The following is a 284,001-nucleotide window of genomic DNA, read 5'->3' as shown; positions in this document are numbered from 1 at the left end:
ATTATGGGTTGGAATAAATTTAATTAATAATAATAATAATAATAATAATAATAATAATAATAATAAAGGTGACAAGAGGGATAAGCAGGACATTGTTATGATGGCTTTACCAAGGGGGTAAATTATCTCTAAACTATCCATATTAACTGTTGTATTTTAAAAAGTCAGACTTTCCCCCCTCCAGTCCACTAAAGAAGTAGATAGAACAGCCCAAAGAAGTATGTAATCATTGCCTGTTCGGCCTCTGTGATCCGGGAGGAGCATGTAAGGAATTCTGGGATATAAGCCATGGATGTGGCCAGAAATGAAGCCAAAAGTCACTTATAATTTTTTTTTAAAGGCCATGCAGATGTTTATTGAATTTTGGTGACTAAAATATGGTGTGAATGGAAATTCTCAAGCTATGTGGTCTTCCCCCCTTTTTTTTCTTTTTTCTTTTGCAAAGTGGATGCGATGATTAAAATCCTCATTTGTGGCGCAAAGTAAAATCAGATACACATCACACGTTTCTGAGCTTTTAAGAAGGTGGTTTTAATTTTTTGATAAAATACTTGTGAAATAGAAACTAACACTTCCCCTACCCACCCCTAAGGAAAGTAAAAATACATTGAGAGACTGGCTCCACCCACAGTTTCCACTGACTTTTTTCAAGAATATGGTATTGATGTAAGCAAATGTGAGAGAATGAGTGTTTCGAAGTCCATGCCTGAGATCTTTCGGAAGCACTGAAGCACCTCCTCACAGGTCTTCAGTCCTCAAGAGACTAACCCAGCAAAAAGGTGTGAACATGTCGCTGGTATTTTAAGCATGATCAACTACTACTGAGTTGTGCTCAGGGCTTATTTGCTTTTGAAACCTTGCCCCCATTTTGAATTCCATTGTAGTTATCATTTACTACTCATCATGTTCACTGTAGGAGGGGGGGAGGTGATCCTGGTAGATATCTGGACCCTCAGCGATCTCCTCCCCCCCCCCCAAAAAAAAGTTCAACAACTTTGGTCCGATGATGGATAGATCACTGCCAGTTTTTTTATACTGTAAGTAGATCACAGTCTATTGGGAGTTGGATGTCCCTGGTCTACAGGATCGACAGTGATGGGCAGGACCATGATGTGGGCACTGATACCTTGGAGAGATGCTGCCAGGCAATGGTCGGCCTTCACTGACCTGATGCCTTCCAGATGTTTCGGAACACCAACTCTCAACTGCTCCCATTAGGACATTTGGAAGACACCGTTTGGGAAAGACTGGTGTCTACAAGACTGAGCTCAGTGAACCGAGGGTGCACCTGATCCAGTTCAAAACAATGTGCTCTGATCATCGGAATGCATTACCCTTCAGTGCATTCACACCCATTCTTTTGAACCAGGTACACATGAAGTTAACAACAATCTGCTGGTTTAATTCTGAAATGCTGTGCTTTGAAACAGTTCTAAAGCCAGTTTCGCTCTCGTTTCAAAAGTGTTTGAGTGGTGAATCCCAGGAGTATAAAGTTGGAACTGTTTCCTGGGGATGGTGGTTCTACATTTCTGGTGTCAGGGGTGGTTGTGTCATGGAGGAGCACCCCACACGACCCACCCACCCACTGCCTGCCTACTGCAATCCTACCTTTGTTTGCTCAGAAGAAAGCCCCATGGAATTCGATGGGGCTTACTCACTGGTAGGTAGGACTGAAACAATAGGGAGTGGGAAGACATGCTAATCTCTGCTCACCAGTCTCTGCAAACAAGAATGTGGGGAGGGGGGTGTCGATCTGTCTCCTTTCACCCACTTTGAGAAGAAGCAAAGCTGGGATCTCCAAGCAGGTACAGTGGAACTCATGAGCAACCCTCCCACAATGGCAGCAATGCTTCTGGAAACCAGCTGCTAGCAAACTGCAGGAGGGGAAATTGCTCTTGTGCTCAAATGCTGCTTGTGGGTTGCCCACAGTCATCTGTTTGGCCACCGTGAGAACAGGATGCTGGACCAAGTGAGCATCTGGCCAGTGGCTCACCTCTGATGGTGGAGGGAGAGCATAGCCATTGTGGCTAGTAGACATCAATAGCTTCCTCTTCCACATATTTGTGCAATCCTCTTTTAAAACCAGGCAGTGTGTGTGCGCCAGTCAGAAGAGGGGCGACGAAAGAGTTTAAGCTGCAGCTCTGTAATGTGTTCACATAGACTTGTCCTCTCTTAAAAAGTAAAGGTAAAGGGACCCCTGACCATTAGGTCCAGTCATGGCCGACTCTGAGGTTGCGGTGCTCATCTTGCTTTATTGGCCGAGGGAGCCGGTGTACAGCTTCCGGGTCATGTGGCCAGCATGACTAAGCCGCTTCTGGCGAACCAGAGCAGCGCACGGAAGCACCGTTTACCTTCCCGCCGGAGTGGTACCTATTTATTTACTTGCACTTTGACGGGCTTTCGAACTGCTAAGTTGGCAGGAGCAGGGACCGAGCAATGGGAGCTCACCCCATTGCAGGGATTCGAACCGCCAACCTGATCAGCAAGTCCTAGGCTCTGTAGTTTAACCCATAGCGCCACCCGTGTCCTCTCTTGCTTGGGAGTAAATCCCAAGGTGCTCTTGGATGCAGCCACAGGAAGATGATCACTAGGGGATTTGTTGAGGTGAAACATGGACAGACAGTGGGCCAAGTGGAAACGCATCAAACCGTGATGCTGTGTACCAGGATTTGCAAAATCAAATGGAAATGCTGACAGGAAAAACAGCCTTGCTTATATTTTAACCCTCTAATGTGTACATACCACTTGAGTGGAAAATCCCTCCGTGGCTCAGTTGGCTCAATGGAACTTACCTGGGGAATGTTTTCAATTTGAGAATAAACAGTGTGGCACTCTTTGGATTCTGCAAAGAGAAATCATGTATGTTAACTGAATGGGCCTCCACCCCATTCAGATATGCTTTAATTATGACTCTTCTTATAGCCCTTCCAAGGAGCTCACAAATTCTAATTACTACAGTAATTGTCTAGTCTCTAGGCAGATAGGTCTCTCTTTCTGGCCACCTTTGTTGTTTGGTCTTGCAAATGAAAGAGGATAGATCTGCCCAAGAGAAAGTCATTTTCTTTTATTTTCTCTGTGTTTCTGGAGGACTCTCATCAGTGAATTTGGAGTTGTCAGCTGAGGCACTGGCTATTGATTAATGTGTTGATAATCCATTAGAAAATGTATCTTAAGATTTAGTTTTTAAAATGCTGTTAAATGCTAGGAAAGAGGAGCACAGGAGAAACATCAAGAAGCAGATTAGTTTTTGCAAAAAAGAAAAATTGCAAAAATGTTAAATGTAAGCAGAAAGAGCCAATCAATAAGCTTTGCAGTTTAATCATATATATTTTTATTTCACAAACACACACAATCACAAAACAGGGAAGGAACATAAATGCAAAATCCTCCATAGGAGATTGTTTATGTTGCAGATGTAAACCAGTTTAAAATCCTCCATCACTGTTATGGGAATCCTGGGAACGGTAGCTTCATTGAATGGTCAGGCACCTTTCATAAAAAGGCCTCAGCAAATCTAACTACAGGTCCCAGGGTCCTTTGAATGAATCCAAAGTCATTTAAACCAACTTTAAATTTGTGGTAGAGAGAGAAAAGGTATTTTGTTCTAGAACCTACAAACACGTCTGCACCAATCTGTTGCTTATTGTCAAAAAAACAAGAGAAAAGAGCAATCATTTCCAGAATAGTAGTTTTAGGGGGTTTATACTGTACAAAATTCACAGCTTTCAGTCAAAAAGCCCGGCAGCAATGGACTTTCTCTGGGTTTTCCCTATATAAAATTCACGTTCTTCATAAAACTGCATTATTTACATCACTGCAAAGATTGTTCACTTTTACTATAGATTTGAGTGTCTAGTCTTTTCTTCTTACTGAAGTTTCTGTACATTCCAAATTAATGTTCACTTTTGTTAATCAAGCGTTTTGTATTGCCATTTGTTTTAATTTCTGCCTTTGCTCTGTATTCACACTTTCTACTTTTCTCTCTCCCCCCCCCCCCGTTTCCTTGAGAGCATCTGCCTCCATTGGCCGCATTAACCCATACTTGGATTCTGTTCCTGGAAGGCAGACACTGTATTTTCATCTCTACATGTGTTTTACCAAGAGGAGGGCAAAATTGTTCCAGGTCCTATTTTAAAGCAGTGGAGGAACTCTCGCAGGCACCTACTGGACAACACCTGTAGCATCACAAATAGCAAGTCATGTGGGTTGCATCCAATGTTAGCCATACTCAGTGTAAACCTATTCAAATTAAGGGACCTAAGTTACTCATGTCCATTAATTTTTATGGGCCTACTCTAAGTAGAACTTCGTTGGATATCACCCACCTTGCTTGCACGACGTTTGGTTTAAACTTTACGTTTAGTATTAGTCCTTTCTAAGCAGAGCACTTCTTCATTCATCATCATCATTATTAAAATTTCTACTGCACAGGATGGCAAACCACAAAGTAGCAAAACAATACAATTGACAATAAAATAAAAACCTATTTAAATCACTTAAAAAATACTAAGAAGATGTAAAAAAAAACATTTTAAAACATATAAGCACTCGTGACATATCACCTTTCCATGTAAAAAAATACCCAAACATTTCTCTAGAAATTAAGTACGTAAGTAATTTTTTTCTCTTTCTTTCCTCTCCTTCACATCCCAGAGCCCTGAAGCAGACATACTCAGGAGTCACTGTGTAAGAGGAAAGCAAGTATGGATTCTCCCCATTGTACATTCTCAACATATGAACTGAATTGTAGAGTTGGAAGGGGCCATTTGGGCCACCCCTAACGGTCCAACCTCCTGCATTGCAGGAATCCTTTGCTCAGTGTGGGGTTCAAACTCACAACCCTGAGATTAAGAGTCTCATGCTCTACCAACTGAGCCATCCCAAGAATGACCAAAAACAACTAAGAAGAACATTGGACAACGGGGACTGAACCCGCAACCTTGGCGTTATCAGCACCATGCTCTAGCCAACTGAGCTATCCAGTTGATGGCAAAAGACAAGAGGGAGTCAGTTGCCAAGCGTGAAATTCTGTCAGTTTCCAGTTTTCCCTTGTCAGTTCTAATGAGAGGCAAAGAGCCTTCAGCTAATGTATAAGAGGCCAGGAAGCTTGCGTTTGTGTTTGAAATTTATCTAAATATGATAAGATAAATTAAATAGAAACACTTGCAAAATAACAGCTAGGCTAAGGATTTAAATATGTGAAGTTATATACAGTAACAACATGTTTAAAGTTAAGATGAAAAGAGATAAAGATGTTAAGAGGTAAGTAAATTTTATGAGATATTATCTTGGAAAACCGTTACAATGATATATAATGAAACTGTTACAATGATATATAATGAAATTCAGTCAAGGGAATTTGAGGAAGTTAGTTAACAATGATACTAAGATTGGACCAAGTTCAGTCATGATTTATGTTTGTTTGTTTGTTTGTTTGTTTGTTTGTTTGTTTGTTTAAAAATTTGGAAAATTAATTAAAAGGGGGGGGGGAGAAAGCTTGCGTTTGTGTGTGTACTGAGTGGTGATCCTGGCCCAAGGATGGTATAAGACCCTCTCGGATGGGGCCTAACTGGGCAAATTAGGGAACAGAGCTGTCATCTGATTAAAGGACTCTTTAGTTGATTAATCATGTTAGTTGCTTATTGTCAAGAAAAACAAAGAGCAATCACTTCCAGAATAGTAGTTAGTTGATTAATCAAATGATGTTTCATTAAATCTGCACATAAATAGAACACTCCTGAAAGCGGGGAAAGCCCTTGCCATTAGAGGATGCACACACACGTCTCAAAAGTGTCGCCACCTTAGCAGAGGCCTTCCCATGCGTGCAGGGAGAGAGGGAAGGCAAGAGGGGATGCCAATTCTATGGTGTTGTTGTACAGCGTTGGTTCAAAATTATCAGATATCCAATTAATTTAGGGCACTTTTGAAGCTGACCCGTAGACTTTTTAAACTGGTTAATCTAACCGATTAATTGGCAAAATGCTGCAGCCTGAATAAGGAGGGCTGGTGGTCAGCGGACAGTGAAGTCACACACCAGCCAGGACCCACAGCAGAGCTAAGTGTCACACTCCACTTCGAGGAAGAAGTCGGTGATTCCCTCAGAAACCCAGTGAAAGCATAGGCACTGGGGCAGGGAGGGAAGGAGCAGAGCACCAGCTGTTGCATTTTATCATGGTTGTTGCCATTAACAATAAAAAAATATTTCCATCTTCTCCTCACAACAACCCTGTGAGGTAGGTTAGTCAAAAGATACCGAATGGCGCAATGTGAGCAGAGGGGTGATTTGAACCTGGGTTTCCCTAGCCCTAGTTCAACACTGTGACTGGCAGGTTTAACAGGAGCCCAAGTGAGTCACACTCAGCTCCTGCCAGTGGGATGGCAAAAGGAGAAGGGGGTGCGTGATGTGAGGGAGCAAGAGAGCACCGAGTCAGACAGGGAAGGTGGCAGCGGGGTGGTGGGGACATCCTGTTTCAAACAGTGTGCAGAAACTCGTAGCCAGCTCTGGGGAAAGGCTGGAGGGGTGCGTGTGTGTGCAGAGGGCCCCTCGCCTCACTCAGGGATCTGTAGCACCACCTGCCAAGTAATTAGGAGACATATTTCAACCTGGGATTGAAAGTCTACTTCGCTGATCATCACATCTATTAATTGTTCGCTGCTCAAAGCCAAAAAGTGTGCTTCGAACTGTCCCACTGGATAGAAAGGAGAGCAAGTTTAAATGGACTGGCTGAAGTGTGCAGAGACCAGTTGCCAAAGCCTGCTGCACCACTCCTCCACAATTATTCTAGGAACCTAAGAAGCTGGCTGCTGGATCAGGCCAAAGGCCCGTCTAATCCAACATCCTGTTCTCACAGTGGCCAACCAGGTGCACATTATGGGAAGCCCGTGAGCAAGCCATGGATGCGACAGCCCTCTGCCTACTTCCGACCCTCAGCAAGGGGGATTCAGAGACAGGCTGCCTCCAGGAAGTTGCTTAATCCCCTCTTAGTAGCCACTAGCCCAGTGAAGGACATGAATCAATTAGGCATTTTGCGGCAAAGTACTATCCTTTGTCTGCCCTTTGTCTGCCTGTCCTGAATCTTCTGCAAATCTATTTCACATGGGATGACTACAGATTCTAGGATCATGAGAAGAGCAATTGCCCACTTTTCCTATAGGGGTGGGACGGGCACTGCCAGAGCAGGAAGGGGCAGCTGTTTTACCTGACCGACGTGCAGAATCCAGCTGTTTCCTGTGGGAACCTTTGGAAAGGAGAAAAAAAACCAAAGTGAAAAAGGGGAAGTGAGCAAAACAAAAGCAGGCACAGATGTCTTAATGCTGATCTCCCCTCCCTTCAGCAATTTGCTGCAGGGCTGTTTTTCATGCAGGAGCCTGTGGAATAGCCACTGGTGCCAAGTAGCACTGAGCTTTGTACAACTATCCCTTTGTTGGTAAGTGATGCCAATTGACCAGGGTGAAAGAAAATCCTGCTTGGTCTGCTATCGTATGTTGGACACAGATACCAGCCAGTAAAGCTGTTCACTATCTGCAGAGCAAGGAGATGCAAAGGGGAGAGGAGCAAGGTCTGGTAAAAAGAGCTGGCAACCCTAGCAGGGACAGCACTTTCACACTTAGGCAGGAAAGGAGAGGAAGACCTTCCCTGTTCCCCCTGGGGCTGTGCCACCCACAAATCCAAGCACTGATTGTGCCAATCGCAGGGACTTCGCTGATTCCCCTAGTCAGACTGCATATGGCTCAATGGGGTCAGCAGGTGGATTGAGATGTATAGAACCAGTTCAAATGTGTGCTGGAAATGTAAAATGTAAAAGGAAGGAAGGTACTTTTTAATCATACGTGGTGGTCATGAGGGGTGGGTGGTAAAAGCTTTCTAGGAAATGATATATAATAACTGGGGGGGGGGGAATGTTTAAGATAACCTTTGTTAAAAAAACCTAGAGGCTTTTCTGTTAGGAAACATAGGTGTGGAACTACCAAAAGAAAAGATTGTTTATGTATGCAACAACAGCAGCAAGGATGCTCTCAGCCCAGAGATGGAAAGAAGAAAAAGTACTGAGTGGTAGACCAAGCAGGTGGAATATGCCGAAATGGCAAGATTGATGGGAAAAATCAGAAACCAGGAAGACCAAATATTTGTGAAGGCCTGGAATAACTTTTTAACATATTGAGAGACCACTGCAAACAGTTGAAATCATTGGCAGGAATTACAATGACACTTGTAAAGTAACAAGAATTTTGGATGCTATGGATATTTAATAGATGCAGGAATAAAATTTAGAAATGGAACCCAGGGAGGGAGGAGGGAGGGCTGAAGATTCGAAATAACCTTTTCTTTTTGTTTCTTTTTTCTTTTTGAATTGTTAATTTCTATGTAAAACTAATAAAAAATATTACATATATATAAAAAGAGATCAGCCCAATAGATGGCTGATGGATGTCAACTGCTCTGGGCCGTGATCAAGAGTGGCCTCTCTCAGGGCTACGTCTCTGAGTGGTTTAACAATCAATCCTTCTTCCCAGAGAACTGTATCTCTGTGAGGGCTAGATGACCAGCTCTACAATTCTATGATTCTCTTAGTTTAGGTTCATTCACTTTTTCATCAGGGAATTTTAAAGCGGTTCAGATAGTTGTGTGAAACCCCTTACCTCTTTTCTTCTTCCAACACACAAAAAGTCCAGTGCAGGTGATGGTGATTACAACTACCACTGCAAGGATAGGCAGTATGACTATAGAGGTGTTGCCAATAGGTTTGTCTTCTTAAGCAAACAAACAAACAAACAAACAAACAAACAAACAAACAAACAACAATATAATTTAGTAATTCCAGTAGTAATGATAGAATTGCGAAAACATTGCTGAAGCTAATTCACAAGGGCTTTGCTAAGCCTACTTAAATTGCTTAACTTTTTTTCTGAATAAACCTATTCTTATGTCAGCAACTCATTCACTGTAATATCTGATCTTTAGCGTATGCTTAAAAAAATAAAATAAAATAACACCCCCACCACCTCTGATTTAGGCTGACAAAGGAACGTGGCTGATGAAATTAGATGGAGGACAAGCAGTGCTTTTTTTTTCTTTAAAAAATGTTTAGGGTACTCTCATTTTCCTACTCATACTGAAATACTGCCCCTCAATGAGGCCAAACTTAGATTCACAAAATGTTTAGGAGTATGCGCACCCCTGCATCCCCCCAGAAAAAAACACTGAATAAAAGTAAATAACTGCCATACAAAGAAGGAAAACTTCTTCTAAAAAATCTGCTGTGACAACTCAAACCTTTGACAGCACCTTTGGATTATAGACCAACACCCCCAGTCTACAAAGGGCCCACCCTTGGGCATAAGGTGCCATTTTGCAAAGGTGCCAACATTTTTTTTATTGGAAGTCTTAAAATTTTTTTTTTAAAGTATTCTTGTACTGTAGAGTACACATAATGACATTTAATACATAAAATAACACAGCTGTGGAACAAGAAAATAACATCCATTGTGAAGGGAGAAATTGCCTTTGCTTTTAAATGCTTCATGACACACAAAAGCTTGGCAGATGAACCTGCCCAGGTACAGTTGAATCTGTTGATTATGGTTTCTCTCAATTTCTTCTTTTTCCAATCTTTTGTTTTGCCCCATAGCAATAATTTTTAAAAGTGCAGTGCATAAGCATTTGTGTAAATTTTAGGGCACATCAGTCCTACTATATGTATTTTTGTACACAATTTGGCCCAGTATACACATTTGTGTCTTGTTATGGAATAATACCCTGGGTCCCTTACAAACCTGTGATCATGTGTATGGGAGGCTAGAATCTATAGGTGGAACCTTGCTGAAACCTGTCAGGCCAGTTCATTTGCATCTTTAAAAAGTAAGCTCCGTTGCCATAGAGACAAATGGGTGGGCTTTTCCCCACTGTACCTGAATGCCAGATCATCCTATGATGGAGAACGATAGGGTAAGGGGGCTGTGTTTGGGAGAGTTGTGTGTGTGAGTTGGCTGATGATGGTATCGAAAGACATGTTTTGCTCTGTGTTGGACTTTGGGGGTCCCCTGAAGCCCTAATGCATAGCTGTCAACATTTCCCTTTTTTCAAATAGGATTCCTCGCAAGAAAAGGGAAAAGTTGACAGCTATGCCCTAATGAGGAAGCAAGATCTGTTGTGGGGTTAATGCTGTAAGCCACTCTTGCCTATGCTCAGGTTGTATAGATGTGTAAATAGAACCATATGTATCCTAAAGATACCACTTCTCACATTTGTAGCAGGCTTTCTGGTGGTATGGAATGCCCACTGACATTGCCTCCTAACCTTGCAAGCACACAGAGGAAGATGGTCCATGGATCATCTTTCTCTAGGCATGCAGGGTAAGGAATAGGCACAAAGAGCATACAGTGGTACCTCGGGTTAAGTACTTAATTCGTTCCAGAGGTCCATACTTAACCTGAAACTGTTCTTAACCTGAAGCACCACTTTAGCTAATAGGACCTCCTGCTGCCACTGTGCCGCCGGAGCACGATTTCTGTTCTCATCCTGAAGCAAAGTTCTTAACCTGAAGCACTATTTCTGGGTTAGCGGAGTCTGTAACCTGAAGCGTATGTAACCCGAGGTACCACTGTACTGCAAATGGTTTGGGGGCATGCAACAGATTCTGCTAGGGGAACACTGCTAGGGGAACACTGATGTTAAATGTGCTATCCTATTGTTATAGGTTGGAAAGAGTCAGTCTGAACGAGATCCACAAGTCCCTTCCAAACCTGTGATCCCATGATTGTCAGATTAAAATCTATAAGACAAAACCGGTGAACAGGTCTGGCTACTTCCTTTGTTAATGGAATAGCTTTGTCTGGTGAATTAAGTACTGCCATTTACATGTTCAAAGAGGGTGCCATAGAGATGATTGGGTCAGAATCCGTGTCATCCTAAGGATGGAGAACAGCAGGCCAAGGGAGGCTGTGTATGCAAGAGTGAGAGAGAATGGTTGGCTGATGCTGGAAGCTGGAGACACAGGCATGTCTGTTCTGTGCGGGACCCAAAGTTCTGCCTTGAGGCTTTGCTGGAATCCTAATGGGAAAGCAAGATTTTTTGGGGGTGTTGATGCTGTGAGTCCTTACATCCTATGCTGAAGTTGCATATATGTGTAAATAAAATCATATATCCCAAAGACACCATGGTTTCCACTGACCTTCATTCCAAGGAAACCAAAGCCTGGGTAAGCACAGGAACCCCTGCTTGAAGACTGGGGTGTGTGCAACAGCATTTAATGTAGCATAATAGAGTCTCAGGGGAAACTGGAGATTGAAGGGGGGCAATTTGGTGGTGGCAGGTAAGAGTTAATGCTCCCTCCTTTTTAACTAGGTTAGGAGAAGGCTCTTGTCTTGCTCGGCCAATGGACACCCTCTTCCTGGTAGTAGTGGTGGTATAGAGAACCCACGTGGTATAAGTCACAGAGATGAAGAAGAATTACAATTTGGGAGGGTGGGGGGATGCAACAAGGGACAGAGGGTGGGCACAGAGCTAACCAATCTCCATGGAGGCCACCATCTTGCTGGGTTCACAGTGAGAATCAGAGGGGCTCAGAGTGAGCAACAAGCAACAGGTGGAACCAATGAGAAGTCAATGGCAAAGAATGTTGACTAATTGGACTGAGGGGGGGAAATGGCAACTGGGTGGGAGGGGGAATGGAATGGAGAATATGTGGAAAGGGAAGGGAAAGAACGAGACACACAGATACTAGAAAGGACAGAATGAATCATCTCATTGTCTGGATAGGCTATTTCTTGGTTCATGCTACTAAGTTATTTCTAACTGCATCCCCAGGGATGGAAGTGAGCACTCCCCATAGAAACAAATGGAGAAATCCTAGAATCTGTTATGCACCCCTGCAGTGTAGTTCATACTTAACAGTACAGGTGAGAGGGTTAGAGGTTTGCAACAACCTTAATATATCACGTAATATATTTTAAATCTCCTTGGGACTTTTAAACAACTAGCATTAAATAATTAAAAAAACCCTAGCCTCTTGCTGTGTAATCTTTCATTCTGTAAATGGAGCTACACTGGTATGTGGGTGATTCCCCACACCTGTTTTGGATGGGACTGCACGCACCCTGAAGGACCAGGCATTTCAGGGTTTTTTTTGGGGGGGGGGCTCCCAGATATCACTTTGCCAGTAAAGTCATAAGTAGCCTCATTGGCACAGGGTCCCTATTTCCAGCTACAGAGGTTACTGGACTGGGATAGGCTGGTCACAGTAGCCCATTCACTGTTAACCTAACGGGGAGATTACTATAATGCAGTCAATACATTTATACAGACATAATGGTAGTATAGGGATGTGGGTGGCGCTGTGGGTTAAACCACAGAGCCTACGACTTGCCGATCAGAAGGTCGGCGGTTCGAATCCCCGCGACGGAGTGAGCTTCCGTTGATCAGTCCCTGCTCCTGCCAACCTAGCAGTTCAGAAGCACGTCAAAGTGCAAATAGATAAATAGGTACCGCTCCAGCGGGAAGGTAAACGGCGTTTCCATGTGCTGCTCTGGTTTGCCAGAAGCAGCTTAGTCATGCTGACCACATGACCCAGAAGCTGTACGCTGGCTCCCTTGGCCAATAAAGCGAGATGAGCGCCGCAACCCCAGAGTCAGTCATGAGAGAAAGGAGATCAGCTAACACAACTTCAGATTAAACCCAGAGTCTCCAAAACAATTCACAGCTATAAATCTAACATCCTTGTTCTAATCTGGTTTGGCTCCACTTTTACTACAAAACCGTTGTCTCACTCAAACGAAATCGAACCATTTCTACTGGGGCATCCCTGCTTCCATTTTTCAACAAGCATTTCAAAAATCTCTCTCAGGTTGTTGTATAATGGGGCAAATTTATGTTTGGGCAATGCCAGAATTAGCTTCATGGTATAGCGCAGGGCCTGAGCTCTAAGCTTTATCAGAGATGTCCACACATCTCCTGTGCCTGCTGTTTCCTGAGCATATTAACGCAGACCAGTTGGCTGCATTTGAAAGATACTATTCTCGGATACAGTTTTCTGTTTCTTGTAAAGCATTTAACTGTATCCCCCCCCCCAAATAAAGTACAACGGACATGCACACACAAGCACTCCAACACAATGGCTATGCATAAAGGCACAGAAAATAAACCGAAGCTAACTATATTGTTCATTACAGTTTATCCCATCAAATTACAGTATGCCACCTAGCATGACATAAAAGATTCCATGTAAATGTCATCTTGAGGAAGGCATTTATCCATGACCACAAGTTACATTGGCAAGAGATTCTAACTCCTGGCCCCTGTCCTGTATCTAACAACATGTGGCTGGATTGACTCACTTGGAGATATTTGCACCCTGTTTCCTGCTCTGGGGACTGACCCCCTTGAGACAGAGGGCAGCACAAGACTTTCCAAAGATTTAAGTGAAGGGGCACGAACAACAAAGAACAGGGAGTGGAGCTCACCAGTCTGCCGGGGGGGCAACATCCCAGGTGTCGTCTCTTGGTGCTCTGCACGAGCCGATGGGACAGGGAGCGAGTGCGAGAGAGCAGATTGGAAAGAGAGATCAGGCAAATTGGCAAAGATTTGGAAAAAGAGTTCTGTGCACCTTGCACCGGAAAACTGCCTTTGGAAAGAACGTTACTGTTCCATTGAAGTGTCTGTGTTGCTTAATTAGGATATGCTGATCAGCAAATTTGAGCTCTTGGGATTTCTGCTAGGGCCTTAGAGAATGCCTGACCTCCCCCACTGCAATAAAAGCGATAAAATGTTGGGTGTTTTTTTTGTTTCTGACTACTAGTCAGCCTAAGGCCTAGACTTAACCAGGTCTCAGGGTCCTCAGAGGATGAACCAGGCAGGACCTCCTGGAATCAGTGTGAACAGCAGGGAGTTGTCAAACTGTAGAGGCAGCCCTCAGGCCTTGAAAACATTGGTGCCAAAAAAATGCAGTCTTAAGAGCGTCGACTTGCAAATATGGGGTCTACACATGAGTAAGCCTCTACACAGATTCACACACTCCTTCCTTGTCCTTCATCTAGGCAAGCAAGGCCACATTCACATCATACATATAAAGCATGCAATAGCCATGGCTTCCCCTGAAGCATTCTGGGAGCTGCATTTCGTTGAGGGCACGGAGAGCTGTGGGGAAGGCCCTTATTCCTCTCACAGAGCTACACTTTTGTGTGGTAGTTTAAGTGCCAATCCCTCTTCACGGGGAACTGTGGGAATTGTAGCTCTGGGAGAGGAATTGGGGCCTCCTAACAACCCTCAGCTCCCTTTACAAACAACAGCTCCCTGAATGCTTGGGGGGGAGGGGAGGCAGGAAGCCATGACTGTTTAAGGTGGCATGGTGTGAATGTGGCCCAAGAAGCACCATTGAAGGGCATGTTTCAGTCCCTCGAGGATGATGCAAAGCAGGGCTAGCGAAGGATGTGGCCTGAGGAAGAAGGGGTGTGTGGCTGGTTTTGTGTGGGGAGGTTCCTAAGGGCTTGGTAGAGAGGCTTGTGTCTGCACTTAGCCCCCAGGCCTGAAAGGACCCATTTTAGGTGAACATCCTGTGTCGTATTGGCAGCATTATTTCCATCTGCAGGTGGAGGGTCGCAGCGTTCGCAGCTCTTCTGTTACTTAAGAAAATAAGCCCCCTAATCGTATTCACTAGCCTGTCAAGTAGAGCAGTCACAGCCAAGCTTCTGTTTGTGGGAAGGGGCCTTTTTAAAGGTGTATGCAAGAATCATGTTTAAACCCCCCACCCTCCATTGCAGGTAGCACAGATATAATATCCGCTCACAGGGAGTAGACAGCTAGTGAGTTCCTCACTCGCTCACTCGCTCGCTCTTGCATGCATGACACATGCACACACAAATTTGTGTGAGCGTGACTGTAAAACACCCACACTTCCTTCCGTTTTCAGCGTAATCTCCTTGCTTGGTTTAGCTGAGCTACTTGAGTCTTAGATGAGCCTGTTTCTGCTTTATCGAACCCTGGCTAGGCCCCAAGGCAACCCAACAGGTGGAAGTCATGGGGGCGCTGATCTGCCCCCTTTTTGCCCTGATGCAGCTGAATCTCACTCACTCGCAAGCTACACCGAACACTTATTTTCCTGTAGTGCTCTTGAGTGTTCCGTTCTCTATATTCTGGTATTTTACAGACATTTCATGGGTGGGTGTGAGGTGGTTTCTCTAACTATTTGGCTGTCAATTTGCTAGGTTTTCTTGTAGTGAGGACACATTACTCCCTAATCCGTGTTTAGTGAGAGAGGCTTTATCCTCCATATTTACCTTTGGCAGGGGGAGGGAAGCTTTGTGGGAAATTTGGTATCCCCCATGAGCAGTGGACTCCCATTTGTTAGAGGCTTTGAAACAGTGGCTGGATCAGTACCTATTACAGCTCTGTCACAGTGCACCAGTGTCCTGCATCAACAGGAATTGAACCAAATGGTACTGTATTCTGTGATTCTACAAATGAAATAACTCCAAATGATTCCCCATATGGAGATTCTGACCATTTATTCCTTTCATATTTTTTTGAAGCAAGTTTCTAGTCCTTAATGTTATATGTGTGGGCAAAGGCCTGGCGAAATCTAAGGAGACTAGTTAAGATTTATTGTGATCAGTGTGGGAACCATTGCCCCATCCATGATTAGAAAAAGCTAAATGAATTATGCAAATGCTAGTACTGCAATACAATATTTTTGTCATTGTCATGTTGCATACCAGTTGCAGAATTATTGTTGCTGTGGGGTTTCTGTTTATAAGCTAAAGCAGCCAAATCCCTTCGAGGTTGAAATGTTTCACAATGGAGGTTTTGCTACCTTCCCTGTGTCCTCAGTCCTCCCAGCTGGGTCACCTTCAAACAGGTTTGTAAAACTAGGCATAACTCTACATAGAAAAAAAATGGAGAGCTGTATTTCTAGGCCTCTTTTAAATAGATAAAAAGTTTACCACTGCAAATTTCTTGTTGGTACATCTCAACATTTCTAATTCCGCAAAACCAGTTGGGAACTTTGCTACATTTTCTGAGTCTTTGCCCCCATCAGACTTGCCCTTGCCCTGCTGCTTTCTCCTGAGGAAACTTGATCTTTATTGATGAATTATAGCAACCACCAATCAGATTTTCTCCAGATTAACATTTGCTCCAATTTATTGCTAAAGAGTAGGTTTTCCAGGGGATAGCAGCTGGGTAAGGGCAAAACTGGACCCGTGCCTAGACTGTATGGGAGAAGTGGAAAACAGCTCTGATCCCTACATTCTGGGCAAAGAACAAGCACGAGTCTGGATCAGCATGTCATCAACAAATAGGATTGCAAGACTAGCTTAGATAGAGGCATAATTCTGCCAAGAGAGAAATGGAGAGAAAATCTTACCACTGCAAATTTTCTGGAAAGACACTGTCTTGGATGCTTTGCTAACAGGGTTCTCTACTATGCAAGTGAAGTTCAAATCATTGCCTTCTAAATTGTGCCAGGTGACAAGAGATCTCCCGGTGGATTCACTCATGCTGGCTGGGGCCCAGCTGAACGTGGCATCATCTTCCCAGCTGCCTGCAGAGCAGTTCAGCTGCAGAGTTCCATTCCCACCTCGATAATCTTTTGGGTCACAGACAATCTCCAGGTCAGCCTCCAATAAACGCTCTGAACAGGAAGGGAGAGGGACATGGCATACAAAAGGGCAATAATTAGCAGAAATGGCAAATAAGGCAGTTGCAAATAAATGGAAAGGGAGGAGGAAACTGCCATTCTAGCTCTTGTGCGGTGCACCATCACCTCAAAAACCTGTTAAGCCACAGCTAATGAGGCATAATTTTGAGTTAATATGAGATCTTAGTAATGGGGAAGGACCCTGGTGGGTTTTTTTGTGGGGGGTCTGGATTAGAGTTCCATTTAAATTCTCCTTTCAGGCCTCATCAGTGCAGAAGGGCCCTGGTGTGGATGCAGGCCCAGAATTATTTTCACAGGGTCGGGGACTGAAGGAGAGATGCTCTATTATCATTTGTGACTCTACATGAAAGCCAGTTCAAGGCATAAGATGCTTTGATCAGAGCCCCATCCTGGGTGCCTGAAATGTTTAGAATACTTACTATATACCATCAGGGTAAAGGTTTCCCTTATTGGATCTTTGTCATCAGCTATCCAGATCTGTGCTGTGTATGGGCCAGAATCCTCTTGACTTAGATTATTGATTTGTAACGTCTTGCAGTCCTCAGAGACACTCAGCCGCCCTCTATATGCTAAAAGTTGGTCAATGAGTTCACATCTCTCTTCTGGATCCTTTTGTGGAATCGCTACCACAAAATTTTCAAGATCCTGCTTTCCTTTAGTTCTAAGCCAGGTAATCTTTTTGAATTGCTCTGAAGTGTTCAGCAGGAAAGTTGCAGATTGTCCAAGAATTCCTTTCATTTTCTCAGCATTTTTTTCACCAGAGGAAGCTGCATGGTCAAGAAAATGAAGGAAGAAATGGTCAAGAAACATAGGAATTTGCCTTATGTCAAGTCTGACCATTGGTCCATCTAGCCTGGTATTGTCCACACTGACAGGCAGCAGCTCTGCAGGATTCCAGCTAGACTTTCTCAGCCTTCCTGGAACTTGCCAGGGATTGAATTTGGGACCTTTTGCATGCAAAGCATATGCTTTACCACTGAGCCACGGCCCTTCCCCAATTGTACCACACCATCCCAGTGACCCATTTCAGTATCTGAAAGCAGATTCCCTGAAAAATCTGCTGGGTACTGATCTGTCTGGTCTTTTTTTATTTTTTATTCCGCTCTCCCCAGCAGGGTTAATGTACATTTGGCAGAAAGGACCTTTGCAAACAATGTAATTATTGTTATAGGATTGGGAGCTTGGCTTGGATGATATTGTTGCACACCACCCCAATGTCTGAACAGTGCTCCCCACTCCCAGATAATCTGAGACAGGGTAGGCAGTCTGGCCCTCCACACTCAAGCCTGTGGTCATATGATGGAACTGAACTCCAGCAATTCCCCAGCCCTGTCCCAAGATGTGTGTTCATTGTCTGTGTGGCAGACTGTCCTTGTAGACCCTGAAAGGCTCTGTGCCGCCCAGTGATGCCCTCCCAAGGGGGGGTGGAGACGGACAGACTGAAATTAATGCAGCCCCACAGCACCCTGAGGCTGAGTTTGCCAAAGGCTTTGTGGCAGCACTGGCAGCCTCTGGGCTCCCCTTTGCCTTTAAGGCTGCAATCCATTCCTGCTGAAATTGATCACGCCTGTCTTTGAAATAAACATGGAGAGGACTTTAATATTTGCTTGCCTACATTTTCAGGGTGAAAAACTGGCTGTTGTGAAGGTTAAGATGTTCCCTAATCACCCCACCTTTTCATATTCTTTTCTCCAGTTTGTAACCCAACCTGCATACCTTCCCTCTCTTTTTTTTGGTTAGGGCTTTATTTCCCATTCAACCAGGGACCATACAGTGAAGATGTCACATAGTCTTAAAAGTCCACCAGATGTAATGTTGGTTTTTCTGAGTTGGACCCTGAGGGGAAGAATGAATTTGTGCTCCCTCTCCATCCCATGGACTGCTTTTTGGCACTTCAGTTGCAAAGCTGGGGGATGTTTGGGACCACTCTTGGGTTGCCCTTCTGGTCATGTGATAAATAAATTAGGTAAAGGTAAAGAGACCCCTGACCATTAGGTCCAGTCGTGGAAGACTCTGGGGTTGCGGCGCTCATCTCGCTTTATTGTCCGAGGGAGCCGGCGTACAGCTTCCGCGTCATATGGCCAGCATGAATAAGCCGCTTCTGGCGAACCACAGCAGCGCACGGAAACACCGTTTATCTTCCTGCCGGAGCAGTACCTATTTATCTACTTGCACTTCGTGCTTTCGAACTGCTAGGTTGGCAGGAGCTGGGACCGAGCAACGGGAGCTCACCCCGTCACGGGGATTCGAACTGCCAACAATTCCATAATGAATATCCCAGGCAGGCAACAAAAGAAGCAGGCAGGGGGAAGGGTGTGTGTGTGTGTGTGTGTGTGTGTGTGTGAAAGAGAGAGAGAGAGAGTTCTAAAATCTCATCTTTTGCAAGTTAAAGAGAACTGTTGCTAAATGAGTATGTGATTACACAAAAGTGCTTCTCAACTGGAAACTGATCACTTCCTCCTTGCCCTGTGACAAGAGGAAGCAGCATTCCTGCATTACGAAAGGGATGGTGCATAAACAATCTAGTTATTTAGACTCCCCTGCACCAATTATAGCAGCCCCAGGGCAGTTTCCAGAATATCGTAACAGAAAAAAACAGTTACAAAAGCATGCATCGGTAAAAAACCAAACCCAGCCTAAGATAGGGGTGGGAATCTTTGTGGCCCCAAGGGTCAGGTCAGGATCATTCTCATGGACCAAGTTTGACAGGTGGGCAGGGCTGCTCAGCTGCCAATCACATTTTGCAATTATGACACCACATGAGTGGCAGGTGGGTGGGGCGTCCATCTGTCAAAATCCCTTGTGCTGTTCTGCACGTCTCCCTGTGCTCCACCTTTTAACCCTCTGAAGACATACGCAAGGCCAGTGAGGGAGCTAGTCATTGCAAAACGAAGTACTACACACACGTTCCACTTTACAAACACAATGCATTCCCTGGAAATTGCTCATTAGCTGAGCGTGTGTCTAATGAGTCAATGACTTCCATCCGCCTAGCCAGTCAACAATTTCCACTGACAAAAATTTCTGATGTGTTCTCAACCACAGAAGCTGTGGGCACTAATTCCTTGTTTTTGGATAAGTGAATTTTTGCACAGTGGGTGTTTTTTAAAGAAGCAGTTATCTAGGGTTTCGGGAAAGAGTCTTCCACAACCCTCCCTGGAGATGCTGGAGACCTTGAGCCTTTGCTTGCACTCTACCATTGATAATGTTGTTCAGCTACAAGAAGTTGGCCCTCAGTCGGTGCAGTGCAATCGCTTTGAGGGTTTCCTCCTCACAATTAAGCAGCATATAAACAGTGGCGTAGCGTGGGGGGTGCAGGGGGGGCCGGCCGCACCGGGCGCAACATCTGGGGGTTAGGGTTAGGGGGCGCAAATCCACGGGTTAGGGGGTGCAAATTACTTGCCTTGCCCCGGGTGCTGACAACCCACGCTACGCCACTGCATATAAATTTTATGGAGTGGGGGGAGCTACGGTAGTCTTTAAGGGACAGAGTATCACCATATACTGCAGTTTCTCAAGCTGTATCTTCTTCAAATGTCTTCCTTTTTTTAGCTTTGGAAATTACCATTGCCCCCAACATATAGAACTGTAGCAACCATGTGACTAAGCCTAGCAATTTGGTTTTACTTTTAATGTGTGGTTTTTTGCAGCAGTTCCTATATTTTGGTAATCATTCTTTATGACAGGATATCCTTTTTTGGTAATCCTTAAAAATAATACAGGAGAATTATAAATTTTAAAAAAGGTATCCAGTGAACTTTTTAAAGCCATTGTATTATTATTTATATATTGCTTATAGTATCTGTTGGCCCTAAGAAATGCTGAGTTCCACTGATTTTTACCTAGTGTAAGAGACAACAAAGTGGACCTTGAAACAGAAACATTTAAACCTAATTGAAGGACAAGCTGTAGCTCAAAACCCTGGGCAACCACCAAGCTCACCCCCCTCTAAGACCAAGCCTAGACACTTGACTTCTACATCATGGGGGGAAATGTCTGTGTCTCTTCAACACACTTGATATCTGTTACCAGGCAATGAAATGCTGGATTGTGTGACTGGTGGAAAGTATTGTTAAAGACAAAAGAACTGAAATATACTCTGAGCTTAGTACATAACAAGAACCAAGCACTTGGCTTCTGCAAGGCAAGTCCTGTCTCACAAGCCTATTCCATGCGACAGCCCTTCAGATGTTTGAAGATTCCTATCATATTGCCCCTCAGTCGTCTCTTCTCCAGACAAAATATACCCAGCTCCCTCAACCATTCCTCATAAGGCTGGGTTTCCAGACACGTTCCCTTGACCTAGACATTAGACATCTGTTGATGCAGCCTAAAATTGTATTAGCTTATTTTGCTGCTGCAGCGCACTGTTGACTCATGTTCAGCTTGTGGTCTCTTAAGACCCCCAAATCCTTTGCACATGTACTGCTGTTAAGCTAGGTGTTCCCCACCTTATATTTGTGCATCTGGTTCTTCCTGCCTAAGTGAAGAACCTCACATTTGTCCCTATTGAAATTCACGTTGTTAGTTCTGGCTTGGTCTTCTGCTGCCTTCTACTGCAGTGCTAACAACTGGCGAATTTGGGGCATGTGGTAGGAGGGCTGCTAAGCCCATAACAAAGCCATGAAGAGAGAATGTGCCTTAAATTTCACTTCTGGTCCCTCTGCAGCAAGCAAGATTGGAAGGCTGGCACACATGATAACTGTTGAATGATCGTAGCATAGCTAGGAAGCTATGCTGTTGTGAATTGTCTTATACGCCTTTGTATGAAAGAGCTGTTGTGCCTAGCCCTGACATTTACACACCCAAGCCCCATCCATCAAGCATGGTCTTCTTTTGAATCTGTACGGTAAAAAAAGAAAAATACAGGACTTACCCACGAATACGGAAAGGAACCACAGATGCAAAAACATCTTGCTTATCATCATTTCACCGTTAGCTCTCGTTCTGGTTTTCGGCTGCAGCAACTTCGTTCCTACATGAGGAAGTAGGCGTGGCTGAGGTTTTTAAGATAAATTAATTGTTTTTAAGATAAATTATAATTTTCCCTCGTTCCTTATTAAAATTTTGTTCTTACTGATTTCTAATTCTTCCAGTTATTTTAGCCATTTAAGCATAATCCATCAACTTAATCTGCCATTCTTCTCTGGTAGGGACTTTATTTTCTTTCCATCTCTGGGCCAATAACATCCATGCAGCTGTATATAAACAGTATTTTCTGCTCCCTTTGGAATTTCAGCACCTAGAATTCCTAAAAGAAAGGCTTCGGGGTTTTTTTAAGAAAAAGTTATTTTAAACATTTTTTTTCAACTCATTGTATATCACTCACCAATATTCAAACTCCCTTTCAAAACTCCTACCCAATCACCACTCGCTTCCTACACTCCCTCCCCCTCCCAACCTAACTTTCACCCAGATTCACCTAATGTGCTTACCTACCACATTTAACACAATCCCATACTAGTTGACTGCAATTATTCTAATATTTACACGGTAACATATACATATGCATAGGAACATCACACACTCACTCCCCCCCCCAATTGCACAAATTTTGGGTCCTTAAAGCCCGGAGAATTCTGCTGAAAATTTCAATCATTGGACCCAGTGTCTCTACATGTAATGGAGGCAGAAGGGTACCAAGGGCTCTGCTGCCCTCTCATTCCCTGTGTTATGTACTGAAGTTCTCACCCTGGGCCAGCAGGGGGATACTGTAGATGGTTTTCACTCATGCAAATAAGGAATTGAAAGTGACGTTCGGTGATTGGATAGTTACAGAAAGATTGTTACTGTTGCCTTGTAAAAAGGTAAAGGGACCCCTGACCATTAGGTCCAGTCGTGACCGACTCTGGGGTTGCGTTGCTCATCTCGTTTTATTGGCCGAGGGAGCCGGCGTACAGCTTCCGGGTCATGTGGCCAGCATGACTAAGCCACTTCTGGCAAACCAGAGCAGCGCACGGAAACACGGTTTACCTTCCCGCCGGAGCAGTACCTATTTATCTACATGCACTTTGATGTGCTTTTGAACTGCTAGGTTGGCAGGAGCAGGGACCGAGCAACGGGAGCTCACTCCGTCGCGGGGATTCAAACCACTGCAAGTCCTAGGCTCTGTGGTTTAACCCACAGCGCCACCCGCGTCCCATCTGTTGCCTCGTAATGGAGCACTATATAAGCAGGCTGGCTGAACCCTTCAGTTCAGTTCTGTTCTGAGTCTGTGAATAAACAAGAGCTGTTTGAAGAATTGCTGTGTCGTCTGATATGTTCACCCACAACTTAACAGCCCGTATTATGGAGGAATCGGTAAATGGAGTTTAAACTGCATCTTATTTCATAAGGGCAATGAGATCTTTAGCAAGAGCCTAGAATATATCCCATGGGCGCCCTCTGCTGCAGAAGTCCAGGTGGAGTTCTAGCTGTTGTAAAATCAACAAGAAAGCCTGCTTCCATTTCCACAATGCAAGAAGGCTGAGGTTGTTGTTGTTTTGGAGGGGGGGAGGAAACTGCGTTCGTTGTGCAAACAATCATTTTAACGGTATGAATCCCGTCTGCCAACTGCTGACCACTTGGAACTGGCGAAAGAAATTTAGCATGTGGCGAGCAAGTTTATTCATCAGTGACCCACAGGGTGGAAATGGGTGTGGGTGGGTGTCACAAGCCTTAAAAGCATGCCCCTGTTTCCATGTTGGAGGCTGTGCACCCTGAGCAACGTTAGGGAAGAAAGCAGAAATGGGAAACTGCACCTGAGGGTTCTGTGATATCTGCCATAGATGAGGAAGGGTTGAAGCTTGGCGGGAGAGCACCTGCTGTTACAAAGTGTGTGTCTAAACCCACATGCGTGTTCAGCACTCAAATGTATTTGATGCATAACTCCAAGAGGACTAGAATCTTTTGCTGAAGTCCCTCCATGTGTCCATTATGAACACCTGTTTAGCCGTAACCTTATGCCCCAAGAAGTCCACACACCAGAGGAATAAAGAAAGGCTGATTTATTACTTGAAATGAAAGGGACAAGAGTATAGCGATGCTGCTTCCAGACAGCACAGTTGCAACATCAGCAGGCAGAAAATCACACAGCATACTGTAATAATAAAATTTAAGGTCTTTATATATAATAAATGTTCATAAATGTACCAACCAAACACATACATAGATCAGCACAGGAAGACCAACCTGAAACCATTTTGACTCCCAAACTGACCAAATGTTTTCTCTGCAAGGAGGGAGGCGGTCAGGGAACCTTCCCATTGTCTCAGGAATTGGGAACTCACCATCTCAAAGGGTGACAGACTACCAGGAAAGGCAATCAGATAAGGCATTATCAGATAACCTGGCAGACAGGAAAAACAACAACACCTTTTCTGTGATGTATGTATGAAGTATGGAGGAGTGGTCTTGAGCCTCAGGGCAGGGAATTTAAAATGTCTATATAAGGCCTTGCACTCCATTGTTTGAGGTCCTCTTCCTTTCCTGCGTGTGAGGGGAGCACCCTGTTGCAACAGATCAATTTGCTTCTCAATATGCTCCGGTTGGCCTCTGTTATTTTCTCCTACCAATAGGGAACCCAAGTAAGGACTCTATATGGGCTCTTGGATACCCCATAAGGGAAAAAGGGCATATTTTTATTGTTTACAACAATAAACAATGATCTTGAGAGTAAAAAGGATCCATAACTATCCCCAAAGCCTAGAGAGTGAGTGCAGCGATGTGCCACAGATCCACACTAAAATAAAGCAAAGAAAGGGGTGATCTTGAAGGCTAATGGAACCAAAGCCAGGCATCAGAAATCTGTGCCTCCTCTTCTTTTAAGACTCTAAACCATCAGAAATCTCTCAGCCTTTGGTCTGTGTCCAGTAAAGTATGGGGTTGATCCTTGAGAGCGTAGAGTGAAAAGGGGGTCCCGTTGGAGCTTGTGAGCCACCCAATATTAAAAACCGGTGGCTTAAGTATTATTTTGAGGCAGTGCTACTTTATGGAGAAGGGAAGGGTCTTTCTGGATGAGTGAATGTCATAACACCTTCATTCCTTTGTATTATTGTTTATTTCCTACAAGTTCCTGGCCATTTGCTATTCTGCTTACTTCCCTGAGTTTGAAGTTGAAAGGACACGGCCATACTGAGAAATGACTAACTGGTTGTCTGTATGTTTCCTGAATCGTGAGTTTACCTTTCGAGCAAGATTTTATTTTCTGGGCAGAACCTCATTCTTTCCTACAATAGGAGATAATTTATCTTTGCTGGTAACACAGGATTAAGGTGTTCATCCTTACATTAAGTATTAGGAGGTCAGGAAGTGTTATCAATGCCTCCTTGGACACATATAAGATAAAGACTTGTACCAGCATCAATATAGTCCATCGAGGGGTACATTTTATATCAAGTTATGGCAACTTCACTGATGCCATGATCCACAGCAATAACCCATCAAAAACAACTGAGATTAGTACGCACCATTACATCCAATTAATTTGGAACGCTTTTGAAGTTGGCCCACGGGCTTTTTAATTGATTGATCAAATTGATTACTTGGCTAAATGTTGTAGTCTGGAAAGAAACAAGGCACGAGAGAGTCATGCTCAGCTGTCAGGAGGAGAGATTCCCTCAAAGGCCATTGCTTTTCTTCTAGAAAAAAAGGTGCCCCAAATCTGTAGCCTTCAGTATCCCCCTCAGAGGCCCAATGAGAACACGTGTTCCTTGCAAGGGGGTGGGGGGAGCAATGGAGTGAGCAGAGAACCAACTCTTGCATTTTATTTTCTCCTCACAAGAACCCTGTTAGGTAGGTTAGCTGAGAGATCATGACTGATCCACTGTCACCTGGTGTACTGAGCCATATTTCAGATCCAGTCCTCCCATGCAAAACCATGGACTCAAGCTAATCAGCTGCAAATAAACGTGTGTGTTTAAGTGCAATATACAATGTGACACTAGATGGTGATGGTGAGCCTTATGGAAAATTTAATGTTGGGGGGGGGGTTTAAAAGCATTTTCAGAACATTTTTCATATGTGTGTAGATTCCACCCATGGCTGACAAAGTTAAAAGGAGCCCAAGCAAATTGAATTCCGATCGCCCCAGGAAAGCCGTGACTGAGTTATAAATTTGGGGTGTGTGTACATCCTTTGGCCATCCTTTGTGTACATCCTTTGGCACAAGCAGAAACCTTTTCATTTCGCCTTGGGATCTGTAGCATCACCTGGCGAGAAATTAAGAGGCACATTTCAATCTGGGATTCAAGGTCCACTCGATTAATCACATCTCTTAGTTGTTCAATGCTTGAAGATGAAAAATGCCTGGTGGCCAGCAGCCCAGCATGCGTTGTCGGCGCCTGGGGGGCCAGAGCGAACCCCCCTCGGGAGCCAAGTGGCACTGGCCTGCAGGGTCTGCCCACCTGGGTAGGGGAGAATCCTGCTGGCCGATGCAAACCTTGGTGGGGGGATCTCCCTGACACCTGTGGAGAGGAGCCAATGTGGACTGGGCTGAGCTGGGGTCCCCCCTTTGCATACCTCCCTCCATCCGTTCCTGCTCACCTTGGGCCTGGGTGCTGCTGCTGCCATACAGGGAGTGCAGCATGCCAAAGAAGGAGCTCGCCATGCGGCCATGTAGCGCAGGGGCCAGACTCTGCTTGGTCCAGACTGGAGAATGAACCCAGTCTTGGTTCTGGGGAACCTGCAGCCTTACAGATTATGGATGGGAGGAGACATTTTGTTCTTTTCTTATTTTAGGTAAACCTGCCTAATCCTCGCCTGTTTCAAGGGGTATTTTTGAAGTGGTTCATGCAGTTTGGTGAAATCTCCTACCTCTTTGCTTCTTCCACCACATGAGAACGCCAGCACAGATGCTGATGGCAACTTTTTCCACTGTGAGAATGGCAGCCAGCAGGGTTAAAGACATATTTTCGTAGCAAGCCTCATTTCCTTAAAAGATGCACATACAAAACAACAATATATGTTAGTTTCCAGGCCCTAATGCCACATAGAACCATAGAAATGTAGACTTGGCAGGGATCCCAAGGGTCATCCAGTCCCACCCCCTGCAATGCAGGAATCACAAGTAAAGAATCCATGACAGATGGCCATCCAATTTCTGCTTAAAAACCTCCAAGGAAGGAGAGTCCATCACCCTCTGAGGGAGTCCATTCCAATGTTGAACAGCTCTTACTGTCAGAAAGTTATTAACGTTTGGCTGCATTCTCCTTTCTTGCAATTGGAATCCATTGGTTCAAGTCCTACCCTCCAGTGCAGGAGAAAACAGGCTTGCCCTTCGGATATTTGAAGATGGCTATCATATCATCCCTCAGTCTTCTCTTCTCCAGCCTAAACATACCCAACTCTCTCAACTGTTCCTCATCAGGCTTGGTTTCCAGACTCTTTATCATCTTGGTCACCCTCCTCTGAAGACATTCTAGCTTGTCAGTATTCTTCTCAAATTGTGGTGCCTAGAACTGGACACAGGACTCCCAGTGGGGTCTGACCAATGGCTCATCCATACGTTCCAGGGGAAAACCTGCTCTTTACTGCTGAATTGGAACAAATGTCAACCAGGTTTCCCACAGATGGATGTTTGCTCTGATTCAGCTGTAAAATGTGGGTTTTCCCAGGGAAAGTGGTAGAGCAAATGGAAAACCACTCAGCCTCCTACCTAGGGACAAGGGGGAAACTGCTCAGACCTGTGCTTTCTAGACACAGGACAAGCAAAGTATAGATGAGCCGCCAAGGCAGAATACAATGGTATTATTACTTCCCTTGACCTGAACATTATACTTCTGTTGATGCAACCTAGAATTGCATTATTGTTGTTGTGGTTGTTGTTTCCTACTGCATCACACAGTTGACTCATCACACAGTTGACTCATGTTAAGTTTATGCTCTGCAAGACCCCTAGTCCTGTTCACATGTGCTGCTATCTTCCATCCTATGTTTGTGCATCTGATTATTAGAACCTTGCTTTTGTTGAAGTACATTTTGTTTGTTTTGGTCCAGTTCTCCATCATCTTGTGCTACAAACGCCCAGTGAAATGTAAAGAATCACACATGGGGAAAATATCACTATTGTTTGGGTCAGTGGGATATCCTTTGTCCTATCTTGATTAAGAAGAAACAAAGCAAATTATTCAAAGACTTTTTCCAGGTCCTGTCCTCCTAGTCAGGTTGCCTTCAAATAGGATTGTAAGACTAGCTTGGACCCATGACTCTGCCTAGAAATGAGTGGCGGAGCACTGTCTTCCTAAGTAGCTTTTAATGAGAGAAAAATCTTACCACTGCCAGTTTCTTGTAAGGATATTACAAATGTTTTCATTCCACAAAACCATCAGAGGTGCTTTTCTACCTTTTCCCAGGTCCTCTGTTCTCCTCACAGCCACTTAACTTCATCCACAAACAGGATTGCAAAATAGAGGCTCATCCACACTTTTGCTTCTCCTGCTTTCCTACAAGAAAACCCACTCTTTACAGCTGAATTGGAGGAAACGTCAACCAGGTTTTCTGCAGATGGACATTTGCTCTGATTCAGCAGCAAAGAGTGGTATTTTCTCGGGAAAGTGGCAAGACAAGTGGAAGACCTGCGTCTCGAAAGTAGGGGACAAGTGGAAGTATGAATGGGCCCAAGCTTAGATGCAGGCATTACTCTGCCAAGAGAAAAATGAAAAGCAAATCTTACCACTGCAAATTTTCAGGAAAGACACTGTCTTGGATGCATCGCTAACAGGGTTCTCTACTATGCAAGTGAAGTTCAAATCATTGCCTTCTAAATTGTGCCAGGTGACAAGAGATCTCCCAGTGGATTCACTCATGCTGGCTGGGGCCCAGCTGAACGTGGCATCATCTTCCCAGCTGCCTGCAGAGCAGTTCAGCTGCAGAGTTCCATTCCCACCATGATAATCTTTTGGGTCACAGACAATCTCCAGGTCAGCCTCCAATAAACGCTCTGAACAGGAAGGGAGAGAGACATGGTATACAAAAGGTCAATAATCAGCAGAAAGGCAAATGAGGCAGTTGCAAATAAATGGAAAGGGAAGAAAAAACAGCAGCAAAAGCATAAGAAAAGTTTTTTATTTAGAACGGAGATAAGAAACAAAATATGAGAGATTATTTCCTTCCCTACAGACTCCCTTGAAGATCAGTAGAGACTCTATATGTACTTCCATTTCCCTCAAACATTGTGTGTGTGTGTGTGTGTGTGTGTGTGTGTGTGTGTGGCCCAGAATGGGGCATTCTTTGAACTGGACCCTGAGCTATGGAATTCTCTCCCTGCCTGGCACCTTCATTATATAGTTTTTCTATCATATGCTCAACACACCCCTCTTTACCTTGGCCTCTGACACCTCATATATATTTCAGGCCCATCCTACATTTAAATTGTTTTACTTGATTTTAAAACCTTGTAATCTGTCCTGGGGCCTTATGGTAAATGGCAGGAAATAAATACAATATAATATGCCTGGCAGAGTGGGAATTCTATGCCAAAATACCCCACACAGTGGTTTTGATCCCTTGTTGTGGGAAGAGGTGAAAGTGGTGTGATGGTGAAGGAGTGAGGACCAGGGGTCCACCTGGGTCCACTTTGGAGAGCCAGGCTGGAGATAAGCTGAAAGCCATCTTAGAGAGCAAACTAAAAGCTAAAAAAGACATTTCTCTCTCTCCCCTGCTTGCCCCTGCTTGCAAAACAATATTTTTGCAACACAGCGAGTTTGCAGGAGGATGCGGTCAGGGGATTTTGGAGCTGTTCTGAGAAACTGTTCGTTTGCCCAGGATGTCTAGCCCACCACAAGGTTCTAAGCCGAGCAACCTGTTGGAACCACAAAAACAGGTGGGGGGGTTGAGCTTCAATGAATATGCATAAAGGGGAATGTTTGAGGGCTGGGTCAAGGGTTGAACCATTGTTTTGCCTGAGGGGATAAAAACTGTTTGCCCCTGGTGTTCGGGGGCATTCTCTCTCATTTCGTCCTGAATGCACCCCTTTTTGCTTTTTGTCTGACAAAGACCAAATTGAATAAAACTTTTGTTTTAAAGAAATATTGCTGCCTGGATTTTTCCATTCTGGTCTGTATTCTGAAGTCTCTAACATTTCTGGTGCATGCGTGACTCGGATAGGGACCTTAAGTCCTCAAAAGACCAGAAGGCAGCTCCCTTGTCCTTTTCTAGGCAGGACACAGGGGAAGAGCCAATAGGCCGCTTACTCCTGGCGCCACCGAGGCTTTTCTTCGGAGGAGGGCGAAGCCAATTTGACCCTTCTGCTGGATCCTGGAAGAGAAGGCAACGGATTGAAGGACCGAGGTTGACAGGACAGGCCAGAGTCCAGCCGGCTGGTGAGTACATGGAAAAGGGCCCTGGGGACAGAGGAAGACAGAGACCCCCTTGTAATTAAAAAGGGGAAGGGGCATCCTGATCACATGCCCAAGCGTGTTTGGTGGCAGTAAGGGAAGGATTGGCCCCTGATACCCACCCACGCTTAAGGATTTAAAGGAAGGCAGAAAGGAAAAAAGGGGGGGAACCGGGAGGCTAGTGTGTGTGGTACAGCGTCCAGTGAAAGAGGCACTTGGTGCGTGTGTGTGTGTAACCCCAGGGTATTCCCCTGGGGTAGAACCAATAAGTACTCCGGTTCCCAGCAGCGCGAGCTCGACTGGGCGAGGAAAATTGGGAACTGCATGTGTGTGTGTTTGGTGTTTGGGGACGCTGCACAAGGGCCATATTAAATATGGGAGGGAGTGGCTCAAAAGGTCTAATAACTCCCCTACAGTGCATGCTGAACAATTTCAAGAAAGGATTCAGCGGAGATTATGGCGTTGTGATGACGCCAGAACGCTTACGCACTCTGTGTGAACTGGACTGGACACAGCATTGAACTGGGAAGAAACATAGGGGCCCTAGCTGGGACAGGGCAACAAGGAGTATCTTTTGAGGCTGAGTAGTTACTTAGAGAAGAGTTTCAGACTCAGATTCAGATTTGGGAGTGATGAAGGGGATCGCTCCAGAGATCCCTTAGGTTATCCAAGTTAGTATACAGAACTAGAGTGCATACAAAGCTTTCAGATCTCTGGACCTCAATGAAGGCAAGAGTTCAGCCAGGCAGAGCTGGAGGGTTCTCTACTGAGCTGTAAGTTTGATAGTAAGGCAAGCCTCCTAGTTTCTCCAAAGCCCATCACTGAACTATGAAGCACATGAGCCTTGCAGACCTCCAACAGTTTTGATCCCTATAGTAACTACAGCTTGACCAGGGAGGGCAACCTAAATCCCAGAACTTAGCTAGGGAAGAGTTGGGTATCTATGTGACCAGCGGCAGTTTGGAACACATCAGGGAAACCACCAGTAGTGCCCTAGCTTCTCTGATGACCAGTGAGAGGTGGTCTATGGCTAGGAAATACGAAATGGTTTTAGACCTATAGCAGTTATAGTTGAGACAGGGAGGGCAATTTAATTGGTGTCCTTAACCAGGCACCAGCTGGATGGCTCGGTGCTCAGGTGTGTCTCAGAGAACACTGCAGCAGACCCCTGGTTTGAGACTCAGGCAGAGAAACCTCAAGAGAAGACCTGCATCTTTGTGGCCACCACAGTTGACAAGTTAGTTGCCACAGAAAAAGGATGAGGGAACAGATGAAAAAAAAAAACAAAACAAAAAAAAACAAGCCGGACACCTGAAACTGACCACAGGGTGTGACCAGCCAAGGTCAGGTGTCTGCTGGGAGAACTACTAGAAGTTTAAAAAAAAACACACAAAGAAACTGCATAAAACTAAAAGAGGAAGAAGAACTTTCTCCATTTAACTTGCATGAGTTTGTGAACATGGATGAAGTTCTAGAGGTTCACGTGATAATAGACAACCCCCCCACCCCCCTGGCTGAAGAAATATAAGACTGATCAATGCAAAATTAAGGAGCACAGGCAGGAAAACGCCTCAAGAAGCCCATTTACCAGGGATCCGAGGCAAAAGTCCTGGCCCCACCCCCATATGATCCAAGTGCCGTGGTGGCCCCTTGGGAGGACAGGGACAGCCCCATATCCCCAAAGCTCCACCGCCGCCCCGATATGCGGCCCAGGGAGCCGAAGCAGGAAAGGGGGGGCTGCCAGACACCCCAGAAGTAGACGAGGCAGAGCCCAGTGACCAGATCCTGGACAAAATATACCCCAACCTTAAAGAATTGAGGGAAAGGATGAACAAATACAGAAGTTTGACCACTATGTATCGAAAAGCTGCAGAAGCTTATTGCAATGTTCGAGGCAAAGCATTGGGGGAGCACATAAAGCGGTCCAGGTCCACCGCAGAGGCAGGAGAAGCAGAAGTCCTGACCCCCCTTCGTATAGTTTGGGACAAGCCACTCCCTGCGCCTCCCCTTCACCACCATCGATTTGATGAATTGGAAGACCCACACCCCTGCGTTTGTTGAGAAGCCCCAGGCAGTTGTGGACTTGCTGTCCTCTATATTTGCAGCGCATGAGGCTACCTGGGCAGATTGTCAGCAATTGCTGAGCACTCTCTTTACCTCAGATGAAAGGAGGAGAATTAATACACAGGCTTTAGAATTTCTTGGAACGCCTGATGGAGGCATACAGAATTTGGACCCCCTTTGACTCTGAACTCCCTGCACATGAGTTAATGGTAAATGCCTCCTTCATAGGACAATGTGCAAAGGACATTAGAACCAAAATCCAAAAACAGCCTGGGTTCCAGGGCATGTCCAGATCTCAGATCATGGCCATCGCCCAGAAGGTGTTTGAACAAAGAGGAGAGGCTGAGAAGAGGGAGAAAAAGCAGTGGAGGAAAGAAAAGGCAGCAGTGTTAGGCACAGCAATGGCTCACAGGCCAGGGACCCGAGGGGTCCGCCGTAGCCATTCAGAGACCCGCGGCCAAGGGGGAGGAAGATGCCTGTTCAGCAACACCAAGGCCATAAGAATTACCCCTGTGAAAGGCTGCATGGAGCCAATTAGGAAGCTTGGTCAAAACGCATGTATTACTGGCTGGCAGAAAAGCAGCTATGGGAAAATACACAGGCTGAAACAGGCTTTGCCCAGCCCATTAAGAAGTTTACAGGCGCAGTGGAGGCTTGTGAAGGAGACGTGGCTGATGCTCTAGAGAAGCCCTGGGTTGCGTGGCAGGGATTGAAGACGGCATGTCAGGCTGCAGTGGAAGCCAGACCAGAGGGGCCTAGAGGACGCCCAGAAAGCCCAGAGGGGTCTGAGGCTGCTTTGAGAAGTTGTTTCTACGGTTCAATGCATCTGTGTGATGGACTGTGTGTTGGAGAAAGGCTGAAAAGGCAGTTGCAAGCTGTTCCTCAGGCAATGGAGTACCCAAAAGTGGGGGTGCAGGCCAGGCAAGCCATTCCAAGAGTTCTGAGGAGGCCAAAGTCTCCAAGAGTTATTTGTCCTCTGAGGTGAAGTCCAACAGCGAAAGGCATTGCCATGCAATTGGCAACTGGATGCAAGGCTAACATCTATATTGATTCTAAATATGCCTTCTTAACCCTGCATGTGCATGGCGCCCTATGGAAAGAGTGGGGCTTGAGTGGAGCCCACGGGAAAGCTCTGAAATATGTTCCAGAAGTTGAGACGTTACTAGAAGCTGTATGGGCCCCCAAAGAGATTGCTGTAATGCACTGCAAAGGCCATGATAGAGGTTGGGACATGGTCACTAGAGGCAACCGGAAAGCAGATAATGCAGCTTGTGAGGCAGCTCTGAAACCTCCACCAGTGGTCACCACCGCCCTCAACCCAGCTACCCTGTTGCCGGTAGGAGAAGGTGAGGAGCAGACGCACGATTGCATTGAGGTTATGGACACAAGACTGGACCTGGAGAAGTGGCCAGAGGAAATCGATTGGCAGACAGAGTGGCCAAGGAAGCAGCCCGGGAACCGGCCCCCGCCTCAGTTATTGGAGCAGTGGTCCCAGAAGAGATCTTAAGCACTGCTGACAAACCAGATACTATGTGTCCACCCACATGAGGCCAGATGCCACAACCAAGCAGCTGGAGAAGTATGTCTATATAGCCAACCTTTATCAACTGGCAGCCCAGATTTCCAGGAAATGCCTGCTATGCCAAAAGAATAATCCCAGAACTCACTCCAGACGATGTGGAACCACGTTACACCCTTGATGAACAGCAGTGGACCAGCCAAGAAGGAGCAACGCTCCAGGAAGGACCAGACAGCCGTGTTTTTGTGCCCCAACATCTGGCCAGCACAATTGTAAAGAATTACCACGAGTCCACCCATTTGGGAGGCCCAGCTGCTAAAGCACACCTTGGGAGAATATTCTATCTCAACTAACTGCTGCTATAACTAACTGCTGCTATATCCCAAAACTGTGCCCTGTGCGCCAACCAAGAGACTGAGACTATCACCCTTTGAACTTCTATATGGCAGGCCAACCCCTTTCGTCCGAGACATCCCCGCCAGTTTGGGGCAGATGGGAGATCACATCACCCAAGAACAAGTGCAATCCCTGTGTTTGTTGTGTGTGTTTGCTTCCTTTCCAGGTATTCCCTCGAGCGTACACCTGCAGTCCCGCGGCAGTCTCGCTGAGCCGGTTCACCAGTTCCTCTGGGTGACAGCGTCTGGCGACCCCGTCATCCCCAACTGCAGTGAAAGTAGCCGAGGTGATCCCCTGGGTACATCACACGCATCTGAAGAAGGGTGTCTGGACTTGCAAGAGAAATCCTGCTGACCCTCTGAAGTTGATCATCACCTTGTGTCTGACGCTACCAGGGAAAAAGCGTTAGGCCACGGGCAACGAGATCCTGCGACTACTCATCACAAGGACAATCACAAAGACTTTCTCTTTTCTCTCTTATTTTCTTTATTGACTTGCTCTATGTCTTATTGCCCTGACCCTATCGAACCATACCAACCCTATTGGCCTGCTGACTTCTGCCGGTGGTAAGAGACGGCATACTCGTAGGCTCTTGGGAACGAGGGTTCAATAGGGCGGCCGCAATACAGCATCCCACTCTCCCACTGTGGCTCTTTATTCACTGCATTGCCCAGCGCACTTGGATGTGGCTCCTCCGGGGAGCTGCAGGATCGGTCGAAATCTATCGAGTTCTAGACCGCTCTTGTGGTTGTGGGAGAATAGCCTGCTGGTTGTAGGGTAGAGCACTGTACCAACCCCATTTGATAAACCAGGCCAAAATCTTACTCCAGGTGTTGCATGGGAGGGTGTCTGAATCAGGTGCACACTAAAATTACTGAACAGGTGCCTGTGGGTTCTGCAGCCCCACCTGTGGTTGTCGTGGTGGCTCAAGCCTCCCAAAATCCCAGAATACTACCTGAACTACTGGGCCTGGTAACTCCACACCTAATACCCTTGAATGTGGCAGGGTATTCTTGTGGCTGCATAAGAGTTGCCACCCAGTAGACAGACAGGGCACCTAGTTCCGGAAGAATTGGATGGGAGGGGTGCCCGCGGGCAGGGTCCCCAACGTAGAAACTTGCTCTCCAGCAAATTTAGAGGCACCACTAGGACTTTTGGTATTGGGACCAGAACCCCTTGATATAGTCACCCCGTGTGTCAGGCCGTTGCAGGGGTGGATATATTCTTGTGGGTGCATGGTGATATATGAAGAGGGGGAAGCCCCTTTTGGGTATAATCTCTTGAGGAGACAACACGAGGGCCCAGTCCACCCACAAGGGATTATAGGGAAATTGCTCCATATAGTGGGTGCCTCAGCAAAAGGTGGAGAGTCACCCCTGAGGCCCAGCGAATAATTGAATACGAATATCAGTGGGCCCTTCAGCAGTAAAAGAACATTAGGAATGAACCCTGAGTATTGGTGCGAGGAACTATGGAATTATTGGGGTTGGTGGGTAGGCGTGGTATGTACTGCCCTACCTCTTTGGATGCTCCTGTATTTTTGCTGGCATTGGCCAAAGCGGGAAAGAGTTCCCTGGTCTCCCCTGCCAACTTTTCCCGTCTAATGACTGAGTGGGGCGTCCATAACCCCTACACTAGGTGTTTACAAGTGGCTGAAGTGGTAGCCCATTCTGCCAATAAGTCACCCCAACAGATGCCACGAGTGGACTACCACTTCTCCCACTGCCACTTAACCGTTCTGCCATTCACAAACGAGCATTGGTCAATGCAGCTACATGTACGCATATGCTGGCTCTCTATGATGTGGTATCTATAGGTCCATCAAAATGAAAATGCAGAACCATAATCGGTCGGCATTTTCATGATGGAAAGGGGGGAATGAAGGAGTGAGGACCAGGGGTCCACCTGGGTCCACTTTGGAGAGCCAGGCTGGAGATAAGCTGAAAGCCATCTTAGAGAGCAAACTAAAAGCTAAAAAAGACATTTCTCTCTCTCCCCTGCTTGCCCCTGCTTGCAAAACAATATTTTTGCAACACAGCGAGTTTGCAGGAGGATGCGGTCAGGGGATTTTGGAGCTGTTCTGAGAAACTGTTCGTTTGCCCAGGATGTCTAGCCCACCACAAGGTTCTAAGCCGAGCAACCTGTTGGAACCACAAAAACAGGTGGGGGGGGTTGAGCTTCAATGAATATGCATAAAGGGGAATGTTTGAGGGCTGGGTCAAGGGTTGAACCATTGTTTTGCCTGAGGGGATAAAAACTGTTTGCCCCTGGTGTTCGGGGGCATTCTCTCTCATTTCGTCCTGAATGCACCCCTTTTTGCTTTTTGTCTGACAAAGACCAAATTGAATAAAACTTTTGTTTTAAAGAAATATTGCTGCCTGGATTTTTCCATTCTGGTCTGTATTCTGAAGTCTCTAACATTTCAGCCATTCTAGCTCTTGCGGGGTGCACCATCACCTCAAAAACCTGTTAGACTACAGCTGATAATGAGACATAATCATGAGTTAATATGAGACCTTACTAATGGGGATGGGTCCTGGTGGGCTTTTTTGTGGGAGGTCTGGATAGAGTGCCATAGTGTGTTGTATGAAGTACCATTTTAATTCTCCTTCCAGGCCTCATCAGTGCAGAAGGGCCCTGGTGTGGATGCAGGCCCAGAATTATTTTCACAGGGTCAGGGACTGAAGGAGAGATGCTCTATTATCATTTGTGACTTTGAAAGCCAGTTCAAGGCTTAAGATGCTTCAATCAGAGCCCCATCCTGGGTGCCTGAAATGTTTAGAATACTTACTATACACCCTCAGGGGAAAGGTTTCGCTTATTGGATTTTTGTCTTCAGCTATCGTGATCTGTGCTGTGTATATGCCAGAATCCTCTTGCGTTAGATTATTGATTTGTAACATCTTGCAGTCCTCAGAGACACTCAGCCGCCCTCTATATGCTGGAATCTGCACACTGAGTTCACATCTCTCTTCTGGATCCTTTCGTGGAATCGCTACCACAAAAAATTCAAGATCCTGCTTTCCTTTAGTTCTAACCCAGAAAATCTTTTTTAAATGTCCTGAAGTGTTCAGCAGGAAAGTTGCAGGTTCTCCCAGAATTCCTTTCATTTTCTCAGTATTTTCTTCACCATAGGAACCTGTATGGTCAAGAAAATGAAGGAAGAAACTGTCAAGAAACATAGGAATTTGCCTTATGTCAAGTCTGACCATTGGTCCATCTAGCCTGGTATTGTCCACACTGACAGGCAGCAGCTCTCCTGGATTCCAACTAGGCTTTCTTAGCCCTCCTGGAACTTGCCAGGGATTGAACTTGGGACCTTTTGCATGCAAAGCATATGCTTTACCACTGAGCCACAGCCCCTCCACAATTGTACCACATCATCCCAGTGACCCATTTCAGTATCTGAAAGCAGATTCCCCGAAAAATCTGCTGGGTACTGATCTGTCTGGTTTCTTGATATTTCTTTATTCTGCACTCCCCAGCAGGGTTAATGTACATTTGGCAGCAAGGGGCTTTCCAGACAATGTAATTATTGTTATAGGATTGGGAGTTTGACTTGGATGATATTGTTGCACACCACCCCGATGTCTGAGCAGTGCTCCCCGCTCCCAGATAACCTGAGACAGGGTGGGCAATCTGGGCCTCCACACTCAAGCCTGTGGTCATATGATGGGAACTGAACTCCAGCAATTCCCAAGCCCTGTCCCAAGATGTGTGCTCATTGTCTGTGTGGCAGACTATCCTTGTAGACCCTGAAAGGCTCTGTGCTGCCTGCCTTCCAGTGGCAGAGCCCAGTGATGCCCTCTGAAGTGGGGTGGGGACAGACTAAAATTAATGCAGCCCCACAGTACATAGGAAAGTTGCAGATCGTCCCAGAATTCCTTTCATATTCACAGCATTTTCTTCACCAGAGGAACCTGTATGGTCCAGGAAATGAAGGAAGAAACTGTCAAGAAACATTGAAAGCTGCCTTATGTCAATTCAGAGTATTGGTCCATCTAGCTTAATTTTGTCCACACTGACAGGCAGCGGCTCTCTGGGCTTTCAGCTAGGAAGGGCGGGAGCCTTTATTTTTTGTTCACATTCAACCAAGGGTCAAACCGTGAAGATGTTGCAGTGTCACCTATCCTCTAAGGGCAGGTACACACCATCCATTTAAAGCACATCCAACACACATCTAAAGCACATGGCTTTAGAGAGAGCCACATTGAGAGCCAGTGTGGTGTAGTGGTTAAGAGCGATAGTCACGTAATCTGGGGAACCGGGTTCGCGTCTCCGCTCCTCCACCTGCAGCTGCTGGGTGACCTTGGGCCAGTCACACTTCTTTGAAGTCTCTCAGCCCCACTCACCTCACAGAGTGTTTGTTGTGGGGGAGGAAGGGAAAGGAGAATGTTAGCCGCTTTGAGACTCCTTAAAGGGAGTGAAAGGCGGGATATCAAATCCAAACTCTTCTTCTTCTCTTCTTCTTCTCCCCAAAGAATTATTGAGGCTGTAGAATGTTAAAGGTGCTGGGAGTTATAGTTCTGTGAGAGGAAACTACAGTTCCCAGGATTATTTGGATAATCCATGTGCTTTAAATAGATGGTGTGGAGCTGCCCAAAGTCTTCCAAAACAATTCTAGTTTTCCAGGGCTGGGTTCTGAAGAGAATAACAAAATGGTGCCCCCGCCCTGTTCCATGGACTGGTGACTGGTGCTCCCGGAGCAAAGCTGGAGGGTGTTTGTGACCGCTCTTGGGTTGCCTTTGTGCCATCAGTAGTGGAGCCAGGGGAGAGCCAGCAGCTTCTCCTTCCCTCAAGTGCCCCCTCCAGTATGTGACCTCTCTGAAGCTGGACTTGGGCCAGACTAAAATTCCTGGCCCTACTTGAAGCAAAAGATGGCCGTTCACAGCAATGCAGCCAGAGCGTTTGGGGGCCTGTGCTAGGAGGGCAGTTAAGCCTATAACCAAGCCAGACCCTTTATGAAGGAAGTCTTGCTCTCCTCCACTATTCACGGCACAAAGAAGAATTAACAAGGACACATTTCCTCTCTCTCTCCCCCAAAAGAGCCAATCATACAGGTCGGCCAAAGCAGTTTCTGCGCCAAAACTGGGGCTGAACCCCAACTGAAATGGATCTCAAAAATAAATTTTCTCCAAGAGCGCCTGGATCTGGTCCACAACCACCTGCTCAAGAACCTTGGCCAAGAAGGGAGATTGTTGACAGGCCGGTAATTACTTAAGATTTTTCGAATCCAGAAAGGGTTTCTTGAGGAGTGTTTCCATACCCTCCTTCCATACCCTCCAACATTTCTCTGATGAAAATAGAGACGTCCCATTCCATAATGATAATTTTACTATTTATACCCTACACAGCTTATTGGCACTCTGGGCAGCTTCCAATATATATAAAAACACAATAAAACATTAAATATTAAAAAAGACACCTTCCCTATTCAGGATTGCCTTCAGACGGCTCTGGGGTTGGATAACTTCATAACCTCCAACATTTATCGAATGAAAATAGGGATATCCCAAGGAAAAGCGGAGCATTTTGGGGTCAAATCAGAAACCGAGATGGCTCTAAACCTGGGATGTCCCTGGAAAACATTCTCACAGGCAGTGACTAACCCCTCTTGCAAAAAGTCATTAACCACCTCCTTAGCCCAGCCAGCTGCCTCCTCCCTGCTTGTTTTTAACAGATGCACACACAATTAATTAATGATTGCTCTATACACACACAAATCAATTAATTAATCACCCCGCTTCCTCCCCGAGGAGGTGAGGCTGGCACAACAATACACAGGTCTGAAAAACATTTAAAAGCAATCAAATCTCTTTACACAGCAGAATCATTTCAAGGTTGCCGGGAACGGTGTGTCTCGGTGATGAGTGCCTAGAGGAGCAGGAAGGTCTTCTGGTTCTGCCTGGATATTCCATAATAGTGAAGGACTGGCACATTTCAGCAAGGAGGGCATAGCATCAAAGGGCAGCTGCTACCAAGAAGACCTGTTCACTGGAAAGCACCGAACAGGCAGCACTCAGTAGTAGCACCACCACCAACAACAGGGCCTCCCCTTGCCAGTTGCACAACCCAATATAACCATAGTTACACATGGCCCTGTGACGGTGGAATGTGTGTGTGGCAAGATCTGCAACTTCCTTCCCAGAATTGTAAAGTAGGAAGGGATACCAAGAGTCGTCTACTCCAACCTCCTGCACATATTCATTAATCTTAAGTCCTTCAGACTTTTAATGGAGATAGCCCTGGGTTTTGGATAATTCTGGTTTAAATGAGGACCATGTCTCTCTCTTTTTAGTATAATTTTTATTAAGTTTTCAGTTTTAAAATTTAAAATATTCATTAAACAACCTTAAAATGTCAGCGACTTCCCTTCTTCTCTTTCCATGGCTCAATTCGCATATCGTAAATCCCTGCATATTTTACATAAACTAAACCATTCACTATTCCATTAATACACCCATCAAAACATCATCATCACCATTATTATTATTTATTTATTTATTTATTTATTTATTTATTTATTTATTTATACCTTGCCCATTGGGCTGGGTTTCCCCAGCCACTCTGGGTGGCTCCCAACAGAATTAAAAGCACAGTAGAACATCAAACATTAAAAACTTCTCCATACAGGGCTGACTTCAGATGTCTTCTAAAAGGCAGATAGTTGTTTATTTCCTTGACATCTGATGGGAGGGTGTTCCACAGGGTGGGCACCACTACCGAGAAGGCCCTCTTTTTACACAGTTGAATTTATCTTAATGCTGCCAACTAATGAGGACCACGTCTTCCACATGATAGGTGACAAATGAGGATAGCCTGAAAACATTTTTGCTGTTGGGAATCACCTTAAACTTATTTGCATACCAGGAATGCCTCCTTCATGGTCTCACAGCTGACACCCCACCTACCCACCTTTGGGGTCATCACCAAACAGTGGAGGCTCACTCTTCATGCGTGGAGCCTAGGGGGCTGTACCCCAGAAACCTGCCACAATAAACTAGGGGTGGGGTCTTTAAGGTGCCACCACCAAACACTTTGTTATTTTGGAGCCAGGATTTGTGATAGAGGAAATGTTTTAAAGGAGTTGAGGAGGGACCTTCAAGTAACCAAGACCCTATCGAGCATGTTCTTCCGTTTCAGATGGGGGAGGGGGGAGTTTGCATCCAGAACTTACCAGCTGGTAGTGCAAGTAGCCCCAGAATGAAAAATGCCTTGCATAGTATCATTTCGGCTTAACTCTGCTGTTTCTTTACTGCCTGTTTCCTGCCATCAAGGCTCCGTGTAAGTCATATGAAACCAAAAGTGTGTGCGTGTTCTCTAAAAATCACCACCTCGACCAGAGACAAAAATAAGCTGCCTTATATGGAACCAGAACATTGCTCTGATAGTCTTCACCAGGGGAAACAAAACTCTGGACTATGGGCCCACACTAGGCCCCACCCCAATGTCCCCTTTTGGCCTATGAGGCTTGCCTATCTCCTGATGTCCAGTGAGGTCAGGTGTAAGACAGGTAAAAGCCATAGCATCAAATCCAATAGGAAGAAAGAATTAGAACCTTTGGCATGAATTGGGCACCTTTTGAAATTGGCAGCCTGGGCGGCGACAGAAGATGGCACCAAATTCAAAAAGTGCTGAATTCAAGCCAAGGTTGCAAAGGCAAAATTAGGAGCACACTTTGAGGGCCCTCCTTTCTCTTCCTTTGCAGCAGCAGCAGGGCTTTAAATCACCTGATGTCAGATGATTGACAGGTAGGTGGCCAACCCACCTATCAAAATGGCCTGCAGAGGGGTGGCCTTTAGTTCCCGACCTCTGAAACGACATGGGCTGGCAAGGGCTCTCCAGGGTTTCAGAAAAAGGACTCTCCCAGCCCATCTGGAGATGCTGGGGATTGATCCTAGGACCTTCTGATGTTTTATCTATGGGTCAAAAGGTCATGTTGGAGATGGCAGGATCATTATATTAGAGCAGCGGTTGCCAAACTGGACTCCGCAGAAGAAGAGTTTGGATTTGATATCCCGCTTTATCACTACCCAAAGGAGTCTCAAAGCGGCTAACATTCTCCTTTCCCTTTCCCTTCCTCCTCCAGAACAAACACTCTGTGAGGTGAGTGAGGCTGAGAGACTTCTGAGAAGTGTGACTGGCCCAAGGTCACCCAGCAGCTGCATGTTGAGGAGCGGAGACGCAAACCCGGTTCTACTGCTCTTAACCACTACACCACACCTGGTGCTCCACAAAGCATCTTCAAGTGTTCCATGAATAGATTGGAAAGAAAAAGAAGTGAATATGAGCCTGTGGCATAAGGGTGAGACTCAGTGGTGGAGCTGCATTTGTGGGACCCTGAAGCTCAAACTGCCATGTGAGGGCCTTCACAACTAGCCACCCTGAAGCTCAAACTGCCATGTGAGGGCCTTCACAACTAGCCACAACAGTGGCTAACCACTGTTATCTTCTTGAGTGGGGTTGTTCCATGACAGATCACCACACCTTTACAATGTCTGTGCTACTGACTCAAGCTTTGGGGTTGTTGAAATGTATACAACAACAAAAATAATCAAGCTGACTCAAATCGATGTGACTCAGATTACCGTATTTTTTGCACCATAACACTCACTTTTTTCCTCCTAGAAAGTAAGGGGAAATATCTGTGCGTGTTATGGAGGAAATGCCTACGGGTGGCATGCCTACGGATTTTCCTCCTCTAAAAACTATGTGCGTGTTATGGTCAGGTGCGTGTTATAGAGCGAAAAATACGGTAGGTCTCCTGGACCCAAATTTCTTAAGCAGTGTGCACTAAAGTTGCTTTTGGGGCCCCTGTGGGATTAGGGGCCCAGACGTTTAAGCTTCCTTGGTTTCATAGTAGATCTGTCCCGGCGATGATAGTGCTCCATGACAAATTTCTTTCCTGAAAAGTTCTCTGCGACTCAAAAAGTTTGGGAACTGCTGCATTAGTGGATATTGATTGCAAAAATGTTCACAGGTGTTGCCTGTGTATTTTTCTCCTAGCTTCCTGGATATTTATCCACCTCTGGTGAAATCCTAGCTGACCCACTCCAAACTAGTGTCCTGTGATGTGTGACTGATCCCTATCCGGCACCCATCAGTGCTAACCCCAAATATCTCCTGTCTGGTGCAAAAGGGCCTAGCGGGACCAGCCTGTGGTAACTCCCTCCTCTAGGTCAGGAGGGCAAGCAATATACTATTTGGCGTCTTCATGGTCCATCCCTGTGTAAGGGATGAGTCAACTGCAGCTCCCCTGCCCTGCTTCCAGGGTTTCAGAGGGGAGGGAACTGGCTCCTTGCACAGGCAGTGGCCTGTGATGTGTTCCAAGTATGGGTCCCGGGACCACCAGATGGTGTCTGATACCATCAACTCACTCATGAGTTTGGTGTAGGGTTTGCCCGCACTGCAGGCTATCAGGAGGGGCTTGTTGTTAAGGTCCCAGCCTCCTAAGGCTCTGCTGAGGAGGGCATGGATGAAGACTCTCTATGTCTGCTGGGGAGGGGAGTGTATTTGCCTATTTTACATTCCCTGGTTTCCTTCATGGCTGTTTTCCTGTTCTTGAACGGGATGGTGATGTCTATCATTATGACTTTCTTCTGGTCCTCAAGGTGGATGACAATGTCAGGTCTCAGTTGGCTTCCTTTGTTGGGTGCTACACTTGATACTGGCCAATAGGCAGAGAAGTGGACTGTGTGGAAAGCATATGGGACTCCATTACTCTCCGAGAGCGCATGAATGCTGGAAAGAGCTCACCAGCACATCAGAACCATTCTCAGTTCCACATTTCTCTTTCCCGTGCACATTTGCAGCAAATTTTCCACACCATCGGAGTCCTTTCAAGGACATATATTCAAGCATATATTCAAAGACACACAGCAGCACCCATAACATGAGCCTTTATCACCCTGACCTTAGGACATGCGTCAGGAAGCTGTTTTGCTTAATTTTGGACCAGCTTGATCATGGATCTTCTTTGTGCTCCTCTTAATGGGATGTGGGTGATTTCTTGAATGCTTGAACATACAGCACCTTTCTTGAACACACAGCACATTCAAAGCACATATTATTATTATTATTATTATTAAACATAATAGAGCTTACGGTGATGTCAGGGAACTGCTATCGGAGCTAGAGGCGGAGAGAAGGCTCCAGAGGGATGCTGGAGAGGGTCCCAGTAGGGAGAGAGGCAGCCCATCTGCTGAGGAAGGAAATCAGTGTAACACCAGTAGAGAAGGGGGGCAGATGGGGGAATCGGGGAGGAGGCTCCAAGACTCCTCGCCGGAGACCAGCGGAGAGAGTACGGGTACTCCACTGCCCACACCCTCCCTGCGCAGAAGGCTTCCGCGCAGGGAGAGTAGGAGGAGACTTGGCGTCAAAGAACTTCTATGCTGGAAGAAGTTCAAGAAATGCCCACTCACGGATTCTGCCAACGACTGAGACAGCCACGAAACTAGAGGCTGTCCGGTCAGAAAGGGTTCATCCAGGTAGCCTAGCCAGGAGTGGCGGCAACTTACGCATGAGCAACCCCTAAACCCATTACAGGTATATACTGCCCTATACCCGGAGGTCTCAGGGCGGTTCACAGAACAAATAAGAATATTAAACCACAAAATATATAATCAAAATGAAAGCAACAACCCAATTACACCCCCCCAAAAAACCCACATTTTAAAAGGGCATAGGATCAATCAAATCAACCAAAGGCCTGTTTAAAAAGGAATGTTTTTGCCTGGTGCCTAAAGGTGTATTTTCAGGGTCCCTTCCAGCTCTACAGTTCTATGAGTCTATAAGTCTATCCCAAAGCCAGGGTGGAAAAGTTTCGTGTTCTGTGTCTTTCGATATGTGGCCATCTCTAAATGTGGGAGGTTGGGTGCACTACAAAGCCTTTTAATAATCAAAAATGACAGGGGGATAATTGGAATATAATTCAGGCTTTGGCCAAGGCTTTGTGCTCCAAGCAGGAAATGTACTCCATTAACTCAGAAGAGCTAAAGGCAAACAACCTGTTCAGCCATATTCTGCTTTCCAAGTTCACTTTAAGCCCTCAGATGTTTGCTCCAATGTCTGAGTAAGGCTTTTGCCTTCCGTTCTTTGCAAAGGCTTTTGGCTCCAAACCACAAACAGAGTTGGTCCAGAGGACTCTAGAAGCTTCCAAGTTACAAAGAGATTCTGGAAGGTCTTCAATTCCACCTACAGTAGATAATATGATTTTGATCGTGCAAAGCATTTGATTCAAATATATCAGTCAGGGATATTCGGTCCCTCAGCCTCACTTTGTATATACACCAGGTGCTTCTTTAATTTTCTGCTGCCATCAGTTCACTCAGAACATTTTCCAAACCTCCTAGTACCTGTTATGGAAAGCTTAGGTGTGAGCTGGACACCAACGCTACAGACAACCTGAACTTGAACTGAGAGGGTTGGTTTGTTAAAGAAATACTACATGCAGAAGGGAATAACAATATTTATATTGGGGTCTTCAAGATGTTTGTTGGCAGCATCTGAAGACACAAGAGACAGCATTGCTGACCTCAGATTCTACATGGCTTGGACCGTAAGCCATGTTCCCTAAACCTCTACCCCACAGAGTACTCCCACAGCCCAGTCTCCATCCTTTCAGACCAATCACCTCCTTCCCTTTGCAAACTCGTTCTTTCCAGATTTTTTTGTTGAATGCTGTTATACTTTCCAGTCATATTGGCTGCATTGTCAAACAATTATTCTCTACGCTATCAGTATCAGCTCAGCTAGGGTTGCCATATTTCAAAAAGTAAAAACCAGGGCACCCAAAAATTGCTGAGCTTGAAACCACCATGATTCTCTCTTTAAGTTTTCCAACTTCTCAGTTAGGATCCAGGACAAACCTCACAAAGTGTGCAACCAGTGTGCATCACTAGGGAAAACATATCTGACAATGACAAGAAGTCGATCAACATGGGAAACATCAGGAGTCTAAACAACAGATAAACTAAAATAACCTGCCTGATTGATGTCACTCAGTATTTTTGTGTCTGCAATGCTAGGGTTTTCGCTGAGATAATTTGCTTTGTTTCCTCATTCTTTAAGATGGTAGTGAGCCTGAACTTCTTCTTTTGGTGTAACTATCTCAGGGCATGTTCCTTCAGTGCCTTGTGTTAATTCTTTGGCTGTAACTCCTGTCATTTCATTCTCACTTTTATTTAGAAATTTCAATTCTTCTGGTGGTATTTACTGACAACAACTCTCCTTGAAGCTTTTGGGAGGCCGCGTTCTGTATATAAACTGGTTGTTCTTCAGTCTGCTCAAGACTGCTCCATGTAGTCTACTTAATTTTCTTCCATTTGTAAATATGAATATTCTGTATCTGAGGGATTATGTAGGTCATTTCCTGCATGTTGCACAAAGCCATATGATGTGATTGGCTTTAAAAGTTTGAATATTTCCTTCTGGGTTGTTGCTGTTTTGGGACACTTTTTTTTACTAGCATCATTTTCGTAGCGCTTACGCATTATTACTTTCACAAAAAGTCAGAATTAAGTATTATTGTGATTCACAATGTTATTTTAAAAAACCCCCAGTGGTTCTCAAAACGCATGCTGTAATGATGCACAGTGACCTGAACACTTGAACTGCTCCATAGCTGACTTTCTCATCTGATTCTGAGTAGCTTTAAAGCCTCCACAAACTTTACTAAACAGTAAGTACACACTTGTACAGTCGTACCTTGGAAGTCAAACGGAATCTGTTCCGGAAGTCCGTTTGACTTCAAAAACATTCAGAAACTAAAGTGTGGCTTCTGATTGGCTGCAGGAAGCTCCTCCAGCCAATCAGAAGCCACGGAAGCCCCGTCGGACATTTGGGTTCCAAAGAACGTTCACAAACTGGAACACTCATTTTCAGCTTTGTGGCGTTCAGGAGCCAAAATGTCCACATACCAAGGTGTTTGGGATCCAAGATACGACTGTATAACTGTATAAACTCTTGCTTTAAAAGACAACAACAACAAAAACTGGCAGATTTTACTAGTAAAAGAGGCTGAGCCCCCCCCCCCTAGATTTTGAGGCCCTGGACTGCTGCCCACTCAGCCCATATGAAATCTAGCACTGCCCAAATCCCATTAAAAGGAACACAACAAACATCCAAGCTGAAGCTGATAGAAAATTAAGCACAACAGCTTCCTGAGGCAAGGCGTCACCTGGCATGCGGGATAGCATCTTGGAACATATTCCACTTAGCCAGATGATGGCTAGGAACAGTCTGGTGCAATCTAGAGCAGGTTGTATACTTAGCCAAATTAATGTCATCACATCAAACTATTTGCTTCCAGCTTCAAATGAATGTGTATAAAAGGACTCGCTGTGTTGGGGTTTTCCACCTGCACCTTCCGTTCTGACATCTCTTCTGCCACTCATCTTCTTCAGTTCGTGGTAAGTGCTCTTTTACTGAATCGCTTATTAGGGTGATTGTTTGACTCCAGAGCAGAAATTGATTTGGGATTTTGTTCAGTATGATTTTCTGTTTCTAGACAAATAAGAATCAGTTATGGGAAGAGTCCTGCAAATCTCTACATCCAATCAGTGGTGCTTCTGGGGTTGTTTAAGGCTCAAAATTTTTTCCACAACAAATGCATTTCTACCTTCCTTAAGATTTATACACCTATGTTGTTTTAATTTATTACCTCTCTTGCATGCTAAGATACCAGGGTAGGTTAGAACAATTTAAAATGTAACATTAAATTAGATATTATTATAATATTTTATTAGGGAATCTGAGCCATCATGAGTAATATTCCATGATATGTCTGAAAGTATGCTTAAAAATGTTTAATTTCTGTTTCTCCAAGATGGTTCTCCAAGATTCCTCCAAGATGCCCATGGTCATCACCACTGAAGTGATATTGCCAGATGTATTAGTCATATACTTTTCTACAGCTTTTGATGGAGTACTTTTCTAGCCCATGTCTGAGTGTCTTCGGCCGTGAGGATTCACTTCTGGTGATATGTTGGCTACTCCTGGGTGGTCTCACATTATGAGCCGAACAAGAACCATTGCGGCCAACACATCATCTTTGCTCTTCCATGCATTACTCTTCCCTTATAAATCTTCCTTCTTCCTCTGCTATCTATCTTTCCTCCATTCATGCCAAGCAACCCTCAGTTTCCTGAGTCAGAGTTGGGGGGCCCTTGAGGTTGGCACATCTTCCACTGAGAGTTCCCCTCTGGCACCTCCTTTTAGCCAGCTAGGCCAGGGCAAAGTGAAGGTGTAGGGAGAACCAAACACCCTCCCTCCATCCTTCCCTCCTTCCTTTCCTTCCTTCTGCTTGTCCAACGCACCACCTCCATTTGTTGAATTGTTGGATTCTCTGAACTGGCAAATCCACTCTCTGGTTGCATGGAATGTCTTTCTTTCTCTTCTCCTGCTAAACTGGTGATCCACTACCACATTAGTGTTATGTAATGAAAAACAAACAAAACAGATTATCCAACATAACCAGTTTTGAAAATGTTAATAAAATAAAGACAGAAAAAATAGTCCAAATGGAAAAAGAAAAATCATGACTTCCAGAGTGGGCTGAGCTCGCAGTTTCCTCCTCCTCCTTTTCTATCCGCTTGACTCTGACTTGTCAACATTTTTATTCAAAAAGTGTTGGTGACTTTTGCTGCTTCACTAGTCAATAAACAGGTGATATAAAACATTCTTTTGTTGTTGATTTTCCCTGCTGACTGTTTACACACCAATCTACTGGTGGAACACCCAGACTGTCAAAATGTGTAGTTTCTGCAGTGTCTGTGCGAGGAGTCCTTATGAAGTCAGCAGAAAGAGGCTTCTTTACCCTGCCTAGGAAGGGGGGAGACAATCAAATTGGTTTGCCTTTAAAAGTGAATCTATCCGATCCTCAATTTCCAAACCAATACGAGAACCAAAACAAAATGAAATTTTTCATTATGAAACCATATGGATGTTGCAATGCAGTTCTCCAATTAAGGTTTACAAAACGTGCACATGTCACAGGGGAAAGTGTGCATTCAAGTGATGCATCCAGACTCTTTATATCCAAAAGAAACTTTACTTTCATAAACAAATAACGGAGAAGAACATATGTACAACCTCATGCTTATTCACTTTGTTCCTTACAGAGAACACGGGTTTCTCCCTGTTAACATTTAGGGATCTTCCTCTGTCTGCTTCACCGCATACAGACCACACCAGGACACCCCATCCTAGGCAGCATTCAGATAAACCTCTCCCTGCATCTTCTGCATCGTCAGGACCTTCTGCATGCAAAGCAGATGCCTGGCCCCTGAGTCCTTCCCACTCCTCATAGCTCTGGGCAGGTGATCCAAGGGCTGAGCATTAATTTTTAAAACACAAACAGATACTGGTCATGCACAGCACAGCTCCTGCTGTGGGGCAGAAGCAAGTGATGATACGTCAATGTTCTCAGGGATATGGTACCCACAAAAGCATGGACCCATGAAGCAGCTATCCCCACCCCCAAATACAATCAATCTACAGCCCCACCCTGAACCTGGACAGTAGAAGACAAGCATCTCAGGTTTTTGAAAGAAAAAAAGAAAGAAAAGAAAGAGAGAGAGAAAGACAGACATATGTTAATATGCAGACTGTGCATAATAATACGCTGTGGTGTAAACCACTGAACCTTGGGCTTGCCAATCGGAAGGTCGGTGGTTCGAATCCCCATGACGGGGTGAGCTCCTGCCAACCTAGTAGTTTGAAAGCATGTCAAAGTGCAAGTAGATAAATAGGTACCGCTCTGGTGGGAAGGTAAATGGTGTTTCCGTGCGCTGCTCTGGTTTCGCCAGAAGCAGCTTAGTCATGCTGGCCACATGACCTGGAAAAACTGTCTGCAGACACCACTGATTTAAAGTTTCACTTTGGGGGTGGTGCTACAAACGTGGAAAAGGATCTTGCAGCATGTTTACGCAGACCTACTGGATTGTGAAGTGAAGGTGTGCCTATATCCGATTGAAGCTGCCCAAAGGTTAATATTCTGTATATTCAAGGCACATTAATTCCCTAAGCGCAAAGGACATGTACTGAAAATTAGAATTACACACACACACACACACACACACACACACACACACACACGAGACACCACTACCAAGAATTGCAGTTTATGGACAACTCTAGACTTGTCTGCTCAAAAGGAAGTCCCATTGTGTTGGGGACCTGGAAGGAAAGAAGCAAGAGCTCCCTCAGCTCAGGACCCAAACCCTGGAACGCACAGAAGGAGAAGTAGGGTGTGAGTGAAGCGATGGATGTAGCCGGCGCTTAAAAAGCGAATAAAATGGTTGCTGTCTTTCTATATGAGCTGGCTCCCTGCCTGTTATGTGTGGGGAAACCCGTGTGGGGTTCCTGTCTGTGTAAAGTCTTCAAGCCGTGCCTGCACAAGCCTGACAAATCTGCCCCATTGCCTTTCCCTCGTCAAAATTTTCGGTATCTTTTCCCCCCACCTCCAGGCCTGGCTGAGGGGAAAAACAGGACGGTGAAAGTACTTCCCATCCCAGCTCCACAACAAATGTCCCACAAAGCACCACACTATGCACACATTCCCATTAACATATTCTTTCTTTGTAAGTAAATACGAGACTCCCATAAATAAGGGCAGTCTCAGACACACACTTTCAATAAGGAAGGCTGCCTCACTCATCTACAAGCTGGGTAGTCCGGATGGCTGAACCAACGCATTCAAATAACCTGTCAGAGCCAAAGAGAACCAAATAAACGTTAGCTGAGGACGCTCCCTGGAGAGAAACACAAGGGTACTGCAGGCAAACTTTCAGCATCTATCTCCATCCACATTCATAACAAGGTCACTGACAAAAAGCCACTGTTTCTACGATATATCCATTTTTAATAAATCGTTTCCTTCCTTCTCCAGTTCAGGGTCCAGAAACATTCAACCACGCATTCTATACTATGGGAAACCTTCAGATATTTCTATAAAATCAACTGTTCGTCGGATTTCCACCAGACCACTTTTGTTTTACTTAGGGAAAGGATGGCTACCGAAGGGGGATGGACTTGGATTGCACGAAAAGGCAGCCATAATCCTCAGGGCATAAGACCACGTTCTCTCCCACCAGAAATAATTCCTGACACCTTGGCAAATGGGTGTCAGACAGCTAGCCATCCCACGAACTATGATGACAGACCATTTGGGAATGGGCTAGATCCTTGGCCAGGATAAGGAGATGATTCCTTGGCCAGGAAGCCAGGAACTTGTAAATTGTTCTTTTTTCCCTTCCTTAATAGGTGTAAGATGGAGATCACGGAAGGGGGTGGGAGGCTGATCTGATGCTCAGGTTTCAGCTCCAGACCCTCCCAAAGTGTGATGAAATTGTGATGTATGCATGATGTAGTTTTAGGGGTGTTGCAGGTAGTTTTGTAGGAACTGATAAAAGTTGGAACGCACTTTGGGTTGGGGCTTTTTCCTGCTCCTTTGTTGCGTTGTGGGGGAAGTCCTGTTGCAACAGTTTCTTTAAGAAAAATAAAGCCTGCTGGCTGCTGTTTTGCTCCAATATTCCTGGCTGGTGTCTTTGTTTGATAAAGCGAGTCCAAAGATATACTGGAACAACGGAAAGGTAGACAACTTGCTGTTTTGTCCCAAGAGGTATGTAAATTTAACATTGTGTGAGAGATACCCGTCTTTAATGCTGGGTCTTTCTTGCGAACACTCCATAGTACCCCACTTTTCAAACAGAAGCTTTGGTTTTGGGTGTACAGATAGAAAAGCTGCTAGGAAGAGTAAACACAACTAAGAAAACAAACACAGAAGCTAAGATGTAATAATCGGAAAATAACAAAGTGCAAGATGTAATTGGAAAAGAATTTTGGAATCAATGTTTGATAATTTTTTATTTTTTCTGATGATTACTTATGTTACATAGTTTCTAAAACCAACAAAACATTAAAAAAAAAATTTGCAGAGAAAGTTGGGGGGGGGAGTTTAAGTGCTTATATTCACAATGTTAAGTAAATAAACCAGAAAATAACACTTGCAACTGTAAGTTTCTTATTTTTCCTTCTTTTAATAATTTCATTTCGGGGGGGGGGGGGGAGTGACAATAAATTTTCCGTACCAGGTACCACCTGACCTTGCTACGCCACTGGCTGTATGAGACAACAAATTGGTAGGTTTCTGTTGTGTGTGTGCGCATAGTACCCTAAAGTCAGAAGACAAGTACTTTCATTTGCTTTCTAGCAAATGCCCTCTACTGGCTTGAGAGTAACTCCATGAAACCCAATGGGACTGATTTCTGAGTAGACATGCATAGGATTGGGAATTCTCATATGACCATGGTGAAAAACAGTCCCTATAAGGAAATGGGGAACACTTTTGATTCTGGCTCTGCCTATCGTCTGAACTTTGGCTCCACCCATCACCAGAATTCAGCCCCTGCTAGGCTACCCAGAAGGGAAATTGAAGAAAAGAGGTTGCCTATCTTTGGCGTAAAGATTTGAACAATTCATTGTTTATACTGTGCTTTGACCACCCACAAACCACAATGCTAAGTGCTGGCCTCAGTGTATTAGATTGTTATAGAAAGGGGGTCAGTCTAGATTATACCCACGCATCCCTTCCAGGCTTACATGAAGCTAGAATGTGTAAAAGAAAACCAGAACCCCCAAAGCAAACCATTTCCTTTGTTAAGGTAATGGCCTTAGATACATACCCATCATCAGCACCTTTAAAAAGTTATCTCTGTTGCCATAGAGACAAATGGTAGGGTCTTTTCCCACTTCACCTGGCTGGCTGCCATGTCATCAAAGGACAGAACAATAGGCCAAGCAGGGCTGTGTTTGGGTGAGTTTTGGCTGATCCTGGAAGCTGCACACACAGAGGCATGTCTGCTCTGTGCTGGACCCAAATCTGTGCTTTGGGGCTTCCCTGGGAACCCAGTGAGGAAACAAAATCAATGGGAATGCAGATGCTGTGAGCCTCTCCACCCTATGCTCAGGCTATATTTATGCCCTTATTTAAGATCTATGTAACCAAGTCAGCCAGTGGCAGCCTCCTCCATCTCTCATCCAACCATTACCACCACCAGAATATCTCAGTTCAGCATACAACTTCCCCCAAACTTGGGGCCTGCAGAAGTTTTGCACCTCAGCTCCCATCAGCCCCAGGGTACAGTGCTGTTGGGAGTTGTAGTCCAAAATTCTGCAGCTCACCAGGTTAGGGAAAGCTACAGAACTGCATAGGACAGCACCACGTAGCACCAAAAAAGCATATCATGTGCACAGCTCAGTGAAAGAAAAGAAGTGTGCTTATGTTTTTAAATTATTTAATATTTTCTTCATAGAACTCCAATTTTTAAAGCAAGCATATTACAGAGGCAGCCAGGAAGCAAAGGCACAGTAGTTACAAGCCGTATCTGCTCAGGGTATTTCAAGGCATGGATCCTGCTGTGGATCTTAAGAGATAAGGATTGCATAGCACCAAAGCGAGTAGATCCCTACCCCCAGACGCTGGTCTCTCTCTTTTCTGTCCCACACACTGGGCTGAATTTGAGCAGGGTCTCTATACTGGCCCATAGAATCTCCTGTAAGCTTCTTGGAAGCCGATGTGGTCGGCCAGCTCGTCGCAGTCGGGGTTCAGCTCACAAACCTCTCGCAGGGGCTCAAGGGGGTCTGGGGTTGGGGCAGCACGGGCGTTGTAGAACCTGCCAGGGAGCAGAAGCCATGGTTGGAGCATTTAGCAGCCATTTGGGGGCTATATCAAAATGTTCTCAGTATGCCAAAGGATATCCACGTATACAAAACTTTACCTTAGCAAGATACACATTTCTTAATGCAAAAATCCCCATTAAAAATCTTCAACGTTCATTGTAAAATTTCTCCTAATTTTGCCCAGTATACATTTTTGCAAAACATTTGCAAAAACCTAACGTAATGCTTATGCACACTTTTAGCCTAGTATATGCATTTTGTATACATTACACCACACTCTGGAACTCCCTGCCTATTTTGACTTCAGGCAGGTACCTCTTCAGTGCCTGCTACAAACATTTTTCTTCGGGCAAGCCTCTCCAGTTAAGTAGAACGTTGATATGTTTTTTAATTTGTTTTTTTAGCTTATCATAGATTTTACATTGTTTTGAATAGCTGGATTTAACTATTTTTTATTGGTAGTTTTATTGTTTTTATTTGTTTGATAAGCTGCTTTGAGGGTTTTCCCCCCTTAAAAGCAAGCAGCCTATAAATTCTAATTAATGAAATTAATTCATTAACTAATTGGCTGGAGGACTGCATTGCAAAATTTGAAGAAGTGCGCATTTCAAAAGACAGCTGTGTTTCAGAAAGTAGGTCCACTTTTAAGCACAAATGGAAATAAAATTCTTCCCCTCCACTAGATGCCAGGGTGGGGGCTGGAGATTTTGCATTAATTGCAAGGTTACACTTTTCCATCAGATGAGTGAATAGGAACAATTGTGTCAGAGAAAGCAAAGAGCTGCAAGGTGAGCAGACACTGTAGGGATAGGAGCTAAATCTACCCCTTGTTCCATTTCCCACGATTTAGTCCTCCCCTCCAATCTGCATAGCCCCACCTCTTCATATGCATACTCTTCCCCTGGGTTCTGTTTCTCCACCAACTGGAAGGCACATTTGATGCATCCAGCCAATCCTTGCAGTAGAGAGAGTAACAGCTGCTTTACAGAGCCCTGTGCTGACATTATCTGGGTAAATATTCTCTGTCCAATGTTTGGGACCTCATGGAGGCGTCTTCAGAGCCATTAGGGAGCCCACCCCCACCCCAGATTTCTAGCTCATGACAAGTTGCGCATTTATCTTTACCTGTTATAGTTCCTCTTGTGTCTCTTCACTACTTGAGCACTGACGCGCCTGGAGACAAAAGCTGCAAGAGGAAAAGTCGCATATTTTATCAACAGCACTGCCTCACCCCTCTACAGGAGGAGTTCTCCCTATTTGCCTCCTCCCTGCCATCAGTAGGGCTTGTGGCTCAGGAGTGAAACCAAGGATCCTGACAGTCTCAGTTTTCATTTTGAAAAGCAACATGATTCCAGCCCTCATTGTGGAACAGAAAGGGAAATGAGAGATTTCCATACTTTTAGAAACACAAGAAGCTGCTGTGGCCCATCTAGCTCAGTATTGTCTACACCAGAGCTTTCCAAACTTTTCAAGTTGGGGACACACTTTTTGGATATGCATCATTTTGCGACAGAGTAATTCAGTTTTACTAGCAAACTGGAGGTTAAACTAACCCCTTTCCAGCCCTGGAAAGAGTGCGGGGAGTGTTTGTGCGACACACTGCAGCCGATACACTAACATGTCGCGACACACAGTTTGGAAAGCTCTGGTCTACACTGATAAGCAATGGCTCTTTTGATAGCCTTCTCCCACCCAGCTCTAGTTGAAGATGTGGGCAATTGAATCTGAGACCTTCTGCATGCAAAACACATCACCACTCAGCTACAGCTCTCCCGCCTTCCCTCTATCCCCCCTCAAACCTAGGTCACATCTACAGATATAAGTCTCTTCGAAGCAATTATCTAAAAATAAAAATAATAAAAAAGCAAGAAAGGAATAAAAGTGGAGATAAACTGACCTTCAGAGCTGGGTGAGTCGTTGGCACTGTTGGAGGGGGCAGAGTCATCTGGAAAAGGAGAAGAAGGGCAACTGCAGTGAGCAAAAGGCTACTTGCCCCTTGGCCAAGTGAGGCATCAGGGAACAGTTGTAATGCCTGTCACCCAAGGGCATGGTTTGGGCTTGAGCACTTCCTAAGAACCTCAGCTTTCAATGTAACAATGTCATACCCTTGTGACTGAGATAAGCTTGGTAAGTACAGAGGCAATGCCTGCTGAAACTGCAGCCAAGGGAAGGGCCAGGAATGATAGTAAAGGTAAAGGGACCCCTGATCATTAGGTCCAGTTGTGACCGACTCTGGGGTTGCGGTGCTCATCTCGCTTTATTGGCCGAGGGAGCCGGCGTACAGCTTCCGGGTCATGTGGCCAGCATCACTAAGCCGCTTCTGGCAAACCAGAGCAGCGCACGGAAACACCATTTACCTTCCCGCCAGAGCGGTACCTATTTATCTATTTGCACTTTGACGTGCTTTTGAACTGCTAGGTTGGCAGGAGCAGGGACCGAGCAATGGGAGCTCACCCCATCGTGGGGATTTGAACCGCCAACCTTCTGATCGGCAAATCCTAGGATCTGTGGTTTAACCCACAGCGCCACCTGCGTCCCCTGGAATAATAGTAACCTTTATCTATTTCATTTATACCCTACCGTTCCTCCAAAGAGCTTGAGGTGGTGTACACACGTCTGCCCAACAACCCTGTGAGGTAGGTCAGGCTGAGAGGGAGTGGCTGACCCAAAGTCACCCAGGGGGCTTCATGGCTGAGTGGGGATTTGAACCCTGATCTCCCAGGTCCTAGTCCGACACTCTAAACGCTACACCACCACTGGCATGGAGGGGGGGGGGCAGAGAAACGGTGCGTCACCTTTGAAGGCAGAATTGAATCTGAAGTGATGTTGGCATCTCTGGGTCCTGAAGGTTATTCTTTTTGTTTAAAAAGCTGGCACACCCTGGAAATACCCACAATCTTAAAACTGTGATTTCTTGTCTAAATATTTAGCTTTGCTCACATGTAGGTGCGTTGAGAAGACTGGACTTCGATGGCACCTGCAACCCCATCTGCGGCCACATAGAGAATCATAACCCAGAGATGGTTTGGCCACTTACCTGCTTGGCAAAGGCAGAGCGTGGCCACTGCCAGGAAGCTCACCAGAATCAACTTGTTCATCTTGATTGATGCTGTTTGCTAGTGGGGAGATGTTCTCTAAAGGTCTGGAGATGCTTGCTTGCTTGCTTCCTCCAGTTGCTTCTTGCAGTGCCCTTCCTGGGTCTCTGCTCCTGATTTATACTGTTCTGGCAGCCCCCAGCCCACTTGGCAGGAGGGACAGCCCACAGGACCTCCTCCTTCCTCCTCGCTCCAACCTCAGAAGGGGCAGGAAGCCAGGTCTATTTTGGAGCCCATCTGCTGGGCAGGAAGGCTGCCAAGTCCAAGCAGTAATTGTGGTTTGGGGGGCAAGGACATCATCTGGAGAAGGCAAGCTCACTGGCCTGCAAGGAAGGGGCAGGGCAGGGTGGACGCCACAGTCAGACTGGTAAGCTGTGATGCTTTTGCAGCACTGGGAGTTGGGGTGTTTTGGGGACCCAAAGCTCAGGAAGGAAGGAAGGCAGCTACCTAGATTTCAAGCTGTTGGGTGGCTCAGGTTTCAAATCAAAGCAGACTGGGGACGCAATATATATTGGAAAGCATATTTGAAACACATTTAAAGCACATGACTCCCCTCCAAATAATCCTGGGAAGTGTAGTATCCTCCCTCATAGAGTTACCATTTCCAGCACCTATAATAAGCTACAGAACCCAGGATTCTTTGGGGGAAGTCAGCCTGGATAGCTCAGTTGGTTAGAACGCAGTGCTGATAGCACCTAGGTTGCAGGTTTGATTCCCGTAAGGGACAGCCACATATTCCTGAATTGCAGGGAGTTGGACTAGATGATCCTTGGGGTCTTGTCCAACTCTAAAATTCTATGCTTCTGTGTGTTTTACGCTGAATAAGCTTTAATGCAGTGTGTGGATCGAAGATTTGACCTCCTGGTGTGCTGCAGCAGCTCAGGTGCAAGCAGCAAAGCTCCTCTTCAGCTGTTGCTTTGGTCATCAATTCACATGCCTCGAATTATTATTCCCATAAAAGGTTTTTGGTTAAGAGACAGTGCAATGCATCAGGAAAGTCCCCAGTCTGAGTCTCGCCCCTGCTATGAACTCACTAAGAGTTTGTGAATGGCAGTGAAGCCAGCCTTCTGCTTAATCATAGAATCATAGAGTTGGAATAGACCACAAGGGCCATCGAGTCCAACCCCCTGCCAAGCAGGAAACACCATCAGAGCACTCCTGACATATGGTTGTCAAGCCTCTGCTTAAAGACCTCCAAAGAAGGAGACTCCACCACACTCCTTGGCAGCAAATTCCACTGTTGAACAGCTCTTACTGTCAGGAAGCTCTTCCTAATGTTTAGGTGGAATCTTCTTTCTTGTAGTTTGGATCCATTGCTCCATGTCCGCTTCTCTGGAGCAGCAGAAAACAACCTTTCTCCCTCCTCTATGTGACATCCTTTTATATATTTGAACATGACTATCATATCACCCCTTAACCTCCTCTTCTCCAGGCTAAACATGCCCAGCTCCCTTAGCCGTTCCTCATAAGGCATCGTTTCCAGGCCTTTGACCATTTTGGTTGCCCTCCTCTGGACACGTTCCAGTTTGTCAGTGTCCTTCTTGAACTGTGGTGCCCAGAACTGGACACAGTACTCCAGGTGAGGTCTGACCAGAGCAGAATACAGTGGCACTATTACTTCCCTTGATCTAGATGCTATACTCCTATTGATGCAGCCCAGAATTGCATTGGCTTTTTTAGCTGCCGCGTCACACTATTGGCTCATGTCAAGTTTGTGGTCAACCAAGACTCCTAGATCCTTTTCACATGTACTGCTCTCAAGCCATGTGTCACCCATCTTGTATTTGTGCCTCTCATTATTTTTCCCCAAGTGCAATACTTTACATTTCTCCCTGTTAAAATTCATCTTGTTTGTTTTTGCCCAGTTCTCTAATCTGTCAAGGTCGTTTTGAAATGTGATCCTGTCCTCTGGGGTGTTAGCCACCCCTCCCAGTTTGGTGTCATCTGCAAATTTGATCAGGATGCCCTTGAGTCCATCATCCAAGTCATTGATAAAGATGTTGAATAAGACCGGGCCCAAGACAGAACCCTGTGGCACCCCACTAGTCACTCTTCTCCAGGATGAAGAGGAACCATTGATGAGCACCCTTTGGGTTCGGTCAGTCAGCCAGTTACAAATCCACTGAGTGGTAGCATAGTCAAGACCGCATTTTACCAGCTTCTTTACAAGAATATCATGGGGCACCTTGTCAAATGCCTTGCTGAAATCAAGGTAGGCTACATCCACTGCGTTCCCTTCATCTACCAGGCTGTAGGTCTTACAAGATATGTACAAGATAGGTCCTACAAGATATGTACAAGAGGTATGGTTTCACTAAAATTGGGAGAAGTGGGGCTTGTGGGTTTGAGGCCCTCTTCCTCTCTGCAATCTGAGCACTGCACAGAAGGTGGATTTAGACATACCATTCTCACTGTCTCAATCTCTACTTCTTGATCTTTAAGGGCTGTCGCAAGGCAGATATAAGCAATTAGTTTGGGAGGTAAAATGGTGCCAAAGCATTTGGATGTTTCTATTCACGTAACTTCCTATAATCCGATTCTATTCTTCTTAATTGATATAGCACCATGGTACTTTACAAATAACAGGAAGGCCAGGTCCTTGCCCCAAGGGCTTACAATCTAAAGCAGACACAAGAAACAACCAACAGAGGAAGGGGAGAATGGAGGCACACAGGTAAGCAGGGGAGGCATATGTGGCTGTTTCAATTGCATGTACTTTGGATTGGCCAGAGGGTTAGGGACCAAGGTGTGGATGATCTAAAGGCTTCCTGGAAAAAATAAATTTGGAGAAGGGACTTTGAAAGGAAATAAGGGAGGTGGTCACACAAAGATGTTCCAGGAGGGAGTTCCAGGCATAAGAGGCAGTGAGAGGAAATGGGTGGAGTCATTTGAGGGAACAAGGGATTTTCAGTGACGGAGGGCGGTGGCAATAGATGAGTGAGGGTCACAGGATGGGACCTCTCTAGAAATAAACACAGAGATAGGGAGGCACAGAGGGTTCCAAAGGTTCCAGGAGCAGACACAAAAGCAGTGTAAGGAATTAAGGGGTTGGGAGGGAATGGCATCATCAAAGTAACAAGGTGGTGAATAATGTTGGCAGCAGAGCGCTGGGTGAATGTGAGGGAATGAAGGTGACACAACAGGAGGCTGCAGTCATTGCAAACATCCCAGCAAGGCAAAAAAAGCACTTAAGGAGAGTGTAGAGCAGGGGCAAGTGATGGACATGGTCTGGGGAGTCTAGGAGGCTGGAAAGAGATGCTTGGAGGACCACATTCAATGCCTGGGAAAGATGGTTGGAGGGTCTAGGAGCTGGCTTAGGAGGGCTACCTACATAAAGTCAGGGGGCAATAACAGCAGCTTGCAAGCAGAGCTCAGACCTAGGAAATAGGCGCACAGGCAGTCATCTTTGTTTTCCATGCTATTTTTGCGACATGGAAGTCCTTTCCATGTAAGGACTGTGCCTCACCCTTAAAGAAGTCTGCCCCTGAAGAAAGGAGATCTGGCTCTGGGCCAAGAGCAACTGGCAACAAGGGGCAGAGGAGGAAACAGCCTGTAAGCCTGTAATTTACCCACAAACTGCAGAGATTTGTGGGGTTTTCCTTTCCATGCGGATGTGTTCAGGGCCAAAGAGAAACTCAAAGATTTAATTTGCCCTTGGCTCCTTCTTTTCCCTCATCCGTTCACAGCAGGCCATATTGCTGAGCTCCAAAGCCCCAGGATGGCCTCCAGATCTGGGGAGAGGAAATGGGATGGGGTATTTCGCCCTCACTTGCCCTGGATGCAAATCGCTAGCAGATGCATGGGAAGAGAACCATGCCAAGAAAGCAGGCTCGCTCTCTCTCCAGTGCCACGTTGTACTGGATTAATATTGCTTTGGGGCTGTGAAAGGCCACCCCTATTCTGCTCCAAAACCAGGCACTGTCACAACACTGGGATGGGGTGAACAGCATGGAATTCTAACCCCCTAAAAATAAATAGCTTTTGCATTTATGCAATGTTTCAGAATGCTGAAAACTCAGCACATCGTACCATAGGAAGGGACATAGCTTAGCAGCAGAAGGTTCCAGGTTCAATTCCTGACATCTCCAGGAGAGAGCCCTGTGGGGAACTCTGGACAGAAGCTGCAATAATGAGCTAGATGCACAAATGGCATGCTTCCTACATTCCATCACAAGCATTTTAAGAGGCCCATAAGATCAGTATTATCCCTGAAATGCAGACAGGATTTCGTCTGTGCATTGAAGCCAAGAGGCAGCAGCTTGTCTTAAGCAGATTTGGCAATAGGCCCCCCATCTCCTCACCCAGAGAGGTAAGAACTGCATTCTGCTTACACCTCAATATTTTACAGCTAGACCTTATGCTTAGAACAGATGCCTGAAATTCTAAATATCAAGCTTCTAAACCAGGCACAGGAGCTTGTGACACCCCCCCCCCCAAGATGTTGGTGACTATAACTCCTATCATCCCTGACAATTCAGCATGTTGGTTGAGGACGATGGGACTTGTTGTCCAGCAGCATCATAAGAACTGCAAGTTCCCCATCTGTGTTCTAGTTGTTATGGCTAGAATGGACCCTTGAAATGTGCTTGCTAAAATCTCAGAAGTCAGGGATCACTGGGTATTGTTGCTGGGGGGCGGGGAGCGATCTGCTGCTGTCCCCCTTCCCCTGACTAGCAAATACAAGTTATAGGAAAAAAAATATTAAAGTTTGCATAACGTATACGTGTCACAAAATTCAGCTATCTTTGGTGCCAAATATGCCTGGCCTGGAGGCAAAATTCTAGCAGTAGTGAGGAGCCAAGAGCCCTGGCTATAGACAAGCCAGCATGAGATGGAATGCCAGCCAGCAGTGAACCGGTTGCCCTGCAGTTTGTTTGCAATGACAAGCCTCCAAGTTTGTGGCATTCTACAGGAAACTTTAAGTTTTCAGCACTCCTCACATCCTACGTGCTGGTTCCTGAGTTCCCAGTTGCTCCCCGGCTCCTGGAACTGCATCTGGAAAAGATGAGGCTGACTCGGGGCAGCCAAGACCTCTCCTAGACATCCCACGCTGGCCACAGGGAACGTGACGCAAGCCAAACAACAAGCACCGCTTGGCATCCCACTCTATATTTACAGTGTAATCAAGGAACCCGTGTTTATACAAGAAAAATATGGGTAACTGGGTCGACTTTACATCCAAACACAAACATTGTATCTAATTGGGAGCAGATGCTGACATGTACAATAGAGACACACCCTCCTTCTCTAGCCTCAGGAGACTGGTATTCCATCGCTCCGGGAAACCCTTTCTGTATGGATGCGTTATTGAGAAACCTGATCAGTTCTGCCACGGAAGTCCTGCCTGTTGCAGTGCATTGTGGGTCCTATTTAACACACACGTTCAAATAGACCTCGCTTTTAGCCCACTGGTAAGCAAAGCATACCCAAAGCATACCCAGCACATTCACATTGCAGGGGGCTGGCAACAAGAATTTCCCCAGAAGAAAATGGGTGGCGCATAAAGCAGATTTCTACGCACTCTGACTGCTGCTACAACTCAACCTAAGCAAAGCCCAGCTGGATCAAGCTAAAGGCCCATCTTGCCCACCACTATGAGCGACGGGGAAGACTCAGCTCAGTCACAGCAGAAATACGTTGCACAATTGACTGCAACTCCAGCTTGGGCAGATGGCAATATTTGTGTTAAAGAAATGCAAGGCAGAAATTGTAGCAATACTTTAATGCAGTTCTAATCTGCTTCAAAAGTTACACATACACAAAGAGTATTTCAGAGGAGAGGTTTGGTTGTACTTGCTTTATACATCAGTAGCTAACAAATATTTGCTCCCTTCAAACTAAGAAAGGGGAGGTGCTGCTGCTTAGATCAGCCCCCAAACACCCCAATGATTCTGCTGTGAACATGGGCTGTTTTGTGGCACCCTTACCATTGACTCACCAGTGGCTGAGCTTCATGGTGGACAAGACGTAGATGGAGTTTTTGAGAAGTGTTAAGTAGGAACAGAAGCAGGGAAGCAACTTACAGAAAGAAAAGAGAATGACTGAGATGCAATAAAATCTGGGAGAATATTGCAGTGGGAAGTGACCTCCGCCTCAGTTTCCTGATGAGGATTTCAAGGGCTCAAATGAACCTTGACCAAGGGAAAAGGAAGGTTCAAGCAGCTGCAAAAAGAAAAAAGCCCCCCCCCCCGGCTTGCACAGTCCAGGGTGTGGTCATATAGTCCAAGTCCCAAACACACAGCAAAGACTTTTTTAAATAGTCCAGTGGCAGGATTGTGAAAGCAACACTCTGCAAGAATTGGAAACCAGTGAGTCTCACACTGCAGTAGACTTGTGAGACTTGTGAGGCCTGTTGGTTCTACCTCAGAGCCTATACAAGTCTTGGGCTGGGATCCTAGCCTTCCAAAGCACCTTTTCAGTTGGGGCTCCATTCATAAGGAGCCAGCAAGGCTTTGCTTCCTCGCTAAAGCTCATCAAGGCTGCTCACGATCTGCTGACCTTCTTGAGCAACTGCCTGGAAGGGAAGAAGGAAAAATCATTAAATGCTAGCAAGAGCAGTCTTTCAACATACCTCTTTCCCATTTGTATTGCCTCTGTTAGATTGTAAGTCCGCAGGTAAGGGCTGCCTTCTTATTGATCTTATGTAAGCTTCTCAGGGATCCTTTTTGACTCCTTAGCAGGGTAAAAATGCTTCCTTCTAGGTTCTGGGAAGGGTCTGAGGGCAGTTTTGTTGTGGCTTTGATCCTCCCCAGCGGGGTGATCCTTTAAATGTTCAAAAACCTGAGCTGGTACAAAATGCTGTAACCAGATTCTGCTTTTACAAGCAAACCCACAACAAAATGTTGCAGTGTGTAAGTGTGCTGTCTTCCAGCCAGCCAGCCAGGTAAGCCTTTTTCCAGGACACTCCACTCCACCCATTTCCTCCTCCTCCCCACGATCATTCTGTGTTCCATGACACACTGAGCATGCTCTGTTCTCATTATGGTTTCTTTTTCCTTCTGAAAATTTGTAACTTTGTAAATTTGCTGCAAATCAGCCAGTTGCCTCCATCTTTATGTGTGGATGGTACTATTTTGGTTACAAAAGATCCGCATTTGGAGAATGAGTCCTGTATACGGGATTACTCATGAAGACTCCTCTTGCCACAGTGGCCCTACGTAGTGTAGGACTGTGATTCTTAAAGGATCATCTCATCTCCTGTGAACCTGCCACCCATCTCAGGCCTAACTTTGTGTCCCATTGTCTTTAGTGGTACAATTGGCAGGGACGTGTGATAACGCATTTTTGGTCAGAGAATTCAGGTTGTGGGACTCAATTCCTGGAGAAGTCTTGGTTGGCTCCTTCTTTTGCCCATTAAGCCAACTGAGAACAACAAATTCATTCAGCAAGGATTCCACCTGACTGAATGTTTCTCATCAGTGTTTGAAGACAAGTGTGGGGAGGAGGGTACATTTCTCTTCTCCTTCCATTTCTGTTGATGCACCCCAAGCAAATTATCCTGATGCACAGATGGGCATGCTACCTGCGAGGCTCCACTTACCTGCCACTCTTCCTTGCTCTTTCTGATCTCCTCCTGCAGGTCTGTAATTCTCTTCCGACCAGCCAGCACTGCTTCAGCCAACCGCGAGTTCGCCTCTTCCTTTTCTTTTATGGCCTTTTGTAGGAATCTGCGCTGCTTCAGAAGGTACGGCACAACAGCACTGTGGACGTCTTCCTCTGGGATTCCACTGGGACGCCTGAATTCAATGAAGGCATTACAAGAGGGGTGGGCAGTCTCAAGCCCAGAGGCCAAATGTGCCCCCTCCCTCCTGGGCCTCACTATCTGGTCCTAGAGATCCTCCTCAGGGCACACTCCTCACCAGCCCCACTTGCCATCCCTCTCAAGTGCTGTGAGTAGAACAAGCCTATCAGACGAATGTAAACTTAAGATTTGTTCCTCTGCACACTTTTGCCTCTGGCCCTGCCCAACGTGGGCATGTGGCCCCCGAATGCTTCACAGAAGGGGGAGTGGCCCTTGGTCTGCATTAGAGGAACAAGGAATGGGCTTAGAGGCAGGTGATATAGGAAAGCATTGAAGTCACCAGCTTTTAGAATGTGCCTGTTGGTATGTGCAACATCTGCACACTGCTGCAGAAGTACTGGCAAAACACTGGTGCTGCCACGGGTGTAGTCTGTGCCTTATCACAGAAAGGACCGCAGCCTAGCTTTTCATGCAGAAGGTCCCTAGCTGCTCAGTCCCCATCAATGAAGCAGCAATAAAATTGCTAGCACATTTGCAAAGTTAAGCAGGGTCTGGTATGGTTTTCAATTGGATGGGGGATTGTGTTTAGAGATTCCTGCACTGCATGGGGTTAGGGTAGATGACCTTTGGGTCACTTCCAACTCTACAATTGCATGACCTCTAGCTGTCATGTGTGAAACGTGTGTAGAGGCCATCTACCAGACCCCAAACAACCAAAGGTTGAAGGCGGAGGGTGTGCGTGTGTGTGAAGTTGCCCTCTCCCTCTGCTTCCCAGCTCTATGTAAATGGCTGCTGTGAAAAGAGGCTGCCTGACAGGACAGACCTCAGAGTCAATCCAGCCAGGCAGTTCTTATGCCAAGGGAGTCACTCCTTACCATGCAGGGGTACTCCTTTTCTTTGCTTCTTCCGCAAGTTCATCTAGTGATTTAAAGAGCACACTGAGATTCCCTTCTTCCTTCAGGTCCTGGATCTCCTCCTGCACAAAAAACCAAGACACACAATCTCTACATATAACCTGAGAATGTACTATTCGAGTTTAATTTTCACACCTGTAACATCTGATGCCTCTCTGAGCCGTACTGCCGAAGGTTCATGCGTTGGACACACACGCAGGACCCGAATCCAAACTATTTATTCTAGTTGTGGCTGTAGCTTTGAAAGAGATTTGATTCAATATTCTTAAAAAATTAGGGACAAATTGCAGCCTTTTAAGTACAGCCAACAAATAATCCCACCTCAAACATTAAAAGGCCTTTGACATATCTAAGGCCAAGACTGCAAGAGGTTTGCAATAATCAATAACGTTTAACAACTTTTCACAACGAGGTCTCCCTCCCTGTAGCAGATAATGTGGCATGAATATGAACTTCATTACCATTCTCTCACTGGACTTCGCACACACACAGACATCATGTTTTCACAGTAATATCAGTTGCTATTTACTATGTTGCAGTCTAGTCACATCACATATGCAGGACTGAACCATCAAGTTGGTGAATGAAGAGTTCAATCCTTCCAGGTTTACTATTTATTTAAAATAAGAAATCTCCACCCTTTTCTGAAAAACAAGAACTGCAGGCTGCACTGGAACCTATAAGGAAGGGTTTTGTGCTTTTCCTTGGCCCTTACCCGAAAGGAGGTTTGCAGGTGGGAGATAAACTGATTGTAAACACACTTGGTGAGTTCAGGTTGCACTTTGTAAAGACGACTGTAACACTTCGCAAACCTATGGTAGCTATAGGTAGAGAAAGAAAATGCCATTAACATTTTTAGACCCTGCACATTGTTTCTATTATTTATGCACTAGGATGCATAATCAAGTACTCATTTCTATATATTCTTGCTCTTTTTTGTCCTCTCCTTTTCTTTTCACAGCTTAAATAGGATTTTAGTCAAGAAAGATACCTAATTTTCTAACATGTAAACTTTTCGTTTTCGTGTTTATAGTTGTTGTTGCATGATTCAATATTACAGATTAATATGCTTTAAACATTTACGGTGTTTATATTCAAAACATTTCCATTTTTCTAAATCAAAAACACACACCATACTCATAATTTTTCATGTTATACGTATTCCTCACCAGAAAAGAGAACTGGACTGGGTGGCAACTCCACACTTTTAATGGAAAAAAGTTTGCAACAGCAGCATCACCTCTGGCCATGGAAGTTCCATTAAAGGAGGCCCTCCCCATAGCACTTATCAAGCCCTTAAAAAACTAATCTAAGCTCATGACAACATCGTTTGTGTTGCCATTTCACTCATTTAACACTAACCTTTCTGCTGCACCTCATCCTGTGAACAAAAACATTCCAGGGAGGTTTTTAAATGAATGCTGAAAACTTTTTTATTCCACCAGGCCTGTGGAGAGTACACCACCCACAATGGGTTACTGGTCTTTGTTTTTAACTGTTTGTGCTTTTATTTCATGCTTTATTTTATTTTTACCGTTGTAAACAGCTTTGATATATTCTTGTCATATGACAACAATTTTTTTTTTGTTGTTTTTTTACATAAGTCAAAGGGCACTGGGAGAGGCCTTCTGCTCCGCTTTGCTTTAGGGCATCCCAGCCTCTTTTCTGCTCAGAGCATCCTTCCGTCTTTCCACAGCCAGGCTCCCTCCAGGCTGACTACAAATCCCATCAGCCCCAGCCAACTTCAAGAGTTAGCCAATTCCGCGTAAACAACTCTCGTGGGACCTGCCCCACTAGATCTCGCGAGGCTTCCTCCTCCTCATAACACCAAGCCAACTATCGCGAGAATTGCCTCCTCCCGCTCTCGCCAAGCCGCCCTCCCTTACCTGCCCGTTTCCACAATCTTCCGCAAGGAAACGTCGACGATGTAGTCCAGGAGCTGCTCCCGGCTGGGGTTGCTCGGAGGCTCAGCAACAGCAGCGGCGGCGGAGGCCTCCTTCTCCCCGTCAGCGGTACCCACCCCCTCAGCCACCTCAGTCGCCATTTTGGGCCCGCCACAAATCCAAACCCCTCAATAGCCCCGCCTACTGATGCCCACGCTGCTTCCGATTGGTGGAACGAGGCCGTTTTATACGCTCGGCCCCACCCACGTGATTTGTGGTCACCGAAGAGGCGATAGGACCTAAGCTTTTATTTAATTGGACGCGGCTTCCCCGTTTGTCCAATGAAAAGCCTTAACGTAGAGCGAAGTACAATGCCGCCCTCTACTGGCCAGTTGTATATGGCATCACTGATCGGCGTGAGTAGGGATGCCTGGCAACTTGACTATGCTGTACAGTATTATTTCTTTTTGCAACCTTGCTAGCACGGTATTATTAATTCTTAAAAAGCACCTATAGTTTTTCTAAGGAATACAGGAGATTAAAGGCCAAGACATAGTCAAATAACCTTGAACGGCCCAAACGGGAAAAAGGAACGGCGAGAAAGGAACACGGAGATCATTCAGGTGCCTGTAACTAAAAGTTGTAAAATTGACCTTTCAGTGGCTGGCTGGAATGGCCAGCTAAAAGCAAGCCCTGCCTATGATGGCTTTAAAAGTGAAGTGGGGCAATTCATAGGAGGATAAGGCTCTGAATGGCTTGGGTCTACCTTCACTGTTCTAGGCAGTATGCCTTTTGAATATCAGCTGCTAGGAATTGCAGGTGGGGAGGGTGCTATTGCACTCAGGTTCTGTTTATGGGTTTCCCAGATTAAATCTGGTTGGGCACTGTGAGAACAGCACGCTGCACAAAACAGCAAAGTGACAAAAGAGAGTATGTGAGAGGGAAATCTTAATATGCAAAGGAATGATGGAGAGCAAGAGCCAGTGATCTTGGATTGGCACTGCGCCTCAGTAAATTCACTGACTCAGCTGCCCCAGGGCCCCCAAGTACCCCCATGGAACCTGCACACAGTGCAAAGGTTTAGGAAGTTTGCACACACAGGAAGCTGGAGAGGTTTGTCTGACCTTAACACCACCCCATATAAACGGCAGTTATGTTAAAAAATACCTCATTTTCATTTCCAGCTGCTCTATTAGGGAAAGATCATTAAAAAGCAGGGCAAACTGTCTTGTGGTGAATTCTGCTCATCCACAGGCCATCTTTTCAGTGCCCAAGAATCTTCCAAATCCCCAGGCTAGCCTAGCAGCAGTCGGAAAGCCATTGTTTTAAAGCAGAAACGGGGAGCGTATGTCTGTCAAGATGTTATTAGATGTCATCGCCAACCACCCTTGACCATAGGCCATGTTGGCCAAGGCTGATCAGTGTTGTCAGTTCAACAACATCTGGAGGGCCAAATATTTGCCCACTCCTGATTTTGGAGCATTTCATCCCTATTGAGCGTAAAAGGTCATTTGTTTCCACACCATAAGCAAAAGAAGATTCACCAGGAAAAGGGTCAAATAAATAATAAAAACTTTAATTACACTTCAAAGACTTATTACAGTGCAAAATTGAAACCTGTTTTAATGTACACAAATACATTCAAACTCCATATTGAAACAGCAGGCACAGATATCGGAGATCGTTTGGATTTTTTTCCCATTTAGAGAAGACATGGACAGGCAAATCCTCACTTCTTGTGGCTGCCGAAGATTTCCTGTTGGCCCTACGCACCCCATGCTCAGATCATGTTTGCATCTGTTTTAAAGGTAGTCACTACAGCTTCCTCAGTTCCGTTCAACGGAGCTCCCTACAGATTCTCTGTGTACTAAAGACTGGAAACAAAAATAATAATTCAGAGTATCATTGCACTTTAAAAAACAAAGTCAAGATAAAGAATGGAATGAGATTTCAGCCCAAAGTGGTTATTTGTATTTGAGATATGCATAGGACCTCACCAGGAAAAACACATGCCACAAAACCGCTCATCATTTAACCAGCACGAGGGATTGGCTACTCTATATACAATCCACTGATAAGGCTCCAAGCATTTTCATAAGGGTTGGTCGTATAGCAGATGAATTGACATAAGTAACATACCACTGCAAAACCATCACAGCAGCTTTTCGAAGGGGTGGGGCATTAATCCATCCAACTCCCCTGAGATTATAATAAATCTTCCTTTGCCACTTTATCTTAGAGGCAGGAGAGGCTAATGTTTTTTGAGACCCTCCAAGAGGCTGCAAAAAGTAGTGGGTGTGGCACCCCACACTATAGCACACACACTTGCATGCAAGCACGCAGGACATTGTGCCTACTTTATTTTATTCTTTTGCCACCAAAGGGGAAGAAAATTTTACCTGGTGGAGTACATCAGGCCCCTGGATCAAGGGTTAGCCACCCCTTCCGCAGAAAAAGCTAATCCACCACACCATCTAGGTGCTCTTAACACATCACCATGTAAACAACCTCCCATCAAAGACAATTGCAAAACGCAATGGAGGTTTATTGTGAAACTTAAAAATACAGAAAAGTGTACAAATTAAGAGAAAGAAATATGTTTTGACTGCTGCTCTTACCAAGGGAAGGGGAGTCAAAAATGCCTCCCACTTGGCAAAAATCAAATTCAGCACAATTCCTGGCATGTTGGGGGTATTCTGCACAGTCAACACTACTCCTAGGCAGCCAAAATGTGGGCCTGGTTCTGCTCCCTGTGCATTTGCCGACTATGAAATAACCGTGCAGTATGAGGACTCCAAGGTCGCCTAATTTTATTTGCTTTATTAACCCCCCCCCGGGGGGGGGGGGATCCTTCAGTCCTCCAACAGGTCACCACTGGAACTAACAGAAGCCCATGCTAAACTCAGAGGCCTAGTTCGAAGAGACTGAGTGGGAAACCTTATCTGGGCTGTACCATTTCAGATTCAGGAGGGGCTCACATGGACTGGTCCTAAATTAAAAAAGGGGAGGGAGTGACCACCCATTAAGAAGGAAGCACAACTAGCAAACTGGCTTTCTATGGACAGAGTTTTGTGAGGTTTCAACATGGGAAAAAAGTCATGTGAGCCTCCACCTGCACTACTACACCCCAGGCACATGTCTTACCGCCTCACTAAGAACTAAACCAAGTATATGGGTGCAAAACCTTATGGTGATAGGTCCAAGAGTTTGTCTAATTACAGCTGATTTTGGCCAAGTTTGGGATATTTCACCCCTCTTACTTTCCTGCCCTTAAGTGGAAGTGGGTTGTTTGTCTAGTTCTACCCCCTGCCCCATCCTTTGTCTGGGACAGCACACCTCCCTGCCTCCGCCTGGGGTGCATTTAGGTTCAGGGGAGCAGGAAAGGCATCAGAAGAGGGTTGGGGAGGGACAGACAGACTGGCCCACATATTCTGCTTCCAGGGCCCACAACATGCCAAAAAAAATTCCACAGTACAGTGTTTATAGGGTTTACTTAAATAACCCTATAGAAACTTACAGGGTTTACTTATTTGCAGAGTACGAGGTCCATCCATAGCCCCTTTCTTGGTTCCTGATTATGGCACTAGAGTAAACTCTGATCCAAGTATGTATATGTATGTATGTGTGTATATATATATATATATATATATATATATATATATATATATATATCATTGCTTACTTTAGAGAAAAGGTCCAAAGTGCAGAGAATATCACCTCTCCTGTATTGCTTCCAAAGATGCCCAACCCCGTAATCCATTTTAAAACAAGTGAATTTACTTCCAACATGGTATTACCACCTCTACTCCCCAAACGGCAGCCTTTCACAGACTTACATGGCTACAAAAGCACTGTGGACACAGGGGAGCAAGGTAAAAAAAAATAACATGCAGAATCAGCACCAGTCACAATAGAAAAAATAGTGACAGAAACAAGATGGGAGGACAAAATGGAAAGACGCCCATCACTGGAAAGGGGGTTGCCCTGCTTCTCCTACTAGCCCAACAGCTGAAAGCTCTTAGATCGGAAACAGGAACGCAAAGCAACTTCAACCAAGGTGGAGCCAGACCTGCAAAGGGCTGAAGTCTCAACAGGCTGCCCTGCCCAGACAAAAAGAGAAGCTTCCACTCTTGCCCTCTGCAAAAGCAGGTGTAGAGCTCCTTCCCAGTTACTACACTTTCATGAAACACTCATTCAGTGATTGGGACATACTTGTACAAAGATCAAAAAGGAAGTATTATACAACTCTTTTCAGCAAGATAATTATGTTCTGCCTTTCAGAAGAATTCTAAAAGGGGGGGGGAGCAGATTTCATTGTGCTTAAAAGGAAAGGGGAAACAATTTTAGGATAGGAATCTTCTTTCTTTTTTTAACACTCACATTTGCAAAGGCCACAGAATAAAGGGTGCTTCCTCCCCGGAGAGGACTTTAATCCCAGAAGATGCATGCATGTACCAAAAGTACAACTGTGCACCTCTACTGCTGCAGACTCTCAAAAGGAACTCCTTGCTTTTGGTATATCTCCCCGCTTTCAAATCTTAAATCTGTAGACGTTTTGGAGGGGTGTCTGAGGGGATTTTTTTTTTTTTTACTAATAACTTCTTTCCAGGAGGTGTGTACTGTTGCCGCTGCAAGTGGCAGTTTCTGCAGCTCACAGGTGGTGGTGGCAAATTGCACAAAGTCTTCCAAGGTAGGAATTTGGCAAAACGAAGAATAAAAACGCATTTTCAGAAGACCGTGTTGTTTTGCTTCATTCGTTTAGTTGTGGCGTGTTTCCTTTTAATTCAAAAAGGAAAAAAGAAGAGGCGCCGGGGTTCCTTCACATATGAGCAAGGAATTTTTACAGTAGGTGCTTTCTTTTACAGAATGCTGCAATCAATCCAAAGGGGTAGACAAATACTGGGGAAGGGGACTTTTTATATACTGTCCTTTGCATTTAATCCTTCACTAACAAATACTTGTTAGAAAGCTCTCCGGGCTCACTTTTTGGTGGCTTTTCAACCATGCCAATGGTCCAAGAGATTACAACCAAGTCCGACTCCCCCTTCCCCAGTTTCGCTACCAGTGCCTTGAGTCCACCAACTCTGGGCGGAGGCTCAGTTTCTTCAGAGTCTCGTAGCCCACCACGATGACAATGGTGGAAGGGGTGGCGGAGATGATGCGGGCCGAGAGGCCTTTCATCAGGCCCCAGGGCCCTTCCTCTGCTACCAGCTGCTTGAAAGTGAGAACAATGGAGCTCTTGCCTTCCACCTGAGCGGGAGAAAAGAACAGCCACAAAGTCAGAGGTTCACATGGAAACAATACAGGATAAAAAACTGGACAAACCAAGCAAGCTTGTTTCCTTCTGCTCCAGAAGCTAGGAATCGAACAAAAGGATTCAAGTTACAAAAAAGGAGATTCCAACTAAACATCAGTTAAGAGCTTTCTGATGTTACGAGCTCTTTGACAGTGGAATATGCTCCCAAGAGAGATAGTGGACTCTCCTTCCTTGGTGGTTTTTAAGCAGAGATTGAGTGGCCACCTGTCATGTACCATTTAGCTGAGATTCTTGCACTGCAGGGAGTAGGACTAGATAGCACTTGGGATCCCCTCAACCTCAACAATTCTATGCTTCTACGACCCACCCCACCCATCAAAACAACCATATTCAATGCTAAGAAAAGCCCAAGATACCATATTGGCTCGAATATAAGCCGCACCTGCAAATAAGCTGCACCTTTAAAATTCAGTATAAAATTGGAAAGAAATAGAAACAGCAGTGGTGGCCAGATGGGCAAGAAGAGACATTCTGAGGGAGGGATGCAGCTCGCCTCACACTACATTAGGCTGGCAGTGTGGGATGATGAGTGCCGGTGGGGGCTGCCATGGCAGCGCTGCCATGCGACCCCCCTCTGCTTGCCCCGCCGCTATTAATGGAGCCAGGGTTGCCCGCCCTATGTCCGGAGTGGCGAGCGGCAGGGCAGACAGAGGGGGATTGCATGGCAGTGGCGTGGCAGCCCCACTGCCCACTGCTCCCGGCACAGGGCGGGCAACCCGCCCCCAACAGCAGAGACAAACAGTGGGAAGCGCGAAGTGGCAGCACCTGCCACCCCCGCTCGCTAGGACTCCAGCAGGAGTTAAAAGAGTTAAGGGCAGGGTTCACTATGTCTGTTTTAGCCAATTTTGGTAAGGCTGCAAATACAAGCCGCACTTTAACTTTTCACAGTCAGAATTTGGGGGGGGGGGGAGAGTGTGGCTTATATTTGTGAGGCATCTGATCAAGGCCTGTATTTTAAAATGAGCATAAAGATATATTTGCAAATGTTTGTATGTTTCATGCCAGGCATAAAGCAGCTGGCTGGGTGCTTTGGCAGTTGTTTATCTTCCTGCACAAGGGCCCCCCTGATTTATAGCAGTAGCAGGAGACACATTTCTCAAAGTTGTAAAAGGGAATTACAGGCTGGGAGCAAAGGTCATACTGACCATACATATTACAGAATACAATCAAGCTGCAAAAACACAAATTAAGAGTTGGTAAATAGTAAGATTTATTGTTTAACAGAAAATAATACCATGTGCCTCCCATCAGACTCGAGCAATATTTTCCTAAGGTTAAAGGGCAAGAGCTAATGGGAACAGCAGCTGGCTGGGGAAAGGGGGTGTAAACTGAAGAGGCTTTTTTGAAGCTGTTTTACTGAGTTCTTTTTTTACTTTGCAAAGGCCTTTTCTTCTAAAAAGTTATCTATGTTAATGTATGAAATTTATTGGCTAAATGTAATTATGCAAAGGATTTAGAAAGTAAGAAATGTTAGATTCTTATGTTAGATTCTTATTTCATTGATGGTGTGTGAGAAGGTGAACCTAAGATCTCTGTTTAAGATAAAATTTAAAACCATGAGCCATCTGTTTTAGCCATTTGCCCCTGTTGCCAGGGGCAATAGGGCAAAAGGTGATCTGGTAATTAAGGTGCCTTGTCGAGGCAAATGTAAGATATATGGCTACTTGTCTGCCATTTATGGATAGAAGGAATTATAGCTCTTGTGTCTCCCATAAAAGGTAATAGGAAATGGGTGTATCTTTTATGATTGGTTCTAGCAAACAGCCAATAGGAATTTCAACCAGGCTGATTGGACAGAGGCAGCCAAAGGAGGAGCAAGGGGGCTGGGCTGAGAAAATATAAGTGCTGGCCATCAGGGCTGGAGTGGGCAGAGCTTTTGGTAACCATATACCACGGTGCCTATCATTTATTTGTCTGACAAATAAATTATTATTTTAATTTCTCTATTGCTGCGTTGAATATTTCATTCCAGCTAAGCGTTAACCACAAGCAGGGTGCTACATTTGGGCCAATACGGTAAGTTACAGAAACAATGGAATTGTGCCGAATTCATTCTCTTTTCAATGTTTTCGTTGTATTTCTATTTTATTTACATATTTTAAAGCAAGACTGCCTTTCACGCACAAGTAGCCAAGATAACACATGGCTACTTCAGAATCCTCAGCTACAAAGCTTTCAACAGCCTGGCCTGGGGCCCACAAAGTGTGGCTGGCCTAGATGTGCAGTTGCCAAGATACTGCCCTGTCACCTACAAGAGCCTGGGCCAACCTCCAACGTCATGTTTGCTTATTTGTTGTGTTATATACTGCCTTTCTGCGTGGGCACCCAAGAACGTTTACAATTCTAAAATACTAAAACAACTTACATGAAAGGTAAATATGGCCCTATGGCGTCAGTGGGAGGGCAGCCTGACTGGAGCAGACCCTGATGCTGCGTTTCAGAGACACTCAGGATTAATCAGAAATGCAGTGGTACATGAGAGATGACTCTCCACAGCTCTCCCCAGATCAGGTGCTTTTCTACCTCACACTACATGACTGATGCACTCTGAATGCCTTGGAAGTACAGTATGAATCAGTTGAGCTTGGCAGAAATAAATGCCCAACCTGGCTGACTTGGAGTTGTAGTCCAAAATATCTGGAGGGCGCCAGGTTGGGAAAGGCTGCCCTAAACATTCAAACATACCTTCTGGAGGTAGTCTTGAATCCACCTTTGCCACTAAAGACTCAAGCAGCCACAGAGTGTCTTTCATGAGTCAAGGCTGCTGCACCACCCGCAACCACCACCTCAATAGAAATAGGCTGCCAAGAGCGATCCATACTCTGGAAAACTCTAGGTTGAACTACCACACTGCATTATTTGAGGGTCTGCTGTGCTTGAAGATTCTGACTTGAAGCTAGAGTTAGCCCACAACGCAGACACTAGAGGCTGCTGACTGGGGCCAGCAAACAGAACCAAACTTCACCAGTGCCTCAGCATCCTTCCATTTCTGAGCAGGACTCAAAATGGTGAAATTTACCTGTAAAGTACGAGACCTGAATACATGGACAGGATCACAAAGCTGGAAAGTAATTTGAAGGTCATCTAGTTCAAGCACAGGAGAGGCCACCAAGGAACGCCTAGTCTACCATGAGCCCCTGCCAAGGTAATCATTTAAAACGATGCTTTATTTGGCCGTAGGATGTTCTTACCTGCACGCGAGCCCGGATGACATCCATGGGGTTGGTGAGAGTGGAAGCTGTTGCAGCGGCCATTGGCCCGGATATGGCTTGGAGGAGCAAGTGTGGACAGTCCTTGGGTGTCAGGCTGGAAAGCTGTTCTGGAAAGAGGAGTGAGAGCCAGGTTATGTATACGAACATACAGGTTGTGCCATTTGTGCTTCCACAGTCAGGGGCAATCTACCTCACTGTGCTGGTGGTGAAGGCAGAGCACAGGGGAGGACTGCTGCCTTCTGGTCCTAACTGGAAGCACCTGTTTGGTAGTTGCTGTTAGGGGAAAAAGGCTGGGCTGGATGGAAAACTCAGGGATGGTCCGAAGTGACATTTTTCTGTTTTAGATTACTGGTGCTTTGCCAAATGTTTTCCAACTGCAACAGGCAAAGCATTTAAATCAAAAGGAAAGACAGAACCCTTTAGTGGCTGGCTGTTTTATATGAACTTGTATCAAATGTTTTTTGATTTTTCCTAATCCACACACAGGATAGTGAGACAGTATCATTATTAAGGCCAGTTTTAAAAATGGTAATCCCAGAGTAACATGCAAACTTTCATGTTCTCCCCCCCCCTTTAGTCAACAAAGAGCAGCCATTGTTTATTTATCACAGGATGTCTTGCTGCCGTATGGGACTTGTGGGCCCCAGGCACAGTCTAACCTAATTAAATCTGCAAAATGCTTCTTCCTTTCCATCTCAAGACTGTCACAACTAGCAAACAGGAGCTACCATCATACCCAGCAATGTATTTTCTCTACCACCCACTTCTTTGTTGTTTCAGGGAAAGGGGGTTATACCCAGTACTTGGTTTGGAGAAGAGTTCCATAAAGCCTGAAAGGTTGCAGAATACATTGCAATTCTGGGGCTTATGCTAATCAAGGAGTCTTCTTACTAATACCACAGGGGTTTTTTTCCTGAAGGAACAACATGGCCACTTGGCTTTGTTTTAGCTGCAATAGCCTTTTGTAGCAAAACCAGCTAATAATCTTGAGCTTTCCTTGGCATTCACATTTCAGATGTGCACATGCATTCAACAGATAGGCTTTTCCAACAAAAGCTCAAAACCAATTATGGGGGGGAGGGGGCTAATATACAGCCTTTACACCAACCAGTTCCCAAGGTGGCTCAAATTATTTTTTAAAAAAACATTTAGAATGTTGCAGTGTTGACAACAATTGAGCCTATAGGGATAAGTAATACTAACTCACCCCACTGTGAATTTGGAAGTTCCAGATCCAGACACAGAATGCCAAATAAAAGATCTCTTTCCTTCACTGCTACCTTTGGAGATGGAGTGGGATATACTGCTGCCTAATCACTCCATGGTGCTGGAGGAGACTCTTGAGAGTCCCATGGACTGCAAGAAGATCAAACCTCTCCATTCTTAAGGAAATCAGCCCTGAGTCTGACCAAACTGCAGGAGGCAGTGGAGGACAGAAGTGCCTGGCGTGCTCTGGTCCATGGGGTCACGAAGAGTCGGACATGACTAAACGACAACAACGACAACCACCACCTATGCTAAAATCCTGGATTTCTCCATTATTTTCCATAGGCAGCTCTCACTTCTACCCCAGAGGAGGGGGGAAATAGATTGTGTCTGTGCATGTAAAGGAACTAGACATCAGACACGACTGGTTGTCTATAAATTAAATTATGGTTGAGAAACAGAAATGTTAAGTGTATCAACAGAAAAAGGAAAAAGAGAATGATGGAGGGCAGTGGGAGAGAGGTAGTTGGCTGACTCAACTCTGCAACAGCTTGTACCTTTGGGGAAGGGGAGGAATAGGGTTGGGGGGCATAACTCCCCTTCCCTGCAGTATGCAGGGAAAGTTAAGAGAAAAGGTTAAAAGGGCATATTTTCTCTTTCACCTCAGACAAGCCTATATAGCAATTAAATACTCAGGTTTGGGGCTGGCAGCCAGCCCTTCACCTAATCCCTCTGGAGTTATACAACACAGCAGAGGCTGTGACCCTTTCCCACTTCCTGAAACTCATCTGCAAGAGGCCTCAACAGCGCTACGAGGCTCTTGTTTGAAACTGGAAGGAGCCTTGTATGGGACAATGCCTCTTACTGCAACATCTTGTTGCAGGTCTTACTTGTAAAAGCAGTTTAAATTCATGCAACCCCCCCACACCCCCCACCAATAAAAGAGAGCTCAGCAACTAACATAGGGCTTGCGACCCAGGATGTGTCTTCTTAGCAACTTATTCTTGTAATTTTTAAGTTGCTTAAAACTGTTTTTAACATTGTGCAATATTGTGTTTTAATATTAATGTTGTGCTTTAATTGCTGTAACCTGCCCTGGAAACTTAAGGTGAAGAGCGGATAATAACACCGTAATAACAAATGAATGATGGTTTGAGTTGACAATATATGCTTTCAGTCGTAAAAGAGGAAATGAGATGCTTGCCAAACACATCTGGGGAGGTTCCTAAAAGGTTCCTAAAAGGTTCTGGTTTCAGTCATCACCACCAACGCCATCTCAGAAGGTAGGAGGCAGCTGGGAGCAGGGGCCAGATTGGCTTTCTTAACATTTGGACTGGGGTTTGTTTGGGAGCAGAGTCCTGCAGTTCCTCTGGTCCCAGCCTGCATAGCGCTTGCAAAGGCAGAGGGTGAGTTCCGATCACCTGCCAGAGAAACAAACAAAAGGGAGGTCCAAAGGCTGCTTTGGTTTCTCACCTGCATAGAAATGGTAGAAGGGCCACCAGACGGCGCTGTTGGGAATGTAAGTGAGTAGGGAGGCCACATAGCCCCTGTAGAACCCCCTCAGCCCGTCGGCCTTGAAGATCTGTGCGATGATGTCCCGCGTCTGTCCAAAGACCGGGAACCGTTTCCCCTCGTGGGTCTGCACTCTGAACCGGCCCATGGTCTCGCCTTTCCGTTGCATCATCAAATGCTGGGAGATCACATCGATGGGCACTGTGATGCTCTGGGCCACGAGGGAGGCTGAGCCACCGGCCAACAGAGACTTGACTGCGTTACTGCTGGTGTACTGAGAGAAGTACTTGCGAGTGAGCTCGTACGTCGTCACGTAGCACTGGCCTGAGATCAGGGTGAAGGTGTTGACCAAGAAGCCCCGGTAGAGCCCAGCCGCCCCTTCTGCCCGCAGGATCTTGACAAAAGCGTCAAAGGTCCCGTTGTAGAGGCTCTTTCCCTTCTGGACCTGCAGCCGCGTCCGGATAAGCGTGAAGGGGTACACACTGACCCGGATCATCATGGTCATGCAGACACCAAAGACATAGAATTTCTTCTTGTCCAGGTGCTCCCACTCAATGATCTGGATGTTGCGCTTGTCCTCCATGGCTGACGCCCCCTAGTAATGAGGCAGAAAGGACACACTGATTATTCCTAGACAAACTGCTCCTTTGGGATTAAGCCTCAGCTGCCCAAACCTGCCCACCGTATTTAATCAACCATCAGCCAGGCCTCACAGCAGCTTTCGTCAAACCAATGTCCTCCAAATGTTATTTTGGCTATTTTGGATCATAACTCCCATCATTCTCAGTCAGCACAACCTCTCAAACTCACATGGAGTTGTGCTGTGAGCCAATTCTAGAAGTCCATGGAAAGCAATTCTACAGAATATTAGCTCTCAAAAGGTTTTGATTAGGATTGCCACCCAATTAAAAGAAAGTCTCCATAAATTTGCAGATGATAGCAGTTGTGACAAAGGCACTCTCTTCCAGTTTCAGATTATGTATTCACAGGCCCAAGCAGGCAGATGGGCATTTCCTCCTATAAGAGAAGTAGGAATGCCTCTAAGATGGCATGCATCACCTTTAAATTGTGTGAAAGATACTGAAAACATCTGCCACCCAGTTGAGGGCACATTTTAAATAAAACAAACTGATTAATCAGCTGAGCACCATATAACCTAGTTGCCATCCTTTGCAGTTCCCAGGTGCTGCAATATTTTATAGTGTTCACTTTGATTTCTATGATTTTCAGTGGTGGTGCAGCAGCAGTAATGGTGAGAACCTCGGCTATTTGCCCAACCACCACCTTTCACCAGAAAAAAATAGGAATTAGGCAAAACAAGATTTCTGTGCAAACTGGCCTAATTCACATAATAGATACAACTTGCAGTATTTCTTTTCAGTACAGTCTCAAGCAGATTCCAAATGCTACAGCATTCTTAAAGGTTATTGCTTTAATTGTTTTGCTCTTGCTTTTTTTTTTTTTTTTTTGCTTCTCAAGTCACAAAAAACCTCACACATTTGCCTTTTGAGAAGACAGGGCTAAACTATATAAACTAGTAGTCAGTATTTTCTCAGAATGTTTCACTCCATTTCTTACTCCTTTAGAGCAGCAATGAAAGTCTCAGGAGCAACGGTGTCCATACTGCTTCTGAGTTCACAACACAACCTTAAACTGGCTCTTCTAGAAAATCTGCCCATTTGCTGGGAAGAAAGCCAAGGTCTCTTTCCTGACAGCTTTCCCAGAAGTGGATTGAAAGGAAACTGGGCGGGTCCATGTTCAGGTTTTACCTGTGTAGCTTGGACAAATTCATTTTATTCTCTGGACCAGCCTTTGCAAACCTGATGCCCTTCAGATGACTCAGTTTTGACAATTCTCCCAAACCAGTTTGGAGATGTGGGAATGTAACATAGGCTCCTGTCTCTGATTCCCTCTTTCTGGCAAGGACTCCAGTTCCCTTCCTCCATTTCCAAGTATTTTCTAGCCACAGTTTGCTACAATGTCCAGTGCCCTGACCTTTAAAACAAGGGTTTCCAACCAGGGATTGGAGGCAAGTGCTATCTCTACTTCACACAATACAACAAACTATTAACAGAAGAAACTTGGGAATGGAGGAATCTGTGAGCACAAGGGGAGAAGCATACAGACACATCTGAAGCACGTCCCAGATCTTCTAAGGCTCCAATAGTACCTCTGCTTAACTGGGAGTAAGTTCCACAAAGTTCAGTGGGATTTACCTCTGATTAGACATGTGCTGAAAGCCATGATTTGGGGAATTAGAATATGATGTCTGGATGATGGGAGGACTATGCCAATATATTTGATGTAAAGTTCATCACTTTTAAAAAATTGCTGATAATTTTGCAAGCAAAATATTCAAATTCTGAAAATGGAGTGTGCTGTATCAATCAGGCACAGCTACTTAATTTGCAGGGCTATTAGGGCTCCACTTCCAAAATGCCATGGTGTAATTGAGGAATTTTATTTTTTCTTTTTGGCATCAGAAATATCCCAACAAACACAAGGACTAGGAATCAGCATAAACTAAACATAAATACACTAAAAGTTAATGGCAGCTTTCAATACAAAATTGACCTCAACGTCCTTTTTCAACAAGCTATTAGGATAGGGAATTAGGCATGCCACATAGTAGTGACCCCTTTCTTATATTGATGATTGTTCCAAAAAGTGAGGCTGGGAGACCATTCCCCTGCTCTGTGGCAGTTACATGTCAGGTCTGCTGGACTTTATTTCGGCTCTATGGCTTGCCTGCTGCATGATGCCTGAACTGAGTCATTCTCAAGCAGCGCAAAATTCTGGATGAAGAGATGTTTATTTATTGGATTTATGTATCTCCCTTTTTCCCAACAGGACTCATCAAAGGAGAGGCAAAAAATGTAGCTACTAAATGGTACCTTTTACTGAACATGTAGTGCACGAGGATTTGTGGGCAAAGATGAGATCCTCTCCCCATGCATGTTGAGTTCCCAGCTATTGCCAAACTGTCAGAGTTCTCCCCTTCCTGACACCAACCTTCTGTAAAGTAAAGAGAACAGATTATATTTCACAATAAGCACTATGTGTTAACAGGGGATGGAGGTAAGGCAAAGAAGAGAGCTATGGCGAAGGGATAACATGGCCACCAGCACGGCAAGAGTCTCACCCCACTGTAGATGATATGCTCCCTACCATTTATGCCTTTGCAAAACCTAAAATATTGTAGGTTTTGCTCTACAATCCTGAAGACTAGAAACCTGATTTTAAATGACAGCTGAAATTCTCAGAAATCTGCAGAAGCAACCCCACTCTGATATTCAGTTCTACATTCCATCTCAGCTGCACAAACCAAAGTCCATCCACAGGGCAAAGTTGGACTTTCTGCGGATGGAGCTTCCTCAAGTCACATTTTTCTTTGACCATCGTGCTCCTCTCCTTCACATCTCTAACCAAGAAAATGTGTCCTATTCAGTCATTTAAAGCTGTGTGCATATGAATGCAAGAAGCTGGCTTATGCCAAGCCAGAGCAATGTCCATTTAGCCCATTACGTTCTATTCTGATAGGCAGCGGCTTGCCAAGGCTCAAGGTCCTCCCCAGCTCTGGCAGAAGCTCTTAAAGTTACCAAGATTTCCTTCATTGGCAGGGGTTGACCTTTGAACCCTTCCAGTTCGATGATTCTGGAATGAAAAAAGTGAAGAGGTGTCAAGTGGAATTAAACCCTCCACAGAAGGGCTGATGGAAGCCTGGCTTCCTATCTCTCCCTCTGCTGCGACCAAATGGGATGGAAAATGCTCCCTGAAAATAGGTAATTAATTAAGCCACCAGGGAATAGGTTCTAGTTCAACCAAGGCCTTTTCCCTACTCTGCTGATTTTCTATTTTCAGGCAGCTTTAAAATACACCCCCAACACACACACTCTCTTCCACCTGCTGCACATGAAGGCTAGCCTAAACATTCTTTGAAGCGCAAAATATGGCAAACTTGCAAATAAGTCTTCAGGTTATTAGCTTTTTTTTTTTTTTTTACTATCCTGCTCTTCCAAAATTGCAAATGTAAATTGTGGACCAGCAGCTAGCAAATACCGTAGACCAATAACTTGTGTCAATACATTTTAAGTGAGACCAGGCCTCTGTGGGCAGCACTTAGGAGGTGTAAGCAGAGCAAGAAAGAGGTTACGACATAAGATGCACACAAGACCATAAGGCAGCCTTTCTCAACCTGTGGGTTCCCAGATGTTGTTGAACTACAACTCTCATCACCCCTAGCTAGCAAGGCCAGAGCTCAGGGATGATGGGAGTTGTAGTCCAACATCATCTGGGGACCCACAGTTGAGAACCGCTGCCATAAGGGCTAATGACCCTGATAATAAAATTTATTGGCTTTTTCATCTGAAATGGTCAGAATCCTCCACAAACTCAGAAACCCTTTTCTCCCACATCTTCCTTCCCACCTTGTAAGATTCACTGATGTAGCCTTGTACTTTGTTTACAAATCAGCTGAGACGCAGCCTCCTTAGTGGTGGCTCCTACATGGTAGAAATCCATTTCTTAGCCAAACTCTAAGAAGGGAGTCTTTCTAATCCAGCAGTGGCCAGCTGGATGCTTTTAGGGATTCCATACCCCAGGGCTATTCTTGAAGATGGTTGGGAAGCTGCAACTCATGCAGAATGTAGCTGTCGTGTCGCTATGCACGGCAGCAAGATAGAGATCATATAGAGATCATACACCACTGGTACATAAAGCCCTGAAGAGCTCAAGACTCGAGTATTTAAAGGAACACTTTCCTCAGTACTTGCCACCAAGAAGATGCTCCAAGCTTATCAAGGGAGGACCTGCTCATGGTCCCCCTAACAGGTATGGCCTGCGGGGTGGTGACACAAAGTAAGACCTTTGTGGTGGCAGCAGTGCCTCAGTTGTGAATTCCCTTCCTGTGGAGATCAGTTGTCCCTCCTGTTATTCTCATCCATAGCTGGAGTGGCGCTCAATAGTCTTAAGTATCAGCGTCTGCTGAACTTTATGAACTTGGCTAACTCTCTAAAGCTATCTGAGGTCGTAACCATCACCATATCTTAAACATTTCTCACCATCCCCATTCTCTACAGCCTGCTGGCTTATATATAGCTGTCTGCATTTATTATTTTTAAGATAGTGTTGCATTTTATTTGTTGATATTTTCAGTTCCTTTTTGTTAGTTTCTGGTATTTAACTTTTTGAATGCTGCTTTGTATATAATTCTTCTATTAAAAGCGGGCTAAGAAATCCAGTAGTTTTTTTTTAAGGGATATGTTTCACTTCAGCAGTATAAACAAGCCCAAGTTTATAAAAAGCTGCATCTCTCTCTAAACGTGATTCTTTGGCCAATGAAGTTGGGGCTTTTGTGCTCTAGCGGAGAAAAAAAGAGACAAGGCTCTGGGACTTGCCCAGAACAGGAGCTGAGCAAGGGCCCACCCCACTTGACACAGTTCTCGAGGGACAGTAAGAAGTCAAACAACTGGGAAGGCAGCAGGCACTGCTAATTTTAATTCTGAACTCATCTCTGCAAAGGCTAAAGGAACTTAGGGTAGCCAAGTAGTTTAATATTTACGTAGTTTCTTTCCCCAAAACAAGAAACAAATATTGTGGTGTTAGTAGCTGGAGCCTTTCTACAATGCACCTACTTCAACATCTCCCTCCACCACCCCCAGTTCACAGTGGGGGGAACCAAGTCCTACCATGGAACAAGACTGCAAGAATGCAAGACTGCAGAGTCACATGATTACACAGAAAAACTGAGAAGAAGAGAGTTAGGTATTGTGAATTCTAGAGTAGGTTCTCAAACTGTTGGATCACATGCTAAATACAGTGGTACCTCGGGTTAAGTATTTAATTTGTTCTGGAGGTCCGTTCTTAACCTGAAACTGTTCTTAACCTGAAGCACCACTTTAGCTAATGGGGCCTCCTGCTGCCGCTGCGCCGCTGGAGCACAATTTCTGTTCTCATCCTGAAGCAAAGTTCTTAACCTGAAGCACTATTTCTGGGTTAGCGGAGTCTGTAACCTGAAGCGTATATACCGTATTTTTCGCCCCATAGGACGCACTTTTTCCCCTCCAAAAATGAAGGGGAAATGTGTGTGCGTCCTATGGGGCGAATGCAGGCTTTCGCTGAAGCCTGGAGAGCGAGAGGCATCAGTGCGCACCGACCCCTCTCGCTCTCCAGGCTTCAGGAAGCTATCCGCAAGCCTTGCAAGCCCGGTGGGAGTTCCCACGGGCTCATAAGGCTTGCGGGCAGCAGCCTGCAGCCCCCGCGAGTGTCCGCAAGCCTTGCGCACCCAGCAGGAGGTCCCGCCCGGTGCGCGAGGCTTGGGGCGGCAGCCTGTCGCCCGAAGCACGGGGAGCCCTCTGGAGGGCTCCCCGTGCTTTGGGTGAGTGTCTGCAAGCCTTGCGCGCCCGGCAGGAGGTCCCGCCCGGTGCGTGAGGCTTGGGGCGGCAGCCTGTCGCCCGAAGCACGGGGAGCCCTCCGGAGGGCTCCCCGTGCTTTGGGCAAGTGTCTGCAAGCCTTGCGCACCCGGCAGGAGGTCCCGCCGGGTGCGCGAGGCTTGGGGCAGCAGCCTGTCGCCCGAAGCACGGGGAGCCCTCCGGAGGGTGCCCCGTGCTTCGGGCAGGTGAGCGCAAGGCTTGGGGCGGCAGCCAGGGCGGGGGGGGGGGAAATAATTTTTTAAAATTCATTTCCCCCCCAAAAAAACGAGGTGCGTCCTATGGGCCGGTGCGCCCTATAGGATGAAAAATACGGTAACCTGAGGTACCACTATATATCAGTACAAGTCACAAAGCAAAATTCCACAAGGCAGGACAAAAGTACCAAGATTCACATAACACTGCAGAGTGCTACAGAAATACAACCCCAGCACACTGCTGTATGTGGAATTAGCATAAATATTATCTAATCTGTCCGCTCAACTCGTGCACTCATTTCTACATATTTCGAGACCCACCAAGCCCAATGCAGCTCTCTTGCAACCTATTGTGGGTTGCCTGGAATGGTTGTTTACTCTCTCTCATCACATTTGGTGGTTGGCAGCAGAACCAGGAGTATGACTGTGGCTCCAAGGTGCCACCATAAATGGCTGGTGATCTGTGTTTCGCTCGGCAGGTCGTAAGTTTGGCAGGTATGCTCAAGTCTTTGACACTGCTTTCACCTCTTTATATCCATGAACTAGAAACTTATTTAGGAGAAAAAGAAAGGGCTCCCAGGTGACAAATGCCAAGGTTTGTCACCATGCAGCAGACACATGGTTGTGTGAAAAAATAAGCTGGGGAAATTGATGGACAACTGATATCAGCACCTATGAGGCTGCCAACGAAGTACCAACAGACATACATGACACCCCAGAGGACTTCTCTGGTGCCTGGAGGTTCCCTTCTCTCCCCACCCTTGAAATCAGCCTTGAAAGACCTATTTTACTATAGCCAATAGAGGAGATTGCAGGCGTGGAGGTACCTGCAAGTTTCTCTGGTTGAAATGGGCCCCAAAAGGTTGGCAAACCCTGTGCTCCAGAAGCAACTTCTATCCTTATACAATCTACAAGATTGCACTAGCATCCTTCTCATATCCTCTTCCTCCCACCCAAAGCCTTACATAATTTGATCTCCAGTCTATGAGCCCCAATAGTACCTTTAGCATGCTCCTACCCACGTGCTCAACAAATTCTAGTCTGCTTCATAGCTCCTCCATAAACTAGTGCAGAGTTCCCAATGAACCCACCTTGGTCCCCTGCCTGCTCCCCCAAATACTCTTTTAATATGCCCCAAATCCTCATTCTCCTGCGCCCAATCTGCACACCACATCCCTATTCCCACCCCTCTTCTTCCAAGCCCCTTGTACCATTTGTGTTTTCCACTTTTCGACACTTGAGATGTACAGTATATTTTTATGACCAACCCTGCTTTTGTAATTTTGAACTGGTTTTTTTATATTAAAAAAGTTTCATGTTTTTGTTGCATGTTAATGTTGTGCTTTCATATTAATGTTGTGTTTTAATAGTTGTAACCTGCCCTGGAAACTCAGTATTTATTACTATAATAATTTGTTGACCGCTCTTCACCCTATTTCCTCTCCACTCTCCCCCCTTCCCCCTCGGTAATCTGCCTCACAGGAACAAGCCTACTCCCCACAACAACATCATCACCTCCTCCCTATGGGGTGCTTTGGCCCTTTCCCCTTCACATGACCTCTTCACCCCAATAGGAGTCCATCCCCATTGTAATAAACTCTCTCCTAAACCTTATAACATAGACACCACCCCCGACCACACATACACATACATACAACACCCTCTCGAGGCCAGCTGCTTCTGTTTTTAGTCCCACCAGGGGGGGGAAAGGCGAGGTATAAATAAATTAATAAAATATCGTGGGCCCTTCCCCCAACTCTGAACACACCACACATACCTGCTCCCCTCCCTACAAACGAATCTCGGGTGCTCTTCGAGTCCCTAAACATCAGCTCCCGCTTTCATCACGCACCTTGCACCCCCACCCCACGAGCCCCCCATAGAAGGTGCCTAGGCCCCTCCTCCTTTCATAGGCCCCGCCCCGCGCCCCTCACTCACCTCCTGGCGGCGGTTGGGCGTCCGCCGTCCCGTCCCCCGAGGAGCCACTCTCTTCCTGACCCCAGGCAGCGGCCCCTACTCCAGCGCGCCCCCTAGCAGGCTGCCTCGCGCTCCCCCACACTCCGGCTCTGCCTCCTCGGCTTCTCCTCACGGTGTCCGGGCGAAGCCCTCGGGCCAAGGGGCGGGGCCTCTCGGCCACCCGCCCGAGCCAGTCACCGAGCGGCAATCGTCCCTCGCGCTCCAGCCCCCATCTTACTTCCTGGCTAACCGAGGCCTCCTGGCCGGCTTCATCTTACTCCGCTTGCGCTCGCCTCGCTGCCAGTGCCAAAGATGGAAGCGGCGGGAAGGGGGCGCACGATGAATTAAAGAGCGCATGGAGGCGGAAGGGAGGAGCATTGAGTTTCGAAATACTAGAGTGGTACTTCCGGTGAAAGACACGGCGATTCTCTAGGGTTTAGAGTAGTTATTATGAATTTGCGCTTTTCGGATTCGAGTAGGTTTTCTGACATCCGGATTTTTTGGGACTTTATATGCCCCCCACTGTGAAGGCGCTGCCTTTATTTAGCCAACAGAATTGTCACAAAACACCACATAAATATATAGAGTTAAAATACTCTATAATCCACCCATCCCTGAAAATGGGTTCAGGGTTCCAATAATCTTCCTTTAAACCCAGGGCCGTTTTTTTTTTTTGGGGGGGGTGCCAGTACTCACCATGAAGTTGTTATAGTAAGTGCCACACTTTAAACTTTTTTTTTTAAAAGGTGCTGGTATGGTGTGCTCTGCTTAAACCAATTTTTTAAAAGTGGAGGGCCACATGGCCTCTGCAGCAATTTACACCATGTTGGAATCAAACAATGGTGCTACATATGGTAGAAATTGCCCAAGGGCTTTTCATGGCACAGAATGTTGATGGTGATGGTCCTGGTGTTTTTGTTCTTGCTTTTAGCGTGCTTGTAAAGTGTGAGGAAGAACTCTTTAGATAGGTACAAGCCGAAGAACCATAGAACAGTGGTAGACCAGACAATCCCAGGTTTAAGCCCTGACAACTCAAGGTTGGACTGGGAATGCCCCTTGTCTGATACCCTAAGACAGCCACTGCTAGTCAGTGTTGACAATACTGAGCTAGATCCAGTGGCCCATTCTCAGTATAAAGCAGCTTGCCCTGTTTTAAAGCACACACTAAAAGACACAGAAAGACCTTCCAAACACCTCCCACCCAATTATGTTTTTTAAATAATTTTCAGTAGGCAAAGCATGGAGCTATAGTACCTCTCCCACCTACCAAATATCTCAAGCCCATAATAGAAGGACCCAAGATTACCTGAGCCATAATGCAGCACAGGCTTTGTCAAAAAGGAAAACTGGGATCCACCTCCACTGTAATAATGCATGGGGTCCATGTTTAAGGAACCTTGCACAGAAGTGATCATACCCCATTGGTCAGGCCTGTCAGTATCCCATTCTGCCACTCTCAACATCTTCCTGGTGTAAATAGGTTGGGCTGCTCCTTCTACATGGGAAATCTACCTTAAGATCTGCCTCCCTCGAATCAGGCCCATTCTTCTGTAGCCTTCCTTTCTCTGGCAGTCTTCTGGGATGAATTACATCTAGGCTGTTGCATCTCAGTGTGAAAACATTGAGCAAGGCCAAATAAACAGACCTGACCCAACTACCACACCCAACACTGGCCTTCACTCCAAACTGGACAGCTCTGTAGATCAGAGATGGGCAAGGGGAGTCTGTCTTCTAAATTTTGGTAAGCATTTCTTACCAAAGAGAGGGACTTATGGATTTGGCTGTGAGTATGGGGACCCTTCCCAGGATCCTGTCTATGGAGGTAGGGATGGGAACCTGAAAACGTAGGAAGGATTTGGCCAGTTGTGTGGTGCTAGGTCCTGCATTTATATGGCATTGTACAGACAGAACTAGGTGGGAAAGAAATGCAACCAGAGGTAACACCCTCTTTTCTGGTGGCATTTTGTAACAGCATCACAGTTGTGACAATACTTTTGAGCTGGTGAGATCGCGAAAGGGTGTTCCCTGCAACAGCTGGTGAGGAATCAGGTAGGCCAGGCTAGATCTCCTCCGCTGCCACGGCTCCTCTGGAGTCATCCTTGTTTGGCAGGCCCAAGTCCAAGCAGTTTTTGTCAGCCCTGATAGCCTGAACAGAGCACGTAGACATAGTAGGTGTTGGAGCTGTCAGCAGTTTTCTGGCAAGGTCCACTTGCAGAATGCTCTGGCTGCCATTGAACAGGACTTTCTCTTGCTTGGATGTTTTCTTGGCTTGGAGGGGGCTCCTGCACCCCTGTACTTTGCTTTTCACTTTCACTGTGTGTGGGTTGCAGAAGAAAACCACGGCCACTACGGCAATCAAGGTGATTGGCCTTGAGGAGGCTCTGCTCTTCCCACTGCTGCGCATGCACGAAAGGCCTGAGTTTCCGGCCTCAACATCTTGCTTAAAGTTACTCTTTCCTGCCATGCTGGAACATAGTAAGAAGCAGGGATAGAGTAATCTGTCTTTGGGTCTTTCCAATCTTAGGGTCCTTATGAAAATTAATATGGCTCCAAGTGCATTTTGCCTGACATTAAAATGTTTTTACGCAATTGTCTGAAACATGTGCATTTTTGCAAAAATGACCCTACTTATTATTACTATTATTATTTATTGAATTTATATCCCGCCCTATACCCAGAGGTCTCAGGGCAGTACTTTAAGACATTGCATTATTTCCACTCATATAAGCATTTTTGCGCAGTTTGAAAAACTGCAAAATCTGGAGAAGTGTGCATTTTGAAAGATGGCTTTCAACTTACATTGTGAACTGACGTGCACATAAGGTAGGTTTGCATTAAAATGTGAAACGAACCAACCAACCCCCCCCCCATCCTACTAATACATTCACCTTTTCATCTGCTATGTGCTTTCACAGACTTGTCTCTAGCCTGCAAACACCCACCTTTTGTATTTGTTATTCCAGTTATCACTGCATTTCCTTCCATCCCAGGCACAGTAAGGATCTCGTGCTAAAATGCAGTCAGGACAGGTTTTGTGAATGCCACAGTTGGCCAATGGGACTTGCACAATTCCTTTGGAATACCCCACATAAAGGATCCCCTAAGAATGCACAAACAGAAATATTTTGTTACTACAGTATTAGGAGGGCAGGAGAAAGGAAGACCTTCCTTACATTGTGTATAATTAACTTGTAGGACTTATTGCCATAAGGTGCAGCGATGGGCCCTGGCCTTAAAAACTATCTAAAATATAGTTAAATAAAAATGCCAGTGCCTCATTCACCCCAAATAATAGCCACGGATTGAGAGTTGTGCTTGTGATAATTTGATTGCCTGCAAAGTTTCTTTATTTTCTGGTTTTATATTTAATTGTGGCTCTCCAGGGTTTCACTCTTTTTCCAGTTGAGGATTGAACCTGGGACCTTCTACACATGAAGCATCTGCTCGACTACTGAGCTGTGGCCCTTCTCCTTAAAATAAAGTACGGTTCTAGTTCATGTGGTCTTGAATAAAGAACAAGTTTAAGTAAGAAACTGCCTTATCCCACATCAAACTACGGGGTTCATCTAGCTCCTTGTTGCTTAGCAGCTTTCCAGGGTTTTAGACAGGAAACGTTCTTGAGACAGCCTCTAAACTAAGGTAAGGTTACCAGATTTTTTTCAATGAATCCGGGGACACTCTTCAACTTCAACGGATTCTGTATGGGGGCTGATTTGTAAATCCGGGGGCCGTCCCCGGGAACCGGGGATGTCTGGTCACCTTAAGCTAAGGCCCTTTTACAAGCTTGCAGCTCCTGTTCTTATCCAACAGAGCCTGCCCACCTTTTCAGGGGAGAGCAGCAGGTTTTGGACTGCCTCTGGCTTCTCAAACAGCTGGATCTCCTCAATGATGTGAGCATCGCTGCCGACGACCACCACTTTGTGAATGGCTCCCTGGTCTGTGGAAAACCAAGAGTAGTATCAGAACAGTTTGTTGAAACCCGGGCCTGTCACTATCAAGTGGGTGGGAGCTGACGTTTCTCCCTCTTGTGCAGTCCATCCTCACTTAAGAACCCAAGAAGAGCCTACTTGAATGGGCTAAGGGCCCATCTAGTCTAGCATCCTGTTCTCACAGTGACCAACCAGATGCCTGTGGGAAATTGGCAGGCAGGATCTGAGCACAAAATCCCTCTTCCCCTTGTGGTTTCCAGCAATGGAAATTCAGAAGCATTGCTGCTTCCGACTGCGGAGGCAGAGCAGGGCCATTGTGGCTAGATTGACAGCATCATCCTCCACGAATTTGTCTAATCCTTTTGTAAAGCCATCCAAGCTGGCGGCCTCCGGTGTCTCCTGCAGGTGCAAGTGTCATAGTTTAAATGTGCACTTCCACTTTCAGAGCCGCAACCCTTTAATTGACTGGCTGACCAAGGCTGGATCTACACCGACCTGTTTAACATTATTAAAATGGTACAGTTGTAGCTTGGCTCCTGAATGCCGCAAACCCGGAAGTGATTGTTCCGGTTTGCAAATATTCTTTTGGAACCTGAACGTCTGACGCGGGTTCCACGGGTTCCGATTGACTGCAGGGACTTCCTGCAGCCAATGAGAAGTCGTGATTTGGTTTTCTAATGTTCTGGAAGTTGAACAGACTTCTGGAACGGATTCCGTTCAACTTCCAGGGTATGACTGTATTAGACATATCATTCTAAAACGCCACAGGGCATACTTGTAAATCAAATATTTTTTTACCTTTGTTTCTTTCGTCAAACCACAGTCTCCCTACTCCCGGTTGCTCTGCAGTGCCCTCTGGTATCACATTTTAATAACACATTATGAACATTAAAAGTACAGTCGTACCTTGGTTGTTGAATTTAATCCATTTCGGGAGTTGAATGGACTCCCGAAACGGTTCGAAAACCAAGGCGTGGCTTCCGATTGGCTGCAGGAGCTTCCTGCACTAAATCAGAAGCCATGGAAGCTACATCAGATGTTCGGTTTGTGGCATTCGGGAACTAAAACATCCGAGTACCAAGGTGTTCAACAACCAAGGTACGACTGTAGGACATCATGTGTCCATATAGTTATCAGAACCATTCTTTAACCCTTCATTAACATTAAAAACCATGAGTGCAGATCTGTTCCAGTCCTAGGAGGAAAAGTAAATATGTTCCCTAGAGCTCCCCATCCTAACTCCAAGGGTAAATCAGCTGCTAAGCAGAGAGAGCTAAGAGGGGTGAGGAAAGAGCTCTACAATCCCAGCAACCAGCTTTCTCGGCCTCTCCTGGGAGAACCATTAGCATTATCTAACCATTATCTGGCTACTTTTGGTGCAATGAATTTGACACACAGGCCGCTTCTAAGACTTCCACTTTTCAAAATCAAAAGATTCACAATTGAGTCAGTCTTGCTTGCTCATTATCTGGCTAAACCAGGCTTCCTCAGACTCAGCCCTCCAGATGTTTTGAGACTACAATTACCATCATCCCTGACCACTGGTCCTGCTAGCTAGGGATCACGGGAGTTGTAGGCCAAAAACATCTGGAGGGCCAAGTTTGAGGAAGCCTGGGTTAAATGTTGCAACCTGTGTTGTAAGCCCTTGCTGGGTCAAAGGAATAAGGAGGTTACAGAGCAAATGTCTTAATCTCGACCTCCAGGGCAGGAAAAAAAACACATCCATACCTGTCCCAAGAAACAGTATGGTATAGGGAATCCCCAAGATGTTCTCAGTTTGGTGTACTGTAATCCGGGTGTATTTCACATTGAGCTTCACAAACACAGGCTGGTTATAGAGTGGCCGAATCGTCTGATCCATCATATAATGATCTTTCATGAAAACGAGGGTTTTGTCTGATGATGGGCTGACAGAACACTGAAGGGGGAACAGAAAAAGAGGCCCATTGGATCAGGCTGAGACCTATCTAGTCTAGCATCCTGCTCTCACAGAGGCCAACATGCTCCTATGGGAAGCCTTCAAGGAGTACCTCTGTTCCCCTATTCACCCAAGGCATGAAGATGTGACTAACACACTTAATTAGGAGTCCTCTATACTGTTCTCTTCCAGTTTTTATCCGTGACTTAAGCCCGTTCTGGTAAATATTCAGAGTCTTGCACAGCACAGGGTGAGTGTGATGTTGAGCGTGAGCAGCTAGTTAAGTAGGGTGTGTTTTGTAGCTGTCTCATCCATCTGAGAAGCGCCATTTTAATTTTGGCTCCACGTTTTGTAAAGACACCCAGCCTCCCTGGAGGAGAAACTGAACTGTTTGTGGGGCAATGGTTCATTTCAGGAGCTAAGGACACACTAATTTCAAGGGAGATCTACAAAGGGTTCCAGAACCCCTTAGACCTTTCTAATAATTTTCTACAGCCTAAGTGGGATCCCCTACACCAGGGATAGTCAACCTTTTTATACCTACCGCCCGCTAATGCATCTTTCTTGATGGTAAAATTTCCTTACCGCCCACCAGTGTTCGATGGAAGGAGGATTCAGCTTGTGCCATAGAACCCCCTACTGCCCCCCTAGAATCCTAGTGGGCATTAGGGACAGGTTGACAATCCCTGCCCTACACGGTCTGGGTTAAGGGTATCTTCTCACTTGTGGAGCAGCTGGCAGAACAGAACTACAGGAAACACTGGAGATGCTAATCTTCTGGCAGGACAGCCTAAGGACATAGGTTTGCTTTAAGACTTGATGGCAAACTATACACAGCATCCCTGAGAATCCGCATTCCCTGATTCCAGCAGGCATGTGCAATCCCCTCGCAACAGCTTATTTCCATCAGTGCAAAAGGACACAAATTAACAGAAGGAACTGACAGCCAAAGCAATTACACAGGAACTTGCAAAAACATTCAGAAATAATTTGAATTTGATTCCACTTCAGAACGACGAATCTGGGGTTAAATTAGAAGGAAGAAGCATTTCTCAGTATCAGAGGCGCCCCTGGCATGCATTGGACATGTGTGATGCGATGTTGCACCATCTAGAGGAGGCTGAGGGCTCTGAAGGAGCCAGCCACTGATACTGTGACGCACGACACTCGTGACGTCACACCCACATACCAACCCCATTCCAACAAATATTCAAGGGGCTGAAGACAACTTGGCCCCCTAGAGTTGGGGTGCCTGCTCAGTATCCTCACCAGAAGCAGTATTCAGCTGGGCATTGCACACTTCCAAGCAGAGGGCTAAAAGCGGTCCTTACCGAACCAGGGCGAGGATCCATGGCCTCCCCTTCATAGGACAGCCATCGGGAGCAGTTCTGGTGTAACTCTTTGTATCTCCCATTATCAAAGACTTTGTTGATAGCATTAAGGTCGAAGGCGCAGACTGCCGAGCTCCAGAGACCTCCCACCTGCCTACAAAGAGATGTACAAACCAGCCGCACCACTAGAAGGAAAAGGCACTCTGCATATGCTTGGAGTCAATTTACTTCACCAGTATTTAGCACATTGTGGGACCCAAAACAAATTCCAAAGTAGGGATGGAGAAATTTGCGTATTTCGATTTCTCACTTTTCCAATTTTAAGTTCAACTTGTCACATTTCTACATCAGTTTGTGAATCTTTTCTCAAATAAGTCCACAGAAACATGGTCAGCGTTGAGTGCTTATTTCCCCTAAGAGACACATGTTTGCAAGAAGTTTTGCTTCATATTTTTCATTGTGTATGTTGCTTTTCTCATCATATGCATTTTTGCACACACTACCCCGATATATGCATTTTTGCATGCGAGCAGCATCACAACAGTGCAAATTTCCTAGGGTGGTTGCATTTCAGTTCATTTATTGTTTGGGAATATGCAAAACTAGGTAGGGACCCATTAAAAAAAGAGAACTGAACCAAATCCTATCCCCCGTTGTGCTGAGTGGCTAATATTCTTCCCCCACTCTGGCTACTAAGGATTCTCACAGCCTTACCATTGAGGAACGAACACCCCATAGAAAAATGCACCGCCTCCTGGGTGTGGAACAGCAAACACGTGTTGAATGACAGTATAAGGAAACTGCCCTTTCTGGGCACAGGAAAGATGTGCTTTCAGAAAGGTGGTCCATTTCTTCTGCAGCAACGTTTTTCCTCCGACATCATTCTGTAGAGGATGGGAAAGCAAACATCATTGACAAATCAGATTGGTAGGCATAGTCCTTTTAAGGAGCAGCCCCAGGCATTCTCTGACAGCTCTTTTGAGATAATCAAATTGCTGCTTTTCTTTATTCATCCTATTAATTTTACGGTTTGCTTTGTTGCTTACTGTTTTATCATGCGGTGTTGTACATTTCCATCTTGAGTTTAGCAAGCTTGTAAGCTGCCTTGGAGGATTTTATAAAAGGGAAGCTGAGCTACGATGAAGACTGGTCGTGTTCGGCGTCAACTCAGTGTCACAGAATCAGAAAATTGTAGAGTTGGAAGGGACCCCAAGGGTAATCTAGTCCAGCCCCCTGTGATGCGGGAATCTTAGCTAAAGCATCCAGGACAGAAAACCACCCAACCTCTTCACATGCTCACAGCACTGAAAAGAAGTTCCTGCTCAAAAGCTTCCTTGATTTTGGAGGCAGCTCACCTTGCAGATGCGAGCAACCCTGGAGACAATCACTTTCTCAAAGAAGTTATACTCCTTAGCTGTTTCCCAAAAGAAAAAATAGACTTTGTCATCATTTGGGGGGGCTTGGGTGTTGAAGGAGCCCACGAATGTTGCATCACCTGGGGAGGGAAGGGGAAGAAAACCGCCAGATGTGAGATCTGATTTAATTTCTAAGGCCCTCCCCCTCCCCCTCAGCATCTGCCCTTACCAGTCATCCAGTGCTCATTCTTCAAAACTGAACTACTGCCCAGGGTTCGAGTGATGACAGGCTCATTCCCTGTAATGTTTTCCTGGGTGGCAGTGTAAAGTTCGCCATCTGCAGGGTAAAGGCAGGAAAGAAGGTGACTCCTCCTTCCCCTTCAGCCCATTTTCTAGAGCGCTTGTAATTCACTGCCCACAGGGCCAGTTCAATATGTTTTTGCACCTGAGGCAAACTGCAAAATGGTGCACGCTCACCACCAGGAAAGAAGAAGGTGAGTTAAGATGTCCATCAGGAACAAAGGTAGGGAGAATCAAATCAACCTTACCTGATAGTTGAGCCAGGAATCAAAGGCCGTCTCAGTGCAAGGGAAGTGGCCCGCTCTGAATCGTGCCAGGTGGGTGTGGGCACATAGCCCAGGCAGCTCCAGCGGGCAGCCCCCATCAGCAGCGCCTCCTATTCACCAAGAGGCTACTGTCGAGGTGGCATGGGAAGGGGGGGCTGCCAAAGAGGTGGCAGATCTGGCCTCCAAGGAGCACATTGCTGCCGCAGCTGGCAATACATTCCTTGCTGTTCCTGTGGATGCTGCCGCTTGAGGCAGTCGCCTCATCTTGCCTCGTGGGTGGGCCGGCCCTGGCTGCCCCTAATTTTGCCTTGTACATACCTTGCTAAATATCTTGTAAGTCAGTGTGCTTTCCTAAGCTTGCTCACGTCCCTCCCCAGGACCTCTACAAGTTATATCTCAGAGTGGGCGGCTTGTCCCCCAGGGAAAGGTGGCCGCGTGAATCTATGCACAGTTCATCAAACTGCTTCACACATTGCAGTGCCTGGGGTATATTTTAATCACACTGCAGGGTGGCATGTTGTCCATCTTTCAACAAGAGGAAATACAGGCAGGGGACAGGCTCCCTAGATGGATGTTCTCCGAATGATTTGGACTATAATTCTCATCCTCCCTAGATGGATGTTCTCCGAATGATTTGGACTATAATTCTCATCAACCCCAGCCAGCACAGCTGATGGGACTTGCAGTTCAAATCATCTAGAAAGGAGCACAGCCTTTGACAAGGAATTAAAGGGGCCTGCCCTTTTGGGCGCCTCACCCAAGAAAAGCGCTTTTAAAGGGGGAAATCACGGCGTGAAATCACGTGAGATCATGGCGTAAAAATGGCTGCCATTCTCTCACGAGGAGAAAAAAAGAGAGGGGGTGGCATCTGGGAAGATCGTGACCCGGATTTTGCTGTTGAGTTGTTGGCGGGTATGGCATGAGAACTGGGGATGTTATAGCAGACCTTTGTCTTCCTCTATGGAATGCAAAAGTGGGCAATAGGTGAAGGACCCCTGACAGTTAAGACCAGTCGCAAATGACTCTGGGGTTGCGGCACTCATCTTGCTCTATAGGGCGAGGGAGCCGGCATTTGTAGACAGCTTCCAGGTCATGTGGCCAGCATGACTAAGCCACTTCTGGCGAAACCAGAGCAGCGCACGGAAACGCCGTTTACCTTCCCACCGGAGTGGTACCTATTTATCTACTTTCATTTTGATGTGCTTTCAAACTGATAGGTTGGCAGGAGCTGGGACCGAGCAATGGGAGCTCACCCCATCGTGGGGATTCAATCAGCAAGCCCTAGGCTCAGTGGTTTAGACCACAGTGCCACCCGCGTCCCTATGCTTTCTATGGAATGCAAAAGCGGGCAATAGGGTGGTGCAAACTTTCGACATCCAAGGAAGTGGAACCCCTCCCCTTCCAGGTGGCTCACCAATGAGGATTGCGGTGCTCCCATGGTGAGGGCTATAGGGGGAGACACCCTTCCCTTGCAGGAGGAGGGGGTTGCCTTCTGCATCTTTCACCAGACTGAATGTTGTTAGATCCTAGCAAGGCAAGGGAAGGAAAAGGAGAAAGGTCAAAAGAAGCAAAATCTATGGGAAGGTGTCCTTCAGAAACCAAGCATCCCCATGGAGCTGTTTATAATCGAAGGGAAGCACAGATTGTGGGCGCCTGTTGATTCTCAGCAGGAATGTTGTCCCGTAGAACAGGGCCAGCCACACTGAAAGCCCAGCTTCAAGTTGCTGGCCTTATAAAGGGACCCCCCCCTTCCTCTCTCCCCTAAGAACTCACAACGTAAGTGCAGGTGGGACTAAAAGCATACGTCCCGCAGGTGTAAAGGTGTGTGTCGTTCAGTTGCACCAGGACACGGATGAAATTGAAACATTCCCTCTGTGGAGATGAAGGTGAGAAAATCAGGATTGAACTTCCAGTTACGTTTTCATCCCAAAGGAGATTTCCACTGGGTGGTTGTTAAATAGCAACCAAGAACACGAAAACCCAGCCCCCTATCCTACATGTAAGCACATAATAATAATAATAATAATAATAATAATAATAATAATAATAATAGTTCTTGAAGGGGTTAAAGGATAGCAGATTATTTATTTAGTCAAAATAAGCAGTGGTGCCACTAGATAATTCTGCAGTCTGGTCATAATGGTATTTTGTTAGAACTGCCAAAACACCTAATGGTTTCAATTGGCAAGCCCAAGCGGTGGTTTAACCCACAGCGCCACCCGCGTCCCTGTGCATAAGATAGTTCAGGATATACTGGTATTATTTCTCAGCAATTTGAAAGAGGATCACCTGTGGTTCTTATGTTGCCTGTGTTCTCTCAGCTGAGTTTCTATCTCCATCCCACCCCACCTCCCACCCACAGGTCAGGTAGCAGCTTCGGAGTGGAGGTGGGCATTCAAACCAGCAAAAGGAAAGAGGGAAATGCACACAGGTGCACACCGCTTTCCTAAACTGGGAGGCAGCACTTCCTCTATCCCCAATGCATTACCTCTTTGTTTTTCACCTTCAAGGCACAGTTATCCTTTTTATCAGCCGTGGGACTCCACTGTATCTGTTACAGGAAAGGGGGAAGAAGGGCATTTTAGAGGAGGAGAAACAAAAGAAGGGGGAAATAGTCAGATTGCAAATGTTCAGCCTTACTGGTATTCATCTGCAGAGTTATTTTGCAAATAGGAAGATGAAAGTCAAGACTAAATTTCTGTTTTTATAATATAGTTTTAACGGTTTTGTGTTATATTTTTATAAATTGCTCAAGAGATTTTCAAATATCCGGTAATTTAGAAATGCATCAAATAAGCAAATAAATAAGCAAGACTGCATCTGTTTACAGTCTCTGAACTCTGGTCCTTGATAAAGCACTGACTTGCTTGAGACAAAATGCCAAATCATGGTTATGGAGCCATGTGACTGAGCCGTCTGCTTCTTGCAGGATATAGGGATGGAATTATTCATCCATTTTGGTTTCTCCTAGTTTCTCATTTTGAACCTGAAGTTCAACTCTCCACATTTCTGCATCAGTTTGTGCTTTTCTTTCTGAAGGTTTTTTTTTAGCCAATATTTACATTTTTGCATGTTTTAAGTAACGTAAATTTTTGTGCACGATTTCCTTGAAACGCACTTTCTTTGAAGTTTGGCTGGAGAATGGCACCGCAAAATTCTGAGAAGTGCAAGTTTTGAAGGATAGCCGTGTTCCAGTTTGGGGAAGTGCAGATTAGGTGGGTTCATGTTAAATTGCAAACTTTAATTGCTTCCCTGCCGCTGCTGTGCTGCCCCCCTCTTCTCCCCTCTTGCTTTCTGATAAAGGGGCCATGCAAGGAAATAAATACAAATAAACTATTAAAGAGGTTAGAAAGCAAAAATAAACCCTTTACCATAAAAAGACAGTTAAGAAAGGCTAGCAATGTAAAGACCCCTTTCAGGATTTGGGTAAAGTCCAAAAGTTAGCTGGCCACACCCAATTCCAACCATTAGAGTTACAGACCCCCACCAGTAAACTGTATTGAGGCATCTGTGGATGTTGCATCGCACAGACCTTTATCAGGGGCCATTAGACCCAGGCCAGAGGCCAGCCTTTCTACAAAAGGGAGAGTAGATTTCCTTCAGCCAATCAGGGCTTATTTTCTCAGCACTAGAGGATGCCCATGGTGGAAGACCTTGCAGCTACTAAATGGATTTCTGCACAATCTCTTGTGACCTTGATGTAATCCTGCAATAGACATGCCACACAGGTGGCAAGTTGGGTTAATTAAACAAAACCTCCCACCCCCCGGGAAGGCTGCACCCAGAATCCTAAGTAAAAAGCCATTAAAACGAACCAAAGACATGATGATTTACATTGAATCAGGACTTTAACCGACATTAAGCTGCTGCTTACCCTTCAAACCTGGTGCAAGCCATAGTTTCCTGGTTGGGGTGTCTAATGGTAAACCGTGGTTTGATAAAACTAGGAAGTAATGTGGTCTGGGGGCAGGAAGGGCTGAAATGTGATGAATTCCAATGCACACATAGAAACATTTTTTAAAGGCTCCTCAGTATCTCCCACAAAACAGGGAGCAGGGTTGAAAGCACTCCTTATCCTGAAACCCCATTTCCCACTCACCTCATGCTTCACCCTGATGGTGGTATCCGTGCGAATGTCAAGGGCGAGGATAGTATCTCTGGCACCCACATAGAGAGTTTTCTTGTTTTTGCTCAGTAGGAAAGTGTCCCAATTCTGAACCCCTTTTTGCATGAATGGGAAAATCTTTCGTCTGGGATCCCCTGAGGATAAAAAAAAAGTAAGGCTAGGTACATTTTCAGCGAGCGTTTGGTAGCCAGTCCTGGTTTCCATTGGTCAATGGTGCTCAGCTTTTTCACTTCCTGCTCCTCAGAGGCAAAGTCAGTGTGCCCCTTTTGTACCATGACCAGTGAGGGTGTATTACTTGGTGGATCATTGGGTGGTGTGTGTGAATATGTAGCAATTCTGTCCCCAACATGGGCAGTGTGCCCAGCATAGCGCATAGTCTGGTGCCATTTTGAAAGGGACATCCTCACATGCACAATGGTGGGTGCAGATGGCATATGCATACAGTGCAAATACTCAACAGTCTCAAGTTTCTAGTCCTGTGCAAGTGCTAAGAATCCACAGATGACAAACATCAGGAGCAGATGGGTGAGATCCTGCTCTCCCACCCAGATGTGCATGATCCACCAATTCTGAATGTTAGCACAGGACTAGATGAGGTATAATAGTTTATTCCTACCAATGAATACACTCACAGCCCTTTGTTAACCTTTCCCATCCCAAATCTTGCTCATCTCCTTTGAGGCACCCTTTCAACTTCTCCCCTAGTGCACAGATATTGACTCTGTCTTCCTTTGAGTTACTCACTTAACGAGGTGGTTTGCTTTGGCATCAGCTCTGTGGCCAGAGTGTTGGCAAACGTCAGGAGGCAAATGAAGAAGTGTTTGGAGTTCATGGTTGGTTATCAGCAGATGGTAACTGTCAAGAAATGCAGAAGACAGGAAAGAAAGGAAATAAAGCCAATAAAGCGAGATGAGCACCCAGAGTCGGTCACGACTGGACCTAATGGTCAGGGGTCCTTTACCTTTAAGTGTGAGATAGGTTATTACAAAATATAAAATATTTGGCAATCAAATACAACTGCTTGAAATGGGATGGCTGATCAGATATTCCTAAATATATGGCTCTCAGCTGCCAAAGTGGCAACTTTAGGATGCATCTGCCTAAGGCTCTTCTGAAGATGCAGGAAGGAAAAGAGTAGTAGTAGTAGTAGTAGTAATATTTATTTATTTATTTATTTATTTATACATACATACATACATACATACATACATACCCCACCCATCTGGCTGGACTTCCCCAGCCACTCTGTGCAGCTTCCAACAAAATATTAAAAACAGCATAAAACATCAAACAATAAAAACTTCCTTAAACAGGGCTGCCTTCAGATGTCTCTTAAAAGTCAGATAGTTGTTTATTTCCTTGACATCTGATGGGAGGGCATCCCACAGGGCGGGCGCCACTACCGAGAAGGCCCTATGCCTGGTTCCCTGTAACTTCGCTTCTCGCAGTGAGGGAACCGCCAGAAGGCCCTCGGTGCTGGACCTTTGTGTCCAAGCAGAACGATGGGGGTGGAGACGCTCCTTCAGGTGTACTGGGCTGAGTTGGGGAGCTAAAGTTCTCACACTGTGGGTGAGAGCTTCAGTGCGGGTGAGGTGGAAAATACTTGCATGGAGTTATCACCAATTGTGGGAAGATCCACTGAAGAAGATAAGTGATGGTACCAACTGAAGGCTCATGCTCTTTTTTTGTCCAAAATTCCTGGGGCGGAATTCCAAAGCCACAGAGGTGGATCAGAAGCTTCCCAAGCCTTCTCTGCTCATCCTTTAAATGTCTTTTCCCCAGGTCCTCCTTTCCCTAGGACCCCACGTCCCCTTTCCCTGGCCTCCCCAGGCTCAATTGCTCTTTCCCCAGTTAGGCCACAAAGTCTTCTCCTTCACCAGCACCTACTCTTTTCTCAGGCTCCAGTTTTTTTGCCCTGCATCTGCTCTGCCCCATCTTGCACCAATCCTTGTTCTGACCTCTCTCAGCAAGCCCCAACCCTTTGGTGCTCAGCTTGTCTGTGACATCAAACAATGGCAACCAATGGCACCAGAAGTCAGAAAAAACAATATTTCCCCCCTTTTTTTAGTGAAAAGTTGCCAGTCACCCACGTCCAGGTGGAACTCTTTGTTATGAGAGTGGGTTTTGAATATGCCAGAGGTTCCCCAGGCTGTGGCTGATGGAAACTAGAGCTCCAAACACCTGAATGGCAGCGGGGTGGTCTACTAGACTTTCATTTCTTCCACCAAGATGGCTCAGTTAAGACAATTCTTCTAAGCAAAAGTCTGGAAGTTAGGGAACGTGACAGAAGCTCCTCCTCCTAGAAAGGATTCTGGTTCTCTTCTTCCAATTCCAGGTCTCCTTTAACCATGGGTGCTACGATTGCCCAGGGTGATGACATTTAAAGCCATCATTCCCAATCAGGGCTTGGAGGTGACCAGGAGCTCTGGTTTTACCCAATTCAGACATAGCAGCAAACTATCACCAGAGGAAACTTAGGAATGGAGGAAAGAATCAGGAAACATGAGAGGAGAAGCGTGCACACACACACACACCTCTGTAGTATCTTCTAAGGCTCCCACTTACTTGGGAATGAAGTCTGATTGAACTCAGTAGGACTTACTCCTGAGTATGCATCATCAGGACTGCACTGCAAGCTATGTTTTGGAGGATCATAATAAGATGTCTGAACTGGGGTCATGATGGGACAACAATGTTAGCATCAACAATTCAGCACGCCCAAAATGGCTGGCAAATCTGAAACCAAAAGGTTCAAATTCTGAAAATGGAATATGCTGTTTAAATCAGGCGCAGCTACTTAGTTTACTTAATTCCTCACACAATCCAGTTCAAGACTCCTCCAAGAATCAGATCACTGGATATAAAGTCTCATAAACGCTGAAAAAGATTGTGCAGGGATTTTAACTGTATGGAATTGGGTGCATATATTGAGCCCGGTGTTATTAGGTGAGCTTCTTGTAAAAGCCCTTTGACAAAATTTCTGCTGGTGTCTTTGAGAGTCTAATGAGCTTTGAAAGCAAGTTGGGAATGTAAAACAATGGCAACACCCTTGGATTTAGGAGATCCTGTGGCAACCATCTGTTGTCCAAAGCAATTATGACGTAGCAGCGAGTCCTTTGGGTCAGCCTCTGAGCATTCATGGGATTTGCTTGTGTGGTGGCTGTACATCTTGTTGATCAGTCATTGACCTCACTGTGCATTTTAAGCACATTTCTCCATCACTTTCCTAATGGCAGAAAGTATTGGAAAATCTGGATAAGCGTGGATTTGTGTTTTCATTCTGGAAAATGCAAATCTGATAGATTCGGCTTTAAATGCAAACTGAACCAAATTTCTCCCCCGTCCCGACTAGAGAGAGAGAGAACAATCTGCAGTTGATTCAACAATAGAGTGATGCTACGGCATAAGGTGGGTGATGCAAATTGAAGTCCAAAGTGGCCATGCTGGCTGACCTTCACCTCCGCTTTATTTTTTAATTTAAAGCAGGCAAAGTATGAACCTGCACTCCTCTCTTCACCTCCCTGCCACCCCCACAAATATCTGAAGCACATAACAGAAGGGCCCAAGACCACATGAACCAGATCAGCCATAGGAATGGCTCAGTTATGAAGACAAACTGGGAACCAACTCAGGCATGATAATAACTCCAGGTAATCTTACACAGAAGAAATCATTCCCTTTGGGTTGGGCCTGCCAATGTCCTGCTCTGCTGCCCCCACTTGCACCCCTAGACTCCGACCTCACTTTCCATTATGGTAGAGCTGCCTAACAGTGGGGCTGGTTTTGCGGGCTGCACATTGTGTTGCTAATTTGCCCTCCTGTATCTGCCCTTGAATTGTTGGTAGCTTAAAATCTGCCTCCCAGCCCTGATTTACCCACAAGCATCCTTCAGCTTCATTCCTGAGCATCTCCAACCTGGAAAGCTCTGAAGATCAGGGATTGGCGTTGGTATTCCATTTGTTTTTAGGATTTAGGCAAACATTTAACAGAGAGATCTATGGATTTGGGTTGTGAGTCAATCTATGGAAGTGAGGACGGGGACCTGAATAAGTGAGAGGGATTCAGCAAGCTGCACAACCTGGCTTTCCCATGGCGTTGTAGAGAAAAGGGGACAAGGGACACTTGAAATCAAGAGGTAACAGCATGTTTACTTTTGTGGTGCTTGAGAACAGCATCACAATAGTGGCAAGATCTTTGTTTGGTTGCCTGTGGTGAGCTGTTGTGATCTCAAAAGGTTGCTCTTGCAGGGGGATGAAGCTGGACCAGGTTAGATTCCCTCTACTGCCACAACGCCTCTGGAGTCTTCCCCATATCCCCATAGGTCGAAGTCCAAGCAGTTGTTTTTAGCCAGGATGTTCTGAAAGGACCCACCACCACCTTTGACACAGCAGATCTTAGAGCTGTTGGCAGCTTCCTGGCAAAGGCTGCCTTGTGGAAGGCTCTGGCTGTCACGAAGCAGGATTTTCTCTTGACCTGATGCTTTATTGGCATTAGAGAGGCTCCTGTATCCCAGCACTTCCATTTTCAGATTGTCAGGGAAGGCGAAGAAAACCAAGGTCATCACAACCACCACAGTAATTGAGCTTGGGGAAGCTCTGCTTCTGTTGCTGCTGCTTCTGCTGCTTCTGCTGCACCCAATTTCTGGCCTTCCTCCCTCAATATCCTGCTTCAAGCTATCCCTAAGGAAAGGAAGGACCCAGGAAAGTAAGAACCGCCTTGCTGGACCATAGCAAGGTCACATTCACATTATACTTTTCAAGTAGTCTTATTCCACTTTAACAGTCAAGGCTTCCCCCAAAGATTCCTGTGAACCATAGTTTGTTACAGGTCCCGACTTCATTGACCTACAGTTCCCAGCACCCTTAACACACATCTCTTCCCAGGATTCTCCTTGTCTGTTAAAGTGGTGCTTTAAATGTATGGTGTGGGTTTCAGTGTGAGGAAAGGATGGAATAATCTGTTTAGTGTTTTCCAGTTTTATGGTCTGCATGAAAATTCATACAGTTCCATGTACATTGCACCCAACTTGCATTTTTTGTAGGCAATTGTGCTTAATCTATGCACACACACCCAAATCTCCTAATCTAATGAATTACAGTACATTATTTTCACTATTACAACAATTTTTGTGTGCAGCACCGCAGAATCCGAAGACAGCTGCATTTCAAATCACCTTGTGAACTGAAGTGCACATAAGGTAGGTTTGCATTTATTTGCAACTCAAACCAAATTCCACAACTCCCCATCCCCACTAAGGAACTCATCCTTTCATAGAATCATTGAGTTGGAAGGGACCACGAAGATCATCTAGTCGAACCCCTTGCAAGGCAGGAATTTTTGCCCTAGGTGGGGCTCGAACCCACAACCCTGAGATTAAGAGTCTCATGCTGTACTGACTAAGCTATCCTTAACCCTTCTATGTGCTTTCACAGAGTGCTCTCTAGCTTACAAATACTTACCTGTCAGTACTGGAGATTTGGATTTCTTTGCACCTGCGTCCGTTCCAGGCACAGTATGGATCTCGCGCTGCAATGCAGTCGGTACAGCTTTTGTGAATGCCACAGTTGGCCATTGATATTTGAAGGACTCCTTTGCCATGCCCCACATGCAGGATTCCCTGACAATGCACAGACAGAGATGTTCCATTACTATTTGGAACCCATTAAAGGATGACAGGCCAAAGGTCATCCTTCCGCATCTGGTATATACCGTATTTTTCGCTCTATAACACGCACCCGACCATAACACGCACGTAGTTTTTAGAGGAGGAAAATCCGTAGGCATGCCACCCATAGGCATTCCCTCCATAACACGCACAGACATTTCCCCTTACTTCTGGACTGAAGGAGAAAAAGGAAACAATCTGCGGAACTGCACAGTTGGTGGTGTTTAAGTTTGGACTTCAAAGAGATTCTCATCATGGTGTCTTGATTTACGGAGGTGATCGGTACATACTTTCTTTATACAGTATCTACATTTGCTTTTATGTGCTGAACCTCATTAGAGAGATCTATTTTTTAAATGGAGTACAGGTGGATATCTGTTCACAATTAATTATTCAGATGCGCAGTTTTAATCGGACTTGACAAAAGATAAAAGAGCGGCTAAGATGGCGTTTGCTAGCTCTCACGCAGGATAAAAAAGAGCGAATTACTCCCTTTTTCGAGGGAGTAGGAAACATTTGTTGGCTGATTCTACAACAATCTGAGACAATAATTTGGGAAATATCCCACAATATACAATGAATCTGTTTGCATGCTTTTCTTCATCATGGGCGAGAGAGAAGGCGAAGCGGGCATCTAGCAGTCCCCCTCCAGGGCCCAGAGGTGGGTCTGAGTGGTCCCTGGAAAAGCTGATCAATCACCAAATGATTTATATCTTCATTGCTACATATGTTAGTGAACAGTATGCTTAACAACATAACAACTTTGGAATACTGGGTCATTAAACTTCAAGCAGCAGGCTTAGACGACAGCCCAGACTGGGAGATAAGAGTGGAGCCAGGAAAAGCTGCACTGACAAATGGACAGAAGGTATATATATATATATATATATATATATATATATATATATATATACACACTGTACTCGGCGATACATGGCTGTTTAACATGATGAGACTCGATCAGCCAGGGACTGAGGACTTTGAGAGAGTTTAAGATTGGAATGTGAAAAATATGAGAACAAGAAGAAAGCAGAAAATATAATTGTGTGAGATGATTGCTTCAGAAGTCCAGAATATGGGAAATCTGTTTGAAATTTAATAATTAATAATTCGGATTGTAATTTGGTGTTGTTTTTTCTTGATTTGGATTATGACTGGATTTAATTTGTTATTAATTGGATGTTTTTAATGGAAAACTATTATTATTATTATTATTATTATTATTATTATTATTATTATTATAAAAAGGCAGATGTGTGTGTTTGGCAGCAGGGCAAGGAGTCAGGGCACCGTACTCTGCCCAACAAAACCCCAAACTCTCAATAAGGTAACTAATACATACACGTAGACACACACACACACACACACACACACACACACACACACACACACACTGCTCCTTTTTCTAGGAAAAGAGGTGCCAGAACTCACCATGAACACATGCAGGTGAAGTCTCTTGACTGCTTGGGAATCAGCTCCCTAGGATTTCAGTCAGAAATCTTTTCCCAGTCCTAACTGGAGGTGGAGGTGCTGGAAACTGAACTTGGGGCCTTCTGCACATGAAGCATTGTGTCCATCTACCACAAATAAAGTACTTTCTACTCCCAATGGTTTTTGGATCAAGAACTGATATAAAGAGGAAGCTGCCTAATAATACCTCATCAAACCACTGGGCTCATCTCATTCTCCAGGGTCTCAGACAGGGGACATTGCCTGCCCTACTGGGGATTGAACCGAAAACCTTCTGTATGCAAAGCAGATGCTCTGCGGCTGAGCTACAGCCTTTTAAAAGCTCGCAGCTCCAGTCTCTAGCCAACAGAGCCTTCCTACCTCTTCAGGAGAAAGCAGCAGACTCCTGATCGCCTCTGGCCTCACAAAGAGCAGGATCTCCTCAACAATGTATGCCTCGTTGCCAACGACCACTGCTTTGTGAATGATGCCCTGGTCTGTGGAAAGTAAGGGAAGATGCTGAGGTGTCAAATTAGATACGATGGTGGCGGAACAGTTTGTTGAAATACAGGCCTGCCCTCCTCAAATGTGTGGTGGGAGTCCAGTTATGAGAGCTAAGGAGACAAGCAGGTGAGGGAAGCTGAACTCCACTCTGCCTGCAGTTCATTCTCACTTCTGCTTTTGGAGGTTCACCTGTGGCAGGTGACAGGTAGTCAGCCTCTGAGATTTCTACTTTTTTAAATTGAAAAATTTGTGATCGATTCATTCCGCCTCATCAATCAATCTATCGTTTTATTTGCATGCCTCTTTCCTAAGTTAAAACCATGCTCAAGGCAACTCATAATATATATATAAATTACATAACGGCGAAACAGAACAAAAGTAGTCATGAACAAGAAACGAAACACCAAAGCACACGAGCAGATTTTACAATTGCCACATCAGTTATAAGTTTTTTAAAAAAGATACAACAACAGCAATAAACACGCCCCCCAATCCAAACAATTCCTAGCCTAATATATAGTTAAATGTCACAGCCCTCATTTTTACCCCTTATTGGGTCAAAAAAATAAATAGGTAGTTCACAAAGCTCAATAGTATTATTGTTATTATTATTAAAATTTCTGTACCACCCTTTACCCGAGGATTACAGGGCAGTTTGCAATATAAAAACACAAAAAGACATAACAAAAACAATAAAACCCAGCCCCAGTTTAAACAGCCATAGATTGTTTGATGAGCCAAAGGCCTGGGGAATGTTATTGACTGGTGCCAAAATATAGGTAACAAAGGGGCCAGGCGAGCCTCGCTGGGGAAAGCATCCTACAAATAACTCAATCTCTACTACTGGAGCATAAAAGCATACCTGTCCCAAGAAACATCACATAGTAGGTCCTTCCCAAGGAGTTATGCAATTCGTGTACCGTAATCTGGGTGTATTTCACATTTGGCTGCACCAGTAGAGGTCGATTATCGATTGGCTGAATTTTTTCATCCATCACATAGTGCTGTCTCATGAAGCTGTGGGTGTTGTGTGAAGTGGGGGTGATGGAACACTGCAGGGATAATGTGAAAAGAGCTGGAGGTCAGTCCAGCATCCTGTTCTCACAGTGGTCAGCCAGATGCTTTGGGAAGCCTGCAAGGAGGACCTGAGTTCAACAGCACTCTCTCCCCTTAGTTGAAATTCCAAGCAACTAATATTTAGAGGCACGATGCTTCCAACAATGGAAATAGGACACAGACACTATGAAGAAGCCCAAACATGATAAATGACCAAAAAACAACAACCCTGCCTTATACTGAAGGAGACCAAGATGATAAGGGTCTGGAAGCCAAGCCTTATGAGGAACGGTTGAAGGAGCTGGGTATATTTAGCCTGGAAAAGAGGAGACTGAGAGGAGATATGATAGCCATCTTCAAATATCTCAAGGGCTGCCACACTGAAGATGGTGCAAGCTTGTTTTCTCCTGCTCTGGAGGATAACTCAAACCAATAGCTTCAAGTTACAAGAAAGTAGATTCCGACTAAACACCAGGAAGAACTTTCTGACAATGAGCAGTTCAACGGTGGAACAGACTTGTACTCTCTTTCACTGGAGGTTTTTAATCAGAGGTTGGATGTCTGTCTTTAGCTGAGATTCCTGCATTGCAAGGGGTTGGACTAGACGGACCTTGGGGTCCCTTACAACTCTAAGATTCTATTATTCTACTTTTCCTCCACTGTTTCCAGGCACAGGCCTTGCTTTAAAGCTCCATGTCTGAGCACCTTTTTCTTTGCTCCGTAGCTTTCCTCCCCAAAACCTGCTCTTTAAAGCTCAACTGGAGCAAACGGCAATCCACAAAACCCCAAATAGACGTTTGCTCCAATTGAGCGCTAAAGAGCGGGTTTTTGCAGGGAGTGCTCTGGGGCAAAAACACCACCAACAACGCTTGGATACTGAACTTTTAAGTGCGGACCTGTGCCAGGAAAGAGCAGAGCAAAAGATAAGTGTGGATAAGCCGAGTCAGATCATTGGTCCTTCTAGCTCTCTACTGGAAAATCCTATACCAGATTGGTGCTCTCCAGAACGTGCTGGACTCCAACCCCCGTCAGACCCAGCCAGCATGGCCCATGGTCAGGGATGTTGGATGTTGTGCAATAGCTCTCAGGGAGGCGTCTTTCCCAGCGCTGCCCAGAGATGCCAGGGATGGAGCCTGGGACCATTTGAGAGCCAAAACAGGTACTCTACTACCAAGTTACCAGAATAACAAGAGGCAGTGCTTTTTTCAGGGGGTACCTCAAGGGGACACAGTACTGGAACCTCTTTTTTGTTGTTAAAAAGTGTGGGACGTATCTTCGCTGTAGCAGTCAAATACTGTACAACATTTGCTGTTTCCTAGAGTGGACACACAGGGGAATGTTCCTCCAGACAGGGAGAACTTCCTGTCATACATGCTCTGGACCACGCTCCCCCTGTGTGTGAGCAGGTAGATGGGCATGACCCTAGCAGACCCTATAAAAGGGCTAGTCACAAAGCCATCTTCCTTTCGTTGGCTCTTTTGCTGCTCTTTTACCATCTTCCGCTGGCTCATCCTTACAGAGGATGGAAGCCACAAGGTAGAAAGTCTGAGGCCTAGCTCAGACTTCCTTTCTCTGCAACTGCAAGATAAAGCCTGCCTTCAGGACAAAACTGTGAACTGAATGTAAGTAAACTTTACCAATACTTTTAAAAGAAGACTGTCGCGTCATTATTGTTTTTAAGAGGGAACTAAAGGGGAAATTTACCAGGAACAATCCAATCTGGACAAGCCAGACTAGATTGTTGAACTTATATGATTCTAGGGAATCCATCAACTTGCTTCCAGATAAGGGATAGTGCTCTACTGCTAGCTCACTAGTATGAGTGAGGAGGGATAATATTTAATCAGTAGATCCTCTGCTACTATCCACAACATTTCCACAAAAAGTGTGGCACTTATTGCAACAACTTCATGGTGAGTACTGGCACCTATTTTTCTAGAAAAAAAGCACTGATAAGAGGACTTTGAAAACACCCATTCTACTCCAGAAAAACAACAGCTCCAAAACTGGGGAGAAAGGAGGGGAATTTTGTAAGCATTCCCCACCAGAAGCTCACGTTCACCTGGTCCCTGCTCACACCCTTCTAAGAGGGCTTGAAGCGATACTCACACTGCCAGGGCGAGGGTCTGGGACCTCGCCCTCATAAGGCATCCATTGGGAAAAGCTGTTTTGCTCTTTGAATTGCCCATCATCAAAGACTTTGTTGATAGCAGCAAGGCTGAAGGCACAGACTGCCGAGCTCCAGAGACCTCCCACTTTCCTGCAAAGAGATGGGCAAGTCAGCTGCACCACTAGAATGAAAAGGCACTCTGCAAATGCTCAGAGGCACTTATCTTCATTAGTGTTTAGTGCGCTGCGGGACCAAAGAATGGATTCCAAGATAGGGATGGATGAATCTGATGTTGCTTTCTCACTTTTCCAGTGTGAAAAATCAGCTTGTCACCTTGTTGCAATGTGTGTGTCAGAAACCACATGTATGTCCAGCGCTCACATGTATTCATACATACACTACCAAGCACTGGCGCCAACTATAGGGCACCCACAATGCAGGGCTCTGACACAACCTCCGGTTTCCAGGTCAAGAAAAGTTCATAAAGGGGATCTCTTTTCATATGAAGTTATGCCAACCTTTACTCATGCCACAATCTATGGTAATAAACCACAGAAAAAGTTCGGATTGACACACAGCTATTGACAATGTCCATATCTGTTTGTGAATTTTTTGAAGAAGTCCACATAAAATAATTGTCTGTAATTAGTACATATTTCCCCAAAGAGATGCATTTTCTTTTTTTGCAAGAGATTTTCACCTATTATGATTCTTTTTGTACATTACTTTCATAAATTTAGGCATCTAGGCACACTTCCCCAACATGGGCATTTTCCCACACCTTTTCCCCCTTTTGAACTGCATTGCAAAATTCAGAGCAGTGCAGATTTCAAAGGATAGTTGTGTTCCAGTTCACCTGCTGTTCAGGGAAGTGCAGATTAGGCAGGTTTCTGTTAAAAAGGGGACGTGAGCCAGATCTCTTCTCCATCCTTATTTTGAGTGGCTACGGCACAAAATAGCCCTGGGTACAATGAGTTGTCACAGCCTTACCACTGAGGAGTGAAGACGGCGTAGAGAACTGTGTCACCTCCATGATGTGGAAGGGCAAATACGTGCTGAATGACACTGTAAGGTAACTGCCCCTCTGGGGTGCAGGAGAGAGCAGCTTTTACAAATGTCGTCCATTTCTTCTGCAGCAACTTTTCTCCTCCAGCATCATTCTGAAGAGGATGGAAAAGCAAGACTATTGACAAACCAGTCATCTCTTATTTCCTCCCCTGGCCCCTCCTGATCTCCTCCCTCCCTCCCTCCCACTGCCCTCATGCCCTTTTGTTGTTGAAGCATCTTCATTTCTGATGTCCAGTTTATCTGTAAGACTTAACCCCTTTCTCTTTGTTGGCCTTCGGGCGGAAGACAGGGGCAACCTTTTAAGGAACAGGCCCTGGGATTCTCTTATGGTTCTTTGGGTAATCACATTGCTGTTTTTCCTCTATTAATCCTGCTATTGTTCTTGCTTTCTTTGTGCTTGACTGTTTTCATAGAATCACAGAATGGTAGAGATCCTGGGAAGGGAAGAAGCTGGTGCCATCACCACCCTCCAGTCTCTAGCCCATTCTTCCCAACTCTAGTTATGCCTCTCTGTGGTGTTGTACCTTGTGGACAACCCTGTGATATTGACCTTGAACTGTTTCTCGGTTTTGCTGCTGGTTCCTGGTTTGGCCTATGTGGATTCCCTGAACTTGCCCTTGCTCTGTTCGGAGAGTGCTGCATTGGAAGCCCTGTCTTTGCTTGCAACTACTTCTGCCCTGGCTGCTGCCCCAAAACACCACAACAAAGACTTTTGGGCATAAGTAAGAGAGAAATCTTTACTCAGATGTGCAGTAGGCACAGGTCTGACAGTAGGCTAAGGCACAGGAGTCTCATTACAAGAATTTAAAAGCAGGTTCCAGTTTTCATGACTGGACAAAAGCAAACAAAGATGTCTCAACGAGCTGCTGTGCCCTTCCCACCAAGCTATTAAGGACAAGGCATAGCAAGCTTCATTCATGAGGCACTTTCTCCCCTTACAGGAAAGGTGTACTTAAGATGCGTGCTTCATCAAGGTAGGTGTGTCTGGTCCCATCAACAAAGGCAGCCCCAGGTTCTCAGTGATGGGATGGTGTCCTGCCACCCCAGCTCCATCTCAGTCACCCCTCCAGCTTCTCCAAGTCCTTCCCAGTTCCCCAAGAGGCTCTGTTTTGCGGGATAAGTGGCGTGCAGAGCTAGTGGGTCTGCTTCCCTCTCCCTAATAGTGGGAGTAAAGGAACAGAACCTCCGACCTGAGTTGCCACAACCCAATTCCATCTGCTGCTCCCTCCTCCTTCACCATCATCTGCCTGAGGCTGCCCACTCCAGGCCTGACCCTGTTGAAACCTGGGGGTCATGGCAACTTTCGTGAGAAGATGAAATCCCTGAGACCGGGGCCCCCTGGAGAATAACATACTGTTTGAAGAAGTCTTCTCATTTATCTGGCCCTGAATCTACTTCAGGGGGGTGGCCCTCAAATTTGTAGCAGCATGAAAGAGGAAAAATTGAGTCTATCCACCACTTCAGCCTTACTGTTGCCCTTTATTCTAAATGAAAAAGTCCCCCCAAATGCTTGGTCTTTCCATTATATTAGCATAATTAAAATTAAATTCTGGCTCCATTTCCTTCCTGGGAAGCTGTCTTTCCCAATTCCAGATATGCCAGGACAAAAGGCAAGGGACAGCCACTCTGCACATGCTCACATCTTACTCCTTTAGACATTCAAGGGTTAAAAAAAGAGGCCAAGCAAGTCCCAGCTCAAATGTGCCCTTGATTTTGGAGGCAGCTCACCTTGCAAATGCGCGCCACCCTCGAAACAACCACCTTTTCCAAGTAGTTGAATTCCTTTGCTGTTTCCGAAAAGAAGAAATAGATTTTCTGATCATCTGGGGCAATTGGGATGTTGATGGAGGCCACAAACGTTGCATCAGCTGCAGAGGGAAGCCACAAAAAGACCAGACATGAGATACCCGTCACCCTCTCAGTTCATGACCCCACTGGCGTGAATTCCAAAGGGAATGTCGGTTGATGAGGAGATGCATCTTCTCCAGGCACCAACCTGTTAACTGTCAGGAGCCAACCAGCAGTAAATCACACTGTGCAAGTTGGTGCTAACTCTTTATTAGCAAAAACAGGATCTGTACAGAAGTGTCAGGCCTAATGAGCACAACAACCCATCTCTGCTAAGTACTGGCCCCATGAAGCAGTTGCTGAGACTGAAAGCTCTCACCTCCCCACAGCTGTCTAAATCCCTTCATCTCCAGGGTTTATTCCAGGCAATCAGAGACTCTCCTTCACACTTTTCAAGTTTCTTCAGGTTCTGGGAGACAAGTGGGGAGGGGAGCTTGTTGCCGCAGAAGGGGGAGACACCCATGGCCCTTCAGCAGCTGGACTCATCTCTGCCTCTTGGCTCCCCCCTGCCCTGCTTCATCTTCTGCCTCTATTCTGGACTTCTCTCTGTTACAGATTCTTCCCGCTCACTAAGCCCTGTTGCCTCCTCAGCTTCCCACACCTCCTCTTCCCAGTTTTCTCCCTGTGAGCACTCATCTTTGTCCTACCACAACTCCCCGGGCTCTGAGCCTTTTTTCCTTGGTGGTTCCCCAGCTGGTTCCTCCCTCTATTCCCTCTACTCTGCGTCCGACCAATCCATTAACGTATCAGCTGCCCAGGTGACCAGGCAGTGGTGGGCAGTGGGAGTCGCTGGACTCTATTTGGATGTTTAAGAAACTTTCCACTCCCTCAGTGCCCCAAACCTGCTCTTACATTCCATCCACTGCTCTGTCTTCAAAATTTTCTTGCTGCCCAGGGTACGAGTGATAATAGGGTCTATCCCTTGAAAGTCATTCTTGGTAGCTGCATAAAGTTCACCATCTGCAGAGTAAAGACAGGAAAGAAGATGGTTCTTTCCCAGGAACAGTCCCTGCTTTCTGGATTTCTGGTAATACACTGCCCCCATTTTTACCCTGGAGATGCTTGGCTATAGATCTTGGCAGCGAGTGTGCTTTTCTCACCTTGATCAGCTTTCTCCCCAGGACCACTACACAGACATGGCTCATCCTGTTTTGCCGCCTAAGGCAAAACGAGAAAGCGTGCCCTGCATGTGCCACATGCCCCCCCTTGCCGCCCCACAAGTCTTGCTTACTAGGGTCATGCGGCTGCAGCGAGATTTCAAAGGGCTCTCATAATATTTTATGATCCTCTTGTGACATCTCTTCCTAGAAGGTGCCGCAGCTGCTTCTCTAATGGAGACAACAGTGTGTGTGTGTTGAGGAAGGCCACCTTTGGATTCCACCGCCTGAGGGGGCTGCCTCAGTCTGCCTCATGGATGGGCTGTAGTTGTATCTCAAAGTGGGCATCTTGTCTCCAGTGCATATCCATGTGAAAGGCACCTGCATGGATCTGTGCAATACACAGCATGCCACTTCACACACTGTTGTTGTTGTTGCTGCTGCTGCTGCTATTTCTATACTGCTTTATATTTTAAAGAGAGAGAAAATCTCAACGTGGTTGACTACACATCATAATATCAAATGAAACAATCCAGAATAAAACAAATTCAAGCTTCAAGGAAAATATTTCAGATTCTTCTCTGAGTGATATTTTGCTTTCCCCATATTTATTTACCTACTTGATTTACATAGCTGCCCCATTGCAGAAGTGCTCTAGGAAGCCAGTGTGGTGTAGTGGTTAGTGTTGGGGCTAGTCATATATTTAAATAAGAACAAATACCCTTCTAGCATTCAAATAGTAAGGAGACAGCCCGGGGCTTCTCTCAGAAGGATGCTCTCCAGATGTTTAAGACTACAACTCCCATCTGCCCCAGCCAACACAGATGATTTGTAGTCCAAAAACATTGGAAGGGCACTCAGTTGTGGGAGGCTGGAAGAGAGCCTTTGCAATGAGTCATGGGGGCAGGAAAGTGGCTCAGGAGGGGGCATTAGGGGGTGCTGCAAACATTCAATATCAAAGGAAGTGAATCCCTTCCCTTTCCAGATGGCTCACCAATGAGAATTGCTGTGTTCTTATACTTGTTAGTATAGGGGGTGACACCTTTCCCATCCAGAAGGCGGAGGTTGCCGTCTGCATCAGTCACCAGAGCAAATGTTTGTAGGTCCTAGCAAGACAGGAAAAGGAAAGGGAAGAGACAAAAAGGAACAGAATGTATGGGATGGTGTGCTTCAGAAACCAAGCATCCCGATTGCTGCTGAATCTGGGATATGCCATTTCCTGCTAATATCACTATGCATAAATATATCTGTTGCATTTAGAGCACGGGTCTTCTCTTCCTCCATGGCGTTCAGGGTGCTATATGTTGGTCCCTTGCTTTGTTCTTATCCTTCCAACAATTTCCTGGTTAGGTCAAGAGGGAGTGATCAACTGGTCCAAAGATGTTCAGTAAGTTTTGTGGCTGGATGAGGCTCAAACCCAGAACTTCCCAACCAAGGGCGAATCCTTTAGCCACATGGGCTCTATGTTTGGAAGATGGTGAGACTGAGCTCTGACTAAACTCTGACTGTTATTCCCCTATTACTGATGGGGGAGATGAGGTGTGAACAAGAATGGCTTGCTTAAGGTTTAAATAAAAAAAATTCCTTCCAGTAGCACCTTAAAGACCAACTAAGTTAGTTCTTGGTATGAGCTTTCGTGTGCATGCACACTTCTTCTTCTTCAGTGTATCTGAAGAAGTGTGCATGCACACGAAAGCTCATACCAAGAACTAACTTAGTTGGTCTTTAAGGTGCTACTGGAAGGAATTTTTTTTATTTTGACTATGGCAGACCAACACGGCTACCTATCTGTTGCTTAAGGTTTGTCTAGCAACTTCATGGCAAAGCAAGATTTGGACCAGGGATCTCCGGTCTCATGGCTCAGCCTCTCAGTCCCTAGGCTACTCCAGTTTCAGGGGTGGGTAGGTGACATAAAGAGTCAACTTCACAGACACCAGGTGTTTTATTACTGACCTGCTCCTGGCACTACCCATGGCTTTAGATAACCCAGGGGTAGGCAACCTAAGGCCCAGGGGCTGGATGCAGCCCAATCACCTTCTCAATCCAGCCCATGGACGGTCTGGGAATCAGCGTGTTTTTACATGAGTAGAATGTGTCATTTTATTTAAAATGCATTTCTGAGTTATTTGTGGGGCCTGCCTGGTGTTTTTACATGGGTAGAATGTGAGCTTTTATTTAAAATGCATCTATGGGTTATTTGTGGGGCATAGGAATTCGTTCATTCCCCCCCCCCACCCAAAATATAGTCCAGCCCACCACATGGTCTGAGGGATGGTGGACCAGCCCATGGCTGAAAAAGGTTGCTGACCCCTGATATAACCTCTTCATTCATTCAATATGGAGACTGAAGGTGTTGCTGTTTATTAATTTATGAGTTTTCTTTTACATATACTTTTCAAGACAATTCACCATCATATGAAGCAGAAGTTGAAATAGTTTTAAAGACAGTAAGAAAACAATGGAATATGAGTTTAAACACAATACAAAATGACCACCCATGATGACAGGCACATTTTCACACAGCTAGAAAAGCTTGTCTTCAGCTGTTTCTGGAAAGCACAGGTAGTTGTATCTCAGCAGGAATTCTGTTCCAGTCGTGTTTGTGTAGAATCATAGAGTTGGAAGGATCACAAGGGCCAAACCCTTGCAATGCAGGAATCTTTTTGCCCAATGTAGGGCTTGAACATACGGTAAGAGAAAGGTAAAGGTCAAGGACCCCATGACGGTTAAGTGCAGTCAAAGGCGATTATGGGGTGGTGTGGCCCTCATCTTGCTTTTCAGACCAAGGGAGCCAGCGTTTGTCCACACACAGCTTTCTGGGTCATGTGGCTAGCATGAATAAATTGCTGCTGGCGCATGGAGGACAGTGACAAGTGCCAGAGCTCACGGAAATGCCATCCACCTTCCTGCCGCAGTGGTACCTATCTATCTACTTGCACTAGTATGCTTTCAAACTGCTAGGTTGGCAGAAGCTGGTACAGAGCAACGGGAGCTCACCCCGTCACATGGATTCAAACTGCCAACCTTCTGATCAGCAAGCCCAGGAGGCTCCGTGGTTTAGACCACAGCACCACCCGTGTCCCCCAACCCCTGACCCTGGGAATAAGAGTCCCACTGAACAGGACCAGTCACACTGAAGGCCCTTGTCATCCCCCTATCTCTCTCCCCCAGGAACTCACAATGTAAGCACAGGTGGGTTTGAAAGCATACGTCCCGCAGATGTAAAGGTGTGTGTCGTTCAGTTGCACCAGGACACGGATAAAATTCAAGCAATCCATCTGTGGAGAAGAAGAGGGGGAAATCAGGATTCAACTTCCAGGTACCATTTCTATCCCAGAGGAGGCTTCCACTGGCAGGTTGTTAAAAAGCATGAAAAGCCAGCCCCTTTCCTGCTCTGCAAGCTCAAAGGGGATCTTGAAGGTTTCAATGGATGGTGGATCTATTTATTTAGTCATGGAATCACGAAGCAGCAGTGCAGCTAGAAGATTTCAGAGCTTGGATGTAATAGCATTAGGTTAGTACTGCTCCACTTCATAACGTGACAAGACAGCCTCTCCTGCTCATGCTGCGGAGGCGAGCACTGGAGAAGAAGGCTGCTGTGGCAACTGCTGGGTGGGGTGTCTGTGGAAGAGGAGGCGGCTGTGGCTGCAGGAGGGCTGCGCCGGAGGTGGGCTGAAGAGGAGGAGAAGGGTGCACTCCTGGGAGACCAGATTTGCCGACTTTCCCAGCTGCCGCCCTGAGGCAAGTACCTCACCCAGACCCATGAGTGGGCCAGCCCTGCACACCACATTCTTAGGTTGTAAAACTTCCCTTATCCTCTACCCCTCACCCCATTACCTCCTGTTTGCCTTTGAGTTTACAGATGTCCTTTATCTCCCTCTTGGGGGCCCAGCGTACCTATTACAGGAAAAGTGGAAGAAGGGAGCTTTAGAGAAAGATAACAACAACAACCATAGTTGCCAAGAGTGCAAATGCTCAGCCTTAAGCTAACACATCTGGGATTTTTTTTTAAAAAAAAATACTGTTTCAATGTTGTGTTTATGTATACCACTTCGAGTTCTCTTGAAAAAAAAATTAAGTGATTTAGAAATGCTGTGAAATAAGCCAATACATAAATAAACAAAGACTGCCTGTATTTACCAGCAACAGTCTCTGTATTTGAATAAAACGCTAACTAAGTTGACAGAAATGGCAAACTGTGGGGCTGAGCCTACTGCCTGCGTGCAATAGGGATGGATGAAGCCATCTATTTTGCTTTCACTCGGTTTCTTACTTTTCTAATCTTAAGTTCAATTCTCCACATTTCTGTATTGATTCGTGCTTTATTTTTCTGAAGTCCTCACAAAAAATGCCAGCGTTTTAGCGCAGGTTTCTCCTAATGCACACATTGTTGTGGGCAGTTTTGCCTAATGTAATACATTTTGTATGTTTACATACACACAGACACACACACAGACACACACACACACACATTTTGCAAACAGTTCTCCTCATTGACACTTTTTGGCTGCAGAACTACATTCCGAAATTCAGAAAAGCGTGAGTTTTGAATAATAGTTGTGCTTCAGTTTGTGCATTGTTTGGGGCAAGGTGTCAGTTGAGTGGGTTCACGTTAAACTGTGACCTCAATTTCTTCCCCATCCTTGCCTTTGCTCTTTCTCTCTTCTCCCCTCTATGATAAATTTGGATATTCCCTGGTGTGACCACACCACAATTTTTTTTATTGCACATCATACCAGGACTATAAACCAACTACAAGCTGTGGTTGCTTTCACACCCGGTTTGGATGGCAAGCACACAAGCCACAGTTTCCTGGTTGGGGTGTCTAACAGCAAACAATGGTTTGGCCAGGGTGAGGGCTGAAACGCAAAGAACTCCAGTGCACATGTAGGAAACCTTTTCAGAAAAGGCTTCCCAACATCTCTCCCAAAAGTGGTGGGTGGGGGAAGACAAGGGCTGTCATCTAGAGGAGGGCTAACCAGAAGACCACCCCAAGTCTTCCCCCCCGCACTTCTTATTCTGAATTGCCATTTCTTACTCACCATGCCCTTTTGGTTGTTGATTTTAGCTCTGGCAGTGTCAAGAGCGACAACGGTGTCTCTGGCTCCCACATAGAGAGTTTTCCTATCTGTGCTCAGGACAAAAGTGGCACAATCTGTAACTCCCTTTCGGTGGTATTGTGCAATAATTGGTCGAGGGTTCCCTGAGGAAGGGAAAAGATGTTAGGTACATTTTCAGCAAGCAATGCCAACTGACCGGGGGTGGGGGTGGGAGGTAGATAACCTGGACTGCTTTTAACCAGAGAGCCACACATTTTGGATGGACTGGGTAGCCAGTTGTGGTTTTCAGTGGCTAGTGGAGCTCAGCTTTCTTGCTTCCCGGTCCCCAGAGGCGAAGTCAGGGTGTGCCTTTTGTTCCTTGATGCTGAAGGTGTCTTACAGGGGCCGAACATTGGGTGGTCTATAGGGGTGGGTGATATATCAATATATCATCCAAAAATGGTCTGAAGTCCATATCATGATATCGGTTTCATAATTTTTGACCTGGCTATATATCGTGAATCATGGTGCTTGCGTGTGTGTGTGTGTGTGCTATAACAAAATCGCAATGTGAGATAAACTTTGAAGCCAGCCAGTGCCTTTACATAGCTCTGTCCTTATTCAGGCACTGTGATATATCGATGCACCGCAATGTTTAGTTGGTGATATATATCGCAATGTTGAAAACCACATAGTGCCCAGCCCTGGTGGTATATATGTGCATATGCCGCACCTCCGTCCCAAACATGGACAGTGCAAGACATAGCCTGGCGCCATTTTGAAAGAAGCACCTTGAAACCTGGCAGTTAGAGGGGCATGTGCCACCCTCAGGCGCTGGCTTTGTTAGGGCAGTGTTTGTGGAACTGAGTCACCACCTTTGGAGCATGCACTTTAGCTTCCTAGGATTGATCATTTGGTCCACAGCTCTTGCAGTCAGTGAGATATTGCAGCTTTCCAGGACGATGTCAAGAGTCCAAGTTCTGGACGATGTCAAGAGTCCAAGTTCTGGGCCACCTCAAACTCCTCCTTTCCATCCACCAATACTGGTGCTGGCATCAGGCTGGGAACCCTATATGGATGCTTGGGGGCTACGGAGGCCTCTGAGGGGGCGATGAAACACTGGGTGGACACTTGGAAGGAAGGAAGGAAGGAAGGAAGGAAGGAAGGAAGGGAAATTGAAAAGTCGCAGGGTGGATCTGAGTCTGGGGTGTCATGCATTCAACGTGCAGCTAGGCACTGTGGAGGGAAGATAATGGGTGGCAGCAGCGCAGGTGCAGTGCAGGTGCTGTGTTGGTGTCTGTAGCTAGCAAAAAAAGGGGGATGTGTTTCCTGCTGAACAATCGAGTTGCTATAAGCAAATTCCACCAGGGGGAGCAATGAGACCCATTTTCTTTGTTGGCAGTTCATACAACAGCACGTTGATACCTGTTATGAGGTTTGTTGGGGGTGGGGGGGCGGTGTCAATCTGAATGATGCCTCGGGTCCCTTCCAAAGCAGTTACCTTTGAAGTAACAGGTTTGGTAGGGTTGCCCTATTTTAAAAAGTAAAAACCAGGACACTCCAAAAGTTGTTTGACTGACTTGCCCAAGATCCAGGACAAAGCACCGCCTTTCGGAAATTCGCCCTGGACGTCAATTCTGCCTTTGAAATCCCAGTAATGTCTGGGAAAAGCCAGACGTAGGGCAGTCCTAGGTTTGAAATCTCGCTCATCTCCTTCCAGGCACCCTTTAATATCTCCCCAGAGTGCAGCTTCTGCCTCTGTCTTCCTGTGAGTTACTCACTTATCTGGGTGTCTTGCCTTGGCATCAGATCCGTGGCCAGAGCGGTGGCAAATGTCAGGAGGAACCCGAAGAGGCGTAAAGACTGTTTGGGGTTCATGGTTGTCAATCAGCAGGTGGTCGCTGGGATTTCTGCAAGCAGGAGAAAGGGCAGCTAACTTGGTAGCTGTCAAGAAATTCAGAAGAAAATAAGGAAGAAGTCACCTCTAAAAAGGTAGCAATGTGTTGCTACACTTCTGAGGCCTAAGGGTTCCCTATGGCTAAGCGAGCCTTTCATCAGCTTCATCTGCTGCACCAGCTTGACACATATTTGAATTAGGCTATCCTGGGTGGCACTGTGATCTAAACCACAGAGACTAGGGCTTGCTGATCAGAAGGTTGGCAATTCGAATCTCCGTGACGGGGTGAGCTCCCGTTGCTCGGTCCCTGCTCCTGCCCACCTAGCAGTTCGAAAGCACATCAAAGTGCAAGTAGATAAATAGGTACTGCTCCAGCAGGAAGGTAAACGGCATTTCCGTGCGCTGCTCTGGTTTGCCAGAAGCGGCTTGGTCATGCTGGCCACATGACCCAGAAGCTGTTTGTGAACAAACGCTGGCTCCCTCAGCCTATAGAGCGAGATGAGTGCCGCAACCCCCAAGTTATCCGTGACTGGACCTAACGGTCAGGGGTACCTTTACCTTTTACCTTTATCCTGCCACTATAATCTAAGGGTTAGTGATCCTGAGACTGGACTACTGCAGTGTGTTCTATGTGGAGCTCCCCTTGGAGCTTGGCCTGGAAACTCTGCAATCCCACACTTTCCAGTGCATTTTTCAATCACTTTCTTTATTGCAAACAGTGTATTTGTTGTTTAAGAGTTCCAAACCTTCCTTAATTGTGCAAGCTGAATCTGCCTGAATGTGATTGAATCCCACATGGAAATAGCAATATGCTGGAAGCGACTGGGGAAACTCACTGACAAACGAGTGTCTAATGCTCAAATTTCTCAGAGTTTACGTGCCAACATCCTCAGAGCCCTAGAGAGAATTGAGGAAGATGAATCTCAAATGTCAGGTGCAAAGATCCTGAGGGACATAAAGCACAGTTTGGAGGCTGGTATTTTGTGTGAAGTCTGGAATGATATACTTGAGCCATTCAACAGCTGCAAACTAAGAGGGCAAAGTGCTCAAGCAGAGCTTTTCATGGCCGTAAACCGACCGAGAAATCTTGGAAATGTTCTTCAAGAAATATGGGGCTATTGCTACAAGACTGCAAAGACTCCTAACGAAAAGTACAAATCAGCAAAAGACAGAAAGCCTGAGGCGACTATGCTGCTGCCTATTGCCTACGGATTCAGTGACAAAGTTGTCCTCAGATCAAACAGTAACAAAAAAACCAAGGCAAAATACAAGAAAAAGAAAATTAGGGCAAAGAACCGCTCCCCTAACAGCTAGTGAAAATCAGGCAAAATATATACCAAACAAAAATGCTAGTCCCTAGAAGCATTTAGAGGAAAGAGAGTTAAGCAGGTGAGAATCATTTTCCAGCCAGACATTCCAATGATGATAAAATACACTATTAAAAAAACACCAAAATATGGGATGGGCCAGGCATGGCACCTGAGGGTGCAATGGGTGCCACACTGCAGATCCTAGGAATGCCCTATGGAATCTTAAAGACAACCAGTTCATGGCAGCAGGATTTATGGCTCCTATGTAGGCCTCTCCTAGGTTTCCAACTCTTTTCTATGAGAAGCTCAAAAAACCCTCTCGATTTATAAGCCTCTCAGATGCCACCCACAGGACTCAGGAGGGGGGGTTTAGTAGAGTGGATGCATATGAGACCCCTGGACAATGTTACTGAGAGGAGACTCATAATTTTGCTTTGCCAACCAGAACGAGTTCTCAAAGTGGAGAGAACCAGCAAGACCACCATCTACCAGAAGGAATAATAAATCAGCAGTTAAGTGCACAGAACAGGGAACATTTACAAGGAAGGTAAATTGATATGGAAATGGATTTGGGGGCGGGGCGGGAACCTGTACTCCTGCAGGAGGAGAAATCCTCCTTATCTCAAACATGGTGTCTGGAGGCCAGGAGAATTTCCAGAGTGAATCTAGAACCTGATGTTTTGGGGGAATAAATGGAAGTCTCTGGAATAAATGCAAAGATTCCCGCCTCCCCTGCTCATCCTTTAAATATCAGTTCTCCAGGCCCCCACATCCCCTTTGCCTATCTTCCCCAGGTTCAATTGCTCTTTGCCCAGTTAGGCCATATTCCTCCTCACCACTATGAGCTGAATAAAGAGAATGAAATCCACTCTCAACTCAAGAGTATATTTCAGGCCACAAGGTCTTCTCCTTCACCAGCACTTACCCCTCCCCCAGGCTCATGTTTCTTGTTCTGACCTCTCTCAGCAAGCCCCAACCCTTTGGTGTTCAGCTTGTTTGTGACATCAAACAATGGCAACCAATAGCATCAGAAGTCAGGAGAAACAATGATTTTTTCCCCTTTTTGAATGGTTGCTAATCTCCCTGGTTCAAAAGGAACCCTTTCCTATAAGATAATTGCGAATTCAAACATCCGTATAAACTGGCGGCACTGGATGTGCATGGGCTTCTACATTTGTATTCGAAATCGAATCAAACCAGGCATCAAAAAAGTGATGTCTAGGGCAGTAACTTCTGTATAAAGAGCAATTTGTCAAGTATTGGTATGCCAATAATCCCAATTAGCTAGATCTTCCAAAAATAGGCTACTGAGGCCCAGGCTGCCGTTAGGCGATGTGAAATAAGTTCTTTATTTTTCAATTCCCTATCAGTGTCCACTCATAAATTCAAAAGCGCTAAAGAAGAAAGTGGATAGGCTGCCTTCTTGGTTTTTATATGAAAACCCATTGTCCATAGCTCTTTAATTTTGGAACAATCTCACCACAAACACAGCTCCCCCCCCCTGCGTGAACTTTCCAGAATTGAGGTGGGTGCCATTGCCATTATAAAAAGAACAAGGGAGGTGTTCCTGGGGAGCTCCAGCACCTCTTTTTCTAGAAAAATAGCTCAGGTGAGAGATGTCTTTGGAGGTGAGCTTGTTCATCATTGTGTAGCAGCACTGCCCTGAGATCAGGGTGAAGGTATTGACCAAGAAGCCCTGGCAGAGCCCAGCTGCCCCTTCACCTTGCAATGGCCTTCTTCACAGACCCTGAGAACGAGAAGCCTAAAATTGCACACCACACCTGATATCTGGCAAGCTTAGTGGCTGCAGGTAGTGGAGGGTGGGGGGAGGACTAAGGGTTTAGCTACGCTTTAATGCTCAGGGTCCAAGCTTTCCTCCCCTCTTTTTTGACTTGAGTTTTCCCCATGAAAAGCTGCTCTATAAAGCTGAATTGGAGCAAATGTCAACGTTTTGCTTCCGGAACAAAGAAGGGCACTCAGATATAGAGCTTTAAATTGTGCCTGGAAAAAGCAAGTATGGATAATGAGCCTTCTGACTCAGGTATTGCCTCTGACATCTGTCCCAAGATGAGAATCTGATACAATCAAGAGTTATTAACCACTAATACCACAATGCATCAAACTTTTTAATAAAAATAGTACATATAAACACATTTAAAAAAACAAGTTATAAACAACACAATGAACAACAGACAAAACACCCTGTTGGACATGCATTTTCCTCCATTGAGGAGATCAAATCAGGCTGGGGAGAGGTTATGTGTTTTTCTGAAGAGCAATTTGAAAGGGGGGGTCCTTGCTTGAGGTGCTCCCCATTTCTGGCTCCAGCCAAGCAGAAAATAGTTTATTTTATTTTATTTTCCTGTTTTCAAAAGTCTGTTTGACCAGAGGCAACTGGGGAAGAAATGTGTACCTGTGCATGCCAGCCTTTGCTTACCTGGTGCCTTTCAGATGTTTTGGACTCTAACCAGCCCCTGACAGAGTGGCCATTTCAGACTCCGACTCCCATCAGCCAGAGCCAGGAAAAGCATGAAGCTGGGAGTCCAAAACATCCAGAAGGCACGAGGCAAAGGCTACCACAGAAAATGATTTTTCAACTGACAATTTTATCTCTCTCTCCAGCCTCAGTCACTCCAACTTAACAGCAGCTGATAGAGCCATAATTACCCCCCCCCAATCTTGGTAAAATGAATTTTGTTGTGGGGTGAGGAGGGGGGCATCATCTGCATCTCAAGGAGCATGGGAAGAAAAAGCAGCTCTTTAAAAATCCTCCTTATTTGGTGATGAGCAACTCTCTCAACTCGCCACCGGCTGTGTTTACATCACACATTTAATGGACACCCTACCCCCCCCAATGAATCCTGGGAACTGCAGTTAAGAGTGCTGGGAATTGTAGCTCTCTGAGGTGTAAACTGCAGTTCCCAGGATTCTAGGTATATACAGTAGTGTGTACACGGCAGAAGTATGGTGGGTGCAAAGAGCTGTGATATCCCGCATTGCAGGGGGTTGGAGTGGATGGTTCCAACTCCGCCATTTGATGGCTCTGCAAACATGGGAGTGCTTTTGCTTATTCTTCAGAAGGGAAAGATAAATAGGCAAAAACCTGAGAAGTTGTGGGGACAGACTAAGCGATATAAATATTCCTTCCTCTGGGAAAAGTCTCCTATATTCCACTTCGGTCACATTAAAACATTGAGGGTAGTACCTGTAGATGTTTTTTAAAGTATACGTTTAAAGATTTCGCTTCCCCCGCAACTCAATGGCCAATTATCAACTGATATAGTTAAATTAAATTAGCTGGTGAGAAGGTGTACCGACTAGGATTTCCCACCTATCCCTCCTTTGGGGAGAGGTGCCACTCCAACACAACAGTTAAGAACATCACTCTCTTGCATACAAAGACACACAGACACATATATGTACACACAAAGAGGAAAGGTGTGTACAAGGCATGCCAATAGCTGCTGCTTGGAAGAAACAACGCGCCATTCGAACTCAGGTCCTCTTCATACATCATGTTTTCTTCAGTGCAGGCCAAAGACGTTTTAAAGACACACCTAAAAAGGCAAAACATGGACACGACAAAGACTTTTATTTGCTAAAAGATTAATCGTGCAGGTATGGTCATCGTGGAGCAAGCCTTTCCTCTCCCCAAAGTGTACAGTTGGTTGCTACTGTATAACACATGAAACAGCCTTCAGTGGCAACGTATGTGTCTTCCTACGAGGCATGTCCACATCGCTGAGTCCAGAGCATTAGCGCGCCAGCAGAATCACTGGACCTTGGAAGTCTCCAATTCAAATAATTCTTCTTTTAGACCAACAAAAACAATGCAATTCTAAAACAAGAAATACTGCAAGTAGTTTTGCATGCCCAAGGCAATGGCAGTACAGACAGGACTAGAACTTGGGACAAATTTTGTTTCACACACCTCCCTTCCTCCAGCAACCAAGGTCTGTCCACAAGCAGAGCAAATAGGTCAACAGAGGAAAGTTGTAGGAGCAAAAGGAAGGCTTGAAAGCGTCTGTGAATGCAGTTTTGCTCACTAGAGGTCAGCAGAGCAACATACACGGGAAAAGAAAGATATTGGGGGGAGGCGCACAAAAAACTTCTAGGGAGTTGTCGGTAGGCTCAGTTCCAGGAGCCAAGACTTCTGGCTGACTTTGGAGGAGGAGAAAAGCAAATGGGGAAGGGGGAGTCCCCTCAGGCATCCCTCTGCCAAGTCAGCCAAGGCACCTGTATCAAGCGGAGACGCGATTTGGCCCTGTGCAGGGCGTTGGGCAAACTCATTTTGCTGCCCACGTGTCGAAGAGGAATAATACTGACCTGCCTCACAGGGGGGCTGTGAGGCCAAACGCATGTAAAGCACTTTGCAACTGAAAAGGGGGACGAGTTAGCAATGAGTCTTCTCACAGTAAGCATCAGCATGAGGACCAATTGGCTGCCAAAAGCGCCTTACAGGGGAGTTGTTCCCGTAAGGAGAGTATCCCACATAGAATCAGACAATTGGTGCTACATCACAGCAAAGAAGATGGTGGAAGTTGCCCAAGCTGCAGGGTAGGTATAGCCAATGTGGTGCCTTCCAAGTGTGGTTGGACTACAATTCCAGTCACCTGTAGCACCATGTTGCCCACCCATGGTGTAAGGGAGCCCACCGCTTTACCCAAGCAATTTAAAATGGCCTCCACATGTGGGTAGCTCTTATGTGTTACATGCTCTAGTTCTGGAAGAACGTGGGCAGGGCATACAGAGAACGTGGTATGCTGAGGGCAGGGACCATCTTTCAAAGACTCACAGGTTCCGCTTTAGGAAGTAGAAAGGGGGACAAGAATCTAGTCCTTATGGTTGCAAAGGCCATGCCTGAAAAAGTATGTGAGTGATGCCTGTGGAAATTGTAGAAGCTGGAGGGGGGTAGGTATGTGCGGAAGAGTTCAAGGGGTGGGGAGACACCCTTCAGGCCTTGCATAGCTAATTCTCCTGGCCCACTCAACCCAGAAAACCAACATAAACTATGCAAACATGTTGTGCCTTTTTAAAAGAAAAAAAGGACCAAAATTGTGGCAGCGAACTTAGATTTCCTTTTGCTTTTTGGCACAAAATTTCAATGGCCCAGCTACACAAGTATGTATATTATAGAGCAGAGCACGAAGACCTGCTACAAACAGGTGAAAGGGGCCTCTAGTGGTTTCGCAAGGTGTGGAGAAAGACTCCTTAGGTAAGCTATAGAGGGCACAGCTCAGTGGCAGACCATTCTGTCCCAGGCTCAGTCCCTGACGTCTCTGCATAGGATTGAGAGCACCCCTTCTGATACCCTAGTCAGTGTTACTGAGCAGGACGGACCAGTGGTCCGACTCACTGTAAGGCTATTTCCTCTGCTCCTGAGCGCTCCTTGCAGGACACAGAAAGACCTTCCAAACACCTCCCACCTACCCACTTCTGTTTCCTTTTTAATTTAAAGCAGGCAAAATGGAGACCTGCCACACCCTCTTCATCCACAAATGCGAGTCAGAGGCAGGCCTGGCTTAATCGCAAAAGGTAACTGAGAACCACATTGGGCATGACAACGCACAAGGGCCCCTCTGCTCCAGGGAACCTTGCACAGAATGCCCTGTGGCTCTGTCCTCTCAGTATCCCCATTCTGTGGCCCCAACAGTGCCATTATACTTTGTAGAGCTGCCTCACGATGATCACTGAGCTGCCCTTCTGCATAGGAAGCCCAGTCTTGCATCGCCGTGACCTTAAGAACTGCCACCCTCTCAGTAACATCCTCTGTAACCTCTCTCTCTATGGTTGTCATCTAGGATGCATGACATCCAGGCTGCTACCTCTCCATGGAGCAAACAGCCCTGACCCAACCACTCCTTGCCACACCTGCCCTTCACTCCTGCGCATCTCCAAACCCAACAGCTCTGGAGACCAGGAGTCAGCGAGGCGACTCCGCCTTCCGGGTTTTGGTAAAAACTTCGCAGAGAGGTTTGTGGATTCGGCAGTGAGTGAACGTTTGGGGATGCTGGCCCAGCACCCGATGGATGGATGGAGGTGGGGACACGAAAGCACGACAGGGATTCAGCCAGAGGTGCAACACTAAGCCCTGGGTTTTACGTGGCATTGAACAGACCAGAAAACAGGGAGGGGGGAAATACTGAAATCAGAGGTAACTCTGTGTTTTCTGGCGGTGTTTCAAAAGAGCACCACATTAGTGCTAAGACTTCTGGTTTTTTTGTTTTTGTCAGGTTGCCTGTGTGGATGTGCTGCAATTGCTAACGGTTGCTCCTGGCAACAGCTGGCGGAGGACAAGGTAGGCCAGGCTAGATCCCCTCCGCTGCCACGGCCGCTCTAGAGTCGTCCCCGTTGGCCAGGCCCGAGTCCAAGCGGTTGTTGTCAGCGTCGATGTCCTGAAAGGGCCCCCCCACTTCAACGCAGCAGGTTTTGGAGCTGTCAGCAGCTTCCTGGCAAGGCCCCTGCATCTGGTATTCGCTGCTTTGCGGGGGGATCTGGCTGCTGTTGAGAGGGACCTTCTCTTGCCCGGAGGCCTTACTGGCGTCAGGGAGGCTGCTGCAGCCCTGCACTTTGCTCCTCGCTTTCAGCTTGTCGTGGTAGGAGAAAAAGGCCAACGCTACCACAACGGCCAAGGTCATTGACAGCAGCACCGTCACAGTGACAAACTGGACCCAGTAGGAGCGATACTCCCCCACTGGCTCTCCATCAGCATAGGATTCACGGGCTCCATCCACCCTGGCAGGGGAGCCGTGGGTCCTCACGTGGTAGCGCGCCACAGATTGCTGGTAGCCGTTCTCGCTGGCCCAGCACTCATAGAGACCCAACGTCTCCTCGTGCACAATGATGACTAGGGCCTTGTCGTCCTCTAGGATCAGCCTGCCCGGAATCTTCCTGTCTGGGTAGTTCCACGAGTAGTTGGCCAGAGCAGAAGCCTGCGGGCAGGGCAGCCTCACCATGGTGTTGAACGAAGCGGTCATAGCTGAAATTTATAGGAAGAGAAACAAAGCTGTGATTCATGCTCTCCACCATTTCACAGATAAAAAAATAAGGATGCATCGTTTGTACTTATAGCATGCCTGTTCACATTTCAAGAGTCACCATGTGGGCTTGATGGCTGGCTACACACTGCTGGACACTCTAGCGTTCATGCATATGTATTGGTTTGCATGCGCACTAGTGCACACATCTGCACCTCACGCCCTTAAACATAGCTCTAAGGGGCTGCTCCATCAGTGCAAATGTTTCTGCTTGCCTGATGCAACAATCTCCTCTCTCCTCCTGAACCCTCCAGCCATTTTTTTTTGGGGGGGGGTGCAGTGGGTGGGAGGAGCCCTGTTTCACAGGCTTCTACTAGCATGACTGGCTAGCCGAATTTGCTTAAAAAGGATTCACCTCAGAGGGGAGGGAGTTGTAATCTGATGGAACACACATTGTAGACACGCTAAGTTTTTCTTTAAAAAAAATCATTACCAACATCTCCCTTAAAGACAAAATAAGAACAACAACAGGGACTGTCCCAAGGTGGCTGGAGAACACAGTGAACATGGGTGCGCATGACAGTTTGCTAGCCCAAACCCTCTCCTACCCTTCTGCCATAGACAGATCACTGCCCCCAACATAGTCTAGCAAATTTCTCCTCCCTGCTTGAAATGAATCTAAAATCCTTAGGAGCAGCAGAGGTTGCAAAGGTAGTCAACCACAGCCATTGGGATTCCTAACACACATTCCCCTCCCCTATCATTTTCTTGGATGGTCTTCCCAAACGAAACTTCTGTGTGGCTTTAGCAAATGGGCATCTTGCTTTCAAATGCATTGCTTTCGCAAAGCTACAAACAGCCTTGGGAAGTACAAGGCCTTTTGTTTCCGAACAGGGGAAGAACCTTCGCCGATCAATCAAACTCTGCAAGGCTCATACTAAACTTGTTAGCAAACTGCTTTCAGGGCCATTCTGAGTCCTTGGTATGGCTCTGCCAATTCCGCTCTTGGGCTGGCACCCAGGATCTGGCTTCCCTGTCTCGATATTCTGCACCAAGTCACTCCTAGGAACAAAGAGAAGACAGGAAAGTAAGAACTGCCTTACTGGGTTGCGCTAAGAAGCGGGGAAGGACAAATCTGTCCCTTTTGATTTTTCTCGGTTTCCCCATTTTAAATTCAATTTTCCCCATTTCCACATCAGATTGCTATTTCCCCAATTGAGATTCTTTTGGGAATTATAGGGACAGAACTACCTAAAATGTATAGAAACTTATTCATGAATGCTACTACAGCGGCAAGAATGTTACTCGCCCAAAAATTGAAAGAAGCAGAAGTCCCAGCAAAGGAAGAATGGATACAAAAAACGTACGGAATATGCAGAAATGACGAAACTTACCGGAAGAATAAGAAATCAAGATAACAAACTTTTTATAAAAGAATGGAAATGGTTATTGAATATTTACAGATAAATTGTAAACAGATAAGAACATTGGCAGGATTATTGTAATAACCTGCAGTTTTATAAGAGTATATATTTAAAGTAGATGAATAAATCAGCAAATTAAGTTAATTTGGATATGCAGAAGATATTAAAAATAAATTTAAGGAACCGCAGAAAGGGGGGATGAAGTCAAGTTTTGAAATGTTAAAATGATTGTAAAATTAGTGAAATGTATAAACTGGAAAAGCATAAATAATTTTTTAAAAAACAGATAACAATTTCCTCTCACAAGTCTACATGATAACTCATACTAATTTTCATGTGCATGCGATTTTGCCTAGTATATGCATTTTTTTGCAATAATTTCCCTAATTTAATACATTCTAGCACATTCTTTTCACTAATAGAAGCCTTTATTCTTGTAAGCATGTTTTGGCTGGAGAACTGCATAGCAAAATCTGGAGAAGCGTGAATGTTGAAAGATACCTGCATTTTAGTTCACATTTATTATTAGGTAAGCATGTATTAGGTAGATTCTCATTAAAAAAATGTTTTGAATAAAGCCAAATTTTCCCCTCATCCCTACTAAGCAGACCAATCCAGTGTTTTCTGCTGTGGCCAACCAGAGGCCTCCAAGAAACCCACAGATGGAGCACGAAGCCCTGCATTTTGTCTTCAGCACATGGCATTGGGAATTAGACTGTACGACTCTCCATGGAGAGCCCAATTAGCTCTTGTGGGTTACAGCAGTCGACAGACTTCTCCTCTCAAAATTTGCATTTTATTTCAGAGAGAGATAGATAGAGAGAGAGAAGGTTCATGCCACCTTGCTGAAGCAGGTGTGGGACAGGTCTGGACAGTACCTGGATAGGTGAGTGCCTATGGCCCATACAAACATAGAAAGCTCCTTTATACAGACCTTTAGTCCGTCTGTCTACCAATTCTTTCTTGTACACTGACTGAGACCCCACCTTCCTGGCTACTGTCTCGCCAAAGTGGTACATGCTCTGGTTATCTCCCGACTGGACTACTGCAGTGTGCTCTATGTATGGCCACCTTTGAAGGTGACTTGGAAGCTGCAACTAATCCAGAATGCGGCTGCCAGACTAGTGACTGGGAGCAGCCACCAGGCCACGTAACACGGGTCCTAAAATAATTACATTGGCTCCCAGTATGCTTCCGAGCACAATTCAAAGTGTTGGTGCTGACCTTTAAAGCCCTAAATGGCCTCAGCCCTGTATATATGAAGGAGCGTCTCCGCCCCCGCTGTCTAGGCAAGAAACAGAGATCCAGCTCCAAGGGCACTTCCAGCAGTTCCCTCACTGCGAGGCGTGAAGTTACAGGGAACCAGGCAGAGGGCGTTCTCAGTAGTGACACCCTCCCTGTGGAACGTCCTCCCATCAGATGTCAAGGAGTTAAATAACCCTATAACTTTCTGCAGACATCTGAAGGCAGCCCTGTTTCGGGAGGCTTGTAATGTTTGATCCCCTCCGCACTGTATTTTTGTTGGAAGCTGCCCAGTGTGGCCGGAGCAACCCAGTCAGATGGGCGGTGTATAAGTAATAAATTATGATTATGATTATTATATTGTTATTACTGGTTCAGTAATGTCTGCACTGATTTGGGCAGCGACTTCCCAGGGTTTCAGACAGGGAGTTTTATCCCTGTCCTACCTGGAGATGTTAAGGATTGAATTTGAAACTTTCTACATGCAAGGCAAGTATTCTCCGTAACCACATGCTCACCACCTTGGGTTCCATGACAGAAGAAAGGTGGGGGTATAAACCTAAGGAAAATAAATAAATAACAAGGGGAGGAGGGCAGGGGGTGGGATGAGAGGGTATTAACCTATATCTGGGATGCTTCACAAAAGGAGCACCACAACCCAAAATTGCAGGCTCCAGTGCCACCACAACACCATTAGCATTTAGGGAGCAATTAAGCTGAGCCATGTTGTATCAGACTGAGTTGGGTCCTTGTTATGTACTGAGTGAATAAGATCCAAAGTGCAGCAATCTGATTGGTCCTAGAACAATAGGATCCAGAATGCAGCAGTCTGATTGGTCTGCAGGAGCCACCCAATCCAACTCCAGTTGGAAGTGAATCCGCAACCTGATTGGCCTACAGGAGAATCCCGGAATTAGCCAATCACGTGGGGCCCATTGTGTATATAAAGCAGACATTTCGGGGGAACTGGCATTCCTTACTATGAGCTGAATGACAATTTCTGGGGATCGAAACTGGGGGAGGGGGGGAAAGTTTTGGAATCCAAAGGGGTACAATTATATGTTTTCATTTGACAGGTTGTTTTGTAATTATTTTAATAATTGGGAACCTCGTGAAAGGGAACTTGGGTCGACCTTAGAAAAAGGGGTTAATGTCGAGTATTAAAATGAGGTTTAGAAGTTTAAAAATTGGCTAATTAAGACGAATTAAGTAAAATATCAATAAGGGATAATTTGGGTATAAAGAACTTGCTGAGCTAAATTTTTGGAATTGGGATGCAAGAAGGGGAGGTGGGGGAAGTCTGGGAAAGTGGTTAAGAAAATAAGGTTTTAAAATTATACGTGTTATTTGTGTGTAGTGTTGATGTGTATGTTTATGTTTTTTGTGTTTGTCTAAAAAAAAAAGAGAAAATCCTAATAAAAATTTTATTTTTTAAAAAAAGAATCCAATTTCTTTGTTTAGACCAGGTCTCTCCATGGTTTTAACCCCTTGCCTTTTCCTGTAAGACCTATTACAGTCGTTAAGAGTCGTCAACAGGCTCATCTCAGCTATCTGCCAATCTCCCATTCCCACCACCCTTCTGAGTAATACCCCTCCCCACCTTCTCACTATATAGAAGGATCTGGCAACTTCTGTTTCAGTGTATCTGAAGAAGTGTGCATGCACACGAAAGCTCATACCAAGAACTAACTTAGTTGGTCTTTAAGGTGCTACTGGAAGGAATTTTTTTATTTTGACTATGGCAGACCAACATGGCTACCTATCTGTAACTGGAACCATGAATGGATTGTGTCAGTTATCATGCACGTATTTGGGGGCTCTGTTATTTTTTAATGCAACAATCCCTGAGGGATACTGCAAATACTCACAAGTTCTCTGTAGCACCCCGACACTTCTGCCCATCCCAGCCGCAGTAAGGATCTCGCGCTAAAACACAGTTGGCACAGGTGGTGTAGATGCTGCAGTTCGCCAAGGGCACTTGCAGGACCCCCGTGGAATAGCCCACATACAGAATCCCCTAAGAAGGCACAAGCAGAGGAAGACCATTGTCATCACCATTCTTATTCTTCTTTCTCTCTTTGTGTAGCTATGAGATGGATGTCTGCATTTTTTTTTATGAGATACGGCCCCTTAAAATTATGTTGCCCCTATCCTATGCAAGAAAGTAAAGCCCACCTTTTCAGGGGAGAGCAGCAGGTTTTGGACCGCCTCTGGCTTCTCAAACAGCTGGATCTCCTCAATGATGTGAGCATCGCTGCCGACGACCACGGCTTTGTGAAGGGCACCTTTGTCTGTAGAAGACAAGGCATCAAGTGAGACAAAGTGCTGGCAGAAGGGTTTGTTAAAATGCAGGCTTACCCCCTTCAAGGGCTCTGTGTCCCCAAAAGGGGCATGTGGGCATGGACGTAGCCAAGGGGTGGGGGTGGGGAGGGGCAGCTGCCCCCTACATAGTTAACTGAGATTCTGTCCCCCCTAACAAAAGGCCTGAAAACCCCCCCCCAAAAAAAGTCCTGGCTATGCCCATGCATGTGGGTGAGGGAAACTGACCTCTTCCCCTTTTGCAGTCCACCCTCCTTCATACATGAGGTTCACTTCCACTTTCAAAGCCCTAACTGTGTGGCAGGGGGTTGCCTTTCTGTTGACTGACCAAAAGTAAGCCATAGGACTGGGGGCGGAGCTGTTCTCTCGTGCTGCCCCTCCTGACTTCAAGGGGAAATTAGGCCCTGAGCAGAAAGAGCTAAGATGGGTGAGACTTGGAAAGATGGACAAAGGCGTCTGCAATCCCACCATCAGCTTTCCCAGCTTCTCATGGGAGAAGGTTGTGGTTCCTATACTGCAGGGGGTTGGACTAGAAGACCCTTTTGGTCCCTTCCAACTCTGCACTTCTATGATTCTATGAACCTTTAGCACATTATCTGGTGACCTTTGACACGATGGACTGCTAGCTTCTGGGAGTGGTGGCGCCCACCCTGTGGAATGCCCTCCCACCAGATGTCAAGGAAATAAACAACGATCTGACTTTTAGAAGACATCTGAAGGCAGCCCTGTTTAGGGAAGTTGTTAACGTTTGAAGTTTTATTCTGTTTAATATTCTGCTGGAAGCTGCTCATAGTGGCTGGGGAAACCCAGCCAGATGGGCAGGGTATAAATAAAACATTATTATTATTATTATTATTATTATTATTATTATTATTATTGATCAAAATGCTTGCGATCAATGCTGTTCAGCTCATCAGTTGGTTAAATGTTGCAGCCCTTGTTGGGTCAAAGGGAATAATGAGGTGACAAAGCAATTAGCTCAATCTCTACCACCAAAGCAAACAACCACCACTCATACCTGTCCCAAGAAACATCACGTTGTAGGGATGTCCCAAGCTGTTCTGAGTTTGGTGCACTACAATCCGGGTGTATTTAACGTTTTGCTTCACCAGCAGAGGTTGGTTATGGGTCGGCTCAATCTTCTCATCCATCAGATAGTGGTCTTTCATGAACGTCAGAGCTTTGTCTGAAGACGGGCCGACAGAGCACTGCAGGGAGAAGAAGCTCAAACATTATAAAAGATAGGAAGCTGCCTTTGACTGAGTCAGGCGATTGGTTCTTCTAGCTTTTTACTGTAAAACTATACAGTGGTATCTCGGTACTCGAAAGGCTTGGCTCCTGAACAATTCGGCTCCCAAACGCCGCAAACCCGGAAGTAAGTGTTCTGGTTTGCGAATGTTTTCGGAAGCCGAATGTTCAATGCGGCTTCCATGGCTTCCAAGTGAGTGCAGGAAGCCACTGCAGCCAACTGGAAGCCGCGCCTTGGTTGTCGAATGGCTTTGGGAGTCAAACGGACTCCCAGAACAGATTAAGTTCAAGAACCAAGGTACCCCTGTACTGAGCTGCTGCCCTCAGAATGGCCAGTGGTTTGCCATGTTGGAAGCTGTCATCCAACGGCTTCTGGAGAGCATCACGTCAGCTACCCCAGATCTATACTGACTTGCAGCCACTTGCAGCCAGAGATTCAGGCAGGGTTCTTTTCCAGCCTTGCCTGGAGATGTCAGAGGTTGAATGTGGGGCCTTTTTCCAGGCAAAGCTGGCCCTGAGCTATGGTGCTGCAAAAAGCCAACAGAGTGACCAGGAGCACCACTTAGTTCTTTCTGTAATAATTAAAATATTGTTGTAGGTTTGTGGGGTTGCTCTGGATTATATCTGTGGGTCCCACCAAGCCTGTGATTTAGTAATGGGGAGCTTAGAATATAGCAGAGTGAACCTGCTGAACTGGTCAATCCAGTCTTTTGGTTAAGACAATATACCCTGGCCAAGTAGCTTAACTGCATGTGCAAATATGTTGGTGTTTTGTCACAGAAACAACTGAGTGGGTTTTCCCCACCCCTTCACCTGGCTAGGGGTGACATGATCTTGTAATTATGAAGATGACAGCCAGGGCTAAAGTGTCTGCGAATCTGGAAGGTGCTGGGAGTTGGAAGGACATATAGAGGCTTGAATTGCTCTGTGTTCTGAATTGAAAGCTTTGGGGACCCTCCAGAGGACACCTACAGCTGAGCAAATGCCATAGAGAGAAAAGGGCTGGAACTAGGCAGGACAACAGAAGGAATAAAATCTTATCCTGCGACTATTGCAGAAGAAATAGATTAACATCATGGAAGGAACCTTTCATCTCTAGACCCTGATCCTGATAGACCTTGAAAAAGGTCCACAGCTGATCTAGGTGAACTGGGAGGTCACCACTATTCAGTTGGCACTGAATAGTGCCAGCACTATTCCAGGTACAGTGAGATACTCTCCTCGCCTGACGTTACTTTGACATTGTTGCACAAATGAACAACCCCTCCAGGTGAACTCGTGACCAACAGTGCAAACCATTTTATGGCAACAAAATCCCAGGCATGCTGGATACATAACACCTTTTGCCATGTTACCACCAGCCCAAGCATATGGAGAGGCAGAGAGAAAGGTACAGAGGGGACAACATGGCCCATGTATTGCCCTTTTTAGCTACATGATTAGTTTTGGATAAACCACTGGATTTGGCCCAGGAGTATTGCTGATGGGAAGAACATCCATTCCAACCTGGGGAACAGTTGCCTCTTCAGTTTACCAAGGAGTTATGGCTGCCTTTCTAGGGCCTGTTCAATTTGGTGCAAGAACTACATTTAAAGGCAGGAAAGTTTAGATCAAACTTGATTAAGAAGAGGGCAAGGCAGACTCTGGCTTCAATGCAAGGAGAATGCTAGGAGCAATACATACACTGCCAGGACGAGGGTTCATGGCCTGGCCATTGTAGGTCATCCATCGGGAACAGTCCTTGTTCAACTCCTTGTATTTCCCATCAAAGGCTTTTTTGATAGCATCGTGCCTGAAGGCACACACCGCTGAGCTCCCAAGATTTCCTGCCTGCCTGCAAAGAAATATACAAGGTAGTTGCCCCACTAGAATTTTGCATATTCTCTGAGGCACATTTATTTATCTCCAATTAGCACAATGCTAGACCAAAAATGAATTCTGAAGTAAGAGTGGATGATCTGTCAATTTCAACTTTTCTCAGTTTCTCATTTTTCCAGTCTCAAGTTTAGCTTGCTGCATTTCCAGATCAGTTTGCCTTATTATATTTTTCTAAAAAGGTCTGTACAAACATTTGTCAGCATTTTAGTGTGCATTTCTTCCGACACACACTTTTTTAAATAAACAATTTTGCCTAATATAATTCCTTTTGGCTTCTTGCTGTCAGTAAGATATGCAATTTGGGACTGGAGAACTACATTGCAAAATTCAGAGAAGCGAATGTTTCGAAGGATAGTTGTGTTTCCAATTAATTTAATAAATAAAAAAATTGTCCAGTAGCACCTTAGAGACCAACTAAGTTTGTTTGGGGTATAAGCTTTCATGTGCATGCACACTTCTTCAGATACCAATTTAATGTTTTATTTAATGTTTGGGGAAGTGCAGATTAGGGAGGCTCCCATTAAAATGCAGACCAACCCAAATTTCTCCCCCACCCTCACTAAGACTAAGACCCTCACAGCCTTACCACTGAGAACCGAAGACACCGTAGAAATCAGCACCACCTCCTGGCTGTGGGAGGGCAAACATGTGTTGGATGACGGTATAAGGGAACTGCCCCTGCTGGGTGCAAGACAGCTGAGCTTTCAGAAATGTGGTCCATTTCCTTTGCAACACCTTGTCTCCTCCAACATCATTCTAGAGAGGATGGAAAAGCAAGCATCACTAACAAACCAGGGAGACAATTTAACCACTTCCTCGCTTACTCACCGTTGGCCTGATAGCAGACCAGTTGAAGGAGTAGACAGTGGTATCTCAGTTGCTGAACATCTCAGAAGCCGAACATTTTGGTTTCTGAATGGCGAAACCCGGAAGTAAATGCTTCCATTTTCGAACGCGCCTCAGAAGTCCAATGGCTTCCGCTGAGTTTTCCCCCCAATTTTCTTCATGGACTTTGCAGAGCGCCCTGTGCGCCTTGGTTTTCTAACATTTTGGAAGTCGAACAGTCTTCCGGAACGGATTATTATTATTACAGTGGTGCCTCGCAAGACGAAAAGAATTCATTCCGCGAGTCTTTTCGTATTGCGATGTTTTTCGTCTTGTGAAGCACGGTCCGTCACAACTGCGCCTCTTCAAGCGGCTTTAAAAAAAAAGCGGAAGACGTTTTCGTCTTGCGAAGCAAGCCCATAGGGAAATTCGTCTAGCGAAGCAACGCAAAAACAGAAAACCCTTTCGTCTAGCGAGTTTTTCGTCTTGCGAGGCATTCATCTTGCGGGGCACCACTGTATTAACCTCCCCTTCACCCTCAGGTCCCTAAGTAGCCCCTGAATTGTCTGATGGCTCTCTTGGGATAATCAGATTGCTGGTTGTCTGTATTAATCCTGTCAATGTTACTGTTTGCTTTGTTTTACTGTTTTATGCAATGTTGCACATTTTTCTCTTGATTTTGACCTTGTTTGTATAATGAAACCTGAATCACGATGTATTAAACAACAACAGTGGTAAAAGCATATGCTTAGTCCTCACACTGAGGATGTGCAATGTGACTTTTCTTCCCATTTATTTAACTATTTATAATACACACTTGGAAAGTTGTTCATTGTGCCTGCGTGAAGTTTGCCACCTATGATCTGGAGGCAGGTCTCAGGTTCAAACCCTAGCTGTTCCCTACCTGGATGCCCTGCTTCTGGGCTTCCCAGAGGAGTCTGGTTGACCACTGAGAGAAAAAGCAAGATGCTGGAGTTGGGATGTAAAAAAGCAGTGATTTCCCCTCCAAACTGCATTTTGTCACAATCAGCGCTGCTTCCATTCCACTGCAGTTCAGATTTCACCAACTACTATGTTATTCATCTTGCTGTCTGCTGTTTAGTGTAAGTTATGTAAATTGTGAAGTTACATTCATTGCAATGTAAAAGAGAAACGTTATAACAATGTTTAATAAGCCATTCATTATGTATTATTTGTGTGCTTAAAAAAACCCAACAAAATTATGTGAACAAGTACAAATAGAATTCGCCTGACTGATTTTCATTCCTGGCCACAGACGGAAGCACAGATTGCAGCAATTTTCACTTCCTTTTCAATTTTCACCAGCAGTTTTTGATATCCCTATGCTAGAGTCATTAGATCAACCTTCCATAGCTTGCAACCCTACAAATGTTCACAGAATACAGTGGTACCTCGGGTTAAGAACTTAATTCGTTCCGGAGGTCCGTTCTTAACCTGAAACTGTTCTTAACCTGAAGCACCACTTTAGCTAATGGGGCCTCCTGCTGCCGCTGCACCGCCGCTGCACGATTTCTGTTCTCATCCTGAAGCAAAGTTCTTAACCCGAGGTACTACGGTATTTCTGGGTTAGCGGAGTCTGTAACCTGAAACGTCTGTAACCCGAGGTACCACTGTAATAAAATTGTAGAGTTGGAAGGGATTCAAAGGAACATGCTGCAATGCTGGAGTCACTGGCCCTAACTGTACAGCCAATGGACACTGATAAAGGCAGTAGTAGTACAACACCCCTAATTGCTTTTCCTATCTTTAATTCTGAATTTTAAATTGTTGCAACCTGCCCTTTGACCTGCTGGTGAAGGCTAATAAATGCAATGATGATGATGATGCTACTTTTACTACTACTACTACTACTAACATCTGGCAGGCATCAGTTTTGGGAAAGCAACCCTAGAAAGCCATCCATTCTGATTTAGCAGAAGCTCCCCTTATGTTCTGGTCTCCAGTTAAGAGATTTCAGGAAGGATGGATAGGAGCAAGGGCATGAAAGCATCTGATATTCAGAGGGAGACTGAACACAGAAGTCCTATGTAATCGCCACTGGCTGACCTAGCCTCTGTGAACTTGTCCAATATTTTTTTTAAAAAATCCAAAACTAAAAACTATTTAAGCTACCAGCCATCAGTACATCTTGCGCCAGTGGATTCTCAAATTACACTTCGTCCTTTCATTTGTCTGCCCCAAATCTGCTTCTTATAATTCAAGCATTACGAGAGGGGAAGGGAAAATCATTGACAGTCCACTATTGTCCAAAAGGGAATAAATCTCTATTATGTCTCCTTGCTCCAACCTACCAAGCTTGGCCTTATTGTTGTCTTTTTTTGTAAAGGAAAATCCTTTCCAATATGTTAGCAAAATAATTAAAACTAAATTCTGGCTCCAGTTCCTTCTTGGGAAAGCCTCTTTTCCAATCCCAGATATGTGATGAATGAAGGCAAGGGATAGCCACTCTGCACATGCCCATGTGTTACTCCTTCAGACATTCAAGAGCTAAAGCTTTGCCACAGAAAATATGTTCCTGGGGCTGAGCCCAAGCAAGTCCCAGCTCAAAAGCTCCCTTGATTCTTGAGACGCCTCACCTTGCAGACACGAGCCACCCTGGAGACGGTCAGTTTCTCGAAGAAGTCAAACTCCTTAGCTGTTTCCCCAAAGAAAAAGTAGACCTTGTCGTCGACTGGGATGTTGAAGGAGGCCACAAAAGCTGCATCACCTGGAGAGGGAAGCCAGACATGAGATCCCCTTTGCCCTCCCAGTTCTTGACTCAGCTGGCGTGAATCCCCAGGCGAAAGCTTGTTGCCTAGGAGATGCATCTTCTCTGGGTACCAATCCATTAACTATCAGTTGCCTAGACGACCAGGCCATGGTGGATGGTGGGAGTCACTGGATGCTAGTTGGGGATTGGACTAAGACCCTTCCCCCTTCCCCAGTCCTCTGGTTGTGCTCTTACCATGCAGCCAGTTATCTGTCTTCAAAACAGTCCTGCTGCCCAGGGTGCGAGTGATGATGGCCTCATTGCCTTGAAAGTTGTTCCTGGTACCTGTGTAAAGTTCGCCATCTGCAGAGTAAAGGCAGGAAACAAGATGATTCCTTCTCAGGAACAGTCCCTGTTTTCTGGAGTTCTGGTAATTCACTGCCAGTCAGTATGCTTTGCTAACTTCCCCGCCCTTCAGCTCCCTCTCCAGGGCCCATAACAGTTAAATCTCAGAATGGGCATCTCATCTCCAGTCCACATCCCTGGGAAAGGCACCAGCATGGATCCGGGCACAGCACAGGTCTCTATTGCCAGCTGGCGGGGGCTGATGGGAGTTGTAGTCCAAAACATCTGGATGGGGAAGGCTGGATTAGAGCCTTTAGTAATGTGTCGTGGGGGACAGGCAATGATTCTGGGGTTTTACAAGGGCTCACCGACTACGATTGCTGTATTCTGATGTTGAGGGTCAAAGGGGCAAATGCCCTTCCCTTCCAGGAGGAGAGGTTTGCCGTTTACATCAGTCGCCAGGGTAAAATTCTCCAGGTCCTAGCAAGCCAGGGAAAGAAAAGGGGGGAAAGAAGGGAAAAAAGAATATATTGGAAAGCGTCCTTCAGAAAGCAAGCATCCCTATTTGCTGCACAATTTGGGAAATGTCATTTCTTCCTAATATAGGTTTGCATAATTCTTTTTGCATAATTATATCTACTGCATTTTGGGCATGGGTCTTATCTTCCTCTAGGGCACTCTGGGTGCCTTATGTGTAACCCTTGCTTTGTTCTGATCCTCTAAACACCTTTGGAGGTTAGGTAACGTCAAGCAGGAATGCTTGACTAGTTCACAAATGTTCAGTAAGCTTTTTTTTGTTTTGTTTTTTCATTTGATTTTTTCATCATCTTCATCATCATCATTTATTATTTCTACCCCATCTATCTGGCTGGGTTTCTCCTGCCACTCTGGGTGGCTCCCAATAGAATATTAAAAGCACAATAAAACATCAAACATTAAAAACTTCCCTAAACAGGGCTGCCTTCAGATGTCTTCTAAAAGTCCAATAGTTGTTTATTTCCTTGACATCTGATGGGAGGGCATTCCACAGGGCAGGCACCACTACCGAGAAGGCCCTCTGCCTGGTTCCCTGTAACCTCACTTCTAGGAGTGCCCTTGGAGCTGGACCTCAGTGTCCGGGCAGAACGGTGGCGGTGGAGACGCTCCTTCAGGTATACTGAGCCGAGGCCGTGTAGGGCTTTAAAGGTCAGCACCAACATATATATATATATACTGCTTGGTTGTAGAAAACCTCAAAGTTTTGTGTCTGGATGAGGCTCTGTGTTTGGAAAATGGTGAGACTAAGCTCTGAGAATCAACCAAACATTTATTGTTCTCTCCATGCTGCAGATGGGGGAGTTGAGATGTGTGCAAAAACAGCTTGCCTAAGGTTCATCTAGCGACTTCATGGCAAAGATTCAAGATTCAAACTGGGGATCTCTGGTCTTTTGCCTCAGCCTCTTAGTTACTAGGCTGCTCCAGTTCAGGGATGGGCAGGTGGTACAAGGCATCCATTGGGTCTCTCGAGGCAGTTATAGGCATGCAGCATAGCAGTCTGGAAATCCAATGGGTGCTCCCCTGGAGATTAGATGCAACATCACAAAGGATGCAGAGGTTTTCGCCAGTCCAGGACTAGCCAGTGTGGCACCCTGCAGATGTTGGACCACAAGTCCCATTAGCGCCATCCGGCATAGCCAGTGGTTGGGAATGATGGGAGCTGGAGTCCAACAACTGGCAGAGGGCACCACCTTGGCTACCCCTTGCTTAGTTGCTAGCCTGGTGGAGCCCGCCCCCTTCCCTCTCTGCCCCAGGAACTCACAACGTAAGTGCAGGTGGGGCTGAAAGCGTACGTCCCGCAGGCGTAAAGGTGTGTGTCGTTCAGCTGCACCAGGACACGGATGAAATTGAAACATTCTGTCTGTGGAGATGAAGAGGGGAAATCAAGATTCAGCTGCCACTTAAATTTGCATCCCAGAGGAAGTTTCCACCGGGAGGTTGTTGAAACGCACAACTGTGTCCTACAGTGTACAGAATGCACACGAAAGCAGCCCCTTTTCCGCTTACAAGTTCGAATGGGTTTTTGAAGTGGTTGAGAGGTAACACCTGCATTATTTGTTTCCTTAAAACACGAAGCCTGCAGTTCCTCTACATGGGAGGCTATGGGCCCTTCTTACAGCTGCTTTCCTGGGGTAACTTCCTCTTCCAATGAGTCTCACCTGGCTCAGGAGGCTGTGCAAGATAAGGGGCCATGAGACAGAGGCAGCATCCTGCTCTTTAAAATCTAGCAAAGCCCCGCCATCAGTTAGGATTGGTAGGCACTCCCGAAGAGTGCCTTTTGGTGGTGGCTCCCAACAGTTATGGCACGAATTACCTGCTCAGGTCTGACAGATTCAAGAGCTTTATATAGACCCCAAATTTCTATTTATCCAGACAAGTTTTGGCCTTTAGTTTCAAGTATGGGAGGTTGCCCCCCCCTCCACTTCTCTCTCTCTCTCTCTCTCTCTCTCTCTCTCTCTCTCTCATGTTTAATCAGCTTACAGTCAAGACTGTCTGTCTGTTTTTCATTACTGCTCCTTGAGGGTCTCTCTTGTCCAAAGACAAGCTATAAATTCCCCAATAAGCAAATGAATAAACTATCCACCAGGGGGAGCGACACATGTGCATAATTCTGCTTTGACAAGTGCCCTGGGTGATTCGAAATACATCGGCAAGGATTTCTGATTCTCAACAGTTTAACAATGGCAGGAACAAAGACCCCCCACCCACCCCTTAAATTATACTGTTGGTATGAAGAAAGGGGGGGGCAGAGCAAGCAGACCAGGAATGTCTCTCTCTCTCTCTCTCTCTCTCTCTCTCTCTCTCTCTCTCTCTCTCTCTCTCTCTCTCGTGTGTGTGTGTGTGTGTGTGTGTGTGTGTGTGTGTGTGTGTGTTTATGGACTGTGATCTCTATTCAGTTCTAGCACTCAAAACAAACTCCTGGGCTCAAAATTCTCTTAACTGTCAATGTACATGGTTTGCACCTGGCACTAGTGGATCTGAGAGAGCAAGTAATCCCCTCACCCCCCCCCAAAAAAAGACACACACCCCCACCCAGAATAGATCCCACGATCCTGAAGCCATTTTAGGGTGTGTTAAGCATACATCTGGACTGACTTGTTCCTCCCTCGCCTGGCCCCACAGAAAATACCAATTTGAGGGCACACTAGACATAGCACAGGAGACCTGCAAGCAGAACCACCCCTGGTTTTATGCTGCTGCTTCTTGCACAGCTGAGTTTCCTATATCTTACCCCCACCCCCACCCCATGGGTCAGGCAGCTGTTTTGGAGTGCAGATAGGGACCAAAACCAGCCAAATGCAGGAGGAAAGAGTTAAGCTCCCCCTCCGTCAGCACCATGGTCACCGGCCCTGATTCAACTCCCACTCCACTCAGGGTCTGCTTTTATATTTGCTGCACGCAGACACACATATTCACAAAGTTATAATTCCTAAGCAAGGAAATAAAGCTTCACACACAGAGAGACATAGACATATCTTACCTCATTGCTTTTCTTCTTGAAGACACACTCAACCTTTTTTGTGGCTGTGGGGCCCCACAGTATCTATCACAGGAAAAGGGAAAGACTTTAGATAGTAGTAGTAGTAGTAGTAGTAGTAGTAGTAGTAGTAATTCTCTGATTTTCTGATTTTTCCAGTCTAAAATTCAATTCTTCACATTTGCATATCCCTTTGCATTGTTTTTTTTAATGCCCTCGTGAAATTTGTCAGCATTCTAGGGCTGATAAGCAAGTTGCAGTATGCCGTTTCCTCTAATAATATAGTACATTTTTTGCATGTTATTTCCCTTCCCCTCCCTGCCCCAATACATGCTTCTTTATGCCCACTTAGAGAAACGGCACCACAACATTTGGAAAAGTGCCAGTTGTGGCACATTTCTGCTATCCCCAGTCTGCCCCTTTTAAGATACTTGAGTCTTCCTAGTCCTCTATTATCTGTAAACGGAGAAGTCCTGTCCACAAATTGAGATAATGTTGCGGTTTTCACTGGGTGGCTTATTCCCGCCTTACAGCCACCTGTCTCTGGCCCCTGGACATTATTTTGGTGAAGGTGATCAGCTGGCTAATTCTGCTGGTTAAACAGGACCTGGGTTGGCAACTTTTAAGAGAGGGCTGTTGTTATATAAACCTGTGGTCCTCAATGCGTTGAACCATCAGTGCAGAGGGCCTCCACCCCCATCGTTCAACCTGGACACTTAGGTCCTGCTCTGAGGGCCTTCTGGCGGTTCCCTCACTGCGAGAAGCAAAGCTACAGGGAACCAGGCAGAGGGCCTTCTTGGTAGTGGTGCCTGCCCTGTGGAAAGCCCTCCCATCAGATGTCAAGGAGATAAATCATTATATGACCTTCCATAGACATCTGAAGACAGTTCTGTATCAGGAAACTTTTAACATCTGATATTTTGGTGGGTTCTTTTATATTCTATTGAAAGCAGCCCAGAGTGGCTGGGGAAACTCATTGAGATGGGCAGGGTACAAGTAATAATTTTTTTTTTTAACTCTACACATTAAGCTCTTAACTTACATGCATTTAACTTGTGCGCATTCAGCTTTACAGGCTTGGCACAAAAAAAGGGGGAATTAAGAAGGTGGTGGCAAGGGGCAGGGCATCTGGGGTGGGAAAGAGTTTGGCAATCCCACCCACCATTGAACCCTATGTCTTGACTATACGCAGTTTTGCCTTTAGGCACAATCCCCCGGAACGCAACCCCCACATAACATTCCTGTACTTGAGGTGTCCAGAAACCTGCCTGTAAGGAAACGAAACAGTTTAGCTAGACCTGGCTTGAACTGCTTCGTTTGTTTTTGACGTACTGTTCTGCTTTCACCTTTGCACTCTTTCCTCTTATTTTCTATCTGAGTCTAAAGAAATTCTAGGAAATGAGTTCTTGCGGCTAAACTCAAAGAGTATTCTTCCCCCTCATGAGCCTAGGACCCTTTGGTTCATGATCTTATAACGGCAGGCTTTGCTGGGCAAAAGTAAGTCACGCTGGTCTTGAGGAAATGAGAAGGGGAATTGGGGCCTAGCCCTGCTTCTCCTTGTATTTCTTTGGGATTCAAAGAAATCACCCCCCCCCCCCGGTTGAGCTTTCTAAAGAGATGAGGTGGTAGCTATGTGAGAAGGGGCAGAAGGCTTGCCATCACCAGAACACCATGTCAGACCCACCCACCCCTCATTTTCCTCCAGCACATCTTATCTCAAATCCCCATTTCCCACTCACCTCACCCTTCAGCCTGATGGAGTCAGGGCTGCCGATGTCAAGTGCAAGGATAGCATCTCTGGCTCCCACATAGAGAGTTGCCCCGTCTTTGCTCAGGAGAAAAGTGTCGTAGTTCTGAACCCCCTTTCGGTGGAATGAGAAAACTATTCGGCTGGAATCCCCTGAGGAAGGAGAAAAGATGGTTAGGTTCATTTATTTTTAGAACAACTCTTCAGAAATTATTGTGACCCCTAAAGTTATGGGTGGCTAATAATCTTTGTGGGGGGTGGGACAGCATCATCCACCCATTGCCAGCCTTCTGGGGTAGACATGGCCAAAAGTTGGTGTGGTCACACAAACCACTTTCTGTCTTTCTCACACACATACACAGCACACACAACCCTTTTTCCCAGCTGAGCTGTGCAAATCAGTGAGGAGGGGAGGTCATAACCCCACTCCCTGCTCATGAACTGATCAAGTGGAAGACTGGAAAGCAGGAGATTTGCATCTCCATCAGGGGACTGAGCTGGGTGGAGAGGGTCAAGCTTCTTTGTCACACACACACACACACACACACACACACACACCCGTTCTGTGTCTACTCTGGTGGCAGGGGCAGTAAAGAGGAAAGAGGGCTGGTTTAGCTGGTCTGCTTGACTTCATTCACTCTCAAAGTACAGACCACAGCCTGTACAGGTTGCACCCTCCCTGTGCAAAAAATGGGGATAATAATTGGCCTACCTTACAAGGGTGTCGGTAGGTTTACAATGATGAGAAGTGTTAAGTTTGAAAGCAGCAACAGCTAGGTATTCTTATTATTAAAAGTTTTGTCTTTGACAAAAGGTTGAGAATTTTCTAAGTCTGGATCTGTGACCATTTTTTGGGTGAGCAAGTGAAAAAATACTAGGGAGAAAAAGAAGAAACCAAATCTTGGCAGCCACGTGAGCCAGTGAAATGTGTTGATTAGAGTTGTCAGACTAAGAGCTCAAAAGCCTGGGTTCAAACCCCTTCTCAGCCATGAAGCTCACTGGGTGACCTTGACTCATCTCTCACCCTAGCCTACCTCACAGCGTTGTTGTGGGGATAAACTGGGAGGAAGAGAACCATATATGCCACCACGAGTCCCTAATGAGAAAAGCAGGGTGTTCTTGTAGCCATAACCTGCTCCATGCCAATCCTTGCCTGCTGCAGCCATCCTGAGGCTGCTGGATGTGGAAATGGGGAAGCAAGCAAAGTGCAATGAAGGCCCACACTTTGCATTCTAACAAGGAGGAAGTGAATGCAGTCAGGGCTGTCTTAAGCATATGCGGCGCCGGGGTGTAAAGATCCGCCCCCCCCCAGCCCAGGGCAGCAAAGCAGCCCGAGACGTCAGCGTCTGAACTGAGCAAAGCCGGGCACCTCATTCACAGTACTGAGGAAAAGAACCACCAGTAATGTTTCCCTGTTCACCTAAAAACAATGCTGATATGTCAAGAAGAATTATGGGATATCCTCACTCAGGAAGAGCTCTGCAGCATCAGACTAAGAGCCCATCTAGTCAAGCATTCAGTTCCTACAGTGACCATCCCAGATGTTTATGGGAAGCCCTTGTGCAGGACATGAGCACCATAGCCCTCTCTCTGTCTTTCCCCAGTAACTCATATTCTGGCTGCATATACACCAAACATTTAAAGCACTTCTGAAGCACCTGCCCACGCAAAAAGAATCCTGTTAACTGTAGTTACACATCAGAGTGGCATTTTCAAGCATCCTTCAGTTCCCAGGATTCTTGTAGTACGTGCGCATGTTAAATGAGCTTTGAAGTACACTGGTGCCCCGCAAGACAAATGCCTCGCAAGACGGAAAACTCACTAGACGAAAGAGTTTTCCGTTTTGGAGGTGCTTCGCAAAACGAATTTCCTATGGGCTTGCTTCGCAAGACGACAATGTCTTGCGAGTTCCTGCTGGTTCCCCCCCCCCTTTTTCTAAGCCGCTAAGTCGCTTATCAGCTGATCGGATCAGCAGATAAGCCGCTAAAAGCAGCTAATAGCGCTATTAGCGGCTTATCAGCTGATCTGATCAGCAGATAAGCCGCTAATAGCGCTAATAGCGCTAAGCCGCTTATCAGCGATCCGATCAGCAGATAAGCCGCTAAAAGCCTCTAATAGCGCTAATAGCGCTAATCCGCTAATCCTTCAATGGGCTTGCTTCGCAAGACGAAAAAAACCGCTAGACGAAGAGAATCCCAGAACGGATTCTTTTTGTCTTGCGAGGCACCACTGTACGGTGTGCACAGTCTCAGAGGCATGCTGTCTCTGGCACTGGAGATCATAGAATTGTGGAGTTGGAAGGGACCCCAAGAGTCATCTAGTCCAACCCTCTGCAATGCAGGAATCTCAACTAAAGCATCCATGACAGATGGCCATCTAACCCCTGCTTTAAAACCTACAAAGGACTTTTGTTTTCCTCAAATTCCTGGGCGGCACCTGGCACTTCCCACCTGGAAATACTTAAATCTAGTTCTGCATCACACACCAGATACTCTAGGAAGCCCACAACCATGACAAGACAGCCACCCCAGCAACTGGCATTTGGACAAACACAGAGGTTTCTAGGTAGCTGTTATAGCTAAAAGCCACAACAGACCTTTCATGAACACGTCACACACATCATCTAAGCCTGTAGCCATCATCACATCTTGTAGCAACAAATCTCATAGTTCAACTATGTACCACAGGGGCAGATATTGTGGCGCACTCCATATTATGTTGTTGGAGTACAATTCACATCAGCTCCTACCAGCCCCCCATATCCGATGGCTTGGGTTGGTGGGAGTTGTAGTTCAACAACATCTGGACTGTACAGGGTGAATAAATTTGTGCCTATGAATCTCCCACCATTGTGCTTCATTGGATGACTAGTGTTACGGAAGATGTGCAGTGACGGCGATCCCATCCCTGTGGCTGTTAATTGCCTACATTCATTAAATGCTACGCGAGGTACCGTATTTTTCGCTCTATAACACACACCCGACCATAACACGCACGTAGTTTTTAGAGGAGGAAAATCCGTAGGCATGCCACCCGTAGGCATTTCCTCCATAACACGCACAGACATTTCCCCTTACTTTCTAGGAGGAAAAAAGTGAGTGTTATGGTGCAAAAAATACAGTATATTTACATTGCAAGTTTATGCATGTCTACGCAGAAGTGCACCCCGTGGTATTCAAGCGGACTTGCTCCCAAGCACACGGACAATCGCAAACCTCAGGCTACCAGCCTATTCACTGGTATATCCCGCTGAAGAATCCCACACGGGACTTGGGAGAGGACGGCACTGTGAAGTTGCAATGCGATACACACTTTACTTGGAAGTCATGAGGCTTCCTTTCTGAACAGGCAGCTCCGGGGCTGCACTATACACAGATTGCAAAACAAAAAGGCTCCACAAATGCAAAACAAAAGGCACCCCCGAAATGTCTTTTTTTGCCCGCCAACTTCTCAGCCACACGAGACCAGCCCTGACTCCACTCATTCTTCCCTTCACTGCCCCCCAAGAAGCCCCGACTTCCAGCATCCCTTCCTGCAGATGCCTCGCAAAGATTTCTCCATCCCCCGCGGTGAGGCTACCTAAGCCGGTATCTGCCACTGGGCCACTACCAAGTCCCAATAGTACTTTGCGGCCAGCAAGGCCGCCACCAGTGCCAAGACCCAGCCAGGGCAAACGCAGCAGAGTAAGGTGCCGGGAACTCCCACCGCCGGCCTTGCAGGGCGCCATTTCTGGAGGAGCATGGGGGGGAGGCCTCGGGGGGCCTGGGGCTCCCCTCTTCTCCCCTGGCCATCACCCGCTGCCATGGCGGCTTCTCCAGACTCCAGCTCTCGGGCCCCAGACTCCTGGCCTGGTGCCCCTGAGAGCCCGGCACCCTGGCGCCCCGCGCCACTACGGCCTATGGGTAAGACGGCCCTGAATGCAGTGAAATTAGATCATCACCCCAAACTCTTTAGTAGCTTAACAGGAAACTGAGTTTGAGTAAAATGTATGCTTGCAATCTTGACAGTCCCTTTTAAAGTAACATGTCCTGAATGAGATCCATTTCCTATAATTAACACCCTGCCTCCTGCCATCAGGAAATGGCTTGATAGTTAACCGAAACATGCTCATAAGGGCCCCATTAGGCTTCCTCCCTCCCTCAGGTCAAACCCCTCCTTTCTTTACTCAGCTCTTTTTCTGAAAACAAGTCTTTCTTTGTATGATGTCTGTTTGGAAAGAAGCTATCCCAGGTGAGAGTTGGGCAAATCTGTCAAAGTTTCCAATTCTTCCAATCTTAAATTTTCCTTTCAGGACTGGGCCACCCATGAAGAATGCTGAGGCCGTGCCCCCAAGAGCGTCTCACCCATCCCTGCCAGTGACAGAGAAGTGGCGGCAGCAGTGGTGGAAGCTTCCGGCAAGATATCGCCAGAACCTACCACTGCCACTTCACAGGCACTGCCATGTGACTCAGGTAAGGGAGGCAGCAAGGTGGCAGTAGCAGCATCTTCCCATTTTGCCTCAGGCAGCAAAACATGATGCGCCACCCTGTTTACTCTTCCACATTTCTACAGCAATTTGCAAATGTTAAAAAAATATTCACAGAAGTTAATCAGCATTTTAGTGTGCATATCTCCTAATAAACACATTTTTGCAGTGTGGTCTAATGTACACACTTTTGCAAGCAAACTTCCCTCATACAATGCATTTTGTTTGTTATTTTCACCTGTATAGGCATTATGTGGACATTATACACCAGGGTGTGCCTTTTTGTACACATTACTTGGTAGGAGAACTATATTCCCTGGAGCCGGTGTGGTGAAGTGGTTAGATTGTTGGACTAAGGAACTAGGGTTCAAATCCCCACTCAGCCATGAAGCTTGCTGGGTGAACCTGGGCTGGTCACTCACTCTTAGTCTAACCTACCTCACAGGGCTCTTGTGAAGATAACATGGGGAGGAAGAGAACTATGTATGTCACACCTTGGGCTCCTCGGAGGAAGGTAGGATATAAATGTAAAGAGAAAATAAATAGCAAAATTCGGCAAAGTGCGAATTTCAAAGGATGGCTGCCTTTCCGTTCACATCTCATTTCAGAAAGTTCAGATTAGGTCAGCTGGCCTTTAAATGTGAATGGAATTGAATTTTGCATCCATCTCTACCCACAGTCACTGTGGGCCTCCTCCTCTGCGCACAGGAAATGCTGCATCAGAATTTGGCTGCACCCGATGCACACACAGGGCAGGATTAACCACATGCCCCAATGGTGGTTGATGGGCTGTAGGCGGAAAGGCCGTGTCCAGGAATAGGTTCCTCCTTTTTTAGAGGGGGCCCTTTGCACCCACAGACAGGTTGGGAATTACCCATTTAACTTTGCAGAGCCATGGTGACCTGATGGAGAAGTGAAGGCAGGGCCAGCATCCTACTTCACTGCCCAAGCATTTCCACGCGCCAGCAGTAAGGACAAGATGCATTGACGTCACAATGCCAGCTCAGCTAGTTAGAGCATGGTGCTGATAAAGCCACGGTTGCATGTTCAATCCCTGTATGGGACAGATGCAAATCCCTGCATTGCAGGGGGTTGGACTAAATGATCCTCACGGTGCCTTCTGACTCTACAATTCTAGGATAACTTATATGCTAAGTCCCCCACCCCCCCAAGGCAAAGATGGACAAAACAGCTGCCCAGGAAATTTGGTTGGAGGTTTCCAACTTAGAATCTAGAAAGCAAATAAATAAAGGGAGAGAGTGATTTATCAAGGGTAGGGATTAGGAAATGCAACGTTAGAACACTTGGACTTTGCGGCAGGAAAGGGGTATATAGAGAGAACATTGTTAACAGAATCTATGCGACTGTCCCCTCCCTACTTAGGCAGCCCCCACCCCAACCAGTAACATATCGCCGCAAGCTTTCTATGGCTTCCTGAACACTGGTGTCAGAGTCACATTTGCTTGGGATCAGGCCTATGCACAAGGACACAGAGACTTAGGAAGCCTACTTAGACAGAGATGGCTCATCTATCTCAGCATTGTCTATGGTGGATGGCAATGACTCTACAGAGTTTCAGGCAGGGCCTCTCCTAGTCCTACCCGGAACCTGGGACCTTCTGCTTGCAAGGGCTCTCCCACTGAGCTATTGTCCTTTCCCACAGGTTGCATCAAGATCCAAATGAAAAGGACTATAACTCAGTGGTAGAGCATCTTTTCTATGTGCAGAAGGTTTGTCCCATGGCATTTCCAAGCAAGATGGGGGACGACGACCCCCATGTGCAACCCTGGGGGAGCTGCTGGTAGTTAGGGCAGACAATACTGAACCAGGTGAATTTATAGAAGTTCCTAGGTTCCTGTGGAAGCCACTGGGGCTACATTTGTGCCCTGGGGTCTCTAGCTGCCCATGCATCCATTCGGGCCCTTCAGCCAATGAACACACCAACAATACTTGCCAACATCTGCAGCAATATTCACTCTGAGCTGACACTGTCAGTACTTCTCTGAATGAAAACCCACCACAACCTTAGAGGAAGGAAGTGGTGAGATGCAGTTCAGATTAGAATTAAAACACTGAGCTGGCCTGCAAGAGCAAGGGTAGGCAAACTTTTGGAGGCCTCAAGGGCTGCAGTGATCGGTTTAGGGACCAAGCACACCTAGGAGAATGCACCCCCTTCCAACATATAGAAACAGAGACTAAGAGCTCCCTCTTTGATTTAGCTTTTAGTTCTTCTCCTTGACTTTTCTAGCAATGGAGCAGACGGACCCCTTCTCCTTTCTGAGCAGAGCCAGTGAGATGACTCTGCTCAGCCTTCCAGTCCACCTGGATTCTGATTTAAGTTGGAGATGTCCTAAAATTAATTCCATAATTGGAGAAAAACAGTCCAATTTGCATTTCTCATTGCTCTGTGCTATAGTAACAAGTATGCACTGAGCCACCAAAACACTGCAAAGAAGCAAACCTGGTGTGACTGTGCATTTCTTGCATGTGTTTTATTGATGTGCACACATACACTCCTGTGGACTTGCATAAACTCCACACAAAATAGAATGTTAAGCACTTATGCACACAATCCCATTGAGACTGCAACCTTGCAATATTTTCTTAAAGCCTACATGCACATCAGTAGCATGGCAAGGCAGTGAGGGGAAGCACAAATGGAGGGACGTAGCTCAGTGGCAGACCATCTGCCTTGAATGCAGAAGGTCCCACTTCCGGTCGGTGCCAGCGCTTAATGGCGGTCCTAGCTCCGAGCTCCGGAGAAGGACTGCTTCGCAAGTTCGGGTCTTACCCGCTACGGCAAGCGGGGGACCCCTAAAATCCCAGGCGCTGAAGCCTGAGAACAAGGAGACTCGGTGGGCACCTTTGCGCCCCCCGGTACCGTGAAAGAGCCTTTTTAAAGGCTACGGATCGACATCGGGAGTGAGCGCGGTGCTGAGAGTCGCTACCCAGCCTGCGAAGTGAAGCCGCGTCGCCATAAGCGGAGAGCGCCGATTCCTTCCTGAAAAGAAAATCTGGACTGAATCCCCGTGAGTAAGAGCTGAAATATAATCGGGACTTTTCAAATTTTAAAAATTGGGCTAAAAACGGGGGAGATCTAAACAAAGGAAGTCTGCCTCCCCCCGACTGCATGAAAGTGAAAGCAACGGAGCTCTAAACCTGCATCCGTTTAAACCAGCTCTTTGATCAGCTTAACCGGACATTCCGACCCTTTGATCTCCCCTCTAGCTAGCAGGGCAGAGGGGAGGTGAATTTGAGCAATAACTGCAAGATTTGTTGGAAGTAAAAAACCTCTGCTGTCTCACTTATTTGAAAGCATGAAACGGTCTGCCTTCTTAGTACACTGAACTGACTTTTTCCTGTGAAGTGATACTCTGATACAAAGTTTCCACAGTGCCTGGCTACTGTACAATACAACAAGAAGTAGCATAAATAGGGCAACTGTGGCAATTTGAAGCAACAAGCTTTTAGACTTTTGACTGGGTTAATCTCCCTTTTTATATTTTGGACATTTGGGACAGTCTCCTTTGTCTCTATACTTGGAAACTTTGCTCTATGGCCATTTTGATTTGCTCCCTCTAGAGGACAAAGTGAAGCCCGGCACGGCCTAAGACAGTGGAATTTTCCAAGGGAGAATAAATCCCGTGGGAACTGACCTTGACATGAGTGGCACACAAGAAGAGATAGTCACAAGGGCCAAGACCAAGCAACAACAACAACAACAGCTGCAACAGTTACAGGCAAAGAAAAGAGGCTCAATTTCAGGCGCAACAGTTGGATCAACAGGAACAACAGCATCAACAGGACAAGACAAAGGAGCAGCCGTCTCTATGGAAGCTGTGACAGATGCCTTGCTTAAGATAAACCAAACTCTGGAGTCTCTGACAAAACAGACTTCAGAGAATACACTAAAATTAGCAGAAATTTCAGCAAGATTAAACCAGAATACAGAATCTATAAATAAATTGGTGGAGGAAAACGCCACTACGCGTCAAATTGCGGAAGACGCCAAAGCTACTGCGGGAGAGACACAGGAGAAATTAGAGCCGATCGCCAAGAAGGTTTATGAGCATGATGCAACCTTGGCCTTGTGGGAGCTACAGAGGAAAGAGAGAAATTTAAAAATAAGATTGATCCCGGAGAATGAAGGAGACAACCTTGTGGAATACTTGACACAGGAGTTTGTGGATTGTTGGGAACTCCAGGAAGACGAATTCAAAATTACGACTGCCTTTAGATTGGGTAAGAAGCAAAACAGAAAGACTCCGAGAGACTGCTTGATTACACTCAGATCCAAGGAGGAAAGAGACAAAATATTGGGACTACACTTTGAAAAGGCCTTGCAGATTGGAAACTCAGCTGCACAGATCTTTAAAGACATCCCAAAATATTTTCTGGACTTAAGAAACTTCTACAAGGACTTAGCCCTTTTATTAAAGAAAAACGCTATTCGTTTCAGGTGGGAATTCCCACAAGGGCTGTCATTTGACTTTAAGGGAAACAAGGTGAAAATAAAGACAATTCAAGATAAAGACAAATTTTTGGCAAGATACCAGGAGGACTTACAGAAGGGGACTGTTGACGTACTTGCAGAACAGAGGAGAGCATTGGATATCTTGAATCTCTCGTTTGGACAAAAACCACTACCATCAGAAGAAGAGCAACAACTTGGAGCTGTTGGAGGAGCCTTAGAAAAATAACAAGATGGCTCTGCAATTCCTCAGTTGGAATTGTAATGGGCTCAATGGGCCTTTGAAGAGAAGACAAGTATTTCATATATTGAATAGAGAACAATTGGACTTGATATGCTTACAAGAAACTCACATAACCAGAGCCCACAGGAGATTACTTTCAAATAAAAGGCTAGGACAAGAATTTATTTCATCAGACAAGGTTAAGAAGAGAGGAGTTGTAATATATGTGAAGGAGAAATGGGCTCCAAAAATGATATTCAAAGATGAACAAGGGAGATATCTGGCTGTGGAGATACAAGTACAAGGAGAAAAATTCTTAGTTGTTGGAATTTATGCACCAAATGAAGGCAAATCCGACTTCTTTAAGAGACTTCATGAAACTTTGATGGACTATCTGGACTACAATATGATAATTATGGGAGACATGAATGGCGTGGTCTCCACTAATATGGACAAGGCACAAAGACTTACAGTCACCAAGGAAGGGAGACTCCCTAAGACTTTTTTCGAAATGACTGAAAATATGGACTTGATAGATATCTGGAGAACAAGGAACCCTCTGGAGAGAGAGGGAACCTTTTTCTCCCAAGCAATGATGACCTGGACCAGAATCGATCAAATCTGGGTTACTAGTGGAATGGCTCCGAAGATCAAGAAAGTGGAAATCTGCCCAAAAACTTGCTCCGACCATAACGCCGTGAAGATGGAGATGAAACTCACAATAACTGGTCAATTTAGATGGAGAATGAATGACACCCTCTTTCGAGATAAGGAGATTCTCACGAAGGCCCAAAAGACCCTAAAAGACTATTTTGAAATAAATTTGAGGACCGACGTGGAGAAAAGAGTGATCTGGGACGCAAGTAAAGCGGTGATGAGAGGATTTTTGATTCAACAAAACTCAATAAAGAGGAAAAAACAAAATGAGAAAAAAGAGAAGATTCTGGAAATGATAAAGGAAGGAGAGAGGAAATTAAGAACAAAACCAAAGTCTCAGGACATTTTAAGAGAGATTAAATTATACCAAACACAATATATGGAATTGATGAACCAAGAGATTGAATGGAAGATAAGGCAAATGAAGCAAAAGACTTTTGAATCAGCAAATAAATGTGGCAAACTTTTGGCATGGCAATTGAAGAAAAGGCAGAAACTAAATACAGTTACAAGCCTAGAGGTGGATGGAAAGAACATATCCAAACCCAATGAAATTAGAAATTGCTTTTTAAGCTATTTTAAAAAACTTTATACCCAAGGCCCGCAAAATGAAGAAGATATAGACAAATTCCTCGGAAAATATGGACTACAAAACATCTCTCATCAAAGTAAGATGGACTTGAACCAGAGAATCTCAGAACAAGAGATAGAGGCTGCCATTCAGAATATGCAACTGGGCAAATCTCCAGGACCAGATGGACTGACTTCCAGATACTACAAATCGCTGAAGGAATGGTTGACTCAACCATTAAGAGAAGTTTGTAACGAGATCCTTGAGGGAAAAAAGGCACCTGAATCGTGGAAAGAGGCATATATTTCACTCATACCAAAGTCAGAGACTGAAAAGACCCAACTCAAGAACTACCGCCCAATATCCCTGCTTAATGTGGATTACAAAATTTTTGCAGACATTTTGGCAAAAAGATTTAAAAGAGTTTTGATGGAGAAGATCCATAAAGACCAAGCAGGCTTTCTCCCTAAAAGACACCTAGCAGATAATGTAAGGAATGTAATAGATATTTTGGAGAAGTTAGAGGTGAATATAAACACCAAGGCAGTATTGATCTTTGTGGATGCGGAGAAGGCCTTTGATAATATCTCTTGGAGTTTTATGAGGAAGAATCTTCATGGGATGGGGGTAGGTCAGGGCTTTGAGAATGGTATGGCTGCAATATACTCTGAACAAAAAGCCAAACTGATTGTAAACAATGTTGTGACTGAGGAACTTAAGATAGAAAAAGGAACACGACAGGGGTGCCCGATTTCCCCATTACTTTTTATTTCAGTTCTGGAGGTGTTGCTGAATATGATAAGAAATGACCAGCAGGTCAAAGGTGTGCAGGTCGGAGCTAAACATTATAAGTTAAGAGCGTTCGCAGATGACCTAGTATTGACTTTGCAAGAGCCAAACACTAGTACGAAAAGGGTTTTAGAAATAATACAACAGTTTGGCCAGGTAGCTGGATTTAAGTTGAACAAGCAAAAAACCAAAGTTTTAGGGAAAAACCTAACAGATATGGAAAAGGAGAAATTTCAAGAGGAAACAGGTTTGACTGTGGTCAAGAAGGTAAAATACCTAGGGGTTTATTTAACATCTAAAAATCAGAATTTGTATAAGGACAACTATGAAAAATGCTGGTCAGAAATCAAGAAAGACTTAGAAATATGGTCAAATTTGAAACTGTCAATGTTAGGCCGAATTGCAGTAATTAAAATGAATGTATTGCCTAGAATGTTATTTTTGTTTCAGACCTTGCAGATTATTGATAAGATGGAATGTTTTAAGAGGTGGCACAAAGATATCTCGAAATTTGTCTGGCAGGGCAAAAAGCCCCGAATTAAATTTAAAATATTGACAGATGTTAAGGAAAGAGGGGGTTTTGCCCTGCCGGACCTAAAATTGTACTATGAGGCAGCAGCTTTTTGCTGGCTCAAAGAATGGATGCTCCTCGAGAACACGGACATCTTGGATCTGGAAGGTTTCAATAACACTTTTGGTTGGCATGCATATCTTTGGTATGGTAAAGTTAACAGTGCCTTTAAAAATCACATTGTCAGAAAAGCATTGTTTAATGTTTGGATAAGATATAAAGATTTATTGGAAAACAAAACCCCTAGATGGGTGTCGCCAGTGGAGGCTAAAGCAGTGAAGAAACTCAATATGGAGGTCGGATGGCCGAAGTATTGGGAAATTTTAGAACAGGATGGAGATAAGTTCAAACTACAAAGTCAGGAGAAATTGAAGCATAAAGTAGAAAATTGGTTCCAATACCGCCAAATAATGGAATTTTTTAAACAGGACAGGAAAGTCGGTTTCCAGGTGGAAAAATCAAAATTAGAAACTGAACTGTTAGAACCCAACACTAAGAATTTATCTAGAATGTACAACTTGTTGTTGAAATGGAACACACAGGATGAAACAGTTAAATCGGCAATGATTAAGTGGGCTCAGGATGTTGGACACAATATTATGTCAGCTGACTGGGAATGGTTATGGAACACCGGTATAAAATTTACGGCATGTAATGCCTTAAAGGAAAATATTATGAAAATGGTATACAGGTGGTACATGACCCCAGTCAAGCTGGCAAAAATCTATCATTTGCCCGATAACAAATGTTGGAAGTGTAAAGAGACTGAAGGTACCTTTTATCACCTTTGGTGGACATGCCCGAAGATTAAGGCCTTCTGGGAAACGATCTATAATGAAATGAAAAAGGTACTTAAATGTACCTTTCCTAAAAAACCAGAGGCCTTTCTCTTGGGCATTGTCGGCCAACTGGTGACAAAGAAAGATAGAGCTTTTTTCATGTATGCCACAACAGCAGCAAGAATACTCATCGCAAAGTATTGGAAGACACAAGATTTACCCACTTTGGAAGAATGGCAGATGAAAGTGATGGACTATATGACACTGGCCGAGATGACAGGCAGAATCCGTGACCAACGAAAAGAGACGGTGGAAGAAGAATGGAGAAAATTTAAAAGCTACCTTAAGGACTACTATAAACTTAATGAATGCTAAAATGTCGTGGTTTTCAGAGACAAAGGGGTACAGGGATATAAGGTTAGACTATAAAAGAGGACTAAGATGATTGAGATTGGAAAGTAACAATTGGGAGTTGCTAGTTGAACTACGGACATTGGGATGCAGAGAGGGGGGGTATGGGGAAGTCCAAGAAAAGAGGTTTATGAAAATATGTTTGAAACTATACGTGTATGTTTGTCATTTTTAATGTTTGTTTGTTTTTCTTAAAAATGTTGCAAAACCAATAAAAATTTTATAAAAAAAAAAAAAATGAATGCAGAAGGTCCCAGGTTCAGCCTCCAACAGCATCTCCAGGTAGGGCTGAGAAACACCCTTGCCTGAAACCCTTGGACTGTTGCTGCTAGTCAGTGTAGATGATACTGAGCTAGATGGAACAATGGTATGAGACAGCTTCTGCACAGGAACATTACAAGCTTCAGGTTTTTTTATTAAAATTAAAAGAACAAGGGGTAATTCCTGGGTATCCCTTCAGAAAGAGGAAATCTAGCAAGAAAATCAAGTGAGATTTTTGGGAGCATTCTTAAAATATGCATACAAGCACACACATGTTGTTATGTGAGCAGGGCTATCAGTGCAGCAATATCCTGAGGCAACACCTGGATTTGACAGTGTGTCAATAGCCTGGCAATATGTTGCCATGGGAACTAAATTGCTAGCCAATTGTTTCTGGATACAGGACCATTCCTATTTTTAATGTTCTGAAGCAGCTCTTCTCCTGCCATCTGAAAAGCAAAGGATGTCATCCAGGGGTCTGTGCAAAGGGAAGACGGTCCAGACTGAGAACAGACACAGAGAGCAGAGTTTGGGGTTCTTAGGGTGCTGGCAGTCACCCTAAAGTCTTATATGAGAGCAGAAGACATTGGCTGGGTGCCTCCATCCCCTCCACACAACTGGTATATCTGTAAATGGCTCTCAGAGTTATAAACTGGCAGCGAACCCCCAGCTGTCTCATTCCAAAGGGCACCAAGCCTGAGTGAGTGCAGTGCTACTGGAATTTAGGAAAATGGGAAGCTGTCTTATCCTGAGTCTGTCTGACCATTAGTCCATCTAGCTCAGCATGGCCTAAAATGACTGGCAGTGGCTCTCTGGGGTTTCAGGCAGCATTTTCCCCCTAGCAATTCTTGGAGATGCTGGGCATTGAAGATGGGACTTTCTGAATGCAGAGCAGATGCTCTACTCCTGAGCTGAAACTAGGAGCTTCTGCACGCAGGGCAGGTATTAGATGCTCAGCCCCAGAACTATGGGGTCCATCCCCTCAAAATAAAGTACGGTATGTTTCTAGTCCACGTTTCTGAACAAAAAGTCTGATTTACTGTAAATAGGAAGATTCCTTATACTGGAACTGCCCATTCATCCATCGGGACTGGTCATTCATCCTATTTCCTTGACTGGCAGCAGCAATCCAGGGTTTCAGATGGGATCTCTCATAGCACTACTTGGAGACATCACGGTGTTAAAACCTGGGACCTTCAGTTAGCTAAACACCTATGCTCTCCCATCAAGCCAAGGTCCTTCCCAAAATTTCTTATGCTCTGGAGGGGTGTGCACGATGATATATATACTAATCTTTGAGGATTTGGTTTGAGTTGGAATTTCAGATTATGTAACCCACATTTAAATTAAATTTTAAAAAAATACCCTCTCCCCGACACCCACCCATGCACAAGTATTTTGGCTCTAGGCCTGAAACGGTCTTGTGTACATTGGCTTCCAGAGGTTTAAGTGCACTTAGTTTGCACTGTACAGCATCCATGTAGTTTCCCTAGGTCCAGGTTGGTTGGGGGAGGGGGGCGTCATAGTGTGATGACAGAACATCTGCTTTGTATGCACAAGGTTCCAGCTTCAATCTCTGGCATCTCCAGGTAGGGCCAGAAAAGACCACTGCCTGAAACCATGGAGAGCCACTACCAGTCTGTCTTGACAGTCCTGACAGCTAGACGGAGCAATGGTCTGATTTTGTGCAAGGCAGCTTCTTATTAAAAGCAGCCCTTTATTCAGAAACATGTGGTCTAGAACCTTGTTTTATTCGGAGGGGAAGAGCCATAGCTCCATGGTACAGGGTTGGACTTAGTCTGCGGCAGCTTCCTCTCTAGTCCACAGCCAGCCCCTGTCCACTTTTCTCTTTCTGACCCACTCCAGTCTCCATCTCACAGCAAAAAACGATTGGAGAGAAGGAATCAATGGGCTGGAGAGGCAGCAGCTGCTGTTTGTTTCCTACACGTCGGCAGCACAGATGTCCGAGTAATTACTGCCGGAAGATGCTGCTTTTACCACACCGGCTCTATTTTGGGTTGACAAAGGAACTGCTGCCACCACTCCATCTTCCTCCCACCCTCCGGCCGCTTGATAAGTTTCCTTTGCACAGAGCAGTTCAGTGGCCAGAGCTGTGGGCTGCTAAATTAAGCCAGTGTGGAGGAAGGAAGCCCCTCTTCTCACTTGCGTACCACAAACATGCATCTGTTTGAGCAATGAGCGTATAGGCAGAGGATTGGGGCCACTGCTAGCACTACTCAGAGCAGATCTGCTGAAATTCATGGAGCAAAGTTGGTCATGCCCATTCATCTCAATGGAGTCTGCTCCGAGCAACCCAAGGTGAGATGAACCAGTCAGACCAGACCATGACTTCAGATGGCCGGTAAAGCATTCTCATCAGCGACCTGGTGATGATGCTCTCCAGGTATTGTATTTATTATTTTATTTATATACTGCCCTTCATCAAAAGATCAGGGTGGTCCACAGAATAAAATGCAAGATAAAACACAGTAAATAATTAAACCAAAACAACAAAACAATAGCCCCCACCTTCCCACAGATATAATTAAATGGCTGTAGGATGTCAATCAGCCAAAGGCCTGGTTGAAGAGGAAAATTTATGCCTGTCGCCTAAAAATATATAATGAAGGCGCCAGGCGAACCTGGGCATTTCCCACACACCCCTCACCTAGCTGGATGCCACCATCATCCTAGGAAAAGGAAGAATAAGCCAATGGAAGGGCTTTGTGTAAGAACATATGAACACAAGCAGAGCCTGCTGGAACAGGCCAGTGGCCCGTCTAGTCCATTGTCCTGTTCCCACTCAGATGCCTGTGGGAAATCTGCTGGCAGGACTTGATCCCAAGATCCCTCTCCCCTCCTGTGGGATTCAGAACCATTGTTGCCTCTGACCATGGAGGCAGAGCAGAGGTATTGTGGATCTTTATCCTCCATGAATTTGTATGTGGGAGTTTTGGCTGAGGACGCAAGATCTGGTGGGATGTTAACGCTTTGAGCCTCCACCCCATGCTCAGCTTGTATATATGTGTGAATAAAACTATATCTCCTAAGGACACCCCAGTCTCTGCTGTCCTTCATTCCTAAAGAAATCAAACTCTGGGTAAGTGCCTGGAGTCTCTCACTGCTCCGAGATTGGGGCAGTGCGCAATAGTACCATCTATTCATTTATGTCATTTCATTTCATTTCATTTCATTTAGGAAACACTTGCCCTGAAACTTCCCAAAGTGATTTAACAATAAAGACATATCTAAAAACAATGTAAAATCCAATGCAGATGTCGACTGGGATAAAAATTACTGCTCTTCAGCCATTAATGAGTTCAAGGCAGTATGCATGCCTATCTCTCTCTTTCTCTCTGGATGCACACAGTGGCCAACCAGATGCCTCTTCTGGAGAGCTTGAAAGCAAGACCCGAGTGCAAAAGCAGCCATTCTCCCCACTCATGTTCCCCAGCAACTGGGAACCAAAGGCACACCACCTCCAACACAAAGCCCTTGGGACTGGACCCTTTGATAACCTTATCCTCTACATAGGGGTGCCAACTTGAATAAATTATTGGGGGAGCCCAGGTAAGCCCTGCCCTGCATAATCAATCACAAAACACATCAACTTCAGGAGGGGAGGGCTGGCCACCTCAAATATTTTATTGGAGGGGCCAAAGGAACCTCGGCTCCCTATGCCTCCGTTGATTTGCCCAGCCTCCTTCTAAAGCTGATGGGACACCATTGCATCCTACAGCAGCAAATTCCTCAGTTTGGTCTTCCCAGCGGACCCTGTGTGGCTGAAAGATGGGGAACTGCTCCAAGGTCACCTCACTGAGCTTCACGGATTCGAACCTGGGGTCCTCTCAGTTCCAGGTTCACCACTGTCACCACTATGCCACACTGCTGCACAATGAACGTGTATGGACACGGACACATATGAGCTGGTGCATATGGACGGTGGTGTGACCGTAGCGGTGAAAATATCAAGGCGGCCCTTGTTTGAATCTGACCTCTGACACCATAACCTCGCCAGCTGGCCTTAGACAGGGGCACTGTCTCTTTGGCCACAGCCACACCATACATTTAAAACAGTCATGGCTTCCCCTAAATAATCCTGGGAGACATAGTTTGTTAAGGTTGCTGAGAGTTGTTAGGAGGCCCCTATCCCCCTCACAGAACTACAGCTCCCAGAGTGGTTTAACAATCCATTCCCCTTCACAGGGAGCTGCAACAATTGTGGGCAATAAGGGCCTCTTAACTGCTGCTGTCAGCAATTTAACACCCTCTGCCCCTTGACATCCTATGACCTTTTGGGGGTGGGGTTATTGGGTTGTTGTTTTTATTTTGATTATGTATTTTGCGGTTTTATATTATGATTTTATTCTGTGAACCACCCTGCGGGTATAGGGCGGCATATAAATCCAATAAATAATAATAATAATAAATAATAATTTAAATGTATGGTATCAGTGGGGCCTAAGTTACCTAACTGTTTTAGAAGGGGAGGCCATTTTAAGCATGTTCCTTCATTTTTTAAATGTGTCCCTCAACTGATTGCTCATTGGAAGAGCACATATATTGTGCCCCAGAATGTTTTGTGAGGACACTTCGGTTGGGCTAGTAAATACATTGCCCTAATAATGGTTTTTAGAAATAAGTGTCTTAGCAGCGCCATGGAAAGAAGAAATCCCACGCTGCTCTGCTGACATATGAGTCAGGCATGAGGTGCAAGGCCCAAGCGAAGAAGGGGAGCCAGTGGCAGTTTAGCCTGGCCTGTTTGCCCCCCTTCTGGAGAGCCAAACCTCTGTCCTCCCACTGTGAGAGAGGCTTGGCCTTCAAGGATAATGTCAGGCTACATTCACACAGTACACTTAAAGCACTGTGACACCCCTTAAACAGTCAAGGCTTCCCCCAAAGAATTCTGGGAGCCGTAGTTTGTACAGGGTGCTGGGAGTTGTTAGGAGGCCCCTATTCCCCTCACAGAGCTACAGTTCTCAAGAGCAGTTAATGATCATTCCCTCTTCACAGGGAACTATGGGAACTATGCATAGGGAAAAGACATCTCTGCCGTCAATGCCCCTGTGGTATGTAAACAAACAGAAATGAATCTGACCCGCTAATGATGTGAAGGTGCTGATGCAAACAGCTAGAGGAGAAAGAGCTGTGAAATGCCCCAGAGAAACAAACAACTTCACAGTGCTCTAAGGTGGCAATGCTGGCACAGCCTTAGTTGGATAGAACCCTAAAACCCTAAAATGAGTTTTGGGGAGGTGTTCTGGGAGGGAGAGTGCAAGTCATAAGACAAGTACGGCAGAACTGTCATTGCTGCAGTTGAAAGCCTATCTTTGCCACCATGAGGACTAGAAACCTACTCATGCTTGGTTTGGGGTTTTTTGGAAAGAACCCTACTCAAACCCTGTGTGGAAATTCAGCTCTCAGTACTCATTTCCAAGCTTGCATTCATAAGCAGTGCAATCATCGAAAACACTCATCTCAACCCAGGTTGCCTTCCCTCTTCCAAATCTCCCTCGTTCTCTTTCAAAGCCCCCTTTCAGTATCTCCCCCTGGGTGCTGCTGCTGCTATCCTTTGAGTTACTCACCTTTCCGGAAGGTTAGCCTTGGCATCTGATCTGTGGCCAGAGCAGCCGCGAACATCAAGAGGCAGCCCAAGAGGTGGGAAGACTGTCCGGAGTTCATGGCTGGTTATTAGCAGACGGCAGTAGCGGGTTGGTTGAGAGTGGCGGAGGGGCAGCTAGCTTGGTAGCTGTTAAAGCAGAAGAGGAGAAAAGAGGAAGTCAACCACCAGAAAGAGAACGTATTTGGCCAACTGCTTGTCTGGAGCGGAACTGGGTTGGCTGATCAGAAGGCAGATTTCTAAATACTGTGTGCGGTATTTTGCTGCCATGATGGCATCTTCAGAGTGTTTCTGCTTGTGGTTGTTCCAGTGAAGCAGGAAGGAAAAGAGGAGGCCTTTCTACACAATGCAATGCAGAGACCACGGCTGGGAATGGAATTAACCAAAGAAGAAAGCAGAATCTTAATTCTGAATTAACTCTGCAGTTTAGACTGGATCTGAAATCAGTTTACCAAAACCACTGGCCTGGTTTGGAAGGAGTGGAGAGACAATTTCATGGAAGGGGTCTCTCCAGAGATGGATTACCCAACAACAGACTGAGCACGTGCTTAGGGCAACCCCCCCTCCCCCAAAATGAGAAACTTTGCAAAAAGCTTGACATTTGATATTTCGAAAAGGAAAACACTAAAATAGGAATCGTGGGGGAAACCAGAATTGTAAATGAAATCTCCCCCCATTTTTCTGTTCTCTTTTTATTACTCATCCTGAAATAAACCAGGGGACGCCCCACTAATGTACATCGAACCAGAGTAAGGAAGCCGGATCCTGTCCTGTGTTACACGTGGCATCTATGCATGTACATTTCAGCATACATGTCAGTTTTGTGTCATTTTGAAAAATAAAATTATATTTCATGGTTTAGTATTGTTTTTATTTATTTATTATTTTTATTATTTGTACCCCACCCATCTGGCTGGGTTTCCCCAGCCACTCTGGGCGGCTTCCAACAAAGATTAAAAATACATTAAATTTTGAATTACACAGGTTGGGGGGGGTGTAAAATAATCTTTTCATTGATTAGGACTTCTAAAGGTCTTGATCCAGCCCTGGGTCATAGAACTGTAGAGTTGGAAGATACCCCAAGGGTCATCTAGTCCAACCCCTTGCAACGCAGGAATCTTAGCTAAAGCATCCATGACAGATGGCCATCACACCTCTGATTAAAAACCTCAAAGGAAGGGGAGTCCACAATCTCCTGAGGGAGACTGTTCCACTGTCGACAGCTCTTATTGTCAGAAGGTTCTCTCTGTGTCTTCCTTTGGTCCTGTGGCAGTCTTTCTACTACCCATATGCAGTAAATTTGTCCAGCTTAGGGACTGGCATGATAGAAGCTTGCACCAAGTAAGAGATCTTTATAAATATAAACTCCCTTTATCCATAGAGGGACTTCCCACGAAACCTCAAGGCATGCATGTCAATTAACTTCACATTCTTTACAGTCATTTTATCAACAATAAAACAAGCAAAGATACAGCACTGAGATTGCTCAGCAGCTTTGAGCTCTTGATGCTAGAATATGAACACAGTACTAAGGGTCTGGTCCCCAAAATATATTCTTTATTAAATGACGAAACAACCAGCTCTTTTCATTTTCTCTGAAAGTGCTTTGGAAATGTGATATTGAGCAGTCTATCACACACGAGTGCTGCGCTGATATATGGCATAAGCAACTAGTTAAATCAATTTCTGCAATGGCCAGAGAATGCCATTTAAATTGGATCCATCAATGGGATCTTACCTCTCTGTGCCTGGCACACATTTCTGGCTCTTAGGGCTATAACTGCTGGAGAGGCTGTGAAGTTAGGTTTTTCTTACATATACCTGTGCTGGGATTGCCCCCACATTGTTTCATATTGGACTGTGATATTTGCTTGAATAAATGCTACAAAGCATTTATTTGCTGTAAATGCAAACAATTATGTGACTCTCACTCTGCAGTTGGCTCTTCTCAGTATATGGGATGGAGAAAATGGGGATTTTGTGTACAAACCTTTGATAACTTTCTTTTGGTCAAAATAAAATAAAAATATTCCTTCCAGTAGCACCTTAAAGACCAACTAAGTTAGTTCTTGGTATGAGCTTTCGTGTGCATGCACACTTCTTCAGATACCACTTTCTTTTGGTCAGACCAGATTTCAAATCCCAACTTGGCCATAAAGCTCACTGGGTGGTGATCTTGGGCTAGTGACTGCCTCCCAGCCTAACCTGCCTTGCAGGTTTGTTGTGAGGATAAAATGGGAGGGATAAGTATGCATACCACCTCGAACTCCTTGGAAGAGAGGTGGGATACAGATGTAATCAATGATAAATAAATAATAAATAAATTGGCTAAACACACTGTGGAGTATTGTAACGGTGGGGAAATTATCAGTTGCATTAAAACTGGCAGAAGGAAAAGCTGAACTGATGAATTTCTTTGTGGTCTGGGACCATTCCACGGAGTATGTTAGAACACATGGACAGAAAGCAAATCTGTCTCAGGCGTTTCTTAGACAGGCGTTTCTTTGTTCAACCCTGATGCTCTCCTAGAACAGCGGAAAAAGGGATCTCAATGCTTTGATAGTACCTGGGCAGATGAAACTGAAATGTTGTAACTGCAGGTACCAATTTTCTTTTGGAGGGGGGGGGGAGGGAGAGAGAAGAGATGTTGCTTGCATCTGATTTACTTCAATTTGAGCATTAGCCGTGCATCTTATTTGCCATATGAATGTTTCACACTTTCATGTTTGGAATCTCTCATTCTTCTATAGGGTAAAAACTTTCGCAATAAAAATATGCAGAAAAGAGGAAGACTTAAGGGACAAGTTTATCATGCCCTAGGTGAAGATGGCAGGGAGTGGGGAGTTCTGCAAGGCACCAAACAAGGAGGTGCCACTAATCCTGGGACTGTGGGAAAGATCCACTGAAAACGAATGGTAGCAAAAACCTAGGAGGGAATCTGAAGTCATAAGCTTCCCATGTGGTCTGGTACTGGCACAAAATTCAGAGCAGTCTTTGCCACCTGGTGTTCTTCAGCTGTTTTGGGCTATGGCTCCCATCATGGTACAAGAAGGCTGGTTTAAAGTTTATCCACCATAAGCTGTAAAGAATGTTTTCTTTCTTTTCTTTTTTACTTTTTCAATCCTTTATTATTTTTTCAATTATTTGGCACAGACGGACTGGACATTCAATACAGTATTGTAAATTCTTTTCATTGTTGGCAAACCAGTGACCAGAAATGCTTAGGAATTGCATTGGACCACAAGGGTATTTGCGAAATCAGAGAGAATAATTTGCCTTCTTGTTTCTTAAAGATTCCTGCACTGCAGAGGGTTGGACTGGATGATCCTCATGGTCCCTTCCAACTCTACAATTCTGTGATTCTGTAAACAATAGAGGGGTACCAGGTGCTGGAGAAAGTCTCCCGCATTTTACCTGCTCCAGCCAGTTTACTTAGAGCAAACAGGAAGAGAGGTAAGGTCAAGCAGGCAGCCTTTCACCTATTGGTTTCTCTGTTCAAACTGGCAACTCCTCCAAAATTATTGGCATATGCCAGGAGATTACTTGAGCATTATGCAGTCCGGCTCATACATCCATGCCTTTGTCTAAGCTGGTCCCCCAATTCTCCTTCTTGGTTTAGGTTGGAGCTTTTTGTCCATCCGCTGAAACTTATGCCTTCAGGTGACCAAAGCTTGACACAGATGCTTAGCCAATTAAATTGCCCCTGGAAGGCCCAGAAGTAATCCCAAAGCATCCCAAGGAATTTGCCTTGTGTTGCAAGATTACAACGCCCTGTTGGATAATGAAAACAATACTGTAGCATAAGAGCAACCTGTCTGGCAACTCTGGCATTGGCACCTGCCACGTTTATCAAACATGTCCTCAAATTACCTTAATTACAGACAAGTAATTTTATGCAGATGAGCAATGGCCCTGCAGCCCATTATATTTGGCCACTGTGCCTACTAGCAGCCACATGCCCCTGCCTTAAGTCCACCCTTGTCTTCAACTGCTTGGAGCTTTTCCCTTGGAGACGACGCCAAGCTGAGCCTTTGCCTCCCTCCAGTCCTATTCCCAACACGCTAGCCTCTACCCCACATGTCATGTGCCGCTGGCTAGACTATAATCAAATGCACAATCTGACAAAGTGGAATTAAGCCTACAACAGCTCAAGTTGCAAACACAGTAAGGGCCAAGCTCTTGACAAGACACCTTTCCTGCACTGAGTAATTGCATGAATGGGTTCTAGAGTAAACCATGGGTGCAGGAGCCCTGGCCTGGATTGGGACCACAGGGCAAAAGGTCCCCTAGCAGTGGGGCCAGGATTCCAAGCTAGGTGGGGAAGTGTACCTGCTAAGAACTCTAAAACCTAAGCAAAATATTAGGACAATGGTTCCTGTAATGTTGCTTATGTGCTTTTATAATTATTTAAGAAAGGGGTAAACACACAGAGAGAGATGCAAATGATGTTACTAGTAGTAGTACCGATATTGCAAGACATATCCAAATTAGCATCTTTCTCCCATCCCATAATACCTTTCAGGCCTGGCCCTTGAAGTGCTGAGTCAGCTGCCTGTCCCTCCTCCTCCTCCTGCTGCTGCTGCTCTGGGTGTTACAGAGATCAACCTCAGAAGCCGCCTGGTGACAAGTGGCTGACAGAGGCAGGACAGGCTGGTGATAAGGTCCAGCCAGAGCCCAGTCATCCTCATTTCCTGGCATCGCCAGAGCCCGCCTGCAAGGGTCAGCTGCTTCTTCTTTGCTGAGCCTCAGCAGCCTTCATATGACTTGAAAGCAGGCGGTGGGGGAAGCCAGCAGTTGTGCAAGGAAGAGCTATGGAAGCCCTGCTACCGGGTGAACGGAAGCAGTCAGCTGGGGCTGCTTCCGACACACCCCTCATTTGCATTTCCTTCCATATTTTGGAGCTCCAGAATTACCCAAGTCTAGTTCCAAAAAGTGACAGTGATGTATTAGGAGCGCATCGGCGTTTCATTTTCTGTTTTCAAATTTCGTACGGAACCCTTTTTTTGCATGGCCAGGTTGCCACACCTTTCCATTCCTAGACTCCTTTTTATGAATCTGTTATACATGAGCATGTTGATATAACAAGTCATGCCCCTTATTCTTCTTCTTCTTCTTCTTCATCTTCTTCTTAATTCTTTGTGTGTCCGTGTCTAATCCTGTCCCTTTCTAAAATTCATTTATTGGTGTGTGTTCTTCTTTTTGCAAATCTATCAAATAATAAAATAAAATCGGGATTAAGGGGTTCAAAGACGGTGGGTAGGTGGGTGGGTGTGCTATGTATGTCTCGGTGGTGTAGTAACGGTGGCACTCACCCTTCTTCAGATAGGAAATTTGGGAGGGGAAGAGAAAGAAATATTCCTATTTTCATCTGAGGAATGTTGGAAGGTATGAACTCTCCCAGCCCTACCTAAAGACGCCATTGGGGTCTGACCCTGCAGATTCTGATTCTGCAGATCGGAATTGCATGCGGTTCACATTTCAAAGCAAAGTAATCTAATTTGTACCTCTCAGATTAATATATGTGGATTGGAATGTAGTTACCCTTCAGACTTCTCTCAAGTGTCAAAAGCCAGGGTAAAGAGGTAAGTCTCTGGCATTTGCTGGAAGCTTTATAATGAAGGGGCCAGACACACTTCTCTGTGGGGAGGAAGTTCCACGATTACGGGCTCCCACAGAGAAGGCCCTCTCCTGGCTTAATAACGTTTGGGATTTGACTATAATGAGAAAAATAACATCTTATCTAAGAGCAAGAATCTCGAATGATTATAGAAGCAAATCATGGGAAAGCTGGTTACCCTTTATACAACATCGCCAATAAAATATTTACCTCCCGCAAAAAACCAAATTTGAAGTTTTTTTAGAAGAAATACTGTAATTTTATGTTGTCCTATTTTCTTGCAGACTACTATACTCTGAAGTAATTTTCACAGGAACAATTTCATTGATTATCGTTAGTAGTTGCCAAATGATTTTTTTTTAAGTGTTAAAAATGGTTTTTGGTTGCCTTCCTATGATTTGACTTACTTTGTTTTTGTGTTAACGTATTTACTTACAAAGCACGCCATTGGAGTTCTGTAACATTCTGTGCTATGACTTTTTTGTCGGGGGGAATCTAATACAAAAACTCAGGGCGTCTTCAGGTAAGGTTAGGAGAAGCCCTTCCCTTAAACCCTGGCAAGCTGCTGCCAGTCAGTATAAGGCAATTAGCTTCCTGTGTCCCTAGCCTTCACATCAGGGAGCAGGCCAACTGTGGAACAGTCTGTCAGATACCATTCCAAAGGAATTAATCGCACTGCCAGCAAAGAAGAATCTAATAGCCATTGTTAATAAGAGTAAAGGCTGAGAGGTCTTTTTCAGTGTCTGTTAAATCAGTGCCAGATATGTCACATGAAGACCTGCTGACTGTCATGTTGTGTTATGTGCTACACAACAGACCAGTTGAACATTTCATGACCTTCAGAAGCATCAGTTGCCACACAGGGGAGAAACTTCCCTCTGACGGCTCAAAAAACAGGAAAGGTATCAGTCTCCATTGTAGCCAAAGTTATGGCCAAGGCCGGTAGTGCCTATTCAGGGATGCTTTGGTTCCTAACATACCATTGTTGGCTAGTCCGCTGTGAACTGGTGCATGGAAGCAATTTTATTTGGGTGTGTGTGTGTGGATTTGTTAAAGAATGATACAAGTATTTCTCTCCATGAACCAGCCACTGGATGACTCTTAAGAGACTACCAGTTGAATGCCTGGGATGCCCGAATTTGTCTCAGAGACAGAGGCCTACCTAAGCTCCTTGCAACTTTGACAAGGAACTATATCGGTGTCCCCACCCCACCGCAAAAAATCACTTTACCACAATAGCCATAGTAGAAATTACTACATTTATGCAATCCAAGTGCTCTAAGCATCCTGTATGAGGGCAAGATGAGAAAGAAGGGTAAAAAAAAATAATGCACGCCTATGTGCCGCTGTGCAAGAGAGATGAGAAGCTTCCATCATGTTTGATTGCCCCACAAATATGCATCATAAACATCATAGTCAGATAGGTGATTTTTGTGCCCCTGGTGGGGGCCTGTTTTACCAAAGCCAGGTACACCACTACTCAGGGAGAACAGCAAAGCTATGCACACCACAGCAATCTCAAAGCACTAGGGAGAAACAAGGATGGTGAATCTCAAAAGGTGGTTGCAAGGATCCTAAAGGGGCAGAATGGACACTTTGGAGCCTGGTATTTTGTGTGACATACTTGATCCATTCAGCAGAAGCCACCTAAGCTTCCAAAGTGTTCAAGCTGAGCTTTCACTGTTGTAAACCTACTGGGGAGTCTAGAAAACGTTCCTCAGGAAATAGTGGGGCAGTTCTGACGACAAGACTAGGGGCTGAAGGAGCACAAACCAAAAGCATAAATCAGCCACACACCGCAGAAGACATGTGGCGATGCTGCCGCCCACAAATTGAAGGCTCATTCAGACTTCTGCTTGCCCCACTGCTTTCCCTGGGAAAGCCCAATCTTTACCGCTGAATCAGAGCAAACCTCAACTGGGTTTTCCCAGGGAAAGTGGCAGGGCAACCCGAAAACTCCCCGGATCCGTGCTTTCTAGACACAGGACAAGCGGAAGTGTGGGTGAGATCTCAGTCACAAAACTGTCTTCAGATTCTTCAATCCCCAATGAACTGAAGAGAGCGCCAGAACATCAGGGGAAGGCTTAGGCCAATATTGACAAAGGTTTCCGTGTCCTGACAAAATTTTCACCCCATATGTGCAGACTGAACATCTGTGCATGAAATACCCAGACAACCTTCCAGGAGATTTTAATGAACGCATTTCAGCCATTGTCAAATTCACATCGTTCTCGGATATTGAGAGAAAAGGCGATGAAAGCAGATGTGTTTGGATTTAGGGCTTTCAGCTGTGATGGAAAATTACTCCCCCAAATGTTGAAACTGCATTGCGTCTGTATTTGAGATGAATGATCCATCACTATAGTGGAGAATGTTCCTTTTTTAAAAGGATTTTTTTTAAAAAAAGAAAGGCTTCTGATCCACCATGCCTCAAGAGCACCTCGCTGCTTTATCCCCTCCTGAGTGCTGCAGAGATTGAATTTGTTAGATCTTCGAATTACGCCGACATGATTCATGACTTTGCCACATCCAAAGCCAGGAAGAGACGGGGGAAACGCTTAAAAGAAATTAGCGTAGTGAATTATTTATGCTTGGAAAATTTTGATTTGAATATATTTGTTAATTTTTGGTAATTTGTTTTGAGGGCTTCGTGATTCGATTTGCTTTTGCAGCAAGTTCAAGCTGTGGTGCCATCTTATTCCGCTCAGGGCCGCAATACCTAAAAGATCACCTCATTCCATAGAGAGGCAATAGATCATTATGCTCCACAAGATAAAGCCTCCCACAGAAAGCATTTCATCAGGAGGTACCTTTCATATGATATAGGAATCAGGACTTTAGTGTGCTGACACCAGTAGTGTGCAGCCAGTGGACATGGGGGGGCTAGGCAAGTCCCCTAAACATTCCCGTTAAAAACGTACATATTAGGAGGAATGCATGGTGCAAACCTGACAAATTTTCATCACTTTTTAAAAAAGAAATTCAACTGATGCAGAGTGTGTCCTTTCCATCTTAAGACTGGAAAAACGAGAAACGGAAAGATAAACCTAAACTGGTGTTCCCATCTCTTGAGGAGGCAAGAGGCTGAAGCCAGCCCAGCCCTGTAGGTCCTCTGTTGCAAGCCCCAGCTCTTTCGTCCTGGTCAAACAAATCTGGCAGGTTTTTTGAACCACTTCTAAACCTCTGCAGGGAGAAGAGAGTGGGCTGCACTTACGCACTGCAGACGAGAAATGCATTTATCATATCACAGCCAACAAAAATATATATCCTTCCAAGGGCTTTCCCCCCCCAGCTAGGACTCATTAGAACTCAGTACTGGCACCTTTCAGGTGGACACCATGGCCAGGATAAGAGAACAAGGGAGGCGTTCATGGTGCGTTCCCACATCTCTTCTTCTAGCACTTCTCATTCTTCCCCCAGAACTGAAACAGCACATGGCAGGGCTTCCTTCTGCTCTGGGTACCTCTTTTCTTCTCCTGCCCAGCTCTGCTGTTCTTCCCAGGGAACAGGCTGGCTCCCCACGTGTCCCCTCAGCCACACTTCCATCACTCCCTCCTTCTGGTGCTTTCTCCATGCCCATCCTCTTCTCTTTCAGAAAGAGCAGCCCTCCCACTGAGGCTCTTTCTAGTCAAGCACCGCAGAAACAGAAACACACACCAGAGCTCTCGCCATCATCACCAGGGGACATTTTCACCCACAAGGCACCAAACTCCACTTCTGCTTAGCATTCACTTGTCGTATGAATGGAGAACTTGAGCTGGGCCAGCAGAATTAGGCTGGGGCCGTGTCTAAACCCGGGATTGAGGGAGAGAGAGGGCTGCCTCTCTCCTTATAACAATTAAGACCATTCATCCAGGTGTTATCGATTCATTGATTCGCAGCATTTATGCCACGTCCCTTAGCCACAAAGGCTCTCAAGAGCAGCTTACAAAAATCACTTCCAAGAGGGTCACAGCCTGCAGGCTCACAATAAGGCATGGCACATGAGGAGAAAGGAATGAGAGGGAGGAGGAAAAAGCAAGGCTCAAGCACAAGTTTTTGAAGCTACAGCCAATGTCAGTGTGGGTCAGGTTCAGTATCTGTCTATTGCTGGTGGCTCATATCAAGGCACAAATGCAAGATATAAATGTTTTAAATGTAACGATAATGTACATGTATTAAATCATCTCCACATGGCAGCCAGGCTGGTGGAAGATGTAGTTCACAACATCCAGAGGGCAGCAAAGCCATGAATTTCCTGGCCATCCCCTGGAGCTTCTGATACATTGGCCAAAACACTTATTCTTGTTATATAGACCTTTTTGCTGAATTAACTACAGTCACGTGTATACATAAATAGCATCAAAGAAGCCCAAAAGCAAATGTGAAGCTCAGGTATGTGAAAACACTACATGCATTTTCTCACACTCATCCTTTCTCTCCCTGCTTTCAAACTTTAAACCTTGAGGCAGATACCTAGCCCTGGAAAAAACTTAGGTTCCTTTTGCTGGTGCTGCAAATCTGTCAAGGACTCCTATCAGCCTTTGCCAACCTGGTGCCCTCCAGATGTTTTGGATGGGGGCTTGCAATCCAAAACATCTAGAGGGCACCAGGTTGACAAAGACTGCCCTGTACAGTCCTGGCCAAATGATCCTCTCTGATACTTTCACAAAATGGGAATAACTGTTGCCTATTTGGAAGAGAGGAAACATGCTACATTTGGCACATTTCCTTTGCTGAAGAGCAAGGGACCTACTCATCCCTGAACCAGTTAGTAAAATTGGCAGCCTAGTTTTTCGTCTCTCTCCATCTTATTTCCCTCTCCTCCTACTTGTTCCCATACACTCTGATGCCTGGACTTTGTGGTTATAAAACAACCTTTGTTTTATATTTTCCTTGGGCATTAAATTAAGTGTTAAATCCAGAAGGGGAAAAGTTTGAGAGGTCATTAACTCTCCCAGCTGCTTCTGCCAAGCCCAAAACTATCTTGTCTTGTGATTCTGACTTTTTCTGTGCTCAAAGTTCATGAACAGCAGCTGTAAAAAACGCAGCATTCAAAGGATACCAGAAAAGTAGTACACAGCATAATTGCCAATGTACTCAGAAAACAACCCTAAAGAAAAGGCAGTTCTAAACAGCCACAGTTGTACAGCGTTTTTTCCAGCAGGGGCAGGGGGCTTACGCACAACATTATGACAAACTCTACAACTAAATTGGGCAAATCTAGAATATCTGCACTGACATAACTGGGAGCATAAGCAAAAGGGAGCCAGATTCACCATATTTTGGGGCCGTCTGCTTAGTAATAACAAAATTACTGAACAGACGGGCAAATAGTGTGACGCTTCTGAGAAGTGGCATGCCCACAGTGGGAGCGTGGGTAGGGAGTTTACAGAGCCCAAGCAGAAGTAGGAGAAGGGGGAAATGAGGTTTCTAGATGAAGTCACGTCTGTATTCTACGCCAACCTAGAATAAATTTTACCCTATGGCTCTGTACTAACGGCTACCAAAATACTAGGGCCACATTCACATCATACATTTAAAGCACTTATATACGACTTTGAACAGTCAGGGTCTCCTCTCAAAGGATGATGGGAACTGTAGTTCATGAAGAGTGCAGAGAGTTGTTAGGAGAACTCTGTTCTCCTCATAGAGCTACATTTTTCCAGAGTGGTTTAGCAGTCAATCCCCTTTCATATGGAACTCCGGGGATTGTATCTCAGGGAGAGGAATAGGGGGCCTCCTGACAACTCTCCGTACCCAGAATTCTTTGGGTGGGGGGTGGGGAGAAGCCATGACTGTTTAAAGCAGCATAATAGTACTATAAATGTATGGTATGAACATGGCCTAGAATCCCCACTGCACCCTTAACTTTATACAGAAAGGGAAAGAACCCATATAGATGGATTTTTCTTATTTTTCTCATTTATTAAATTTATACACTGCCCTTCATCCAAAGATCACAGGGCAGTTTACAGGATAAAAACACAAAATACATAAAATAATAACAGCCCGCAGAAAGAAAAACAGTAACAGCCCATTCAAATTGTAGATAGGTAGCCGTGTTGGTCTGCCATAGTCAAAATAAAAAAATTCCTTCCAGTAGCACCTTAAAGACCAACTAAGTTAGTTCTTGGTATGAGCTTTCGTGTGCATGCACACTTCTTCAGATACACTGAAGAAGTGTGCATGCACACGAAAGCTCATACCAAGAACTAACTTAGTTGGTCTTTAAGGTGCTACTGGAAGCCCATTCAAAAACATTTAAAAGGCCACAGATGGTTTAATCAGCCATAGGTCTGGGTGAAGAGGGATGCTTTTGACAGGCACCGAAAGATATGTAGTGAAAGTGTCAGGCAAGTCTCCCTGGTGAGGGCATTCCACCAACAGGAAGCCACCGCAGAAAAGGCCCCTTCTTGTGTTGCTGCCCTCCAGACCTCTTGTGGAGGAGGCACACAAAGAAGGGCTTTGGATGCTGATCTCAGGGTCCAGTTCATAAGGGGAGAGGCGGTCCTTGGGGTATTACGGTCCTGAGCCATTTAAGGCTTTATACGTCAAGACCAGTACTTTGAATTGGGTCCAGAAACTATTTGGCAGCCAGTGCATTTGGACTAGGAATGGCATTTGATATGCTCAGTTTTGCACCAGTGAGCCGCCAAATTCTGCACTGGCTGAAGTTTCCGAACCATCTTCAGAGGCAGCCCAATGTACACAGCAATAAACATTGCCATAATGTAACCTACAAGTTACCAGAGCATAGACAACAGATGGGGCGTAGCTGGGCCACCAGCTGAAGCTGATAGAAGGCACTCCATGCCCTCAAGGCCACTTGAGCCTCAAGCGACAGCAATGGATCCACATCCACCCCCAAGCTACATACCTGCTCCTTCAGAGGAAGTGTAACCTCATCAAGAGCAGGCTGTCTCCCATCCATCTGGTCTAGGGAACCACCCACTAACAGTGCTTCAGTCGTATCTGGATTGAGATTCAGTTTATTGACTCTCATCCAGTTCATGACCAAGGCAAAACAATGGTCCACCACATCCATGGCCACAGCTGCAGAAGAAAAGGAGAAGTAGAACTATGAGTCACCAGCATATTGCTGACAATGTACTCCAAAACTCCAGATGACCCCACTCAGTGGTTTCATGTAGATGCAGTTAAACAGCATGGGCAATAAGTTTGAACACTGAGGAACTCCACACTGAAGGCACCATGGGGCTGAACGACATCTCCCAGCATTATCCTCTGGAAATGACCATTCGCCATCACCTCTGACCACTGAGGCTGATGGAAGCTGCAGTCCACAACATCTGGAAGGCCCCAGGTGGACAAAAAGTGCCACAATGAAGAGGGACACCAGATGTTTGCTAGGACTGGGAAGAGGACAGCCCTCCCACCCTCCATTATCATAAGAGCATAAGAAGTGCCTGCAGGATCAGGTCAGTGGTCCATCTAGCCCAGCATCCTGTCCTCACAGTGGCCAATCAGATCTCCAATGGGAAACACCCAAGGAGGACACGCAAACAAGAGCACTTTCTCCCACCCACAACTGGCATTCAGAAGCATTACTGCCTCCGACTGTGGAAGCAGAGCAGAGCCAACGTGGCCATCGACAGCCTTCCTCCCTCAGCATTGCAAGGTTCAGGAACCCTCAGATCACATGCCTGCCTGCACTTTATAGGTGAAAGGGGCTCCCTTGAGGAGGGTGCATTGGCTGCGGCCCCCTCCCACAAATCCCACAGCTGGCTCAGGAAAGAGAGACCATTACCATGAAGTCCAGTCTTCCTCCCATGCCAGACCAAAAGCCACCTAGAACTCCAACCCTGTGACTTGGCAACATGGACAGTGGTGCACCGGGGTCATTTCAGACTCTGGATTTAAAAGCATGCTCTTGTTTAGATGGCAGCACACCTTGAAGTGTGGCAGGCCGGCCCTGCTGCATTTGGCAGTCCCTCTTGCTGAGTGGGGCCCTGGACCTCTGCCATAAGTCCTGCCCTGACAGCGCCACCAAACACAAATGTCCAACTTGCACACCCAGCGAAGACTGAGGAAGAGGAGGGAGCATCTGTTACCTTTCCGGGAGGGTGTGGAGGCCAGGCTGCATTTGTGGGCATCCTTCTGTGGAACAGCAAATGAATCCACCCTTTGGCGATGGAGGCCTTGGCTGGCTGGCTGGCTGGAGCAATGATGACTTCTGGGCCAAACCAGTTCTCCAGTAGCCTCTTGGACCGAGGCAGGCAAAGTTCCCCCTCAGCCACAATCTCCCCAGGCAGCTCTCCCAGCTGAAGACCTGGCTTCCCGGCTCAAGGAAACTCCAGTCTGTTTTCTTGCAAATAAATGGCTCCCTCTTCCTCTTCCTCTTCCTCCTCCTCCTCCAGAGCTGTGCCTTTGCTGGAACCCCGTTCCGACTGGAAAGTGCCCAGAATGCTCTCCCCAGAGAGAGCGGGCTGCTGCTGTCACTCGCTGTGAGTCAGGAAACCAGAAAGTCCACCCCATCCTCTCGTTCTCTCTCCTTGGTGGAGCAACACAGGCAGCGAGTCTCAACACATCCAGGGGCCTTTCCTTTGGCAGCAAAGGCGGTGCCCGCCTCCCACAAGCTGCTTCGCACACCACTCAAGGAGGGGGATATTGAGCTGCTTTTGGACTGAGAAAGTTCCCGTGAAGGCCTTCCTGAAGCACTTGGGTGGGTCAGTGGCAGGGAACAGGTTGCGGATCGAAGCTGTTTTCACATTCCTGTTTGCTGTGCATTCACTGTGCTCCCAGGGCTGGGTTTCTGTTCTCTGCTCGCAGAATACAACCCAAAATTCATATATATCCTGTGCTTTGTTCTAAAATTCCATAATACCGTTTGACGCATTGTTTATCAAACCAGCTTCAGAGCAGTTGGAGTCCTTAAGCCATTCCTATCTGGTTTCCAGCCAAAGTGGGAACACCTGTGGGGGGGGGGGCGCGAAGACCTCACCTGCTAAGGTGAGCACCAAAGGAATGATTCTGACATTAATGAAGCTGTGCTGATGTGAACAGGTTGGGGAAGGGAGAGCTGTGAAATGCACCAGGGGGATGGACAGCTTCCGTGTACTCAAAGGTGGTCACATGAACACACCCCACATCCACCAGATTCCCAGTTCTTGGAGGATTTCCAGCAGTTGTCCCATAAGCATGGAACTCCCTTTCCCTAGAGGGTCCTTCAGAAAGGAAAGCCATTGAGAACTGTTCTCACACCTTCCTGTTTGGCCTGACATTCAGGTAGTCAACTTTTTCCGCACTGCTTTGTTCGTCCTGCTCCTCTGCCTGCTGCACGCACAAATTCAGCCGGCGAAAGTTTTCCCTGGCATGGAGAGAGGAAGCTATACGAGGAAAAGCTGCACCTGTTTAATTTCTGCGAATGTGTCAAGCTGCACAGGAGCAGAGGCAAGGACAAAAGTTGGCAAGCCAAGGTAACTAGAGCTGAACAAAAATGGTGTGTGTGTGTGTGTGTGTGTGTGTGTGTGTTTATTTTCTATAAAAAGAAACCGATCAGGTAAATAATCGAACCATGCATGATCCATCTTCACATGACAGCTTCACCAGGGAGGGGGAAAGTTTGGCTGTATTATTATAACTATTCTTATTTCAAAATGGGAAGACAATAGCGTCACAACTAAGGATCTGTTTCTCTCCACCCCATCACCGTTAATTACCTCATAAACCCCTGTTCATTTGACAGCTGCGTCTCTAGGCACAGTAAGATCAAGGACACACAAGAAGAGCAACGACTCAGTTCCAGAATTCTCTCTGAAAAACAGAAGGACGGGTTGTTTTCAAAGCTTTAGCTGCGTGAGTCTCTCTCCCCGCCCCAATTCTCCCACATATTGTAGAACATGTTAATTCAAAATACAGCTTACAAAAGGATTCCAGTAAAAGGCTGTTATATCAATGAATGGAGGCCCAAAGAGTCAGGGGTCTTCACCTCTTTTGTGGGGCTTGGGGGTACCTTTGGAAATCTAAGAAACAGGCATGGGCAGCACAAAATACCCATTTCACAGACAAATAAGTGGTGATGTTCAGACACATCCACACAACAAAACTAGGGGTTTTTTCACACTTACCTTTTGCTCTGCTCTTTCCAGACTCAGTTCGAGTTCTGTGTCTGAGCTCCCTTTTTCTTTTTTGCTCCTGAGCTTTTCCTGCAAAAACTTGCTCTTTAAAGCTGAATCGGAGCAAACAGCTACATGTGGAAAACCCGAATTGCTGTTTGGTCTGATTGAGCACTAAAGAACAGTTTATTGTTAGGAAAGCTCTAGAGCAAAACAAAGAGCAATTGTATACGGAGCTTTAAAGTGTGGCTCTGTACATGAAAATAGAGGCAAAAGGTAAGTGTGGATCAGCCTAGGTTAAAAACAAAACAAAACCCTACACACCCTCCAAAGCAAGGAACACAGAGCCCAATAAAGCAGGCAACCCACCCCCAAAACAAACACTCCCCTCAACTGAACAATCATCCTAAAGGAACAATACCTACAAACCAAACAAAATAAAACCAAACCAAACAAAATACACACCATGCAACAAAACAAAGGAGACTCGCATGTGGGGCCCAGAGGCATTGTGGAGAAAGTAGGTAAGGAGGCCGGACAAGACTGTATATATGCACTTTCCAGCCAGCCCTGTGCCACCCACAAAAATAAAATAAATGAAACCCAATTTTTACAAATTGGGAGATGTAGTGTGCCTACTCATGTCCTGGGGGGGGGGGGTTCGAGGGTGCCATGATGCCCATGGGCACCACATTGAGAATCCAAGGAATGTCCTACGGAATCCTAAAGACAGCCAATTTACGGCAACAGAAATCATGGTTCTTGGGTAGTTAGATGCCTCCTTTACCAGAGGCCTCCCTTATGCTTCCAGCACTTCTCTATGGAAAGCTCAGGAACCCTAAACCACAAGCCTCTCAGATGCCACCCACAGGACTCTCTGGGTGGATTTAGCAGAGTGGAGATGCAGAGAAGATCCCTGGACAATGTTGCTTATATGTTTGGAGAATCCGCAACTGCCTTCGCAACCAAAACGAGCTCTCAGTGTGGAGGATTAGTAACAGACATATCTCCAAAGGAAAAATAAATCAGCATAGTACAAAGAACATGAATTTATACGCAAATGGATGAAAAAAACTGTACTCCTGCAGGAGGAGAAATCGTCCTCCTCACCTAAAACATGGTTTCTGAAGGGAGGGCAGCAGCATTTCCAGAATAGACCCAGAACCTGCTGGTTTTTTTGTGGGGGGGGGGGGGAGAAATCTACAGGGCAAATATTTCTGCCTTCCTTGCTCATCCTTTTAAATGCCTTTCCCCCAGGCCCCCACATCCTCTTTGCCTACCTCCCCAAGCTAAATTGCTCTTTCCCCTGTCCGGCCACAAGTTCTTCTCCTTCACCACTTACCCTTCCCTCAGGCTCATTTCTCTGTCTTCCGCCTGCTTTGCTCCCCCTGCTTTGCAGCTATCCTTGCTCTGACCCCTGTCACTAAGACCCAAGCCTTTGGCGCTCATCTTGTCTGTGACATCAACCAGTGGCAACCAATGGCAGCAGCACTGGGAAGCAACTTGAGCAACAATGACATGTGTTTTTAAAAGTTGGAAGTCACCCACTCCAGATGGACTCCCCACCAACACAAGATTAGGTTTTGAATAGGCTATGGCTTCGAAAAAGAGGTCATGCATGCTCCTCAAAAGATAATGAAAAATCAAGTTGATCAACCTGATGCCATGAAGATTGGGGAATGTTAACCGAAACAAAACGCTTGTGAAACAGCTCATCAACTAAAAGGGTGAAAATAAAACCTCTCCAGCGTTGCAGGAAGGCGGCATTCCTAGACCTAGCCTGGAGACCCCAGGCAAAACATGAGCTCTACCGCTGAGCTTTGGCTCTTCCTACTATTCTCCAAATGTTTCATGCCATGAATGCCACCTGCCCCAGATTCTTAAGGGCATTCCCTGTCTTCTGGTACGTCCCCCTGGAAATAAACGATGCTGTCGCTGTTCAGCCTTTTGGGGAGAAGCAATTCTACAGACTTCAGTGGGGTTTACTCCAGTGTAAGGACAGAAAGGATCTGTCCATTTCAGTTCTCCTGGGTTCTCATTTTTCCAGTCTTAAACTCAGGCCTGCACATTTTGCAGCAACATGTCAGGAAAATTCATCAGCATTCTACTGCAAATTTCTCCCAATAAACACATTTTTATATGCTGTTTTAACTAATGTACACATTCTGCAAGCAAATTTCCTCTAACACAATATATTCATTTTTACTCACATTTCCCCCTAATAGATGCGTTTTTGTAAGCATTTCTCGGTTGGTGAACTGCATAATAATTTCAGATACAGTGGTACCTCAAGTTAAGAACTTAATTCGTTCTGGAGGTCCGTTCTTAACCTGAAACTTTTTCTTAACCTGAGGTACCACTTTAGCTAATGGGGCCTCCCGCTGCCGCCGCGCTGCCGCCACGCGATTTCTGTTCTCATCCTGAAGCAAAGTTCTTAACCCGAGGTACTGTTTCTGGGATAGCGGAGCATGTAACCTGAAGCGTCTGTAACCCGAGGTACCACTGTACGCGAAAATTTCAAAGGACAACTGTGTTTTGTTTGTTTGTTGTTGTTGTTGTGCTACCTATCTGGGCAGCCACTCTGGGCAGCTTCCAACAAATTTAATCACCAAACACATTAAAACATCATACATTAAAAGCTTCCCTATACAGGACTGCCGGTACTGTTTCAGATAGTGTGAATTTGATTGATACAGCTTCAAATGAGATCTGAATCAAATTTCCCCCACATCCCTACTCCAGAGTAAGTCCACATAAGTTTACAGCCACAATCCCATGTCCAAGGATGAAAGACAGACAGGAAAGACAACTTTTCCTGTTTGACATCAATCTTGTATACACTTGCTCCTATGAAAACATGCGCACAATCAGGACGCAAGTGTTCATCTGATTAAACACTCTTAAGTTCTAAATAGAATTGTGATGATGGACAGTTTCCAAACGCCCTGCTGCTTCTGAAGACAGAGTGGGGAAGAGGGAGAGAGATTTGGGTTGGTTCATATTTTAAGGGGGAACCCACCTAATCTGCACTTCCCGAAATGCAAGGTAAACCAAAACTCGGCTATCCTTTGAAATTCACACTTCCCCAACACTTCAGTTCTCCAAGCAAATAATGTGTGCAAGATGCCTATATTAGGGGAAGGCGTGCATAAAATGCATATGTTGGTAGAAAAGAAATAAACGTGCATATATGAATGGAAAATCTGAATGAAATCAAACCTGAATTCGAAACAGCAAGACTGCCTGTCTTTGCTCCTGCCTTTTGGTTTTGGGTGGACACAATTTTGCTCAAGTCACAGGGATTCTGTTCTCCAGGCCACAATTTCATTTTCAGGGAAGATTAACCCCCCCCCCCAAAAAACCCAGCTTCAAAATAAACTAGGCAATCCCTTCTCCACTGTCTGAATCTAGAGAAAGAGACAGACTTGCCAAGCAAGACCCAAAACCATTAAGCCCTTTCTCCATCATCTGGACTTCCTGGTTCATTTTGAAGCTGCTTTGAGGTCTTCCTGGTGCGTGTGTAAGACTGATCTTTCTCGACAGAATCATAGAATTTTACAATTGGAAGGGATCTGGGTCATCTAGTCCAATTCCCTGCATCAGTTTTATCTGTCAATTTACGCATTGCCTAAAAACACAGCAGCGGGCTCCTTCCTCACAAAGCAATCGCTTCAAGTGGCACCTGAAAATTTTGCTTCATAACTTTTGTTCTATGAGGACTAGAAACTTGCTTTTTAAAATAATTAAAAATAAAGTGCAGGTTTTGGGGCCTCTGCTGACTCTGGGCCCGAACACAAAAGAGTCCCCTGTCTCTCTGCCCACCTTCCGGTTGGCCCTGGAGCTTCCCAGAGGCATCCATGTTTAACAAACTGATCTGAATCAATCATGGAGGAAGAGTGGGGTGGAGGGCAATTCTAAAACCAAAAAAAGGCAAGGGAAGGTGAGGAATGCTGAAAGAGCTTTTGGTCAGGCAAGCCTGCTCAGATACGTAGAATGTTGACAGGTGTTTTAACGAGGCTCATTGTGAATTTTAATTACTCTTTGAATGTTTCAAATAGCAGTTTTTATTGATAGTTTTACTGTTCATTCTTTTGGCAAACCTCTTCAAGGGTTTTTTCCCCTTGCAATTAAGCGGCGTACAAATTTTACAAAATACAGTAAAATAAATAAGTGCCGTTATGTTGACTGGCTCATGCTCTCTTTTGGAACCTCGCCTGGAATGCCTCCACTCACTGCTCCCCAAGGCGGGGCTTAGGTGGGCGGGCGTATCTCACCTAGCAGGTTATCAGAAGAAATATCTCAGCTAGGGGGAAATCTTTCATTCAACCCAACCCTGGGAGTTTCAACAGTAGTGGATCCATCAGCACAACACAAGCAAACAAAAACATGGGTGTGCTTCAAATATGGGGAAGAAAGACAGGCGGGGAGGGAGGGCACCATGTGGGAGAATAGGTCGGCAGACACCCAGATCCTCTGGCATTCCAGACGGTTCAGCACAAGAGCACTACTGACACCAATTCAGGGATCAGTCCTTAGGTATACTGCCAGGGGAACAGGCAATTCTCTGCTTGGTCAGAGAGCTTTCCCTCTTCACTTCATGTCCATCACCACCAAGCGCCTCCCTTGAGAGTGCAAGTGCTACTTGCTGCTACGCCCCATCAGGCTCGTCCCCCAAAACTGAGACCCCGCCCTTAGCTCCGTCTCAGGAATCTCAAACATTGAGCCTCAAGAGACCTGGTGGTGATCTTGGGACCTGGCGAGAGGAATTTGGCAGGTAGGGGTGTCGCGCTCGGCCCAGTATACCTGAAGGAGCGTCTCCACCCCCATCGTTCAGCCTGGACACTGAGGTCCAGCTCCGAGGTCCTTCTGGCAGTTCCCTCACTGCGAGAAGTGAGGTTACACGGAACCAGGCAGAGGGCCTTCTCGGTAGTGGGGTCCGCCCTGTGGAACGCCCTCCCATCAGATGTCAAGGAGATAAACAACTATCTGACTTTTAGAAGACTTCTGAAGGCTGCCCTGTTTAGGGAAGTTTTTAATGTTTGATGTTTTATTGTGTTTTTAATATTCTATTGGGAGCTGCCCAGAGTGGCTGGGAAAACCCAGCCAAATGGATGGGGTATAAATAAATCATCATCATCATTATTTAGTATATAAGGACCCTTTGCAGAGAGCCGTGGTGCAGCTGTAGATTGCTGGATTTGTATGTAGAAGGTCTCAGGATGGGCATCTGTGGGTGAAAGAATCTCACTAAACACATCTGGGGGAAAGCCTTTAAAAAAACAAAACAAAAAAAAGACCCTGTAGAGCTGCTCCCAGGTAGAGGAAACCGGATGGAGTGACGATCACCCTACGCACTTTATCAAGGCTAAAACTAATTGTGCCCATCACCACTCATGTGTGTCTCAGTTTTGGCTCCAATGCAGATCTCCTGGAATTGATCGAACACTGTAATTATTTTGTCATGAGACTCTATTATACCATACTTCCCCCCCCCTTTTTTTGCAGGGGTGGAGGAGCGTCCCTTCCTTGGCGAGCATTCAAAAGGTTCTCAACACTTGTGAGGAAACTCGCTCTTGTGGCTTTTTGCACCTGGCTGGTTAGCGAAATCAAGGGAAAAGTGGAGAATAAGAACTTAAGGCCGTTGGCCCATCTAGTCTGGCATCCTGTTCTCATGGTGACCAACCAAAGATATGAGGGGAAACCAGTAAGCAGGACCTGAGCACGGGAGCCTTCTCCCCTCCTGTGGCTTCCAGTGACTGGTTTTCAGAAGCATTACTTCTTCCAACTGTGGCGGCAGAGCATAGACATCATGGCTAGGAGACATCGTTGGCCGACTCTCCTCCATGAATCTGAACAATCCTCTTTTGAAGCCATCCAAGTCAGTGGCCACCACTGCCTCCTGTGGGAGGGAGTTCCATAGTCTAACTAAGTGCTTTGTGAAGAAGGACTTTCTTTTAAGAAGGTGAGTTCCACAGATGGTATTGACACTGCCCATTTCAACTCCATTGCTCTCGACTAGTACATTCTACGGAAGGTGTGGGGAATCTAAGGCCCCCCAGATGTTGCTGGACCACAACTCCCATCATCCTTGGCCATTGCCCATGCTTCCTGAGACTGATGGGAGTTTTAGTTCAGCCTCATCTGGCAGGCTAAAGGTCCCTCGCTCCTGCTCTACAGAGTCAGGCATTCACCATATCTTCTTCTCACTTGAGTCTCATTTTCATGGAGTTCTCAACCTGTGTCCAAGCTGTACCACTTCTGAATGAAGAGGGGGAAGATCTCATTTGATGGAACACTCTCTGCAAAGAATTCCTCCCCACACACAGAAAACAAGTGCTTCAGGGAAGAGGCAAAGCTGGAACATGGCAGGCTAGATTTCTGCATGCAGGGACTTTCTAAATGAGGGGCATTTAGTAATGAGGGCATTTAGTCCAGGGACCAAATGCAATCTTTCGGGGGAGGTGTTGCTTGCTGTTTTGTCTGTGCTTTATTTGGGGCAGGGGGTGGGGTATAGTGCTTTGCTTTGGGGGAAGGGTCCTGAGTATCACAAGATTTTTTTTTGTCCGTGAAATGGGCAGCAGCCCACACCGGCTCCTTAGATTTCAAAATATGCCTCTGGGTGCAATAAAGCTTGGGAACCCTTCCAGCACAAACCACGAACACAGAGTCATTCCTATTTCAAACTGCTTCCAATTGTCTGGGTAAAGAAAAAATGTTTCTGTCCGCTCCAGCCTTAGTCAAATGAGAATATATACATGCATATCAGCCAATTTGCAACCCATTCCTTTCTTGATCTGCCCAGCGTTCCATGCCTCTCAAATGCTGGTTGAACTAGAATGATTTCTCAAGTTCATTCCAGATTTGGACCCTGTGCCACAACTTTTCAGCTGCAGCTTTTTTTTTTTTAACTGCACCCAATGAATTTTGATGTGGTTGCAGTGTCCTCATACCAAGATGGTCTGGAAGCTGTTTACCAAGTCAGATCATTGGTCCCTCTAGCTCAGTAGTGCCTGCACTGGCTGGCAGTGACTTGCCTGGGTTTCGTACAGAGACTTTTCCCAAGCCCTACTTGGAGATGCCATTGGGGATGGAACCGAGGCCCTCCTGCACAGAATCATAGAATTGTAGAGTTGGAAGGGACCACAAGAGTGCAACCCCCTGCAGTGCAGTAACCTTTAACCCAACGTGGGGCTTGAACCCACAAGCCTGAGATTAAAAGTCTCATGCTCTCCCAGATCATTGGGCTACGGCCCTTGTCCAGAGTCGTTGTTTTGTGTATTGCAACATACACTTTCAGAGGACTGGGGGAGAAAGTCCCAGAGGAACTGAAAGGGATAGCAGACTGAGCATGGTTTGGACATTGTATATAAATAGGACAAAAGGAGTGTTTTTAATGCCACCCAGAACTCTCCAATCCAATCCCAAAGTCAGATGAGGGGAATTTCATAAGCATCCCTAACTCAGTGTCCACCTGGATGGGAAAAGCGCGGACTCCAGACTTCGTCGTTCTTTGACACCATAAGTGGGGTGAGGGGCTTGCATTGTGCTCCTTGTCAGATGAAGGCCAAATGCCCTGAGCTTTGGCGGCAACCCAGCCCCACACCAGCCACAGCTTTTCCTCTGAGAAGGCCTCATGGAGGATGTGAATCGCTGAGCACATTGTCTGGAAGGCGGGGGGGGGGGGGGGAGCTCAGAGGTTGCTGGGGGGAAGGGAGCAGAGCCTGTCCCAGAAGCAAGACAGAAAGTTCCTTGTAGTAACGCAGGAAAACTAGGTTAGCCCCGGCCGGATTTCACAGTCTGCCGTGCACCGTTGGCCGAGAAACAGGGCCGCACAGCATTTTGAACCACTTGCCATTGTTTTGGGCTGGGCCCCTGCCACAGGAAAGGACGTTAAAAGGCATTCCTCCTTCCCAGGGCAAACCATCAAGGCTCAGCTCAAAGTTTTCAGCTAGTATATTTTTAGCCTTCGGGGGGTATTCCTGCAAGTTCAGATTCAAAAGGCTTGGTAGTGTGGCCACAAACTCCAGAGTCCCCTGGTGCAAATGCCAAGTCTTGCAAAAAGAAGAAATCTGGCTCCCCTTTTGCGCCCTTGGCAGCTGTCAGCATGCATCAATTTATCAGGTTTGAAGCCTTTCCCCATTGAAAACCTCCATGCCTGGAAGAGGTCCGCCTGCTAGATTTCAGCATGCCAACAGCTATTTAATTTCTGCTGCTAAAGGGAGAGGAACAAGGGCCAATAAAAATGTTGGCAACCCTGCCTCTGCTACAAACAAGGTTCCCTTGCACTGGGAACTATGCCTCCATCTTCCACCTGGAATATGGGGATAACAGCAAGACCAGAACTGGTGTAAGGGTGACAGGAGCCTGCTGCACTTCTAATATGACGCACAAATGCTGGTTGTTATACCCATAGAATAGATAGTAATATATCCATAATGGAAGGACGGACAGCCTTCTTGCAGAGGGCAAGCCCCTGTTATTCTCCATCCCCCTCCCATGAAGGGGGGGGGAAGGCAGCTGATGGGCAGATCCTGCACAGAAGAGAGCGAGAGTGCTCAGCTCTGTAATGAGAAGGGATGAGCGAAACAACCTCCTCACCATTTGCTCACTGTGTTACGAATCCAGCATAATAAACCATGAGGAAAACCCTCTCCTATTAGAGGGCTTCAAAGTATCTTTGGAGCTCGTGCTTGCGTTACCCAAATGCATCTTGCAAAGGCTGCACGCGTCACATGCTGCTCTTTTCCTCCCCTCGCGTTGCAGCGTCACATCTCCTGATTCACCCTTCCCGGACTCCTTATTATTACATGCGCTTTCCAGCCTGAGGGCCACATTGCCTCCTCTGCAGCCGTCTGGGGGCTACCTGCCAGTTTGGGGCAAGGCAGACTTGATTATTGTAACTCACTCTATGTGGGGCTGCCCTTGAGACTGACCCAGAAACTCCAGCAGGTGCAGAATGCAGCGGCGAGACTCCTTACGGGGTCCTTGCCACAGGATCACATTCACCTGGTGCTATACCAGCTGCACTGGCTCCCGATGGAGTACAGGATCAGGTTTAAGGTGCTGGTTTTAACCTTTAAAGCCCTGTACGGCCTAGGACCCTTGTACCTACGGGACCGCCTCTCCTGGTATGTCCCACAGAGGACCTTACAGTCTTCAAACAAAAACATCTTGGAGGTCCCGGGCCACAGGGAAGCTAGGCTGGCCTCAACCAGAGTCAGGGCTTTTTCGGCTGTGGCCCCGACCTGGTGGAACGCTCTGCCAGAAGAGACTAGGGTCCTGCGGGACTTGGCATCTTTCCACAGGGCCTGCAAGACAGAGCTGTTCCACTAGGCCTTTGGCCAAGGCACAGTCTCACAGAACTCTAGCCCAATGGTTACCATTAATTTGATTTTGAATGATTTTAGAATGCTGTGTTACTTTTATTGTTGTTAGCCGCTCTGAGCCCGGCTTCGGCTGGAGAGGGCGGGATATAAATAAAATTTTATTATTTTTATTTCTATTAAGGCAAGAGGCTAAAAGTGGGTGGAGCTACGGATGTGACTCTTGCCCTACGCTCAGCTGAAGTCAGGTGTTTGTCTAGCCTTCGCCTTAGGGAAGTGAGATGCTCCCGCAACTCAAGGGCACATTCCGGCCAGGCAAAAGCACTTGAGGATGGGGTAGAACAGGGCTGGTAAGAGGTGTGGTCTGAGGAAAGGGTATGGCCTGGAAAAGGGCCGAATCAAAAGGCCTGGAGGCCTGCAGGTTTACAATGGTAGTTTGGCAGGGAGCCACAGCTCAAACGGATTGGCTCCCTTTGCCAAATAGTTCGAGTGAAACCAACACTCCTCATGTGCAAATGGGATGTTTTCATTTCCTTTAGAAATTTAAGGGCAGCAAACAACTGAGCATGTGCAATGGTAGTGGGAATTGGCTGCTTAGGGCAGATCCACACCACACGTCCAAAACACATTTAAAGCACATGGTTCCTCCCAAAGAATCCTGGGAGCTGCAGCCTCTTAAGGATGCTGGGAACTATAGCTCTGCAAGCAGGGGGAACTACAGTTCCCAGTGTTCTTTTGGGGAAGCCATGTGCTTTAAAGGTGCATTCAATGTGCTTTAAAAGTATGGTGTTGATCTGCTCTTCGTCCTGTAACCATGCAAGCACGGAAAATATTCAGTTCATAATCTATCTCTGTTTGAGTTATGAAAATAGACCCAAATCAGGGCTCACAACACCCTGACTTACAAACCTACCAGATTCGACTGACCAACCGACTAATTTCAAGTTTCAGTTCCACCACCAGCAAAGAGGGGAATGGAAGTGAGTAACCTCCAGGCAAAGCCTGAGGAAGCTCCTTGTTGGCTTCACTACAACTGCCAATGCACACAGCAGCTTGTGAGCTAGTCTCAGCCAGATCGGAAGTGCCTGTAGCAGCCGCCCTCCCCACCTGTGGGAAGCCCCGTTTCCAACTCTAGCATTCTTACCCCTTCCCTGATGTAGTAAAGCCTGGCTTCTCCTGCCAGGGCACTGAGAGCGCTGGAAACACATCTCTGCTGGTGCCTGCAATTACTGATCCTGATAGCCAACACTACAGTCATCAAGAGCCTTTTAGAACCTGGTTCACAAACCGTTGCTTGAATCAGCCCAAAGCCCATAAAGGGCTCTGAGGAAGCATAGAGTTCAAGGGCAGGGGGCATTGTGCAAAGCAAGAGCACAGAGTATGTCCCAGAGAATTATTGGATAGGGCTGGCTCACGTACCCCTTTCTCTCCTTCCTGGTCAACAGGACAGTCAGATTTTCCCTTGTTCCAAGAGCCCTTCCCTCCATAAAAGAATTTGGGGGGCAGATTGTGCTGGTTTTCCCCCACCCCAGCATACATATACTTCATCTCAGGGGTTCTCTGGTGTGAATTCTGCCCCCTATAAAAGTCTGCATCATCTGCCCCCACTGACTGCAGTGCTTGACAATTTTATATCTAGATCAGGCATCCTCAAACTCGGCCCTCCAGATGTTTTGGGACTACAGTTCCCATCATCCCTGACCACTGGTCCTGTTAGCTAGGGATGATGGGAGTTGTAGTCCCAAAACATCTGGAGGGCCGAGTTTGGGGATGCCTGATCTAGATAGATATAGATGTGCCCACTCTCTGACCCACATATCTGACACCCCACACAGCTTTACATGACCATCTCAGACCATGTGGCTGAGAGAGCTGGATTCTTCCTGCAAGCACAGAGATGCTCCAGGGAGGAAAGATTCCAGACTCAGCTCTGTCTTCATTTTCCCACATCCGACCAGATGCAGGAGCCCCAGCCTTTATCAAATTAAACCTGCTCCTCTCCTCCGCATCCTTCATTCCCCTGCCTCACAATTCCAGCTCCGGCTACCCAAGCATGAAATGGAAAGCCAGCTTCCTTCGGAATCCACCCAGAATATCATGCAGAGAGACAGTGGAAGGGGAAAATCCACCGGCGCTTAATTTCATGCAACAATCGCAACTTAACGTAATGTGTGGGGAAACTCCCCGACATGCGACGCACGTGCATTTAAATTCTTCCTCATTAGATCTTTGCAAATGAACCAGTGTGGAATTGGTTCATTCGTTTACAGGGCTCCTGCGAAGGCGGAAAAAGCTGGGTATCCACGCCTGTCTCACTCCATTTGTGGGGAAGCCCACTCAGAACAAGAAGGGGGAAAGAGAGCAAAGCGTCTACGCTCTGTGTCTGCTTCTGATGCTTTCAACAAGGAAGCTCCCGCCAAACCAAAGACACACATGTTCTCACTCACACGCCTCTCATTATTCCACGAGAAATTATGGCTTTCAGATGGGGAAATGTTACCTGGTGGCTCAGCGTAACCCAGATCTCCATTGTCTTGGCTCGGTTGTATCGGAAGCACAACGCCAGACTCTCCCCAGATCAGGTCCAGTCGCGGTTGCTACAAAACCGACCTGCTCTTCCCAGCCGTGCGGAGAGGAAAACCCCCTCCGTCAAAGCATATCCCTGTGTCATAACAGCCAGCCTAGCTCCGCGAACATCCCTGGCGTTGCCATAGCGACGGCTTACCTCCAGCAGCGGTCCAGGGGCTCCTGCTCTTGAGATCTCTCCAGCGTCAGCCGTGCAGAAAGGACCTGCGAGAGATTCCCGGTTCAAGTTCCAGATGTGGGGGTCGGACCGACGGACAGATGGGGGTGCTCATCCCCCACAGGGGGCTCATCGTGTGGCTGCTGAGAGAGAAAGAAGAATATGAATTCATCACCTTCTCTCTGACGAAATCTGCCGCCCAGCCAGATGTTTCCCTGTAGCAGCCAACAAGGCATTAGAGCAGCTCATGAAGGCAGCCCTTGTCCCCGACACGCCCAGAACAAGGCGAATGATCTGATCCCGGCAGTTTCCTTTGATCAAGCTTCACACTGAGCGTGCGGAGTAAATCATGTTTTCCCCGAGTCACAATTCCATGCCCAGTTATGAATGGGCAACATAAGCATCCTGGATCCCCAAACCACCTGCAGATTCTTTGCAAAGGGATAGCAGGTGCTTGTTTTTATTGGGGGAGCGAGGAAGAAGAGCCCACTGTGCAGAAGATAATTACTTTAATTATATATATGCATTTTTCGACTCAGTATTTTTAGCCTTCCCCGCGTTTGTTGGCGGCTTACAAATAAACGAAATCAAGCACGTGCAATATTCAACTGAAACTGAAGTGCAATTCATCACACAAAGACCACTCGTGCATTGCACAGGCAGATGATGTTTCAATTTCCCCCTCTCCTAAAGACCTGAGCAGCTGCAAAGGCTTTATTGATACTAATGCTAGGGTCCCCAAAGTGGAGTTTGTGGGCACCTCTGTACCCTCTGATACCAACTTGGCACCAGAAAAGCCCCTTTTTTGCCCAAAAGACAAGATCATTACAAAAGAAGTACAATATTTTATATATGTGTGTACAAATAAAACATAAGTATAATTTAATTTTTTTGGAGGGATTGTTTGTTTTTGGGAAAGATATTGCCTGTTCTTTTGCCTGCGTTTTATTTGTTATGGGGTGCCTGAAATGGTTTGCCTACTTGGCAGAGTTTCTTGCATTGCAAGTGTTTCTTGTGAAATACGGGTTTTTTTTAGGAATAAATAAATAATTCTCCAGGGTTTCAGGCAGGTCTCTCTCTGTCTCTCTCTAAGCCCTACCTGGAGATGCCAGGGATTGAACTAGCGACCTTCTGCATGAACATAGCGGACAACTGCGTCTGGGGGAGGGCTAATCCAGAACTGCCCCCACCCTGCCATGCTGGGAGTTCTCTCTGTTGTGCCAGAGGGACCTTCCATTATTGCATTTTGTACCTGGGAATCCAACCAAAGAGCCTGACAGATCCGTGTCTATTTGGAAGGGAAGGAAATAGGGGAACAGGACCCCCTTGCCCTCCACAACAAGATGCCAAGATTAAAAGGCTTTCTTCGGTCCCCTTTCAAGATGTATCCAACTCACAAGGTTATCACCCGCCCGGCTGATTAGTTCATCATACGACCGATGGCTGGGATTACAGAGGTAGTGGCCCTTCTTCGTCCCCTGTGAGGACTTGCAGCTGGGACTTTTCAGGGGGAGATTTGAGTGCGCAGACCCCTCCACATTCACACCATGAAATGTAGGGCTCTGAAATGCAAAGCAATATATTCACATTATAGATTGCCCAGGATAACTCACTGTCCGATTCTATGACCACAAGCTTTACTTTCAGAGAGAATTAGTACAGTTTCTTACTGGTAAGATCCATGTTGTTGTTTTTTAATACCTGAATTTCTTTGGCCTTGGGGATCAGATTCCAGAAAGGGGGGGGGGAGGTAAACAAACAAACAAAAAAATCAACCAGCTATCTCCCGGGCTCTTCACTGATCCAGCTGCACAGCATGCATAATTGTATACCGCTTTCAAGGATAGGAAAGACCCTCTTGCCTCTGACCCCAGGGAGGGGCTGCAGTTAATGCACAGCCCAGTGATGAGACAGAAGGACTAAGGATGCAAGTCAGTGGAAGGAAGCCTTGGATATTCCTGGTAATATTTAGGGTATTAGGGGAGGGGTAGTCCCTCTGGTGCGGGACATGTCACGCTCCTTCTGGGCAGGGGTGCTAACTTGAATAAAATACTGTGGGGGCCCAGGTAAGCCCCACCCCACATAATTGATCACATGATGCAGAGCATACACACTATTTGAATGGGAATGCCCATCAACTTTGTGGGGGCCCAGCTCCCTCAAATTCTTTATTGTGGAGGCCAAAGCACTCACGGCCCCTAGGAGTTGGCTCCTATGCTTCTAGGGTAGTTTGTCTACCTTTCTACAGCAGGCTAGTTTACACACACACACACACACACACACACACACACACACACACCACACTTTTCTATCCTCCATTGAGGCAAGCAAAAGGCAGGATCAGAGTTGTAGGACGCATTCCAGCCAAGCAAAGACACTCCAGGAGGGTGTGAAGCAAAGTCAGTGAGGAAAGTAGCCTGGGCAGAGTTTGGAGGGCCTAGAAGGCCTTGACAGACACCTCGGGCCTAAGGTTCCTCCCCCATCACTTAAAAAAAAAGGAAGACATAATAAGTCTATTAACCCTTTTCAACCATGATACTGAAACTGAACCTCCGCGTTAAGAGGCACTCTACCTCTAACTACCCATTGCTGGGGGCAAACTGGGGGTGAGGGTTGCTGCCTTCATGCTCCAGTGGTGGGGTTCTGCCTGGTCACTGCTGGACACAAAATTCTCTGTGGGGTCCCCTCCTCCTCGCCATGCCATCCGGCCCAATCGCCAGCCCTCTCCCCCAGCGCCAAATCAACAAAACTACCCAAAAGGAAGGGAAGGATGAAGCTGCATGTCCTCCCCCCTTGTTTTTGTTCAGAAGGGTCAAGCAGAGGAAGAACAGGGCCAGGAGGCATGAGAGGCCAGTGGGGTTGGGGCAGCGACTATCGGCACCAGCGAAGGGGTGGGTGGGCCCTGGGAGGTTGCCTGACAAAGCCTGCTGCAAGCACCCAGCCCTGAATCTTACAGGAGCCTCAGCAAAGGAGGGAAGTGGCTGGAGTGTGGTGCACATTTTTCCTTTAAAAATAAGCAGCAGCAACAGCAATCGAGGCTTCTCTCTCTCTCACTCTCTAGGCCGCAACCCAGCCTGTGAAGATGCTTCTTGCCCAGGGCCGGAAATGAAAGGAGAGATAACGTCTTAGGAAAGATAAAAACCGTGGAACAAAACAAATCTTCGGGTCTGACAGGAATATGTACAGGACAAACTGGGTTAAAGTGGAAATGCAGCAGCCACTTTTGTTGCGCTGATAATCCACCCACCACGCAAACACATCCATCTGGAATCTCTTTCTCTCTTTCCACATGCACAGACACTCTCGTAGACTCATAGAATTGCAGAGTGGGAAGGGACCCCGAGGGTCCTCTAGTCCAACCCCCTGCAAGGCAGGAATCCCAGCTAAAGGCCACCCAACCTCTGCTTCCAAGGAAGGAGAGGCCACCACCTCTCATGGGAGTCTGCTCCTTTCACGTAAGTTGAATCCATTGGCATGGGTCCTACCCTCCAGAGCAGGAGAAAACAAGCCTGCTCCATCTTCCATGTGACAGCCCTTTAGATATTTGAAGATGGCCGTTGTAGCTCCTCTCAGGCTAAACATGCCCATCTCCCTCAACGGTTCCTCATAAGGCTTGGTTTCCAGACCCTTGATCATCTTGGTTGCCCTCCTTTGCCCACACTCCCAGCTTGTCAAGATCCTTCTGAAATTGTGGTGCCCAGAACTGGACACAGTACAGTGGTACCTCGGGTTACATACGCTTCAGGTTACAGACGCTTTAGGTTACAGACTCCACTAACCCAGAAAAAGTACCTCGGTTTAAGAACTTTGCTTCAGGATGAGAACATAAATCATGCTCCGGCGGCATGGCAGCAGCAGGAGGCCCCATTAGCTAAAGTGGTGCTTCAGGTTAAGAACAGTTTCAGGTTAAGAACGGACATACAGAACGAATTAAGTTCTCAACCCGAGGTACCACTGTATTCCAAGTGTGGTCTGACCAAGGGATAATAAAGCAGGACTATTGCTTCCCTTGATCAGGACACTATACTTCTGTTGATGCAGCCTAGAATAGCATTAGCTTTTTTTGCTGTATCACACTGTTGTCTCTCTCCCTCTCTCCCTCTCTCCCTCACCCCTTCTGGTAGGGCTGGCAGCTCTCAACCCCCCACCTCCCCTACAGTTTCCTAATGTCTTGCCCCATCTGCATGGTGGGATGTGGGGGAGAAGTTCTCCTTCCGGTAAGGGTGGAACTGGAAAAGCTGCCTGCCTGAAAACCCGAAGAGCCATTGCCCACAGACTGTCCCGCCAGAGTGGTGCATGCTCTGGTTATCTCCCCTTGGACTACTGCAATGCGCTCTACATGGGGCTACCTTTGAAGGTGACCCAGAAACAACAACTAATCCAGAATGTGGCCGCTAGACACGTGATTGGAAGTGGCTGCCAAGACCATATATAACACTGGTCCTGAAAGACCTACATTGGCTCCCAGTATGTTTCTGAGCACAATTCAAAGTGTTGGTGCTGACCTTTAAAGCCCTAAACGGCCTCGATCCTGTATACCTGAAGGAGCATCTCCACCCCCATCGTTCAGCCTGGACAGTGAGGTCCAGCTCTGAGGGCCTTCTGGCAGTTCCCTCACTATGAGGAGTGAGGTTACAGGGAACCAGATAGAGGGCCTTATCGGTAATGGCCCCTGCCCTGGTGGAATGCCCTGCCATCAGATGTCAAGGAAATAATCAACTATCTGACTTTTAGAAGACATCTGAAGGCAGCCCTGTATCAGGAAATTTTTAATGTTTGATGTTTTATTATGTTTTAAATATTCTGTTGGGAGCTGCCCAGAGTGGCTGGGGAAACCCAGCCAGATGGATGGGGTATGAATAATAAATTATTATTATTGCCAATCTGCACAGACAACCCTGAGCTAGGTGGACCAGCAGTTTGTCACAGTTTTCTTCGTATGCATAAAGTCCCAGGTTCAACCCAGCTGATGCTGGGAAAGACTCCAGACCAAGGGTGAAGCAGAATATCTAAGTGCACACGATCACAGTCTGACCTTATGACCCTCGGCAGCTTCACCCTTGTCCTTTTAATTATCCCAGTGACTTGAAATGTTTTATACTGTGATGACAATAAAGGTATTTGATTTGATTTGACTCCAGACCAACATCCTGGAGATACCCCACTGCCAGTCAAAGCCAAGAAAACTAAGCTGGATGGGTGGACTCTGCAGAAGGCAACTTTCTATGTTCTCAGGTTTCTTGACTCTTTAACAACTTGCCCCATCATTCCACCTGCATGGTGGTGTGGGAACCATGGAACATGTGCCCATTACACAGCTGTTTTTTAAAGGGCTGGCTGGCAAATTTTACCAATGATTTATTAAGTAAAAGCAAAGGCACACTTAGGATCCCTTGCACCCCTGGCAGCCCCACCAGGGGGGAAAAACACTTTACCGCAATAGCCTCAGTAGGAATTACTTTATTTTACGTGGCCCAAGTACAGTACTCGAAGCATTTTACGTGAGGGCAAGGCAAGAAAGAAGAGCCCCCCCCAAAAAACTGCACACTTTTGTGCCACAGTGTGAAAAGGATGGGAAGCTTCTGCTGCACATTGCCACCCACCTATATGTCAATCAACTCCATAGGTGATTTTGGGGAGGGAGGCTGTTCCACCAAGCAGGGGCTGGTTTCGCCAGCCCCTAAGGTATGCCTTGGAGTGAAAGATGTGAAGACTTGCAATTCTCACCTTAGCACAGGGTCTACCTCTGCTGCTTCTCTGTAAGGGTATGTTCACATTCACCCCATGATCTGTTTGTGGCCTGCTCTGCTCCCAGATATCTAGGCAGGTAACCACCAGTTCTGTAATGTTTAAGCTAACTGGTTAAAGAGTGTGTGTCCATTAGTGAGGTCACACACACACCCCAGATGCATTTCAAGCAACATTTGCACAGCGATGTTCACATCAAAGAGGGGGCAGATGTGTCTTCACACACCCCACATGACCATTTTGGGGTTTCCCTGCCCCCCAGTTCCCCCCACAAAACTCCTATTCATTGAAGCATGTGCGAAGGAAATGTCCCCATTACCACATTCAGTTTTCTAGCTGGACTGAAACTGGCTTGAGAAAAACACACACACACACACCAAACACAGCAGAATTTGTCAAGAAGCTACAGGATCGATAGGGAAGGTGGCTAACGGCGTATGAGTGCAGCTTCAAAAACTAGTCATGGGAGCCCACAACACGAGGTAAGTAGGCGGTAATGGAATCAGCCCCTAAGTGGCAGTAAAGGAGCAAGCCCCTTGCCCCACTTTGCCAGGATTCAGAGCTGGCCTCTTCCCACGGAGCTCTCTGTGGCTTAACATACTTTGAGCTCATGGGCTTAAGAAGCTTGGACTTCAAGCTGGGTCATGCTATGAAAGGGTTCATTTGCAGCAGCAAAATCCAAGCAGTCTTTCCCAAAACTCACCCCTCTCTCAAAGCTCGCAACAAAGACACACCTTCCTGAGAGAAGCTAGCTGGCTTTCGTGCTGCGTTATATAATGTGCCTAAATGAAAGCCATGGTTTGGGCTAGGTGTTGCAATGGAGCTTATTTACAAGGAAATGAAGCAAGGCTTTATTAAACATGAGCTGCGAGATGGGCTCAGATCTTGCAAGGAAGGAGCAGGTCTGTGCATAAATCTCAGCCGGCCTTGCCTGCTCTACAGGAAAGAGGTCAAAACAGATGTGACCTCCAGCATCCACCACACCACAGCCCTGCTGCTACAGGAATTAAAGGGGGGCAGGGAAGAGGATATCCCCATTGTCTCTGCAAAGCAAGCTTCTGAATAGAATCACCAACACTTAAAATCCAGCTCAGTCCTCTCCTCCTCCTGGCTTCTTGGATTTCACCAGGCAGACTTCCCCCCACACTTGCAGCATTGCGGAAGTGTCCGTCGCCCGTCCCCCCCGCCGCCCGCAGATGAAACCCAAAGGTCTGACAGCCCACACCAAATTAGAATTTGATGGCAGCAGGCGCGTTATACTGTAGCTTACAGCGATCTTTCTCATGCGCTAAGTGCAAGCAGCCGCACACATCAGGCTTCAAGCACACAGGAGTTTCAAAGCTAGCATCCTTCTGCTCAGCCATGCAACTCCTTCAAACCCTTTTGTGCATCCTGATGCCACAGCCGTGCCAGTGAGTGCGTTGTTTTGCACCGCAGGTGATGCGCCACGTAAACTGTACCAAGTCAGATCGTCGGATCAAGTTGGACCATTCGCCAGTCAAGCTCAGAAATGGCTACACCGAACTGTAGCAGCTTTCCAGGATGTTTTTCAGATGTCAGAGACTGAACTTAAGGCTCTGCTGCTGAACTGCAGACCTTGCACAACAGATTTTGCAGCTTGTCCCCCCCCCCCACTCCCGTGCAAGTCTGGGTGCCGAGGCTTGCTTGCGCATCGCCGTGAACCCCATGGGTTTGCATGGAGAGCCACGGCAGCCTCTTCCCCACCACATCCACACATTCGGGGCCCGCCTGTGGAAACTGCACAGACTGCATTCCATCTGCGCTCCATCTGTGCGGAGAACGGTACAAACACATTGGAACTTGCCCGAAAACAAAGCCAAGCCCTCCTGCAAAGGAAGAAAAGTTAGTGCTTTTTCGCAACGGGCACAGATTTCATACGACAGGATTCCCGGAGGCATCCCCAACAAACTCACGTGGCTGGTCTGCGGGCTGGTCTTGGGTCCAGTTTTCGCTCCCTTGGAGGTGTTTGCTCTTTGCACAGCTGGAAAAATAAAAACAGAGGCTGCAAAGGGTGTGGGGGAGGCGAGCTTCCTCTTGGCTCCCCTTTTCCTTTGCGAAACCGATTGACCGCGGACTTTAAACAGTCCCTCCTTCTTAGCCACCCTGGGAGAATTAGCGCTGCTGTGAACTCGCTGCCAAGTTGCCTGCCAACCGGGCTCTGCCGCCTGGCACATCCATGCTCCCTTGGTGGCTGCTTGAAAGGCCCTGCACAACTTCACCAGCGAGATAAACACTCCAGAACTCTGTAAGAGCCAACCTCCAACTCGCCGTTTATCACATAAGCTGGGGAGTCAGTCGCACACACCACACACACACACACACACATGCAATCCCGTCCCAAGGCTGCCAAATCCAGGCCAGGATTTATGAGGAAGGCTCGGCCACAAAGGGTTTTATCTTTGGCTTTTAGATAAACGGTCCCAAAGTAGCTTGTGAGTTTCTTGGGGCAAAGGGGAGGGGAGGAGAGAGGAATCAAACAACAGGCCTTCTCAGTGATGTTTTCTGGACCATGAAAAGCAGGAGGTGCCGCATCATATGATCGCAGCCTATTAAGTGAGCAGCAGCAGCAGATTCCAAGTCAGAACCAGCAAACAGACAACAGGGGCTGTGCCCTTGAAAGCAAGAAGCAGAAGAGGCCACCCACCACCAGGGTCATCTAGTCCAACCCCCTAAAATGCAGGACCCCAGGCTGGTGCCCTCCAGACGTTTTGTGGCCATCAGCCCCCAGGCGGCATGGCGAAAGTTCAGGGATGGTGGGTTCGCAAGTCCAGCAAGATCTGAAGAACAGCAGCTTGGTAAGGCTGGTCAAGGCCATTCAAATGCTGCAGCAAGAAAAGCCTGATCTTGTAGGCTGTTTATGAATTATGCACACACATATTGTTGCTCTTCTTTTGCATAACTGAGTCTGCACTTTTGCCTGTTTTGGATAATTTATTCCACCTTTGCAAGTCACAGGGCAGAAGAAAGAGCTGTGCAAGGCGACCCCACCCTCAGCTATTGCAAACTTTGTTCCCGTCATCCCCACTGGCTTCTGTGTTGGGCTTTGCTAACCGGGTCTCCTCCTTCGGACTGCAGCTCCCATCAGCCCCAGTCACCATGGCTGTGCTGGAGGGCCTGCAGTTGGCCAAAGCTTTCCTAATATTTGAACCGGCATTGCCTGTCTGCTTCTAGGGATGAAGGAGAGATTCGGTTGTGTTCGGGTTTTAGTGAGAAGCGACCTGATTTGCACTTCTCAAACACTTGTGCAAAGCAAAACATAATTACAGTATTCACCAAACTTTGCACTTCCCCAAATGTTGTGATGCAGTTCTCCAGTCAGTTTGTATAAAAATGCCTAATTATTGGAAAGTGTGCCTTAAAACACATACATCCGTGAATGTAACAGTCAAAAATATCATTATATAAGAATACATTGTTTTGACGGAGTGTGTGCATTAGCCAAAACTGCATCTCAAAACGTGTATATTTGGAGAAATGGGCCCTGAAATGCTGACAACTTTTCACAATGATTTTTTTAAAAAATCTCCAAGATGCTGCAGAACTGTGGAGAACTGAACCTTTGACTGGAAAAATGAGAAACAGAGAGAAACTGAAGTGGATAGATTTGTTGGCCCTCATTCCCTGCTCCTAAGCATGGCTTTATTTCTCTGGAAACAGAAAGCTCAGATCACAAATGTGTCTCTTCCCTACCTGATATATTTGAACATGCCAAGATGAAGCCTCTCCAGTGAGGCTGGAGGGGCACCTATTTGCTGTAGGCAAACTTCCAACTGGTAACCAAATTTTGCCATGCCCTTTATCATCCTTCCAATGAGATGTTCAGTGTTCTGAACACCTGTCCCATTCTCTTGTGCACCATAACTTCCTGTTCATTTGTTGTTTATGCTGTTAAAAAACACTATAATATTTTCATGCTGCAGGTCAGAGCTCAGTGGCCCTGATTGTTCCCAGCCTGCATATCAGGCCAGGAAGTGACCAGCTCATGGGTCCAGTATGGCTCAGGAGGCCTTGTCATCTGACCCTTTGGACTCTCACCAGACCCCCACTCCTCACCAGTCCACCAAAGTCACAAGTAGATCTGTTGCTCCACCCACTATTGCCTCTGGCCCCGCCCACAGAAGCATGCAGCCCCGCCCCACCCAGGAAGGTTGCTCATAAAGGAACACAGCCTTGGGTCTGAAAATGGTTTCTGACTCTTGTGGTAGTTGCTATCAAGCAGAGACAGTGCAAGGTAAAAAACCTAATAGTGTTTCCCTTACCACCACCACCTGGCTTTCCATTTAAGTCACCTAGCAGCATCCATTACATCAGGGGAGCTGGAGATGCAGAACCTCTCCATAAAACCTGCCGAACGTCCAGCAAATTTTGGCTCCTCCTCTCTGTATCCTTCCAACCCTGGCGGCCTTGACAAGAACTTAACTAAGGACTCAGCTACATTAGTAAAGAAAAGGCGCTTTATATGCGTTATAACACTGTGACACCAGATGGCGCTGCGGAGTCCCATCTTTCGCCAACATGATTTCCCACTGTGACATTTATGACGCATTTTCTTGAAATGCTTTTTTAAAATGTGTCTAGATCCAGCCTCTGACGCTTGGGATCACTTTCAACTCTATTCTAGGATTCAAGTACTGTGACTCTAATAATTAGCCTCTGAGCTTTTTTTTTTACCCTCCTCCCTCCCCATCGCTTTTCCTCTTGTGCCATGTCTTTTAGGCTGTAAGCTTGAAGGCATTTGTATGCCATTCTGGGAGCCCCTTTTCAGCTAAAGAGCAAAATAAACATTAAAAAAAAAAAAAGTCATGGTGCTTGCATTACAGAGACCAAGCTTCGGTGTGGTGTGATGCTTGCTAGCATATCAGGGTGCTAGCCTACCCTGAAGCGACATGGTGTTGTGTAGATTGCTGAACTGTGAGACTTGGAATTGAATTTGCACTGGGAAGACACATACCCTAATTTACATCATAGGGAAAACAGGGTTGGAAGCAGAAATGGTTCTGAATACCAGGTGCTGGAAACTGCAGGAGGAGAGAGGGCTCTTACGCTCGTGAATTGCTTCCAGGTTTCCCCCAGGCATCTGGTTGGCCACTGTGAGAACAGGGCGTTGGACTAGATGAGCCATTGGCCTGGTCCAAAGTTACTTACATTCTTAAGGTTTGCTGGAGAACAGCATAACAATCATGACAGGCACCATCTGGAAGCAGTTCCAGATCCCATTGTATCAGCCTTTGCCGCCTTAGAGCCTTCAAAATATTTTGGACTACAGTCCAACGGAGTTGTTCTCCAAAATATCTGGAGGGCACCAGGTTCCTGGTGGCAGCTTTACAGAATGAAGCCTTGGAGAAGGCAATCCTGACCTCTAGTGGCCACAACTTCTTAATGCACAAGACAGAGTCTATAACATGGGTAGGCAACCTAAGGCCCAGGGGCCAGATCTGGCCCAATCGCCTTCTAAATCCGGCCTGCGGACGGTCGGGGAATCAGTGTGTTTTTACATGAGTAGAATGTGTGCTTTTATTTAAAATGTATCCCTGGGTTATTTGTGGGGCATAGGAATTCGTTCATCCCTCCACCAAAATATAGTCTTGCCCCCCACAAGGTCTGAGGGACAGTGGACCGACCCCCTGCTGAAAAAGTTTGCTGACCCCTGGTCTCTAATATATACTGTATGTTCAAAGCTCTAGGCTGGAACATCCTTAAGGCAACTGGGGGTGGTGGTGGAGGGGCCTTCTTGCTCCTGTCGTTTTGCTGACTGTGCTTAATAGAGATTGTAGTGGAAGACATCCACGAGGCATGGAAGAGTTTGCCACAGTTAGGGTTGCCGTATTTCAAAAAGTGAAAATCCAGACACAAAAGTTGTTGAGCTTTTGGGAGCTCAATCGCCTTTGGCAAAATTGTAAAAAATAAATGTTTTGGAGCTAATTTAAAGGGAAATCACCAAAAACGTCACTGCTGACGTGAGTTGCCATATAAGCACCCGGATTTTCCCTGACATTTTTTGTGATTTCCACCTAGACACTACTTCTGACTGCAGTATTCCAGTTATGTCCGGGAAATTCTGAACGTGTGGCAACCCTACCCACAATACTGGGCCAATGACACTGAAGGAAGAATTTATTGCGATTGTCAAATGATGTCTGCCTTTGCAGTGCAGATATTGTTTTGGAAAGCTGGAATTGGGTAGGGTCATTGCTCAATGTGAACTGAATTTAATTTCTCTTCGATCCTTCGTTTGGGCTGATGGGGTTTGAGTTCAACATCATGGAGGATCTGGAGGGCCTGGTTAAAAGCTCCTCCTCCTGGTTAAAAGCTTCTCCAGGTTGGGTGTTTGGGAGGGGGCAGAACTGTAACTGGAGCAGGTTTCACCTTGTGCCGGCTCACTCACAGCCGTTTCAGAAATGATTATAAATATAAAATTAAAAGCCGTCATAAAAATTTAATTTGGCTTGGTGGCTTTCTAGAACGTTAATTAACATTTATGGGCGTCCCAGAGCACCACTGTGTGAAATCCTTTTTCACCGTCAAGAATTGATTGAACCTGGTACCATCCATGGTCGTTAGGCCTGACCCGGGTGCGCTTCTAATCACAGTATGCCATATTTAACATTTTTATAAGAATACCCAAGTATAGAAGAACCATTTTATGGGCTCATTTCAGTGTCTTACCTTCACATATTTTAGATGGCAGATTGGCCCAAGACCCAGACAGACGTGGTTCGTGTTAACTGTGCAGAGGCCAATCTCTCGTGTTCTTTTCTGGATGTTTCCATCAGGGGCTCAAAGAACACATAATATATCCTCTTCATGGCAAGTTTTCTGCTTAATCTTCAGAAAGCCTCCTGAGTTCCTTCCTCAAGGGGACTGATGAATTTATTGCCACACAAGTGGCCAAAATATCTGAAGTTGTACCGTATTGGCCTGAGTATAAGCCACACCCGCAGATAAGTTGCACCTTTAAAATTCAAGGGGGGGAGGAAGAAAAAAAGACAATACCCGAATATAAGCCGCTCCCTTAAAATTGTGTTTTATGCTGGTGCTGGTGGTCCTAGGAGCTATGCGCTGCCATGGCGCCCGCCATCTTGTCTCACCGGAAGTCCTGTAAAAGCCAACTTTTGCAAGGCCGTGAATTTAAGCAGCACTTTAACTTTTCACTGTCGGAATTTGGAGAGGAAAAAAAAGTGTGGCTTATATTCAGGCCAATACGGTACTTGCTGTGATCATTAGCTTATTTTTAAAAATAATCAGCTTTTGTTTTGTTTGTTCTTGACCAAAAATCATTGCAATTTGTCTTCTTACAAGTCAGCGGACGATAATGAACATCTGACTGACCAACCATGGAAGTCCACAATATGCTCAAGTGCCTTTGTTACTTGGCATGGCTGGGATATGTAGCTGACATGCGCTGCGGCCTCTTCGTGTTCGGCTTTTGGGAGGTTGTCCTTGAGGTCGCCCTGACTGAAAATGATTTCCCCACCCTGCATTACATATTCATTTTGCAAGTCAGTCTAGGGAGGCTGTAAAGCTGCATTACGTTGTTGCTGGTTTTGGTAAATTGATGCCTAGGCCGAGTCTGACATCAGCGTAGCGATGTAATCTACTTCAGGAGCATTTCTCCTCTTGTGGATTTACTTTTGCCTCTCACACACCCCCCCTCACTTTTTGCCAGTTTCTAGTGTGCAGCCCCCCAGGAGGTCACCGGTGAGGAAATATGGAGCACCCTCTTCTCATGAACTGGCAAGGGCAAGGAGCCAAGGCCCCGCTCTCTCAGGAAGCCCCACTTCCCAGCTTCGTACCATAGATTAAGATACCACAGTGGTGTCCGATGCAAAAATGAAGGAAGACACAAAAGGCTGGTTTGGTAGACATTTTTTAAGTGTATTTGGTTTAAGAAAATACAGGAGCACTATTGCCACATGAACAGCAAACGCAGGCCGCAGCAGAGGTCAACAGCACAAAAAACTCCCTAACAAAAGCACTGGCTTCCCCCAGGAGAATTGTTTTGGGTGGTTGAGTCTTGCTAGAGAGGGGGGCATCTGAGAGAAAGAGAGCAATGAGTGTTGAATCGGGGTGAAACTCTTGCGAAGACAAAAACCGAACAAGAAGCAAGATTGCAGCTGGCAGCAGGCAGGCACGTTTTCGGTTTAGTGTTTTAATTTTGCACCACGCCCTACCCCCACCCAAATTAAGGCAAGAGAACAGGCGCATTGCAACACACAGCACAGGTTTTGCTACGTTGCTGCCCCATCGAGGAGGGTGCATTGCAAGCTACTGGCAAGCTACTGGCAAACGAAGCTGCCCAGAGGTTCCTGAGGAAAGTTATTTGCCTGCAATCCAAAGCTGCATGCAAAGATATATGTGCGCATGGAAAAGGTGCCCCCCCCCCCGGTCCCATCACACACCTCACTCTAGTTCCACAGTGGAGAGCATTTTTAAAAAACTGTCTACAAGGGGGGGGGGGAGATTTGAACTGTGGGCCACAGGGAAAGTGGCTGCTGTTCAAGGGTGAAGGGGGGATCCCTGTCTGAGACACACACATGTGAGGGGGGCAGAGGCTAGGGCAAAATCAGAGCCCCTTCAGAACTCCCTCAAAACTCTGAAGATTTCTCTAGGTCCTATTAAGAAGCTCAGAAAATTTGTGGATCCTTGAGAAGTGACCAGATGGCTCTGGCTGAAGGGATCAAATGGGATCTTTCTCAGAGCACCCAATATTGCCAGTCTGTATGTACAGCTCACAAAAGAGCTCACAATTCAACAGGGGCCAATTTAAGGTAGATCAGGGGTTGCCAACATGATGCTCTCCAGGGGGTGTTGGGACTCCCATCAGCCCCAGACAGTACAGCCCATGGTTGTGGATTATGGGAGTTGCCATGCCACTTTAGGTCCAGGCTAGAGAGGAACCATGCAGGATGTGCTCACAGACCCAGAGTCCTAGGCCTACTCACAAGTAGGGGGTCTATGATACTCCTTCACTGCCTGTTAAGAATGTGTTTGGGAGGCCAGAGTATACAAGGCCCCCATCTGGGCCTTCCATTTGCTAGAAGCAACACAGGCCTCATCCCCCCACCTTGCTGAACTCTCTCTGCGCTAGTGACCTTGTTTCTGGATCACGTTTTGGACCGAGATTCTCTGTGCCTGACCCTGCTTGTGTTGAGACTTCACTGCACCCTTAGGTGACTTTGATCTGGTGTGTCTTCCAAACTTAACGTGAGACACACATCTGAAAACTGAGGAGACCCAACTGTCTGCTGCAAGAGAAGGTGGCCTTTTTGAATCCTCGGCTGGGCAGGGAAGAGAAACAATCTCTGCAGACAGGACCCCACCAACAGAAGACCATGGTGGGAATCCAGCCTTAGTTGGAGACAAACAAGGCCCTCAAGACTGACAGGGGCTGCCCCATGCACATCAATGGGAGAAAAAGCTCCGTGGGGCGGCCCCAATTTGGAGAGAGGAGACTCTGTTGCTGGGCACTGCGGCTTCCCTGACTGTGCATCGGCTGCTCTGATTTCACAAAGGGGTGGGGGCTAAAAAAGACATACAAAACTCCCCAAACCTATTTGGTGCTTTAGCTAGGAAGCTTTGTAGCTCAACAGCCCGTTTAGGGCATCGTAGTCAAACTCAGGCACAGAAAAAAAGCTGGTCCCGGAACTGAAATCAAAAGGCACTTTTCCCCGAACGTTCACTACACCTTCCCGTAGCCCTTAAAAAGGCAACCAAAACAAGAGCACTGGCTACAGCAGCCATCTTACAGCAAGGAGCTGCCATCCTTTGCTTCTGGGCTGCCAGTCTGGCGAAGACCATCCTTTCCAAGGCACATCGCGGCTACCACCCGATACACACCCACCCGTTTCTCCCTCAAAGCGCTGCCAAAGAACAATACAGTACATAAATGTCAACCCAACAGCATTTATATTGGCTATTATAGCATAGCAGTTGGCTGTAAGGAGGAGGGGAGGAGGGATAACAGCAGCTGCAACTCGAGCAAAGCAAGGCAGAGAGGCAGAGAGAAAAAGCTTTGGAGAGAATTGTTTTTGGACCGGACAGCTGTCAAGCCCCAGCTGCCAACAGCCTTTTCTTACAATGCGGGAATCTTACATGCTTGTTTGCCAAAGGAAGGTGGTTTCAATTTTTGAGCCGAAACATTTCCTTGAAGCAAAAGTGGGTGTTAAGTTGTCATGTGCACCCCCAAAACTGTCAGGAGGGGCATCAAAAGTACACATCGGGTCAGGTATATGAGCTGTTTTGCGGGGTGGGAAGAGCTAAATCTAGATTTCTTCATTTAAAGGCACAAATGTGGACGCAGTTCATCTGAATTTGGTTCACTCACACTGGCGATTATTTTGTATTTATTCTGAGTGGGTGAAAAGTAGGGGTGCAAACTAAATTTTAAGATGAAGCGGATTTATAATCTGGTCAGTTTAAGGGCTGTTTTGCATTGTAACTGCTTAGAGGGCCTCATCAGCATCGAGTAAAACACCCTGACAACAGACATTGGATTAAAGTATGGTACATATCCTGTCCAGGATCTACAAACCAGAATTTAGACTGAAATTAATGTGGGTTTTATTTAAAAGAAGAGTCTCACATTGACACTGTAAACAAGGCTCCACTCTGAACCAAGAGGGTGTCTCTATGAGAGTCAAACTGTTTTACCTCAGGTGTGGGGGCTAACTGTGGGTTACAGCTGCTGTTAGCCAAGAGTGGCTTATGAGTATAATTCATCTTTAGTGTATCCCACAGGGAAACAGCAAGTGCAAAAATCCCTCTCAGAGTTTGTCCCTAGGGGAGAATATGAAACCAAGAGGGCCTCGTCTCTGCTGGCTGTTTATCTTTTTTCCTTTTACATACAGAAACCTTTGGTATTCCAATGAAAAATCTCTCTATATATATCTCTATACATATACACACCCTTATGTTAAGGAGATATTAAAGTAAAACATTTCCCCCCTCCTTTTTGGCACCAATAACTCAAATTTCTTTGGCTTGGTTGTGGTTTTTTTTAAAGCTTTTCTTTTTGTTATAGAAAAAAAAATTCTTAAAAAACCCCTGAAGCATCTTTAGCATTTATATATATTTTTATATATCTCGATATGTAATAATAAAGTATAAATTCCTGCAGTAGAAAATAACTCCTTTTATAAACGTTTCTTCTGTGCATGTAAGGAATAAGTTGCTTTTTGTCTAGCAGGCTGTGAGCGTTGTCAGGGAACAGCGGCAGGTTTACATGATGCTGCAGTTTTGAGGGCCCTGGAGGGAGACACACAGAGAGAAAGATTTTTATTAATAATATTTAAACTGATTAGAAGCTTTTTTTAACAAAGGGAACTCAAACCCCCACCCACAAAAAACCCATACATTAAAATATACATATAGACTCAGTCAAAATTCTGAGGAAAGAAATCGTGATGATTTAGCCAATGTTCAGCACCTTCCCCTCCAAGGACAGGATACAGAATTTGGGGTTTTTTATAGTTCAGAAGGTGACTGAGGAGAGACATGGAATTCCAACACCACAGGGAGAAAGTTGGACTCTCCCTCATTGCCCTGAAATAACCCAATGGTTATTGCAAATCATGCCTGGTCCTTTATTCTTGCAAGAGGTCAAGTAGCTTCACTGTTTAGTCAATACAATATTTTTATTGCCGGCATCAAATCCCTTTTTCTTTAGCAAAAATTCATAGCAGTTGAGATAGATGCTGAAAGTGCTTGAAGTCTGAAACTGATGGCGCCTGTACTATGTGGCGTTGCAATAAGATTGAGAGTTTCTGGAAGACAGTGGGCAGCTCAGTTAAGTCTGACCCTGCATTATTCTTAGGGACGGACAAATCCCTCAGTTCCAGATTTTATTTTTCAAATATTAAATTTAGCTGTCCACATTTGGACATCAGTTTTCTTTCTTTAAAGTAATCTCAAAGAAATTGATAAGCATTTCTCTTGATACATTCTTTTGTATGGAATTTCCCCTAAAATCCACACTTGGCAAGCAATTCTCCTTAATATAATTTTAATTTTATTTGCATTAACATTTGCATTTTATGTATTATTTATTGCATTTATATCCCACCGTTTTCTCCAAGGAGCTAAAAGTGCTTTACATGGTTCTCTCCTTCCTCATTTCATCCCAACAACCCTTTTGGACAGATTTGGCTGAGAGGCAGTGACTGGCCCAAAGTCACACAGCCAGGGGAAGATTTTAACTCTGGTCTCCCAGGTCCTAGTTCAACACTAACCACTGCACCACACTGCTCCCACCTTTCCCATATATACACAGCTTTGTACACATTTTTCTGGTTGTCAATTGAAAGATTCAGACAAACACAAATTTCAAAGGGTAGCCGTGTATCAAATTTGCACCCCCCAAACTGTGAATTAGGTGGGTTTGTATAAAAAGGTGAACCAACTTTCTCCCCAATCTCTAGTCATTCTCGTTATCACCAAGTCCCCTGTGCACATCACTTGGGAATTTCTATGCACCTCAAGCAACCTGATCTGGTTTGTTAAAACAGCTGCCACATTTCAGTCGCCTCCAACAGTCTTAATCCACCATCGCTTAACAAACAGGTGCAGAAACATGGTAGAAGCATTCATGGCAAAACTGACCGATTTCATTCATATAGAGAAATGCAAATGGACAGCATCTGTCGTTTGGGGAAAGCCTTGTGAGGCCTTTTTAAAGTTAGACAAATTCTCTGCAGTCATAATGGACACGTAGGGTTGTAGCGAACTAGGTTCTACTCAGAGTAAACCCACTGAAATTGATGGGCCTAAGAGAGCCATGCCCTTTAACTTCCATGGGTCCACACCAAGTTGGGCTGTGCCCAATGCTTACTCTTTGTTTGCTGTTCTGCTAGGGTCGTGCTGGAAGCATTTGGGGAATGTTATTTCACACTTGGCCTTGTGTGTTTTCAAGGGTCTCCAGACATTAACAGTTGACAATGCCACAACAGATGCTACAGTTAATGATGGGACTCCCTCCCTGCTGAATTCCCCTAAATTCTGGCCCCCAATAGCCCAACCCACTGACCTGCTGGCGTGGGCTGGAATTGCCCAGGATGTAGGTCCGGGGGAGCAGATTCTCCCCAAGGCTGCTGCCTCCGGTACGGTAGCTGCGTGTGATGGTGAGGCTGGAAGAGGAAGAGCCGGAGGACAGGGTGCTGGTCGCAGCGTTGGTGGTACTGGCCCCCTTGTCTGCCGGCTGCCCGCAGGTGCCGCAAAGCACAGTGCGGGAACGCAGGTTGTACTCGCCTGGGTCGCCAGAGCCGCTGCAGTGGCTCTAGAGGAGGAGGAAGATCAGAAGCTGAACCACACAGAGAACAGGGATGGAGAACCAATCGGCCTGCCTGGGGCTGCTGAGACGCTCGGCTCCAGGCAGGATGGTGGTTGCAGTCCACTGTCGGGAGTGACACAGCTTCCCCATCTCCAACGCAGAGACAGAATCACCAAAACTTTCGATTAGAAGCGGAAAAAAAGTTTTGAAGGATAGCAACGGACGTTTTATTTATTCTTCTGAAGGGAAAAAGCAAAAGCCATGCACTAGGTTATGATTTGGGATCTGCGTATGTGCCTAACAGTGTGCAATTAAAAAATTTTGCAGCAAATGTTTAGAAAGTTTTTTAGAGGAGGATTTAACCCTATGGAGATTTGAAAGGGAATACTTTAAAAAAGTATGCAAATTAATATCTTTTTAGCAATCCTTCAGAAGCAGGTAAGGTGATATACGGGAGGAATTAAAAGGGTGGAGAACCTCTGGTCCACCAGGGGGTCTAATTTGGCCCAAGAGGCCAATTCCCCTATACCTCAGCTACCTGCCCATCAACTGAGAGCAATGCGATATCAGCTGATGGAGGGGAGGGGAGGGTTCAATTCTGCATTGGCTTGGGTGGCTGCAGCGGCAGAGCATATGCCCGCGCTGCCCAGGGCAGATGCACTTCCGAGGGGGGTGGGGCAGGGCGGGGCGGGGCAGGTGCCCTCCCAGGCGCAGGATAACCGCTTGGGTGCCGGAGTGAGCCGCCCATGTCGGACATTTGGTGTGCTGCCCGCCCACCACTTCCAAGCCTCCCACGCCTGTAAAAATGAAGGGGGTGGGGGGAATGCCGCCGGCAAAGCGCCACAGCTCCCCCCTTCCCCCAACGGCTTGGGAGTTGCGGGCAGGCAGCACGCCAAATGTCACCCCCCCCCCAGCAAAGACACTATTAGAGTTTCGCTTCTGTCCTTGACAGTTGCTTAAAACGAATTACAGTGGTGCCTCGCAAGACGAAATTAATCCGTTCCGCGAGTCTCTTCGTCTTGCGGTTTTTTCGTCTTGCGAAGCACGGCTATTAGCGGCTTTAAGAAAAAGGAAACAAACTCGCAAGAACTCGCAAGACATTTCGTCTTGCGAAGCAAGCCCATAGGGAAATTCGTCTTGCGGAACGACTCAAAAAACGGAAAACTCTTTCGTCTTGCGCGTTTTTCGTCTTGCGAGGCATTTGTCTTGTGAGGTACCACTGTATAGGTGATTACATCCATGTGGACCAAACTGGCTTTATCCGAGTTTGGTCTCCATTTGAAAATTAATAATATTAAGTATTAATAAGTATTATTGTTAGTAGTAGTAGTAGTAAGCAGAAACATCCTTAGCATCTTTCAGATGCTTGACTGTGTGGAATGGGCATTTCAAATTGGTTTACAGTGGTGCCTCGCAAGACGAAATTAATTCGTTCCGCAATTCTCTTCGTCTTGCGGTTTTTTCGTTTTGCGATGCACGGTTTCCCATAGGAATGCATTGAAAATCAATTAATGCGTTCCTAGGGAAACCGCCTTCAGACCAGGTCCGGGGACAGTCTGTCCCCCGACCTCTTCTGAAGGCTGGGGGGGGGGGGACAGGGGCTTTTCTTTACACTGCCAGCCTTCAGAAGGCTGTTCTGAGGGCTGGCGGTGGGAGGGGAGGCCCTTCTTCCCACCTCCCGCCCCGCAAGCTCCGGGCGGCCGTGCTTTGGGTGACAGGCTGCCGCCCCGAGCCTCGCGCGCCCGGCGGGACCTCCTGCCGGGCGCGCGAGGCTTGCAGGCATTCGCCCGAAGCAAGGGGAGCTCTCCGAAGGGCTCCCCGTGCTTCGGGTGACAGGCTGCCGCAGGCTGCCGCCCCGAGCCTCGCGCGCCCGGCGGGACCTCCTGCCGGGCGCGCAAGGCTTGCAGGCATTCGCCCGAAGCAAGGGGAGCTCTCCGAAGGGCTCCCCGTGCTTCGGGTGACAGGCTGCCGCCCCGAGCCTCGCGCGCCCGACGGGACCTCCTGCCGGGCGCGCAAGGCTTGCAGGCATTCGCCCGAAGCAAGGGGAGCTCTCCGAAGGGCTCCCCGTGCTTCGGGTGACAGGCTGCCGCAGGCTGCCGCCCCGAGCCTCGCGCGCCCGGCGGGACCTCCTGCCGGGCGCGCGAGGCTTGCAGGCATTCGCCCGAAGCAAGGGGAGCTCTCCGAAGGGCTCCCCGTGCTTCGGGTGACAGGCTGCCGCAGGCTGCCGCCCGAGCCTCGCGCGCCCGGCGGGACCTCCTGCCGGGCGCGCGAGGCTTGCAGACACTCGCCCAAAGATTTTAAAATGCTGGGGGTCGGGAGCGAAGCGTTCGCTCCCGCCCGCCAGCATTTTGGGATCGCCTGGGGCAGCGGAGAAGTCTCCGCTGTCCCCGGAAGGCAGGCGGGGGGGGGAGCAGGGACCTTTGCCCCCCGCCGGCCTTCAGGAGAGGTCCAGGACCTCTTCTGGGGGCCGGCTGTGGGCGAAGGTCTTTGCTCCCGACCGCCAGCATTTTAAAAGAGGTCCCCGGAGATTTCCCTATGGGCTTTCGTCTTGCGAGGCAAGCCCATAGGGAAATTCGTCTTGCGAAGCGCCTCCAAAGCAGAAAACCCTTTCGTCTTGCGGGTTTTCCGTCTTGCGAGGCATTCGTCTTGCGGGGTACCACTGTAGTTGCAAGCATGAAATTTGGCCCTAAATTTATGTATAGTCTTGGGGGTGAAATTAAGAATAAGTTTAGACTTTAAACAAATTGATCTCTGGGGTACAAGACGAGGTCATCACTGAGTTTGCTTGTGTTCCTTATGCACAACAAAGAAGAGCTAACCAAGCTCATGGTTGCGATGCAAACATTTCTAAACTCTGGTGGGAGCAAACTTTGAACATGCAAACTCAGGGGCTGCCACAAAAAAGGCCCTCTCTGGGGACACCACCAAACTTCTGGGGGATGTGGAACTAGCAAGAGGGCCCAACTCAGCTGATTTTAACACCAGAGAGGGTCTGTAAGGAAGCAGGTGGTCTTCCAGGTATCTGGGACCTAAGTTATTTGGGGCTTTCAGTGCTAACATGAGCACCTTGAATTGGGCCTAGCAATGAGCTGGTAACCAATGCAGCTGTTTTAAAATGGGGCTCTAAAATTATTGGTTGTAGAAAGTTTAGCAACTTATCCTATTACAGAAATTGTCTCATAAGTTATAATTAATGAGAGGACGGTGTAAACAGGATTCATTTCTATTTTCTCAGTTTGATTTTACTTTATTGACTAATAGACAAGAGATTGGAAGGTCAGTCTCCACAGCATTGGGTGTAACTGACTGAAATACAGTCTTGGACCAGGGATCTTCAGTTTAAAATATGGTTTTCAAACCTGCAAGGAAAGCGGAGAATGTGGTTCAGCACCTGGTAATATCCCCCCACGATTTGTACCGAATTAATGTCATACTATGAAATATAGGAGAAATGCATGTTTCAGCACTGTATTCATCTTGTTGGTGGGCTATTGTGCAAAAAACCATGTTTGCCTATGGTTTGCTGTTTTTCTTTTGTACTTTGGGATAAGAGAGAAAGCTAACAAAAATTATAGACCAAATCAAAGGAGCACAGGAATCAGGACAGACCAAGCTAATACAGAGTACAGGGATGTGCTAAAATACAGGAAGAGACGGGGGGAGAGGCCCCAGGCAAGAGCAGCATCCTATCGTGCTTCCGTGGGCTTTTAACGCCCTCCTTTATTAGGAGCATTGCAGTAGCGCATGGAAGCCTTCAGTGAGAGGGTAAGTCATGCCTGCTCTGCAGCCGCTCCCCCTGCTAGCAGAGAACCCCAGAAAACTCACATGGTGGTGGTGGTGGTGGTGGCGCCCATCTTCATCCTCATCATCTTCATCGTCGTCATTGACAATCACGGTGCGCACCAGCTTCCGCATGGCCACTTCCTGTGGAGGGGAAAAAAAGAAAGGATGTCAGGTGAGTTGCTGGCACTTTGCTCTTTCAACTGGGCTTTATGTCAAAGAGGCCGTCAGGAGGACAGAGAGGACAATAACCTGGTCTTGGTACTGGGAAGAGGGGTTTGGGAGCAGTTAAATTGTCACTGTCTCTTAAACCTCTTTTTAAAAATGGGCATGTAACAGTCAACAGGGGAGTCACATCCACACTGGGAACTATAGCTAAGCTACAGTTCCCAGCACCCTTCACAAACTACAGTTCCCATAATTCTTTGGGGGAAGCCACCTGCTCTAGATAGATGGTGTTGAAGTGACCAGAGCAGTATCCTATAATTTAAATTAAGAGGTGGGGCACTCCAGGCCCTGAGACTCTGTCCAGGCCATACTCACCACCCACACTCTGAGAAGAAGAGAAGAAGAGTTTGGATTTGATATCCCGCTTTATCACTACCCGAAGGAGTCTCAAGGAGGCTAACATTCTCCTTTCCCTTCCTCCCCCACAACAAACACTCTGTGAGGTGAGTGGGGCTGAGAGACTTCAGAGAGAAGTGTGACTAGCCCAAGGTCACCCAGCAGCTGCATGTGGAGGAGCGGAGATGCGAACCCAGTTCACGAGATTACGAGTCCACCGCTCTTAACCACTTCACCACACTGGCTCTCTTTTGCCTGGCAGGAATGGATGCCTGATAAGGCCTCTTTGCTCAGATAGGAGGACGGGGGGAGATGTGCGTGTGGTTGCTTTAACCTAGCCAACAGTACAGAGGAATGTGTCACACTGGTGGCTCCACCCAGTTTTTTTTTTGTTCTGCTCACCCCATGAGGAAATGTGTCCCTTGGGTGAAAAAGGTTGCCCCCCCCAGCCCAATAAATTCACAGACATAACAGGAGGAAGAGGGAAATGTGAGAGCCGTAAGCAAATGGCAATGTAATGGAGTCCTGGGCTTTGAACAGCAACAGCTCTGGCCTCACTGAGGAATAGCGGCCCCAACCATCCACCACAGGGTGCCTTACCTCTCCACTAGAGGTGAGAAGAGCAGTGCGCAAGCTGTCTCCAGTTCCCCATGAGCTCTGGTTTTTCCACACCATATCACTGGGAGGGTTGTGGGTCACCCCGGCACCAGAGGCCCAGATCTTAAATGGGGACAGAGAGGAAGAAGAGAAAGTCATCAAGGGAGACACTGACATACAACAGTGCTGCATATTGGAGGAGGTTCAGGGGGCTGCACCACATCCATCCTCCTCCTCCTCACGCAGTCGCTGGCCCCGTCCTGGGAATTATGCACTTCTGCTCTGCACGAGGCTCGCAGCTACTCACCGTAACCAGCTGGCCTGCCTTCAAGGTAAACTTGGGGGGGAACCTGTAGGAGATGGGGGCCTCGTCTCCATTCTGGCGCTTGATCTGCCAGTTTCCCAGGGACTGGTCCTGAAAAAAGACAGAAAAGGGATGGCCATGGTAAGTGTGTGCAGAAGCGGCACCTCTAAATGAATACTTTTCGGGGTTTGTACGGACCCCTGGAACAAATTAAGTTCGTATCCGGAGGGTCCACTGTATAACTCAGAATAATGTGAACTTTAATATATATATCCTCAGATCAATCTTGAGGAGATATATACTATCTTACAGATTACCATTCAACCTCACCAGGTTCAAGAGTTCGAATGTAATGTAATTCGAATGAAGACCAGGGTACAGATTCTCTGTGTTAAATCTTGTAGTTGAGAAACTGTATGAGGAGGACTCCGACAATGAGACATTCGGATAAAATTCTTTCGATACCCTTCTTCAGGTCGGTCCAAATTGAATAGTAATCTGTAAGATTGTATAGATCTCTTCAAGATGGATCTGAGACTGTTGATATATATATATATATATATATATATATATATATATATATATGCTTTCGTAGATTTTCACGGGTACAGGAATGCAGGTTTTGGTGTCTTCGGGTGTCTTCCCGTGTAAGAGTTGGGGTGTCTAGGCGACGTTTCGACGAGGTCTCACTCGTCATCTTCAGGCTGGTGCTTACGGCTTCTTGTTACTGGAACAGAGCAGGATCTCAGTGTTTGAGTTCCTATAAATACTGTTGAGGGGGTGTGGTGTATTCTGGGCAGAGAGGAAGTTCCCAGGATAGTGTGACTTTTCTTCTTTTGTTCCTTAATTACTTGAGGGATATCTTGAGTGATTTCTTGAGTGATATTCTGAGTACCAATTAGGAGGGTCATTAAGAGTGGATTAGTTGCTAAAGCTTTCGTGTCTTGACCTCTTGAGCTTGTGAAGAGTTTTTCTGAGAAGATGGCTGTACTGCACTTAGTTGTGCTCTGGCTTGGCTTCGTGTATAGGGGTACTCAGAATATCACTCAAGAAATCACTCAAGATATCCCTCAAGTAATTAAGGAACAAAAGAAGAAAAGTCACACTATCCTGGGAACTTCCTCTCTGCCCAGAATACACCACACCCCCTCAACAGTATTTATAGGAACTCAAACACTGAGATCCTGCTCTGTTCCAGTAACAAGAAGCCGTAAGCACCAGCCTGAAGATGACGAGTGAGACCTCGTCGAAACGTCGCCTAGACACCCCAACTCTTACACGGGAAGACACCCGAAGACACCAAAACCTGCATATATATATATATATATATTTGCTTTCGTAGATTTTCACGGGTACAGGTGTCTTCCCGTGTAAGAGTTGGGGTGTCTAGGCGACGTTTCGACGAGGTCTCACTCGTCATCTTCAGGCTGGTGCTTTCGGCTTCTTGTTACTGGAACAGAGCAGGATCTCAGTGTTTGAGTTCCTATAAATACTGTTGAGGGGGTGTGGTGTATAGCCTCCAACGTTCTGGGCAGAGAGGAAGTTCCCAGGTTAGTGTGCCTTTTCTTCTTTTGTTCCTTAATTACTTGAGGGATATCTTGAGTGATTTCTTGAGTGATATTCTGAGTACCACTTAGGTGGGTCATTAAGTGTGGATTAGTTGCTAAAGCTTTCGTGTCTTGACCTCTTGAGCTTGTGAAGAGTTTTTCTGAGAAGATGGCTGTACTGCACTTAGTTGTGCTCTGGCTTGGCTTCGTGTATAGGGGCGAGCTGTGGTTTTGTGCCCTGTGCCAGCCAGATCTGTGTAGGGATTGCAGGGGGGTGCAGCATCCGGAGGTGCCACTATGGTTTGGCTACTGGATGGTGTCTGTAATTTATCTGTGGAGAGGGTCTGGGTTTGGGTCTGGTGTGGTTGATTGGTGATGGCGTTCTGTGTGCCTCTGGTTCTGGTGTCGGTTTTTGTGGGGAGGGCTAATTTCCAGATGTCTGGTAGGCGGGATGTGTCGTCACGCTTGTTCATGTTGTGAGGGTGTTTCTCTATCTCGATGGCTTCCATGATTATTCTCTTGTGGTGATGTTCCATGTTAAAGAGCAATTTGGAATCTGCAAAATTAATTTCGTGTCCTGTTTCTTTCATGTGTTGGAAAAGAGAGGAAGTTTTTTCTTCTTTTTTGACGGCATTCTTGTGTTCTGCGATACGTGCATTTATTCGTCTGTTTGTTTGTCCAATGTACGTGGCTGGGCAGACTTTGCAGGGTATTTCATGGAAAACCAAGGGGTCTATGAAATACCCTGCAAAGTCTGCCCAGCCACGTACATTGGACAAACAAACAGACGAATAAATGCACGAATAAATACCCCTTGGTATTTCATGGAAAACCAAGGGGTCTATGAAATACCCTGCAAAGTCTGCCCAGCCACGTACATTGGACAAACAAACAGACGAATAAATGCACGTATCGCAGAACACAAGAATGCCGTCAAAAAAGAAGAAAAAACTTCCTCTCTTTTCCAACACATGAAAGAAACAGGACACGAAATTAATTTTGCAGATTCCAAATTGCTCTTTAACATGGAACATCACCACAAGAGAATAATCATGGAAGCCATCGAGATAGAGAAACACCCTCACAACATGAACAAGCGTGACGACACGTCCCGCCTACCAGACATCTGGAAATTAGCCCTCCCCACAAAAACCGACACCAGAACCAGAGGCACACAGAACGCCATCACCAATCAACCACACCAGACCCAAACCCAGACCCTCTCCACAGATAAATTACAGACACCATCCAGTAGCCAAACCATAGTGGCACCTCCGGATGCTGCACCCCCCTGCAATCCCTACACAGATCTGGCTGGCACAGGGCACAAAACCACAGCTCGCCCCTATACACGAAGCCAAGCCAGAGCACAACTAAGTGCAGTACAGCCATCTTCTCAGAAAAACTCTTCACAAGCTCAAGAGGTCAAGACACGAAAGCTTTAGCAACTAATCCACACTTAATGACCCACCTAAGTGGTACTCAGAATATCACTCAAGAAATCACTCAAGATATCCCTCAAATAATTAAGGAACAAAAGAAGAAAAGGCACACTAACCTGGGAACTTCCTCTCTGCCCAGAACGTTGGAGGCTATACACCACACCCCCTCAACAGTATTTATAGGAACTCAAACACTGAGATCCTGCTCTGTTCCAGTAACAAGAAGCCGAAAGCACCAGCCTGAAGATGACGAGTGAGACCTCGTCGAAACGTCGCCTAGACACCCCAACTCTTACACGGGAAGACACCCGAAGACACCAAAACCTGCATATATATATATATATATATATATATATATTCTTTAAACTCATGTTATTCGGAGTTGCATTGAGATAATTCAGTGTACAATATACTCCTATTTCTTATAGAGAGTTGTGCTTGATGAGGTTCTATTCTCTGTATTCCTTCGTTGGTTGATGCTAGGATATCTAAACAAAGGCGGCAGCTGATGCCTATTGGGCTTGGTAGGACGGAAGGCAAGGAGCCCAACAGCAGGTGGCGCCAGAGGCAAGGGCAAGCAGAGACAAATAATTCTAGCCCTTTCCCCACCCCTCATGAGTTCTACAACAGCAGCACTGAGACTAAGCTGATGGGCATGCTGATGGTGCAAAATGCGCCTGGCACCTGGTGAATTTTGAATGCAGCGAGGACTGAAAAGCTCATCAAGATCTGCCTTATGGGCAGCTGAACATGCCCCTCCTCTTCCTCCTGACCACCCAGGATTTCTGCCAAGCAGCAAGGCACTCCCCCTCTCCCGTCCCCACCACAAGGTTACCCACCTCATTCGACTTGTTCCTCAGGCGGACAAACTTCCCTGCCAGGTCTATTTCCTCCACAGCCACGCGGCCGCTGGTCCGAGCGTGGTGGGAATAGCTAGTGCGGCTCTCTCCATCCTCCAGCTTCCGCTTCTTGGAAGAGCTTTGCATAGAAGAAGAGTGGGAGATGCGTGTCCTGGTGCCCCCCTTCTGGGAGGTGGGGCTGGGGGAGAGACGCAGCCTGGGGGTGGGGAGAGAAGAGAGAGGAGAGGGCGTCAAGGTGACTTGTCTTCAGATGCATGCAGGAGCTGAAACTAAGAACATAAGAGCCCTGCTGGATCAGCCCAATGGCCCATCTAATCCAGCATCCTGCCTCTTCGTTCTGTTCTTTTCCAAGAGAAGACCCATTTACCAAACTCTTCACTCAACCTACAGCCGGACCCTCCAACAGAGAAAGAACAGGAGGCCACCATCCGAGGGAGACCACCGTGTTTTGACTCCAGCCCTCCCTGGGTCAACTTTCCCAGCCCTGCACCTACCTCTCCTCCTCTCCCTCTAGGAGCTTGCGGTAGGCATTGATCTCCATATCCAGGGCTAACTTGATGTCCAGGAGCTCCTGGTACTCATCCAGCTGCTGCTGCATGCGGGCCCGCATGTCTGCCATCTCCCGTTCCTTTTCGGACAGGATACGGCGGCTGGTGTCGCGCTCCCGGGCAAGAGCATCCTCCAGGTCACGCAGCTTCGCTTCCTTGGCAGAGAGCTGGGAAGGAGGAATAAGAGGAGCTGGTAGGTGGAGCAGGCCAACGGCACAAGGGACATGGAGAAATTCACTAGATCCTCACAGGGTGGTGGTGCTCATTCTTACTCTACAGGGTTGGAAATCAGAAAGGGCTTCGCTCAAAACCCCTTAAGAGTTAAGTGGGGAGTGTTTCAGTGCAATGTAGCCGTTACTCAGCTGGAGGAATAAGCCTCAATTTAGAGCACCCTGGGCAAAGACATTCAGCAGTCCCAGTGTCATCCAGGGAGCCAACAGCACTCAAAACAGAGCACAGCACTGGCCGCCTGTCCCTGTGACCCTTCCCGATCCCTCACCTGCTTCTGCAGCTGGCTCAGCTGCGCCGACAGGCTGTCGATGCGGATGCGAGTCTGCTGCAACTCTTCATGGGCTGCCCCCGCCATGCTGCTGTTCCGCTCGGCTGACTGCTTGGCGTTATCCAGCTGAAAAGGAAGATTGGCTGCAATGAGGCACAGAAGAAACTGGGCGCTCCAGAAAGGAGGACACAGAAAAGAACTTTCTGGGACATGGGCTGCCTTTGTCTAAAGCAGCCTTCACCAACCTTCTGGATGCTTTGAACCACAACTCCCAACATCCCCCAGCCAGCATGGCCATCTTGGACTACAGCTCCCATCAGCCCCCAGCCAGCACTGGACATTAGTTTGCAGTGGGTTGGGAACACAGTTTAATATCTTTAACCTGCAGCGCAAGTGGAGGTGGTTTCTGGGTTTTTTTTAATTCTGGAAATCCAAACCAGCCACTGACGAAAAATGGCTATCTGGGAGCGGTGATGGTATTTCAATGCAGTGTTTCAAAACAACATTTAACAGCCCTGATTGTTGTACAAGAGAGAGAGGGAAATAGTGACTATGATAGTGTATTAGATATGGCCCAATGTGCATAGACCACAATGCAGGGTTGTTGTAAACCACTCTTCTCTCAAGTTCAGTGCCGCATCCAACACGCGCGACTATCCGTAGACTACACTACAGGGCTGCTGCAATCCACTCCCTCACAGCTCTCGCACCCAGCCTGCAAAATGGGAAGAACCACCCAGGACCATTGGAAGAGCAGTCCTTTGAATGCAGGCAGCGGCCGACTGACGTGCGACCATGAACGTGCGCACTGCTGCAACCAGGAAGGTGGCAGAAGCAGAGCAGGGCAGAGCAAGCAGACACACACAGTGTGTAATGTAGCCCCCCGCACAAAAGGGGTCAACGCCTGTACTTCAAAAACTTGAACTCCTCACATTTCCTACACCAAACAGGACCTAAATGAGAAATAGTGTTAACTCCTGGACTTTAATTCTAGCTTTTTAGTTGGGGCTGGTTGGGTGGAGAGATAATAGGTACAAAAAGGAAAGCAGGGCTGGCCTAGGATGTTTTGCCACTTGAGGCAAGACAGACAATGCTGTCATGGTGCCTTCTTCTTCTTCTCCTCCCCCTCTCCTGCAGCCTGCCCCCAGGAGGCTGGAGAGGAGCAGGCGGGTGGAGGTGGAGGCCCAATCTGCCACCTGAGGCGACTGCCTCACAGGTGTGCCAGCCCTGAATAGCTCCACAGTCTCTTAGGAGCAGGCTGCCACTGCAGCGCAAACCGGAGGAAATAAACAAATAGGTTGGCACCAAAAGTAGTGTAAAAAGACTCCATCTCTCTGGCCAAAGGTAAGGAGTTTAAGGCCAGGGTGGTACCTTGGAGCCGTAAGTCTTCTCCAGCTCTTCCTTGTACAGCCTGATTTGCATTTCGTGCTGGGACCTCAGATCATGCAGGGCATCAGCCAGCTTGCTCTCGAACTCCCGCTGGCGCCCGTTGTCGATCTCCACCAGGCGGGTCTCGTGGCGGCGTTTGCTCTCGCGAAGCTCCTGCAGGAGAAGCCGGAAAGAAGAGTCATGGGGGACGAAGGCTATTAATGGCTGGAAGCCGGGGGGGGTGTCCTTGTACTCGGGTGCTGCTTCTGGGTTTCCCCAAACAACCTTCAGCCTTACAATGCAGGGACAGGAATTGCGGGCAAGCCCAGGGGGTTGGTGAGGGTATGTGCGGCTGTGCTGTTTTTTGCAGGCTGCCCCACTCACCTCGCTGTAGATGTTCTTCTGGAATTCGAGCTCCTCCCTCAGGGTCTGCAGTCTGTTCTCCGCATCCACCCGTCGCAGCATCTCATCCTGAAGTTGCTTCTTGGCCTCAGCCAAAGCAGCTTCCAGCTATGGGTGGATTGGCAGGGAGACGGGGTGGTATGAAAAAAAAGAGAGAATGGGAGAAGTATGTCAATGGGATGAAACGTGGCGGCCTTTATATATGTCCGCCCGAGCATTTGAATCCATGGAACTGGCCCTGTTACAGATGCCACATAGTACTCATTCCACATTTGTAAGAAATCAATCTTTTAGTGTAGGAGGACTGTGGAACTCTCTGCCTGTTGGCATTGGCAGACGCCTTCACTGTACTCTTTTCAATGCCTGTCAAAATTGTTTTTGTTCCAGTAAGCCTGTCCAGATTTGCAGTACACTGACCTGTGTTTCAATCTGGTATTTAGTTCCTCTTTGACTTTATTCTAATGTTTTAAAAAGCTGTTTTTAATAGCAACTTTATTGTTTCATTCTTTCTGCAAACCGCTTCGAGGTTTTTCCTTACAATCAAGCGGTATATGCATTTTGTGAAATGAATAAATTATACTGGGGGCAGATTGAAGCTGGGCCAGGGACTGCCATATTCCCCAAGCACTGTCTCTCAGATGGGCTGGGAAATCTCTGGGAGCACCCAGCTGCATTTCCACTTTGCCGGGATTCCAAAAACCAGCCCAAGAATAGGGGCCAGCCCCGGCTTGGCACTCTCATGGGTCACAGGTGAAGCTGCCTTCTGCAAAGCCAGGCCGTCTATTGTGCTCAGAAGCTTCTGCTGAAAGCAGCTTCCGAGCATAAAGAAAAGACATGTGGTACAGTCCTCCCTGGAAGTGAAGCTTTCCAGATGGGAGGGGGTGAATAACAGCTTTGTGTGTGCACTGGGGAGGGTGCTTCACCACATATCCTCCTGCCCACGACACTCTGAAGTAGCACCGACAGCCAGAAGGTCTACCCCACATGCTTTCACCTGGAAGCATGAATCTGCTTTAAAATCCAAGAGGTGTTGTTGGGTTTAAAGGACTGCCTTGCCCAGATGGCAGGTTGTGCTGCCATCTGCTGGCTGTTTTAAATCTTCATGGGATAGATTTCCTAACCTCCAGTGCTTCCCACTTCCCCCCCACCCACCCCCAAAAAGGTTCCGGTACAATTATGGACTAGGGTTGATGAAGGCAGGGGTTTATGAATTCACTATGGGGTGGGGAGAGGGAGGGGGAGCCGGCTTCCTCCTCGCTCTCCCATAACTGAAGAACTGAAAGTCACTCAATGGAATGGGCTGGCAGACCAAAGAAAGCACAACACAATTGGCCAGGTGAGATTGCTTTCTTTTTAAAAGGAGGTTAGGATGAACTCGTGGAAGAGCAGGAGATCTATCTGCAGCGGTTAACCATGAAAGCCAAGTGGAGCCTCCAAGACCCAAGGCAGTCTACCCTGATTGTCAGGCACTGAAGTCAATTAATAGGCAACCAACAGTCACCCTCCAGGCCCTATGTGGGTGCGCTAAAAGGCAAACTGGCCAGCAGCTGCCAGAACAGAAAGCTGGCCCAGACAGCATTTTGGTCTGAGCCAGCAGAGGTCTTCCACATTCTTAAAGATTACACCATCTAGGGCAGGCATGGCCAAACTTGGCCCCTCCAGCTGTTTTGGGACTACAACTCCCATCATCCCTAGCTAACAGGACCAGTGGTCAGGGATGATGCGAATTATAGTCCCAAAACAGCTGGAGGGCCAAATTTGGCCATGCCTGATCTAGGGTCAACTTCACAAGTCCACACACCACCAGTGGCGAAATTAAAGTCTGTTGCAGAAAAATGTAAGATAAGAGGGAAGGAGACTGCTAAGTTGGTGGTCCTCACCTTGGCCAGTTGCCCCCGCAGTTCACGGAGCTCATTCTCCAAGTTGCGTTTCTCTCCCAAGGCAGTGGTGAGTGCTGCTTCTTTGGAGTTCAGCAAGGCCTCGACGTCCTTCAGGCGGGCTTGAGCGGTCAGCAGCTCCCCTTCCTTCTTGGTGTTCCTAAAACAAGGAAAAGAAGAAGGCACAGCTGTTAATCCAGACTGGAAAGAGGCTTGTCTTCTTCACGGACCAAGGTACAAACCCCCCCCCCAAGCCCCGATGATTTGTTATTATAAAAATGGCAAATGACAAAATCATTATGGAAGTAATAAAATGGTTCGTCTGTTTTCTTTGTAAGTCAGTCTGCAATGAGTACGATTTCATAATATAATGCGTAAGAAAGCAGAAAATGCAACGCAAAGTTCTTAAGAGGCAAGATCGACAAGACACACTGAGCTTTGCTGGATCAGGACACAGAGCCATCTAGTCAAGCATCCCATTTCAAACGGTAGCTTGTCAGGTGCTCTTAAGCAGTCACAGGCAAACTGGGCCCTCCAGATGTTTTGAGACTACAATTCCCATCATCCCAGACCACTGGTCCTGTTAGCTAGGGATGATGGGATTTGTAGTCCCCAAAACAGCTGGAGGGCCGAGTTTGCCTATGCCTGCTCTTAAGGAAGACCTCCAACAAAGGTATGGAGCCAGCAGCCTGTACCTGCTGTTCACCCTTAGCAACTGGTATCCACATCTAGACTGCCTCTGGACTTGGAGGTTCTATAAGAAACAACATCAATCAACAACAGTTTCCTGCCTCTGTGAAGTTGCCTAGTCCCTTTTTGAAGGCACTCTGAGCCAGCAGCCATCACATTTCCAGAAAATTCTGTTTTCTGCCCCTGAACCTCACATTTCACTAAAACAAGCAATTATGAGAATTTCTTTCTATCCACTTTTGCCACAACAAGTGTAGTTTTATAAACTCTCCTCATGTCTCCACTTAGCCTTCCCCTGCCCCCAGGAAGGGAGGAAACAGAGACATGCAATGCGGCACAGACAAGCGTTCTGCAACCAGGTGCCCTCCAGGTGTCCAGGTTACAACTTTTGCCGTCCAAAACATTGTGAAGGCTGATGTGGGCCACTGTGACCCTATCCTCTTGCAAGTGTGTTTAGAAATATATATAACACTGTTTTAGATTAATCCACTAAAGTTTTTGTTGATTAATCTACCAAGGTCAATTTTAGAAGTTGAAGGCACAGGTTAGTTTTCCATGACTACTTTGGTTCTGGTGTGTTACTGTCACAGATAAAAGGGAGAAAAATATGAAAGACTAAAAGAGGACTTCCCTCCTAACACAGAGGTGTAGCCCCTTACATATTAAATGTCACGTTTTCTTAACTGCCTTTAAAAAGAGAGATTAATGTGTGTATTTAGAAGTTTTGGCAATACAGTGGTACTTTGGTTCTCAAACGCCTTGGTACTCAAACAACTTGGAACCCAAACACTGCAAACCTGGAAGTAAGTGTTCCTGTTTGCAAACATTTTTTGGAAGCCGAATGTGCTTCCGATTTGAGTGTTACACTGAGGTCTGTGATTTTGCTATTTATTTTGCTTTTTTGTTTTTAAGGCTCTTATTGTTTTGTTTTTGTGACTGTGTGGAACCCAGTTCAGCTACTGATTGTGTGACTACAGTACATTGCTTATTGCTTTCATTTTATGGATCAATGGTCTTTTTAGATAGTAAAATTCATGTTAAATTGCTGTTTTAGGGGTTGTTGTTAAAAGTCTGGAACGGATTAAAGCATTTTGCATTACTTTCTATGGGAAAGCGCGCCCTGGTTTTGGAACGGACTAAGTTTGAGAACGAAGGTACCACTGTATGCAAATGTAATCATTCAAGGGGTGTATTACCAGATAATCTGGTTGGCTGACAGTCCTTAAACACAGGGGTGGCTTTGACATGTTTTTCATGTTCCCCAGGGGAATTTTGGGTCTCCCTGACTGGCTGGGAGCTCACCACAACCTGAGCATCTTTGGGAAAGCGGTGCAGGAAAGTTCTTACACCAACATGTTGCAGTGGCCTAAGAGGGAGAGATGGGTGATGCTAAGCTGCAAAGCTCCCTATTTGACCTTGTGGACTAATCAACATTGTCAGCCTGGCTTACCTCTCATGGTTGTTGTGAGGGTAACTGGGGGTGTTGAAACATTTAAGCTGGTTTTAGTTCCTTGAAGAAGGAGAAAATGTAATATGAGATGGTGTGAAGGGAGATTACAAATCTAATTAAAAAGGCCAGCAAATAATTTCACAGGAACCATAGCATACCAGATAAAGAAAACTCCTACTCCAAGAAGAGGGAAAACTGGGCCTCAAGATCTTTTTATTTGGGTTATAGATATATATATATTTTAAAAGGAGGGAGACGGAGAAAGCTATAAATAAGGCTGAGGCAAGAGAAAATCCAAACGTTGGTCGTCAGCTCAGATCCAAGTTTCCATTACTCGCTTACATTCCATTATATTTTGCTTTATTTTCTTTCTTTCCCCTCCCCTGCCAAGGAAGACAGAAGACCAAGAGACAGAAACACAGCTGCTTAAAAAAGCATCACCCACCAAACAGATGACGGCTGGGGGGAGGCGTACTAAAGAAAAGTCAGAGCTGCAGACAGAACCATCCTGCCTGGCTGGAATGTTATGAACAAGGGAGTCCCTCTTAGCCGATCAAATTCCACAGCTGAGCTCATCTCCAACATTTGGTTGACAGGGCAGCAGGCTATGGGGATTCACAAGTCACTCAGAGCACGTGCAGAGTGCTTATTATTACTAAACATATTAGTTGCTTTTTAAAAAACTGAGGTAGCCTAACCCTGCTTGCAACAACAAATAAACACCACACATTAAGACCAGCATGAAACAGAGCACAGAAAAATCTAACACACATTCCTGATTTTAAAAGGCAGGATTAAGATGGTTTGAGTATATCACACCTTTGATCACCCACCTCTGTGATCACCCTCCTACACCTTTGTTTGTGTGCCGCCTCCAGGAGTGGTCTGGAGGCTGGCAGCATAACAACAGGCCTTTTCTGTGGTGGCTCCCCATTTGTGGAATGCTCTCCCTCCAGGAAGATTCACCTTGAACTTTTGTTACATCCCTTTAGGCTCCAGGCTCCTGGTCTCCCAGGCCTTTGGCTAATTAATCAATCTATGACCTTTTACACTTGGGGTGTGTATGATGTTGTTGTTATTGTTTTGTTTGTTACTACAATGTGTGTTTTTGTGTTTTTAATGTTGTAAACAGCCCTGTGATCCTCGAATGAAGGGCGGCATATAAATATTTTAAAAATACATAAATAAAATTGAAATGGGAAGATTTGCTCATCCCTCACCAGTGACTGGTTACCTTTACCATTTGGGAACCGGATACCTGAGGGATTTGAGGGTCACAGGATGGGCTCTCCAAGCTATGGAGCCTCTAGCTAAAAGCAGAAATGCAGAGCTGGCGAGGTTCGTTCATAGGCAGGTGAGTCAGTTTCGCCCAGCCCTGTTTACTGCAACAACAAAGAGCGGATTCCCCAGGGGCCTTTCCCAATCCTGAGGAAATGCTGAGCCAGAAACCCCACTTGTGTGCACTCTTTCCACTGAGCCACAATCAAAGATCTGTAAAATTTTCCTCCCTTCAAACTAGACTGCTTGTCTGATCTGGGGAAGGGAGACACCCAACCTGAAATTTTGCTTGTCAACAGAAAACAGGGTAACAGAAGCATGTATTTGTATCCGGACAAATAATAGCAAGAACACAATTCTATGCAGGACATAATGAAATACAAGCATAGTTTGGAGAGGCTAGTTCTGGAAGTCCACATCCCTGTACACTTTTGTCTGGGCAGACCAACTTCTCTTTCCAGGGAAACCAGCTTTCTGAATTTTACCAGCAGAAGCAGGCTCCGAACAGCACTGTTTAGCTGGAAACAGCACAAAGCCCCCTCTACTGAAGAGTTTTTCAATGCCTAAATAACTGACTCTCCTTTTTTTAAGAAGGGGAGAATGAGTGTACATTAAAATAATACAATGCAGCACTTTTAAGAGTGTAAAACTGGATATTTCTTTAAAGCATGGTGGCAGGAGACGAGAAGACAGAATACCCCAACAACATTTGTTTTTGCTGGGCGATGTATCTTGCCACATGTCAGAAAACGTAGAGGAAGGCCGGGCTGGATTTGTCGGGAGCCAAGGGAAATCCCAGAGACATGGTGGCTCCCGATTTGAATGCAAGTTCATACAGGTGCCAATTATTTTACAATTGCTTTTATAGGCAGTCTGTGGTCTGTTGTATTATATGATTTCTTAGTACGGCCTTGAAGCTCAACTTTATGAGCAAAAGTTCAAAACAACAGCATTACTAGCAAGAAGAAAAGTGAAATTAAAGAAGTTAAATAAAATAACTTCGCTCTCAACAGTTCACTTTCCTCTGTTTATTTTCCTCCTCTTAGTCGCAAGTAACATTCCAGGTCAGCATCTAGGACAAATATGGCATGAACAGCAGTTCTAGAGGAATGCTCCCCTCCGACATTCAAGCTTGGCTTTAAAAAAAAAAGCAAAAAAATGACAAACCAGGTTGCAAAAGGCCACCAGGCACTGCTTATCAGCAGAGGAAATCGAGACTTTTTGCACAGGCAAGATTCCACTGAGCATGGCAAACTCTGTTTTTGTAGCACATAGGTATTTTGCCTGGCCATAGAACCTTAAGCTGCATTTTGCAAAAAGGCAAGAGGCATTCCTAATCCTCATGATTAGGATTATCTCCTAAATCGACATCGAAACTACACTGCTTGCCTATCAAGAGGTGTATTCTCTGAAATGGGAACCTCCTGCAGCCACCCCGGTTCTATTTCTTCAAAAGCATTTCCAGCACAAGTAAAAAACCAGCCATTTTCCTTTTGTGTGGCTACACCAGAACAGGTGGATTCCCCTCCAGACCTGAAAGGGAAACAGCATCTCCCGAGCTTAGCCACAGAGATTGAAATCATTAGTTTCCTAATCATGAGGCAAATTGTAAAGGCGGGGAGGCGGGCGGAGAAACTACTAGTTTCTATTTTAGGTTCTTCTTGAGTTGGGGAGATTTCCCTCCTGGCTAAGTTTATAAAGCTGGCACCAAACTGACCATCCAAGCTTAATCTCAAACAATCAGTGAGTTTCCTTCCCGCCACTCAGTAGACCTGCTGCCAAAAACCAATTGACCGGTTAGCACAGAAATGTCTTCGAGGCTCAGCATCCTAGCAAAGCTCTTGGCAGAGAGCCCTCGTCCACCTCGCCTTTTGATTCATTCTAGCTGCACCTCCTTTGCTGCAACGCAGAGGAAGGATCAGCAACTGTACAGCCATTGGGCCAGATCAGGCCCACCGATGGTGCCATCAGGAGGTGAGGGGCAGAAGGAACAGCGGGTGTGAAGATGGGGGACTCACTGGCAGGCAACTGGGGGCTAGAGAGACACTCTGGCTGACTCCGCCATCTCCCTTCCCAAAGTAGCCCTCCAACTAGACAATCATTTGGACTCATGCCCTTCAACATCTATCCTCAAGCCCCCCGACAACCCCCAGTAAAGCCCCTTCCAGTAGAATCAGCTGAAAGCAAGTGCCCTTTGATTTCTCCTCTCCTAAATATCCTCAGCAGCCATTCCAATTGTTCAACTACGTAACCGTGTAATAGCCATTAAATTGGTACCTTGGTTTACATACGCTTCAGGTTACATATGCTTCAGGTTACAGACTGGGCTAATGCAGAAATATTACCTCAGGTTAAGAACTTTGCTTCAGGGTGAGAACAGAAATCGTGCTCCAGCGGCACGGCGGCAGCAGGAGGCCCCATTTAGCTAAAGTAGTGCTTCAGGTTAAGAACAGTTTCAGGTTAAGAACGGACCTCTGGAACGAATTAAGTACTTAACCTGAGGTACCACTGTACCTGAATTTGCTTCCCTCCCCTCTTCCCTCCACACTCTTTTTCCTTTTGTGTTGTTCAGATCTATTAGATTGTTCATGCGTGGCAGAAACTGTCTTGGTTTTTAACGTTTGTCCAGTGCTTAGAAATTTTTTGATGCTTTATGAATGATGGTTGTTGTTGTTGTTTCTGTCCCAGAAAGTCAGATGTTACACAGGGGGGACAATCCGGCACCAGGTTCTGCTAACAGAATTTTTGCTGCAGGGGGACCACAGTGCCTCCTGGCACAAGTTGCTCCATGAGCAAACACTTTTTTTGGCACGGCAGAGATATGACGGAGGAGGGGGTGGGATGCATGGATTGGAACAAAACACTTGCCAGGAACAAGCACATAAAATTGAATCAAAAGGGAAGGAGAACTGGCAGAGTTTGGGCTTTTGACATCCCTGGTGGTGTCTCTGGAAAAGAATCCCATCAAAAGCAGGAAAGGGACAGGGCACGGGAGATCCTGTTGTTTCTGGAGAGAAGCGGTTGCGACCCAGGCCCATCCGAGTGGCTCTGACTCACCCATTCTTTTTCGGTACCAAGGGCACCACTGCCAAGCCACCAGGGATGTGCCACGTGGGACAGAAACGTGAGCAAGCGCCACCAGCCTTCTGTCAGAGCCAGCTGGACAGGATTCAGGATTGAGGGTGTGGCCCTATTGAAGGTGAAAAAAGATGTTTGCTGCCACTGATACAGCTGCCACTGATACACCCAGAAGGCCCCAGAAGAAAGTCAAGAGGGGATTTGCGGCTCTCACCTTCCAGATTTCCAATTGCATGTGGAGCCCCTGGACCCTCAAGAAAGAAAGGGAAGCAAAAAAATGTCCTGCTGTTTTCATTGAAGATTAAGGAGTGGAGAATTAGGTGAAAGTTTAAGGGGGGGGGCTAAACTCAAAGATCTGATGTGCAACAAGCAAGCCCTCACAAATAAAAGCAGCGTGGATCTATTCATAGATATAAGCTTCATCTTCAGCTGATCAACAGCAAAGACAAAGAAGGCTCTTGCACCCAGAGGTCACAGCAGGAAACAAACCCAAATTTAAATGGGTTTTTGCAGTGCCAAAAACAAGAGCAACTTTTACAGTGGTACCTCAGGTTAAATACTTAATTCGTTCCGGAGGTCCGTACTTAACCTGCAACTGTTCTTAACCTGAAGCACCACTTTAGCTAATGGGTCCTCCTGCTGCTGCCACGCCACCGGAGCACGATTTCTGTTCTCATCCTGAAGCAAAGTTCTTAACCTGAAGCACTATTTCTGGGTTAGTGGAGTCTGTAACCTGAAGCGTATGTAACCTGAAGCGTATGTAACCCGAGGTACCACTGTAAAAGTTTCACAAGTCTCTTTAGGAAGAGTTTTAGCCTCGGATGCCTCCACCTGTGCTGCGACAGGAACACTGCCTGTATTTTGACAACTTGCCATGGTTTGCTTTCAAGCCAGAAAAGGGAACAAGGGAGGTCTGCAGACTAGTGACTGAACAGCAGACACAGCACATGGTGGATACACTAAACTAGATTAAACTGTTGTCCTGCAACACAAGCCAATATACTCATGCAAGTAACTAAGCGCCTTTGTTTGTTTGTTTCTAATCTTTAGAGGGTGTCCCTCCTCACATTCGCAAAACAGTGTCAATTTTAATGAGGACTAGAAGCTTCCCCGCCCCGCCAAAAATAAATACTGTGAAGAATACTAGATTCTTGTACGAATCCTGCGGATCACACTGAATCCATTTAGAGGGCGAGAGGAGACGCCTGAAGCGCCAGGGTTAAAAATAACAATTCCCTGCTCTTTTGCTGAAAACTAGGAGGCCTGTTATATATATACAGTAGAACACCGTCTGCGTATAATCTTTAGTGTTACTGTAAGAAAATGCGCAAGCAATCCGTGCAGCTGCGGCCTGCTTCAATTTATCAAGCACAGGAAACGCGGTATTAAATAGTACATTGAGGGAGGGAAAGGAACAATAAGCGAAGTCTTGGCTGGAATCGTCTCCCCTCCTCCCGCTCCCCGGCCAACGCCTCTGTTCCGGCCCCACCCGGCGGGGCTGAGTCATCCCCGCCGCTCCGTCCGCAAATGGAAGTCGGGCCGGTCTGGCCCTGGCAACGCCGCAGATGGCGCGAGCGGGGCCGGGGAGGGAAACGAGACTCGAGGCGCTCTCCGGCCCCCGCGCAATGACGCCTCGGGAAGAAATGACTCAAAGGGACGGACGGCCTTTTGCGCGCGCCAAACCATGGCCATTTAGCAGACATTGGGAGGCCGCGAGCCGTCTGAGCGAAATGCCAGTTTTGAGTTTTCCTTTCTTTCTTTTACATACACAAGAAAACGAGGCCGAGTGATCTCTCTCTCTGCTTTTTGTGTAAGAGAGAGAGAAAGTTGAGCAGCTTTGCGTCGCAGGAAACCTCGGTGCCAGCACGAAAAACGCAACTGCTGGGAGGCAGGCGAGGGACATTCCTTTCGGCTGAGTAAACCAGCCCTCCAGCCCAAACGCCAACGCCGAAGCAGGCCCGCAGGCCTCCCTGGCCCCACGGCGCAAAGATGCACCGCGAAGCGGAGCTCGCCGCTGCGCACGCTCCCTCGAGGCGCCGGGCGGTCGCTCCTTTTCCGGTTCGAAAGGCGCCCCAAACCCGCGCGGCCGCAGCGACAAGCCTCCGAAACCGCAGCTGGATGCGAGGCCCCGACCGCCGCCGCTCACAGCGCGCGCGCCTCTGTAAAGTCTTCTCCTGGATGCAGGGATGGGGGGAACCTGTTGCATTGCAACTCCCGCCGTCCCCGACCGTGGGTCATGCTGCTCCAGGGGCTGGTGGGAACTGGGAACCCCACAACGTCCGGAGGGCTGCCCCACACTTGCGGGAAGGCAGCCTCATCCAAGTCTGGTTCTACGCAAAACTACGCAAAAAGCCTCTTTGACACTTGAGACCCAGAACCAGGTGGCTTTTGATCCACGAAGCTCAAAAAGGATAAGTAGAGAGGGCGCGCTCCCATGTAACAACCCACCAAATTGCTTGTTTATTTAGAAAATGATGACATGAAAAATCCCTCACAAGGTGGCCTTGGGGCAGGTACTCCTTTACAGCCAAACCTACCCCCACAGGGTTGTTGTGACAAAAGGATCTCACACCAGGGATCAAGTAAGTTTGGGAATGGGTGCATACTGCCCATAGGAAGTGGGGAGAGCCCTCTACAGACATGACCTTGGGAAAGCCAACTCAGATGCAACTCAAGATCCCTGCTCCCCATCTGTTGCAATGAGTGCAGGCTTCTTGAGGTTGAAGCAAGGGAGGGCCAGTTCTGCTACTGTGCAGAGCCCTTGCACAATTCCAGCTCGTTCCTAGCTGATCTGGGTCGGACGCCATCTCGGGACATGCCACCCCCCTCAGTCTTCCAAGATGCCATGAGATCAATGGGGTTCTCTGTTCACCAGTGGGTGGATGGCTTCAAAGGAAGCAAATGAAAATCAGCAGACTGGAGAGTGTGTGTGCCACTTGGTGAGAGACGAAGGCCTTGGGCTCTGGCCCCGCCCTGCCACCCCCCCCCACACACACTCTTCCCTTGCTAGCAAAGGAGCCGGTAACTTCCCAGCGCCCTTGCCAAAACAGGGAGGAAACGGCAGCTGCCCTTGCTTGCCAACCTGCCCACAATTCACATGGCTTACAGCCTGTGTACACATACTCCGTCCCTCCCATTGCCAACCCTGCCACTTTCAGAACTTTCCCAGTGGAATCCAGGATACCCTGGATTTGCAAGAGAGCCTCTACACAACCTCAGGGTGCCAGCTCAGGTTTTGCAAAAGCCTTGCATCCAAAATGGCCCCTGCAAGCTGGAGAGGTTCGGTATATTCTTCAAAGCTAGTATCAAGTTGTAGGCCTGGAATAATTCCTGCCCAGAAGTCAACGAAAGGCTCTCTGGCTGAGGAGGGTGACACAGCCTTTGCTCACCTGGTGCCCTCCAGATGTTTTGGACAGCAATTCCCATGAGTCCCGGGCCAGCACAGTTGTCTTGGGCTGCAACTCCCATCATACATATGCACTCGCTGGGGCTGATGGGAGTCCTAGCCCTAAACAGGGGGCGTCTAGGTCGGCACAGTGCAAAGACCTGGGAGCAGGCCCTCAGTGTCACTCACGTCCAAGCAACCCAACAAAGAGGCTTTTTAAAAGGTTGGCTCCAAGTCACTAACACGGGTATATGGGAGCAATCAAGGCAGTAGGTTGCTGTCAACTTACGCGTGCGTGCATGCTGCCAGCTTCACAAAATGTTCCTTAACTGAGCCATCAAAGTACAATATCCGACACTCATTTCAGAAACCAACATTCAAGCCGCTTCCCTTGGCTATCAAACTCTGTCGCCTCAAGTCACATTTTTACACTCCACATCTCTTACCAGCAGTGCACTGACACTCCTCATAATGTAAATGCCACCTTGCTAGAACAATGCAAAGTCCCATCTCTCCCAGCATCCTGAAGGCAGATTCCTTCTGGGGCGCTCTCAAGCATGGCACGGCAGCAACAGCTACCCCACTTCTGTACCCTTGGTAATTGAGAGGCAGACTGCCTTTCAACAAAGGTTCAAAGCTCTTGCAGATAATAGCTATTGGTAATTTTTACTGCGTTAGTAAATTGATAGACCTGCCCAGGGATTTTCCCACTCCCTAGCCAAAGTAAAATAAATCTCACTTTCTGCAAACACACACACTCACCTCAGCAACCTGAATATTCAAAACAAAGCCAAAACAAAGTAAAATATTGAACTTTATGGGCAGAATATTTGCTTACTAATATTTGCACGGGCACCATAGCTCACAAGCAGAGCCATACACTTTGCATGCAGCTGTGGCACCTACAAAGTTTGCATATGGCAGAGCTGGGATGCCCCTTCTGTCTGAACAACAGAGTAGACCAGCCTCATTCGGCCTGGTGCCATCCAGATGTTCTCTAGACTACTAAGCCAGGCCAGTTGTCGGGGCCTGGAGTCCAATGCTGGCTAGGGCTGATGAGAGTTGCAGTCCAGAACAAGAGGGCACCAGGTTGAGAGAGGCTGGAGGTGAGAATACTGTGGTAGATGAACCAATGCTACAATTTAAGCCTAGTACAGGCTCGTGTGCTATTGGAGAAGAGCCACATGCTTTGCATGCAGAAAATTCCAGGTTACCAGTTCCTGCTGGCATCTCCAACTGCCTGACTCAGTAAGGTGTAGTACACACCAGCCTGTAATGTGAACCCTCCTTTCCACTCCTCCGCTGAATGGCACAGTTCAAAGGGTCCCGAAAGCTTCTCCGCCAGGCTGGGTAAGGCTTTTGAATCCACCCTCCCAGCAGCTGAAATCTATTCTGCTCCAAGATATAATAGGAGGTATTGTGAGGCCTCTGTTTGAACAGATCAGCCTCACCCAGCCCAGGCACAACAGAAGACAGCTTTTTATTATTTTGGCTTGCAGATAGAAACCCCGGATAATTATTTACAGTGCAGGCCAAAGAGAGCGCTGGTTCTGTTTTGCATGAGGCAGAGGGAGCTGGGCGAGCTTTGCAAGCAGAGAAAGAAGCCTGGCAGCTGCAACAGAAGGCAGATTTTGGCTAGGTTTTGGGATGAATGAGTCACCACCCCTTTAAAAGGGGGAGATGTTGGCTGCAGTGGGATTGGTTGACGTGGCACTGAGGGCTGGAAAGACCACTGCTCTGCTGCCTGGGTCAGAAATAGGAACAGCCATGTGCCCAGAATTGCCATATGGGCAGCTGCCAGAAATGGTGGGCATAAATTTAGAACAGGATTAGGCAAATTCATGAAGGAGAGAAGGTTGACCGGCATCCATTAGCCATTAACTAAACCTCCATGCTCAAGAGCTGTTTACCTCTGAATAATAGACGTTCAGAATATAGATACTGAGGATATAAAACGTGGTCAAACCATTGCCTTCATGCCCAGCTTGAAAGTATTAAAGAAGAATCTGCCTGACCACCATTGAAGGCAGAGGTGGATGGACCCAGGTTTCTTTTTTCTCATTTTCAAGTAAAAATGTCATGGCCAGTGTTATTGTTTATTGCCCTCCTATCTCTTTTGGAAGGCAGCAGGGAGACCTAGCACCACCACAGCATTTCTAAGAAAATACAGTGACGTTCCGAGAACACTCTGCACATGCTTAAACACTGTGTTGTGAAAATGTCATGTGACTCAGGTGATTATCCTCTCGCAAGGGCACTGCATAAATAGCTCCTGCCCACATGACAACCAAACATCCAACTTCTCAGGAAAGTGAGAGACGCGGAAAATATTTTCAGGAGCACAATGCTGTTTCCTTGATCTTGCTGCAAAAAGAGCTGGCTCTCGCTCAAGTCAGAAAGGTCACCTTGCTGGCCCTTTCTTCCTCAGCCGTGTGGGCGACCCTTTTTCCACGCCAAGGCATGCCACCATCAGCAGCTGGCACGGCACCCAGTGTGTGGGAGCCTCTTTCCTGGAGGGCGGTTGTCCCCAGGGTGTGGCGGGCACTTTGCCACGTTGCAAGAATTCGGGGCCGGCCTTCTGCTGGAGACTGTAAACAGAGCAGAGTTTTCTTGCCGGTTGGCACAAAGCTCTGGCACATGCTCAAGAGACAGGCGAGAACAGACCAACCTGGCTGCGTTCCCCCACGTTGGTCGGTTGCCGGTTCTTCACAATATGTTTTTATTGGTTCTATTAATACCCACCATCCCAGAAACGACACCTTCCTTCCTCTTGCCCACATCTGACAATCACGGGGCTTAACAAGGACATTTCCGACCGAACTGTTTTCCCCGACTCTTTCCCAATCAGATCGATTCCATAAATGTGCTCGTTAGCAAAAACCCAAACGCAGGTGCTTTCTAGGTATTAAAGGAAGTGAGACCATTTCGTCCTTTTTAAGGCTACATTTGCACCATACATTTAAAGCTCTCTATCACTTTAAACAGTCATTGCTTCTCCCCTCAAAATCCTGGGAAGTGTAATTCGTTAATGGTGTTCAGAGTTATTCCTCTTGCAGAGATACAATTCCTAGAGTGGTTTAACAATCCATCCCTCGTCCCAGGGAACTCTGGGAATTGCAGCTCTGGGAGGGGGACAACAACTCTCTGCACCCATAACAAGCTATACTTCTCAGTATTATAATTTTTTATTGGGGGGGGGGGGAGGAGACCTAACTGTTTAAAATGGTAACATAGCACGTTAAATGTATGTTGTGAACGTGGTCTAAGTTACCTCTTTGTGCTAGAAGGATAGGACATTTTTAATGTGCCTCTCAACCGATTGCTCAGTAGTGGGATGCATACTTTGTCTGCAGAAGGTCCCCGGCTCAGTCTCTGGCATTGCCAGGTGCTGCTGGGAAAGCCTCCCTGCCTGAGACCCTGGAGTGCAGCTGCCAGTCCGTGTAGGCAATACTCAGCTAGATGGCTCAATGGTCTGGGTCAGTAGAAGGCAGTTTCTTTACATGAATAAAGTTTGCCCTCAGTATCTAAAAATGATATGGGTGTTATATTGGAGTGGATGAAGTGAATATTGTTTATATATAGTGGATGGATGAAGAATGGGAAGTCCCCCTACCTTCTGAATTTTATTTTCTCTCTTTTAACCTCTTTTCTATTTCTTCTTTATTACTCACTCTTTATGTTTTTATTGTATTTAGACCAAAGTCTTAGTTTGGACACAAAAAGGGACAAGAGATTTGATAGTAAGTTTTGTATTTTTTTTCTTTATAAGTCCTAATACAATTTAAAATATAAAAATGGGGTCACGCTCACTTATAACTTTGGATTAATCAGCTATCAAAACATGCAGCTTTACTCGTGTGTTGATTATTTCATCAAGCTTGCAGGAGATAGAGGGTGGGGGGCAAGGCAGAAAGCACTTGTAAAAACCGTGCACACCTCTTAAGCATCCCCCAAGATAGCTAAGGATGGTCTGGGTAGACAAAGGAACTGGCTCAGCCCACATAAGAGTCAAGGTCTAATCTGCAAGGAAGTCTAAACTTTCAGAAAGATCTTGGGAAGACTCCACACACTCAAGGCCAGGGACCAGAGGGCAATTCCCTCCTGGTTCACATGGCTCAACAACTGTGGCTTAAGAAGAACTGGCTGCTGGATCTGGCCAAAGGGGGCCCCATCTAGTCCTGCACCCTGTTCTCAGTGGCCAACCAGATGTCCCCAATGGGACATCCACAAGCAGAACCCAAGCACAACAACACTGCTTCCCAAAGTGGAGGGAGAACGTAGCCACTGATGGCAAGGAAAAGCTTCGGGACTCATGTAGCTCTTTTCCTCTTATCCACATGCCAGTGTAATTGATGTAGTTATCTATAAACAACTGTATTGCATGTACCTAATGAAAGAGGTTAGCTCAGGGACCTGTAAGCCCTCCAGGTATTGTTGGACTTGAACTCCCAGACAGAGAGAGGAAGAGAAGGGAACTCCAATGGTTGTTGTTTTGCTTCCCCTGCACTGTCTCAGCTTTGTGGCTATTGGTTTCTTTCAGATTCCAACACCAACCATACCCAGCTAGCATGGACAACAGTCAAGGATTATGAAAAGTCAGAGTCTAGCAATGTTCAGAAGGCTATAGGTTGTCCCTGCCATGCACTAACTGCATGCATTCTGAGCTTGCATGCATTTGGCCAAATCTCTTTTCATTACCAAATATGTGTCCCTTTCCCCCTCCCCTCCCAATCCTTGGTGCAAAACAAAATGTAGATGCACAGAGCGACGGTTTCAGACGCAACTGAGCCAGATTGGCAGCCGGCCCAACGTGGCAGCGCAGAGCTTTGCTGCTGGGTAGGCAGCCCGGTTCCCCAGCCTCGCTGCCAAGAGAGCCACTCCCCAAGGTGGCATTCATGGGTGTCGGATCACATGTCCAGGCCGGCGGCCGCTTTGGCTCATGACCACGCTGGAGGAAGTAAGCAGCTGAGGCCAGAGAAAGCAATACCTTCATTTCCAGGGAGAAGTCGCTGCCTTTTAACATTGCCTTTTTGAAAAGTATACCAGCTCAAAGCTATCTGAAAAAGAGCACGGAATCAGACACGTTCTAAGGCCACGTTCCCTTAATTGCAACCTTCCAGAGGCCACATGTGAGTGGGTGGGGCCAGAGGCAAAAGTAGGCAGGGCAACCGATGTGAATTTGAACAGTACGATAGGTTTTATTACACACTTTCAAAGACACTTCTGTTTCCTCCTCCGCCCAAACAAGCAAGATGCAGTGTCAGAGTTCAAGGACACATTGAAGTCGGGTGTAATCATACTGGTTGCAAAGTGAGGGCCGCGGTTCAGGAGGGTATGTGGCCAAGGGAGAGTCCTGAGGGCAAGATAGAAAGGCTGGAGGCCACATTTGTCACCTGGGTCCAAGGTTCCCCATCCTTATAGTATGGGCAGAACACAGGGTGATGGAGGGTTACACAGCTGTGTGTCCATTAGGGCATTATTTCACCAGGGTCAAAGACCCAGTTTGGGACACACACCCCATGCACATTTGCATATATACACACACCACACCACATACACAGGCTGGGAGACTCAACAGCACCCCTCTGGAGGCTTCACCCAGGGCAAAAAAAACATGGCTAGCCCGTCCATAGCTATGGCATTTGCCTCCCATGTGGAACTGGGCAACCCTCGAAGCAGTCTCAGTTGAGTTTCAGTCAGGAAACCTCCACAGCCCCAAATAATGTGATCTAGCCAGGTGTCAAGATTTTGACCTGTGCTTTCAAGGGTCTTGCCTCCTTCCTTGATGTCTCAGGAGGACTAAAATTGCCAGGCAAAGTGAGAAACTACGATGGCACTCATTTTTTCTGCCTGGCTTGAGAGCTTTGCTATTCACTCTTTCCTCGTGAACCATCTGGGCTGCACCCTGAGGTACCCACCTTGGCCATGCTCTGCCCACCTGGTGGAATCCCCTCCACTCCCAACAACGTTCCACTCCCTGTCTAGGAGATTCCACCCCTGGATTCCAAAGGTTGGAGCTACCACCAGAGACACAGAAACCCTCACTAGGACACAAGTCGGTGCATTCCAAAGTTGCCACAGCTGCGAAAGAGAAGAGAAAGGAGGAAAGCAGCCGGTTGTTCCGGCTGACACAATGGACCCATTGAAGGAGGAGAAAGAGAAGCAGCAATTGTGGGACAGGTGGACAGCTCAAGATCTACAAGTCACTTAAAAACCCTTCTGCTGCTGAGATTTGGGTAGACTGAATGCAAGAGGCATGAAGGCTACGGATGAAAGACAGACAGAAGCACAGACTGTGCAAAATAGAGAAGAATGCTTGGGGAAGGGACTTTTTTTATCTTAGCAGATCAAGGCAAAGGTATTTGTCCACATAGTTCCATAATAGGCCACTCGCTCACACAGCTCAATCTTGACTGTCAAGAGCATGGTTCCAGCAAGTTGAAGAAAGCACAACCAGAGAACAAGTCAGTCTGGGTGTTGAAATAAACCTAGTGCAGGAGGTCAGATCTCCCAACAGGGTGTGTGTGTGTGTGTGTGTGTGTGTGTGTGTTTTAAAACTTCAAAGCAGCTGGGCAAGGGGAGGAGGCTCCAGTTGCTATCAGAGTCTCTCTGCAGCTGCTTTGAAATAAACACAGTGGGGGTTGAGATCTGAGGACTGATAGCCCCTCCACCCATCATAAGGCAGGTGGGAGATGCACTGCCAGCTCCCTTGCAGATTAGAAGAACTTTCTGGCCTGGTGCATTAGCAAGAGCTGCTGCATTAGCAAGAGCTTTGAACCATCCAGACGCCCCATCAAGGAAAGCAGAATGCCGCAACCTGCAAAAAGTATGCAAATGACGGAATTCACCAGGGCCAGTCCTAGAATGAGGCAGAGAATGGAGGAGAATGCTCTTTTCCTCAGGTCCTGCATCTGGTTGGCCACTGTGGGAACAGAATGCTGGACTAGATGGGCCAGTGGCCTGATCCAGCAAGCTCCTATGTTCTTATGCTTCAGCTGCCAGTGCCAGTAGCAGGAATGAGGTATGTATGGAAGGGGGATGCCATCTGGCCCTGCACATCAGCTGCTAATTCTGCAAAAATCTGCCCGGTGAGTCATGGGCTGGGAGTGGAGGAGCAGAGAAGGTAGCAAGGCAGCCCTACAATCACCCACCAGACCTTACTCAGAAGTTTTCGAGCAAAGCCGCATCCTAGAAATCTTGCTCTTTGGAGAAAAGGCAAGGTGCTTTTGAGATGCCAAATCCTGTGCTTGCAGGTGGAAGCTGCGGAAGACCCTGAACCCTTATTTTGTAAGTCAACCGAGACTCCTCATGCAGCAAGCAACACACACACAGGGAACGAACCACACAAACCTGTGGTCAGATCAGCTGCTCAAGTGGCACTCAGTCCTACAAGCAACCTGGCTTCATGGATCCCAGTCCCAACAGAGAACTAACAGCTGGTTCTCTAGAGATACTGCTCTTATACATGGATGTTCCATTTGAGTATGTTGGTATAAGGGCGTTGAAGTAAGCACTTGGCAAAAGAAAGTGGGAGGAAGCAAAATTCTCTCTCCACCCTCCCTCCCCCCGAGCCTCTATACCAGGCATAGGCAAACTCGGCCCTCCAGATGTTTTGGGACTACAACTCCCATCATCCCTAGCTAACAGGACCAGTGGTCAGGGATGATGGGAGTTGTAGTCCCAAAACATATGGAGGGCCATGTTTGCCAATGCCTGCTCCATACTCTGTCCCTCTAATCACAGGCCTGCCATTGCCACCCCCTTCTCCCGCCCCCCTCCCCGAGAAAATGAGCCAAGTCCTCATCCCCAACCAAATCTTCAGAGCTGTGCAGGATAATCTGTTGCTCTGACTCACATCCTGCCAATTGAAACATGCCCACTGTGGATATACAACACCCCCCCTTACATAGCCAGAAGCCAACTATCTCTCTCTCTCTCTCTCTCTCTCACACACACACACACACACACACACACACACACACACAGCATTGCCTCCTCCTCACTCGCTCCCTTGTCTCCTGAAAGGACCTCAACTGCTGAAAAGTGCTTCTGCATAGAGACAAAGGCCTAGATCTTGAAGCAAACAACTGTGCCTCGGCTACCCTGCTCCTGCCATTAGGTCACATTCACACCATATATTTAAAGCACTGTTTCCCCTTTTAAATGTATGGTGCGAAACCAGTGAAATTTATAGAACATTAGTAGAAATGGAGGATCAAGAAGATCAACTGAAAGAGGTGTGGGGAAAGGAGACAACAGGGCAGATAAATGGTCAAAGCTGGGGAGAAATATGGGAGAATCGTACGTTGAAAATGTTGTCTATAAGAAGAAAATTATTCTAAATTAGTTTGGAAGTGGTATTTAACACCAGTCAGATTAAATCAAATAAACAAGGAATAATCAGTGTTACGTTGGAAGGGATGCCAGGAAACCAGGAATTATGCTCACGTGGTGGGGGTGCAAATATGTACAATTTTTCTGGCAAAGGGTGTTTAAGGAGATAACAGAAATCACTGGGTTAAAGCTGACTGAAAGTCTAGAGATAGCATTATCAATTTATGATGGGGTGGAAGATTCGCAGACTATGAAGGACTTGCTCACAAATTTATTGACAGCTGCACAAATTATTATTATAGCTAGGAAGTGGAAGGGGCAAGCAGAATATAAAATGGAAGAATGGTATAAAGAGGTGTGGGATATAGCTATTAATGATAAATTAACATGGGCCATTAAGGTAAGTCGGGGAATATGCAAGAGAAATGATTAAGGAGATATGGAAGGTGTTTGTGGAATTTGTACTGTTAAAATGGAAAAGGGCCAGACCATTGCAAGAGGTGTTGACCATTTTGGGAGGTTGGATAGTTACAATGGAATGATCTCAGTGGTGGGGTGCACATTTTTATTCTTATTATAAGTTTGTCAAAATAAAATAATAAAAATAAAAAAGCACTGTAATGCCACTTTAAACAGATACAGCTTCCCCCAAAGAATTCTGGGAGCTGGAGTTTGCTAAGGGGACTAGGAGTTGCTTGGAAGCCCCTATCCCCCCCCCCCGCCATTCCCAGAGTAGTTTAACAGGAATTCTCTTCACAAGGAACTCCAGGAACCATAACTCTGAGGGAAACAGGGGTCTTTAAACACCTCTTGGCAAACTACAGCTCCCAGGATTCTGGGAAGGAAGCCATAGCTGTTTTAAAATGGCATCAAGGTGCTTCAAAATATATGGTGTGACAATGTCAAGGAGAGACGGAAAATACTTACCTGTGGTGGCATTGCTGCTTCCTGCAGAATTTCAATGCTCAGTTTACCATCTCCACCTTCTCTCCCTTGTCACAGACTCTGGAGGCTCTGCCAAGATCGTTTAACCTTCCACTTCCTTTAAAACTGCTTAATGCAGGTTTTAATGCAGCAGACTTTCAACAACACCACCTTTACATCTCAACACCAGACCAACATTAGAAACTGAGATATGAAAGCTAGGAGCTAAATGGCACCTTAAATCTAGGGTTATGGGCGCAACAACAGAATGACTAGGTGCACTCCCCCCCCCGCCCCCCATAACCAAAATACAAAGCTGAAAATGAATGAACTGCAGCTAAAATATTATGTTCGTTTTTTTCACATGCTCTAGTCCTTCCCCTCCCACCCACCCCTAATATTCTTAAGAGGGTCTCTTCTCCAGTCTTCAGAGAGTACTGTAGCTGGAAGTGGCAAGGCAGAAAACGGCCCTCCTTTCCTTCCACTCTGCAGTTTTAATCGGAAATCTTAGGCACAGTGCTGCGCCCAGAGCTCAGAAATGGTTTGTGCTAATGAAATTCCCTGTTGCAAAATGCGCCTAGAACAATAGGAGTTTTGAACACTGCGCCAGACTATATTTGGTTGTAGGAAGAGGTCTTAGGTGACATCCATAACACCATACATTTAAAGCACACAGCTGCCTTCAAAGATACCCGGGAACTGTAGTTTGCACTTCAGAGCTGCAGCTCCCAGCACCTTTAGCAAAGTACAGTTGCCAAGATTACTTGGGGGAAGCTGGGTGCTTTAAAGGTGCTTTTCAGGTATGGTGTGGACACAGGCTCTTTGGAGAAATGAGACACTTCATCTGCACAACTCTGCATGAGCCAGACCGCTCCTTAAGAGCTTTCCAATGTGGAAAAAGAAAAAGAAAAATCAACACGCTCAGAGAGCTCAAACTTCTGCAAGGGAGCCTCTCGCAGCCAATTGGCTCATTCAAACCCAGCAAGAGAGCAGATTCTGTTTCTGCGGGAAGGAAGCATGCTTGTCCCATGCGTCACACACGGGGGGGGGGATCACCCCCAAAGGGAGAGAGAGCTCTGTAAACTCCTATAAAGCTTTTGGAATGCAAGAAGTCCTGGGTTCAAGCCCCAGGTAACGCTGGGGAGGTCCCCTGGAGAGTCAGCATGGCCCTTATTGAGCTAGTTGGACACTTGGTTTGACTCCATATAAGGCAACTTCTTGTGTTCGCCACAGACGGGAGGGGGAAAGAATCACATCAGTTTGGGGCAGGAATGGCAAAATCTCTGAAATAGGTAATACAACATTTCTGTTGCCTTTAAAAGGATGCAGATATTGGGTGGGGGTGAAAACTGGTCTTCCTGCATTTTCCCTTACATAGCCTACACTGTCTTAGGAATGGCTGCCTTCTGCTCCAAGTAGGTAAGCCACCCTTCACCGTGAGTAGAACCTCCTTGTCCAGAGGCAGTGCACCTCTTTAGTTCTAGGTGCCAAGAGACCAACCTATTGACCCCAGCATGTCCTGCTTGGCAGCACCCACAATGTGATATCATTATGAGTTGCATTTGTATCCCACCTTTTTCTCCAAGGAGCTCAAGGTGGCATTCATGGTTCTTCCCCTTCCTCAATTGATACCCAGAGCAAGCCTGCAAGGTAGGTTAGGCTGAGATGCAGCAATTTGACCCCTGGTCTCCCAGGTCCTAGTAGTATGTGTCCCATTATAGAAGAGATTGGGGGACCTGTGTCCCCTGCGAGATGTTCTGGACTGCAACTCCCAGCAAACGCAACAAGGACAGCCAGGCTGGCTGAGGCTGATGGGAGTTGAGGTCCAAAACATTTAGAGGTGCATGTGAGGTTGGGGAAAGCTGTCATCCATTATAATGCTGGCTCCCCATCCTATTAAGCCTCCTGAGCAGAACAGACCCACGAGCCATTCAAACAAAGAAGCAGCTGGAGGCACGATTACCGGTACCTGGAAGGGCTGGCCAACAGTGCGAGTCTCGGGCCCAGCTCCTTGCAGGCTGCAAAACATCCCAGAGGGATGAGCTTCTTCTCCTAGGCTTCCGCACGCAGATGCCAACCTCCAAATTCAGTGTCATGTTAATTATGGGGGAAATCTGTTGCAGGTAGCAGAAATGTGACACAAAAGCAGCTGCTGTCACTTCACAACACTTTCAGGCATGCTTCCAAGCATCTCCAAACAACAAAGAAGGGTGGAAGCTTTTTAAAAACAAACTTTTCTGAAACTCAGCAGAGGTCTCAGGAAGTTTCTCTGTGCAGGTGGGAGCAAAATCTCATGATATGCAGTGCATGGTATTCCACCAGCTCTCTGTTCTTCTCTCCAGATAAAGAGAGATAAACATGAGGGTACCACGATGGGAGGAAACCTGCCCTGAGATAATGCTGGCGAGCCTGTCTCCTCCAACATTTATACTTCCAGGGAGAACGGTCTGAATGCATTCACACCTTTATAATGAGAACTGCAATCTTGGCTTTAATAAGGAGCTGGGACTCTCAGAAACCAAAACAACCGTTCTGTTCTCAGGGCCACACAGAAGATGGAGAATAATCAATGACCTTCTGGAATTACGGAGTCAAAATAAGGGACTCGTTGGCTATGATCTGAGCTCCCTTCCCATGCTGGGATTAATATTTTTTTTAGAGCGAGGATAACATATTAAAGACCCACATTCTGCAAAACATAGTAAGTGTGGATGCAACCCAAAGGGGCAATGAGAAAGGATCTCAAGAATTGCACTCGGACATTTCTGTCTCTCTGAGAAGGTTAATAGGCACAGCTTTGAAGAATGGAGGAGTCAGGAAACACAAGAAAGCTCTCTCTACACCCCCACCCCGGGCCCCTCTCTCCTCTTCACCAGCTGAAACGTGAGGGCAGCAGATCCCTGGTAAAGAACTGGCTGTTCCAAAGTGTGGTTTTGGATGCAAGGGGAAGAAAGCAGAAGGAATCAATTAGGATCTGAACAAGAGCCCCACCCAAAAGCCATCGAGGAAGCTGCTCAGGCAAGGACTGGGAGAGCTACAAACTGCTTTTTATTTTGTATATTTTATTTATTACTACTACTATTACTACTACTCTATTATTGTTAGTAAAAGGTTGGTTTCCTTGTTTCCTGCTATTTGTCATGGGCAAATAACTACCCTGATTTTGTCTATGTGTGGGAGAAGGGGGCATTCAGGAGGTTAACTTTTTTAAATAATGTAGCTCCTGTACCAGCTAATAAATTTTATTGACTGTGTTGGGAGGACGCAGACTACATATTACACTTGCTACAGAACCACTGTAACTCGGGGGCAGGCAGTGCCATGGCACCCAAATGCGTCACAATGAATTCTTAATGACTTTGGTGAATTATTAAATGAAGAGCAGCATCAAACAGGAGGCAGAGCAGGCGAGGGGCTGATTAACCCTCTCCTCACAGTTCCTTCATGCCCCAAGAACTAGCCCCCTACGCTGGCTGCTTGTGCCCCTGCAGGGCTCCAGCTGAATGCTTAGGGCTAAAATATGCATCTGAAACCCTGGCATGTGGAAGAAGGGCTGAAGGAATGAGCAGAACAGCAGCCAATCGGATAAAAATTAAGCATCGCCCTCACCCTACCGCTCCTCCAGTCAAAGTTACAGCCTCCCAAGGGTGCTTTTCTTTCTTTTCTTGTATAATTCAAAGGAACTTCCTAGACCTCCCTTGCTTCTTCCCATTCATTCCATGTGTCTAATATAACTCACATAGAGGTGTTACTTTAACAACTCATGGGCAAATATTAATACCAATTGTAGGCATTAGGTACTATCATGTTCCTTGTCTCAGAGCAGCAGTTGTTCTCAGCAAAGCGCAAACCGGATCCATTGTTAAATTAAACAGACATCCGCTTTCCAGGTTTTCTGACTGGGATCTCTCATAGACCTACCTGGAGATCTTGGGAATTAAACCAGGGACCTTCTGCATGCAGAGCTGATGTTCTACCACAGAGCTATGGCCCTTTGCTGACAGTGGTGTAACAGAACCTGGAGGGAGCAAGTTCTGAAACTGCGGCAGGTGAAGCTACCTGAGAAGGGCTCCTGTGAGTGATGCCTTGGCCCGATGGCACACATGCAGCCTCATTCTATTGTCTATATAAAGGAAGAGAACGGGGCCCTGGGCTCAGAGAAACCTCAGGGATGAAAAGGTGGCAAGTTAAGTGCTTCGAGGAATTTATTCTTGGCATGAAAATAAACAGGCAGCATCAAGGCTTTGCGAGGGAAGGTAAACAAGAGACACAAACAGGAGCTTCCGAAAATTGTGGTATGGTGATGGCAGGATGATATTTTGTCAAGGTTCCTGGCATGTAAGAGGGAAGGAAATGCACAATCCAAACCAAAGTTTTGCATAGGGGAACCATTTCTTCCCACAGGATTTGGTTTTCAGCGGCTGAATTCCCCCACCCATGACCAGCCATGTTTCTGCCCCAGAATGCACTCAAGGCATTGGATTATGGATTCAAACTGCCAGCAAAGAGATTTCGCCAAGCCCATCGTTATGGCTGAATGTCACGTTTCACCTTTCTGAGGAAGGAGGCGCCAGAAGGGGCACTGGAGGCAACAAACACACACACACAACAACCAACCAACCCGCCTTGCTTAAAAACTGCACGTGAACAGGCAGGATCTTGGATTGCCAGCAACAAGCCACCAAGAATCCCAAATCCTTGGAATAAACGCTTCTTGCCGGAGCAGAAGGGCGTTGGCCACAGCCATGAGTCAGAAACGGTTCTGGCACAGAGTGCCAAGCATGTGCTCCACCCTTTCAAATCCAAACCGCTGGCTGGTTTCTATGGAGTGGCCAATCCAGAGCTTCCACAGCAGCATCTCTAGTTCCCATTGGCCCACTAAAAGATGCCGAGAGCAGGGGCTGATGGGAAGCCTCACCCGTTAGGCACACGTGAGGGGTGCAGGGCTGCCCTGGCTTTGTCTGTGCCATGTCAAAGATCTGTAGCCATTTCTACCTGGGGACTGGCGTGAGCCGTGAAGTGCCATGCCTTTACCAGGCTCCCCTGCTGCCTAGCTTTCATACTTTTCCAGGCTCCCTTACTGCCTGGCTTTTAACATGTGTCCCGGTGAGGTTTTTAGGAAGGCAGAGTACGTAGCACATAAAACCCATTCACTCTTACTTCAGGGAGGAGATTAGAATCCAAGAGTAGCACATAGAGATGCAGGTTCCAATCCTGACAGCCTTGTCCAAATCATGCACTCCAGTCCTAAACTCTTTGCAGGGTACTTGCAAAGACAAATGCAACTTTGTACACGCAGGGTATGATTCAAATTTATTCAGTGTTGCTCTAACCTGCTACAGATACCCAAGAGGGGAAGGGGTGCATCTTGCACTGATCAGCTTCCCTGTAGAATGGCGACACTCACCCATGCCCACAAACCACAAGCTACAGGGCCTTTCCTGCACTTTTTACATCTGTTGCAGGCAATTGCATTTTAAAGAATGTCACACATTCCAGGTAGAATTTTGTAAAAAGGTGACACGTGTGCAACCAAGAAAACAGAAGAAGGTGTCTCTTATCAGGTCTGGCCAGTGGCCCACCACGCCTGGAATTGTCTATTCCGGCTGACAGCAGCAACGATGGCTTTCCGGAGCATAGCTCGGTGGTCTGCATGTCCCAGGTTCAATCCCTGGCATCTCCAGGTAGGGCTGTGAAAGAGCCCTGTTGGAAACCCTGGAGAGCCACTACCCAGTCAGTGTAGACAACAATGAGGTAGATCAGGATCTCCAGCTGTTTTTGGACTACAGTTCCCATCATCCCTGACCACTGGTCCTGCAAGCTGGGGATTATGGGAGTTGTAGTCCAAAAAGAGCTGGCGACCCAAGTTTGGGAAACCCTGAGCTAGATGGATCAATGGTCTGACTCTGCACGAGGCAGTTTCCTATGTTCCACTTCTGTTTTGAGACCCAGCTGAACCATGGAAAACTTGTGTTCTACCACCCAGCTTCAGGCCATGCCATACATCATGCTGAACAAACAAAGCCACATAGGGGAGGGTCTAATAAACAGCAATTGGTGGTAAGAGTCAAAGTCTGACTTACGTACAAAGCTAATTTATTTCAGTATCACTGCCCACCCATACCAACACAAGGCATTTCTGGCAAATCAACAGCCTGAGAACAGGGGCGGGAGTTGAGGAGCAGCCAGCTTCATCAGGTTTAGTAAAACTTCCTTGCCTGCTCACCTGGAAACAATCCTTACTCAACACAGGTGAGTAAGCAAGTGGTTATAATATGAGCACAATATACCTGGATATCAGATGCTGGGGATAGACAAGAGGAAGCCACACACCCTTTTATGCCCAGCGTATAAGCTCCCTGGAGGCTTCTGGCTAACCACTGCTGGAAACAGAAGGCTGGGCCTTTGGACCGAATAGAACAAGGCATTCAAAGTACAGTGCACATGGCCTTAAGATTTAAGGGGAACCCGGAACCTGATTCAAGTGTTAGGGCTCAAGGCATAGAGCATGCCAACAAAGAAAAAGTGCCTCTGAGCATACATGAACCAATTTTTGCTCCCCACCAAGTTACCCACAAAGCTCCTTTAGAACCACAGGGGCTTTGTTGCTGCAGCAAACCTGCTCAGCAACTCTGGCCTCTCTCCAGGCTGTTTAATGACAACTCAGCCTATGGCTGTTTGGAACTTCCTGGTGTTCCTTTCTTGTAGCTCATAGCTGGACGTGCCCACAAAAGTCCCCGAAAAACACAGTCCTCCAGAACAGATCATAGATCACAGAATTGTAGAGTTGGAAGGGACCCCGAGAATCATCTAGTCCACCCCACTGCAATGCAAGAATATGCAGCCCATATGGGATCCCCGTATGGGGATCGAACCTGCAACCTTGGCATTATCAGCACCATGCTCTAAGCAACTGAGCTGCCGGTCTGACTCTCTAGGCAACCAAGAACTCTGGCAGCGAGCGGTTCGCCAAGATATAACTTGTACTGGCCTGTTTGGGAGTCCTAGTTACCTCCTTCGCTAGCCACTGCTCAAGGGGGCTATCCTGCCTGAATGGTGATGTTGCCAAAGGGGAAGGGTCTGTCAAGAAATGTTGCAGGGGTGGGAATTACTTTAAGGAAGCGGAAGATCAGTGTGGCCGCAGGGAAGATCTCAGGAATGGGTGGGGGGCTGTGTGTGGTGCATTGTGGTGTTAAGGTAAGCAAGATAGTTGGGGAGACTATCCGCTGTTATAGGGAAAAGCTGCAAAGAAGCTCATTTTTTTTACCGAGTCAAAAATTGAAGGTTAAAAACTAGCATGATCAGCTGTGTATCTGTCACTGAACTCTAACTGGGATGGATGTCTCCCATTTGCGCCCTGGCACAGGTAGGTATTTCAACATGATCAAAGTTACGATGGGCTATTGATTATGGCAAGGGTGGCTAACCTCTCACCCAGGAGGGAGGCCTGATGCAGACCCCCAAGACCCAACTGATTTGGCAGTGGCAAAAAGGTAAGAAAAATTAAAGTGGGCTCCTCTCCACTCAGCTACTTGATGGAGAATGCCAGAATATGTGCTTGTCGCCAAGTCCTGGTGTATTCGCTTCTGGTTCTCATGGTCACAATGATAAGCTGGAGAAAGCTAACAAAAGCATCAGAAACTAGGGGCACGCCAGCCTCGAAGAGACAGACCACATCCTACCCAGCTTCCTACCCGCGGGAACCATTTGTTTGCCTCTGTTTTCAAACAAGAGTCTTGGACAACAGTTAAGAGAAGTAATCCAGCTGCACAGTCCTGATAGTTGCCTTGCCAGGGTGCAAGCCGAGTCTGGGTGGCAGAGATACCGAGTGGCTGTTTCCACCCAGTCTCCAGATTAATGTACTCCTGGATATTATTGAATGCCTACTTGTATGCCCTGTTGCACTCTGTGGGGCCTAGCATGCTACTAAAAAGTCACCCCAAGGGGGATCCACTGGCCAGTCAAAAAGAGAAAATCCACTCCTGAGACAGGGCAAGTGCAATGCAAAATTGTGATGATATTATTATTATTATTATTATTAACCACCAAACATCAAAGTGGAAGGCACAAATGGAAAGGAACTGAAAGCTGGTGAATCAAGAATTCTAGAGACTCCAATGCGAGCGATATGTTCAAAGGGGAAACAATTGTTATGGATGGGGAGACTTCGTCACGCAGCGTGCTTTGATCTTTGTAAAGCTACCACTAAAAGGGGAACAGCTTGCAAGGTAGAGGACTTTGCTTCCGACCACAGGCGGGGCCCTCCAGCCGCCTCACCCCCACGCAATGTCTAGCTCTCCCCCCCCCCCCAGGGCTCCACCGGGGAATTTCTATTTGTCCTTCGAAATCAATGAATTACGATTGTAGTTTCCCTTCGGCTGACTCACACTGCCTCTTGTTTGCAGTCTCAAAACATTTGCTGCCTCCCCTGGCAACCGCTATTGCCGAGCTGTCGGACGAGGCGGGCAGGCAAACAGGTTAATTGCAAAGGAAAACCTTTTGCAACCAGCCTTGCAAAAACAGAAAGACAGGTAGCCAGCGCCCCACGGGAGGAGACGCAAAAGGGCCCCATGTGCTGCTGTTTGTGGCACAAAGCACACGGTTGTCAAGACCCGACGCGTGGGCTGCAAAGCTTGCCTGCTTCTGGGGCACAGCAGAATGGCTGACAAAACAGACACCTGGCAGCTAGACGGGACTTCCAAAAATATTTCCTGCTGCTCTGAGTTTGTCTACTCCTACAGAAGAGAGGCAAAGCTACACAACATGCAACTGCAGTTGACAACAACCATTTCTTTTTGCATTAAATTGTAGTTAAGCACAGGGGCATATTAAAGAAGTGGCAACTGTGGTTAGGCGCCCCATGAACACACCGAACTGCTATGAAGCCATAATCTGAGGCTTGCAGTATGAATCATATCAGCTGCAGCATACCAATGCCGATGAATCTTCAACCAGGTTGGGAGCAGAGGAGAATAAAAAACACATCTGTAATGTCCCTACCTCCTATGCCTCAAGTGAACATGCAGTAAGGCAGAGCTTTCCAAACTGTGTTGCATGAATGCTCCCTGCGCTTCTCCCGGGGATGGAAAGGGGTTAGTTTAACCTCTGCTTTGCTAGTAAAACTAAATTACTGTGTGGCGAAATGATGCATGTGTAAAATGTGTGTCACCAACATGAAACGTTTGGAAGCTCTGCAGTAAGGGATATTAAGTCCTACAGCTCACTTGGGATGAGCAGGAATCAACACCAGATGACCAGGCAGGTCTTTATAAAAGCTTGGCCAGAAAGCATGGGTTTATGCAAGCAAACAAGCCAACAAAAACCCTTGCGCTGCGGCAACTTGGGTGGAATTAACTGCAAACCATTCCTTGCCCAGTCTCCGACTACTACTACTACTATTATTATTTCAGTTGTCATTCACACAGTGCATTTCAAATCTGTAAAATGCTTTGCAGGCATTGTTTTAGTAACCTGCACCACAGCCTTATCAGATAGAAATATTGGCCTATCATCCCAATTTGGCAGATGAGGGACCAAGCTAAAGACCAACTAAGGCTGCAAGTCTGAGCACAGACAGCTGGGAGCAAACCCCTCTGAAATAAATGGGGCTTAGATGTGAAAATTAAACGCATGTGGGTCTGGGCTGCAAGGCCACCCAGGAAGCTTGAGTCACAACCTGGGAAGTTCATTTGAGTACTTGAGAGGTAATCTGAGGCAAGGCAGATTCACCCGCCTTCCCCAGCTGGTGCCCTCCAGATGTCTGGAACTACAACTCCCATCGGCTGCACTGACTGGGGCTGATGGGAGTTGTAGTCCAAAACATCTGGAGCGTGAAACAGGCTGGGGAAGGTTATCTTGGGTAATCTGCAACTTTTTCCTGGTATGCTACATGCATGCAATTATGAAACTTATGTTCAGGCTTGGTTTTGAAGTGCTTTATGGAGCACTTGCAAGTGGTGGGGAATGCAGCCTCCCCCCCCCCCAAAATGCCCACATTAAGAGCAGCCGCTCAGCACCTAGTGCTGCAGCCTTTTCAAATGATTCTGCCACACATAGCACAACAGACCCAGGATCTAAATGGAGACAGGCTCGCATTGCCATTGAGATGAGCACAAAGTTATCTAAAGCAGGATCTGCAATGGGACACATGGAGGTTAAATATAAAACTGAGCTGCATGCAAGCGGCATCTGCAAAAGGCTTTATTTCTGGGAAAGGGACTCTGCAATTTAATCAGAAAGGACCCAACGACTCACCTCCCCCGCCCTCACTTCTAAGGCTTCTCAGCAGAGAAGGCTAGGAAGCCACAGCAAAGCCAAAAGCTGTAGGAAAACGAGACTGGCCTGCAGACTTTGGCATAAGGCTGTTGTAGCTGCCACTTTCCCTACTGCCTATCAGAGTTCAGTTACCTCCTGAAGCCGAATACTGGCAGGGAAGACAGGAGGAAAGAGGGTACAGTTGTTCAGCATGCAAGCACAGCACTATCAAACCATGCACGGCAGAACACAGTTACTACAGCTGCACCTTGGTTCCTTTAAAACAAAAAACCTCCATGTTGAGTTTTGAAGTTCCTAGTCCTCCTGGTTCAAGAGCAAAAAAAAAAAACAAACAAAAAAACTCAGCACTGAGAGAACACAAAAAACTATTTAGAAACTAGAGGTGGTGAGGAAGCGGCGGCGGCGGCGGGGGGGGGGGGGACGGGACAACAGACTGCTACTCGCTATAGTTCCTGCTCCTTTGCTATGACCACCAGGTCTTCCCCTCTGCACAGCCTGTTTCTCTGCAAGTCTGAACTCACATTCTCCAGCTGATGCCTAAGAAACGTGGAGGAGATGCATTCCCCACCCCCGGGCCCACCACAAAAATGCAGCCAACGCACAGTAACTAAGCGTGTGGCGCAATCTGCCCAATGTGCACAATTTATTCCAGTTGCAGAAATTTAGGATGAGCAGAGTGGAAAAAATATATAATCGCATAATTCCTCCACCACACCCGAATCGAATATTTGAGCCAACACAGAAAAGGCTGCGTACGAAAAATCTAAAACGGTGACAATGAAGGTCAGAACGGGCGCAAATTCAGCAAGCAGTTTGTTAAATCAGATGCACCCCTGGATGGAAAAGGGTTCGGCTTGAGTAAAAGCGGTCATAGGTGGGCACTTCAGAACAGAATGTTCACCTTGCCAACCAGCAGAGCAGCAAACATAGTTTGGTTCTACTGAAGATAGAACTTGCTAAGCTTAGAAGTCTAGGGAATCCTCCAAGAGAATGAAGGGTGTGCCTTGATAAGAGAAGCACCTATCCCATAGTCTGCCCCAAGAGCTTGCTGACATTTCCTGCGGCCCCCAAACCGAACGGTGATCTGCCACACAGAGGCTTTTGGCAAACCACTCAGACAATTCATGAGACAACCACATACACAAATAGTCCTTGCCCAATTTGGAGTGGAGACTAAGCTGTGTACAGTATACACACTCTCATTCAAGTCTGCACTCAATGCACTCCTAGCTGCTAGTAAGGGAAGCGGTGTGCGCACAACACGAGCCACAATCCATATCTATCCTGACGTTTCTTGTGAAATATTGCATTTTAATGCACTTTCCCCCAAACCAGCTTGGCTCCAAATTGAGAAAACAAATGACCCAGCTGTGTTTTAAGCCAGCTTGAGTTGTTTTCAACCAAGCCTTACTCAGAGTGAACCCACGGAAATGAATGGAGGCACCTTAGCCATGCCCATTCATTTCAATGGGGTAGGCAACGCGGTGCCCTCCAGATGTTCTTGAACTAGAACACCCATTGTTCCTCTCCCCTGGCCATGCTGACTAGGGCTGAGGGGAGCTGGAGTCAAACATCTGGAGAGCACCACACTGAGGACCCCTTAATCTGGTCAACACAAGGAGGGGGAAATTTATGCAATCTTAATGGAGACTATTGTGCATGGCCTCATTGCCGGCACCAAAGCCATCCCCTGTGCTTGCTCCCCAATGCACCCAAAACCAGGACATGGATACAAAATATTAATTTGATGGCCATTGGTGGAAATTTAAGACAGTTTTTAAAAAAATCCTGATTACTCCAAGATATTCTGAACGAAACACAGCTACAGTGCCAAGGAGAATTAACTCCCTTTCTAAGTTTGGGGGATCCATCCAACTATTGTTTAAGATATGCTAGCCACATACCACAGAGGTAAACTTTCCACTGCCAAACTGGAAATTCCAGGCAGCCGCGACAGATACCACAATGCCAACCGCACAACCAATTGCCCACAAAAGAGGAAAAGAAAGTGTTCATTGTCAAGCCTGAACGTGGGCTTGGGGAAGAATATGCCGCCTCCTCCTGTGCCCACAACAGAGTCGCAGTCTTCCCAGCTGGAGAATGACATTCTTTGCCCTCCCAGCTCATATGATGGCTGCCAGCTTCCATGCCCGCTTTGGTCCCTGCCCAAAATCCTTGTGGGCCACCATCCACTGGGCTTACGCTTTTGACGCAATCCTGACTACGTACTCCAAATCGTGCAGAGGTGTTTGTGGGATTTTCTCTTTCCTTTTTGAGGGGGGAGGGCTGAGGAAAACGGTGTTTGGACCAAGGAGGGTTCCCTCCACCCCCACCCCGGGTCCCTGGGCGAGCGCCCCTAGCCAGCCCCTTCCCGGGCGCCCTACCTGGCCTTGAGCTCCTTGAACTCCTCGCGGACTTTGCTCAGCTCCAGCTGGAGGCGCGCCCGCTCCTTGGCCACCGAGTCGAGCGTCTTGCGGGCGTCGGCCAGCTCCGCCTCGTAGGCCGACTTGATGCCGGTGACCTCGCGGCTCACCTCCTCCTCGGACTCGGTGATGCGCAGCCGGAGCCCGGCGTTCTCGGACTCGAGGGAGCGCACCTTGTCGATGTAGATGGCCAGGCGGTCGTTCAGCTCCTGCAAATCCTCCTTCTCCTGCAGGCGGGTGATGCGGGCCGGCGAGAGCGGCGTCGAGGTGCCCCCGCTCCGGGTGCTCCTCTTCTGGCCGGGGGTCTCCATGGCGCAGGCGGGGGTTCGGGCCCTGGCGAACGCGGAGGACGAGGGAAACGGCGGCGGCGGAGGCACTGGAGGAAGCAGCAGAATTCCAACGCACCTCGGCTCTCCAAGTGACAGGCGGTCTGAGTCACGGGCTTGGAGGGCAGCTCATATAGCTTTGGGAAAAGGCGGGGGAGGCTGGGGAAGAGGAGGAGAGGGGCTAGGCAAATAGAACCAGCCCCTTATTTGCATAGTTAAAGGGAAACTGCCCAGGACTGGGTTTTTATCACATTCTCTAATGCTTCCCTTCTTCGTCCGCCTCCCTCCTCCCGATCTGCTTGGCCTTCCCCTCCGCTCAGGGAGTTTCGACGACCCAGAGAGCAAGGAGCCTGTGCGCCTACTGGTTAGAGCAGACTTTTCTCAGACGGCGTTGGAATGCAGCGCCCACCATCCCAAGCTAGCAGAGAAGGTGATCAGGAACGATGGGAGCTGTAGTCCAACAGCGTATGAGGACCCAAGGTTGAGAAAGGTTGGGTTCGTTGGAAGGGAGCCTGAGCACCATCTAGTCCAGCCCCCTGCAATGCAGGAAGATGCATGCAGCTGCCCCAGACGGGGATCGAACCTGCAACCTTGGCGTTAACTGCAGCATCACGCTCTGAGCTATCCAGGCCAGGGTTCGAATCCCCATTCATAGGGAAGCTCCCAGTCGCCGGCTCTCAGCCTAGCCTACCTCGCAGGGTTGTTGGGGATTAGGTGAGGAGGTAGGAGGGGGAGAACCATGTGCGCCCCCTCGAGCTCCTTGGAGAATAAAAAGGTGCGGTATGGTGAATGCAACAAATAAGGGCCAGTTGTTTCTGTGCGGGTATGGGAAGCAGGAATGCAAACGGTGCAGGTCCTGCACTGAAAGGGGGTGGCGAACCAGTCGAAGCGCAAAATATCTAGAGGACAGCACGGTTGGCAGGGAGTGCTACTCTGGATCTCCCCACTCCAAAATAAAAACAAAGAAAAAATACCTTATACTGCAGCCCCAAAAGCAGGTCCACATTGCCAAAATAGATGCATCTCTGGAAACCCCCGGGAGAGCGGACCGATGTACTTACCCCTCTCGTAAAGGAGCTAAGAAGCTTTCCTTTCTCAACTCTCCACATTAAAAGGGCCAGAACCCATTCTCCGCCCCTGACCAGTAGCAAGAGCTGAAAGAGAAGTCGACTCCACGCTACAGCCGCACACCATGCATTTAAAACACTCCCAAGAGTCCTGAAAATTGTAGTTTACCTGTCACAGGGATACAGTTCCCAGCAGCCTTCACTACTGCTCCAGGATTCAGAGGCTGGCAGTGCAGAGACTGTTTAGTGTGTGAGAGATGTGCTTTAACTGTAGTTGGAACCCCCGCAGCTGGAACAATTTGCTCCAAATTATCAGGACTCTCATTGCAGCTCCATTCTGCAGCCAATGACAGTCCACGCTGGGTCAACCCTGCGAAAGGTTTCTGCCTTTTCTCACTTGGCTTGTAGGTAGCCTTGAGAGGCTGCCATCTTCAGATGCTATAGTGCACTTTTTGGCACTGGAGCAGGGCGCTGGCCGGGGGGGGAGGCAAGTGAAGCCTTAAAACTGCTTTGTCCTCAGTGCCCAAAAGATGGGGATGATTTAATTTGTCTAAAAGTCATTTCCCTCTCCTCAGAAACCCCCTGGGAGTTGTAGTTTTCTGAAGGGGACCAAATCAGTAATAGAAAAGGCCTGCACACTCACTAAACTATAATTCCCACAATTCCAGGGTGGGATGGGGTAGGGATGGTAAATCGTTATAATTCATCTAGTATAATTTTGGTATGCAAATATGCCTTCGCTTGGGAGAAATGGTCTCTTCACTGAGCTACAATTCCCAGAATTTCCTGGGAAGAGTGATTGGTTATTAAACCACTCAGAAAATTATAGCTTTGTGGAGGGAATAGGGACCTCCTAGCAACTCTCAGCACCCTTAACAAACTACATTTCCCAGGATTCTTTGGGGGAAGACATGACTGCTTAAAGCGGTACCACAGTGCTTTAAATGTATAGGGCAGAAGATGGAGCCTATTCAGTTTCACTAGGTTCAATGGAGCTTACATCCACATAAAGCTGCGACAAGGAGTCAGATTCCAAGCATATCCACAGCTTTGGGTGCAGGGATCCAAAATCACTGCTCAAGCATATATATATATATATATATATATGCTTTCGTAGATTTTCACGGGTACAGGAATGCAGGTTTTGGTGTCTTCGGGTGTCTTCCCGTGTAAGAGTTGGGGTGTCTAGGCGACGTTTCGACGAGGTCTCACTCGTCATCTTCAGGCTGGTGCTTTCGGCTTCTTGTTACTGGAACAGAGCAGGATCTCAGTGTTTGAGTTCCTATAAATACTGTTGAGGGGGTGTGGTGTATAGCCTCCAACGTTCTGGGCAGAGAGGAAGTTCCCAGGTTAGTGTGCCTTTTCTTAAGGAACAAAAGAAGAAAAGGCACACTAACCTGGGAACTTCCTCTCTGCCCAGAACGTTGGAGGCTATACACCACACCCCCTCAACAGTATTTATAGGAACTCAAACACTGAGATCCTGCTCTGTTCCAGTAACAAGAAGCCGAAAGCACCAGCCTGAAGATGACGAGTGAGACCTCGTCGAAACGTCGCCTAGACACCCCAACTCTTACACGGGAAGACACCCGAAGACACCAAAACCTGCATATATATATATACACACACACACACACACACACACACACACACATCTCACATATTTAAAAATAAAAAAATTTCTTCCAGTAGCACCTTAAAGACCAACTAAGTTAGTTCTTGGTATGAGCTTTCGTGTGCATGCACACTTCTTCAGATACACTGAAACAGAAGTTGCCAGAAGTTGCAACTTCTGTTTCAGTGTATCTGAAGAAGTGTGCATGCACACGAAAGCTCATACCAAGAACTAACTTAGTTGGTCTTTAAGGTGCTACTGGAAGGAATTTTTTTATTTTTGACTATGGCAGACCAACACGGCTACCTATCTGTAACCCAAATATTTAATTTGCGATCTGAGGAAAAGAGAAATGAAAATATGAAGAATGGTGAGGAAGTCTGGCAAAATGTTCACACAGCCTTCCCCAAAAGGAAAAGAAACAAGATGATTTACCAGGTTGTCCCCAGTGTTATAAGAATTTTAAGGTTATATATATATTGGATGTTCATAAATGTACCAAGCAAACCCATCAAAATATGTACACCACATGTCTGAAACCCACAGAAAACTCCTGAAACCATTTTCTCTCTCCCAAAATGACCTCAAATATTTCTCTGCAAGGTCGAAGGAAATGGGAAATCTCCTCATTGTCTCTTTCACAAATCCTGTCTTAAGGGCACATTTAAGATATGAATAGGGCGAGCCCAAATAATGTAATCAGTTATCATTCTCAGGTAACCTGGAAGACAGGTTTTCTGCCGTAGACCGCCTCTTCTGTGATGTAGGTATGATGTATCTGGGTGGTGGTCTTGGGCTCCAGGACGGGCCATTTAAAATGTCTATATAAGGCACGGGTAGGCAAACTAAGGCCCGGGGACCGGATCCGGCCCAATCGCCTTCTCAATCTGGCCCGCGGATGGTCCAGGAATCAGCATGTTTTTACATGAGTAGAATGTGCCCTTTTATTTAAAATGCATCTCTGGGTAATTTGTGGGGCATAGGAATTTGTTCATTATTTCCCCCCCAAAAAATATAGTCCGGCCTCCCACAAGGTCTGAGGGACAGTGGACCGGCCCCTACAGAAAAAGTTTGCTGCCCCTGATAAAAGGGCTTGCACACCTTTGTCCTGGGTCCCTCCCCCCCTCCTGTGTGTGGCGGGGAGCACTCTGTTGCAACAGCTTTAATAAAGACCAGGCTTATAGCCACTTTGCTTTTGTATATCCTGGTCTGGTCTCTGTTCATTTCCCAACCAATTTGAGCCTTAAAAGGTATGCTCTCTCCAAAGGTCCAGTTTTCCTTAAGAAGCTGAACCCCTTGAAGGGACCCCATTTTTATTCTTATTTCGCTAGTAAACAGAGACATTTGGAAATCGTACTGATAGGTTTCCAAGCCAGCCAGCTAGATCTTTCCTCTGAGTTACAGTTCTGGGAATAAGGTGCTTTGGAGAGTTAGAATCATAAAATCATAGAACTGTAGAGCTGGAAGGGACCTCAAGGGCCATCTAGCTCAACCCCCTGCAATGCAGGAATCACAGCTAAAGAGTCCACCACCTAATGTAGGGATGCCATATTTCAAAAAGCAAAAACATCAATTCCGCCTTTGAAATCACAGTGGGGTCCAGGAAAATCTGGACATATGGCAGCCCTATCCTAACGTTTACTCAGAATCTCCCTTCTTGTAATTTGAATCCATTGGTTCAGGTCCTCTCCTCTGGAGCTGCAGAAAACAAGCTTGGATTAATTCCCCTCTTATACAAAACCCTTGCTGAGAATCAAGTTTGCCCCCAACAAAATCTAAACAGCTGGTGGGAACTAAATTGGGTTACGAAGATTGAAAAGGGTAAGCTGAACAATTGATGGGCAAAAGCACCATATAAATCTCTGTCAGCAACTACTAGGGAATGTTCACTAAAAAAAAAGTGCATGGATGGTGATGATGTTATGAGTTTGGGGGCAGGGAGCAGGTCCCCTTAAATTAGTAAATGTTGTAAATTTAACTAATATTTGGAGTATTAAGGGAAGATGCCTATGCCGGTTTTACTGCTCAGGGAGATTGGATGACAGAGGTGTCATTGAGACAAATGGAGTAGGCCAATATGGAGCAAAGTACCATATCTCATAAAGACACTATAGCCTCTGTTGTGCCTTAATTTTCCAAAGGGATAACAAACCCTGGTTAAGTAGCAAGAGCCCTGGAATTCCGTGCACCGCTCAGCAGAGATTGGGGTGGCCAGCAACACTGGTGTCAGATGTGGGATCTGTGTTTTCAGGCAGAAAAGGCCTGCAAGCAAAGAGTGTCTGGAGACAAAATGGAGGGAGGAACAGCAACACTCCTTGAACAGCTAAAGCTGTTGAGGGGGCAGCGGAGGAAACAACTTGAGAGAGTGGAGCCAGCTGTTTGACACCATGATCCAGCAGCAACTCCAGCTGTTTGAGCAGCGGGTGAAGAGGTTGCAAGCAGAGTAAATGGAAAGTCTCCTTGGGGAGAAAAGTGTGACCCCCTGTGCGGTGGGAGGAACGCCTGGTGAGATGCTGCAAGGGGCTGGAAATGACTCAGGGGTGTAGCTGGGGGGGGGGGGCACGGATTGCAAGTCGGTAGCTGGAGGCAAGGGAGCCTTGCAGCAGGATGAATGGGCTGGAATAATCAGCTCCTGCAGGATTGGAAGTTGTTCCTGAGAGGTGGAGGGAGAAGCCAGCACCTGCAAGGAAGGCAGCAGTTTCCTATTGTGATAGGAATTTTATGGTCTTAGATATATGGTAATGTTCATAAGTGTACCAACCAAGCACATACATAGATCAGCACAGGAAGGCCAACCTGGAACCATTTTGATTCCTAAACTGACCAAATGTTTTCTCTGCAAGGTCAAAGTGGGAAACCTCCCCATTGTCTCTTTCCTCACAAATCCTGTCTTAAGGACACATTTAAGATATGAATAGGGTGAGAGCCTGTGACCTGGCCCAAGAACTAAGTATTTATCACTACAAAAGAATGGCGGGCTCCCCAGGCAACCCAATCAAGTAACCTGCCAGACAGGAGATAAACAACAAGAGGAGAAAAACAATATTCAAATTTCTGTTTTAGACCACCTTTTCTGTGATGTAGGTGTGATGTATCTGAGGGGTGGTCTTAGGTTACACCCCTTCTATGATGTATGTATGATGTTTCTGGGGTGGTCTTCATCTACAGGGTGGCAATTTCAAAAGTCTTTATAAGCCCTTGCACACCATTTTTCTGCATCCTCCTCCTCTCCTGCGGGTGAGGGGAGCACCCTGTTGCAACAGATCAATAAAGATCAAGCTTACTAGCTGCTTTGCTTCTCAATATTCTCTGGTTGGCCTCTGTTATTTTCTCCTACCAATAGGAAACCTATGTAAGGACTCTATATGGGCTCTTGGATACCCCATAAGGGAAAAGGGCAATTTTTGTTTACAACACTGTGTACCCATGAAAGAAACAGTAGTTTCTTGTTCACCCAAGGAGAAAACGGGGGGGGGGGCACAGGCTCCTGCTGGATTTGTGATGGAGGAAGAAAGCAGTCTGGCAGTGTTTCCTGCAGTGGGGAGAACATGCAAGGAAAGCTCCAAGAAGAGGTGTGTCTATGTGCATCAGAAGTGCAGAAGACTCCTGTTGGGTTGAGTGAGATGAAGGTCACCAGTGATTTTGCCCCTTGGGTGCCCCAATATGGCCTGGTGGGATGGGGAAGCAGTTCCAATGCTGGGGCAACAGCCAGGGTCACCCAAAGTCTTGTGGGATTAGGGAGCAAGAATTACTGGGTTATGTCCCCTTGTTTAGCTCCATAAAGCATTCCAGAGATGCTGGGAGTTAGCAAAGGGGGGATTTCTGGCCCCCCAATTTGGGTGGGGCAGGCCAGTGAATTCTGAATTGGGATACCACCAGATAAAGCCTGGTGGCAAGATTCTGATTTCGAGTTTGGGGGCAGGAGATGAAGTGGACTGGGACAAAGGGCAGAGAAATGGAAGGGATCTCCAACGTACCAGAGAAGAAACAGATGTGATCCTGAAATTATGTCTTGAAGTGGCTTGAAGTGATGTGATCCTGAAATTATGTCTTGAGGACTGGGGTGGGGTGGGGGTTGGAGGTTCCGACCCACAACTCTTGGAAAGGCCAAAAAGTAATAGACGGATCCTGGACAGACTGAACTTGTGATTTTGAGCCCCAGAATAACTGCTAAACTTGCTTGAACTTTGTGAAAACGCCACAAACAACCCCGTGTAACTGTGTGATTCACAAAGAATAACTCTGTGAAACCCCAAGGCAAACAACCATGCAGGCAGCTGGCTGGCCGAGGAGCGGGAGAAGTTTAGGTCTATTTTCAGATATTGCTTATTTTTCCTGCAGGGATATTTCTTGCAAGATAAATGCTGTTAACTTGTGCTTTTTACATGTTTCTGGTGTTGGGATCTGATGAATGATTTGTTGTTGTTAGAATTGCTCAGATAGTCATTGTGTGTGAAAAATGTCTTTGAAATGCAGATTTGACTAGTTATGCACCCAAGAAGGAAGGAGGAGGCCTGGAGGATTCCTGGAGAACTAGAGATGGTTGGAAGCAATCAGCACTGTGCTGAGTTATGAGAAATGTGCTCCCATTAACTTTTTCTGTTTTTTTTCCTATAGGATATTGAAATATACTCGGAGTTGAGTTCAGCTCGTAGTAGCAATGAATGAAACTTTCCCCAAAGCGTCTAGCTATATATACATTATTTATACAATGGGCCCTGCATGGTTGGCTAATTCTGGGCTGCTCCTGCAGGCCAATCAGGTTGCTGATTCACTTCCACCTGGAGCTGGATTGGGTGGCTCCTACGGACCAATCAGACTGCTGCATTCTGGATCCTATTGTTCTAGGATTCAGCTCAGTACATAACAGATATTCTTATGGATTGTACGTGGTCAGATGCACGTTTTCTAAGAGGAGGGTGATGTTATGAACTGGGGGTGGGGGTGGCGGCAGATCCTCCTAAAATCTAAAATTAGCAAATTTAGTTAATGTTTTGAGTACAGTGGAACCTTGGTTCTCGAACTTAATTTATTTCAGAAGTCCGTTCGACTCATGAAACGTTCGGAAACCAGGGAGCGGCTTCCGATTGTTGCAGGCACCCCGGAAATAATAGCCAACAGCCGCATCGGACGCTCTGCTTCCGAAAAACGTTTGAAAACAGGAACACCTACTTCCGGGTTTTTGGCGTTTGGGAGCCAATTTGTTCGTCAATAAGCTATTCAAGAACTAAGGTTCCACTCTATTAAGGGAAGATGCCAGTAACAGCGTAAAAATAAAGGCTTTGCTGTTTTTTCCTGTTCAGGAGATCAGATGATAGAGGAGCCCCTTAAGAGACAAGGAGAGCAGAACATTGGGCCGTTAAGGGCAATTTGACAATGCAAATAATACTTAGTGGATAGATACAGGGTTACAGTGGGCATGATGTCACCACAGGAAAAAGTGCCTTTTGCAGGAGGCTTTTGAAATGAAGGTTTACTGGGGTGGGTGTGCTGAAAGCAGAAGGGGAAGAATAAAAAATTCCTTCCAGTAGCACCTTAAAGACCAACTAAGTTAGTTCTTGGTATGAGCTTTCGTGTGCATGCACACTTCTTCAGATACACTTCTGAAGAAGTGTGCATGCACACGAAAGCTCATACCAAGAACTAACTTAGTTGGTCTTTAAGGTGCTACTGGAAGGAATTTTTTATTTTGACTATGGCAGACCAACACGGCTACCTATCTACTACCAGAAGGGGAAGAGTTGTTTTCTGAAAAGGCTTCCGAGGAGGAGGAGGAGCAGGCAGGGGCGCCGACTTATAAAAAATATTGGGGGGGCCCATACCGGGGTCCTGCCGCTGGTTCGCTCGGGTAGCCGGGAGAACGCAGTTCGAGGTGGCGGTGTTGGGGAGAGACCCTCGCTCAGGGCGCCACTAGACTTGGCGGCCAGCGGCCTATCTGGGGGGTTTTGGAGCGTATTTCGGCGGAGCGATTGGGGAGGAGGGGGCTTGTTGCCGGATTCTTCAGCTGAGCCGGAGATCCGCTGCTGGGGGTCCCTGGGCCGAGTTGTGAGCACGGCCTGCTGAAGGGAGATCCAGCCGATTGCGCGACGGGGACGGCCGGGGCTCTCCGGCTAGGGCGCGCGGCTGGCTGGCGAGGGAGCAGGTGGGGAGGAGGCGGGGGTCCTCACTCTCTTAGGAAACGCACCCGCGCGCCCGATTGCCACGAAGTCCGAAGGGTGCGTGTGTGGAATTAAAAAGCAAAAACGAGATACGGGCAGGGCAGGCAAAGAGTTTTCTGCAAGAGGATGGAGGGCAGGTTGAAGAGAAAATCACTCAGGATGAGACAGTCAAATCAGCCATGATAAAATGGGCTCAGGATATTGGGTATAACATCATGTTTGAGGACTGGGAAAGGTTATGGACCACCGGAATGAAATTCACGGCATGTAATGCCTTGAAGGAAAATATTATGAAAATGATTTATAGGTGGTACATGACCCCAGTCAAGCTTGCAAAAATATATCACCTGTCTGATAATAAATGTTGGAAATGTAAGGAGGCTGAAGGGACATTCTTTCACCTCTGGTGGACTTGTCCAAAAGTGAAGGCCTTCTGGGAAATGATCTATAATGAGTTTAAAAAGGTATTTAAGTATACCTTTCCCAAGAAACCAGAGGCCTTCCTCTTGGGCATTGTTGGCCAGAAAGTGTTAAAGAAGGATAGAACTTTCTTTATGTATGCAACTACAGCAGCAAGAATACTTATCGCAAAATATTGGAAGACACAAGATTTGCCCACACTGGAAGAGTGGCAGACGCAATTGATGGACTACATGGAACTGGCTGAAATGACTGGCAGAATCCGAGATTTGGGAGAAGAAACAACGGAAGAGGACTGGAAAAAATTTAAGGACTATTTACAAAAACAATATAAGTTGTATGAATGTTAAAAATTTACACGATTCGGAAACTATAGCTTCAGCAATTAGATTTGGGAAACAGGAAATTATATTTTAAGTAAGAAAAGGTCAAAATCTAAGGTAATACTATGTTTAATTTAAGATATAAGTAACTGATGAAAAGTATGTTAAATTTAGAGGTATAGTATTTGAAAAGTACAAAATAAGGTACGAAACAAGGTAATAATTTGCTGATATCTTTATTATAAAGAATGCAGGGTAAGGGAAGATGCGAGGAAGTCCAGTTAGTTATATAAAAAATGTGTTGAATGGTTGGTTTTCTTTTCTTCTTTTTCTTTTTTTCTTTTTCTTGTTCTTTTACTTTTTTCTTCAGTGTATGTTTCTAACTTTGTATTTGAAAACTTAATAAAATATTTATAAAAAAAAGAAGAAGAGAAAATCCTTTCGCTTTTCTGGGGCTCAGGGAAGTCTCAGAGCCGGAGGTTGGGGAAGGGACCCCCTTTGCTCTGCCCTCTTCTCCCGTCTTAGATTTGCATGGGGGTCCCCGCCCGAGCTTGCCTGGCCACCGGGCCACACAAGGGCCGCGCTCTACGCGGCGCACCTTGCTAGCCGCGCAGCTGTCCTCCGCGGCTGCGGAGCGGCCCTGCGCCAAGCGGGCGACGTCGCGGGCGGGGAAGGCGTCGCTTTCTTTCCCGATCCTTCATCCTCCCAGTCTTCCAGCCCTTTCTTGGGTTGGAAGCTCGTCTCGTTCGCCCTTCTCCTTTCTTCACCCTGCGCGCAATTTTCCTCCCTCGTCTCCCTCCCCATTTCTCCTTCCTGACTGACTGACTGACGGGCTCGGGCTCGGGCTCGGGCTCAGGCTCCGGGTCGGGCTCAGGCTCGGGCTCCGGGTCGGGCTCAGGCTCAGGCTCGGGCTCCGGGTCGGGCTCAGGCTCAGGCTCAGGCTCGGGCTCGGGCAGCCACAGCGTCGGCGGTGTTGGCGATCGGCGGCGCGGGGGAATGGCCCTCCCGGGGGAGCCGGCGCTGCTCAATGGGGTTGCCAAGGAGACAGGCCGGCCGCCCCCCTCCCCCAGCCCGGCGCCCCCCGCCGCGCCGGTGCCCGTTATCGAGCTGGTGCGCGCCGGGCGCCGTATAAAAGCCGCGGACGCGCCCACCGCCGCCCGAGATTATTGGGGGGGCTGAGCCCCCCCAAACGAATTTTTGAGGGGGCTCGGGCCCCCTCAAGCCCCATGGAGTCGGCGCCTATGGGAGCAGGCAGCACTCCATGCAGGGTGGCTGGGAGAGGCTGCAACCAGAGACCGGGGAACATGGCTGACCTCTGCTCTGGACCCAAGCCAGCTGGAGCAATGGAAGATGTAAAAAGAGACACTTTTCAGGTGTAATGTTCTGTACTTTCTCCATTGAAGGCTTCAGGTTGTAAATAAAGCATATTTCATAAAGACACTTGGCAAACTCCTTGGTTTGTCAAGAGTGTGGTGGCATTTCAAAGGTCAGTATTTGTTGCTGCACCCAGGGGGGTGCTCAGTGGTACACATACCCCTAAACATTTTGTGACTCTAAGTTTGGCCTCATTGAGGGGCAGTACAGTGGTACCTCAGGTTTAAATACTTAATTCGTTCCAAAGGTCCGAAACTGTTCTTAACCTGAAGCACCACTTTAGCTAATGGGGTCTCCTGCTGCTGACGTGCCACCAGACCATGATTTCTGTTCTCATCTTGAAGCAAAGTTCTTAACCTGAAGCACTATTTATGGGTTAGCGGAGTCTGTAACCTGAAGCGTATGTAACCTGAGGTACCACTGTATTTCAATATGAGTAGGAAAATGAGAGTACCCCTGTTATGTATTGGGTTTAACACTTTTTATGTTACAAGGCGCGTTCTAACCAATCGTATAAGCGTTGTTAGACGAATGTTCTAAAGCACATGCACTTTCAACTGCCAACTGTCAACAACGGTCAGTTCTCATTGGGGCTTTTTTATTGTGTAGTCCTGTGAGTTCAGGTTTTGTTTTCCTATGAGTGAGCCATTGTTACTGACAACGTAGTTGAGGAACTTATACTGCTTCCTTGGGCTTCTGACTTTGCTGAACATTTAACATTGGCAACAAGGATGGGATACATGAACTCCCGCTGGCTACCAGAGGCCTAAGACCGCACCGCAGCACTGCTGCCTGCCGCCTCACAGTAAGCGCGACCTTACCGCCATACTGGACTCAGCAAATAGTCCCGGAAATGAGACCACGCCTGCCACGTCTTCGCAACCACCCACAATCGCACAAGTGACTGCTCCAGGTCTGAGGATGGCCATCAGTCATAGTCAGCCGCCACTGGACTTCGATATGAGCCAACCTGCAGAATGGGCGCAGTGATCGGGGGGGGGGTGTTCAAGAGGGTTCTCCCCGGGGGACACTGTGTACATCTGAAACTATGGGCCCGGACAGGGTTGGGTCCCAGTATTATTGCCCGCTGTACAGGTCTGGTTTCCTACGAGGTAGTTTTGGAGGGGGGAATCATTTGGAAGAGCCACCTTGACCAGTTCAGAGCCACGGCACCTCCGAACACGGAACTTCACGCAGAACCAGAGGACAGAGAAATGGGTACTTTGGGAGATTCTGTGCCCAGGCCAGGGTGGGAACCAGACGGGTTGCTGGTGATTGAGTTACCCCAGCAGGGTGACTTCAGGCCGGAAGCCTCAGTGGCTCCATCGGCAGTGACCCCTTCAGAGGAGGTCTCGCTGACTGCCCCACTCAGACCGCGGGTACCGGAGGAACCCTCCTGGGTCACCCACTGTGGCACAGGAACCGCAACGGTCCCAGCAGAAGCGGAAAAGGCCGGCACACCTTGATGACTATGTTTGTTCCTTTTGTTAGGAAGTTGGGGGGAGGAATGTTTATGTATTGGGTTTAACACTTTTTATGTTACAAGGCGTGTTCTAACTGTCAACGGTCAGTTCTTGTTGGGGCTTTTTACTGTGAAGACCTGTGAGTTTGGGTCCCCTCCCATGAGCCATTGTTACTGTCAATGTTGAATAAACGTAGTTGAGGAACTACTGCCTTGGGCTTCTGACTTTTCCGAACATTTAACAACCCCTAAGCATTTTTAAGGGGGGAAAAAGCACTGGCCGCACCCCGACTTCAATTTGCTCCTTGCCTCAGCACAACCTAGCCGTTTTGTATCCAAGAGCCCTCAATATCAAATGAACAAACGAAAGAAAGCAATTTATGCCAACTGCTGCATGCTGAAAACTCACCCACATTGCAGCGAACCCAGTTTGGAAGAGTTGTTCTGTCAAGATCTCTACAGAATAATTGTCCGGGGTGGGGAGGAACTATCTCAACTACTGTAATCACAATACACCCTTTAGAAATTTTATTTAATAAGATGGTCGTGGACAAGACCTCTTTGTCCTTATTTCAACAGTGATTTTAATATTATTTTTGGGTGAGGGTTTGTGTGTGTGTGGTTGCACTGTTAATGATTACAGGGACCTATGGTTCTGGATGTTCCTGGATGTTGGCACCCAGCCACGACCCCACCAAATCAAACAGCAGGTCATTATATATATATATAGAGAGAGAGAGCGCGAGCACGCTAGATATACAGCTTTTGTGCAAGACCTCAGTTTAAAAATGAAAATGAACCCCCCCCCAAACAGAATTGGATTTTCCAGAGACACAAGCCCCCATTTTGCCTATTGTGAAACACAATAAGGAATGGTAAAGTTTCCTCTTGCAAACTTGGGTTTTCATTATTTTTTAAGGTATGCACATTCAGTCAGTGCTTTTTTGTGGCAGCACTCAAAGATGGTACAGAATACCATCACTTCTCTCTCTTTTTGTGTGCTGGCACCCATGACAACCCCCAGCATATGAGAATTGGCACATCATTTTTTAACACCCCCACTCCCAAAAAGCACCACATGCAGGTACAAAACTACCTGTGCACATCCTACCTGCCCAGAATGGGGGAAAAACAGCAGAGGGGAGGGGGAAGGAGTGACTGAGGGAAGGGAGTGAAAGAAGGGAGCAGAAACACACCTATATTCTATCAAACTCTACTCACTGGTGTGTATGGAATAACAACAAAAACAGGGCCGGCCCAATGCATTGTGGCACCTGAGGCGAACCACAAAATGGCACCCCACTCCTCACCAGGGAAGGGGTTAGTGAAGATCCACATTAGGAACTGGGGAGGGAAAAAATATCTACATCCGTATCTGCTGTCCCTGTGGAGCCTGCCGCCTTAGGCAGTTGTCTCAACCTTGCCTCATGGGTGGGCCGGCCCTGGCAACAAATATCCATGACTGAAAAAACAGGAATGTGTGTAACCCCCATAGTTTGCTCCAGATGGTGTTGGACTCCCAACTCCCATCAGCCCCAGCAAGCCTGGTCAAAGGTCAGAGATGGTGGAGGCTGCATTCCAGTGATATCTGGAGGGCACCATATTGGCTACCACTGGCGTAAGCTAACATGTCAGTCACGTCTACAGGAATCGCCTTTCTGAAAATGTGCTGGTTTCACCAACTCTTTGCTTTCGTTCTTTCTTTTGATATTTTATTGTATTTTTGGTTTTTATGGAAGCCGCCCAGAGTGGCTGGGGAGGCCCAGCCAGATGGGCGGGGTATAAATAATAAATTATTATTATTATTATTATTATTATTATTATTATTATTATTATTATTTTAGTTACTTTGCAAGGGCTATACAGTGGTACCTCGGGTTAAGTACTTAATTTGTTCTGGAGGTCCGTTCTTAACCTGAAACTGTTCTTAACCTGAAGCACCACTTTAGCTAATAGGGCCTCCTGTTGCCGCCACGCTGCTGGAGCACGATTGCTGTTCTCATTCTGAAGCAAAGTTCTTAACCTGAAGCACTATTTCTGGGTTAGCGGAGTCTGTAACCTGAAGCGTATGTAACCCAAGGTACCACTGTATACTCGGCAATTTTGGACATTTTCGTTTAGAGAAAAAGGCAAATAAGAGGTGACAATGACAGAATCTGATACAATTCTGCATGGTATGGAGAAAGTGGATGGAGAAAGGTTTTTCTCCCTCTCTCATAAGACTATTCTTCTTATTCTTGTTCTTATTCTTAGTGACCATCCAGTGAAGCTGAATTATAAGAGGATTCAGGGCAGATAAAAGAAAGGACTTCTGGCACAGCACATAACTAAGCTATGGCGCTTGTTCCCACAGGAGGCAGGGATGGCCACCAACATGGATGGCTTTAAAAGAAGACACAGGAAATTCATGGAGGATAAGACTATTAATGGCTACCAACCACAATGGCTATGCTCTGCCTCTGTGGTCAGAGGCAGCAATGCTTCTGAATACCTGTTGCTAGAAGCCACAGGACAGGAGAGGGATCTTGTGCTTGGATCCTGCTTGCAGGCTTCCCACAGGCATCTGGCTGGCCACTGTGAGAATAACCAGTGGCAGGTGCACGGTGGCAGGGTGAGGCCGGGCACCCATAGAAATTGTTTTGTGGTTGCCTGGACCCACAGGGCTCCCTGGGGTTTGTGCCCCTGTGTGTGTGGTCAAACAGTCTTTCTTTATATACAGTGGTGCCTCTGATTGCGAACGGGATCCGTTCCAGAGGCCCGTTTGCAACATGAAAAGAACGCAACCCACAGCGGCGTGTCTGCACATGCGCGGGTTGCGATTCACTGCTTCTGCAGATGCGCGTGATGCCATTTTGCGTGTCTGTGCGAGCGACGAAACATGGAAGTAACCCTTTCCGGTACTTCCAGGTCGCCATGGGACGTAACCTAAAAGAACGTAACATGAAGCAGACATAACATGAGGTATGACTGTAATAAGAGGGATGTTGTAAACATATCCTTACAGTGGTACCTCGGGATGCGAACAGGATCCATTCCGGAGCCTGTTCGCATCCAGAAGCAAACGTAACTAGCGACGGCACATCTGTGCATACGCGGGTCGCTTTTTGCCGCTTCTGCACATACATGTGACGTCATTTTGAGCGTCTGCGCATGCGGCGAAACCCAGAAGTAACACACTCCGTTACTTCCGAGTTGCCGCGGAGCGCAACTCGAATACACTCAACATGAAGCATATTCAACCCGAGGTATGACTGTATTTCTATCTGTGAAAGCAATCTTTTACAGTGGCAGCACCTACACTTTGGAACTCCCTGCCTACTTACATCACTGTACTCTTTTTGGCACCTGCTAATACCCTTTTTTGTTCAGATAAGCCTACTCAGATATGTAGAATGCTTGCATGTGTTTTAATCCGTTTTTACCTTACCACCGATTGTTTTAACTGTTTTCACTGATAATTTTATTCTTTTTCATAGACCACCTTGAGTGGTTGGTTTGTTTTTTAAGCAATCGAGTGGTGTATAAATGTCATGAATCAAATAAAAATAAAGTAAATAAAACTGAGCCTGAGCAGTTCCAAGGTGTGGCTGAGTCTACACATTGCAGCTGAATTCAATGGCATGGCAGGGCTGTACCACTTCAGGCTGCCTGTGGCAGGAGATCATTCTCTCTCTTTCTAACTCATTCACACTGTGCAGAATAAAAAATTAAAAAAAAACCCTGCAAGAAAAACAAAAAACTAGCAGAGCAGCCTGGCTTAACCTAAAAACCTTTATTTCCTGGTATGTTAATATTTTTTTACTTGCTGGAAATGGTAGCTGCTGGGTTGTGTTAAAAAAACAAAAAACAAACCGAGGGAGAGCATTACAAAAATGATCCACCCCCCGCCCCTCAGCAGCCTGTAGTGGTACAGCCCACACTATCCTCTCCTGCTGCTGCTAAAGCAGACCTATCAACCAGGCTGCTAACAAGGAGACCAAACATCCCTTCCAAACCTTAATTAAAAATAAAGGGGAAACCCACATCTGGTTTCCCAGCAGCACGGGAGTGACTCATTCCGGCGCCATGGCAACATGCGCGCACACACACACACGCACACACACACAGCCTTTTATGAACGAGTAATCTAATATATCTCACTCATGGCAGGAATGAGTCACCAGTTGTCAATGAGCAGAAACGTTTTCCTCCTCCCTACATAACCAGTCTCGGACTCCACGCTTTCAGCATCCTCTCTGCAACTTTCAGAAACCTTCCTGAATATGCCCGTCCCCCCAAGAAAGAAAGAAACCACATCGCCACAGAGCCTTGCCACAAGTGGAAGGACAGCTCATGAGCAGAGCTCTGTGCCCATCCAGGTTGAGTCAATGTGGAGGATTGCAGAGGTGGACTGGCACCAGGTCTTGCGCATTCTGGGGTTTGTTCTGAATAACTGGAATCCCCTTGGTTAGAAGGGTGGGTGAATCTGCCAATTTCAGTTTCTCTCAGTTTCTTCTTTTTCTAGTCTTAAAAAAAGTTCTCCATATTTCCACATGCTTCCCCCACCCCCATCTAAAGTCAACATAAAAATTCATCAGCACTCGGGTGCGAATATATTCTGATATACATACAGTGGAACCTCGGTTGTCGAACGTAATCCGTTCCGGAAGACCGTTCAACTTTCAAAACGTTCGACAACTGAGGCACAATTGCCGGTCGGCAAAACCCATTGAAGAAATGGAGAAACGAGCCTCGGAAGCCATTCAACTTCTGAGGTGCGTTTAAAAATGGAAGCATTCACTTCCAAGTTGTCTGTGTTCAAAGCGAGTATGGCGGGGTGCCCGTGACGGAGCCTCAAGAACATCTTATAGGGTTTTTATGAAAACCTACGAGATGGCAGTGAAGGCCGCTAAGAAGTCCTACTTCTCGGCCTCCATTGCATCCGCTAGCTCTCGCCCGGCACAATTATTTAGTATAATTCGGTCTTTAACGTCCCTCGAAGGACAGCCAAATTTAAATAACAATTCGACACACAGCTGTGAGGCATTTGCGAGCTTTTTTACGGAGAAGGTCCTGTCGCTCCGCCATGACCTCCCTGCCAGTTTGGATACAATAAAGGAACTGGAGGCCCCTCGACTGTCCTCGGGTCCAGTATTGGACCACTTTGACCGGATATCCCCAGCCGATGTGGACAGACTCCTCCGAGCTGGAAAGCCCACCACTTGTCCTCTCGACCCGTGCCCGTCTTGGCTGATTAGAGCGTGTCCAGACGAGGTGCGGGCCCCTCTGGGGGATATCATCAATTTGTCCCTTGGCACCGGGACATTCCCAGGGGAACTGAAGGAGGCAGTGGTGCGTCCGCTCTTAAAGAAAACATCATTAGATCCCTTATGTGCTGGTCCCGGGGGTAAGGTACCTTGGGTGTAGCAGAGTCCACACGAAGAGGGGCAAGGTCCGAGGCAGAGAGCCGGGCGGGGAACAGGTACGCTGGAACCGGAGGCTGTGCAGGGAACAGGAACACCGGATGGTCGGGAACAGGAGGCCGAGCAGGGAACAGGAGTACCGGATAGTCAGGAACAGGAGGCCGAGCAGGGATCAGGAACACAGGAAGGTCCGAAGCCAACAACGACGTTGCTCCCGCAACCTGGGGCCGGGCTGACTGGGCTTTTATCCTCTTCTAAGGCCAGGGGCGGTCCCGGCCCCCAGGAGCCCCGCCTCCTCTGGCCTTAAGGCGAGCACTCCTCCTGGGGGCAACCAGTTCCCTTCGCCTCTCTGCCCTAAGCCTCTGCAGATCAGGAGAGGCCGAAGGGTTACTGGGCCCTGGAGGAGGCTCACCTGTGGCCACTGAGTCGTCAAGCCTCTCTGGGGCCAGAAGGGTTTCACCTGGGGCCAGCTCCTGATGCACTGCCACAGGTGCAGGTTCTTCAGCATCTAGGCCTTGCCCCAGTTCAGCCGGCCCTGGAGGCGGGGACTCTTGTGCAGGCTGGGATTCCTCTGTTTCATCCTCCGAATCGGAATCCCAGACCATCACACCATCCCCCCTCCCAGGCCCCCCCCTCAACCGAGGGTCCGGACCCGGCTTGCCGGGGTACGTCGCATGGAACTCTCGGAGGCAGGCAGGTGCGTGGACGTTGGCCGCTGGTTCCCAGGAACGGTCCTCCGGTCCGTACCCCTTCCAGTCAATGAGATACTGCAGCTTTCCCCTGCGGTATCGGGAGTCCAGGATGCGTTCCACCTCGTACTCAGGCTCTCCCCGAACCAACACTGGCTGCGGTCGGGGACGGTTCGGGTGGAACTCGTCGGGTGGGGCCACCGGACTCAAAAGGGACCTGTGGAAGACCGGGTGAACCTTCAGGGTTGCGGGTAACCGGAGACGAAATGCCACAGGAGAGACTTGGTCTACGATAGGGAACGGGCCGGTGAAGCGGGCGTCCAACTTCCGCGAAGGTCGAGAGGGGTGGAGGTGGCGAGTGGAGAGCCAAACCAGGTCACCGACGCGAAGTTCCGGCCCCACCTGGCGGTGGCGGTCGGCCTGGGCTTTGTACGCTTCCTTGGCCTGGTGCAGTTGCTCCACCAAAAGCTGTTGCTGGGACTGGAGCTCTTGAAGCCACTCCGTCACCGCCGGGACCGCGGACGCCGGCAGCACCTCTGGAAACAGCCGTGGATGATAACCATAACTGGCCTGGAATGGGGTCTGCTGGGTGGACGCATTCACCGCGTTGTTATAGGCGAACTCTGCCAATGCCAGGTGGTCGACCCAGTCATCCTGCTGGTAGCTGCAGTAACACCGGAGGTACTGCTCCAGCACCGCGTTCGCCCGTTCCGTCTGGCCATCGGTCTGTGGGTGGTAGGCTGACGAGAGGCAGACCTCTGTCCCGAGGGTCTGGTGTAATGCTCGCCAGAACCGGGATGTGAACTGAACGCCCCGGTCGGACACCACACGCTCAGGTAGGCCATGCAAGCGGAAGACATGCTGAAGGTACAGCTGAGCAGTTTCCTTGGCTGTGGGTACAGATGGACAGGGAGCGCAGTGCACCATCTTGGTGAAATGGTCGGAGAAAACCAGAAGGCAGGTACAGCCACGAGACGAGGGTAAGTCCACTATAAAGTCCAATGAAACCGTGTGCCAAGGACGCGGTGGAACTGGCAATGGCTGAAGTAGGCCGGGGGGTCGCCCGGTAGGTCCCTTGGCACGCCGGCAGACATCACAACCAGCAACGTAGCGAGCCACGTCAGCCTTCAGGCGGGGCCACCAAAACTCTCGACTGACCAGATGGGTGGTCCGATACCGTCCAAAGTGCCCCGCTGCTGGGGCATCATGGGCCATCCGGAGAACCTCCAGCCGTAGTGGCCCTGGCGGGATGTACAGACGACCGTGATGCAGCAGAAGGCCCTGATGCAGGACCAGTCCCGGATACTGTGGGCTGGACCCTTCAGCCAGCTCCCGGAGCCGATCCTGGGCCCAAGCGTCGACCCGCTGCTGTTCCCGCACCCGAACCTGCAGTGGCTGCGCCTCCTGGGTGGCCAGGAATGCAGCCGGAGGTAGGATCGTGGTGGGTTCTGCTTGCTGTACCGTGTCTGCGTTGTCTTCAGGTTTCCGGGACAGGGCATCCGCCTTCTGATTCTGAGAGCTAGGGATGTAGCGGATCCGGAACTGGAACCGGGAAAAGAACAACGCCCACCGGATCTGCCTTTGGTTCAGCTTGCGGGTGGTCTGGAGGTACTCCAGGTTCCGGTGGTCGGTTCTCACCTCCACCGGATGTCGTGCCCCCTCAAGATGGTGGCGCCAGACCTCAAAGGCTACCTTGATGGCCAGTAGTTCCCGCTCCCACACAGTATAGTTACGCTCCGCTGGTAGGAGCTGGCGGGAATAGAAGGCACAGGGTAAGAGTGGCGCTTCAGGCCCAATCTGTTGAGACAAGACGGCACCGAGAGCCGTACTGGAGGCGTCGGTCTCCACCACAAAAGGTCGAGAGGGGTCAGGATGTTGTAAGATTGGTGCCCTCTGGAAACAGGCCTTCAACCCCTGAAACGCCTCCTCTGCCTCCTTGTCCCAGGAAAACGGCGTCTTTGGGCGCAGTAGCCGGGTCAACGGGGTGGTGCGATGAGCATAATCAGCGATGAAGGTCCGGTAGTAATTGGCGAACCCCAGGAAACGCTGTAGGTCCTTGCGGTTCCGGGGTGCCGCCCATTCTCGAACCGCTGTCACCTTCCCCGGGTCCATTTGCACCCCATCTGGAGAGAGCCGGTGACCAAGGAAGTCCACAGTCCGCTGATGGAACTCGCACTTGCTGAGCTTTGCGTACAAACGGTGCTCACGCAAGCGCTGCAGCACGGTCCGGACATGTCCCTCATGGTGAGCCGGGTCACGGGAGTAAATCAGTATGTCATCCAAATACACCACCACGTACTTGTCTAACAAGTCCTGAAACACGTGGTTGATGTAGCGTTGGAACACAGCAGGCGCGTTGCACAAACCGAAAGGCATAACCAAATATTCGAACTGCCCGTACCGGGTCCCAAACGCTGTCTTCCACTCATCCCCGGCTCGGATCCGAATCAAGTTGTAGGCCCCTCGGAGGTCCAGCTTGGTGAACACCTGTGCCCCTTGCACCCGCTCCAGCAGCTCCGAGATAAGGGGTAAGGGGTACCGGTCTGGGACGGTAATTTTGTTCAGGGCTCGGTAATCATGGCAAGGGCGGAGTTCCCCACATTTCTTCTTAACGAAAAGCACTGGTGCCGCGGTAGGCGAGGTGGAAGGCCTAATGAACCCACGCTCCAGGTTCTTGCGCAAGAAGTCCTGCAAAGCCTCGCGCTCTGGCTCTGTTAGGGAATATAAGCGACTCACTGGTAAAGGCGCTCCGGGTTGGAGGTCTATGCCGCAGTCAAAAGGCCGATGCGGCGGCAGCTGGTCTGCCCCCCGTTCCTCGAACACGTCCTGGTAGTCCTGGTACACGGCTGGGAGCGTGGGTGCTGCCTCCTCTGAGGGCGCGGCCGCCAGCGTTCCGGATTGAGCATGGGAACATGGGTCTGGGAAGTGCACGGTCCGTTTGACCCAGTCAATCTGAACGTTGTGGGCTTCCAGCCAGTCCATCCCGAGCACCAGGGGGAAGCGGGGCATAGAAGCAATGTCCAAAGTTCGCAACTCCCGGTGCTGCTGGAGACACAGGACCAGGGGCTGGGTCTCCTGAGTAACAGCACCTGAACGCAGAAGTCGTCCGTCAATCGCTTCCACCTGGATCGGTACTGGCTTGTTCCGAAGTGGCACCTGATGATGGGTGGCAAAAGCAGCGTCCATATAGGAGCGGGTTGCCCCTGAATCTACCAAAGCATGGGTGAGGATCCAGGGCCCCCCTGGAGGGTATAAACGTACCGAAACCATAAGATGTTGCAAGTCCATTGGTGCGGGCCCATTCTGTACGGTTTGGGACCCCCGGTAGCTAGGGCCATCAGCTACTGGGGTTGGCGGTTTCCCTGCGGCTGGCGTTTCTCAGGGCAGGACCGAGCGAAGTGTCCACTTCCGCCACAGTAAAGACAGAGATTTCCCTCCCGACGCCGCGCCTTCTCTGCGGGGGAAAGGCGTGGCCGCACTGCCCCGAGCTGCGTAGGCTCCTCCGTTAAATCAGTTGTGACCGTGGGGCTGCCGGAAAAAGCTGGTGCCGTGAACTGGGAGTGTCGGCGACCCCGGGCCTGACGATGATCCTCCAACCGGTCGTCTATTTGTAGACTCCATTGAATGAGAGTGTCCAGCGTGGTGGGGCGTTCCATTGTGGCCAACTGGTCCAGTACCTCGTCCGAAAGCCCTTCGAGATACTGGTCCCGCAGTGCCGAGTCATTCCAGGTCAAGTCCTGTGCCAACAGCCGAAACTCCGTGGTATATGTGGCCACCGTGGACTTGCCCTGTTTCAAACGCCGAATCGCCCGGTTGGCTTGACTCTCTTTCTGGGGGTTGCCGAACGCGGCCTCCAAACGATTGCAAAACCCCGTATAGTCTGCCAGCAAGGGGGAGTCTTGCCTGAGTAGCGGCAACGCCCACTTGGCCGCCTGGTCCTTTAACAAACTAATCAAAAAGTGCACCTTGGTGCGGTCGTCAGGAAAGTTCCGGGCTCGCCCCTGAATATACAGCTTGGCCTGGGCCAGGAACATGGGAAAGCTGGCCGGGGCTCCATCAAATTTCTCAGGCAAAGCCACTGGGTACTTGCCCGGAGCCGGGTCGTCGGCCCCAGGAGCCGGTAGGGCTTCCAAGCGTTGCTGAAGTGCCACAACCGCGTCGCTGAGCTGCTGCACGGTGTGAGTCAAGGCCTGGTTCTCCTGGGCCAAAGCCACCAGTGTAGCCGCCTGTTCAGCCATGGCCTCTGGCTCTTCCCGAACGCACCCCTACGAAGGGGGAGTGCGGGTGTGGCGGGAGCAAACTGTGCTGGTCCCGGGGGTAAGGTACCTTGGGTGTAGCAGAGTCCACACGAAGAGGGGCAAGGTCCGAGGCAGAGAGCCGGGCGGGGAACAGGTACGCTGGAACCGGAGGCTGTGCAGGGAACAGGAACACCGGATGGTCGGGAACAGGAGGCCGAGCAGGGAACAGGAGTACCGGATAGTCAGGAACAGGAGGCCGAGCAGGGATCAGGAACACAGGAAGGTCCGAAGCCAACAACGACGTTGCTCCCGCAACCTGGGGCCGGGCTGACTGGGCTTTTATCCTCTTCTAAGGCCAGGGGCGGTCCCGGCCCCCAGGAGCCCCGCCTCCTCTGGCCTTAAGGCGAGCACTCCTCCTGGGGGCAACCAGTTCCCTTCGCCTCTCTGCCCTAAGCCTCTGCAGATCAGGAGAGGCCGAAGGGTTACTGGGCCCTGGAGGAGGCTCACCTGTGGCCACTGAGTCGTCAAGCCTCTCTGGGGCCAGAAGGGTTTCACCTGGGGCCAGCTCCTGATGCACTGCCACAGGTGCAGGTTCTTCAGCATCTAGGCCTTGCCCCAGTTCAGCCGGCCCTGGAGGCGGGGACTCTTGTGCAGGCTGGGATTCCTCTGTTTCATCCTCCGAATCGGAATCCCAGACCATCACACCTTAGATCTATCCAATTACCGCCCAGTTTCGAATCTTCCATTCCTGGGTAAGGTGATTGAGAGAGCGGTTGCTGAACAGCTTGGTAGGTTTCTGGATGAAACATCGGCTCTGGATCCATTCCAGTCCGGCTTCCGCGCTGGTCATGGGACCGAGACGGCTCTGGTCGCCCTAACAGATGATCTTCGTAGACAGCTGGATCGAGGCGGGTCAGGGCTGCTGATTCTTCTAGATCTGTCAGCAGCTTTCGACATGGTTGATCACGAACTTCTGGACCACCGCCTCGCCGACGTGGGGATCCAGGGCACAGTCCTTCAATGGCTGCGCTCGTTTCTCTCTGGTCGGAGACAGAGGGTGGCGCTTGGGGGGGAACTGTCATCCCGCCACTCCTTGGTGTGTGGAGTGCCTCAGGGTGCGATTCTCTCCCCGATGCTTTTTAACATCTTTATGCGCCCCCTCGCCCAGCTTGTCCGGAGTTTTGGGCTGGGCTGCCATCAGTATGCTGATGACACCCAACTCTATCTGTTGATGGATGGCCATCCTGACTCGGCCCCAGACACACTGATCAGATGCTTGGAAGCTGTGGCTGGATGGTTACGTGGGAGCCGGTTGAAGTTAAATCCTTCGAAGACAGAGGTCCTCTGGCTGGGACGGGACGATATGGGATTGAGGGGGCAACTCCCATCTCTTGCGGGGGTGCAATTAGTGCCAGCACCGTCCGTTAAGAGTTTGGGTGTAATCTTCGATACCTCCCTCTCCATGGAGGCGCAGATTGCAGCTATAACAAAGGCAGCATTTTTTCATCTCCGCCAAGCTAAGCAGTTGGCTCCTTACCTCTCTCGCCCTGACCTAGCCACTGTGATCCACGCGACGGTCACCTCCAGACTGGATTATTGTAACTCGCTCTATGTGGGGCTGCCCTTGAGACTGACCCAGAAACTCCAGCGGGTGCAGAATGCCGCAGCGAGACTCCTTACGGGGTCTTCGCTGCGGGATCACATTCATCCGGTGCTATACCAGCTGCACTGGCTCCCGGTGGAGTACAGGATCAGGTTTAAGGTGCTGGTTTTAACCTTCAAAGCCCTACACGGCCTAGGACCCTCGTATCTACGGGACCGCCTCTCCTGGTATGCCCCACAGAGGAACTTACGGTCCTCAAATAAAAACATCTTGAAGGTCCCAGGCCACAGAGAGGTTAGGCTGGCCTCAACTAGAGCCAGGGCTTTTTCGGCTGCGGCTCCAACCTGGTGGAACGCTCTGTCACAAGAGACAAGGGCCCTGCAGGACTTGACATCTTTCCGCAGGGCCTGCAAGACAGAGCTGTTCCACCAGGCCTTTGGTTAGGGCACAGCCTGACTCCCTCCTTTGGCAATCTTTACAATACTTTAGTTTATGGTTGCCATCAATTTTGATTTTAATTAATTCTTA

The 284,001-nt window shown here is 46.8% G+C and overlaps 8 protein-coding genes across 50 annotated transcripts in view; all 8 read right to left on the bottom strand.

Annotated features, from left to right (window-relative positions):
- Positions 1-41,253, bottom strand: part of LOC310694780 (SLAM family member 5-like) — a 49,449-nt gene extending 8,196 nt beyond the window's left edge. The window contains exons 1-8 of one of the 7 annotated variants that reach the window (XM_083478334.1): positions 41,119-41,243; positions 37,813-37,861; positions 17,069-17,367; positions 16,356-16,622; positions 13,459-13,503; positions 8,641-8,751; positions 7,200-7,238; positions 2,793-2,842 (exon numbers count right to left, since the gene is read on the bottom strand). In XM_083478334.1, the coding sequence (XP_083334460.1) occupies positions 2,793-2,842; positions 7,200-7,238; positions 8,641-8,751; positions 13,459-13,503; positions 16,356-16,622; positions 17,069-17,367; positions 37,813-37,861; positions 41,119-41,170 (912 nt within the window). In that variant the 5' untranslated portion in view covers positions 41,171-41,243. Of the gene's footprint in view, positions 1-2,792; positions 2,843-7,199; positions 7,239-8,640; positions 8,752-13,458; positions 13,504-16,355; positions 16,623-17,068; positions 17,417-21,525; positions 21,620-28,299; positions 28,567-36,732; positions 37,081-37,812; positions 37,862-41,118 lie in introns of those variants that run through there. The other 6 variants (XM_083478336.1, XM_083478335.1, XM_083478333.1 and 3 more) reach the window with 6 other exon arrangements.
- Positions 41,254-53,219: 11,966 nt separating this feature from the next.
- Positions 53,220-56,838, bottom strand: BGLAP (bone gamma-carboxyglutamate protein). Its single transcript, XM_083478391.1, has 4 exons — positions 56,659-56,838; positions 55,519-55,566; positions 54,747-54,807; positions 53,220-53,614 (listed from the first exon to the last, which is right to left on the bottom strand). The coding sequence occupies exons 1-4, from the start codon at positions 56,717-56,719 to the stop codon at positions 53,473-53,475; spliced, it is 312 nt and encodes a 103-aa protein (XP_083334517.1). The 5' UTR covers positions 56,720-56,838; the 3' UTR covers positions 53,220-53,472.
- A 5,585-nt stretch (positions 56,839-62,423) lies between these two features.
- PMF1 (polyamine modulated factor 1) lies at positions 62,424-67,470 on the bottom strand. The gene is made up of 5 exons (XM_083478386.1): positions 67,258-67,470; positions 66,087-66,192; positions 65,333-65,433; positions 64,257-64,452; positions 62,424-63,230 (listed from the first exon to the last, which is right to left on the bottom strand). Exons 1-5 carry the CDS (start codon positions 67,413-67,415, stop codon positions 63,180-63,182), a joined length of 612 nt encoding a protein of 203 aa, XP_083334512.1. The 5' UTR covers positions 67,416-67,470; the 3' UTR covers positions 62,424-63,179.
- Positions 67,471-68,809: 1,339 nt separating this feature from the next.
- SLC25A44 (solute carrier family 25 member 44) lies at positions 68,810-87,440 on the bottom strand. 8 transcript variants are annotated; one of them, XR_014519817.1, is made up of 6 exons: positions 87,065-87,386; positions 81,396-81,516; positions 78,463-79,096; positions 75,763-75,885; positions 71,635-72,504; positions 68,810-69,128 (listed from the first exon to the last, which is right to left on the bottom strand). XR_014519817.1 is itself a non-coding variant. In XM_083478367.1 (5 exons), the coding sequence occupies exons 3-5, from the start codon at positions 79,082-79,084 to the stop codon at positions 72,313-72,315; spliced, it is 942 nt and encodes a 313-aa protein (XP_083334493.1). In that variant the 5' UTR covers positions 79,085-79,096; positions 81,396-81,516; positions 87,065-87,440; the 3' UTR covers positions 68,810-72,312. The 8 variants fall into 8 exon arrangements, 6 of the variants coding, with proteins under 6 accessions (XP_083334493.1, XP_083334496.1, XP_083334491.1 ...); XR_014519818.1 differs by having other exon boundaries at positions 75,763-75,890; positions 87,065-87,371; XM_083478367.1 differs by having other exon boundaries at positions 68,810-72,504; positions 75,763-75,890; positions 87,065-87,440.
- A 1,590-nt stretch (positions 87,441-89,030) lies between these two features.
- On the bottom strand, positions 89,031-103,040 carry LOC310694769 (semaphorin-4A-like). 4 transcript variants are annotated; one of them, XM_083478303.1, is made up of 14 exons: positions 102,873-103,040; positions 101,052-101,162; positions 100,281-100,441; positions 98,670-98,732; positions 97,955-98,053; positions 97,596-97,707; positions 95,845-95,952; positions 95,616-95,755; positions 94,975-95,144; positions 94,261-94,414; positions 92,740-92,929; positions 90,904-91,019; positions 90,025-90,182; positions 89,031-89,547 (listed from the first exon to the last, which is right to left on the bottom strand). In XM_083478303.1, the coding sequence occupies exons 2-14, from the start codon at positions 101,137-101,139 to the stop codon at positions 89,142-89,144; spliced, it is 1,965 nt and encodes a 654-aa protein (XP_083334429.1). In that variant the 5' UTR covers positions 101,140-101,162; positions 102,873-103,040; the 3' UTR covers positions 89,031-89,141. The 4 variants fall into 4 exon arrangements, with proteins under 4 accessions (XP_083334429.1, XP_083334427.1, XP_083334428.1 ...); XM_083478301.1 differs by lacking the exon at positions 102,873-103,040 and adding an exon at positions 102,195-102,775; XM_083478302.1 differs by lacking the exon at positions 102,873-103,040 and adding an exon at positions 101,911-102,044.
- Positions 103,041-104,435: 1,395 nt separating this feature from the next.
- LOC310694767 (semaphorin-4A-like) lies at positions 104,436-124,334 on the bottom strand. 7 transcript variants are annotated; one of them, XM_083478294.1, is made up of 15 exons: positions 124,276-124,303; positions 122,877-122,937; positions 121,925-122,053; positions 120,147-120,307; positions 118,942-119,001; positions 118,284-118,382; positions 116,099-116,210; positions 114,860-114,967; positions 113,888-114,027; positions 112,082-112,251; positions 111,091-111,241; positions 108,788-108,977; positions 107,803-107,918; positions 105,767-105,924; positions 104,436-104,986 (listed from the first exon to the last, which is right to left on the bottom strand). In XM_083478294.1, the coding sequence occupies exons 3-15, from the start codon at positions 122,019-122,021 to the stop codon at positions 104,575-104,577; spliced, it is 1,974 nt and encodes a 657-aa protein (XP_083334420.1). In that variant the 5' UTR covers positions 122,022-122,053; positions 122,877-122,937; positions 124,276-124,303; the 3' UTR covers positions 104,436-104,574. The 7 variants fall into 7 exon arrangements, with proteins under 7 accessions (XP_083334420.1, XP_083334422.1, XP_083334418.1 ...); XM_083478296.1 differs by having other exon boundaries at positions 122,787-122,937; positions 124,276-124,299; XM_083478292.1 differs by having other exon boundaries at positions 121,925-122,087; positions 124,276-124,299.
- Positions 124,335-125,457: 1,123 nt separating this feature from the next.
- Positions 125,458-206,768, bottom strand: SEMA4A (semaphorin 4A). Of its 20 annotated transcripts, none has more exons than XM_083478284.1 (19): positions 206,574-206,768; positions 201,821-201,888; positions 195,547-195,700; positions 194,121-194,278; positions 181,677-181,770; positions 166,363-166,526; positions 147,572-147,732; positions 145,836-145,898; positions 144,117-144,215; positions 142,687-142,798; positions 142,229-142,336; positions 141,861-141,991; positions 139,025-139,194; positions 138,244-138,394; positions 136,331-136,520; positions 135,169-135,284; positions 134,862-135,010; positions 131,271-131,389; positions 125,458-130,329 (listed from the first exon to the last, which is right to left on the bottom strand). In XM_083478284.1, exons 6-19 carry the CDS (start codon positions 166,457-166,459, stop codon positions 129,659-129,661), a joined length of 2,337 nt encoding a protein of 778 aa, XP_083334410.1. In that variant the 5' UTR covers positions 166,460-166,526; positions 181,677-181,770; positions 194,121-194,278; positions 195,547-195,700; positions 201,821-201,888; positions 206,574-206,768; the 3' UTR covers positions 125,458-129,658. The 20 variants fall into 20 exon arrangements, 17 of the variants coding, with proteins under 17 accessions (XP_083334410.1, XP_083334404.1, XP_083334400.1 ...); XM_083478278.1 differs by having other exon boundaries at positions 195,532-195,700; positions 206,574-206,734; XR_014519808.1 differs by lacking the exons at positions 181,677-181,770; positions 206,574-206,768 and having other exon boundaries at positions 125,458-126,218; positions 126,292-130,329; positions 194,121-194,281; positions 195,536-195,700; positions 201,821-202,279.
- A 993-nt stretch (positions 206,769-207,761) lies between these two features.
- Positions 207,762-259,435, bottom strand: LMNA (lamin A/C). Of its 2 annotated transcripts, XM_083478299.1 has the most exons (12): positions 258,758-259,435; positions 226,963-227,119; positions 225,065-225,190; positions 224,684-224,854; positions 223,313-223,438; positions 222,760-222,980; positions 222,245-222,461; positions 218,420-218,527; positions 218,116-218,235; positions 216,997-217,095; positions 212,929-213,177; positions 207,762-211,151 (listed from the first exon to the last, which is right to left on the bottom strand). In XM_083478299.1, the coding sequence occupies exons 1-12, from the start codon at positions 259,105-259,107 to the stop codon at positions 211,125-211,127; spliced, it is 1,971 nt and encodes a 656-aa protein (XP_083334425.1). In that variant the 5' UTR covers positions 259,108-259,435; the 3' UTR covers positions 207,762-211,124. The 2 variants fall into 2 exon arrangements, with proteins under 2 accessions (XP_083334425.1, XP_083334426.1); XM_083478300.1 differs by lacking the exons at positions 207,762-211,151; positions 212,929-213,177 and adding an exon at positions 216,392-216,530.
- Between the last annotated feature and the right edge of the window lie 24,566 nt (positions 259,436-284,001).

The sequence above is a fragment of the Podarcis liolepis genome, assembly GCF_965112155.1.
Source record: "Podarcis liolepis genome assembly, chromosome: 15".
Classification (NCBI taxonomy): Eukaryota; Metazoa; Chordata; class Lepidosauria; order Squamata; family Lacertidae; genus Podarcis; species Podarcis liolepis.
Note: the sequence above shows the minus strand (reverse complement) of the source record. Positions and strands in the feature narration are given on the sequence as shown.

What these genes read in the sequence shown, in the direction of transcription:
- BGLAP (XM_083478391.1), bottom strand. Translation starts at nt 56,719, where the DNA reads ATGAACAAGTTGATTCTGGTGAGCTTCCTGGCAGTGGCCACGCTCTGC. An exon ending in GCTCTGCCTTTGCCAAGCAG is followed by an intron (nt 55,567 to 56,658) that starts GTAAGTGGCCAA and finishes CTCCTTTTCCAG; the next exon opens with ATGACTCTGCCCCCTCCAAC. An exon ending in CGACTCACCCAGCTCTGAAG is followed by an intron (nt 54,808 to 55,518) that starts GTCAGTTTATCT and finishes TTCCTCTTGCAG; the next exon opens with CTTTTGTCTCCAGGCGCGTC.
- PMF1 (XM_083478386.1), bottom strand. Translation starts at nt 67,415, where the DNA reads ATGGCGACTGAGGTGGCTGAGGGGGTGGGTACCGCTGACGGGGAGAAG. An exon ending in ACCTGCAAACCTCCTTTCGG is followed by an intron (nt 65,434 to 66,086) that starts GTAAGGGCCAAG and finishes TTTTTTGTGCAG; the next exon opens with GAGGAGATCCAGGACCTGAA. An exon ending in AGAGCAAGGAAGAGTGGCAG is followed by an intron (nt 63,231 to 64,256) that starts GTAAGTGGAGCC and finishes CTTCCCTTCCAG; the next exon opens with GCAGTTGCTCAAGAAGGTCA.
- SLC25A44 (XM_083478365.1), bottom strand. Translation starts at nt 79,084, where the DNA reads ATGGAGGACAAGCGCAACATCCAGATCATTGAGTGGGAGCACCTGGAC. An exon ending in CTTCTACCATTTCTATGCAG is followed by an intron (nt 75,886 to 78,462) that starts GTGAGAAACCAA and finishes TTTCCAGAACAG; the next exon opens with CTTTCCAGCCTGACACCCAA. An exon ending in TCATCCGGGCTCGCGTGCAG is followed by an intron (nt 72,505 to 75,762) that starts GTAAGAACATCC and finishes TCTCCCGCTCAG; the next exon opens with GTGGAAGGCAAGAGCTCCAT.
- LOC310694769 (XM_083478303.1), bottom strand. Translation starts at nt 101,139, where the DNA reads ATGAACTCCAAACACTTCTTCATTTGCCTCCTGACGTTTGCCAACACT. An exon ending in TGAAGGTGAAAAACAAAGAG is followed by an intron (nt 98,054 to 98,669) that starts GTAATGCATTGG and finishes TCATCTCCACAG; the next exon opens with AGGGAATGTTTCAATTTCAT. An exon ending in TGGAATAACAAATACAAAAG is followed by an intron (nt 89,548 to 90,024) that starts GTGGGTGTTTGC and finishes ACTATGTTCCAG; the next exon opens with CATGGCAGGAAAGAGTAACT.
- LOC310694767 (XM_083478295.1), bottom strand. Translation starts at nt 122,021, where the DNA reads ATGAACCCCAAACAGTCTTTACGCCTCTTCGGGTTCCTCCTGACATTT. An exon ending in GACAGAGCAGTGGATGGAAT is followed by an intron (nt 114,028 to 114,859) that starts GTAAGAGCAGGT and finishes TTCCCTCTGCAG; the next exon opens with CTGATGCAACGTTTGTGGCC. An exon ending in CAAATCTCCAGTACTGACAG is followed by an intron (nt 104,987 to 105,766) that starts GTAAGTATTTGT and finishes TCCTTTCCTTAG; the next exon opens with GGATAGCTTGAAGCAGGATA.
- SEMA4A (XM_083478284.1), bottom strand. Translation starts at nt 166,459, where the DNA reads ATGAACTCCGGACAGTCTTCCCACCTCTTGGGCTGCCTCTTGATGTTC. An exon ending in TGAACCCTCGTCCTGGCAGT is followed by an intron (nt 136,521 to 138,243) that starts GTATGTATTGCT and finishes TTCTCCCTGCAG; the next exon opens with TGCTCTGTCGGCCCGTCTTC. An exon ending in TGCTGCTCTCCCCTGAAAAG is followed by an intron (nt 135,011 to 135,168) that starts GTGGGCTTTACT and finishes GTGCCTTCTTAG; the next exon opens with GGGATTCTGTATGTGGGCTA.
- LMNA (XM_083478299.1), bottom strand. Translation starts at nt 259,107, where the DNA reads ATGGAGACCCCCGGCCAGAAGAGGAGCACCCGGAGCGGGGGCACCTCG. An exon ending in TGCGGGGGCAACTGGCCAAG is followed by an intron (nt 225,191 to 226,962) that starts GTGAGGACCACC and finishes ATCCACCCATAG; the next exon opens with CTGGAAGCTGCTTTGGCTGA. An exon ending in TGAGGAACAAGTCGAATGAG is followed by an intron (nt 218,528 to 222,244) that starts GTGGGTAACCTT and finishes GTCTTTTTTCAG; the next exon opens with GACCAGTCCCTGGGAAACTG.